The sequence below is a fragment of the Camelina sativa genome, chromosome 11, assembly GCF_030686135.1.
Source record: "Camelina sativa cultivar CO46 ecotype springtype chromosome 11, ASM3068613v1".
Taxonomy (NCBI): Eukaryota; Viridiplantae; Streptophyta; class Magnoliopsida; order Brassicales; family Brassicaceae; genus Camelina; species Camelina sativa.
In genome coordinates, this window is record NC_141890.1 from 41,011,597 (window position 1) to 41,265,548 (window position 253,952).

General features: G+C 35.5%; 37 protein-coding genes, 7 long non-coding RNA genes, 4 other non-coding genes and 8 pseudogenes across 83 annotated transcripts; 33 read left to right on the top strand and 23 right to left on the bottom strand.

Annotated features, from left to right (window-relative positions):
* Positions 1-2,331: 2,331 nt before the first annotated feature.
* LOC104725595 (protein MHF1 homolog) lies at positions 2,332-3,922 on the top strand. The gene is made up of 4 exons (XM_010444272.3): positions 2,332-2,503; positions 2,865-2,936; positions 3,441-3,521; positions 3,602-3,922. The coding sequence occupies exons 1-4, from the start codon at positions 2,377-2,379 to the stop codon at positions 3,754-3,756; spliced, it is 435 nt and encodes a 144-aa protein (XP_010442574.3). The 5' UTR covers positions 2,332-2,376; the 3' UTR covers positions 3,757-3,922.
* A 1,097-nt stretch (positions 3,923-5,019) lies between these two features.
* Positions 5,020-6,628, top strand: LOC104728779 (uncharacterized). 2 transcript variants are annotated; one of them, XR_015571480.1, is made up of 5 exons: positions 5,020-5,145; positions 5,260-5,336; positions 5,482-5,991; positions 6,050-6,232; positions 6,328-6,628. XR_015571480.1 is itself a non-coding variant. In XM_087473313.1 (3 exons), the coding sequence occupies exons 1-3, from the start codon at positions 5,869-5,871 to the stop codon at positions 6,340-6,342; spliced, it is 321 nt and encodes a 106-aa protein (XP_087329439.1). In that variant the 5' UTR covers positions 5,728-5,868; the 3' UTR covers positions 6,343-6,484. The 2 variants fall into 2 exon arrangements, 1 of the variants encoding a protein (XP_087329439.1); XM_087473313.1 differs by lacking the exons at positions 5,020-5,145; positions 5,260-5,336 and having other exon boundaries at positions 5,728-5,991; positions 6,328-6,484.
* Positions 6,629-7,913: 1,285 nt separating this feature from the next.
* On the bottom strand, positions 7,914-8,870 carry LOC104725597 (uncharacterized). Of its 3 annotated transcripts, none has more exons than XR_757931.3 (4): positions 8,758-8,870; positions 8,503-8,648; positions 8,271-8,335; positions 7,914-8,153 (listed from the first exon to the last, which is right to left on the bottom strand). It is a non-coding gene; the product is annotated as an uncharacterized LOC104725597 (long non-coding RNA). The 3 variants fall into 3 exon arrangements; XR_015571482.1 differs by having other exon boundaries at positions 8,271-8,361; XR_015571481.1 differs by lacking the exon at positions 7,914-8,153 and having other exon boundaries at positions 8,160-8,361.
* Positions 8,871-11,507: 2,637 nt separating this feature from the next.
* On the top strand, positions 11,508-13,041 carry LOC147935236 (uncharacterized). The gene is made up of 2 exons (XR_015571483.1): positions 11,508-11,722; positions 12,579-13,041. It is a non-coding gene; the product is annotated as an uncharacterized LOC147935236 (long non-coding RNA).
* Positions 13,042-18,465: 5,424 nt separating this feature from the next.
* On the bottom strand, positions 18,466-20,451 carry LOC104725598 (uncharacterized). 2 transcript variants are annotated; one of them, XR_757935.3, is made up of 8 exons: positions 20,298-20,451; positions 20,025-20,067; positions 19,752-19,889; positions 19,520-19,600; positions 19,378-19,411; positions 19,161-19,225; positions 18,972-19,044; positions 18,466-18,809 (listed from the first exon to the last, which is right to left on the bottom strand). It is a non-coding gene; the product is annotated as an uncharacterized LOC104725598 (long non-coding RNA). The 2 variants fall into 2 exon arrangements; XR_757934.2 differs by lacking the exon at positions 18,466-18,809 and having other exon boundaries at positions 18,866-19,044; positions 20,298-20,449.
* A 2,310-nt stretch (positions 20,452-22,761) lies between these two features.
* On the top strand, positions 22,762-24,886 carry LOC104725599 (mitotic spindle checkpoint protein BUBR1). Of its 5 annotated transcripts, none has more exons than XR_015571484.1 (10): positions 22,768-22,957; positions 23,080-23,129; positions 23,222-23,263; positions 23,396-23,465; positions 23,553-23,613; positions 23,712-23,873; positions 23,950-24,032; positions 24,107-24,193; positions 24,287-24,461; positions 24,543-24,886. It is a non-coding gene; the product is annotated as a mitotic spindle checkpoint protein BUBR1 (long non-coding RNA). The 5 variants fall into 5 exon arrangements; XR_015571485.1 differs by having other exon boundaries at positions 24,597-24,886; XR_757937.3 differs by having other exon boundaries at positions 22,762-22,957; positions 24,287-24,886.
* Positions 24,887-28,002: 3,116 nt separating this feature from the next.
* LOC147935237 (fumarate hydratase 2-like) lies at positions 28,003-30,120 on the top strand (annotated as a pseudogene).
* Positions 30,097-31,154, top strand: LOC104728780 (fumarate hydratase 1, mitochondrial-like). The gene is made up of 7 exons (XM_087473315.1): positions 30,097-30,163; positions 30,249-30,299; positions 30,392-30,487; positions 30,577-30,675; positions 30,761-30,790; positions 30,875-30,940; positions 31,059-31,154. Exons 1-7 carry the CDS (start codon positions 30,158-30,160, stop codon positions 31,143-31,145), a joined length of 435 nt encoding a protein of 144 aa, XP_087329441.1. The 5' UTR covers positions 30,097-30,157; the 3' UTR covers positions 31,146-31,154.
* Positions 31,155-34,618: 3,464 nt separating this feature from the next.
* LOC104725600 (fumarate hydratase 2-like) lies at positions 34,619-41,532 on the top strand. Its single transcript, XM_010444274.2, has 17 exons — positions 34,619-34,885; positions 34,971-35,088; positions 35,176-35,325; positions 38,659-38,769; positions 38,904-38,987; positions 39,327-39,425; positions 39,507-39,557; positions 39,650-39,699; positions 39,793-39,874; positions 40,021-40,115; positions 40,199-40,265; positions 40,345-40,395; positions 40,497-40,592; positions 40,688-40,786; positions 40,891-40,920; positions 41,022-41,087; positions 41,208-41,532. The coding sequence occupies exons 1-17, from the start codon at positions 34,722-34,724 to the stop codon at positions 41,292-41,294; spliced, it is 1,500 nt and encodes a 499-aa protein (XP_010442576.1). The 5' UTR covers positions 34,619-34,721; the 3' UTR covers positions 41,295-41,532.
* Positions 41,533-42,382: 850 nt separating this feature from the next.
* Positions 42,383-44,357, top strand: LOC104725601 (cytosolic Fe-S cluster assembly factor NBP35). The gene is made up of 3 exons (XM_010444276.3): positions 42,383-42,587; positions 42,704-42,805; positions 43,220-44,357. Exons 1-3 carry the CDS (start codon positions 42,551-42,553, stop codon positions 44,128-44,130), a joined length of 1,050 nt encoding a protein of 349 aa, XP_010442578.1. The 5' UTR covers positions 42,383-42,550; the 3' UTR covers positions 44,131-44,357.
* A 660-nt stretch (positions 44,358-45,017) lies between these two features.
* On the top strand, positions 45,018-48,075 carry LOC104725602 (uncharacterized). The gene is made up of 8 exons (XM_010444277.3): positions 45,018-45,472; positions 45,552-45,837; positions 45,927-46,083; positions 46,178-46,222; positions 46,732-46,897; positions 47,041-47,405; positions 47,494-47,676; positions 47,768-48,075. Exons 1-8 carry the CDS (start codon positions 45,113-45,115, stop codon positions 47,901-47,903), a joined length of 1,698 nt encoding a protein of 565 aa, XP_010442579.2. The 5' UTR covers positions 45,018-45,112; the 3' UTR covers positions 47,904-48,075.
* Positions 48,076-48,175: 100 nt separating this feature from the next.
* Positions 48,176-50,697, top strand: LOC104725603 (pentatricopeptide repeat-containing protein At5g50990). Its single transcript, XM_010444278.2, has 2 exons — positions 48,176-48,425; positions 48,657-50,697. The coding sequence occupies exons 1-2, from the start codon at positions 48,341-48,343 to the stop codon at positions 50,174-50,176; spliced, it is 1,605 nt and encodes a 534-aa protein (XP_010442580.2). The 5' UTR covers positions 48,176-48,340; the 3' UTR covers positions 50,177-50,697.
* Positions 50,698-51,076: 379 nt separating this feature from the next.
* Positions 51,077-52,199, bottom strand: LOC104728782 (putative F-box protein At5g51000 pseudogene; annotated as a pseudogene).
* Positions 52,200-57,144: 4,945 nt separating this feature from the next.
* Positions 57,145-58,946, top strand: LOC147935238 (uncharacterized). Its single transcript, XM_087472914.1, has 4 exons — positions 57,145-57,333; positions 57,444-57,631; positions 57,822-58,328; positions 58,670-58,946. The coding sequence occupies exons 1-4, from the start codon at positions 57,145-57,147 to the stop codon at positions 58,944-58,946; spliced, it is 1,161 nt and encodes a 386-aa protein (XP_087329040.1).
* A 12,619-nt stretch (positions 58,947-71,565) lies between these two features.
* On the bottom strand, positions 71,566-72,870 carry LOC104728783 (putative F-box protein At5g51000 pseudogene; annotated as a pseudogene).
* Positions 72,871-73,869: 999 nt separating this feature from the next.
* On the bottom strand, positions 73,870-74,986 carry LOC104728784 (putative F-box protein At5g51000 pseudogene; annotated as a pseudogene).
* Positions 74,987-78,182: 3,196 nt separating this feature from the next.
* LOC104725606 (uncharacterized) lies at positions 78,183-79,220 on the top strand. The gene is made up of 4 exons (XM_010444280.3): positions 78,183-78,573; positions 78,660-78,718; positions 78,823-78,940; positions 79,027-79,220. The coding sequence occupies exons 1-4, from the start codon at positions 78,359-78,361 to the stop codon at positions 79,103-79,105; spliced, it is 471 nt and encodes a 156-aa protein (XP_010442582.1). The 5' UTR covers positions 78,183-78,358; the 3' UTR covers positions 79,106-79,220.
* On the bottom strand, positions 79,193-81,254 carry LOC104725604 (chromophore lyase CRL, chloroplastic). 3 transcript variants are annotated; one of them, XM_010444279.3, is made up of 9 exons: positions 80,864-81,254; positions 80,704-80,753; positions 80,430-80,490; positions 80,286-80,321; positions 80,132-80,182; positions 79,962-80,054; positions 79,769-79,873; positions 79,583-79,675; positions 79,193-79,452 (listed from the first exon to the last, which is right to left on the bottom strand). In XM_010444279.3, the coding sequence occupies exons 1-9, from the start codon at positions 81,044-81,046 to the stop codon at positions 79,312-79,314; spliced, it is 813 nt and encodes a 270-aa protein (XP_010442581.1). In that variant the 5' UTR covers positions 81,047-81,254; the 3' UTR covers positions 79,193-79,311. The 3 variants fall into 3 exon arrangements, with proteins under 3 accessions (XP_010442581.1, XP_087329443.1, XP_087329444.1); XM_087473317.1 differs by having other exon boundaries at positions 80,430-80,498; positions 80,864-81,200; XM_087473318.1 differs by having other exon boundaries at positions 80,286-80,490; positions 80,864-81,206.
* A 1,494-nt stretch (positions 81,255-82,748) lies between these two features.
* On the bottom strand, positions 82,749-84,801 carry LOC104725607 (short-chain dehydrogenase/reductase 2-like). Its single transcript, XM_010444281.2, has 4 exons — positions 84,507-84,801; positions 83,781-84,039; positions 83,475-83,669; positions 82,749-83,393 (listed from the first exon to the last, which is right to left on the bottom strand). The coding sequence occupies exons 1-4, from the start codon at positions 84,599-84,601 to the stop codon at positions 82,998-83,000; spliced, it is 945 nt and encodes a 314-aa protein (XP_010442583.1). The 5' UTR covers positions 84,602-84,801; the 3' UTR covers positions 82,749-82,997.
* Positions 84,802-85,508: 707 nt separating this feature from the next.
* On the top strand, positions 85,509-86,031 carry LOC147935239 (uncharacterized). The gene is made up of 2 exons (XR_015571488.1): positions 85,509-85,647; positions 85,739-86,031. It is a non-coding gene; the product is annotated as an uncharacterized LOC147935239 (long non-coding RNA).
* A 5,027-nt stretch (positions 86,032-91,058) lies between these two features.
* Positions 91,059-93,944, top strand: LOC104725608 (calcium-dependent mitochondrial ATP-magnesium/phosphate carrier protein 2). 2 transcript variants are annotated; one of them, XM_010444282.3, is made up of 5 exons: positions 91,059-91,986; positions 92,426-92,662; positions 92,766-93,317; positions 93,406-93,496; positions 93,613-93,944. In XM_010444282.3, exons 1-5 carry the CDS (start codon positions 91,527-91,529, stop codon positions 93,788-93,790), a joined length of 1,518 nt encoding a protein of 505 aa, XP_010442584.1. In that variant the 5' UTR covers positions 91,059-91,526; the 3' UTR covers positions 93,791-93,944. The 2 variants fall into 2 exon arrangements, with proteins under 2 accessions (XP_010442584.1, XP_087331097.1); XM_087474971.1 differs by having other exon boundaries at positions 91,149-91,986; positions 92,412-92,662.
* Positions 93,945-94,349: 405 nt separating this feature from the next.
* Positions 94,350-94,431, top strand: TRNAS-AGA (transfer RNA serine (anticodon AGA)). Its single transcript has one exon. It is a non-coding gene; the product is annotated as a tRNA-Ser (tRNA).
* Positions 94,432-95,616: 1,185 nt separating this feature from the next.
* LOC104725609 (respiratory burst oxidase homolog protein C-like) lies at positions 95,617-100,889 on the bottom strand. The gene is made up of 10 exons (XM_010444284.2): positions 100,085-100,889; positions 99,837-99,993; positions 99,713-99,761; positions 99,504-99,617; positions 98,994-99,425; positions 98,311-98,912; positions 98,129-98,231; positions 97,966-98,039; positions 96,110-96,633; positions 95,617-96,008 (listed from the first exon to the last, which is right to left on the bottom strand). The coding sequence occupies exons 1-10, from the start codon at positions 100,659-100,661 to the stop codon at positions 95,899-95,901; spliced, it is 2,742 nt and encodes a 913-aa protein (XP_010442586.1). The 5' UTR covers positions 100,662-100,889; the 3' UTR covers positions 95,617-95,898.
* Positions 100,890-105,440: 4,551 nt separating this feature from the next.
* LOC104728785 (glutathione S-transferase T3-like) lies at positions 105,441-106,184 on the bottom strand. The gene has a single exon (XM_010447719.1). It carries the CDS (start codon positions 106,182-106,184, stop codon positions 105,441-105,443), a length of 744 nt encoding a protein of 247 aa, XP_010446021.1.
* A 2,602-nt stretch (positions 106,185-108,786) lies between these two features.
* Positions 108,787-118,895, top strand: LOC104725610 (chaperone protein ClpD, chloroplastic). The gene is made up of 12 exons (XM_087471815.1): positions 108,787-109,685; positions 109,782-109,945; positions 110,043-110,272; positions 115,927-116,035; positions 116,126-116,256; positions 116,509-116,610; positions 116,698-116,979; positions 117,069-117,172; positions 117,280-117,574; positions 117,663-117,896; positions 118,039-118,275; positions 118,407-118,895. The coding sequence occupies exons 1-12, from the start codon at positions 109,039-109,041 to the stop codon at positions 118,719-118,721; spliced, it is 2,850 nt and encodes a 949-aa protein (XP_087327941.1). The 5' UTR covers positions 108,787-109,038; the 3' UTR covers positions 118,722-118,895.
* LOC109127705 (RNase H family protein) lies at positions 118,597-121,458 on the bottom strand. 3 transcript variants are annotated; one of them, XM_087471816.1, is made up of 10 exons: positions 121,289-121,458; positions 120,953-121,097; positions 120,758-120,852; positions 120,511-120,669; positions 120,278-120,358; positions 120,086-120,178; positions 119,863-120,006; positions 119,654-119,761; positions 119,477-119,528; positions 118,597-119,391 (listed from the first exon to the last, which is right to left on the bottom strand). In XM_087471816.1, exons 2-10 carry the CDS (start codon positions 120,954-120,956, stop codon positions 119,369-119,371), a joined length of 759 nt encoding a protein of 252 aa, XP_087327942.1. In that variant the 5' UTR covers positions 120,957-121,097; positions 121,289-121,458; the 3' UTR covers positions 118,597-119,368. The 3 variants fall into 3 exon arrangements, with proteins under 3 accessions (XP_087327942.1, XP_087327943.1, XP_019088565.1); XM_087471817.1 differs by having other exon boundaries at positions 118,938-119,391; positions 120,758-120,872; positions 121,289-121,422; XM_019233020.2 differs by having other exon boundaries at positions 118,938-119,391; positions 120,758-121,097; positions 121,289-121,455.
* A 2,986-nt stretch (positions 121,459-124,444) lies between these two features.
* LOC104725614 (protein FRIGIDA) lies at positions 124,445-127,164 on the top strand. The gene is made up of 3 exons (XM_010444289.3): positions 124,445-125,630; positions 126,040-126,212; positions 126,303-127,164. Exons 1-3 carry the CDS (start codon positions 124,607-124,609, stop codon positions 126,999-127,001), a joined length of 1,896 nt encoding a protein of 631 aa, XP_010442591.1. The 5' UTR covers positions 124,445-124,606; the 3' UTR covers positions 127,002-127,164.
* Positions 127,165-127,740: 576 nt separating this feature from the next.
* Positions 127,741-128,751, bottom strand: LOC147935240 (transcription factor GTE12-like). The gene has a single exon (XM_087472915.1). The coding sequence runs from the start codon at positions 128,749-128,751 to the stop codon at positions 127,741-127,743; it is 1,011 nt and encodes a 336-aa protein (XP_087329041.1).
* A 952-nt stretch (positions 128,752-129,703) lies between these two features.
* On the top strand, positions 129,704-133,052 carry LOC104725613 (uncharacterized). 12 transcript variants are annotated; one of them, XR_015573088.1, is made up of 10 exons: positions 129,704-129,938; positions 130,339-130,414; positions 130,513-130,643; positions 130,720-130,750; positions 130,911-130,954; positions 131,159-131,199; positions 131,290-131,388; positions 131,489-131,603; positions 131,734-131,821; positions 131,924-133,052. It is a non-coding gene; the product is annotated as an uncharacterized LOC104725613 (long non-coding RNA). The 12 variants fall into 12 exon arrangements; XR_015573086.1 differs by having other exon boundaries at positions 131,734-131,809; XR_015573090.1 differs by having other exon boundaries at positions 131,159-131,190.
* Positions 133,053-136,289: 3,237 nt separating this feature from the next.
* On the bottom strand, positions 136,290-138,844 carry LOC104725612 (superoxide dismutase [Fe] 2, chloroplastic-like). Its single transcript, XM_010444287.3, has 9 exons — positions 138,594-138,844; positions 138,454-138,494; positions 138,142-138,219; positions 137,660-137,848; positions 137,087-137,258; positions 136,878-136,996; positions 136,759-136,785; positions 136,629-136,652; positions 136,290-136,555 (listed from the first exon to the last, which is right to left on the bottom strand). The coding sequence occupies exons 1-9, from the start codon at positions 138,667-138,669 to the stop codon at positions 136,355-136,357; spliced, it is 927 nt and encodes a 308-aa protein (XP_010442589.1). The 5' UTR covers positions 138,670-138,844; the 3' UTR covers positions 136,290-136,354.
* Positions 138,845-140,117: 1,273 nt separating this feature from the next.
* On the top strand, positions 140,118-141,011 carry LOC104725615 (uncharacterized). The gene has a single exon (XM_010444290.3). It carries the CDS (start codon positions 140,238-140,240, stop codon positions 140,880-140,882), a length of 645 nt encoding a protein of 214 aa, XP_010442592.1. The 5' UTR covers positions 140,118-140,237; the 3' UTR covers positions 140,883-141,011.
* A 3,465-nt stretch (positions 141,012-144,476) lies between these two features.
* LOC104725616 (putative pectinesterase 56) lies at positions 144,477-154,616 on the top strand. Its single transcript, XM_019232072.2, has 4 exons — positions 144,477-145,172; positions 145,922-145,996; positions 146,713-146,977; positions 153,726-154,616. The coding sequence occupies exons 1-4, from the start codon at positions 144,852-144,854 to the stop codon at positions 154,391-154,393; spliced, it is 1,329 nt and encodes a 442-aa protein (XP_019087617.2). The 5' UTR covers positions 144,477-144,851; the 3' UTR covers positions 154,394-154,616.
* A 5,563-nt stretch (positions 154,617-160,179) lies between these two features.
* Positions 160,180-160,789, top strand: LOC104725617 (uncharacterized). Its single transcript, XM_019231563.2, has one exon. The coding sequence runs from the start codon at positions 160,298-160,300 to the stop codon at positions 160,655-160,657; it is 360 nt and encodes a 119-aa protein (XP_019087108.1). The 5' UTR covers positions 160,180-160,297; the 3' UTR covers positions 160,658-160,789.
* Positions 160,790-160,866: 77 nt separating this feature from the next.
* Positions 160,867-162,167, bottom strand: LOC104725618 (putative pterin-4-alpha-carbinolamine dehydratase, chloroplastic). Its single transcript, XM_010444292.2, has 3 exons — positions 161,686-162,167; positions 161,162-161,357; positions 160,867-161,059 (listed from the first exon to the last, which is right to left on the bottom strand). The coding sequence occupies exons 1-3, from the start codon at positions 162,061-162,063 to the stop codon at positions 160,968-160,970; spliced, it is 666 nt and encodes a 221-aa protein (XP_010442594.2). The 5' UTR covers positions 162,064-162,167; the 3' UTR covers positions 160,867-160,967.
* Positions 162,168-162,338: 171 nt separating this feature from the next.
* Positions 162,339-164,454, top strand: LOC104725619 (polyadenylate-binding protein 1). Its single transcript, XM_087471324.1, has 6 exons — positions 162,339-162,653; positions 162,774-162,876; positions 163,188-163,255; positions 163,521-163,712; positions 163,801-163,916; positions 164,128-164,454. Exons 1-6 carry the CDS (start codon positions 162,498-162,500, stop codon positions 164,171-164,173), a joined length of 681 nt encoding a protein of 226 aa, XP_087327450.1. The 5' UTR covers positions 162,339-162,497; the 3' UTR covers positions 164,174-164,454.
* A 993-nt stretch (positions 164,455-165,447) lies between these two features.
* On the top strand, positions 165,448-168,123 carry LOC104725621 (putative RNA methyltransferase At5g51130). 2 transcript variants are annotated; one of them, XM_010444294.3, is made up of 8 exons: positions 165,448-165,959; positions 166,072-166,186; positions 166,412-166,459; positions 166,631-166,889; positions 167,201-167,288; positions 167,367-167,432; positions 167,519-167,587; positions 167,840-168,123. In XM_010444294.3, exons 1-8 carry the CDS (start codon positions 165,678-165,680, stop codon positions 167,927-167,929), a joined length of 1,017 nt encoding a protein of 338 aa, XP_010442596.1. In that variant the 5' UTR covers positions 165,448-165,677; the 3' UTR covers positions 167,930-168,123. The 2 variants fall into 2 exon arrangements, 1 of the variants encoding a protein (XP_010442596.1); XR_015571775.1 differs by having other exon boundaries at positions 165,476-165,959; positions 166,631-166,897.
* On the bottom strand, positions 168,124-170,919 carry LOC104725622 (RNA pseudouridine synthase 7). The gene is made up of 12 exons (XM_010444295.3): positions 170,631-170,919; positions 170,509-170,552; positions 170,343-170,420; positions 170,142-170,242; positions 169,947-170,034; positions 169,692-169,770; positions 169,515-169,597; positions 169,339-169,404; positions 169,050-169,106; positions 168,827-168,955; positions 168,448-168,656; positions 168,124-168,368 (listed from the first exon to the last, which is right to left on the bottom strand). Exons 1-12 carry the CDS (start codon positions 170,782-170,784, stop codon positions 168,269-168,271), a joined length of 1,188 nt encoding a protein of 395 aa, XP_010442597.1. The 5' UTR covers positions 170,785-170,919; the 3' UTR covers positions 168,124-168,268.
* Positions 170,920-171,048: 129 nt separating this feature from the next.
* Positions 171,049-174,246, top strand: LOC104725623 (uncharacterized). 3 transcript variants are annotated; one of them, XM_010444296.3, is made up of 8 exons: positions 171,049-171,506; positions 171,971-172,110; positions 172,249-172,348; positions 172,438-172,536; positions 172,690-173,037; positions 173,141-173,233; positions 173,339-173,545; positions 173,632-174,246. In XM_010444296.3, exons 1-8 carry the CDS (start codon positions 171,165-171,167, stop codon positions 173,896-173,898), a joined length of 1,596 nt encoding a protein of 531 aa, XP_010442598.1. In that variant the 5' UTR covers positions 171,049-171,164; the 3' UTR covers positions 173,899-174,246. The 3 variants fall into 3 exon arrangements, with proteins under 3 accessions (XP_010442598.1, XP_087329994.1, XP_087329995.1); XM_087473868.1 differs by having other exon boundaries at positions 171,052-171,506; positions 172,239-172,348; XM_087473869.1 differs by having other exon boundaries at positions 171,054-171,506; positions 172,260-172,348.
* Positions 174,247-175,819: 1,573 nt separating this feature from the next.
* On the top strand, positions 175,820-176,591 carry LOC147935241 (uncharacterized). The gene is made up of 3 exons (XR_015570973.1): positions 175,820-175,999; positions 176,312-176,359; positions 176,452-176,591. It is a non-coding gene; the product is annotated as an uncharacterized LOC147935241 (long non-coding RNA).
* Positions 176,592-178,329: 1,738 nt separating this feature from the next.
* LOC104725624 (uncharacterized) lies at positions 178,330-179,962 on the top strand. Its single transcript, XM_010444298.3, has 2 exons — positions 178,330-178,943; positions 179,033-179,962. Exons 1-2 carry the CDS (start codon positions 178,434-178,436, stop codon positions 179,825-179,827), a joined length of 1,305 nt encoding a protein of 434 aa, XP_010442600.2. The 5' UTR covers positions 178,330-178,433; the 3' UTR covers positions 179,828-179,962.
* On the bottom strand, positions 179,915-181,450 carry LOC104725625 (uncharacterized). Of its 2 annotated transcripts, none has more exons than XM_010444299.3 (6): positions 181,197-181,450; positions 181,034-181,126; positions 180,695-180,941; positions 180,524-180,620; positions 180,370-180,435; positions 179,915-180,263 (listed from the first exon to the last, which is right to left on the bottom strand). In XM_010444299.3, the coding sequence occupies exons 1-6, from the start codon at positions 181,366-181,368 to the stop codon at positions 180,081-180,083; spliced, it is 858 nt and encodes a 285-aa protein (XP_010442601.1). In that variant the 5' UTR covers positions 181,369-181,450; the 3' UTR covers positions 179,915-180,080. The 2 variants fall into 2 exon arrangements, with proteins under 2 accessions (XP_010442601.1, XP_087327451.1); XM_087471325.1 differs by having other exon boundaries at positions 181,034-181,102; positions 181,197-181,406.
* Positions 181,451-181,740: 290 nt separating this feature from the next.
* LOC147935242 (small nucleolar RNA Z107/R87) lies at positions 181,741-181,850 on the top strand. The gene has a single exon (XR_015573525.1). It is a non-coding gene; the product is annotated as a small nucleolar RNA Z107/R87 (small nucleolar RNA).
* Positions 181,851-181,983: 133 nt separating this feature from the next.
* Positions 181,984-182,080, top strand: LOC147935243 (small nucleolar RNA R30/Z108). Its single transcript, XR_015573521.1, has one exon. It is a non-coding gene; the product is annotated as a small nucleolar RNA R30/Z108 (small nucleolar RNA).
* An 80-nt stretch (positions 182,081-182,160) lies between these two features.
* Positions 182,161-182,259, top strand: LOC147935244 (small nucleolar RNA snoR31). Its single transcript, XR_015573523.1, has one exon. It is a non-coding gene; the product is annotated as a small nucleolar RNA snoR31 (small nucleolar RNA).
* Positions 182,260-182,552: 293 nt separating this feature from the next.
* LOC104725626 (lipid droplet phospholipase 1) lies at positions 182,553-186,101 on the top strand. 2 transcript variants are annotated; one of them, XM_010444301.3, is made up of 11 exons: positions 182,853-183,112; positions 183,314-183,501; positions 183,582-183,649; positions 183,907-183,977; positions 184,062-184,307; positions 184,559-184,722; positions 184,815-184,870; positions 184,949-185,001; positions 185,093-185,204; positions 185,449-185,546; positions 185,762-186,101. In XM_010444301.3, exons 2-11 carry the CDS (start codon positions 183,356-183,358, stop codon positions 185,831-185,833), a joined length of 1,086 nt encoding a protein of 361 aa, XP_010442603.1. In that variant the 5' UTR covers positions 182,853-183,112; positions 183,314-183,355; the 3' UTR covers positions 185,834-186,101. The 2 variants fall into 2 exon arrangements, with proteins under 2 accessions (XP_010442602.1, XP_010442603.1); XM_010444300.3 differs by having other exon boundaries at positions 182,553-183,501.
* Positions 186,102-187,159: 1,058 nt separating this feature from the next.
* Positions 187,160-188,136, bottom strand: LOC104725627 (ethylene-responsive transcription factor ERF105 pseudogene; annotated as a pseudogene). The gene has a single exon (XR_015570689.1). The product of XR_015570689.1 is annotated as an ethylene-responsive transcription factor ERF105 pseudogene (transcript).
* A 1,046-nt stretch (positions 188,137-189,182) lies between these two features.
* LOC104725628 (ethylene-responsive transcription factor ERF105-like) lies at positions 189,183-190,384 on the bottom strand (annotated as a pseudogene). The gene has a single exon (XR_015570688.1). The product of XR_015570688.1 is annotated as an ethylene-responsive transcription factor ERF105-like (transcript).
* A 3,834-nt stretch (positions 190,385-194,218) lies between these two features.
* On the bottom strand, positions 194,219-195,168 carry LOC104728786 (uncharacterized). The gene is made up of 3 exons (XM_087472916.1): positions 194,855-195,168; positions 194,464-194,734; positions 194,219-194,389 (listed from the first exon to the last, which is right to left on the bottom strand). The coding sequence occupies exons 1-3, from the start codon at positions 195,166-195,168 to the stop codon at positions 194,219-194,221; spliced, it is 756 nt and encodes a 251-aa protein (XP_087329042.1).
* An 8,517-nt stretch (positions 195,169-203,685) lies between these two features.
* LOC104725629 (uncharacterized) lies at positions 203,686-205,115 on the bottom strand (annotated as a pseudogene). Its single transcript, XR_015570690.1, has one exon. The product of XR_015570690.1 is annotated as an uncharacterized LOC104725629 (transcript).
* Positions 205,116-214,478: 9,363 nt separating this feature from the next.
* On the top strand, positions 214,479-215,508 carry LOC104725631 (oleosin 14.9 kDa). The gene is made up of 2 exons (XM_010444303.3): positions 214,479-215,013; positions 215,135-215,508. The coding sequence occupies exons 1-2, from the start codon at positions 214,712-214,714 to the stop codon at positions 215,262-215,264; spliced, it is 432 nt and encodes a 143-aa protein (XP_010442605.1). The 5' UTR covers positions 214,479-214,711; the 3' UTR covers positions 215,265-215,508.
* A 946-nt stretch (positions 215,509-216,454) lies between these two features.
* Positions 216,455-218,923, bottom strand: LOC104725632 (uncharacterized). Its single transcript, XM_010444304.2, has 7 exons — positions 218,375-218,923; positions 217,762-217,975; positions 217,504-217,670; positions 217,281-217,405; positions 217,076-217,133; positions 216,930-216,978; positions 216,455-216,752 (listed from the first exon to the last, which is right to left on the bottom strand). The coding sequence occupies exons 1-7, from the start codon at positions 218,546-218,548 to the stop codon at positions 216,691-216,693; spliced, it is 849 nt and encodes a 282-aa protein (XP_010442606.1). The 5' UTR covers positions 218,549-218,923; the 3' UTR covers positions 216,455-216,690.
* A 5,388-nt stretch (positions 218,924-224,311) lies between these two features.
* On the top strand, positions 224,312-230,090 carry LOC104725633 (polycomb group protein EMBRYONIC FLOWER 2). Of its 4 annotated transcripts, none has more exons than XM_010444305.2 (22): positions 224,312-224,752; positions 224,850-224,946; positions 225,021-225,189; positions 225,359-225,414; positions 225,576-225,690; positions 225,795-225,954; positions 226,043-226,093; positions 226,248-226,387; positions 226,601-226,663; positions 226,755-226,876; positions 227,132-227,196; positions 227,287-227,339; positions 227,449-227,502; positions 227,586-227,645; positions 228,007-228,053; positions 228,149-228,249; positions 228,407-228,626; positions 228,778-228,826; positions 228,901-228,984; positions 229,312-229,391; positions 229,591-229,680; positions 229,776-230,090. In XM_010444305.2, the coding sequence occupies exons 2-22, from the start codon at positions 224,909-224,911 to the stop codon at positions 229,891-229,893; spliced, it is 1,935 nt and encodes a 644-aa protein (XP_010442607.1). In that variant the 5' UTR covers positions 224,312-224,752; positions 224,850-224,908; the 3' UTR covers positions 229,894-230,090. The 4 variants fall into 4 exon arrangements, with proteins under 4 accessions (XP_010442607.1, XP_010442608.1, XP_087328135.1 ...); XM_010444306.3 differs by having other exon boundaries at positions 224,412-224,752; positions 225,042-225,189; XM_087472009.1 differs by having other exon boundaries at positions 224,456-224,752; positions 225,490-225,690.
* A 706-nt stretch (positions 230,091-230,796) lies between these two features.
* On the top strand, positions 230,797-231,864 carry LOC104728788 (F-box/kelch-repeat protein At5g51250-like; annotated as a pseudogene).
* A 1,276-nt stretch (positions 231,865-233,140) lies between these two features.
* On the bottom strand, positions 233,141-234,860 carry LOC104725634 (acid phosphatase 1). Its single transcript, XM_019231683.2, is given in 4 exon segments — positions 233,141-233,424; positions 233,426-233,509; positions 233,839-234,051; positions 234,194-234,860. Coding segments are annotated over 4 exon segments (765 nt in total). The 5' UTR covers positions 234,574-234,860; the 3' UTR covers positions 233,141-233,336.
* A 1,326-nt stretch (positions 234,861-236,186) lies between these two features.
* Positions 236,187-240,398, bottom strand: LOC104725635 (putative U-box domain-containing protein 53). Its single transcript, XM_010444308.2, has 10 exons — positions 240,225-240,398; positions 239,384-239,739; positions 239,174-239,298; positions 238,960-239,081; positions 238,678-238,871; positions 238,278-238,588; positions 238,093-238,191; positions 237,619-237,999; positions 236,762-237,526; positions 236,187-236,679 (listed from the first exon to the last, which is right to left on the bottom strand). The coding sequence occupies exons 2-10, from the start codon at positions 239,616-239,618 to the stop codon at positions 236,497-236,499; spliced, it is 2,415 nt and encodes an 804-aa protein (XP_010442610.1). The 5' UTR covers positions 239,619-239,739; positions 240,225-240,398; the 3' UTR covers positions 236,187-236,496.
* Positions 240,399-242,537: 2,139 nt separating this feature from the next.
* LOC104725636 (putative U-box domain-containing protein 53) lies at positions 242,538-246,047 on the bottom strand. Its single transcript, XM_019232533.2, has 9 exons — positions 245,737-246,047; positions 245,511-245,635; positions 245,298-245,419; positions 245,007-245,200; positions 244,606-244,913; positions 244,416-244,514; positions 243,913-244,302; positions 243,065-243,829; positions 242,538-242,981 (listed from the first exon to the last, which is right to left on the bottom strand). Exons 1-9 carry the CDS (start codon positions 245,969-245,971, stop codon positions 242,799-242,801), a joined length of 2,421 nt encoding a protein of 806 aa, XP_019088078.2. The 5' UTR covers positions 245,972-246,047; the 3' UTR covers positions 242,538-242,798.
* Between the last annotated feature and the right edge of the window lie 7,905 nt (positions 246,048-253,952).

The following is a 253,952-nucleotide window of genomic DNA, read 5'->3' on the forward strand; positions in this document are numbered from 1 at the left end:
AGTGCGACGATGAAGAAAGAGAGTGCGACGACGAAGAGAGTGAGTGCGACGACGAATAGAGAGAGCAAGCAAATACGGCGAGAGATGATGGTGATAGATTGACGGCGACAGAGTGGACAATGACAGGTGTGACCGGCGACAAGAGACGACGAAGAAGAGTTTTTTTTTTTTTAGTATTGGCGGTTTGTGAACAGTGAAAACTGTTCACTTTCCCTCTCTTTGATATAAAGAAGAAAAAATAAATGTTGATCTGAAAAAAAACTGCTTAATGACATGTTAAATCATATCTGATATGTATTTTAATTTGCTGATGTGTATTTTTTTTTTTCTTAACAAAATCGAAAAACAAAACCAAGGGGTAAATTGTAATTACACCCAGAACACTAAACATTTAAGTAATTTTCAAAAGACTTATAGATATGAGTAATAAACCAACTTTTGGATAACATTTGAGTAATTCTTTCAGAAAAATACGTAAAAATGAGGCTAGAAATATCTTGTCGCATATGTACTTAAAAAGATAAAAACAATACTATATTAAAACTGTCTAGCCATAGAAAAATCTATCCTATAATATTCTGTCCGAACAAAAGTTGTGGTTTGAATTATACGATATTTTGTTGGTTAATAATGTTTTTGCATCATTTTAATCGGCTGATTGGCAAATTGCTTCCATCAAATCATCAATAATGATATATGCCTTTCTTTTACACAATTATCAAAAACCTGAAATATGTCTGATTCCAAAATTCATTTGTGTGTCACGTACTCACGTACTAGGGGACTTTTATACTCGTATCTAAGGACTAAGGTTCATGCATGATTGGTGATAGAACTTTGTGCTTCTTTCTTTCCCTAATGCATGAGTAGGGGTTCCCTGAAATAATATATGATTCTTAAAACATCATATATATCAATGCATGGATACATCTCATTTCTACAATCGCAATTCCTCTAACTAGTTCTCTAAGATATATAATCCATGTTTGGTTTTGGCTATATAGCATCACGAGGACGTTCAATAAATTGTGGTTTGTTAATTGTTTCCCCATCCTCCACTCATCTACCACAAAAGTCAAAAGCTATCATAGTATATTGTACTCTTCTAAAAGATCGACCAAGTGTAAAGTGCCAAACAACCAGATTTTACATGTCATATATGAAATATTAAATCTTCACTATTCTCTTATTCCTAAGCTTACACTTTTACGAAAAACTAAATTTGGTTATTTGATCCTTTCCTTCCTCTTTTATTAAATGTTCCAACTTCCAAGCTTACGTTAGATTCTTTCAGAGACCACAAGACCCCCCATTGAAAGAAAAAGCTTTTACCCATAAATACAATCCATAAAAAATGAGCTTGAGTAAAATTGCCAAATCAGACGGAACCGTAAAGGTAATGAAATTGTCGAACAACCAACATATATATAGTCCAATATCTATATATATACCTTTAATAGTGGCTCTGATAGATTTAAGAACTCTCTCAAACAGAATACGATATGCAATTAGATTGAACTTATGAATCATAGAGATTGTAACTCACAAATCCGAAATAGGAATCGCTACAAAAGAGTATGAGCAACGAGATTACAAACAGATCAACATAGATCTCTTCCAGCACATCGCTAGGCGAAAATCAGAATAACAAACAACATAAAAAGTCTCGAGTTCTTCCTCCTCTATTTATTCAAATTCCCAAAAGCTTAACAGCAAAGCCTCCTCTTCATTCGGAGTCTTCGATTTGAGTTCCACTCGCGGCCACGTTAGCCCCTCCAACGGCTAATTCCTGCTGAGCTGGCAACTTCCTCTGCTTCCTGAAATAAGCTTGGTGAATCATATCAGGCTCACAAACACAAACATCATCCCAAGATAAAATTTAGATTTATGTTGGTTATAATGGCTGTCCTCGGATCAAAAGAAAACGTTAGAAAGACTTAAAAGTACTATTCTCTAAAGACCTCTCTTAGCGTTGCAATTGCAAAGCATATATATAATATATATATATATATATATATATATATATATATATCCAAAAGTACTTAATTAGTGTTTGATCAAGAATCAAGACGACTTCTGAGTTGTGAGTTCTGACTAATGTTGATAAGGACTTAATTCATACGAAAAGCTGGAATATATAACTGGTAGACACGTGATAGAGAATCCTGGAACACATTAGTTTTAGTTCTGTAGCTTAGTAACAAAAAAATAATAATAATAAAATACCTAAAATTCATTAAGCAAAAAAGACCTCTTCGGAGACAGATTATCAAAACGCGGCGTTTTAATTTTATTTTCCCGCGTATTTTTCTCCCTTTATTATCGGATAGCCCAACAATTCTCAGGCGAAAGAAACCTAGCTGCTTCGCCTTCACCATGGACGTAGAAGGCGAAGACAAAAGCGATTATCTCCAGATCGACCAAATCGTTGAAGAAGATACCATGGACGATCTCATCAGAGACCGATTCAGACTCTCTGCTATCTCTATCGCCGAAACCGAAGGTTAGACTCTCCCTCCGTCTCCTCCCATTTTCAATTCGATTCTCAACATTTCCGGCGAATCGACGGTGGTGGTTTGTGAATCCGATTCTGGGATTTCGATTGATTATGAAATTTTTCGTGATTATTCAATTTTAATTTCCACTAATTCCTTCGTTCGATAATCTAATTTGGCTTCGGATTTGTCGGATTAGATTTGGGGATTTTCAATTTTTTAGAATTGATGAATCAACATAGTAACGAGAAGCTGCTTGAAGTACAAAGTTGAATTTAGAATCTTCTTGGTATAAGTTAAATAGATGGAGAAGAGTTGAATTTGATTGATTTGAGTTTCTTTTTTTTTTTTTTTTTTGTGTTTGAGCAGCGAAGAAAAATGGAATGGAAATAGCTGGACCTGTTGTGGCATGTGTAGCAGATTTAGCCTTCAAATACGCAGGTGAGAGTTCAGTGTTTCAATGCATTGGAACACTAGCCCTGCAACTCTCTTTTCTTATGGTTTGAAGAACCCTGTTGTAGTTACTACTAACTTGGAAACTTAATCTAGCTTCAGGGGAATACAGAATAGTCAATGTGCTTTTGGAAGTGATCTTTTGTTTAGAGGAATCCTGGTTTATTTAATTTTACATTAATGAAATGTGCAGTGTTAGTTTTCCATGTTTTAAATCATTTCATTCAAACTTTTTCATTTCTACTATTCACTCTAAATCTCGATCTTGCTTCAGGGGAACACAGATGGTCAGTGTTTTGGAACTAGTCTTTTGGTTTGTGTTGTGAATTTTTATCATTTGGTGAACAAGGGTTTTCTTCTTAGGCCAATATGTGTGTGTTAGTTTATAGAAAATAGCAAATATAGTAAAAGCAATATGTGTCTGTTAGTTTACTGTTTTAGTTTCCAGAATAGCTTTGTCTGAAAGTTTTGCTTCTTTGTTATGAGTAACAGAAAATGTTGCAAAGGACCTTGAGCTATTTGCTCATCATGCTGGACGCAAAGTTGTGAACATGGACGATGTTGTTCTCTCCGGTATAAACCATTTCTCTCTCACACGTTCATGATCGTGTTTTCTTAGTTATGAATTTCTTATCTGTTTTTGAAATTCGCAGCGCACAGAAACGATAACTTAGCTGCCTCTTTGAGGTCACTGTGCAATGACCTAAAGGCAAAAGAGCCACAATCTGATAGGAAACGCAAGAAAGGATCAGCCAAGAGAGAAGACAAAGCCAGTAGTAGCAATGCCGTTCGCATCCCCGATTTGTAACTCTTCAAGCAGCGCGTAAATACATGCATTCCTTTATTCATATACATAGAGGACAAACCTTGAGGATTAAATGGCCTGGAACTTTTGTAGAAGTTTATAAAAGACATTTGCATCAACCTCTTTATTCAACTTAAAAGAAATAAAATCTGTATACCTCATAGTAAAATATTAAACCCAAACCACTTTTCTATAAACCAAGCCCACATATAATTTTGTTTTAATTGTAAAATTTAAACTCTAACTACCTTGTTTATAAACCTAAATGATATATATTTTTTGTTCTAATTGTAATGTCTAAACCTTATCCACGTTATTGTAAATCCAAGCTGACAAATAATTTTGTTCTAAATGTAAAATCTAAACTCTAATTCTTATTTATAAACTCAAACCAATCTATAACCTTAGAAAACTAGACCAAACCAATATTTAATTTTCTTTAATTAAAAGTATAAAGAATTTGTTCTCTTAATTTGTTTTGTTTTTTAAATTTAATTTTAATCTATTTTTAAATAAAATATTATAGTAAATTTTGATTAGTTGAATAGGAGGAGGTGAATATAAGTATTTTTTAATATTAAAATATCCGATTAGGAAATTTTAAAATATGCGTGTATGTCGAGAATATCTTTATATTCTATGTAGATTTGCAATTTTGCATATATCTTTTAGCCATTTAGGGAATTGTTCTCTTTAAAAAAAAAAAAAAAAAAAAAAAAAGAATTGTTATCTGTTTTTTGCTATATACCCATGTTTTAAAAATTCTCGCCTAGCACCGATTATGCTCCGTAAAATCGCTAGGCTCACCCTCTCCACCTCGATTAATGACTAATCCCCGCCTAACATCCATTATCCGATTATACCGTCTAATCTGATTAATTCCCGCATAATTCTGTATATACCGATTATTTTTTAAGCCAAATATAAATCAAATATATATATTTCTGTTATTTAGACATTTAAATTAAGAGTTTATGATGTTTTACAATAACTAATGTACAAACTTTTAATTAAATCATTATTTTTTTCTTAATATTACGTTTTTATGTTTTTACCGTAATTTTAAAGACAATACTATAGCTTTATATTTTATTTGATATTTTTCTTTTCACATAAACATAATTATACATATATTTAGTACTATATATTTTTAATTTACTATTAATTTAATAAAATAACCTAAAAACTAATCTCCGATTAATCTCGTTTAATCTCAAATTTTCTCGCTAGGCGCTAGGCACCAACCGATTAGCGCCTAGCGATTTCTAAAACAGGGATATATACTAATGTAAGCTCGGTTTTATCTAAGAAAGTTTCCCTAGCCGGGTTAGATAACAATGTCACAATCTGACTCTTCTCCGACGAAGAAACAGAAGCTGGAGGATGGATTAGGTATAGATTCTGATCCATATTTTGCTTGTTACACAGTGAAGATTATATATGAGGGATCCCCGATTTGTCCTAGGGTTAATGTAACAAAGGCGTTCTGATTGTTTCGTGTTGTAGGTAAAGGAAAATCTCAGAACGAGATTGGTGCTGTAGGGATTCGAGAAGAGAAAGATAATGAAATTGAGAATGATAAGGTATTTTTGTTTGATTAGAAGATCTAAAACGTTGATCCTTTACAGGGATACAGAGTTTTGATTGCATGTAAAGTCTTGTCTTGTTTTTTGGTGTCTTTCTATGCGCTTTGTGTGAATGTCTCTCAAGATAATTTCATTGTTGTAGGATAAAATTCCAGACTATGATCCTACTGAAAATGGATGTGGCGCGCCTACCTCTCCTGGTTACAGCCCTGATTACTCTTACGGCCCTTCCTGTTCTTGTTAGTACCCTTGCTCTCCTGATCACATCCCTTCCTCTCCTTACAACCCTAACTCTCCCCCTACATCTCCTAGTTACTACCCTTCCTTTCCTGATTATGATCACTTCTCTTCCAATCCTTACACCCCTCCCACTCCTGGTCGTCGCACCCCTTCCTCTCCTAGTCCTAGTTACAGCCCAACCTCTCCTAGTTACAGCCCTACCTCTCCTAGTTACTCCCCTCGATACATCCCCCCTTCCTCCCCTCAATACCTCCCTACATTTACTCAATACACCCCTGCCTTAAGCGACATGGAAGCTGAAAACAAGACATCTGATCATCTCAAGGAGATTGGTCATGAAAGTAGCCAAGTGGGTGGTGGAAATTACCATGATGCTGAGGGCACTCGCATAATTCATGTCCCATGTTTAAAGGTTTGGTTTTACCTTTTGACTCTTGTTTCAGTATCACCTACTGATATTTACTCTGCAGGTAGCTCTACTGGTTGGTGCTGCAGCGACTTTACGGTTTCTTCAGCACAACCTTTGTGCTCGAATCCGTATTTTGAAGGATTCAGAGGTTGACTTGAAGTCTGCACTAAGACCAGTGGAACTAACTGGAACTGTTCTACAGATCGAGTTTTCTCAGCAGCTTATCGACTCTGTTCTAGCAGAGGTTGTCATAATTATCTCAAATATTCTTCTTTTTGTTTACTACTCTCAACTATTCTGTTTTTTTCTTTTTAAGAAATTTGGTTACAATAATTTCAGGAGCATCATGAATAATAAACCCATGGAAGAGGAAACTAAGAAACCATCTTCTCAGAAAGATTGTGAAGCTCTTACCGAGCAAGTCCTTACCGAGTCTGAACATCTCACGTGTGATGCAGCAACCTCTCCAAGGATATGAAGTTTTATCAGATTTTTATCAAACCTCTCAAACATTTTATAACCATTCCGGAGACTATTCTCGGTAATTAAACAAGCCGTGTATAAGGATTTTATTATGTCACTGAAAGATATTGAGAACTTTATTGGATATGATTGGTAACATTTAACCATTTCAAAAGCTTATGATATCTATCATTCTGGTGCATAGCATAAGATATTACTAGTCTTATCTAGACTCCGAGCCGGTTAAGATTAGTCTTTGGTCTTGTCTATCACTTAGTATTATGTTGCATTCCCTATATTAAGTTATGTAGCACAACAGAGTGTTATTAATCCTAAAATAAGTGACTCAAAACATATTGTTCTTTCAGTTATTGTGTTAGAGGAGATAACATGTGATGGTCGACGAAACTCTAGAGATATGAAGGTTGTAACAGATATGGAAGTTCAAGTCAAGATGCCAAATGAACTCAAGAAGTCCAAGTGGTACTAGCACATCTACAAAAGTACTTTTTGGATTCTTCCTTGCAACTTATTCTTATGATAAAGTTGCCATAAGCAGTGGGATACTTTCAAAATCTTTTTTCTGGAATGATATTAATCTCATTTATGAAACCAAAAAGGCACTAAATAATCCCACCAAGAAGGCAAAACTTTGGTGAATTCAAATTACATTATGTTGACAAAATATTTCCTCGACAAATAGGATATGAGTCATTGAGATCCAGCCACTTGAGAATACAATCCTCGTGAAATTTATGGGAACAACGCAACTCCATGATCTTCCTCTCACCTCCCACAACTGATCTATACAGATTGCGCAGCAGTCATAAAGTTCTGTTGGTATTGGATGACCCTCGAGCCCATTATCATTGAAGCATACCAACACAATCTCTTTTACAACTTCAACTTCAGCTTCCACGGAGAAACCCTCTTCTTCTCCAAGTAGGTGACTCATGTTAATCACGTCTTTGGAGATTCTAGGAACGATGCGGTGCTGAATCCAGCTGCAGATCCTTGCCTTGGATAACACGTTAGCCACATATCTATTGCATGTTTCTTCTTCAGCAATGAAATAAGGTGGAATCTCATATACAACTTCCTTCTCTTCTAGGGTTTTTTTTTGTTTAACTAGCCACTATAAGAAATATGCGTATTTTTAGCACACGAAAAAAACTATTATATCGTTTAGATAGCGATTTCGTAAACGCTGTCTTTGCCGGTGCCATCTTAGAGGGGACACATACAATAGCGTTTTTTTTCTATGTTATTATTTGTCTCTATGTAATAGCGCATTGTTATCGCTATATTAAAATTATTAGTAGCGTTTTTTATTTGTCATATTATAATTAATAATAGCAAAATATTTGTACTATAGTTTTGCTAATAGTACCTATAAACTGTTGCTATAATATTAATTTAATTTATATATATATATATATATATATATATCAGCCTTCGTAAAATTTTAAATTTATAAGATGAACTTTATAGAAGACTGAAATTACCATACATATCATTCTTAACATTGCAACACACACCATAAAACACACACCAATTCTTACAAACTTTTAAAGAGAAACAAAATCTTCAAGAATTGGTACCAAAACCTCTTCATACTTGCAAGATAAGAGGAAGGATTTAGCTTGTCCATATGCTTCTTTGGAGTATCAGACATAAGCGGGATTCTTTTAACAACCAATGCCCTGCATCCCTGAGACGACAACAAAAATTAACACCAAGTAGCCACATGTTCAATGAGAATCACCTAGTATCAAACACTGTAACATCATGGCTGCTTCATTTCAACAAAAGCTATATACCTGTTCACGAACAACATTAAGCACATGCACGAGGGTGAAGTGGACCAGATATAAATTCCCTAGGCCTGAACTCAATCACCAACCAAAGAATCTTTGTTTACATTGAAGAAGAAAAGTTAGAAAACAAAACATAAAAAATCCAGCAAGGCAAACTTCAGCCTTTTCAACATGATCTCTGTGATTAAAATAACTTTGGCAAATATTAAAGTCAGAAGTACAAACTAGAACTTACAATTATGTTAAAACGTGACACCAGACCAAGGTGGGAGGTAGACATCTACAGGTCAACAAGCATAATTAATGGACTTTAAGCATCTAAAGAGCTTTGAGTATCTGAACCTCTCGCTTGACGTCCTCAACGGCAATAGGAAGAACCATCTGAGAAGAGCATTAACAATCAAAAGCTTTGTAAAAAAATGCAGGGAATAAATGGAGAATCAGTCCAGTTTGTTACATTCCGGAAATGAAGACAAGACCAAATCATCACCTCATAATCATCCTGTACACTGCAACATCGATAAAGAAAGGCACCTCAAACATTAACCACACCATACATACTCAAGATACCCTAAATGTACATTCCAAGTATTTGGAGGAAAGAGTGTTTTTTGGTTCGGAAAAAATGTTGTTAAAATCCTAAACTATGTATTTTTGTTTATTTAAAACATTAACTCTTTATCTGGTAAAATAATTATTCATTTTTTTTGTTGACTTTGAAATAAATCATAAAGTCTTGTTGAACATATAAATCTAGGATTCGAACTCTCACCTCTTTATAAGAATAATAGTTACTTCACCCACGGGGCTGTGCTACTTTTTACTAACTAATTAACACACATACAAACATATATAAGGTTTATGTTCGAAGAAGAAGCGAGAACAATGGTGAAGCCTTCTTCTTCAGCTTTCATCTATGAAACGTCTTCTCATCTCCCACACGACAAAATTTTCTTCTCAATATTTCCGACTCATCCCTTGTTGGATAAAACAGAAAATTGCAGGAAAGAAAAAGAATAACTGAAACTAAAATTGCTGGATTGAAATTGAGAAGCACAAAGTCTGAGAATACAAAGTGAGAAATATAAATAGAGGAAGAAAATAAATACCCATAACCCATGATAATAAAGTTAATTAATCAGAACTACCCACAATTACTAAACCCATAAACCATAAAATCCTAAAACCCATATTTAATTTTGAAACCACAAATTCTCTGAAGCCGTATTCTGGATTATCGATTGGTGGAGCTTCTCCTCTTATTTCGAATCTTTAGAATCTCCACCGTCGATTTTTGATTCTCCACTTCCAGCGAGATTTATTATCACAGAGTTGAACTCCAATTTTGCCTCCTTGAAAAGCACCGAACCCCTAAAAGAAAGAAGAAGAATTCTGTGTAACTAGTCTCAGTAACGATTAGTTAACTCTGTGTAATTGTTTTGTTTACCCAGTTAACATAGTGCCTCAATCGGCAAAGTCAACAAGACTTTAAGATTTATTTCAAAGTCAACAAAAAAATGAGTATTTATTTCACCAGACGAAGAGTTCATGTTTTCAATCAACGAAAATGCATAGTTGGGAATTTTTATGACATTTTTCCCTTTTTGGTTCCCGCTTACATATTTTTAGGTTTAGCGTTTATAAAACGTTATCATATAATTTCATTTTTAAGATTTTATCAATGATAACACTTACGAAAACTGCACTATGTTTTTCTGCTATCAATGCTCATATTTCTTGTAGTGTAGGATATCACGACCATTACGATTGCGGATAATACACCGCTCGATTCCTCGGAACTTTATTGTAAACGATGCTGAATATTTTGGAATCGAGTGCTTGCATCTTAGAGAAATAGTTTACATCCCACGCCGTTGAACTGGTCTCCATAATTAAGGTTATGATCATGACCAAAAAGAAGACAAAGTGTTTGTGTTTGCGTTCTCTTGCGTTTTAATGAACGAGTAGCTTACAAATCCATCTGGTCGCGTATTACTTAAGCGAGCTTTTTCCATAATTAAAAACAAAAAAAATGGACAAAGAAAAATCTGACAAATATAATAAAAGGTTTAATTTCATTATTATATTTTTTACATCAAACATTCTTATAATTTATTTAAAATTTTTTGAAACTCTTCAGATTCTTTTCTTCACACGTGGGTTTGGATTCATTCTCTTCGTTATTGACCTATATTGTGGGTGAATCTGAAATATCGAATATTTTATGTAAGTTCCGATTGGTACGTATACACGATGCGAGACAATAACCATAATAACAAGAAGAAAAATATAAATATCGAATAATCTATTCGTTGGATTTTTTTTTATAAATCTAAAGTATAACATCATTTAAACTTGCTTCTTTAAAAACAAATTGAATTTTAAAAAAAAAATTCAACGTATAGAACATAGTATTGAATTTGAACCTAAACTTATAAGTATGAATATGGATAAAGTAAATTTACTAAATCGTATAGAACATAGTATTTTTTTTTTTTTTTTTGGTATTAATAGACTCTAGTTTTTTGGCACATCGGACATGGATTCTTTCCATGGTCGGGACGTGTCACCTGTTAATATTTAACTTCTTCGAAGATCTACACTGGCAGTTTTTCACAAGATACCAACAGCTCCGGCTTTAGACATGTGTCAGAGGTACAAATGCACAGGGTCTAGTCATTTTTTAGATGAAAATAAGGTCTAAAATTTTTCTTTTCTCACAAAAACACAGGGAAAAAGGTTCATTTTCTTTTTTTGAGCTCAAGGATTTCAATACTTTTGAATCGGGCTTGGATACCAATATATTAAAAATTAAAAACTAATAAAAAAGCAGGAAAATGAGTCATAATCGATTCTGGTTTGAGTAATAGAGGTGAGCAACTCAAATGATACTTGATTTTATATTATTGATCAAATTTTTATTTTATAAATTATTTATTTGTTCAATAAATTATTTTTACAAAAACATTAAAATAATATTTATGAGGTACTCATAGGAGCACTTTTAGTGATGGTATTAGACCACCTCCACTGGGAGGTACTCTCCTCAATTCTCTTGTTTCTGGGCCCAAATTTTGAATAAAAAATCCATTTCAGGTCTAAATTACCTGAGAATCCATCCTTTAGGAAGCAATTTGAGCTAACCCATGAGAACCGCGACGTGGCTAATTGGGATTGGTTCATGAATAAATATAAAAACTATTTTTTTTTTATTCTTCATTTTTCCTTTCTTTTTTTCTTCCCCGACTCTCTTCTGTCTCGACACAGAACGGCGACTCGATGGCTATTGAGATCGAAACCGGAAAATCAGTGGATTCACCTCGAATCCTTTGATTTTTCCGGCTAAAACTGGAGGGTTTGTAGTTGAGGAAGACGATGGCCACTCCGATCGGGTTAACCGTAAGATGTGACGCTTCGGTTCTCACGACGACCTACCTCCTTTTGCGACAGAGAAGGTTCATCTTCTCATCTCTTAATTATTGATCTCGTTGTTAATGTTAGGGTTTAGGTTAAATTCGATTTGATTGTGAGAGTGGGTAATGTTTGATGTTCAATTGGTTTGTGATTTGTATCGATTGTTTGTCTGATATATGATAGTAGGTTTTCCTTGTGTTGTAAGGTGTTGTTTTGTGTTTTAGATTGTAAAGGGATGAACTGTCTTTGTGTTTTAGATTGTATAGGTAATCAAGCTTTTGATCCTAGTTGAAAAAACAATAACACTTTACGATTTCTGGTGCTTTAAAGGTTTACAAGACAGTGAACTTTTGTTTCTAATCTTTTCTAATGTAATTGTATCCGGAACTGAAATACCAGACTTGTTCTAGGATCACAAGGTATGAACTTCTCATGTCTGTTTAGTAGTAGAGGGTTTAACCGTGTGTTGTCTTGTTTGATCGTGAGAATGTTTGTAAATATAAAACGATTGTGAGAACTCCTTTTCTTTATGTTTGTTAAAGACCCACTCGTTCTTCTCCCTTTTTATATTTAGTGAGTACTCTCTCTTGCTTGTTCCTCATGCCTTCTCTCACCTTTGATTTTCCTACCTGACGAAGAATCTGCTTTTTTTTTTTTTTTTTTGGTCCGGGTTAATTTATTGCTTTTAGTTGTCTTGTCTATGTTTGAGGTAAGGGTTTTAATCCTCGTGAACACTTTACAGTTCTGCTGAAAGATACTACTTTCTTTGTTTCTTACCAAGTTTCTAGCTTTCTCTTCTTTTTTCTTGTGTTACTCTTTTTGCTGTGACCAAATAACATAAAAAAAATCCCATTTTGTGACTTTAAGTTTTTATCTGATTGTTGTTGTTTGTATCAGGAACTGATTGATTATAAGGTGAAGCAATGTTTTTGGTTTTGGTTCTATTGAGCTTCACTCTTCTTATTGGTGATAGAGCTTCAAGGACTCGTAATGTTGATGTTGGAGCCATCTTCAGTTTAGGCACTTTACATGGTGATCTTACAAGCGTTGCCATGAAAGCTGCTGAGGATGATGTCAATTCTGATCCTATCTTCCTTGGTGTATCTAAATTGCGTATAATGACTTATGATGCCAAGCGCAACGGATTCCTCACCATCATGGGAGGTGAAATAAAGTGACCTTGTTTCATTGGTTCTTGTTTTTGAAACTTAAACTTCTACTTATCCATAGAGACTGATGCTGTGGATATAATTGGTCCTCAGACATCAATAATGGCTCATGTTCTGTCTCATCTTGCAAATGAGCTTAATGTGCCTATGTTGTCATTCACAGCTTTAGACCCTAGCCTCTCTCCGCTCCAGTTCCCGTTCTTTGTATAAACAGCACCTAGCGATCTCTTTCTGATGCGTGCCATTGCAGAAATGATAAGTTACTACGGTTGGTGTACCTATATGAACATATAAAACCACGGTGTTGTAAGAGATTTGCTTATAAATCCCACAAATTCTCATTCTAAATAATAATCTTATTACTCAACTACACACATAACTACAACAATTAGAGATCATTCTAATTGATCAGTTTTTTTTTTTGTCGTGAGTTCTAATTGATCAGCTTCATACACAAGATTGCTACAAATCAGATACAAAAATGTTACAAGAGAGAAAACTCACGACAATTTTTTTGATTTCTATTAATATAAAGAATTTAAATCATTCTTTTATCATTTTAGATAATTAAAATTTGATAATTAATAAACTAAATTTTAAAAATTATTATTTAAATGGTTGAGCAACCTTATTTGGGGTTTTTAATGGAGGGATAATTTTGTTTAAATTCTTAGTAGATTGCTTTAATTAGTTTAGTATTAATTATATGATTAATTAATTTCTGAACAACTTAGGAGAGTGACTGGAGTGGAGATGCTCTTACATTTTTCATTTCTCTGTTAGTTAGTTGGTTTAGCAAACTCACATATGAAAGACATATCCAAAAACAAACATCACTGTTCGACAAATTTTGTTATTTTTATTTTCCTTTCTCTCCCCATTAATGAAGTTTTGGACTCGCATACCACTTTTCTACTTCATAATTTGAGTCAATTATTACAAGCTGAAAAAAAGACGCCTTACTAAAGTTGAGTGAGAATAATAGGTTAAGCATTTTCATCAATAACTAATTTTCCCTTACCCTATACGATTTCGATTTATCTTATATTCCAAATCATTGTTAACTAAATCTCAAGGGCTCTACAAAATGTGGTCGATTTGGCCAGGAAGTGGAATATTGATTCTCGCAAGATAGGATGGCTTTGGCTAATGCATCTATATGGATTATGGTATATATGTTTAACTGAAGGTAAGATAAATATACTTTAAAAATCGTGGAGTTTGATATTCTTTTAAGAAGTATCACTTATATATAGAAGGATGACTAAAAATTGAATATTGTCGTTTTTGAATTATTTTGTCGGATCTCATAGAAGGATGAGCAAGGAGAAAAGAAAATGTACGTCATATAACATGGCTGATGGCTCTATAGTTGCATGTACTTTTCATCTATATTCTATTATTTACAGGATGATTTACTCAAATGATATCCAAATTAGATAATACTACCAAAATCTATAAATAAAGATTTTATTACTAAAATATTTCGGGTATTTTCAAAATATCCAGCGTGCCCTTGTTTTATGTTACCGGAAAAAACGTAATTACAAAAATACCATTGCCACGTCAGACGCCGTGTCAAAAACACTGACGTGTAACAATAACTCAGCCATAACGCGTTACAAAGGTATGTTGCGGCTGAGTTACAGGTATATTTCGGCTGAGTTATGGAAAAAACATTTGAGTAAGAGCGGACGGCTGAGTTAGAGCATAACTCAGCCAAGCGTTACGGCTGACTTAACAAAATCTGGCTGAGTTAGAGCATAACTCAGTCAAGCGTTACAACTGACTTATCAAAATCTGGCTGAGTTACGCTTTAACTCAGCCGTCCTTACGACTGAGTTTTCACCCGATGGTTGAGTTGTTAAAATTTTGGCTGAGTTATCACTACGACACGGCTGAGTTATCACTACGACACGGCTGAGTTACCATTTTCCGACTGGCTGAGTTATCGTACAACTCAGCCGTGATAGACTGACTTATCGTACAACTCAGCCATTCGACGGTTGACTTAGTAGCAAAAGATTAATTACTAGAATGTTATTCAGTTACGGCTGACTTATTAAACGATACGTACATATTTTCAGTTGATGAAACGGCTGAATTTGGCAGCAATTTTTTTTGCTTTTTAATTACTGTAATGTTTTTCATGTTGTGACTGAGTTATAATTTGTTTGATGGCTGAGTTATATATAGACTGAGTTATTAATTGTTTGATGGCTGACTTGCCACGTCGGACGTAACATCCATGTCAGCATTCTATGTCATCTTTTTTTTTCTTCCGGAAATATGAAACGTCGTTTGACTCTTGTTCTTCAACTGGTAAATAAGTGAACTATTTACCTTCTTCTTCACCTTGTTCTTATACTTCTTCTTCACTTTTCTTCTTCACCTAGTTCTTTCTACTTCTTCTTCACCTTGTTCTTCATTTTCTTTCATGGATCCAGTTCCGGTACTAATTGTTTCCGGTAATTGGGTAAAGAAACAGAGATATGTATTTAACACTGACGATAGAGGGTGTATAGTTGTGCAGATCGATGGTGGCACGACACACGACAAGCTTGTGGAGCTTGTTCTTGAAGACTACGGATTGGACGCGTTTAGCCATGAGCTAAAGTTGAGCTACATGTTCTCGAACAAGGCACTGAAACTAATGGCGCATGATACTCCACCAGTTTTTGTCTCCAATGATCGACAGTTGCAATGTTTTTGGGGATATGGAAAACCAATCAGCTACGTCTCTGTGTATAGTTTTCGGCGAAAGAGTCTACAGAAACTAGTGGAGCTAGAGGAAGTATGATTCGGCCAAGCAGTGAAGAAGAAGACGATGAATTTTCAAGCCGATTTGATTTTTTCGACGACTCCGATACATCAGCCATTAAGGATTTATAAATCACTATAACTCAACTGTCACATGAATCGACGAGACCTTTCGTTTTCCCGTAAATATTATAACTCAGCCGTAAAGTCATATATATCATTCATTTACTTTCAAATTGTTTCTTGTGATAACTCAGCCATAACTCACTATAACTCAGCTGTCACATGACCTTTCGTTTTCCCGTAAATATTATAACTCAGCCGTAAAGTCATATATATCATCCATTTACTTTCAGATTGTTTCTTGTGATAACTCAGCCATAACTCACTATAACTCAGCCGTCACATGACCTTTCGTTTTCCAGTAAATATTATAACTCAGTCGTAAAGTCATATATATCATCCATTTACTTTCAGATTGTTTCTTGTGATAACTCAGCCATAACTCACTATAACTCAGCCGTCACATGACCTTTCGTTTTCCCGTAATGATTATAACTTAGCCGAAAAGCGATATTTTGGCGGAAAACCATCAATTAACCTAATAATAGACGCGAGCTTTTGTTTTCCTATTGTTTTTCCTTTATATTCTCCTCATTCATATGTCTGACTCTCTTTCATCTCATTCTTCGTTTCTCTTTATCTACTCCTAAATCACAGATCTGCCTATCTGTTACATTTTCCTATCGACATGGAAGTTGTTCCTCATATCGATGGATAGTTTTTTAGAGATGTCGAAGCGATCATTTGCGCCACTGGTCTGGAGAATATTCTGGTTCTAAACCCTGGTGTGGGTTCCTGGGTTGACAAAACCATTGTTACCTGGTTCAAGTTCCTTCACGTTCTCTCTATCGCGATTGGAGGAATACTTCAACACAACTGGCACCATGTGTGGCCGACGTACCGCTTGATTCCCTTCCACTTTAAGAGACGGTGGTTTCTACTCCTCGCGGTAAGATCACTAAAACAAACCACCATATTGATATTATTCTATACTCTTATCGTTTATTTCCTTTAATTGTAGCGTAAATACACGTGGGATCCAAAGCACACTTTAACGGTCTGGACGCAGTTTAATTTGGTGGCTAGAACGTTATTCAGATCCCGGATGCGTGCTCTCAAGAGGATATGGGCGAGTGGTGGCAATAAACCCGAGATGCTGACTAGCATAGTTTGGAATGATTTGGTCAATATGTTTGAAGAATTTCGCTCAGATGACATTGGTTTCAAAAAGTGATTTTCATTGTACTTTCGTGTCGTCTTCTATATGAACTATGAACTACGAACTATGATTTTGTGTTTTTTTTTCGTTTATGTTGTACCTTCATATTAATATAAATCAGTCGTTATTTCGATATCTCAGCCATTACGGAATGATAACTCAACCATAAAGTTCGATAAGTCAACCACAATATTTGATAACTCAGCCATCACTTTATCTTAATTATTTACATAACTCAGTCGTGAATAACGATAACTCAGCCAACCCTCAAATTAGAATGTGTAAAAATCCCTCTAAGTCTATAAATATCCTTTTTTATTGGTTTTAATGATAGTAATAATCATATTTCCATTCTAAATTTAATTTTTGAGTTATAATAATTTTAATATTCAAATGTTGGAGAAATACTTTTTGAAAAATAAAATTCTAAATTCGAATAATAATTATTTAATTATTTGCAATAATATCTTGTGATAAAAAACTCACTTTATGAATTTATTATGCGTGTGGATTTGAGTAGGCACAGAATTAGTGATTTTTCGCGCTTCCCTAACAACACTTTTTGTGACATCGAGAGACGTTTTAATACTTATTAGGAATCTGAAAGAACAAAAGACCCAGGAAAGAAAGAAGAATACGTTTTCATATTATTGAGAAGACCCTAAACGATAACTCAGCCGTCATAAACTATAACTCAGTCGTCATAAACTATAACTCCGCCAACCCTCAAATTAGATTGACTAAATAACCGACCAAACCGAACTAAACCGGAAACTATTTTTTCCATTATTTTCGGTTAATTACGGTTATGTTCGGCTTGCTATCGGTTATATTAAGTTAATCGACCTAATTTGGATAACATTTGAATTATTTATGGTTATATATTCATCTAACATAACCGGAAATAACCGAAAAATAATTTCAAAAATTTTTAAATTTTCAAATGGTTATCATATTAGTATATTCAAATTACCACCTTAAACCAAACACAATATAACCAAAACCAAACTGTTATATTAAAACCCATAATGTTGGAAATATGAACTCTACACCTCAAACCCTAACCCTAACCCTAACCCCTAAATGTCATGTTTTGAATGTTTTACACATTTTGATCAGACTGTGTAAAAATCAATCTTTGTCTATAATTATTACTTTTTATTGCTTATAATGATTGTAATATTCATTTTTCATTCTATATTTTAATTTTGAGTTATAAGAATTCTAATTTACAAATATTTCATAAGTCACCTGTTTATGTCGATAACTCAGCCATATCAGTCAATTGTTTGAGAAATACTTTTATTCGCAATTCGAATTCAAATTTTTTAATTAATTTGAATAATATATTGTGAGAAAAGCTAACTTTATGTATTTACTATGTATCGATCTGAGCAGGCACATAATTAGTGATTTTTTGCGATTCTCCAACAACACTTTTTGTGATATGGAGAGACGTTTTAATTAGATAATTTATTAGGAATCTGACAGAACAAAAGACACATGAAAAAAAGAAGAATACATACTAATATCTCATAACTCAACCGTGTGAAGTATATAACTAAATCGTAACTTAACCGTAAATCAGCCATAACTTTGAAAATAGACAAATCAATGTTTTACATACCCAAGTACAATTCATCTCGAACTGAGCATAGTCACGAACTATCTTTAAAGAGTGTAAACGTGATGGTATAATAATAATGTGCAATGCTTTACAAAATTTATAGGAAACAAAAATTTTGAATTCTATTTTAAATCTGATTCTGGTCAAGAAACTCTTCGTAAGCAGACGATCCACTGGAAAAGTCATTATCGTAATGGTCATCATCTTCCTTAGAGCATATGATGATAGAAGCATGTTCATGGCAAAGCTTAGATGGCAATGAGCTCCAACAAGCTCCAACACTCATGGGCCTGAGTGTTATGGACATCATGTCATATGGACACCATATTAATGCACTTAAAATATGTAACCAAACAGAAAAAGCCAACTCATAACCAAACTGTGTTTAAAAATTTATGTTGTAAAGACTAAAACATGATGCTAAAACACTAAAAGTACATTGACTTGTTTACCAACAGTTCTTGAACCCTCCACAATATTGTTCAAGGAAGACTCACTATGAGCATCTAGAACTGATAAATGCACCTGTAACAGCAAAGAAAAAAAGAAAATCTGATTAGATTAGTCAAAAGCACATTTAAAATATCAGCTAAAGGGAACCAAGTTAATCAAGAAAAATGATAAATAAGAGTCAGACTAACCTAATCATGTTCGTGGCTGATGAGAAATCCCTTAGCCATTCAGCAGCATGTTACCGTTACGTCGTCTATACGCAAATAGAAACATACCAAAATAAAAAAAAAAAAGGGATGAATTTAAAATATTTTTTAATTGAAGGGACCAAGTTGTAATCATGAAAACAAACAAGGGTTTAATCGTTTATACACTAATCATTAGTGATTGCAATTATAAACATACCAATATCAGTTTGGTCATTACAGCCATGGAAGACCTGCAAATAAGCAATAGTATCGTGCTTTAGGACAAAGAAAGATGACAACAAATTCAAAAATAAACTAAGTGGTAGAGCAAAAAAGAAAAGAAAACAAAAGTCACTTACATTGTTATAGTAGCGCGCATGTGGAGACCGGAAAGCTCAAACAGGAATTTACAATCCAGTAGGATGAATATTAAGAATAACCTGCAACGAGAATTTGTAAGACCAAACCAAAGAGTGAGTGATACAAGTTGAAGAAACAGTAGTGAAAAACAGGTCAGTATGTGATCAATAAGCTTCACGACAGAGAGTAAGATATCAAACACAGTCTTTAACACACAATAACCGGAGTTACCTTTGTAATGGGAGAACCTAGCTGGCAATGAGCTCTACGGGATGTGCCTTCACCTAATCCAGAAACCATTGAAACTTCTTGTCCCTGATACCAAACAATGAGTTCGTGTGCCAAGTAGCTACATTGAGATGGATGAACCTGAAAACAGTTGAAGCAAACAGAAAAAGTTAACTCTTAACCAACCTGAAATCACATAACAAGAAGATATCATATTAAAGAAAAAGAACCAACGAAAAGCTAAATCAAAAGAAATATTAAGAGACAATTAACGACCTTACAAAATCAGAACCGAGATTAAACGGTGACCAAGTCAAGCCTGCAAAATAAAACCCAACATCATTTAATTTCACCCTAACTAAGAATGAACAAAAAAAAAAACCAGATAAAACCATTTGTAAACTGATCAGCTGATTCAGATACATGTACAAGGAAACCCGCTGAAAACAAAGCAAGACGAAAATCATAACCAAGACAATAAAACTAAGTTTTGAGACAAAAAAAAAAAAAAGAAAAACTAGAGAGAAAATTGCATATATAAATAAGTACCTGATGGTAGCTGTAACTCTGACTCTCACGGCTGTATCTGATTTCAAAGGCGGGATCAGATGAGTCTTGCTCACCTCCACCGGCGATTCTGGACTACCTGGGTCCGTCGCCGTCGGATCTCCCAGTTTTTTTTTTTTTGGGTTATGAACAGTAGAACCTTTTCAGTTACCTCTCTTTGATATAAACAACAACTGTCGATTGATTCTGAAAAAAAAAGTCTTCAGTGACGTGGTCAAACAAAAACGAGGTGTATTGTAATTTGCTACGTGTATTTTTTTTTATTTTTTTTTTTAAAATTGAAAAACTAAATCTAATGGATAAATTGTAATTAAACACTAAATATTTGAGTAATATTTAAAAGATTTATAAATATGAGTAATAAACCAACTTTTTGATAACATTTGAGTAATTCTTTCTTGTTTATATATGGTTCTCTATTTGAATTATTGTGATTTATCTTTAACGATAATTACCAATCTTTGTTTTCACCCCAAATTATGGACCACTCTTGTTATATATGGTCGACGTTATATTCGTGAAGGCTAAGATGAAAACATAATTATTCGCTTATCGGAACAGCGGTACTGGGTTGTGTTTCCCACACGTTACCGTTTGATATGTATCCTTAAAAATATATACATATATATATATATGCATCTTTGAGTGATTCAGAAAAATAGTGAGAGGTTTTGGTTTCCGACGATTGATATTGCGATGTTTGTTCTGTTTATGTTTGTGTTAATTTCTCATGTGAAATTTTGTGAAGTGTTTGTATATATAGGCCTTTTTGTTTTATATATACCATATTACAATTAGTGTAGATTACTTTGGCTTTCTAGTGGTTCTTGAAATTGTTAAGCAAGTAATTATATAGATTTGACGCCTTATAAGTTGAGGTCCCGATAGTCATGTGATGTCTATCAGACAGGCACTACCGTGAGTTGAGAGATTTATATTTTTAAGGTTGTCAAAAAAAATTATTATATCTTTTTAGTATGACTTGGACAGGAACTTGCATGCTTTACATATGGATGAGCTAAAGCGAGAGTACTGGCAGAGGTAGTAAATCAGTTAATCAGGGTCAAAAACAAAACTTAAGAGATCAATTATGTTATTAAAAAAATTATAAGTATCAATTGTGTTATTTTACAAAGATCAATTTGATTTTTTTTTCTAAAAATTCAACTAATTTTAAAAATTGACCAGCGTCATTTGACCCACATGGTTGTACTTGTTCACTAGAGAGAGAAAGTTCTCATACTAGTAATTTCCAATGAAAAGACATAATTTTCGTTTCATCTTTAGTTTGCAAGGTTTGTTAGAGGGACACATAACTGATCAGAAAACTAGAGCTTGGTCTAAATTCCCTAGGTTTCGAGTAGAATCTGAAAGTATAACAAAACAGTTCCAAGTATTTCGTTTATGTGATTTTTATTGTAATATAGCCTAATATTGTGCAAATTGTTGGTTGGTTGCTTTGAATTTTTATTTTATTTTGTAGCATTTAGATACAAAAATAAAAATGATTGAATGGAAGATAAATAATATAAACAGTTATACTGTATATGATAGTGATGGCAAGACGTGGGGCCGTGGGGAGAAATTAAGAGATTCCAATCAGTTTCACAACAATAAGTAATAACTAAATCGCATGCAAATAGAATTTCATAGAAAATAGGTATGGGTCACCCTTACCCACCCTCTCTCATGTGACAATTGGCATCAAATTCAAGGGTTTGAATGATATAAACTGAAGTGGTGTATTATCATTGGTTGTTATTCAATAATGATGTGGAAGAAGGATGCACTTGTCATTCCTTCTCTAAGAACATGTCAAACCTCATAAAACTAACGGACCTCAAAAAAAAAACAAAACTTGTCACTCCTTGTCCTAAGTATACTAGTATAAGAAGATAAAAGTAGAGATTTGCTTGGTGGCAATATTATTTATAGTTAGGGTGTTGAAATCACATTAAACTAGTAATTCAATCTCTTAAGGTCAGTTACGCTTACGCTGCTTATTGGGATTTGAGTGCAATCCTATGTGCTCGTGAGGTTCATAAGGAAAAAAAAAATGAAAAGTAGATATGCACTAGTAAAAACTGTTCAAATAGTTACGGGTAAATGTTACTGAAATAATTGTAGCAAAATATAGCTACAAAATGTGACACATTAGTGACAATATATGAAGTAATTTAATTTGTAGCTATTGTGTGGGTAAATAGAGATATATAGTGACATATAGTTACCAAAACATTTTGTAGTAAAATTGTTACATAATTTGTGACACACCATATTGTAGTGTCATTACCCACAACAGACGTCGTTACTATGTGTCGTTAATTTTAGCATCACTTAATAAATGATATGAAATATTTTGTTAGTATCACAAAATAGAAACGATGTTAAATATTGAGTTTAAAAGTTAAATATAAAATTTGTTAAATATTACTCGTTTCACCTCAACACTAAGAAAAAATAAAAAAAACTCATTGACCTAATTATCTAAACGGAGAGCGAGCCCGTGTATCTCTCTCTCTTTCTCGCATCACGGCGATCCCTCTGTCCGACGAGAATTCATGGAATCGGAAGCAAACAGAGGATTGTGGTATCATGTCGCCGTCCATCACGTCATGTCGCCGCCGCAAACATCGGTAAAGGTAAGTCTCGCCTCTTGTTCCTCACTCCTTTCACTTTTGGCTTCGTTACCCTGTTCTAGGGATCAGAAAGTGTCAAATAAGTTCTTTCTGGGCTCTCATAATTGATCTCCCTCTCTATCTAGGGTTATGTTGATTTACAGAGGATGAAGAAGTACAGAGGCAAATGGCAGAGGTTTGTTTCTCTGGTTAACCACTCACTTTTGTTTTTCCTTCTTTGATTTTTTCGTACCCTCACTAAGTCAATCCGCTTACTTTATATGGAAGGCCACTCACATGACAAAGAAGAAAGTGAAAAACGAGGCCAAAGTGGGTATAATCAGATTATAGTTCTATATGATTTTCTTATGTTGATTGAGTAATCATATATATGTTTGTGTTTACGATTGTAGAGGAAATCAGTTTTTTTTTTTTTCATTCTGGATATGAAATTACAAGCAGGAACCAAAGGAGAATAATAATGACTTACCGTCAAGAAGCTTTGGCACTCTATTGTCCAGGGGAGATAATAGTGAGTCACATTAACTTGACTTTGTTAATCACTGTAATGTTTTGATTTTGGATAAGCTCTCTTACATACATGAGAATGTTTCTGCAGATGCAGGAAGGCAGGCGTTAGGAAGTTCTAACACACAAGCCAAAAAACTAAAACCGAATCAGTAAGCAATTTGATTGATTTTGTGTATCTTTGCGTTGTTCTTCATTATCCGCATTTGTTCTACTCAACCCACTATGGTAAACCCTTTGTCTTTTGCAGATCATCCAAGTCACCTTTTCCTATCTACATAGATGCAGTTTCAGACACTACATCAGGGAGTCAACCAGAATCAGACAAGTCAAAGCCAGAGTTTGGTAGTTGGCTCATGCTTGGAGGAACAAAGAAAAAAATTCTTTACCTAGAAAATGGGCATCATTCAAGGTTTTGACCTCTACCATCCTAAACAAAACTTTCTATCTCTTTAAATGGATAGCTTACTGCGTTTATAACCTCACAGGTACCTCAGAAACCCATAGTGAGAACTGCAGCAGCCTCTGCTTCAACCTTTGAGGTTTTTGTCGGTGAAGAAGAATGCACAAAGTAAGTTTGACAATTTTTGAATGTTTCTTTGGAACAAGACATGTTTCCATCATTAACTTGATTATGAAATGCAGAGAGGGCGGAGATAAGAAGAAGAGTGATGAAACTATCTCATCATCATCAAACGCTCTGCCCCTTAATGATGGCCGTGAGATAAAAAAGTAAGCAAAAAAAAGCTTCTCTAGTATCATCAAACATATATTATTATTTCATGACTTATAGTATCTGACAACGTTTCCTTCAAAAAACTGCAGAGAAACAGAGCTGCTTCGACAGAACCCTTTAAGACATTTCCCACCCAACAGCTTCCTACGATGATGATGATATTGGACATTCATCTCCACACGATCTTCTGCTTTGAGATTTGAGCTTATATCCGTGGTTTGAAAAAATATCACAAGATTGTGTTGCTGCTAGTTTACAACTCAGGTATGGACAGTAGATTTGTTGGTAGCTCAGGAATTATGTTTGGCCACACATAAATTGAGCTTGGCTAACATATTCTCTAAGACCTTGATGGTTCTAAGAGGGAACTCACGAGGATGATTCAAATCTTGCTTCAAGGTGGATAATTGGTTGAGCTTCTCTATTGGCGAGGATTAGATGTATGAAAATTGGTTTGAGTATTCTAAAGAGATTACAGTTTCCTATAGTGGATGCAACTGGACTTAGTTTATTAAACTCACGCTTGCAATTTTCTTTGGGGGTGGGAGTGATAGTGAGTATCAGTTATCAAAGAGGAAGGATAGTGTATTCATCTACTTATTTTTAATTATGTTTTTAATTTTATTTTGTAATACAGTTTTTTTTTAAATGATGGTTTCATAATAATAAATATAGTATTTTTATTTTAATATTATTTCATTCCAAAAGTAAAATACTATTCATAATTTAAAAATAATTACTAAAAATATTAATAATTTGTATAAATACAATTTAACCATAATCGTAAATTTGTTATATAGAGAGCTAGTAGCAGTTGTATCTATTTGCTACATTTTTGTTCATTACTTTTTGTGGCAAATTGCAAAGACATAAGTCACAAATAGTAGCTATTTGCTACTAATTAACTAGTATCTAATTGGTAGCAAATTACCACAATTAGTGATGGAGATGAAATTTGCTATGACCAAATAATTACTAATTAAATTTGTAGTAAAATAGTAACAAATATTTTTTTGCTACGAATAATATGCAATACTTACAAATTAAATTGTAACTATACAGAACATTTTTCTAGTGATGGCTCGTGAGGTTCAGATGAGAGATTGGGTAGATCTTAAGAACTGTATTTGTCACAAGAAATTAATCCCAACGAACAAAAACATATGTGTTTTGGGTTTGTGTAGACCAGCGTGTTAAGTTACACGTACGTTGTAAAGATTGCTTAAATCTTTTTTAGTTAAAACTTGAGTGGAGTGTTATAAATAATGTTATATTTGAAGGTGTGATCTCTGTTTTTTTTTTTTTTTTTTTTTTTTTTTCACATTTATAGAATTGCATTATTCGTTTTTTTAGAACTGCCATTATTGCAAGCTAATAAATAGGTCGATGTCGGTAATCTTTGTCTAGTATTTGTCGGTGTCGACGGTAAATCCGTAAATGTAACTATATATGTTTGAAATAATTAGGCGTTACTGTGTTAAAACATCATATTCTATGTGCTCTCAAACCATGATATTATCGTTCTAATAATTATCGGTTAACCTTTGATATAGGAAAGGAACCATGGAAATGTAAATGCTGATACTATTGTCGAACAAAAAAAAAATATATATATACACATATATATATAATACTAAAACTAGGTGATACCCCGTGCTACAGCACGAAATTATATATTTTGTTAGTTACTTTTTCTTGTAATTTGTATTTTTGTAATGTAGTTTTTTTATTTTGACTTATTTTCTTTGTTTATATATTGTTTATTTGTATATTTGGGGTTATACAGTACATTAGAAATCCTAATAGAGTAATTAGTTTGTAAAATGTAGCTTTTCACGGAAACAGGCATACTGCAATATTGGATAGTCGTTTTGTAAGAGAATAGACACTCCGCAATATCGGATAGTAGTTTTGTAAGAGGATAGACACACCGCAATATCGGATAGTTTGTAAGAGGATGAGTTTTTCTTTATTTTGGTTTGTCGTCGAAAGAGGAGAAGTTGCATGTTTAATTTTAGTGTGAGATATTTCAATGGTTAGGAAACCATTGTATTTATAGTGAGATTAAATATATTTAGGTTATCATTTAAAAGTTAATATTTGATATATCAAATCTCAGCAAAATTGAAAAAAACCAATTTAATTTATAGTTTGATAAAAATACATGTTTTAATGGGTTTAACTCAAACTTTTTTTATATTTTAAAAATTTTAAGTTTAAAAATATTAATATTACTTAAATATTTTATAGACTTAAATATATTATAATATTTTAAAATTTCAATGGAGTTCAAATATTTATAATAATTTAAACATTCTATAAAAATTTAAATATTTATAATCTCTTAAACTTTTTTAAAAAACGTAAATATACTATAATATGTTTACTTTTTAAAAGTTTAAATATGCTCAAATATAGAACTAAATTAAACTGTTAAATTTGGATACCTGATAAATCAAGCTTCTTGCTCATTTCTACTCAAAACATATTAGTCATATATTTATAGTGATTATGAACCATATTCCGAAATATTTAGTCGATGTGGGATATACAATACAGATTTGCTATAAATTAGTTTACAACTTTACATATATATAATTTCTGCGTTTTTTATTCTTTCCATCTATACTAATCATAATTAATTACTATAATTTCGTTAAGGAAATATTGAAAAATCTAAACTAAATGATGATTTGTTTTTATTTAATTGTATTAAGTTGATTTGTTGTTTTCGTAAATATCTCACGATATAAAAGCAAATCAAATAAGTTTACGTATATATACAATTTCGTATTTAATTTATTGATTATTTTGGAAGCAACAAAGTCACAATCCATAAGTATTAAAGATTTCTCGTTATTATTAATATTCGTGATAATTATAGAGATTAAGTATGGTAGTAGTTAATATTTGATATTACTGAAGCCATTAAATACTCGATACCAATTTCCTTATTTATAGGGATTATACCTCTGTTTGGCGACAAAAATAATTACTCTTGAACCAAACAACATACATGATCCGAATATTATAAACCTGGAGTACAAACAGATCCGCGAGTTTTTTTTCTTCTATTTCCGGGTTAAAGAGGATCCGCGTCCTGACCCGGTCGTAATTAAGTGGTCGAGCAAGGGGTATAATAGTCATTTAGATAAATCGTAACTATAGGTTACTTTAATTAAATTAAGTGATTCTCTAATCATTTGTAATGAAAAACGTACCAAAACAAAGTCATGGTCCAATTTGAGTCTAATAAGTACTTCTGCTTTAATAGTATAGATAAATCACTACGGACCGTCTCTTGCTATTTTTCTTGTTTTCCTGTTCATAATTGTAAAGATTATACAAACTTTTTTTTAGAACAAAATAGTCAGATATGTCAATCAGTTCACCCAGAATAATTGAATGAAAAAATAATAGTACTTTATACAGCTATTGATGGCAAGACACAGGGGGCAAAAATACTAAGAGAATTCGATCAGTTTGCTAACAATGAATCATATGCAAACAAGCTTTTATAGATTTTACAGACCCACACTTCCTCTCAGGTGGCTCTACTAATTCATACGTGTAAATTAGTTGTTGAACATAAGCTGACGTGGCCTATTATGGTTGGTTTATATCAAAATGTCGAAGAAGAATATATATAGTTATAACTTGTCTTTCATCACTAGCCCAGTGCTCCACCATTAGACAAAGACATTGTAGAACCAAGAATATGTCAATAAATAGGAATGATGATGATTAAGAGAAAAATATAACACACGTTAAAAAGTCCCGAAGTTGCTAGCTAGCGGTTGTAGCCATGGCCTCTTTGATAATGCAGTTTGAAGGAGAGAAGAAAAACGCATGTGAAGTCGCAGACGTAACCATCAAGCAAAAAGATGAACAACAAGGGATATCTTATTCGACGTCGTTCAGGGAGGAGAGACACCTTCGGGCCGATCCAAGTTCCTTCCGATAGGTTCGGAACCTTAAGATCTTTACGAACACATTCTGGTCCCTGACGTACGTAAAACATTTTTCTCACATTATTTGTGTTGTTCTGTATGTCAGATTATGGAGAGCACAGACGCAGAGATCGCTTCAGAACTTCGAAATAGGCGGCAATCGCGAGAATGCCCGAACCAATCATCCGTGCGTTTGGCGTCTTGAAGAAATGTGCTGCCAAGGTTTTAATGCACCAAAGTCTCTGTGTAAATTTCCTTTCTCGTTTTTGGCTCATGAGTTGACGATGATTTTTTTAGGTTAACATGGAGTATGGTCTTGACCCAACGATCGGGGAAGCTATAATGCAAGCTGCACAAGAAGTAGCAGAGGGAAAGCTCAATGATCATTTTCCACTTGTTGTATGGCAAACTGGTAGTGGTACTCAAAGTAATATGAATGCTAATGAGGTAACATCTCATGCAGTAATATTGGTGACATGTTTTGTTGGATTGATCTCATGCAAATGCTACGTGAGGGGGAAATATGTTCTGGTCACAAAACAAATAATAAACAGATTTATATAACCATATATTATTTGAAAATATATATGTTAAACATTTCCCGGCTTTTTAATTACTCAAGTACGTAACATTTAATTAAACTTTGGTTTTTCTACTCTACAGTTATTTTAGTTGATTTAAGTGCAGCCAAATTGAATAGGTCAGACCTATTCCCACTCTTTCTCAAGTGACACAATTGATCTAGTTGCTAAATTGCAACATCTTATTATTTTAACATGAAGATTTTGCATTGCTCTGAATTGAGTGGTGTCAAGAAACACTTGTGATCCTCAGTTCAATTTGGTACTATCAATATTTGAGAGTTGCTTTGTATACTTTGCGAATTTACATTTAGGAACATCTTCTGACAGTTGAAACTTATGTTATTTAAGTTTCTAGCCTTATATAGTCCTCGTCACATTTTATGTTGCATATGCATTCACTAAAACTTCATAATCGATCTATTTGCTCTGCATTCTGACTTTTGTTTTACAAGTTGTCTCATCTTACTCGGTTTCTGGCAGTCATTCGAATTCAGAGATATTGTGAAAATTGGAAGAACTCATACTCAAGATGCTACACCGTTGACGCTTGGACAAGAATTTGGCGGTATTGCTACTCAAGTAAAAAACATTGTTCTGTTTTCTCATTTTGTGTTACCTTGCCTAACAAAAGTGAAAATCATACAAGCCATCAAGAAATGATTTTTAAATTTTGGATCTGATGATTGTAGGTTAAGTATGGACTTCATAGAGTCTCATGTACTCTACCCCGCATCTATCAGGTTTGGAAATGATATCTCTAGAGACTAGAGGATACTCTTCTCCAATGTTTACAGAGCTCTAACTTGTTAAACATATTTGGCCAGCTTGCGCAAGGTGGAACTGCTGTTGGGACCGGATTAAACACTAAGAAAGGGTATATCTCATTCCTGATCTTATTTATAGCATCCCAAGTTCATCTCCTCTTAGTCCACTATTGGCAACACTAGTCTCTTTATATAGGTTTGATTTAAAGATAGCTGCTGCAGTAGCTGAAGAAACAAACTTGCCATTCATCACCGCTGAAAACAAGTTTGAAGCTTTGGTTAGCCTCTAAATCGCCTTCATCTTTTATGTCTTAACTCATTCCCAGCTTTTGCTCTGGGTTCCCACCATACAGTGATACAATTTGTTTCTGAACGGTCGATATACATGAAATCAGCTGCTAAGTTATTCTGCTTTTTACAGGCTGCACACGATGCTTGTGTTGAAACCAGTGGATCACTTAATACAATCGCCACATCTTTGATGAAGATTGCTAATGATATACGTTTTCTTGGAAGGCACGTATCTATTTCTTTTTTCTTTTTTCTTTGGTTCTTCAAGACGTAATATGTTATCTTATGTTTCTATCATGTTTTCATATAGTGGCCCAAGATGTGGTCTTGGTGAACTTTCTCTGCCTGAAAATGAGCCTGGGAGCAGTATTATGCCTGTATGAATTAATGCAGAGTCCATTTAGTCTTTTATGCTCTGCCAATACTTTTTTCCTTTTCATTCATTTTGATTATTTCTCTCAGGGAAAAGTAAATCCTACACAATGTGAGGCATTGACTATGGTTTGTGCTCAAGTAAGTTACATTCATCAAAACATTCTTACTGACATAGAAATTTAATCAGCTAAGTTTGTCTTGTCCTGACTCTTTGAGTTGCATCATTGTAGGTTATGGGAAACCATGTTGCTGTGACGATTGGTGGGTCAAATGGCCACTTTGAATTGAATGTATTCAAGCCAGTGATAGCAAGCGCTCTCTTACATGTACATTAATCTCTTTCATTATATAAACATATTTTTTTAAATATAAAATATGTCAATCTTAACTATTTGATCTCTTGCGTCGTTTACAGTCCATCAGATCGGTAGCGGATGCTTCAGCTTCGTTTGAAAAAAACTGTGTGAGAGGCATTGAGGCCAACAGAGAAAGGATCTCAAAGCTATTGCACGAGGTATCTAGGCTTCTTCTTATTCGTCTTAACATTATACATGTATGGAAATGACTAATATTAACTAATTCCTTATATTCTTTTGTAGTCTCTTATGCTTGTAGCATCACTGAATCTTGTAAGTCTCCAAATATTTTTATTTTCTTTTACATTAGGATTACAGATAAATTAATATACATACAATGCTTATCTCCTTTACTAGAAAATCGGCTATGACAATGCTGCATCAGTTGCCAAGAAAGCTCACAAAGAAGGATGTACACTGAAGGTAAACAATAATAAATATTTGCAGCAAAAGAAAAGAAGTTTTGTTTATATCAGTTTGTTGGCAACATATTTGTCGCTCTCTATAAGATCCCTAAATCTAGCTTTAATTTATCATACAGGTTGCAGCTATGAACTTGGGTGTTCTTACTCCGGAAGAGTTTGATAGTCTTGTTGTTCCCGAGAAGATGATTGGTCCATCTGATTAAAATCATAATGGAGCCAAAAGCTTCAACAATTACAAAGTGATGTACTCTTTCTCTTTTACAAAAAGTGTGTTGCAAACTTTATTTTCGTGTGTAAAAAAAGTATCATATTGTATTTTCAATACATATGTATCTGTTGTTATTATTAGTAACTAGGACTCAGACCCCTGCGATGTCGCGGGGGAAATATTTTAGAAAAAAGTAAATAAAATTTAAACTTATACATCATAAAATCATTGAAATGTAAAAACATTGTTTAAAGTATTATAAATATAAGATATATTATGAAAAATTATTGTAAAACTACAATTAAAAAAATCAATATGTCAAAGTGATCCTAATTGAGAATACTGAACTAATGGTTGTAATAAGTAAATATATATTTTTTTAAATAATTATAATTAAAACAAAATAATATAAATTTTAAAAATCAAAATAGTTTTAACGAAAAGTTATGATAAATAGACGCAACTATAAAATCTATATTAAGTTTTATTAAATTTCTATATTGCTATAGTGATTTCTAAAATTTTAGTTAGATTATAAAATAACGTTGAATATTTGATATTAATATTCAAATTATTTAGATTAAACATAAAATGGAAAATTTGTTTCAATGAACAATGATTTGTTTGTTATTGATGAAAAGACAAATATATAGAAAGTTCAAAAGACATGACTATTTAAATAGTCACACTTATAGAACGAAAAGTTGTGATGAAAAAATATGAATAAAATAAAGTGAAAAGACACAACTCTAAAATAAACAGATACAACTGTTTGAGTTTAAAAAACCGAATAAAAAAAATTTTCTTACAAATAATACTAAACAAAGTCACAACTGTTGTTCGTATTTATTTAGACTGTTATTATTATTTTTGAATATTAAACTATTTTTTAACAAAAGTTACAATAAAAATATTCCTAACTTTAAATTCTATATTAAGTTGTATTAAACTTCTCTATTGCTATAATCATTTCTTAAATTTTAGTTAAATTATAGAATAACGTTGAATATTAGATATTAATATTTAATTATTTAAATTCTACATAAAATGGAAAATTTGTTTCAACAAACTTGTTAATTACTGATGAAGAGACAAATATAAATAGAGTTCAAAAGACATTACTATTTAAATAGACACACCTATTAAACCGAAAAGTTGTGATGAAAATATATAAATAAAATATAGTGAAAAGACACAACTTTACAATGAACAGATACAACCGTTTGTGTTTGCATTTGATTTCACCTTATAACCCATATAAACTGCTTTTAAATAGAAGACATCTTTATTACCATATTGAAAAGTCAAATTCAAAAACTCACTACATAATCCATCTAACTCTTGAAAAAAACTCTAGATATTTTCATGAAATTTTTATATTTAAAATTAACTAAAAAGTTGTAAATTAGATTCATCATTCCAAAAAACTTTTGTTAAATCGAGAATTGGAAGAATTTATTTACTTTTAAAAGAATGCATGCTAGAGATCTAGGTATTTTCATGAAATTTTTATATTTAAAATTAATTAAAAGTTGTAAATTAGATTCATCATTCCAAAAATCTTTTGTTAAATCAAGAATTGGAAGAATTTATTTACTTTTAAAAGAATGCATGCTAGATTGTAATTTAGAAAGCTGTAAAAACTTTGATATTGAAATTTTATATTATTTTGTGTCATGACAAAAAAGTGAAAACAGTTCAAAAAAACAAATATATCTAGATTTCAAAAGATACGAATATTCGAATAAACACAACAATTTGTCACATGATTTAGGTGAATGAAAGTTGATGTTGAGCCAAAAAAAAAACTAAAAAAAATAAACACAACTCTACAATGAATAGTTGCAACTTTACAACAATGAACAATCACAACTTTTTGTAAAACACACAATTTAAATTTTCCACAAATTTTTTTTAAAAATATCAAAAAGGTACGGTTGAAAAAACACAACTTTTGATGGCATTTATTCAGATTGCTATTATATATAGACATTAAATTTTTATATTTAAAATTAACTAAAAGTTGTAAATTAGATTCATCATTCCAAAAAATCTTTAGTTAAATCAAGAATTGGAAGAGTTTCTTTACTTTTAAAAAAATGAATGCTAGAGAATAATTTAGAAATCTATAAAAACTGTTGATATTAAAATTTTAAATTAATTTGTGTGATGGCAAAAAAATAAAAACAGTTTAAACAAACAAATATATATATATATATATTTTAAAAGATACGAATATTCGAATAAACACAACTCTACAATGAACAGTTACAACTTTACAAAAAACCGTTACAATGAACAATCACAACTTTTTGTAAAACATGCAATTAATTTTTTTTACTGTTTAGAGAGAGGCAACCGTTAATATTTTCTATCAAAAATATAAACTAAAGATAATTTGAATACAATGATGAGAAGTCATTTATATATAAATTTGAATAGACACAACTGTTTGTAAGAGACACAACTCTATATTTAACAGACACAACTTTTTAGAGAGACACAACCGTTGAAATTAAAAATATATATATGTATATATTATACGAAAATGTGTGACGTAAAATCGTAACTATTGTTCGCATTTATTCAGATTGTTATTATTATATAGATTTTTTTATCCGTTCCATTCCTACATCTATATGACCAGATGCATTATAGAGACAATTAATATTATGGGATACAAAAATCTATATGCGAATACTAAAATATCATTGGCGCTCGATGATTCATTATCCAATATGATGCTGGCGATGATAGCTAAGCCATCCCTCTTGCTATTTTATTTGTTTCTCGTGTTCCTAGTTGCGATATAACGTCAAGATATATATGTCTATAATATAATATGTATATATATATATATATATGTATTTGATAATATATTTATGTATTTGATAATAGATACATTTTTTTTTTGTATTTAAAAACATTTAGAATAATTAGTCAGAGATTTCAATCTGTTCACACGAAATGACTCAATATATACAGAGCTATATGATTATGATGGCAAGACATAGTGGGTAAAACATCAAGAGTTTCCAATTGGTTCACCACAATAATTGTCACATTCTTTAAACAAAAAAACGATTAGTCACATGCAAAAATAATTTTATAGATTTCATTTTATAAATAGATTTTTTTTAAAAACATCTCATTGGTTCCCACACCTTTGGGTTGATAAATGCACGTGTAGAAGAATGGTAAGAATAATATATTGTCGATCGTGGTTTATTGTGATTGGTCCCAGATATTTGGTTGATGCTCGTATAAAAGATAATGGTCGGAATAACATATTGTCGATCGTGCTAGTGCTGGAACTAATTATACAAATAAAATGAAACGTTTTATTATTATTTTTGTAAAAGAAAATGAAACTTGTCTCTTCGGTTTCATTACTAGCCTAGTGCTTCGTCATTGGACAAAGACATTAAAAACCAACCATAATAAGCCACGAAAATTAACCATCACAATACGCCACGACCAAAGAAAATGTCAATATACATCAGATGACGACGATTAAGAGAAAAATTACACATTTAAGAGGCCCAACGTGGCAGTTGTAGTAGTAGTAGTCATGACCATTTCGATAATGCAGTTTGAAGGAGAGAAAAAAACCCCATCTGAAGTTGCAGACGTAACCCTCAAGAAAGAAGAAGATGAAAAACAACGTAGATATTATTCAACGTCGTTTAGGGAAGAGAGGGACACCTTCGGGCCGATCCAAGTTCCTTCCGATAAGTTGGGATCTTTACGAAAATATTCTGATCCGTGTGACGTACGTAAAACATTTTTCTCACATTCTTTTTGTTGTTCTGTATGTCAGATTATGGGGAGCTCAGACGCAGAGATCGCTTCAGAACTTTGATATAGGCGGTGATCGCGAGCGGATGCCTGAACCCATCGTCCGAGCTTTTGGCGTTTTGAAGAAATGTGCTGCCAAGGTTTTTGCACTAATTAAAAGTCTAAAAGTCTCTCTGTAATAAATTTGCTTTTTGGTTTTGGTTTATGAGTTGACGATGATGTTTTAGGTTAACATGGAGTATGGTCTTGACCCAACGATTGGGGAAGCCATAATGAAAGCTGCACAAGAAGTAGCAGAGGGAAAGCTCAATGATCATTTCCCACTTGTTGTATGGCAAACTGGCAGTGGCACTCAGACTAATATGAACGCTAATGAGGTAATATTTTTGCAGTGTTGGGGGAGATATACTTTGTATGCATGATCTCGTACAAGTGTTACCAATGGCGGATCCAAAAACTTTTGATTAGAGGCAAAATATTGAATCGACATGATACGTATATTATCTTAAAAAACAGATATATAGCTTTAAACATAACAATATCGGGAAAACCACGTTTTAAACTTTCAAAGTGTTATTGAGTAGCACTTTAAACATTAAGATATTTTCACTAACACTATAAACCTTTAAAATGATTTCACTAACACTTTAAACTTTAAAACTAACTTTCTGTTTGTACCGTCACGAAAGATGACAAAACAGTAATATCCGTCAATGTGAAATAGTTGAACTATGTTGGTTTGATTTAAATACTTATTTAATTAATTTAATTATTTATGACGATTGATAAAAAAAAAAAAAAAATACATCAAAACGAAAAAAATGAAGAACCAAAGGTATGGTTAAAACATTTGACAAATGTAAAATTGAAGATGACAATATATTTAGAATATTCATTCGTTTCTATGAGAAGGCAATCGATTTGAATCATAATCCAGTAGAGATGCATTTATTAAAAGGATTAATAATGTGAGTAACGTCGTAAAAGTTTTGTCTATAACGAAGATGAACACAAATTTATTTTTTATCTTTTTATTTATTTATAAAAACGAAAACTAATTAAAATTTAAATTAAACCAACATAGTTTAACTATTTCACGTTGACGAATATTATTATTCTGTTATTTTTTATGATGGTACAAAAATGATAATTAGTTTTAAGGTTTAAAGTATTAGTAAAATCATTTTAAAGGTTCAAAGTGTTAGTGACATCATTTTAAAAATTTATAGTATTAGTGAAATTATCTCGAGGTTTAAAGTGCTATCTAGTGACACTTTGAAAGTTTAAAACGTGATTTTCCCTAACAATATCTAACGGCTTGTCATTTTGAATTTTATTAGTTATGGATTTCTTATTATCTCTTCCGAATGTCAAATGAAAATTCAAATTGTGTTCAAGAACAATAATTAAATCTAACACGAAAAAATTGATAAATACACTCATTAAATTTTTTTATGTCAACATTGAACGTTCCTCCTCTAAAATTATTTGCTCGATTTTAATATCATTTTCTTTTACCAATTCTCCGAAAGGTAGAGTATAGACTAAATTTTTTTAACCAATGATAGATATCAATTACTCGCTTTTGCATAGACTTAAGTATTTTATTTATATATTAAAACCAAATGATGTTAATAAAATATATGCATAGATGACAAATAGTTAATTAAGTAAAATTAAAGGAGTACATCAAGTCAACAACTAACCATATGCATATTATTCTAATAAGTACTTAACTACTAAAATGTCATCTGATCTACTTTTTAACTTAATATTATAGATAACAGCGAAAAATTCGGTTTTGATATTTGTTCTTTTTTTTTTTTTGATATTTGTTCTTTAAATAGGTCTTGTCGAATGAATTAGAGATATTCTAATTAGGACTAAGTATATTTTATTCTTTTATGTAGAAAATAGCTTAAACAATTTCTGATGCAATACTATTTTAAAAATAAACATCATCATTCATCAACTATTTTTGCTTTAAGTATTCGATGTTTTATTACTCATAAAATACTTTAATTTATTAATTAGAGTATATATGCAAGATTGGTTGCACATTTTACAGGGAAAAAAAACTTTTGACTTTTGGATTAGAAAAGGTTTACTTCTATAAAATGAAGTACACAACATTGTTTTGTAGACTAAATAATTTTAATAAGTTAGGTTACAAATAGTTTATACATTAATGATAGATTAATTGGTTATAAATATGTTATACCGAAAGTCTTAAAAAAAATATTTTAAAGAATCATACCATCTAACTTACCATATTAATTTTTTTATTAAATTATTCATCAAATAAAATCTTTCGATATCTAACTTAACATATTAATTTGTTAATTATCATTATACTTCACCTCTCATTTTTATATATAAGTCTATTTTGTGAAACAAATAAATTATCATATTATTTATTATAATTAAAAAATAGTTTTATTTCCGGATATACCATAAGCTGAATTTAAAAAAATAAATATAAATTGTTCAATCTATAAAATTTCCAAGCTTTAGTAATATTATTCTTTAAAAATAATATTTATTGAATTATACTTTTTATTGAAGAACGGGTCAAAATTTGAATATTTAAATTCAAATTTACAAAATTATGTCTTATAATGACATTCAAGTCATCATGTAGAATATACATTGTTGAAATAACTTCACATATATAACTAATACAATATATTAAAATTTTATTTTAAAATATAAAATATACAAAATTTTGTATAAAATCAAATTTAACCAGTGTTATAGCACGGATAATTATCCAAAATCATTAACAATATAAAACTTACAAAATATGTGTCTTTTTTCAAGCCATCATATTTAGCAATGATTTTATTGCATAATGTTTTATCCAAAAAACTTTTAAAAACAATTACATAAATTATATTTTATATAAAATTACAATATAAATAAAATGATTTTTAACCGTGCTAAAATCTTAATCTAATTATATTATTAAACGGGAAAACTTTTGACTTTTGGATTAGAAAAAACTTTTTATTCACGTTGGTCCGTTAATAGAGAAACTCCAATATATGGAATGCCACAACATTATCAATATCATATTAAATTCATTCCAACCGATCGAATGACAAATTCAATGACAACATAACTCTTTTTAGTGTTTTATGAACTGTATTCTACCAAATATGGTGTGGCACTTTCATTAAAAAAAAAATGTATGGTGTGGCACTATATAGAAAACGCTACAAACATATGTATTATTTTATTTGTGTTTTTCCGTTTAATAATATAATTAAATTATGGTTTTGGTTCTATATATCAAATTTTGTATGGTGTGGTTCTATATATCAAACTTTTTGTATCTTTATTATGAACTTTAATTATTAATAATATGAAATATTAATTTAAACAAAATATTACTTTTACTATCATTGTAATCTTATAATTAATTATAATTAGTCTTATATGAATATTTAGTATCTATTAAAAATATAAAAAAACTCTTTGATTTAATAATAAAAATATATATATTTTTTTAGTGTATGATGTGGTGTTGTGGTACGAGATGAAAAAATGAAATATTGTGACACCGAATTTGTTGTTGTTTATTTTTATGTTTTTTATACAGAAAATTTGGTGTTATTTCAACACTAAACTTGGCATGTGGTTGGAGTCGCTCTTATGTGCTACAAGAAAATGTTTGTGAGGTAATGAAGTTTTGTGTGTGCTCTTGACAGGTCATTGCTAATAGAGCAGCTGAGATTCTTGGTCATAAAAGAGGTGAAAAAATTGTGCACCCAAACGACCATGTGAATAGATCACAATCTTCTAATGACACTTTCCCGACTGTAAGCTTTGGTTTGCATTTCCATTACCAATAACTTTGCATGATTTTAAATATCGTTGAATTGCTTTCCTTGTCCTTCCTATTGTCAAGTACTACTACTTAATTAGACTGTCCTGTTATTTTGGTTTTGTCTAGGTCATGCACATTGCAGCTGCTACTGAGATTACTTCGAGGCTGATTCCTAGTTTGAAAATTTTGCATAGCACTTTGGTGTCTAAGGTCGGACCTTATTACCTTCTTTCTCAAGTGACACAGTTGATGCATGTAGTCGCTATATATTGCAACTCACTACTATTTTAACATGAAACTTAGTTTGACTAACTAACCACTTTTGACCTCAGTTCATTGCGGTACCATTTAATATTTTAAAGCTCTCTATATGTGTTGCAACTTTACATGTTCGGACCTTGACATTTTGTTATTTTAATCCCACTTTTCTAGAAATATATAGTCCTTGTCACATTTATATTGTATATGTACTCTAACGTCAGAGTCTATTTTCTCTCCATTCTGACATCTTTTAAACTGATCGATCTCATCCTGTTTGGTTTCTCGCAGTCCTTCGAGTTCAAAGATATTGTGAAAATTGGAAGAACTCATACTCAAGATGCTACACCTTTGACACTAGGACAAGAATTTGGCGGATATGCTACTCAAGTAAATTATTTGTTTCTGTTTTCTATCCTTACTTAACAAAAGTGAGAAATATTTTTTAAAGTTAAGATCTGATAATTGTAGGTTAAGTATGGACTTCATAGAGTCGCATGTACTCTACCTCGCATCTATCAGGTTTGGAAATTAATGATACCTTTAGAAGATCTGATGTCATGTACTTCTTCAATTTTATAGAGCTCTAAACTTGTTAGAAATGTTTGTCCCAGCTTGCGCAAGGTGGAACCGCTGTTGGGACCGGATTAAACACTAAGAAAGGGTACGGTATAACTGATTTCTAATATTATTAGCATCCCAAGTTTATCTCCTCTTATTCCACTATTAGTAACAATAGTAATATATATATGTATAGGTTCGATGTAAAGATAGCTGCTGCAGTTGCTGAAGAAACAGACTTGCCATTTGTCACTGCTGAAAATAAGTTTGAAGCTTTGGTTAGTCTCTAAACCACCTTCATCAATCACATCATCATTATCCATGTCCAAACTCCTCCCTAGCTCTTGCTTTGGGTTCCTTACCATACTGATCCGTTTAAATGAAATATATGAAAACAGTTGTTACGTTATTCTGCTTTTAACAGGCTGCACACGATGCTTGTGTTGAAACCTGTGGATCTCTTAACACAATCGCCACATCTTTGATGAAAATCGCTAATGATATACGTTTTCTTGGAAGGTACGTATCTTATATTTTTTTTCTTTCTTTCTTTCTTCAAGATGTATAATGTTTTCTAATGTTTCTATCATGTTTTCATATAGTGGCCCAAGATGTGGTCTTGGTGAACTTTCTTTACCTGAAAATGAGCCAGGAAGCAGTATTATGCCTGTATGAATGCATTTTTCCTATTTTCTCCTATACCCATAAACTTTTTAATCCCTTTATATTAACAATTTTTGATTCTCAGGGAAAAGTGAATCCTACACAGTGTGAGGCCTTGACTATGGTTTGTGCTCAAGTAAGTTCCATTCATCAAATTAAAAGATTTACTGACGTATAGTTTTTACATAGCTAAGGTTGTCTTGTTCCTGATCACTCTATGGGTTGCATCGTTTCTAGGTTATGGGAAACCATGTAGCTGTGACAATTGGTGGGTCAAATGGCCATTTTGAATTGAACGTATTCAAGCCGGTGATAGCACATGCTCTCTTACATGTACTTATACTCTTTTCATTGTGCATCTCTTTCTTTTATTATATATATATAAAATATGTCAATCCTAACCATTTGATCTCACATCTTTGATACAGTCCATTAGATTACTAGCAGATGCTTCAGCTTCGTTTGAGAAAAACTGTGTGAGAGGCATTAAGGCCAACAGAGAAAGAATCTCAAGGCTATTGCACGAGGTAGGCTTCTTCAGGTCTCGATCATTTATTTCTTAAAATTATCCAATTGCGGAAATGATTTATAGGAACTAATTAATTCCTTTATTTTATGTATTTCTTTTTAGTCTCTTATGCTTGTGACATCATTGAATCCTGTAAGTCTTTCCAAATAGTTAACTTATTTGTCAAGTCATCATTGAATATATAAACCACAATGCTAATTTCTCTCGGATCCTTGTCTTCTTTCTTATACTAGAAAATCGGCTATGACAATGCTGCAGCAGTTGCCAAGAGAGCTCACAGAGAAGGATGTACATTGAAGGTAATTAAACAACAAAATATATAAAAGATTCATAACAAAATAAATCGTTTTTTAGAGACACAACTGAAATTGATGCATATAATAAGGTCCCTAAATCTGGCTTTAATTTTTATTATACAGGTTGCAGCTATGGATTTAGGTGTTCTTACTTCGGAAGAGTTTGATACTCTTGTTGTTCCCGAGAAGATGCTTGGCCCATCTGATTAAACATTATAATGGAGCCGATAGCTTCATCAATTACTAGTTTACTACTAAGTGATGTGTGTGTGTTTTTATATTACATTTGTGATGTGATTTGTAAATACATATGTTAAAGAGTCATGTGGTCATAGTGTAGTACAACTTTTTTAATAAAAGGTACCAAAATGTCAAGTTGTATTGTTTGGGATATATATAAATACAATAATCAACTTTGATTACACTATACATTCACAACAGATTCACTTCAATCCACAATCAAGGAGACTACTCTTATGACGACGGGCTTGCCTTATGGTTTGCCACTCGACCTACTTAGCCTAAACAAGTTGTAGATCTTTTTCTCACTAGTTCGGTCTTGCTCAGAAAATTCAGCTATACGTAACAGTCATTGTATACACAGTTTTTGGGTTTGAATTAATTTTACATTCAATTCAAAAAAAAGATTACACTATACATTCTAATGGTTAGAAGAACAAAAAAATGAAAGAAAAATGTGAAATGAAATAAGCAATTTTTGAAAAATGAACTGAAAAGATGCTGAGAAGGAAGAAAATAATAATTGGTAACCAAACAATAACAATATCTTGTAAAATATATTAAATATTCTATAAATCAAATTTCAATGAAAAATACTAATATTACTTTTAATGTATATATAATGAAGTTTATATTTGATTTTAAAATAAAATTTGTGAATTAAATTTTATATATTTCGAGTTAAATAATAATAATTAATACTAGCCTACAATAAAAATTTTAAGAGTAACTTAAAATATTTTTTAGTTTTTGTTTACAATGTAAACATCTCCTAAATTTATTTTACTATTCATACAATTTTTCAAATAAATCCTTAAGATTAATTTAACATGATAATCATATCAAAAATATTTTTCCTGTTACTATATTGTGAAAATATGATAAATATTATACTATAATATTGAAATATTATTAAAAACATAATTTTTTATTTTGTTTAAACTAAAAATGAATTTTAATATATGTTCCTTTTTTGGTTCCATATGTTCATTTCTATGTGTTTTGTGACATTTTATCAATATATGAATTGGTCATAAGGCCCATGGGAGTCCAATGGGCTTTGTATCAATCAAATTGTACCGACCAAATCGATCATCATACGCGTCTTCGTCTTCTTCTTCTTCTTCTTCGTCTTTCGACTTCTCTCTCTCAAACCATCGCCCCCCTTAAGCAGAGAAGAGCCCTTCGAGTTCGAGGAACCAATTAAGAAACCACAGGTCGACAACATGGAGAACATAGATATTCCAGAGGACGCCAACGAGCGTAAGCAAAATCTGTCCTTTTTCAAATTTTCTTATAGCTTCATGCGTTCTTATTTCTGGGTTTAACCTAATTTGCGTTCTTGTTTGTTTGTTTGGTTGGTTGGTGGTGAATAATAGATTGCCCAGGTCCTCAATCGGAAACTGCTGGAAAGTCAGATTCTTGTGCAGGTTGCCCTAATCAGGAAGCTTGTGCTACTGCTCCTAAGGGACCTGATCCAGGTTCGATTTTTACTTGAGTGTCTCTGTTTTTGAGTCATAGTTAGGATTCATCTCACAAGTTTCCTCTTAGCCAAATTGAGATGGGTTTTGTGTCGATGTGTTTGTATATGAGCTTGTATCTTCGTACATCATACATGTTCGATTGCTTCAGTATCTGTTTCTTATTTTGAAGGTTTATAATAGATTAGTATCTAGGCTTTTGAAACTCTAAAATAGCTCTATTTGGAATTGTGACTTCCTTTTACTTGCTCTATAATGATCTGTTGAGAGTGTAACACCAGTCACCATGTGATGATGATAATGCTTATGTTGATTTAAGCTCCATATCTGTATGTGTTTGAGTTGGAGATTCACTTGGTTACTGGTTGAACTTATGCGGGGGTATCTAGGCTGACGTTTTCTGTTTTTGTGTAGATTTGGTTGCCATAGCTGAGAGAATGAGCACTGTTAAGCACAAGATTCTGGTTTTGTCTGGCAAAGGTGGAGTTGGTAAGAGCACTTTCTCAGCTCAGCTCTCGTTTGCCCTGGCGGGTATGGACCATCAAGTAGGTCTGATGGACATTGATATATGTGGTCCAAGCATTCCAAAAATGTTAGGTCTTGAAGGGCAAGAGATTCACCAGAGTAACCTTGGTTGGTCCCCGGTTTATGTGGAAGACAACCTTGGTGTCATGTCCATAGGTTTCATGCTCCCCAACTCTGATGAGGCTGTGATCTGGAGAGGCCCACGCAAGAATAGTCTTATCAAACAGTTCTTAAAAGACGTCTACTGGGGAGAAATTGATTACCTCGTGGTTGATGCCCCACCAGGAACCTCAGATGAACACATCTCCATCGTCCAGTACCTTCTACCCTCGGGAATCGATGGTGCCATCATTGTCACGACACCTCAGGAAGTCTCTTTGATTGATGTCAGGAAAGAAGTGAGCTTTTGCAAGAAAGTTGGAGTCCCTGTGCTAGGAGTCGTAGAGAACATGAGTGGTTTGTCTCAACCGTTGAAGGATGTCAAATTCATGAAGCTGCTGACAGAAACTGGCTCCTCCAGTGACGTAACCCAAGACGTAATCTCTTGCCTAAGAGAACATGCACCAGAGCTTCTCAACATCGTGGCTTGCAGCGAAGTGTTTGACAGCAGCGGAGGTGGTGCAGAGAGAATGTGTCGGGAAATGGGAATACCATTTCTTGGGAAGGTTCCTTTGGATCCACAGCTTTGCAAAGCAGCTGAACAAGGTAAGTCATGCTTTGAGGATAACAAGTCTGTTAGTGCACCCGCGCTTAAAAGCATCATAGAGAAAGTTGTTCCTTCGACAGTGATGACCGAGTGAAGTAGAAGAAGAAGAAGAAGTTAATCATTTTAACACTTTTGGTCAGTTCTGTGAACAGACAATGCTTTTATCTTTTCTTTTCGGGGTTGTGGTTAAGTTATAGGCTGTTTGTGTAAGTTACAGGCGTTGTTTTGTTTCACATGTCGACTAAGACTTTTATAATGAGGTTGAACCCATAAAGTCTTGTTGAGTTTAGATGAATGAAATTGATCCAAAATTAAACCAAATATTAAGTTAGTTTATAACAAGGTTGAATCTAACTGAAAAAAGTTGATATATGTATCCGAAAAGAAAAAAAAAAAGTATCCGAAAGCGAATAAATTTTTGTATTTTGTATATCTATCCAAATAAGTTAGTTTATAACAAGGTTTATAAGAATTAAGGTCATATGTATCTAATCATATGACCTTCTTTGTTTCTCTTAATTATGGAACCTTCAGATAAAATTGTGTCCCAAAAGAGTTCATAAATCTAAAGCACCTCCAACCACAACACCAAATTTGGTATTGTAGTCATATTAATTTTGGTGACAAAATGTTCAATTTTTCTTTTTCTTAACGTCTAACCACAATGCTAAATTTTACATGAAAAAGATGATCCTCTATTTATTAAATTATCGAAAAGATGCCTCTTTTAATTTAATGTATTCTATTATTAAATTAAAAATTTATCTTTCTGATTAGTAATTTTAATAAATACTAATACTTTTTTTTGTCAAAAATACTAGTTATTCTTATAACTGATTAACTATAATTCTGACATTCTTTTCTTTTCTTTTTTATTTGATATCAAGTGACATTCTTTTTTTTTTTTTTTCATTAAAGCTATTTATCTATTTTTGTATTAATTGTCAAGATATATAGATTTATGTTATTAGATCTCCATTCACTCTAAAATTAGGCTATTTTATTTACTTTATTTTCATCTCTAAAACTTTTACATACTTTTTTTTTTTTTTTTTTTTTTTTTTTTTTTTTTTTTTATGTTTAATCTTTCTAAATATAGTGTTCTTTTCAATTGCTACAATTCTCCACGTGAGGAGGAGGAGTTTCTGAATAAAAAGCACAATTTTGTTGAAAATCAGACAAAGAGACGATCAGATCCCAATTTGTCTTTGGCACAAGAACCAATCCCACCCACAAGTTTTGGAAATCAGAAAATGAGCGAGCTTCCCGGGAACCCTAAGAAACCCAAACTCAAAGAAGAAGAAGAAGAAGAAGAAGAAGAAGAAGCTAATGTCTCTTATAGAGATGAGCAAGAAGAAGTACTTGTCGCTTTAGTAGAGCATCGTTCTAATGAAATCGAGCGTATCAACCATCACATATCTAATTACCAAACCAAGGTCTCTCTCTCTCTCCCCCTCCTCAAAGTTTACATTTTTTTTCGTTTCAGTGATTTGATTGATCGGTGGGTTTCTTCAGCTTATTGAAGCAGAGAGAAGTTTACAGAATTCAAAAGCTAAGTTAGCTCAACTTCGTGGAGTTTCTTCAGTTCCATCTAAACCATTGAAGACTTTAAGGAATGTGAGTGAAGACTATGCGTCTCCATCACCTAGCAAGACTTTAAGGCCCTGTGATAGCTCTGATCATCCTAGAACTAGTAGTGCTAGTAGTGTCTCTAAGGCTAAGACTGTTGTTGTGAAGCCAAAATCTGAACCATCTCGTGACAGTCCTAATGTTAAAGATAGAGGGACGAAGAGGAAATTTGGTAAGCACTTCTTGAACATTAGTTTTTCGTATATATATTTGAGGCTTCTTTTAGTGTTGACTGGTTTTGTTGTGTCTTTGTTATTGCAGAGCAAAAGGAGCACAAGGAATTGATTCGGTTGATCGCTAGAAACTCTTCACCAACTACAATCAAGTGTCATACCAGCAATCAGATCTCTAGTCAGCACAAGAGGAAATTAAGAAGCTTGATTTTGTGTCCTGTAAATGAGCAGCTGTTTGCAACAAGGTACATGACTACACGACCCATTAGTCTGCTGTTGGGTGTAAAACATGGGTTCTGTAAAATCTGATCTGTCTTTATGTTTTCTTGTATCATTAAGTTCTCTGGATGGCATGGTCAGTTTATGGCAACTGCAGCCTGGAAGGTGAGTTTTTCTCCCACTTTGTTCCCTGTGTCAATGTACTGTATTGATATTAGTTTGTGACTAGCCTCTTACTTGAAGTGAGATTTAGTGCAGGGAAGCTCACGGTACGTGACAAAAATGATGACTTGTAGCTATTTGTATTAAGGATTTATCTTTAGGTTTATGGCCTCAGATTTAGATAGAATTATATGTATTGACATCAGAACTCAAACGGTGCCCCTTGCTTAAAGTTAAATGGAAAGCATATACACCCAACTGCTTTGGTTCATCATAGTTGGGTGTTGTTTTTGTTGTCTATATTGTTTTTATACTAAACAGAAGGATTAAACAAATGGAATAAGTTTGTTAGATGGGTTTAGTATATTAAGTTAACAGAACGTATGTAGCAATTGTGCCAATGTTTGATATAGATCATAATTTAAACGTTCCATCCAAATTAGGTAGCTTTTATGTAGGAAATATATATGTTTTGATATCTTCTATTGATTTGCGGTTAATTTAATTGGCAGATTGGCTGCATCATTGCTTAGTACCACTGACTGTTTGTCTCGAAAACAAAGGAGATGGGCAGAAGATATGGCCTGGCACCCATCTGGGAACACCCTTTTCTCTGTATACGCAGCAGACGATGGTGATTCTCAGATATCGATCTTAAATTTGAACAAGACACGCGGGGTAAGATGTTTCTACACCACATTATTTGAAACTTCACGACGTTGCTGATTTAAAAAAAAAAAGACAAAGACAACGCAACACACTAGTATTTTGCTTTTGGAAAGTATCTCAAACTAGGTACTTTTCTTTTTGTGTTGGTGAAGGTTACTTTCCTGGAAAATAAACCCCACGTAAAAGGGATTATCAACAACATAAAGTTCATGCCTTGGGAAAATACATGCTTTGTCACCGGAGGAAGTGATCATGCTGTTGTACTATGGAACGAGAGTGATAATGAAGAAAACAAATGGAAGTCGAAACCTTTACACAGGAATCTACATTCAGCTGCTGTAATGGGAGTGGACGGGATGAGGAACAAGAACGTTGTTTTATCAGTTGGTGCAGACAAGAGAATATGCGGGTTTGATGTTCAAGTTGGTAGAGCAGACTACAAGCATCAAATAGACTATAAGTGCATGAGCGTTCTCTCCAATCCTTGTGACTTCAATCTTTTCATGGTTCAGTCAGGGTAAGAAGAAGAACTTGTCAAATATGATTTACCAAATTTGCTAGGTACCTTTCACTAACGAAGAAGACTCTTGGCATTGTAATGTCAGGGAACCCGAGAAACAGCTTCGACTGTTTGATATCAGGTTAAGGAAAACAGAACTCCATTCGTTTGGGTGGAAGCAAGACAGCAGTGAATCACAATCAGCTTTGATAAATCAGTCTTGGTCTCCTGATGGTTTATACATAACCTCTGGCTCAGTCGACCCGGTCATCCATGTGTTTGACATCAGGTAACATCTCTGTTCATTTGGGTTAAATAAAGATAGATTTCTTTACATTAATTTTGTGATTTATGGTATTGTTGTTACACTTGTGGTGAAGGTACAATGCTCGTAAGCCAGCACAATCAATAAAAGCGCATCAGAAACGAGTGTTTAAAGCGGAATGGCATTACTCTCAGCCACTTCTCATCTCAATATCTTCTGATCTCAACATTGGTCTGCACAAGATCTCATGAAACTTTTGACCTCTAACATGTCTGTATTCTTCATATCTTTTATTAACTGAGTATACAGGGGTTAAGGTGGCGTAATATTTTATCAGTCATCATTCATACCAATTTTAGTTTTAGGCATAAAACATCATTTACATGTGGATTGAATAAAAAGCTTTACATTCAATTTTATAAATGATTCGTTTATTTAAACATTACTGCTGCTTTGCCGTGAATTGGCTTTGTCAAATGAGCCATTAGAAATCGTGATTTCACAAGTATGTATTGATTTACCAAGTACAGTACAGTACTTTACTTCAGAAAGAAAGAACAAAAAAAAACGTAATAAAAATTCAACCTTTTGGCGAAAACATAGAAAACGAAACCTCCAAATTCTAAATCGCTCTAATTTGAGATTTTAGCTGTCCTCCTCCATGTGAGAGCGAAAGGGTTTAAGAGAGATGAAGAGAATCTCCACTAACGTCCCCGGAATCAGAAGATTCTGCGTCACCTCTCTCTCCTCATCATCCGCTTCAAACCTCACTGGTAAAAGTTTCTTCTTTATATCCGAATCAGACATTTCTGTAGATTCCATGTCTGGGGTTTATTTAATTATCATCAATCTCCAGTTTCCATAGCTTTTTGGGTTGGTTTGTGTTTAAAGTTTCTCTCTTTTTGTAATTTGGGACTATTTGGTGACTAAGATTTGATTATTCGATTTGTCGCTGCCAATTGGGCTACAATTCACTCTATAAAGTTTCATGCTTTTGCTTGTAGATCATCGGATGTTGAAACAAGTTCTTGAATCATGCAAAGCTCCTTCAAATTCTAAATGTGTTCTTCAAGCACATGCTCAGATCTTTAAACTTGGATATGGGACATATCCATCTCTTCTTGTCTCCATGGTTGCAGCTTACAGACGCTGCAACCTTTCATATTTTGCTCGCCGGCTTCTTCTTTGGTTCCTCTCTTTGTCTCCTGGTATTTGTAACACGAACCTAATCATTGAGAGTCTTATGAAAATCGGAGAGTCCGGTTTGGCTAAGAAGGTTCTTCGTAACGCTAGTGATCAGAATGTGATTACTTGGAACTTGATGATTGGTGGTTATGTCAGAAATGTTCAGTACGAAGAAGCTTTGAAAACTCTTAAGGTTATGCTTAGGTTTTCGGATATTAAACCGAATAAGTTCAGTTTCGCTTCCGCTTTAGCTGCTTGTGCCCGGCTTGGAGACTTGCACCATGCAAAGTGGGTGCATTCTCTGATGATTGACGCTGGGATTGAACTTAATACAATATTGTCTTCTGCACTTGTTGATGTGTATGCAAAGTGTGGAGATATAGAAACTTCGAGGGAGGTTTTCTATAGTGTTGAACGGAGCGATGTATCGATTTGGAATGCGATGATCACTGGTTTTGCTACTCATGGACTAGCCACTGAAGCAATCAGAGTGTTTTCAGAGATGGAAGCAGAACATGTTTCACCAGACTCGATAACATTTCTTGGGGTTTTAACAGCGTGTAGCCATTGCGGTTTGCTTGAAGAAGGGAAAGAGTACTTTGGTCTAATGAGTCAGCGATTTTCAATACAGCCAAAGTTAGAGCACTACGGTGCTATGGTTGATCTGTTAGGCAGAGCAGGACGGGTCAAAGAAGCGTATGAGTTGATAGAGTCAATGCCTATCGAGCCAGATGTAGTGATATGGAGGTCTCTTCTTAGTTCCTCCAGAACTTACAAGAACCCTGAGCTAGGAGAAATCGCGATACAGAACCTTTCAAAGGCAAAGAGTGGAGACTATGTGTTGCTTTCGAACATCTATAGCTCCACGAAGAAATGGGAGAGCGCTCAAAAGGTCAGAGAGTTGATGACTAAAGAAGGAATCCGTAAAGCCAAAGGAAAGAGTTGGGTGGAATTTGGAGGTGTGATACATCGGTTTAAAGCAGGAGATACATCTCATATAGAAACAAAGGCTATATACAAAGTATTAGAAGGATTGATACAGAGAACTAAGTCTGAAGGGTTTGTGTCTGACACTGATTTGGTGTTGATGGATGTCTCTGAAGAAGAGAAAGAAGAGAACTTGAATTACCACAGTGAAAAGCTCGCGTTGGCGTATGTGATCTTGAAGAGTAGTCCAGGATCAGAAATTAGAATCCAGAAGAATATACGGATGTGCAGTGATTGCCACAACTGGATAAAACAAGTGTCGAAGTTGTTGAATAGAGTGGTTATAGTGCGGGATCGGATACGGTTTCATAGGTTTGAAGATGGGTTGTGTTCTTGCAGAGATTATTGGTAAAAGAGATATATAGGCTACAAACGCTATTTTTATCTGCATTCTTTGTTCACAAACTCGTAAAGGGGAACGATCAAGAAACCAAACACGGCTGGAACTTTTAAAGCACAGTTTCAGGTTTTATGGTACATTGTCTTGAAGACATGGAGCTGAGTAATCAGATACATTCTGAAATATCTTTGAATATCTCATCGATTTGGTCTTTGCTGTTGAAAGTTTTGGGAGGTTGATGATGTTGGGAAATTAAAAATTTTAGGACCAATTTGGAATAATTAGTGTAGTTAAACAGGTGATTTACCATTATATCCAAGTCATTTGGCAGTTGTGTCCTGGATCAGAGGGTATAGGGGTGAAAAATAAAAACTAACTGAGCTAAGGTTATCTGTTACAAACAATTACAGTCTTCCGCTCTACCAACTGAGCTAAGGTCGGATTGTTATTTATATTCACCTACTTCTTATATTATATTCCTTTATAGTTGTTTATACAAAAGGTATTTGCAACATCTTGTTGCCAAAACTCAATTCCTTCTCTTAAAAACAAAACTCTAATATCAAATATTGTTGTTGTGCGAAAGCTGATTCCTTGATTCACATGCAATATGAAGAGGACACATTAATTGATGAAAGTCTCAATTTTAGTCTTGGTATAACATCAATCGAGATGTCAGATATATAGTTTTGGGCCTTTGGCTTTAACAGGTACATAATGGATGTAATTCTCAAGATCACAAGGACAAATACGAGATTCTGTTCAAGAACTATGAAACCCCCAGAAAGTTCATTGATACAGAAAGAAGAAAAGAAAAAACAGAATTGATTGGCCAATCTTTGTTCAAAAAGGCATGAGAACACTTGAGGGAAAAAAAAAACATAAATGAATGAAAAAGGTATTTGATGTAAACTATATAATAGAGTCTAATATATCATCTCTTTCTTTTTGTCGTCTTTTGCCTCTTGCAAGTACTGGGAACCGTACTGGAGATTTGCACCGAACTTGGAACATAAGAGCACATAATCCAACTTTTGTTTTCTCTAAGATCCACTTCTTTGTAGTATCCCTTCTCACCAACCATGTAAACTTTGTCTAAATAACAAACCATTGCTACTTTCTTCTTCTCGTCGACGAAGAAACTCCCATATATAAACCGATACATGTCATTCAACGGCGTGATCATATCAATTTTTAAAAAGTTCCTCCACGACACTATATCGTACTCAATCTTAGTTGTAATCCATATTCCAAACTCATATGTATTCCACTTATGAAAAAACACTGCAAGCTTTTCTTCTCTAACAACAGATAGCTGTACATCATCTATAGGAACAGAGTGAAATGGAAGAGGGAGACGTGGTCCAAATGTCTCACTTGTGAAATCAAAACAGACTAAACATTCTTCAGTCGTCTCTTTCAAACTTCTTCTCCTGGCAATTAAGTAAGTATTTCCTTTCAAGCTAACACCCGGGCGACATTTATAACGGTCGGTAGTAACACCAAGAAACCTCCATGCACTAGACTTAAAATCGTAGATTTCATACTTTTCATGAGGCCATGAGTGCAACTTCAAGATTTTGTGGCTGTTGTTGCTGTCGTATCCTATAGCTAACTCTTGTAATATTAATCCGAACTCATTTCTAGGACGTTGGATCCACCTAATTTGACCCAAATATGGGTTCCAAACCATGAGCCTCAAGTCTTTCCCAGTGACGCATAACAATAAGCCATCACAATGATACACTTTAGATATTTTAACTTGATTGAGTTTACCTATTTGCTTTATAGATGAATCTACCAAGTCTGTGTGGTTATGGAGATTGACGCTCATTAAACAAGCCTTTGAATGACATATCAAGACCGCCATAGCCTCCTTGGCTTCTTTACCATAATACTTCTTTGTTAAGTTCGGATATTTCGATGAATCATTCCATTGTTTGCATGTAGATCTCACTGCTCTCAAAGATGTTATTGGAACCCTAGAGAGTATCTCTTCTACCAAATCCAGAGGAAGATCGGACATCGCCGTCATTGTTTCAAATAGAGATTAGGGTTTTCAGCTTTCACCCTTGCACTTGCACACACGAGTCTTTTTTTTTAATATAAAAAGTAAAAGAAAATTTATGAAAAAATAAAATAATATGTAGGTAGCCCGTTAAAAAAAAAAAAAAAAAAAATCACAAGTACAAATACAAGATTCTGTTCAAGGGCCAAATCAGGTAATTGTAAACTCCAAGTTTAGTTTCTGATCAGCAAAACCTTTAACTACATAGAAGTAACATACTAACATACCAGTCTTGTTCAAAAGGGCATCATGAGAAGAACACATGAGGGAAGAGACACTACAAGAAAACATAATTTTAGTGACGGCAGAATTCACCATTAAATCGTTGCAATAGAGGCATAATAACATTTTTGTGACGACTAACCAAACGTTGCTACTAGCTCGTCACAAATAATGATTCGTCACAATATCATCACAATTATTGTGACTTCTCAGAATCGTCGCTAAGTAGACACAGAGTAGTCGTTGCTAATTCATTGTTATTTTTGGGATGAATTAGTATCGAATATACCGATGTAAATAGAAGTCACAATATAGTCACTAAATACTCGCATGCTGATTGTCACAAAAGAGTCTCAAATCAAAAAGACACCAATAAGTCACTAATTTATCGCATGGGAAACAATACTTTCTTCACCAATCATCACAAATTCGTCACAAAATCATGATCAGATATAAAAAAAAATATGTGGTCACAATTTTCAACAATACTAATATAATTATATTTAACTTGCTATAAATTTTAAAAATTCTAATTATAAATTTAAGAATAACAAAATTAAATATTAAATAAAAGAAATTTAATGAACAAAAAAAATTAATATATAATTGTTTTAATATTACAAAATATACTAATCACGTAAATTAATAGTACTAGAGATCTGGGTTTGCCGCTTCTGCCGCAGCACGATCTAACTCCGGTTGGAACCAGATCCATTGGTTGAGGAACATCTCAAATAGACCCGACCCCATAGATGCGGTTCTTAATCTTCCTCGGTGCAAACTGTAAACTAGAAATCATCACTTTAACAGATATAAATTACATTTAAATAAAAAATAAAGAAATAATTAAGCGACATACGTTTGATTTGGCTAAGTAAGAGACTCAGAGAGGCTTCATTCGTAGGGAGAGACACGAGGGAGTGAGAGAGATAATTGTAGAAACAAGTAACAATGGAGAGACACAAGCTTATTTATAGAAGAGTTAACGTTCGTCACAAAAAAAACACAACTGTCTCACCTTAAAAGCGGCCAATGGGAAAAAAATAAATATTGTGACGTTTTTGTAACGATACGTCACTAATTCGTTATAAGAATTTTGCTTTCCCGCCAGAGGAAAATTTTTGATGTTTTTCGTTAATGAGGAATTAGCAACGAATCGTCACAAAAACGTTGTAAACGTCCGTGAAATATTTTGCTTTGCCGCTGGAGGGAAACTTGATTTTTTTTTTACATAGTGACGACCTAGTAACGTTTCTTCAAAGTAAAATTCACTACTCTTTAAATACAGTTTCACCAACAACTATTATTTATTACTATAATTTGTTTATAAAATTTCTTTGAATAAGTGAAATACTTTTATTATAAAACATGGTTATAGTATGAATAATCCTTAGTACTTGTTATATGTATATATGTTAAGAAAAAAATATCATCATCCTATATGAAGCCAAGTCGAAAACGAAACTTTATAAGAACAGCTGTCAAAGTTTTGTGACAGATTAATGATGACTCGTCACAACGTTGATGCTAACGCAAAGGAACACCTAACATAAACTAAACTGGTTTAATGGCGAACTGTTAGTTCTCTGTGGACCGTACTTCCAACCCGATTTCTACTTCAACTCCAGTTGAAGGTAATTCTAATTGTTCTCCCTTCCATTTTTTCTTGATCTTCCTGATCAATTCTTTTTCTCCTCCCTCTCTAACTTTTCTCTCCTATCCCCTGTCTCTTCTCACTCTGCCTTTCAGAACTGTGCTCAAACTGCTTCCTTGGAGCCTGAACGAATGGTTTTGGCACTCCCTGTCCATCATAAGTCTACTTCTGTGTTCCTATTACAAAACTCTGGGTCAAACCCCTAGATCTGAAAAAATTGCTACAATAACCACTATAGTACCTGAAGATAAGACTGCTGCTCAGACTAATGGCTTACTCTGTACGCCTCCTCCCAAGGTAGCTCGTCGTTACATAAAGGACTTACAACCTTGTAACTCCACTGTGCTTATGGATGGGAACAATCCGAATGTTGTGGTTTCTCTGAATCTGTCTGCTCCCAAAGCTGTGGGTGATCTGACTGAACCTCAATTTGTTGTGCATCCCCCTATTGATGTAACTATGGCTCAAGGTGTGGTTCCAATGTCTACTACTTCTCCCCTTACCTCTACCTCCCCCAAACCAACTACCCACTCCCCCGCTTCTCTTGTACCTATCATTTCCACCACCCCTCTCATCTCTCCCTCCCATGTCCCTACCCCATCTGTGTTTCCTTCCACCTCTAGTACTACCAGTCATCCCATAGCTGAACCTCTGACGAAAACCTCCCAAACCAAAACACTAGCTCAAAAATTAAAAATTGCAGCAGATCGATCGCTTACGCGTTTGGCTCCTGCTGAGTATTCTCCTGAAGGAACGCCTAGAGTCAAAATCCCTGATTCTGTATTCCAAGAAGGTGCAGAAATTCATAAGGATTTTATAATTTGTAGATTCAAGGGAAGGCTTCCAACTTACAAGCACATTCAGAGTGTACTTAGTCATATTTGGGGTCGTGGACAGCGACTTGAAATTCACCTTAACCATGCAAGTAACTCAATGCTGGTTCGCCTCCCAAATGAATACCTGCGGGCAAAGGTTATTGAGAAAAAATGTGGTATATAGGTGAGTGTATGTTCCTCGTCGCTCAATGGGATGCTTCAGGAGGAGGTAACACTGACCTTGATGCAATTCCTATTTTGGCTCACCTCAAAGGTATGCCATTCGACCTGATGCACTATAAAGGCATAAACTTCGTAGCAGGTCTCGTAGGTGAACCAAAAGAAATGGATGAGTTTACAAAATATTTAGTAAGCTTAACTGTTGGACATGTAAAAGTCGAAAGGAATCTAAATGAGCCATTGCCGTCTTCGGTTGAAGTTGAAAGGGAAAATGGTGAAGTGATCACTATTGATGTAGAGTATCCTTGGGTACTGCCATCATGCTCGCACTGTAAGGAAATATGACATGTCATCAGATTTTGCCTACTAGTAACACCTCCCTGGCCACAAAAACAGAAACCTGTGGGTGCGGAGACAAGAAATGATTCAGTTGTTGCTCCTATTGTAGCTCCTACTCTGGTAAAAGGTAAAGAGAAGACTTTTTCTTATGCAAACTCACCTGCCATGACTACTCAAGAAGTGGGCTGTTCCTCTGCTCCTATTAAAGAAGCCACTGCTCCCACCACTGTCCTTACTCCTAATTCTCCCTTGGTCCCTGCTTTCCTGACCCCTAAGAAAAAAAAGCCAGCTAAATCAGTATCTTCCCTTCCTCCGCCTTAAGAAGTGAGTACTCGTAACCATTTTGCGATCCTTGACTCGTCCCATCCTCTTCCAATCCTCCCAAACTCTTCCAATCCTCTTCCAATCCCCCCCAAACTCCCCCTGTCTCCCTACCACTCAAACTGAAAACTTACCTACTGATATGGCCATTGACCCATCATCACCTCCCTTACTTGTCTCTTCTGGGGATCGTCCTCCTACCAAAGGAGGGGTCTCCTCTAGTTCTTAATCCTAACCAGTTCTTATTTATATAAAACCTTTTTGTTGGAACGTCCGCGGTCTAAATGACACGGATAAACATCGGCCTTTTGCTGCTTGGCTAGCATTTAATAAGCCAACTTTTGGAGCCCTTTTAGAAACCCATATAAAGGAACCAAACCTGAACCGTGTTATGAACCAAGCTTGCCCTGGATGGAATTACACCTCGAACCATAATTCTGATGAGGATGGATGGATTGTCCTCATCTGGAAAGCACCTGCAACTGTTTTAGTTCTTCATCAGTCCAAGCACTTACTCACCTGTGAGATCACAATTCAAGGGGGTCATCGCTTCTACATCACAGTTATCTATGCTCCTAATCAGAATGATGACAGGACATACCTATGGTGTGATCTCCTGAGCCTCCATCACAGACTCATGCTGGATAACTTGCCGTGGGCTTTATGTGGTGATTTCAATTAAATAATTCACTCGGCTGAGCACTCAAACCCCAGAATCAATCATTTTACCTCTCGAATGTTGGAGCTCTGGGACTGTCTTTTGGAGCTTGAACTATTTGACTTGCGCTTCCAAGGCCCCCTCTACACTTGGACAAATAAAAACCCTTTAAACCCGATAGCTAAAAAACTTGACAGAGTTCTTGTTAACAATCATTGGCGTACCTTATACCCAAATAGTGTTGTCTCCTTTTTGGCTCCTGATTTCTCAGACCACTCCCCTAGCCTGTTAAACCTTTTTGCTCCCCTTCCCACAGCAGGCACAAAACCCTTTAAGTTCTTCAATTTCCTAACCAAACACCCCAAAGTTCTCCATGTGATTGAAACTGCTTGGAATCTGGCTGGAAGTTCATATCCCATGGAACCCTGTTTGTCCACCTTCAGTGCTAAGCAAAAAACACTAAAAAGAGAGTTAAAAACACTATCGAGAAAGAATTTTTCTGATATTCAGAACAGAGTGAGAGAGACTAACATGTTGCTTCAATCTGTGCAGGTCCAGGCATTGGCGAACCCATCTCCTACCTTATTTCAACAAGAAAAAGATGTACACTTAAAGTGGGACTTTCTCAGAACAATAGAAGAAGCGTTTTTTAGACAAAAATCCAGAATCAACTGGCTTAGAGAGGGAGATTTGAACACAACCTATTTCCACAGGGTTATGCAAATGCGAAACGCTTTCAATGCCATCCGCTCTCTCACTCCATCTTTGGCGCTGTTATATATGAGTACTCTAGCGGTCACCCATTTCCAGTCACTCTTAGCTCCACTAGCAATGCAACCACTAAATGTCTCATTCTCTTGGATTCAAAGTATACTGGCCTATCGTTTTCCTTCTGAGCTGAAACAAACTATGGTTAAGCTACCTACTGCTGAAGAAAACAGAAGACAGTTTTCAAACTTAATACAAACAAAGCCCCAGGGCCTGATGGTTTTACCTCAGCTTTCTATAAATCCTCCTGGCAGATACTAGGCAACGAGGTTACACTCAGTATACTCAAGTTCTTTCACACTTCCTTTCTCCCCTCCGCAGTCAATGCTACCGTACTGGCTCTAGTCCCTAAAGTTCCCAGAGCCTCGCTGATCTCTGATTTCCGACCTATATCTTGTCTCAACACTTTGTATAAGGTCGTCTCCAAGTTGCTTGTAACGAGGTTAAAATCCTTCCAGATCTAGTGCAAAGAAACCAGACTGCCTTCATTCAAGGAAGATTGTTAGTGGAAAACACGTTGTTAGCTGCTGAGCTAGTAAATGGTTATCAAAAAGAGAAAGGTCCCAAAAGAATTACCATTAAAGTTGACATTGCCAAGGCTTTGACACAGTCAAATGGGAATTCCTTCTTAGCTGCTTGAGAGGTATCGAAGTCCCGGAGCTTTACATTCGATGGCTAAAAGCTTGTATCTGTACTCCTTCTTTCTCTGTCGGGTTCAACGGGCATGTGCATGGTTATTTCAAAGGGCGTAGGGGCTTACAGCAAGGGGACCCACTCTCTCCCTACCTGTTTGTCATGGCCATGAACTGTCTTTCAGCTTGCTTGGATAAAGCAGCAGAAGAAGGAAAAATTCATTATCATTACAAGTGTCAGGACCTAAAACTAGCGCACCTCTGTTTCGCAGATGACCTATTCATCTTCATTGATGGTTCCTCCTCCTCGGTGTTGAATGTCTTGCAGGTCCTCAAAGAATTTGAAGCAGTCTCTAGACTGGCAATCAACATTCCTAAAACTAGTTTCTTCACCTCTAGACTTTCCCAACCTGAAATAGACCACATCACTGCTTTATCAGGGATCAACCATGGCCAGTTGCCGATAAGATATATGGGCTTGCCTCTTTGCACTAAGAAGCTCACCTTGTTGGATTGCGCGCCTCTGCTCCAAAAATTAAAGGTCGGTTTAATGCTTGGTCCACTAAGTCTCTCTCTTTTGCGGGTAGACTCCAACTTTTGAACTCAGTTATAGATGGGATTTCCAATTTCTGGTGTTCTGGTTTTGTCCTGCCAAAGAAGTGTATCAAGATTATAAATTCTCTCTCCAATGCCTTTCTCTGGAAAGGTACCACGGAAGGTCATCATACGGCTAGAGTTGCTTGGGATACGGTTATACAAAACAAAAATGAAGGAGGACTAGGGATCCGGAACCTGGAAAAGTGGAATATAGCTTGTATGGTAAAACTTATCTGGCTTATTTTCTTCAGGTCTGGATCTGTTTGGGTTGCATGGTTTCGTAAAGTAGTCCTATCTGACAGCCTAAGTAATTTCTGGACAAGAAAGGCAAACAACAAACACTCATGGCTAACCAACAAGCTCTTGAAGATCAGAGAAGTTTCTTACCCTTGGATTAAGGTGAAACCAGGAAATGGGGAAGCATGTCAGTTTTGGATGGATCATTGGAGTAACTTGGGACAAATGACAACTTTCCTTCAAGGAGATGGGCTCTACCAGATTGGCATCCGTCGTGGGACGCGGCTTTAAGACTTGTGGAGGCATGGGGCTTGGCGTCTGCCTCCTGCAAGATCGGAGGCCAAGGTTAACCTCCACATAGACCTATCTACTTTGGTTTTAACAAACGAACAAGACACTTACTATTTGTGGATAGATGACTGCTACAAAGATCGTCACAATACAGGTTCCATATGCTCTGCGCTTAAGGAAAATCTCCCCCTTGTTCCGTGGCACCGGAATGTTTGGTTTTTGGGAGGGATCCCCAAACACAAGTTTCTCACCTGGCTCTTTATGTTGAATAAATCGCCAACAAGAGATCGGTTGATTAACTGGGGTCTGCAAGTAGATCCGAACTGATTGCTCTGTGGAAGCCATCCTGAATCTGCGACCACCTCTTCTTCGATTGTCCGTTTAGCTGGTCGATCTGGTCGGTTACCTCCTCCCGATGCGGTCTCCAACCTTCGCCCTCTTGGTCCATGACTACGCAAAATATCTCTCACTACAGAGGCTCCCGTGTCTCTAAGAAGTTGCTCCTACTCGCTTGGCAGGCCACAATCTACACAATCTGGACGGAGCGGAACCACCGGCTTCACCGTAACTCTTTCAAGCCTGTGGAAATTCTTCTTCGTCAAATTGATACTACTGTCCGAAAAAGAGCATCAATTCTTCGTGAAGCCAATTTGGAACTCTCTATCACTTCTCCATCATTGGTTCTCAGGAGATCCAGCGGCAACTCTACCCTCTCAGTAAAACCTAATCTCAGATGCGATCCAAGATTTTCGTCGTTTCTGCTTTCATGTTCGAGCGCAATAATGGAGGTGTGTATGAGGCGGTTAAATTCTCAACCGTATAACTGGTTCAATCTTAACTACTGGTTCAATTTCAACTATTGGTTCAAGTTCTGTTTCCTTCTACACTATAGGTTTTCTTTACTTTCTAATTCTACCGGGCCTGTCGGAATGGGCTTTGACCCTGTAAACTTTTTATTTTTCTCTGTTAAATTATAATTGAATACCTTTTAACAAAAAAAAAACGTTGATGCTAACGCGTTACTATAATTTTACTTGTTTTAGATAACATGATGCGAATATATACATTTTACCCAAACTTATTTTTTTTAAAACATAACTGCTTGTAGCAATTAGCAAAGTTTCGTAAACATATGACAACAATTTATACTAGTTTTTTTTTTTCATTTTCAGAGTATTCGCCAATATCAACATGTATGAGTTTGTTTTGATATATATGGAGAAGTGGTATTTATGGGTCTAAGAAAGCCTGTTTCACATTAGTGACCAATTAGCGACAAAACATTGTGACGATGTTGCGACGCCACGTACAATATAAACCTTTGTGACGAACTAGCGGGAACCTGTTGTGACAACTTTGTGAGGCCAAGTACACTACAATACAAACATGTTTAACCACTTTCCCACTGAATGTATTCATCGCAAGTATGTAGCAAATAGTATCTATCTAGCGACGATTGTAAGATTCGACGACAATTCATCACAATATCGACTCTATCATATCACGATTAAGTGAAGACCACGTTCGTCACAAAATGGCAACGTATTTGTTTCGAATTTTGTCTTCGTCGCTAAATCAACACGACTATGTTACTTACTTGCGACGGCGGTAATCCGTCACTAAAATTCGTCACTAATAAACTGTTTTCTTGTAGTGAGAAGAAAACATAAATGAATGAAAAGGTATTTTTGTGAACTATATAATAAATATACTAATAATTCTCTTTTACTTGGTGGATCTCACTATTTCTATTAGATTTCTTGCTTGTTTCAAATAGAGATTAGGGTTTTCAGCTTTCACGCTTGCACTTGCACACACGAGTCTTTTTATTTTTATATAAAAAAGTAAAAGAAAATTTACTAAAAAATAAAATAATATGTAGGTAAACCGTTAACAAAAAAGAAAATCACAACTACAAACACAAGATTCTGTAGAGCTAGTGCAGAGCTAGTCGCGATGGTGCAATTCCCTGACGAATAGCCAGCCTTCTCTAATTTGCTAGATGATTTCGGATGGCTTCGTTCATTTCTACCCTCCATCATTCTTGCCAGGATTCCGCGTACTTTAAATGTAAGAGCAGATTGTCTAGCTCGTTCTTCGAGATCTTTAGTTTCCGAAACATTTTTTGTAAACTTTTTCCCTTTGGGTTGGGCTACTAACCTTGAAGTTATTTTCTAATTAATGTTTGGTCGAAAAAAAAATAATACAAGATTCTGTTCATGGAGCAAATCAGGTAATTGTAAATTCGAAGTTTAGTTTCTGATCAGCAAAACCTATAACTACATGGAAATAACATACCAGTCTTGTTCAAAAGGACATCATGAGAAGAACACACGAGGGAAGAGAAGAAAACATAAATAACTGAAAAGGTATTTTTGTGAACTATATAATAAATATACTAATAATTCTCTTTTACTTTGGTGGATCTCATTTCTATTAACTTTCTTGCTTGTTATCTCTTTTGTTATAGTTTGATCCGGGTGTGGTGCATTTGTTTAAGCAACATATTTTTGGTTATGTTTCTCCTATATAAATTAGTTAGTTAATTGTATCATGTTCTCTCTAGTATGGAGTATCCAAACCTTATAACTTATTTTAATGGAATGTTTGTTGACAAAAAAGAAAATTCTCTTTTACATCTTACAAGTACTGGAGCTTTATTGGATCTGCACCGAAATTGGAACATAAGGAGCACACATAGGCTCACATCACATATATATAGTTTCACCGAGATCCACTTCTTTGTAGTGTCCACCCTCTCCGACCATGTAAGCTTTGAATTTGCCCCCAGTCGATGTACTTTAAAGAAACCAAACACGGCTAGAACTTTTAAAGCACAGGTTTCAGATTTTTTTTATGGTACATTGATTTGATGATCAGATACAACATTCTAAATAGTAAAATATCTTAGATGTGGTCTTATTGTTGGAAGTTTTAGGACGTTGATTTTGAGAATTTGAAATTTTTAGGACTAATTTGGAATAAATACAATTGGTGATTATCATTTTATCCTACTCAGGTGGCAGTTATGTGTCTTATTAGATCAGAAGGTATAATTGTTAAAAAAAAATAAAAATGAGAGAAAAAAGATCCGACCTGCCGGAATCAAACCAGCGAAATAAAGATTATCTGTTGTAAACAACTACAATCTTCCGCTCTCTACCAACTGAGCTAAGGTCGGTTTGTTGCAAGTGTTCAACAACTTTTAAATATAACATCATATCTCTTTAAAGTTTATACGAATGGTATTGGTAGAGGTCAAGATACATTGATGAAATGAAAGTCTCAATTTTAGTCTTTGTATTTAAACAACATCTCAGGTTATATCCAGATGCAAAGAGAGTTTTAGGACTTTAATTTGGCTTTAACATGTGATACATATATAATCACAAAAAGAGAACATGAGGAGTATGGACGTAATTCTCAAGATCACAACTGTTGGTAACACGATTAACCACTTCGGGTTATGGGTCGAGGCTCAAGACAGACTGATGAAATGGGCCCAGGCCGAAAGCGAAAGTAGTCCGCCAAGCCCGGCAAGCGAAGAGAAGCGGAGCAAAGCGGTCTCCCGCGTCACTTCGGAGATCGGAGAGCGGTCAAAAATTCCCTATATTAATTAGCTTAAATGAAAACGCGAGATTTACGGAGTGAATTGATTCCGCATTTAATTATAATGGAACGATATAAAGGAGTGGGGAGATTGTAAAGGGGACGGAAAAAACTTTGATTAGAGCAATAATATCCATTTTTCATTTTACAACACCTAATCTCTAGATTCAGTTCGGAATTACAACAGTTATAGGATCCTCCGCTCGGTAAAACACTTCGGAAGGAGAACTCAGTTTCAGTTCTCACATTTGGCGCTAGAAGGAGGAGGAGTATCACTTACACTCCAAATAATTCCGACGCCTTTTCTCCCAAACCTTCATCGTTCGGTTCTGCTATGGCCCACGAATCTTCCAATCAGGTAACATTGGAGTCAATCCAAAAACTTTTGAAGGATCTGGTTGAAAAAACCGACCGTCAGCAGGCAGCAGCTGTCACCTTCTCCGAACGCCTCGAAGGCTTGGAGGGGCGAGTCTCCACTCGTTTCGGTTCGGTTGCCGATCTTTCAGCTTCCCACCGTGCCTATGCTGATCGCGTGGATCTTCTTTCCACCAAACATAATCTACCATGGCGCATTCTGGACTTCACTGGCATAGCCCCGCCGTTCACTCCGCAGCAGGTAACGGCGGTAGCAGCTCCGGGGAATACCAACCCACCTCCAACTGGGGATGGTCGTACCCCGGTCCAACCTGAAATCGTTACCTCTTCGGTACCTTTAGTTCAGATACCTCCCCCTGTAGGAGGGAATCCCTTTCAGGAGAACTCAACCCCATGTGCTACAACCAACCCCGAACTCCATTGGATCTAGGGCGAGATCCGGGACATGCGGTCCATGGTGCACAATGCAACTACCTCAGCACCAGACATCTCTCGAGTAATCGAGGAGTCAAAGCGGACCCCCTTTTCCGACCACATAGCCAGAGTCCGCGTGAAGGACATCGGAAAATGAAAGTTTACTAGTTACGAGGGAAAAGGAGACCCAACTGCACATCTCAAGAGTTTCTTGCTTACAGTAAGTCGAGTGGACCTCGAACCTCACGTAGCAGATGCTGGTTACTGTAACTTGTTTGAAGAAACTTTCTACGGGCCCGCTCTGCTCTGGTTCGGATCCTTGGCGTCTGGCTCCATTAATAACTTTACAGAATTGTCAACGTCTTTCATCAAGCAATACTCGAGCTTGATGGAAACAGCCGTAACGGATGCACAACTTTGGAACCTAAGCCAAAAAGCAGGGGAGTCACTCCGCTCATACATAACTAAGTCTAAGGAGGTCCAAGTCTAGATCCCCGGGCTTTCGGACTCAACCGCCTTGGCCGCCCTGAAGAACGGCCTCTGGCATGAGTCTCGCTTCCGAGAGGAGTTGACTGTGAACCGGTTTGACACCATCCAAGACGCTCTTCATCGACCTTCGAACTGGATAATTACCGAGGAGGAAAAAGCGGCATCTTTCGAGAAGCATAAAGCGGTTTCGAAGCCCCGTTTCGAGGCGCCAATCAAGAAGACACCTCCAGCAACTCTGAAGTCAGGGCTCGGGGCCTTTGCGGTCGATAAATCACCACAGATAGGATCCCCTAGGGGATCCCCTTCTAAGCCATCGTTCTCACCGCGCTCCAAGAGGGGGGTACTCCAAAGCAATAAGTGGGTTCGGGACGAGAACGCCTACTGCAAGCTCCACAAAACCAATGGGCACTCCACTAGGGATTGCAAAAAATTGATGCAACTCCTCGCTGAGAAATTCGTGTTTGGTGAAATGCCGAGTGTGTTAATCGAGGAGCTCGACCCAAAAGCGGCATCTGAACCCGATGAGGACACTCCTCCATCAAAAAAGCCAAGACAAGCAGACGGGGATGCAGGCCCCAAGAAACGAATAGACGTCATCATGGGGGGCTCTTGCCTGTTTTGCAATTCGATAAATGCGATCAAGGATCATCAACGAAAGCTCACCAATCCAGCCCTTAAGCGAGCGAAGCTCGTTACAAGGGACCTGCCCGAGATCACCTTTTCGGAAAAAGAAACTGAGGTTCTAGATTCTCTCCATGACAATGCACTCGTTATTTCACTCGATGTAGCGAACCACGAGGTGTGCCGAATCTTGATTGACACTGGGAGTTCAATAGACTTAATCTTCCTGGAGACCCTTACTAGGATGGGCATCGAAAAGGAACATATCGCATGACCTCCATCACCACTAGTCTCATTCACTAGCGAGAAGTCGATGTCCCTAGGGATAATAACCTTGCCCGTTTTCACTCAAGGCATCGTGAAAAAGGTAGAGTTCACGGTTTTCGACCGACCTGCGGCCTATAACTCGATTCTGGGAACACTCTGGCTGTACCAGATAAAGGCGGTTCCTTCGACGTATCATCAGTGCGTTAAGTTTCCAACTCCTCAGGGAGTCTGAGAAATTCTGGGAAGTCAGAGAGTAGCAAGGAGTTGTTACCTCGCGAGCCATAAGCTCTTGATCCAATAGCAACCACAGTTTGAGGTCGCTAAGAATCCAGTTCGAAAGCAATTGCAAGGCGACCACACAGAAGCTATCTTCATTAAACCTAAGTTCCCGGATCTGGAAATCAAAATAGGGGCTGGACTTGGAGGCGAGCTCCGAACTAGTCTGATTTCCTTTCTCAAAGAGAACATCGTTACCTTCGCTTGGTCAGTTGACGAAATGCAAGGGATAAGCCCCGAAGTCAACTCGCACGAGCTAAATGTGGATCCCACATTTAGGCCAGTAAAACAGAAGCGACGGAAGCTCGGCCCCGAGCAGGCCGAAATTGTCAATAAAGAGGTAGAACGATTATTAAACGCCGGACAGATTCGCGAAGTGAAGTATCCGGAATGGTTGGCCAACACAGTGGTGGTCAAGAAGAAGAACGGGAAGTCACGAGTCTGCGTTGACTTCACCGACCTGAAGAAAGAATGCCCTAAGGACAGTTTCCCACTCCCACACATCGACAGGCTAGTCGAATCCACCTCCGGGCATGAGCTGATATCCTTTTTGGACGCCTTGTCCAGATATAATCAGATCTTCATGAATCAGGACGAACAGGAAAAGACTGCATTCATCACGAACCGCGGAACCTATTGCTGCAAAGTGATGCCATTTGGCCTCAAGAATGCCGGAGCGACCTACCAGCGTTTGGTAAATCGGATGTTCGAGAAGCAGCTCGGAAAAACCATGGAAGTCTATATCGATAACATGCTGGTTAAATCCATGGAATCAAGCTCGCACCTCGATGATTTGAAAACCTGCTTCGAGATCCAAAATCAGTTTGGGATGAAGCTTAATCCCACGAAGTGCACATTCGCCGTTCCGTCACGGGAGTTCCTGGGTTACATCGTGACAGAAAGAGGAATCGAAGCCAACCCAAGGCAGATCAACGCTTTCCTGTCTATGAGTTCCCCGAAGACTATAAGAGAAGTGCAACGCCTCAACGGACGGATAACAATACTTAATCGTTTCATTTCACGCTCAACAGAGAAGTGTTTCCCATTCTATCAATTGTTAAAGAAGGGAGGAAATCATTTCGTGTGGGACGAGAAGTGCGAAGAAGCGTTTTCCCGGCTGAAGACCTACCTGTTCGAGCCTCTAGTCCTAGCGAAGCTGGAGCTTGGTGAACTTCTCTTCCTTTATGTAGCCGTCTCCTCGAGCGCAGTAAGCGGAGTCTTGGTTCGTGAAGAAAGGGGGGGAGCAGAAGCCAATATTTTACATCAATAAGTCCTTCACCGGAGCCGAGTCTAGGTACCCAATGATGGAAAAATTGGCTATGGCAGTCTTAATTTCGGTGAGAAAGTTAAGGCCTTACTTTCAGGCCCATTCGATTGTCGTCCTAACAACGCAACCACTTCGGACGGTGCTCCACAGCCCAAGCCAGTCCGGAAGATTGGCGAAGTAGTTAGTTGAGCTCAGTGAGTACGACATTGAGTTTCGAACTTGCGCAAAGGCACAGGTTCTAGCAGATTTCCTCATCGAGCTCCCGCTTGCCAATGCAGCCACAGACAATACTGATATCCCGTGGACACTGCATGTGGATGGTGCATCTTCCAAAACAGGAGCAAGAATTGGCGTTTGCCTCGTTTCTCCCACCGGCGAAGTGATTGAGCAATCATTCCTCTTAGCCTTCAATGCATCCAACAATGAGGCTGAGTACGAGTCCTTTTTGGCAGGAGACCAATACGATGGAAACTGCAAGCTTTCTACGACTCGCAGCTAGTCACCAGTCAATTCCTGGGAGATTACAAAACTAGGGATGGGCGCATGAAAGCCTACTAAGCTCCAGCCAAGGAATTGGCGGCTAAATTTGACGAGTTTGAGGTCACCAAAATCCCACAGGGTGAAAACTCCGTTGTGGACGCCCTGGCATCGCTAGCTTCAACCTCGGACCCGACGACCACAAGAATTATCCCGGTGGAAGTTATCGAGTACCCAAGTATACGATTGGAAAGTTCGTGCGTCGTCCCCAGGGCGATGAAGAAAAAGTTGGCCGAGGAAGAAGCAGCTCGGGCAGCTACTCCTAGTCTCCCGCCCGAAGAAATTTCACCAACTTTGGTGATGACTCGTATGGACTCAGAGGAACAGGACACCAATACGGAGGTCCTGACTCCGGATATACCTCGGTCGCCAGACCCGAGTCCGCCCATCCTCCCTCACGAACCTTCGAGCAATACGACCACTAACAGCTGGGGGCAGATGATTGGCGGAGCCCGATTTGGGCTTATTTATATAAGGGCGACCTCGCTACTGATAAGTGGGCCGCCAAGAAAGTCAAAATTGACAGTGCACGCTATTGCATTTACAACGGAGCTCTTCTGCGCCGAAGTATGACCGGTCCCTATTTAACGTGTGTTGCTGGGGAATAACCCGCAGCTCTGATGCGCGCCGTTCACAACGGTCCCAATGGGAATCACTCTGGAGATCGGACCCTGGCCTTCAAGATCATGAGGCAGGGATATTTCTGGCCTATGCTCGCTGATTGCGAGGAGTATTCCTGAACTTACGAAAAATGTCAAAAGCATGCGCCATCGATCCATCAGCCTACCAAGCTCTTCTCCTCTATATCAGCGCCCTACCCGTTCATGAGGGTGTCTATGGACATAATTGGCCCCCTACACCGACGACCCAGCGGAGTCCAGTACGTTTTGGCCCTCACTGATTATTTTTCCAAATGGGTCGAAGCAGCAGCCTGCGCAGCGGGGACAAGCGATCAAGTAGAGCAGTTTGTGCTAAAAGGCATAATCTACAGATACAGAATTCCGTACGAAATCGTCACGGATAACGGCCCGCAATTTATCTCCTCGTAGTTCGAGGCTTTCTGTGCAAAGTGGAAGAGACGGCTTAGCAAGTCAACTCCCCGCTATCCACAAGGAAACGGGCAAACCTGAAGAAGCGGCTGGACTCCCGTAAGGGGTGTTGGCCAGACAAACTACAGGTTGTGCTTTGGGTAATCCGGACCAAGCCACGACGAGCTACTAACGAAACACATTTTTCCTTAGTCTACGGAGTTGATGCCGTAGTTCCAGCCGACCTCGAGGTACTCGGGGTTCGGACGACCCTGAACCCACTTCGAGCCACGGAGAACAAGGAATTCCTACGAGACACACTGGACGTCATCAACGAGCGACGGGACCGAGCTCTAGCTCAGATGCAAAATTACCAGAGCGGCGTGGCACGTTATTACAGCTTCAAGGTCCGAGGTAGACCCCTGGTAGTGGGCGACCTAGTCTTGCGAAAGGTCCATGAGAATACTGAGGAGCAAAACGCAAGAAAGCTAGGAATCAATTGGGAAGGACCATACAAAATCACTCGCGAAATGCGAAATGGGGTCTATCAGCTAGAAGATTCGGATGGGAAACCGGTCCTGAGGTCCTACAACTCCTTGCACCTTAAACGTTTTTATAGTTAGCTCGTATGACTATGTATCAAACTACGATTGGCTTGATCCTGATTCGGGTACGTAGGCAGCCCATCTTGGGTCCATCTATCCATTTTTAATAAAATCAAAAGTTAAAGTACTTTTACCAAGGAAACCGAAGTCCTACTTCGTAAAAAAAAAAAAGTCGAAGTCTTACTTCGTAGAAAAACCGGAGTCTGACTTCGTATAATAAATCGGAGTTAAACCTCGTATAATAACTTCGTATAATAAACCGGAGTTAAACTTCGTATAGTAACTTCGTGTAAAAGTAACCGAAGTTACGCTTTATATAGCTCATTAAAACCAAAGCCCTACTTCACAAAACAAAAAAGCCGAAGTCTTACTTCGCAGAAAAACCGGAGCCTGACTTCGTATAATAAACCGGAGCTCCCGAGCGAGTGGTACCTTCGAAGGTGTCTAGTCCCTGGTTCGATATTTGTCCGAAATTAGTTCTGGACTCATCAATGGTGATACTCAAGGGGGGCTCGTTGCATAACAGCTCGGGCGTGTCCACCAAGAGGTCAGAAAATGCAGAGGGGTCAAAGGCATAGAGGGTTACCTTCGAGACTTCTTCATCGGCTTTCTCCTCGTCAGCCCGCAAAATCCCGAGCTCAGCCTCGAGGTCCTGAATTTCCCCCGAGTGATCTCCTCAACCAACATCCGGTTAGCCCTGATCTCGGTGGCTCAGGTCTGAGCTGGGACCAGTTTCTCCCTCTCCTCGAAGTGCACCCTCACTTCCTCAATCAGCGGACAGAGAGTTCGCCTCATCGATTGCCTCTCCTCCTTTCAAACTCTCACGATCTCGCAATTGTTACCTGCTTCCAGGAGGTCGTTGCCGAGTTCGACTTCGTGTAGTTTACTCTTCACGGCTTTTTCGTTCTCTACGGCTTTGTAGTAGAGCTTGCCCGCCTTTTGCAGCTTTCTGCGGAGGTCTTCGTTGGCGACCCCGAGGTCCTAAACTTCCACCTCAGCTTTCTTCATCCGAGCCCGGATCTGTTCAGTCTTCTCCACATTCTTGGCATTGATAGCCTCCACTTTGGTGAACTCTGCCACCTGGGCTTCGAGATCGGCCACCTTCTTCTTCAGGTGGGTCACCTCGGAAATTGATGGGGAGGCGAACAGCTGCTCTTCGTAAGATGCCACTGAGGTGTTAAACTCGATCATCATCTGGGAAAGGCGGATTTAGCTCAAAAAAAAACAAAAATATATATACGTATTTATAAATATGTATTTAGAAAAATGACAATCGCTAACCTCGCCAATTTTGTCCGCGAAGCAAAAAAAGTTCGCACGATTGACCTCGGACATATCAGCAAAGGCTGGAACACGACCTCCAGGCCGGGTGTAGTTCCTCATCAGCTCAGCTGGAGAAGTAGGAGGAGCTACATGAAATGAACGACATTATTCCACCCTAAATTCAGAAAGTGACGGTATATAATACCTACCTACTAGTTTGCGCTTACCTCGAGGTGAGTGGCGGTGTTCATTTGAGGGCAGCTTGCTGGAGGACCCTCCGGACTCCTGAGAACTGGGGGGATCCCTGGATTTCCTCTCCGTAGGGGGAGCCCCGTCTCTCGAGTTGGAGGATTCAGGCTCGGGTCTTCTCAGGATGAGAGGAGGAGGACTCAGGCTCCTTTCTTTTTTTTGACGGCTTGGTCCTCTGCGAGCTCCCTTCAGTAGGGCCCTTCTCCGACAATGGGAGGGGAACCTCAACCTCCTGAGGCTCATCGCTGGAATCAGCAATGACAATCACAGGGGCTTCAGTGGAACCAGAGGGGGGAATGGGAGCCTCACTCACTTCAGTGGAACCAGAGGGGCGAAGAGGCAGATGAGTTGGCATCCTTAGCAGGAATGCGAGCTTTGCCCACGGCGAGAGCAGCAGCCATTTGCCTCTTCGCCTCTTTTTCGGCATTTTCGAGTTCCTTCTTGAAAGCCCTCTATTCCCGGTAGCCCATTGAAGAGGTGTCGTGCACTTGGGGGGGCGAAGAGCGGACTAAAGAACGCCTCCTAAGCCTAGCTCTGGACTCTCTAATCCTCTCACACGAGAACGAATCCCAGGCAATCTGACCTTGGCTACAGAACCGAGAAAAGAACTCAACAAAGGTAGGGGAAAGGTTGCCTCGTTTGAAGTGAGCTGAAATAAAAAGAAGCGAAATGGTTAGGAACAAAAGTCAAAGATACCAAATATAGAGTAGAGTACACCACGCTACCAATTTTCGAAGTCCACTTCGATACGAACGAGCCAGTGAGGTGTCCGAAGGGAGTTCGCTAACCGGAAAGAAAAAGAATGACTTGCGCCATTTCTCGTCTTTTTCAGGAAGGTCATCAAAGACCTTCAGTCCGGAGAGCGGACTCACGTATAGAGTGCTTCTGGTCCGACCCGTCTTTACGGTATAGACATGGAGGAAATCGGATAAGGAGAGCGAATAGTTAAACTCCTCCCCCAAGGTTTGAAGACAGAGAATGGTCCGAACAAAGTTCAGGCATATCTGGGGGAGAGCGAAGCCTAGCTCGAACATCATCCGTACGATGAGTTCGGGAAGCGGAAACGACAGACCATAGGCGGAGAAAAAGCTCTCGAACGCGCAACAGTAATCGGGAGGAGGGTTCTCCGGAGATTCATGAGCCTCCGGAAACCGGATTTCGATCTCTGAGGGAATCCCGGTGGATCCTCTGACCTTGGCCATGTCGTCCGCGGAGAGAATGGACAGCGGATGCGGACCGAAGACGTCGGGGATGAGTGGTTTTACGACCTTACTCGGGGTAGATTTCGGAGGAAACATCGCTTTAGACGGAGGAAGAGGAAGATAAAACTAGAAACAGAGATCTGAATTATTTTCCGACGAGAGAGAAAGAGCAGAAGAGAAGAAAGCAAATAATAGTTTCAGAGATAATGAAATCAGGAAGGATGGATTACCTTTATACACCGGGATGAAGAAAAGTAATGATTGCCTGGGAAAGCAAGAAGTCCCGGTTCATTGTCCTCTCTCTCTTATAGCGTGTTAGGTCTTCCTTTGGGCCCCAAAACTTGTTCGGGAAGGCAAATCTCATAACTACCACGATCAAATCATGAGATAAAGGATATATTCAGTTTCCCGAAACAGCTAACCAAAGATCAAAAGTCCCCCGAGCTGGTCAGCTCGGAGCACTTGGGGGGCAAATGTTGGTACCACGATTAACCACTTCGGGTTATGGGTCGAGGCCCAAGACAGACTGATGAAATGGGCCCAGGCCGAAAGCGGAAGTAGTCCGCCAAGCCCGACAAGCGAAGAGAAGCGGAGCAAAGCGGTCTCCCGCGTCACTTCGGAGATCGGGGAACGGTCAAAGATTCCCTATATTAATTAGCTTAAATGAAAACGCGAGATTTACAGAGTGAATTGATTCCGCATTTAATTGTAATGGAACGATATAAGTAAAGGAGTGGGGAGATTGTAAAGGGGATAGAAAAAACTTTGATTAGAGCAATAACATCCATTTTCCATTTTACAACACCTAATCTCTAGATTCAGTTCGGAATTACAACATTGATAGGATCCTCCGCTCGGAAAAACACTTCGGAAGGAGAACTCAGTTTCGGTTCTCACAACAACCACAAATACAAGCTAGATTCTGTTTAAGAATCATGAAAACCATGAAAGTTCATTGATACAGGAAAAAAAATATATAGAAACAGAAAAAATTGAACAGTCTTGCTCAAAAAGATGAGAACGCGTACGCTTAAGATATATGTATGAATGAAAAAGGTATTTGATGTAAACTATATAATAGACTAATATATCATCACTTTCTTTTTGTCGTCTTTTGCCTCTTGCAAGTACTGGAGATTTGCACCGAACTTGGAACGTAAGTTTCCAACTTTTGTTTTCTCTAAGATCCACTTTTTTGTAGTATCCATTCTCACCAACCTTGTAAGCTTTGTAGTTCATCCATGGGGAGTGCAACTTCAAGATTTTGTGGTTGTTGTTGTTGTCGTATCCTATAGCAAACTTGTCTATCATTAATAAGAACTCGTTTCTAGGACGTTGGATCCACCTGATTTGACCCAAATATGGGTTCCAAACCATGAGCCTGATCAAGTCTTTCTCAGTGACGCATAACAATAAGCCATCACAATGATACACTTCAGATATTGTAACTTGATTGAGTTTACCTATTTGCTTTATAGATGAATCTACCAAGTCTTTGTGGTTATGGAGATTGACGCTCATTAAACAAGCCTTCGAATGGCATATCATGACCGCCATAGCCTCCTTGGCTTCTTTACCATAATACTTCTTTGTTAAGTTCGGATCTTTCGATGAATCATTCCATCGTTTGCATGTAGATCTCACTGCTCTCAAAGATGTTATTGGAACCCTAGAGAGTATCTCTTCTACCAAATCCAGAGGAAGATCGGACATCGCCGTCATTGTTACAAATAGAGATTAGGGTTTTCACCTTTCACGCTTGCACTTGCACACACGACTCTTTTACTTTTATTTAAAAAAAAAGTAAAAGAATATTTACGAAGAAATAAAATAATATGTAGGTAACCCGTTAACAAAAAAAAAAAAAAAAGAAGAAAAAAAAAAAGGACACAACTACAAATACAAGATTCTGTTCAAGGACCAAATCAGGTAATTGTAAACTCCAAAGTTTTGTTTCTGATCAGCAAAAAGCACAGGTTTTAGTTTTTTTTAATGGTACATTGATTTGATGATCAGATACAACATTCTAAAATAGTAAAATATCTTAGATGTGGCCTTATTGTTGGAAGTTTTGGGAGGGTTGATTTTGAGAATTTAAAAGTTTTAGGACTAATTTGGAATAAATAGAATTTGTGATTATCATTTTATCCTACTCAGGTGGCAGTTATGTGTCTTATTAGATCAGAAGGTATAATTGTTATAAAAAAAATGAGAGAAAAAAGATCCAATCTGCCGGAATCGAACCAGCGACCTAAAGATTATCTGTTGTAAACAACTACAATCTTCCGCTCTCTACCAACTGAGCTAAGGTCGGTTTGTTGCAAGTGTTCAACAACTTTTAAATATAACATCATATCTCTTTATAGTTTATACGAAGGGTATTGGTAGAGGTCAAGAGATGAAATGAAAGTCTCAATTTTAGTCTTTGTATTTTAAACAACATCTCAGGTTATATCCAGATGCAAAGAGAGTTTTAGGCCTTTAATTTGGCTTTAACATGTGATACATATATAATCACAAAAAAAAAGAACATGAGGAGGATGGACGTATTTTCAAGATCACAACCACAAATACAAGCTAGATTCTGTTCAAGAATAGAAACAGAAATAATTGAACAGTCTTGTTCAAAAAGATGAGAACGCTTGAGGAAAGGAAAAAAAAAAAGCATAAATATATGAATGAAAAAGGTATTTGATATAAACTATATAATAGACTAATATATCATCTCTTTCTTTTTGTCTTTTGCCTCTTGCAAAGTACTGGGAACCTTACTGGAGATTTGCACCGAACTTGGAACATAAGAGCACATAAGTATCCAACTTTTGTTTTCTCTAAGATCCACTTCTTTGTAGTATCCATTCTCACCAACCATGTAAGCTTTGTAGTTACTTGCACTTCTGTCTAAGTCAAAAATCATTGCTACTTTCTTCTTCTCGTCGACGAAGAAACTCCCATACGGAAACCGATATTTTTCAGTCAACGGTGTGATCATATCAACTTTTAAGAAGTTCCTCCACGACACTATATTGTGCTCAATCTTAGTTGTAATCCATATTCCAAACTCATATTTTTTCCACTTCTTAAAAAACACTGCAAGCTTTTCTTCTCTAACAACAGATATTTGGACATATGCATCCTTAGGAATAGAGTGAAATGGAAGAGGGAGACGTGGTCCAAATGTCTCACTTGTGAAATCAAAACAGACTAAAAATTCTTCAGTCTCTTCCAAACTTCTCCTGGCAATTAAGTAGGTATTTCCTTTTAAGTTAACAATACCCCGGCGATATTTATAACGGTCGGTAGTGACACCAAGAAACCTCCATGAACTAGACTTAAAATCGTAGATTTCTCCATTAGGCCATGAGTGCAACTTCAAGATTTTGTGGTTGTTGTTGCTGTCGTATCCTATAGCATACGTGTCTATCATAAATCCTAACTCGTTTCTAGGACATTGGATCCACCTGATTTGACCCAAATATGGGTTCCAAACCATGAGCCTCAAGACTTTCTCATCAGTGAGGCATAACAATAAGCCATCACAATGATACACACTAGATATTTTAACTTGATTGAGTTTACCTATTTGCTTTATAGATGAATCTACCAAGTCTTTGTGGTCTTGGAGATTGACGCTCATTAAACAAGCCTTTGAATGACATATCATGACCGCCATAGTCTCATTGGCTTCTTTACCATAATACTTCTTTGTTAACCTCGGATCTTTCGATGAATTATTCCATCGTTTGCATGTAGATCTCACTGCTCTCAAAGATGTTATTGGAACCCTAGAAAGTATCTCTTCAACCAAATCCAGAGGAAGATCGGACATCACCGTCATTGTTTCAAATAGAGATTAGGATTTTCAGCTTTCACGCTTGCACTTGCACACACGACTCTTTTTTATATAAAAAGTAGAATAAAAATTACCAAAAAATAAAATAATATGTAGCTCTTTAACAAAAAGAAAAAGATAAGAGAAAGATAAATAAACGTATATCCCGTTTAAAAAAAAAAAAAAAAAACAGAGAGATCACAACTACAAATACAAGATTCTGTTCAACAGTTCAAGGACCAAGTCAGGTAACTGTAAACTCCAAGTTTAGTTTCTGATCAGCAAAACCAGTCTTGTTCAAAAGGACATCATGAGAAGAACATATGAGGGAAGAGAAAAAACATGAATGAATGAAAAGGTATTTTTGTGAACTATATAATAAATATACTAATATATAATTCTCTTTTGCATCTTGCAAGTACACATAGGCTCACATATAGTTTCACCGAGATCCACTTTTTTGTAGTGTCCACCCTCTCCGACCATGCAAGCTTTGAAGTTCCCCAGACGCTGTACATTCTATATCACAATCACCGCCACTTTCGTCTTCTCGTCGACGAAGAAACTTAGAAACTTCCTCTTAAATCAAAAAATATTTCATAAGTTATCATATCAACTTTTAAGAAATTAAATGGCTCCACGACACTTCATTGGGCTCAATCTTATTTGTAAACCATATCTCTATCTCTAATGCGTCATACCTCCTAGATAACATTGCAAGAGAACGAATTACAGAATCGTCTGCCGGTCCGGCATTTACTATTGCCCTACGCAGAACTTAAAAACATGCATTTTTATATATTACCAAAAAATTATAACCAATAGTATATAAAATTTTATGTTTAATGTTTTGAAATTTTATAAACACAAACAAAAGACAAAACTTATATTTGATGAAAAGGTTTATCTAATAGTTTAACAAATCAAATTATTAACTCAAAAGGGAAAAAATCAAAACCAAAACTAACAATTAACCTCAAAAACTATGATTTGCACTTAAATTAAAGCCCACATTTTTGTAAAAGTCCTTAGATATATATAAAATTCTATAAAAAATTTACAAAAAAATACCCTAAATTTTTTGATGTCCTAATCTTTTGCTTAAGTTGCTTGTCCTATGGGCCGGCCCTGTTAGTCCCCACGAGGATGGCATGTCAGAGGATGGCTCCAAAATCTCTCTCTTGTAAACTCGTTTCTAGATTGGATCCACCTGGTTTGACCTGGTTCCAAACAATAAGCCGTTGTAGTGAATTACTGCATATACTGACTTGTTTTAGTTTACCTATTTTCTTCATAAATGGATCTACCTAGCTAGTCTTTATTGTTATGGAGATTGACGCTCAGTAAACAAGCCGTTGAATCACATTTCATGATCACCATAACCTCCTTGGCTTCTTTTCCACAATGCTTTAAGCTCGGATCTTTGGAAAAAGTGTGCCGTAGTTTACAAGTGGATCTCATTGCTCCTAAAGAAGTCATTGGAACCCTAGACAATATCTCCTCCACCAAATCATGCGAAAGATCAGATATCGACGTCATTGTTTTCAAGGGTTATAAACTTTGTCGCTTGAGCATAAGTGAATAACCTAACAATAAATTTTAGCACTAAAATAGTCTTTCGAGGAGTTGGTAAAAAAGAACTTTAAGTGATTATTATGTTAGAATAACAATTCTTATGTTGTTCAATTATAAATTTTAAAAACTAATAAAATATAATTTTATTTAACCGGTGATTTGAAATTTTATAATTATTGAAAGCATTTTGAAAATTATATTTTTAATGAATTTAATAGATTTTAAAAGATTTCTATATTTAAAAATACATAAGTTTTTTTTTTTTTTTTGGCAAACAAAAATACATAAGTTTAAAATCTCATATTTTTAAGTGGGATTTGGGAAGGATTTATAATAAATCATAATACTTTCCCTAAAATCATCAAAGTCATATTAAACTCCACTAAACTTCAACTCATTTGAATTATAGAATTGAATACACTCCCTTAATTTATAAGAAAACATTATTTAAAATTTTAATTATCTTAATTATTCTATAAAGCTTGGTTTTCAAAGTTAGTACCTTACATGATTGCCACACATATTTTTCCCTAAAGAAATAGGCTACCTAATTAAACTAAAATATATTTTAATATATTTTGATAAAAATAATTGATATATATATATATATATATATATGTGTGTGTGTGTGTATTAAACTTTACTCACATTTCATAAACTTTTCAATTTTAAAAACATCTACCACTTCTAGATATCAATAAATTTAAATAAGAAAAAAATCTTTGTAACTACAATAAAACTTCTATAAATTAATAAGGTCGGGACCATAAAATTTTATTAATTTATAAAGGTTTTAATTTATCGATAAATTAATATTTTATTAATTTATGAAGAGCTTTTCTCATTTTCATAACTTTGAAAAAAAAAATTTACAAAAAAAGATACTTTTGTTATAATTTACATTTTTAAAGAATTTTCTTAATATATAATTTTGGCTATCGTAATTGGGTAAATGTCAATTGTTTACTAGATTATCTAAGTAAAAATGATAAACGCTAAAAGTTTAGAAGAAAATGTTACTACTATCATTCATGATAATGATGGAATCGAAGAAGATATTATGATACCTTTAGAACCAATTACTAAAGAAGCAATTATCGCATCTAGGACTCTCTATAAATTTTGGATTTGAGAAGACAACAACGAAAAAATTAGAGATGGGCTCCAACAAAAATGCAAATTCAAAAATAGGCAAACAAAATCATATTTCACTAGATTTATATATATATATATATATATATTAGTTTATTTGATTATTAATTTATGATATTGATTGGACCATATTTTTACATAGGATTTCCAAAAAAATTATTATCTTATTATTATATAGAAATGTGTCATTTTTTACACTGGCCCACCTCAAAACCAGAAAAATTTAATAATTTAAAGCGAATATTAATTTAAAAAGTATTAATTTATAGAAGTTATATTGATATAACACACATATTATTTTGATATAAAACGAAGTGCATAGAATAAAAAGAATTTTAGGATGAGGTAGATAGCTAAATTGTATCGTAAAAGGTAAAAATTCGATCTAAGATTTAAAAAAATCTAAATAAAAGTATGCTAGTTACCACCTTTTTGTCTTTCTTTTTCTAAAATGAGGGGATTTTCATACATAAATTATAGGAGATTTTTTATATCAACACCAAATCTGACGTGGCTAGTGAGAGGGCTTGTGAGGAGCACACTCTTCCACATCTTTCCCACTCTTCTTGTATTCTACACTCTTCCTTCTTATCACTTTCCTCTCTTCTCCTCTGATCCAACCACCACACTTTTGACTTTTTTTTTCTCAAAATGGCGATGCAGCTTCCTCCGACGACTCTTTACGCCGGAAGATCCTCCGTCGTCTTACCTCCGACGACTCCAACCCTCCAAAGATCATCTTTCTTGCCTTACTACTCGTTAAGGCTACTTGGCAACAAGAAGTCTATTTCCAAATCTTCATCCTCTGCTCCTAGATTCTCCATGCGTGTCTCCTCCAAGCAAGCCTATATCTGCCGTGATTGCGGGTCTGTTTCAATCTTGATCTCTCTGCTTCAGTGTCTGTTAACATACAAAACTTGTTTATCATCTCTGTGTCTTGATATTTATGCAGGTATATTTACAATGATAGAACTCCATTTGATAAGTTGCCTGATAACTATTTCTGTCCAGGTATCGTGATTCATGTTTAAAGAGTGGACAAGCAAGTTATTGCCTTTGACCAGTTTTGTAGGAAGTGGGTTTGGTTTCAATGGGTTTAAGGTCTTTGTTTGCAGTGTGTGCTGCTCCGAAACGGCGGTTTAGACCGTACATGCCGGATGTGAGCAAGAATGTCAATGACAAGGATGTGAGAAAGGCTAGAAAAGCTGAGCTCCAAAAAGACGAAGCTGTCGGGTAAGTAAAACTGATCCTCCTTTCTCATCAATTTCGCATCTTTGGCACTCTGGTTTTGATACATACGTGTTCTGGTAATCATGCAGCAAGGCGTTGCCTATAGCAATTGCGGTTGGTGTTTTAGCTCTCGCGGCTCTTTATTTCTATGTCAACAACACCTCATGAATGCAGCACCAAGACGGCTACTATTTTTTTGCTTCTGAAAACATTTTTGTTTTGTATTAACATTCATCTTCTATTTGTGAACACTAATGAAGTAAAGTATTCAGCTTTCTATGTACCAAAACTGTATTGAAAGTTGCCAAGATGAATAGAGTGGGTAAGGTAAGTGTGATACAGAGGAAATTAACAATTGTAAAGGGGTAAAACAGCTAGTCTTGCAAGATGAGGGATCCTTGAATTGGTTTATCGATTGAAGATTGATATAGGATGTTCAAAGCAGACAAGTTTTCATTGACGCTCGAGGATGTCGCTGGCTTGAACTCGTATGGACCTTGCTTTGGCCCCCAAACCTGCCATGTTCCAAACCAAAACCCATTTCATATAAGATTGAAGTTTGATGAGCAATTGTCAGTAGTAGTAAGCATATCTTGACAAAGTCCGATGCTACAATCTGATAAGAGTGAGAAAGATGGGATGAACCTGGTTTCGATTCTCATCAAAGCCACGATCCCATAGGTGTATCTCATTGTTTTTCAGGACCGCAAGATCTGAAGTAGAATAGCTAGCCCCATTCTGCAATCCGAGAAAGAAACGAGAGTGTTTGAGTGTGAGAAAAAAGATGAGCTTAAAACCAAGATACAATGACTTTTCTTATACGAACAATACCCATGAATTTGGAAATCCATCAGGTGAAGTTGAGCCTTCGTACAAGCAGCGTTTCCCACGGTCACAAGAATTGAGATGTATAGTTGTCAAATGCTCCCCGATGTCCTGTTATGATGATCCATACTAAGCTTGATTTCCATAAAACCAAAGATCTCTTCACACCTCTATCAATCTAACAAACCTCAAGACTTACACCAATAACTTCTTCCGGTAGGGGGCGTTGATCCTTAGGGCGGTCACAGAAATTTTTGTACTCCTCAGCATCTCTAATCGCATATGAACTTACCTAGCATTAAACACATCTTAAAACTCTTGTTGTATTGGTGGAATACATAAGAAGATCACAACACCTCATATCCTCACCTCAACATCACATTTCAGTTCTTTTGGACACGGCTTAACCATATATAATCTCTGGAATCAAACACAAAAAAGAAGGTCTGAGACTTTAGCAACCCAATACTTTTTCCTAATGGAACCAAACAAGAGACAATCTGTGAAGGGAATGAATGCATACTTGACGAAAAGGTTTCTGCGGAGTCCTCCAAAATGCCTGAGAAAAAAAAAGAGAGAAAAGATCGGCATAAACATGGAGGAAAGAAACACATTTACACATCGATCTGCATAGTGCAAGAAAGAAGTAAGAGATCAATTCAATCACCTGTTCGAGATACAAAACCTCAGAACCATCCACCATTTCAGCAGCAGGGCAACTCAGCATTCTGTACAACTATTACAAACTCAGATTCTTGACACAAACTAGAGACAGAGATATCAAACAGTTACAATCTTGAAACAATATCCTAAACAGAGATACCAAAGTCTAAATTTACAAGGACTGAAACTAATTCCTAACCAAATCTTGATATAGCCACACTAAGCAGAGCTCAAGGTTTTAGGATCTTTCTGTATGATGAAACAAGTTTGAGATAAACCTTATGTTGAAGTAATTGTCAGGATCCCTTGACGCTTGCTCCCTCGAAAACTTCAAACCCATGTGACAAAAACCTCAAAAATCAGAACTTTAGAAGATGAAATCAGAGTTGAAGAAACCTAAATTTGCAAAAGCTTTGACATTGTGGGCAACAGACAAACCTTCTCTCCGGTGAGAGAGCGAGAGACGACGCGAGCGTGATCCCTACGAGTAGTGGATTTAGTGAGACGTTTGATGAGAAGAGCACCGCCAGCAAGAACCAGAGTTTTAATCACCAGACCACGAGCCCGGCTCCACCCATTCGAGCTTGATTCTGGATCCGAACCCGACTCGGAGGTACCCATAAAAGCTTTCAAATTTAGTTGAAGGATTCCATCTTTAGTGTCTATTTGTTTCTCCGGAGCTGAAGTTATATTTTTGCCGATTAGAAAGAAGTCGCGAAGAAGAGGAGGAGGAAGGAGGGTTTTTGTGACGATCGACGTTTTGATTTTGTGTGTCTCCGAACCAGTGGGGAGATTGTTTGCCACGTGTAACCCTTTCCATCTTCTATTTTTCTTCACCTTGTAAATTTGTTGTTTTTTGGGTTTTTAATCCGGTCCGAACTAAACCGAATATGAATCAAACTACAGAATGTATTTAATAGTATGGTTTTTGTTTAAAATTTACAAATTCAATGTTTGAGAAATCGAATTTGCACGAAAAAAAAAAAAAGAGAAATCGACTTTGAATCCAAACCGATTTTTTGTAAAAAGAATTGACTATTTTAGGATATATTTAAGTAAAAATCAAATTCGAACCGGAACTATTTATTAAATTTTTGTTTTAATATAATTTATATTTATAAGCTGAAAACCGGAAAATTGAACTGAATCCGAACCAAAACCGAAATGAACACCGCACACTTTTTTTAGCTCTTGAGTTAAAAAAAAAAAATCAATTACATATAGAACAACATATCCAACAAGTCTATATTAACATTTTTGAAGTACATTTTGTGTTATGCCTTATTAGTTTTACTTATTTTGAATTTTTATTTACAACATTAACCCCTCAAAAATTTCCATAAATAGTATCACGACAGATTTTGTTTCCTAAATCTATATTAATATTTTTGAAGTATATTTGGTGTTTTACCCTTGAAGTTATATGTATTTAAAAACTTATTTACAAATTCAATCCCTAAAAACTTTCCAAAAATAATATCATTTCAGATTTTGTTTCATAAATATTTTACATTTCATTCCAACCAAAAATAAAAAACAGCAATCAATATTATATAGAAACATAAACTATGATATATTTTCCATTTTATTTTCCAAACCTATGAGTTTTGATTCTTAACGTAAGAAGAACTTCTAATTATTTAAATATTATAATTAATCTATATATATATAACTTTAATAAAATTTAAATTATTATAAATATGTAAAATTAAAAAAAATTAAAATACTATATAATGTGGTTATAAAAATGACATATTGGAATTAATAAAATATTATTAAATATGTGCTAACAGGGTTAAATTCTCATTTTATTATTTGCCAACACTATAAATATTATAATATCTGACATATAAAATCAATTTGTTTTACCTAAGATTGTATAAAATAATTAATTCATTAAGAAAAATGTGACTTAATCACATCATATAAATGACTTATTATGTATTTAGATCCCTTATTTTTTGTTATAATAATTAAAAATCGAAATAGAATCTCAAACACTAAACAAAACAAACTAAATATAATAAAAAATGGTCATATATTACAGGTTAAAAAATTAATATAAACATTTAGTCGCACAAGCGGCCGGAAAATTAGGTTATTTCTCTATTTATAAAACATCCAATATTTAACAAACAAATAAAATATAAAATATAAATAATAATAAAACTATATGCATGCGGTGTACCGCGGGTTAAAATCTAGTTTGTTAATATGATCAAAAACTTCAACAAAACATAAAAAGTACTATATATTTGGAATTTAACATAACTGATTGTAAGAGCATTCATAATCATATCTGAATTTACAAAAAAAGTGCTAATGAACATAAAACAAGATTAATATTTATTTTTAAAAAGGGTCAATTATATCACTAAGAACATATTTATAAACTAAAACAATGACCACAATCACAAAGACACACAAAAAAAAGGAAAAGAAAGAAGAGAAGAATCTAAAGATATGTGTATAAATCAATGTTTTATTTTTTTTGCATATCAACTTTTGTATCTTGAGCAATCAAACTAAAAAGAAAACTAACTTCAAAATAAACTCTTGTAGAACGTTCTCTTTAGAAATTGATCTCACGTCTCTCGGCAAAGAACTTTCCTGTGATAGCTTGATCAGGAAGCAATGCAAGCCAGACTCCAGTGTCAGCTCCATCTTCTGCTGAGATGTTCCCTGCATAACCCGTCATTGCGGTTTTAACCCAACCGGGACAAAAGCAGTTTGCATATATCTTCTCTCCATCTGGTCTCTCTGATAGTTCTTTAGCTAGCACTCTTGTGTATGCGTTCACCGCCATCTTTGAAACAGAATAGTCTGTGAAAGAATGTGGCCAACCTCCAGATTCCCATGTTCCTTCTTCCACTTGTTTCAAAAACTCCGAGACTGTTTCGTCAACGATTTCTTCTGTTAGAGAGTCCACATCCATAAGCTTAGCTCTCACCGCTTCATTCTCAAGTTTCTGTTGAAGAGAATTAGGTTTTAAAAAAATTGTTGTTACACAATGTTAGAGGAATAAAGATTGAGTTAGAGAAGTATGTACACTGTGTCGGCCTTTTAATCTACCAAGCCTTGAGGTTACATTGACAATACGAGCACCTTGACAAGCATGTCTCATCAATGGAATCATGGCTGTGATTATGTTCTTGGTGCCATAGTAGTTGGTAGATATAACCATATTTGAGAACTCAACCGAGTTACCTGATCCAACATTGTAGTTTACTCCTGCGTTATTTATCTGCATGACCAAAAATCATATTTCACATCATAACTCATGAGGTGACAAGCCTATATATATATCATCAAACTCAAAAGTGATATGAATTAATGAACAAAGGAATCAACTTACTAAAACATCAATACATTCATATTTTTCTTTAATCCAGTTGCAAAAATCTTGAATTGAGGAAGGGTCCAAGATATCGAGACGGTGGAAATCAACATTGAATCCACCTTCTTGAAGGATCTTGGCGGCTTCGACGCCTACATTCTCGTCTCTAGATGTTAGGATAACTGTTAATCCATGTCCGGCCAATTGTCTCACCATCTCAAATCCTATCCCTCTATTTGCACCTGTTACCACCGCCACGGTTTCAGAGGTCCACCACCTATACATATATATACAATCCCCCAGTCAAGAATAAAACCAATTTTTGTTTAAGGATTAAAGAGAATAACTAAAATCATGACCCTTATTTTATAACATGCATGGATCAACTGAATCTCTTATTATCAAATGTACTAGAAAAATGTATTCAAACTTCCAACGAGAGTTATTAGGGAAACACAAAAGAGATATCAAATGACAAAAATGTAATGGAAACAAAAATCACAGCATGCATGTTTTCAACGATGATTTAGTTTTACCCTATACAATCACACCTAGACGTATTTTTTACTCACGATTGAAGGACACAAAAATAAAAAAAAATAAAAAAATATACGCGCAAATTATGTAAAATAATAACATATCTATAAGCGTGACAAAGATCATCTATCAACACATAAAATATTTCACCAAAATTATAAAAAACCAAATAGTTCTTAATTTATAAGAAAATGAAATTGTTGATACCTCTGATGATCGGAGTAGGGAATAGTACGAAGGAGGGAGATCTCTTGGAGTCTCTTCTCTCGTTTCTCTTTCGATTTGTCTTTGCTTCCAACCATCTTCTTGCTCTCCGTTACTCTCTTTCAAGATTCTGAGTTTATATTTTTCTTGATATAGATTCTAAGTTTGTATTTTTTTCGATTTGAATTGTAGGGAGAGGAGGCACAAACACAAAGAGCTTCGTCGTCGTTGTCATCTCCCTCTCAAAGTTTCTTCTCATCCTTTTTGTGGGTCAAAGGTCAATCCCTCCAATTTTTGCGCCAATTTTTTTTGTGACCTCTCATTTCATATTCATAATGTTCCTATTTTTAGTTGTAGAATCTGTTTCTTGGAACATAATTAATTTAGCTGGAGCCTAGAGTAAACTTTATACGAACCAAAGTTAATTTTGTATCATTTGTTATTGTTTATTTGATCGTTTGGTTTCGTGAGCTCAGTCCTTATTAAAGAGTCTCAGGATGAGTGTATGACTCTCACATGTCACGTTGCATCCTCTCACTTTGGTCTAATTTGTCTAAAACTCTTGAGCCTCCAAAACATATATACATCCAATTTCTCTACAAAAAAATCAAGGCCTATCTATTTGTATTGAAAAAAAAAGAAAAAAAAAAAGCTTATTCAAGATTATTTTTGAGTTTTACAAATCCATAAATCAATAAAAAGTTTGCGGTGGTTGTTTTTTCTTTTTGTAAACTACTACAACACTAGCTTGTGATTGGTATTAGAATGTTATAAACCTGATTGCGTTTATAAATTTAAACAAGTTTGAAAGTAAATCACATTTTACAAAACAGACGATTTTCAAATAATTGCATAGGTTAAAAGCAATGATTTTTTTTTTTATTAGGTTCCGTCAAGAAAAAAAGAAAAAAAAAAAGAGTTATATAATAATGCTATGTGGTCAAGAGAGGGCCACGACAAGTAATAGGCCCATTAATGGATCCATAAGTACCACTTTTGTTCGCCGCGACAAGAGAGAAAACAACAAAATGGCTAGCCGGAAAGCTCTGTTTAACGTTCACCGGATCATTCGTTCCACCGCCATCGTTGGCCGGAGCTCCGTCATTCCTACCGCCACAAACCGGACGTATCCTGTTAATTTCCGGTAATCTTAATTCTTTCTCTCCACCGTAATAATGATCTTTAATGTTCGTGTGAACAAGTCTGAAGTTTTAGGAATTTGATATATTTTATAGGAATGGAGTTGATTTAGGGACGAGGTTCTTCTGTGTGTCACCCCAGAATTTTGATATTGATCTCTTCTGTGTATCAACTGTGGGTTCGATACAAATAAAGATATATGTTAGTATAATTGTTTAGCTCAGCTGATAACGTTTATGTTTACATCTTTGTCTACTAAAAATCGAATCACGTTCAATGAATAACACAACTCTCTCATTTACCAACAGGCCACACCAACATATTCATTAGATTTGTAAAGAACTTGTGTATACATATATATATCTTCTAAAGAGTATGTATTTTTTTTTACCATGCAATAACGTTTTCTAGAAAGTATATACAAATTTATGTACTTCTCTATAATTTTGAATTTTGTAGCTCCTCTATAAAGTATGATTTTTTTTTTCTCTAGTTTTGAAATTGTAAAAAATAAAGGAACTAATTATAATTATCAACTAGATCAGAATCCGTGGTACACCGCGGGACAAATTTTTATTTTACTTTTTATAAATATTATCTATATACTATTGAAATATAATTAAGTTTGTTGTCTAATTATATTCAAAAATTTATATATCTCTCATCATGAATAAAAATTAATAATATGTGTATAAGTGAATGATATTATGTTATTTTATGTATATAAAAACTAATAGTATACACAATTTTGTACCTAATTTCTGTCCATTTAGTAATCATTGTTTACTTAAAACATAAGTGTAATTTTTAAGTTTAAAATTATGTATATATTTTTTTGACCCAGAAAAAGGATTAAAAACGTTATTATATTGGAATAATACTTTTTTAAGTTATTGTTGTAATGACTTTGTTTGTGTCATTGTTTTCTCTACTATTGGATCATATTTTACTTGCTAGACTTAAATGGGCTTGCAAAATTTTAAGAAAAAACAAAAAATAAATGAAATTGAGTAAAAGACAAAGAAACAAAGTTTGACGTTCATTCCAGTTTTGTTCTTCCTTTCATATTCCACCTACATAGAAAAAAAAGAAACAAAAAACCTAATTTATTGCGCCAAGTAAAAGATCGATTAAAGAGCAAATGAAGCTGCCGTTAAATACACGAAGAAGGTTTTATTGTAAGATCTCTGTGATTTTGCTGTGGTAAGATGTGAGGTGAGATGATAGCAAGTAGAATTATTTATACTGGTGTGTAGAGTATCGTGATAAAGGATAGTAGTTAAAGTAATCTTTGGTGGCCAAGTAGAAGATCGATGTCTAATTTAATTGAGCTATTTTTTGTTTGTTCACATTAAATGTGAGTCTCAATGGTAGTAATAAGGAAGACATTGATAATTTTCTTTCTTATTACGTCGTTGGGATATCTTGTCATTTTTATTAAGGAATTTAACATTCAATAACAAAGGAAGTTGTATATACAGCGATGGTTTTTAAGGTAAGTTAAATCATGTCTCTTCTAATAATTTGTCTTTGATTGAACTACAAATAAAGATGTCGTTTATATTGCAATTAAGGATATCATTTATATTGCATTTATTATCTAGATTTTATGTAATTTGTTTTTAGGCCTATATGCAAAATGAGATGTGGGGAAAAACATACGGAGGCCCTTAAAAATAAGGGCATCAATTATTATCAAACATATGCCCATAAAAATGAATAGAAAGTAGATTTTAACCCGCGGTACACCGTGGGATAACTTTTTCTAAAACAAAAATATTTTTAAGTTTTATTTATTTATTAATTTTATTTGTTTTATTTAGTGCTTGAAATCATATAATTATATTTGATTGTTAATTCTATGATTTAACCCGTGGTACACCATGATTTTTTTATATATATAAGTGTCATTTTCACTGTTCTAATTTTGTATATATATATATGTGAGTAAGATTGAGTTATTATGCTCTATATTATTATTGTAAACGGTTAATATACACCAATATATATATAACATAATATTATTATTCATGGAAACTATAAGAATGTTATTTTATGTATGTGTATATATAAACTTATACTTGTGGGTTTTTTTAATTATTTGTATTTCTAAAAAACCCTATATTAATTTACTGTCTAATACCACTAATTCCATAACTTAATACTTTCATATAAATAAAATGTTCACTAATAATAGTTGTATCATTGTATTGAATTGATTGAATAACAAAAAAAGAGTTGACCAAAACCAAACTTCAAAATCTAGTGATGTATGAGAAATAAAATAAAATACACAAAGAAACAAATAACCAAACTTCAACTCCAATACATGTACCGCGGGTTAACACCCTTCAGCTTCTTGTCTGTATTCATCCATTTAGAAAGATGATACCGTTTGAGCTTTGATTATTATCCTCACCATCTTTGATTTTAAGAGTAATAACTTACTAATCATCCCTCATTTCAAAATTGAGCTGTTTAGTTGGCTTTTTCGCTTCAAGCATCTCTTCTCCCCGATGTTTACGACTTGACTAATCAAGTCTAGAAATAAAAAATTATATTTTTAATTGTAAACGATAATTTGGCTAGTAAATAGTAATATAGATCTGCACTGTTACAGTTTTTGATCAAATATACCTACCAGTCAACATGTTTTAGATCATCACTCATAAGTATGGATCTTCACACTCTAAAGTAAAAAAATTATAAACAAACAACATTAGAGACGACGACAAAATGTAAATATGAGAAGTAATAGTATGACAAGGTTACAGGAAATAAGAAGAAATAGGAAAGAAAAGAAAACCTTTTTTGCAGCCAAACTGAACATCATATCTATTAGAAAGACAAATGTAGTAGCCATTGGAGTAATTTAATTTGTTTGCTTTTGCTATAGAGAAACAGTTTATTGTGTTTGGTGAAGGGCCTGACTGATTCAAACGCTGCGGTTGCGGTTGCGGTTGCGGGAGATTGCGGAAGCGGACGATTGCGGTTTCAAGCGTTATTAAACGTTTTAAACGACTGGTTTAACGGTTTAAAATTGGTGCGTCTGTGGGATATTTACGACTGGTTGACCAGCGGGTGCAATAGCGGTTGGAACATAATAAATGTGATATATAATATATAAATATTTAAAAACACCAAAATTTTTATAAAACTTGATTTATAATTAAAATTTATTAAAAAATACTAAAATAATTATTCAAAAAACAAATAAATTTCATATTGAAATACTTATTCTTTTATGCATTTGGCTTTTCACCAAAAATTTAATCAAGTAATTTGATAAATAACAAAACATATGCTTTAGATCGTAAATCTTGTCTCTTTTCTCTTAGATCGTGGGTCAGTAGTTGCATCGGTAGGAATGGTCAAGTGAGAGTTGAGAAGAGTCATTGGTGATTTGTTTCAATATTTTTCACAAATAATCTTATTTTCTTAAATTTCTGATGAATTATTATATTTATTTAGATTTTTTTGAACTTATGTGCGATGTGCCATTAAATTTACAACAAGTTTTCCGGCTTATTGTTAATTGGAATATTATTTTGTTTTAATTGTTTATTTTATAATCTCTGCAATCGTATCCGTACTTCATTTTCTCCCATCTTTAATGAGTAAATTAGTTAGATAGAAGATATAACAAAAAAAAATTTCATTATCATTGATTTCTTTCAAGTTTTTTTACAAAAAAAAAAAAAATTCCAACCGCAATCACCCACAACCGCAAACGCTTGCGGGAAGCAGCTTTTGAAATTCAGTAGTTTGAAGCTATTGGGAACAATTATGAGCGATTGGGAGCGGTTTGTGTGATTAGGTTTAATCGCTAGCAACCGCTACCATCCACAAACGTAACGTTTACGGGAGGTAACGGGAAAAACCTTATATGATGCGAGTTAGACTATTTATAGTTATTTCATTATTTGAGAAGATTGTAGTGTTTAGGGTTTTCCTTGATCAGTTATCGAAAATCGTGAAGAGCACGTAAAAAGTATCTTCGACATATTAAAATTTTGGAAAAGTTTGAATATAATTTAGAAATTAGTAAATGAAATATGCTAGTAGTTATGAGTGTGAGTGTATATTACCAATTGTATAATCGAAGAAAATATCCTTGAAGCTATAGTATATCATTCCCGATTTTTATGTTAGTTTAGTTAATCTAGTTTAACTTTTTTTTCCAGAGAAATCTCAATTAAACATATTGACATAACTGTCATCTAAATATAAGGGAAGATACAATTAAGTGAAGATACAAAATTTAGAATTCTCTGCGTAATAAATTATTAAATCAATCCGATTCACTTGTTAATATCATTTTCCTTTTTTTCCAGAAAAATCTTACCAAAAGAGATTAACTATTCATAAATATATATATATATATATATATATATATATTTATATATCATCGAAATATAAGAAAATATATCGTTTAATGAAGATCCAAGTTGGTGACAAAAGAAAATAAAATAAATGAAGATCTACAATTGCAAATTTTGGTATATTTAGTAACCAAAATTTTTAGGGATTAACTTTGTAAATAAATACTATAGGGATTAACTTTGTAAATAACTTTGTAAATAAATACTATAGGGATTAACTTTGTAAATAACTTTGTAAATAAATACTATAGGGGTAAATAACTTTGTAAATAAATAACCCAAAATGTACTTCAAAAATGTATATATAGATTAATTTGAGTTAAGTAGAACTGTTTATTTTAGGAAAATCTGTAGGAGTTAATTAAGTTGAAATATTATTTAAAAAGGCATAAACCAAAATGTAATTCAAAAATATTAATATAGATTAATTTAATGCAATGATATTAAATACTCAAACTTTACAAAATAGATTTAAATGGTAAAAACTGCGGTAAAAGCATTAAATATATATATATATATATATATTGAATATGGAATGTGGTTTTTAATGTACAACCCTATAATATCGAGTATAGAGTATCATCATCATATAGTTGAAAAAACTTACGTTTTTTCATATTCTAAAATATGTTGGGACTTATAGAATAGAAGCTTATTTTCATATATTTTGCCTCAAAAAGTCTAGAAAATACTAAAACCATCTCTAGTACAACTTATAAAAACTCTTTAAAAAAATTAAACACCTCATTCCAACTTAAATCACTTAAACTTCCGACCTAGCTTAATCTCTTAAAAGAATTGCTTTTTCAATGTTTCATAATTATACCAAAGCACATCTTATTATGCCCCAATGAGTAACATTATTTTAAACATGTGATATTGAACACTAAAACTTTTTCAAATTTGGACCCATCATCACCTCAATTTATGCATGCTCCGGGTGGTGTGTCAAGAAAAATCTAGTCCCTCTTTGGACCTGTCAAGTGTCAACAATCACCAAAAAGATAAACCTTTCAGAAAAATAATATACTATGAATACGAACGAATAAAGGTGATTTTTGATTTTTTTTAAGCACATATTAATATATAGTGTATGCTAATTGTCTATACAAAGTTATAAATCAAATAATAATAATAATAAATCGTATTCACATAATAAATGAAGAATATCCCATGAGAATCTCAACTCCGCACCATTGAAGAGATTGGCCCCTTCTTCTTCTTCCTTCTTCTTCTACCTTTAGCTTCACCTGTATCATCAGCACAAATTCTCAATCCCTTCTTCAAATTTAGATCCTTTCTTATCCTTCTTCAATCTTTTGTATTCGATTCATCTCTCTTCACTCGAATAACGGATTTGAGATTCTCTCTCTAACGTTACGGGTTTTGTAAATGGTGAGCGGTTTGGTAGATTCATTGCAGATCTGAACAAGACGATGATGTGATCACAAACCCAGAAACGAAAAATCTGATCTTTTTTCAATTCTGATTCGTTTTGATCATGTCGACGACGACGACTCACGGCGTGGAGCATGTTGGTTTACCGACGAAGAAAATGGAAGCGACGAAATCGAAACAGGGATCATGTTGTAACCCGGTTAAGAAACCCGGACCGGTTTCAATGGATCATGTTCTCTTAGCTCTCCGCGAGACGAGGGAGGAGCGTGATTTGCGAATCAGGAGCTTGTTCAATTTCTTTGATTCTGAGAATGTTGGTTACTTGGAATGTGCTCAAATCGAGAAAGGGTTGTGTGCGCTTCAAATCCCGAGTGGATATAAATACGCTAAGGAGTTGTTTAGGGTTTGTGATGCGAACAGAGACGGGCGTGTTGATTATAATGAGTTTCGTAGATATATGGATGATAAGGAGCTTGAGCTGTACAGAATATTTCAAGCTATTGATGTTGAGCATAATGGTTGCATTTCTCCTGAGGGTCTCTGGGACTCGCTCGTTAAGGCCGGTATAGTTACAGATTCTTTATGCTCTGAGTATCATTGTATGTTAAGCTGATGATCTGCTTTGAGTTAGATCATTGTAGGTTGATAAGGTTGTGCTAGTTTATATGTATGTATGGATCATTAGTTAAGATGAGACTCTTGTGAATCTGAGTGGTTATGTAAATCAGAATTTGTTTATAGTTTTTGGTTCTTTTTGTGTATCTATGAAGTTTGAGTATTGTTGTACTTATGAAAACTTCCTACGGATGTGTATTGGTTTCATTTGGTGTACCATAGTTAACTACCTCATTTCTGTGCATTTAAGAATAAGGCTTGTTAATATACATCTATTAGCTCAGATCCTGTCTCAGTTCTATGCGTAGATATTGAAACTATTGACCACCGCTTTTGTGTTTATGCTCTGTTTTCGTCCTATAAGCCACAACAGTTTCTATTTTGCAGGGATTGAGATAAATGATGAGGAGTTAGCTCGTTTTGTGGAACATGTTGATAAGGACAATGATGGAATCATTATGTTTGAAGAATGGAGGGATTTTCTTTTGCTGTACCCACATGAAGCTACCATTGAAAATATATACCACCATTGGGAAAGAGTATGCCTTGTTGATATTGGAGAACAAGCTGTTATTCCACAAGGCATTAGCAAACACGTAAAGAGGAGCAACTATTTCATCGCAGGTGTACTTCCTTTCCTTGATTGTTAGGAGCTTATTTTCTCTGAACAACGTAAAAAAGATTTGGTTTTGAAGTTTTTTTTGACAATGAAATAGTACTGTCGCAGGTGGCATAGCCGGTGCAGCATCTAGGACGGCAACTGCACCTCTAGATCGCTTAAAAGTTCTATTGCAAATTCAGAAAACTGATGCTAAAATCCGAGAAGCCATAAAGATGATATGGAAACAGGACGGGGTTCGCGGGTTTTTCAGAGGTAATGGGTTGAATATTGTGAAGGTAGCACCAGAGAGTGCCATCAAGTTCTATGCATATGAGCTTTTCAAAAACGCTATTGGTGAAAACATGGGTGAAGACAAAGCGGATATAGGCACAACCGCTAGGCTTTTTGCTGGAGGTATGGCTGGTGCAGTGGCTCAAGCCTCTATATACCCTTTGGATCTTGTGAAAACTCGGTTGCAGACTTGCACGAGCCAAGCTGGTGTTGTTGTTCCTAAGCTTGGAACACTCACCAAAGACATATTGGTTCATGAGGGTCCACGCGCCTTTTACAAAGGTCTTTTCCCTTCTCTTCTTGGGATTATTCCTTATGCGGGTATCGACCTTGCTGCATATGAGAAATTAAAGGACTTGTCCCGGACATATATTCTTCAGGACGCCGGTAAATCTCTTAGTTTCTCTATCTTTTTGTTCTGTCTAAATCTGCTTGAACGTAGACTCATAAAACTGGTCTCGGGTTTGGTCTTCAGAACCAGGTCCGCTTGTGCAACTTGGATGCGGAACAATCTCAGGAGCTCTTGGAGCAACCTGTGTTTATCCTTTGCAGGTCGTGAGAACAAGGTAATTCCATGGCCTATATGCGTATCCTTCTCTCTCTCTCTCTTCAAACACAAACTCCATACACAAGCATATATCAGTTCTTGTGGGAATATGACATACATGTTACTGTGACACAGAATGCAAGCAGAACGGGAAAGGACCTCGATGTCTGGAGTATTCAGGAGGACAATAAGTGAAGAAGGTTACAAAGCACTCTACAAAGGGCTTCTACCGAACCTTCTAAAGGTTGTTCCTGCTGCCAGCATTACATATATGGTTTACGAAGCTATGAAAAAGAGTCTAGAACTTGATTGATTAGTGGCTTCACTTGATTTTGATATTGACGAAAGAGTGGGAATAATAAAGGAGAACCTATAAAAACTAGGTTATTTTTAACATACATAAATTCTTCTAAACATCATTTGTATGAGATAAATACTACTATAATATTCTTGTTTCCCCCCCCAAACTTTTAATGTCAAGTGTAGAAAGCTCTCTTTACTTTAGAGATGAGAAAATTGTAGTGCTCCTTCTTGACTTTTGTTTTGATGGTTCCAATTGTGATCAATAAGGCAAAATAATAATAGAGGTTCTTGTCTTGGGATATATTTTGGTTTAGTGGAGAGTGAAAGCAAGTTAGGTAGCGTCTTGTCATTTTTTGTGTTGAATTACTTTACTGAATAGACCATCTTCTCGTTCTGGTTTGGTTTCGACTCTATATAAAGAATTAAAGATCATCAAGAAAAATGAGAATAGTATTCAAGAAATAGTTTTGGGAAACACCAAAATAAATGAGAAAAGCTTGGAAAACGATACAGTGTAGTAAATTGATTTGAACTAATAAATAAATTTCGTATGATTTAGTGGCATCGAAGTGGACGTGCCGGAGTGGTTATCGGGCATGACTAGAAATCATGTGGGCTTTGCCCGCGCAGGTTCGAATCCTGCCGTTCACGCTTTTTTCTTTATTTTACTTTTGTGCTCTTTAAAATATGTGAATTGCAAAATGAAGAATATTTTTGACTTTTAAGTGTGCTCTTGCATTACGTTGACCGAGCATAGTAGCAGTCACTAGTCATATCTTAAAAAAACGTAACATATGTGAATTACAAAAAAAGTTTAAAAATGTATAGCAAAAAATTTCATATTCTGCTTTCTCCTACAATTATTTATAATTGATTTTTAAAAATTATCATAGCATGTGTATTAGCACTGATCAATACCAATTTTTTCTTTTGGTAGAAAGCGCAGTCAGTACCTAGTTCTAATATAAATTATTATTACATTTCTTCATCAAAAATATATTAAAAACTCACAATATATACATTATGAGACTGATCAATGATCAGTGACTAGAGACAGCGAAATTGAACATTTTGAATTTACTTTAAACCTTAATCAACGCTTAATCAGATTTTGAGAAGGAATCAAATGAGAATCCGAATCCTGGGGCTTCAAAATTGTGGATCTAGGGTTTATTAGAGATATAAAAAAAAAATGAAGAAGAAAAAGACAGATGTAAGAAAAAAAAGACTGCTTCCTTTCGACTACTTTTTGAGAATTAAACGGGCTACCCGTTTAATTTTGGGCATATCCGTTACGTTTGCGGATCCAAAAAAATGCATTCAGTTAAGTTTTTTTTTGTAATGTTATTAAACGGGTCACAGACTTAAATTTTTAAAACTGACCCGTTTAGGCCCGCGGACATCCTGCCCGTTTAAACATCACTACTGATCATAATTGCATATATATTTTGTTTTGGTTTGAGAACAACAACTACGTACGTTCAACTGAAGGATTTAATTAATATAAATCCAAACGGCCTTGTTTATGAACACGATATGTTTTAAAAGAATTACACTTTTAGTGTCACATAGTACTAACACTGCATGGAGAAACATATACTATTAAACTTCAAAAAGTTTCACTGTTTAAGGCTTAAAAAACTACTTTTTGTTTTTACTTCTCATTATTTCATTGGCAAGATCTATCTCTTTCAATTCTCGAGTTACTCTAAATTTACAAAAACGTGAATAAGATTTACAAAAGTTCTAGGGTTAAGTGATGACAAATACACAACAAAAGTTTGAGCCTTTGAACTTAACTCTCAACACTCCTATAAGTCTATAAAATATCGTCCCTTTTAAAACCTTTGCTTCTTTTTGCATCACTGTTTCAATATAATTAACGTTAATACACTTTCCAAAGATAACAAAACAATTTAAACATACGATCAAAAAGCTTAAAAACATAAATAGAAATCTACAGTCAAGAGAGTATATATATCTACACAAATATTAATTCTTTTAAAATAGCAAGGGAAGTGAAATGACGAGAAACATATATAACTCATGCTTCTTTCTTTTCTTTCTTGTTTATATGCCTTTTAACTCTGTCTCTCCTTTATAAACTCTGTGTCTCCTTTAGAAATTCTCTTTGTGGAAGGAGAATCTGGTGCTTGTCTTGTGGGTGAAATCTAAAGCTAAATGCCTTAGCTCCTTTGTCAATGCTGGTGCTCCACAGTAGAACACTCCTGTACATTTGTTTTTTTTTAATTATCATGTCGCATAATATGTATCATCTCTACTTATTATACTCCTACCAAATCAAGATTCTATGAAGATGTGAACTTACCAACTTTAGTGTTAGGATGATCCATGGCTATCCGTTTGTAAACATTTCTCCAATTAGGTTTAGCAAAATGGGACATAACTCTTGTTCCAGAGACAATGTCGACGCCGTTCTTTGCATGGTTTAGTGATTGAAGCATATGTATAAGTGCGGAACGAGCGTCTCCTTCTTCATAGACACTTGTACAATAATTATGCAACTCGATTACACGGTTGGTATCTCGTTCCGCCACTTCGTTCATTATGTTCTTGAACCAATCAAAAGAGCCTTGCTCACGCGTAACCCAGTAGAAGTAGGCTCTACGCGTCCTGAAACTCTCTTTCTTGTTACGTTGTGGTTCGCTTGTTCCGTTCTCCATTCGGTTAAGTTGGGCTTGTTCCTTGGCTTTGATGTTGTTGACAATGTCTTTGACGATACTGATCATCGGGGTGGCTCCAATCCCAAGACCAACCAGTAGAACCACCTCATACTTCTTGTAGTCTTGTGCTGGTGCACCGTAAGGACCATCGATCAAGACTTTCGGGAAGCTGTGCATGCAAAGTCATTGCTATTAGAAAATGTCACAATTCTATGATATATTGCTCAACAAGAGACTAACGTAGATAGCACACCCAATAGGCCAATATAAATAAATAAAAAAGCGACGACTAATTAGTTGGAAAGAAAATGTTTAATTAGTTCTCTCTATATATAAAGAAATAAAATAAAAAAATCTGGTCTTAGCCAAATAATATGTAAAAACTCTAAATATAAGTTTTTTGGTTTTAAGTTTTACAATTGTCTTTCAGACTTTCACATCAACATCTTAGAAATCCAATATATCATATTCGACGTTAGTTGGATCAAATAATGTATTTGACAATTTTAAATTACGTACGGCACAATATTAGATCTTTCTAGTTAATGCCATGTTCATCTCCTCTTGTGACTTTTCTTTTTCGTACACTCCAACTATATACGAAAATTTCGTAGCACCAAAAGAAAACACTTAAAAACAAAAAGAAAAGTTTCAAACTGGAATTCTTAAATGAATAGAACAGTAATCATATGCTTATCCAAACAAATTATTTTGGCATGTGACACTCAAAACCAAAACTAAATAGAATAATCATGCCTAACCAAGCATATTAAAACGAGCATGTGAACACTTAGAACCAAAACTAACTAAGAGTATTTATGCAAGTATATTCGTACACCTGGATCTGTACATATCTACATGAAAACATGTGTGATGTGCCCCCAAAACCAATATAGGAAACTACGTAGACCATTTAAAAAGTCAGCATCATCTTTAATATTTTTCTTTGATAAAATTAAAAAGGAACTTGATAAAGACATAAAGAAAATAAACCATATCGGCAATATAATTGACGTGATGCGAAATATTTATAAAACAAATGTAGAATGTTGACCTAGCACAATTTGTTTTTAAGGAAAAGGTTGAGAAATAGTAAGATATTGCAACACAAAGATTTACACGGTCACAAAAACCACATGGGTAAGCAAAAAGCACATCGTGCTTGCATGATATAACCAAATAATGCGTCTCAATCACCTAAAGATAAAATAGTGATATTTTGGTTAGGTACATGGTTTTTATTCTAGTTGAGGTCTCCCACCACTTATTTTAATGAATTAGGTACATTGTTTGAATTTGTTACCCCTTTTAAACACAAATACTTCAACAATGCTTTTCCTAAGTGGATATCACGTATTCACGATTCATGATTCATCCTCTCAAAAAAACCTTCTAGAGCCTAACCTCTCTCTAGCATGATTTAGTCATTTACGTGTAGGATTATGATAACGACGCATGGGATCACATTTTTCAAGATATAGTGGTTGAGATTATTACTTACTCGGGATTGTTTGCACCGTGCATCATGTCGGCTCTGAGTAGACCACTAACTCCTGCTGGAGGTGGCTTACACACCTGAGAACAACACACAAACCAAACCATTCATAACAAACTCTTTAAATTCAAAAAGATTGGTTAGTTAGAGACTTTATAGTAATAACAACCTCAGAGAAGACTCCTTTGAGTGCCCTTGTCCAATCCCCAAGAACTCTAATGTGAACACTTAGGTAGTCATCTTGTGGTGCAGCGGTGATTGAAAATGGATGCCTGCATCGAATCAAACACTTATTAGACACATATACAAGATAGCATTGCAAAGAAATATGAAGTTTGGTTTGGTAAGTACCATTCAAATGGAGATACAGCAGCACAGTTAACAAACATATATTGACCACTCTTGTATTTGAAGTTTTGAGGCCTTGACAAGTGTATTGCCAATACGTTTCCTGGATAAACTGCTACTTTCCTAATAGTCACGGCCTTGATGCTCGACCTGAACGCTCTTATCAACCTTTCACACGCATATAGAACCACTGGTACCACCAAATACATCCAGGTCGTTTTGTTGTGCCAGTCTCTTGTGAGATATAAGTAGTATCCATGAGCAACAAGAAGAATGTAGACTATGACGAACAAATGATGAGTGTACCAGAAGGCATTGAAGCTAGCTAGTTTCTTTAATGGTCCTGGAAGATAGTTTAGCTTCCCTCTTCTGAACCAAGGCGTAGCTAGTGTGAAAGCAATTGCCATTAACAGAACCATCACAAGTCCTGTTATACCTTCAATAGAGTTTACAAAATGCCAGTAGCTCTTTGGTTGCTCATCCCCAAAAAACTCTCTTAAAGGCCTATATGCATCTGGAGATGCTTCCAGTAGCCGTGGGAAGTCACACCCCAAATGTGCCCCAGCATGCAACGTTACTCCAATTATAATTCCCACCGCTATAACCTTAAAAAGATTTAAGCATTGGTTTTATTATTATAAGAAATTCAAAACAGAAAAGGTTTTAATTCAGGAATGTTTGTTTACCTTGTGGAAGTTGAGGTTGTCATCAAATGGGACAACAACACCCAACCTGGTCTTATTCCTAAGCCATGTGATGGTGTTTCTGCAAACAGGTAAGAGAATCAAAGCCATGTTCAGCTTAACTGTTTCTGCCGCACCTTTAGCTACGCAAACACAAATCCCCATCACTGGATAGACATGGCTATGCTGGTATTGTATATATTTGTAGATGAAGAGGATAGCCATAACAGTGAACCATAACGCAATAACCCAACATCTTTGCCAGTTGTCTAACACAAAGAATCTAAGACCACGGTACCATCGCTTCAACGGGTTGCGGTTAAACGTAGGCTTAAGCCTCTGACTCATCATATGACTCAGATTCTTTCTCTCCCCAGTACTCGTTATCACAGACTGTGTCGCCGCTTGCAAAAGCAGAGTCTCAAGACTCTCCAACTGTTTCAAGATTCACCATAAACTACTTCAAACTCCACCCATAAATCATAATATAGTCAAATCAAGCTTATCACTTACCATGATGTATCCTATATTGTCTGGATCTAGCTCTTCCATGATCAATGCTGCATATTCATCTGCTCTCTTCTGGATTGTAGATAGATTATTCGCAGAAGCACTAAGACTTATAATCTGTGGAACACATAGAGTTAAGATTGAAGCAGAGCCAACAAGACAAGAAACAGAGTTAACAGTGAAAACAGAGGAGAGGTAACTCTATATTATACCTCTCTAACTTCGTCTTCAGTAAGTCTACCATCAGCATCTTTATCCACCCTGCATTGTCAACACTTTCAGATTCACATTCCAGAGAACAGAAACTAAAAGAAACAAAAGAATCGGAAACAGTACATGTCAAAGAATGTTTTAAGACGAGAATCGAAGCTTTGATCATTAATCTGTTCCCAAAACTCCTTAAGTTGATCACCATCAATCACTTCTCCTGTTATATTCCTTCGTCTCGCCAATGCATCAAACAGTTCCAACGCAAAATCCTTCGAAGTCATCCCTACAACATTATCAAAACAAACATTCAAAATCAAATCTCAAAAAAGGCTAATAACAATTTTCAATGCTTGGATCAGTCTTAAGTCTTTTACCTATGCATTCTCCGAACTTTGTACGAAGAAGTAGTCCACCGGTAGTCGCGGTGATCTGATTAAACCGCTTCTCCACGGCAGACCAACCCGCGCCACCATCGGTCTTACTAATAAACTTAAGCCCTTTCAACGCTTGAGCCGCGGCGGATTTAGTCCGGTCTAACTTAGCCGGACGAGGTGGCTTTCTACCACCACCACCACCGCCACCACCAGAGACAGACGTCAAACGTTTAAGCTCGTGAGAAACAGAGGCTAAACGTTTCACAACCGTCGTTTTCTTCTCGAGACGGTTACGTTTAAGCAACGTGAGCTCGGGACTCTCTTCAACGCTAGATCCACCTTCCATTTTCAAACTGTGTACAGAGACTCTGTCGTCTTGTACATCTACCGTGAGGTCCACGTATGGTGCCGTACGTGTTCTCTGACTGTTCTCCGCCGCGAATCTTGAGTTAGTATTAGTCGCTGGTTTTTTATAGATCGGTGGTAGTTGACCACCGCCGCTCATCGGACCGCTGTTTCCGGATTCTGCATCGGAGTAATATCCTCCTCCTGATACTTCAAAGCTCACTCTCTGCATTCTTTTAAACACTTTCTACCTTGAGAAAAAAAAAATATCAAACAAGAAACTGAACACAATGATGAATTTTGTTCTCTGAAGATTTATGGAAATCTCTCTCTCTCTTTAATTTAGAGGAAATGTTGTAAACGTATTAACGTAGACAGAAACATTTTCCCGAGAAAAATGAGAGAAATATTTTCCGGGAAAACTCGTTGAAAGCTTCTCAGAGAAAAAGTTAAGTAATTTGAGAAGAGAATGAGAAAATGCGGATTTATATACATAGTGGAGGAGGACTGAGAGAAGAGAGACGTGGTCGGAGTTGCCCCACCAAATTTGTCATCTGTGATGGAAAAACATTACAAAAATAAAAAAAACAAAATGATTGATTGGGGTGTAACGTGCATTCGTAATGCAATACATTTAATAAAAACAAAGTATATTTATATATAACAAAGTTGAGTTAAGAAATAAAACAATAGTCCACGGGTTTTTAACAAGTCCATATCGAATGAATGTTTTTGGAACTTGTTTAAAAGAAAATTATAAAGTTGGAAGTCTAAAAGAATTATGTAACTATTATATTTGGTTTTGACCATCTGAAAATAATTCAAAAACAAAAAAAACAAATTGCATTTTAAAAGAAAAGACTAGCCCAAAGAAACATGGAGGATCCATTCTCATTTTTATAACTAAATCTGGATGGATCATACACATAGTATCGATACATTCAAAACCATAGCTGTGAATTTTTAGCAACGAAAAGTTCAAACATGTGTTTCATTAATACAACCATGTCTTAGAGATGAATAATTTCATGAGAACACCTATATTATAGCTGAATGCAAGAAGGAGCTGGTCGAAGGTTTGGACCAATCGCAGTTCATCCCATTTTGCCTGCTTCTAATTGATGACCGGCTATATTATATAACTGGTTGATCTAAGTCTTTCATTCATTCGAATTTTGGTACTTCGGTTCAGTTCCATATTATAGCTAAAAACCTTGAGCTCTTTTTATTTTATTTTAATTATCGGTACTAATTCTGTTAAGTAAGGCTGAACTGATTGGTTTACCTAAGTCTAAAAAGTCGAATCTAAGAATTATATAGTGAATACATTATGGTTGTTTTGGTTTTCAAAATCGCGTTTTGACTTTAGGACCGATTGGTAAGTACTCATCCCAAGTATTCCATTGGCAAGGCAGCTTGACTCGTCATTGGCTTTAAATTTTAATCACACCGTTAGATTTTCTTCCAATCACCTGGAAATGAAAGAAAATATATTCCTCTATTTTGTGTCAAAATTTAAGAAAGATATAACAATAGCAATTTTTTCATTGGAGGCCAAACTTCTGAAGATTTTAGGCGATCATGCATCTTCAATTATGCAAAGCAAAATGATCCAAAAACTCTTATTTTACTCTAAAACGTCTCCAACCATGTTAATACTTAATTAAAAAAATGTTCACTATATATAGATAAGATTTCATTCCCATTTAATCCACAATAGTATCACCACAATTAATTTATTTCTTCAACAACAACTTCCATTTTCAGTATTGTACAAAATTTTATCATTATCAGTATTACGATATTTTTCACTTTATTAGTCCATATAAATCAAGCATAAAAATCAAAAGAAAAATTGAGCAAATTAAACCATAAATTAAAGATAAACATATAATTTTATGCTCAAAACAACAAATTCAATTTAATAGTAATCCAATTTAACTATTTTATGTTTTTGGTATTAGTGTTACATGATTTGCATAAAATTGCCAAAATATACTATATTTGGATGTATTAGTTTCAGATAGATGAATACTATGTTAATTATTTTTTGTTTAAAATAATGAATGAAATATTATTACATCAATTATCAATGACTAAGGCTGTTGTAATGTTTTCTAATTACAACTTTATTGTTTTGTCATATTAAATTAAACTTATACAGTTATACTTTTGTAAGCGCATTGGTCAATTTAAACTCTAATTTTTTTTTGGAGAATATTTACTCTAACAGAAGTAAAACTTAAACAATCTATATGCCTAAGATATTTTTGAGTATTATGATATTGGTTTCATAGTTAAAAATACTTGAAATTACATGAATCGGATTCATGTAACACTAATACCAAAAACAAATAAAATAGTATCAGGTTCATTGACTGAACCCTCCATTGCCAAGTAAATAAATAAAAAAAACAAATAAAATGTTACGTAAATAAAGCAAAAATGTCATGGTAAAAGAGTATATGGGACACACCAATAACATTTCGTCTATAGTAAAAGAGTGTATGGGACTCAAAGCATAAACGTTATAAAACAAAAATGTCATTGGCGACTACCGATAAAAATGTTCCAAAGCACACAAATAACATTTCGTTAATGAGATATGCAAAAATGTCATGGTAAAAGAGTGTATGGGACCCAAAGCATAAACGTTATGAGGGCAAGATTATTGGTGGTCTATTAATTTGGGATTGTTAAATACTGTTTGAGTATTTAATGAATTAATTGTGAATGGTTTTGAATATAAAAATCCTTGAGCTCTTAGGAAAAATTTAATCATCCAATAGTAGATTCTAATTTTGGGTTTCTTATTATTGAAAATATTATTTTTTAAATTAAAAAATTGTAAATAGAATATAAGTGGTATCATATTACAAATAGAAAATATTGTATTTTTTTAATTTTCAAACATACAAAATATAATAAAAACATTAATACATATTACAATAAAAGTGCAATTCATAAATAGAGAGAATGATTAATTTTAATACTGATTTGCTCCAAATTTTGCCCAAATATTCTCAACCAAATCATCTTGCAATCGTTTATGTTTTTCTCGATCACGAACATTCATTCGAATCTTGAGCATAGTTTCGACACATGAAGGTCTAGTTGTTGGAAGCGTGTAGTCAACTTCTGAAGCTCTATGTGACTGCAATTGTGCGAATTCAGTTTCATCAAACAGAGTGTACCCATCTCTTTCGTCTTCTACTATCATATTGTGCAGTATGATACACGCTCTCATTATTTTCCCAATTTTTACCTTATCCCAAATAAGAGCCAGGTTTTTGACTATGGCAAATCGAGCCTGCAAAACTCCAAAAACACGCTCTACATCTTTACGCACTGCTTCTTGTTGTCTCGCAAATAAAGAGGCTTTTGGAGTTTGTGGTAGTGGAATATATTGGATAAAAGTAGCCCATTTTGGATAAATACCATCCGTCAGATAGTAAGCCAATTTATACTCATGTCCGTTGACATTGTATTTAACTTTAGGAGCTCGACCATGCAAAATATCATCAAAGACTGGAGATCGATCAAGAATATTGATATCGTTTAATGTACCTGGTGGTCCAAAGAAAGCATGCCAAATCCAGAGATCATACGAAGCCACCGCCTCTAAAACGATTGTGGGCTTTCCAGATCTGCGGGTGTATTGACCTTTCCATGCGGTGGGACAATTCTTCCACTCCCAATGCATACAATCGATGCTTCCTATCATGCCGGGAAATCCGCGAAAATCGCCAATGTCGAGTAGTCGTTGAAGATCTGCTGGTGTGGGTCTTCTCAAGTACTCATCTCCAAATAAAGTTATGACTGAATCTGTAAAATTCTCCAAGCATGATAGCGTCATGACTTCAGAAAGACGGAGGTATTCGTCAAACGCATCAGCTGCAGAACCATATGCCATCATACAAATTGCTGCTGTACACTTTTGCAATGTAGACAAACCCAACCTTCCGGTAGCATCTCTTCTTTGTTGAAAGAAAGGAACTTCATTTACGAGTTTATCCACAATACGAATGAATAATGGCTTGTTCATTGTAAAACGGCGTCGGAACATGTTGGGTAGGTAAGTTGCATCCTCACTGAAATAATCATTCCACAAGTGCTCGTGACCGACTTCTCGATTTCTTTCAATGTAAACTCTCTTTTTTCTTGGTTTAGGTGGTCGTTGTTGTTGAACCGGTGGAGCCATAAGATTTTGTCAAACTTGGTTGCTGATTTGATCACATGTTTGATTAAAACATTCATCAATTATGTCATCAACATCATTGTGGGAAGAAGAAGCCATTTGTAGAGAGTTTGGAAATAAAGGAAAAGTGCTTTGGTTTTTAGAATTTAGAGAAGGAGTTGTGTTTTCATTGGTTTGGTGTGAATATTTTGTGTGTTAGTTGTGGAAATATATAGGAAATTTTGTGGATAGGAAAACTATAAATATGTGGATAGGAAATATTGGATACAATTTGTGGTCTTAAATGATAAGAAAACATGTGGTAGATGTACAAAAATACAAAAGCACTTGTAAAAACATGTGGTGAAAGTACATAATTATACAAAAGCACTTGTCATGGGGATGATATAAAATTCTTGACTGACTTCATACTTGATTCTTTCTGTTGGTGTCACGGGGATGATATAAAATTCTTGACCGACTTCATACTTGATTCCTTTTGTTGGTGTCACGGTTGTATGATTAAATTTCTTTCTGTTGGTGTCACGGTTGTATGATTAAATTTCCTTGTTCGACCTGCATTACAATGACAACATCCCAATTATCAAATGAATAACAAAACGATTCTTTAACATTCCAATTCTCAAACCATAACAAACACCAACCAACCGAGAGACACGCTCTAACTGAAACAAAGACATAGTTCACACCATTCGATTAATAAACAGAGCAATAAGAACTCGATTACAAAAGACACAAGGAACCATCCTAATTGCTTACATCCGAATACATAAAACACAAACATAATTAATAAAACACTTCATTCTTTAATATTCAATCTGATGACATCATGTCATCAATAAGCTTGTCCTTAAGAGCTTTTTCTGATTCAGTTAGTTCATCCTTTTTAGCAATCAGATTTTCAAGCATCACATGCTTGATATGCTCCTTCTTCATAGCAAACTCCTTCTCTTTCAACTCGAAGTCCTTCTGCTTCATCTCATACATCCTCGAGACACGCTCTAACTGAAACTCCAAGTAAGCTTTTCCATCTTCCTCCACATCAATCGGTTGGGTGTTAGTGCTTTTTTTGGACTTTCCCTTGGCAGCTTTAACACCAGGAGGACAGGGCAATGGTTCATCCACATCAATCGGATGGTGTGCATCCTGTTCAGAAACCGGATCACTCACTCTTCCCCTTTTCACTCCATTACCTTTAATAGAAGTGGAGGCACACCATTTTTTATTGTATCTTAAGTCTCGCCATGCATGCTCCAAGTTAAACCGTGCTCCATGATCAGTGAAGTATATCTGATGTGCTAACTTCATCACATCATCTTCATTATGCCCACTAGAATTCTCTCTCGTGGCAGCATCGTAACAGCCAACGAATTTGCACACCAATTCGTTTATCCTCCCCCACCTCTGCTTGCAATGACTCGCTTCTCTCTTTGGCCGTCCTACATCATTGGGACAGGATGCATAGTACTTTGCAATCTTTCCCCAAAAGGCACCTTGTCTTTGCTCATTTGATGTAACTGGATTCTTGCTCGTGTTGAGCCAAGCCGAGACAAGCATGATATCATCAGAAGGTAACCATGCATGCCTTGTCTTGAGAGGATGGAGCTTCAGATGGACTAGGTGAAGGACTGTATTTGAGGTTTTGGGTATCAAGCTGGCTTTGTAACAGATTTAAATAGCCAGAGGAGGGACGGTATGGATTCATGTAGTCTTCTGAATCCATATCAGAAATTTGTTTGGTGTATGTTAAAGGATGAAGGAGTTATGTGAGTTATGTTTAAGGAGAAGGTTTTGTGTTTTGTTGTATTATAAGTCTTTCAATTTATAAAGGTTTAGATGTAATTTACTTTCACAACTAGTTGGTTTAAATTTTGAAATTAAGTGTTTACCTACACAACACCAACCAAACATTTAACATCTTCACAACCAACTAACACAAAGCATAAAACAATCAATAACCAAACGTAATTATCACAACCAACAAGCAAAAACTTTAACATCAATGAGTGACTCGACTTATACCTACACTAACACCACATAAATGAAGAAAGAAGAGGATAAATAGTTACCTTCCTCCATCTCCAAAAATGTAGCATCCATCCATACACATCATTGCTCTGTTTCTCTCTCCACATCCATAAAACAGGATGGACACTCAATAAGCTGAAACAGTAGACGAAACAAGGGAGAAGTTATATCAACCAATCACTATAAGAGATCATTCAAACAATATATATGACCAAATAGGACTATTGTTAATTGATCATTACCAACTGATGCATGCTCCATTCAAACAATAAATAAGATATCTCCTGAAGCTTTGTAAACTGTTTCCAACTTTTTAGCAAATTGGTCCAACGTTTCCTGCAGTCTAAATCCATTGCAACATACACAAGAAAAGTCAATATACCGATCACTCACAGTTTCATCAAAGCCTCAATCAAACTCAAAAGAGATATGCTTTTTTAAAACCTGTTGCTTTGCCGCAAAATAATAACCAAAACCAAAAAGGGTTTTCCCTTCTTCGAATCACCATCCAAGCATCTCAACAATCATTTAACCTGTTTCCAAATACAAATAAGAGATTAACAAAGTAAAAGCTAATAACTTTCTCAAAACAAAACACAGAGAAATCATTTATTCTAAAAATACCATTTTATTTTATGTTCAAAAATACCACTAATATATATATATATATATATTCCCAAAATACCACTTTAGTTTTTTGTTCAAAACTACCACTAATATATATATATATATATATATATATATACTTTTTCCAAAAATACCACACAATTGAACTAAGTTTTAATATTAAAAATAAATCCCTAAATCCTAAACATCAAACCCTACCTTTTATACTTTAATTTTAAAATTGTCAACCCAAACTTTAAAAAAAAAATTATACATTCTTAAAAATCAAATTTTTGAAAAAAAAATATATTAAAATGTAGTATTTTCGAAAAAAATCTTAAAGCATCGTATTTTGAGGAATTCGTCTTCTCATTTTCATCTTTATTAGTATTATTGTAGGTTTTTTCCTTTAGTATATACATAATGCCATTTTAAATACATGAAAAAATATTAAGTTTTATATATCAAAGATTTTTATAATATCCAATACTTTAGTACATACTTTCTTCAAATCATTAATTAATTTTGTTATGTCTAATACGTGGCTAATTAATGAACAAAAGAAAACAACAGAAAACAAAAGAAGAGAGTCTAACGACTAACGAGATAATAGAAAAGTACACACGTATTCCTCGCGTCGTACGTTATTCTTATTCACATGCATAGTGGACGATTTGGGTAACCAATAAATTGACACTCCCATTTTTTTTTTGCATGTCTTTCTAATTTTATTCACATCGGAAAGAATTATCAACGAGGTGTTAAAGTGGAGAAGAGGGAGACAATTAGGAACACTAAATTGTCACTGTTAGGCTCTCTCCTCTTAAGTTTTATTTTTTTGGCAAACCAATTTCGTTTTCTCTATTTCTGTATTTGGGACCGTTACGTTGTTTCTTTGTTTCCGTGTGCAACTTGAGCTTCTTCTCCTTTCAGCACCAATGTGTTGCTTGTTTGGTCTCCGGTTTATTTTTCCACGTTTTACGTTTTCAACATTTGTTGATTCTTATGGAGTTATAATTTTCAATCATCATTTGGATTCCCTTCTTAATGATTTTTTTTTTTTTTTTTTTTTTAAATATGAGCACAAATCAATCCAAAAACCATTCTGAACCTACTAAAGAAAAGTATAAATGTTCAATCAAAATCAACTATCGATGACTTTGCTTTAACAAAATTCAAATTCTTTTATATAGAACTATTTATTTTTGTTAAAAGGTCATGACATTGACACCAAATGAAAAAAAATAATTACACAAAGACTAGTTTTGGAGCAAGAGATATAACTGAGCTAACACTATAATTAAAGAATAAAAAAATAGTAACCCTTTTTCAATATTGCTAGAATTGATTTTTTAAAATCATTTTTAATCTCAAAATAACTATATTCGTTTTACCAACTTCAATTTGCTCTCAAAATTTCACCAGAAAAAAAAAAAAAAAAGGAAAAAAAATCAAACACGTAGACCTACGTCTCTAACAAGTAATCAAAACAATAGTGAAAAGAATCTTATGAAAACGCAAACGTGACTAAACTATAACAAGCCAAACAGTCCCTTAACTCATAGTAGTTTCGATTATATATAATACGAACACGAACCCAACAAGACTAACCGAATAACCAAAAAAATAAAATAATAAAACGGTGCCGTGACGTGTCATCTTACTCCATCCCTTACTTTTGCTTCTTCCCCTTTACTTCCTTTCTAAATTAATAATCATTTTTGTCACAATCGGAAAAAAAAAAAAAAAAAAAATCTCACCGACGACGAAGACGATCATGGAGGTTTTAACTACTTCCTCACCTCTAACGCTTCACTCACGCCGTCTCCCCTCTTCTTCTTCTTCTTCCTCTTCACATGTAACCTCCATCGCCGCTTCTTCACTTTCTTCTTTCGCTTCCTCGTATCTCGGAATCTCCCTCTCCAACCGCACGATCCACCGCTTCTCCACCACTCCGACGAACTTCAGAAGATTTCCCGGTAGAAAACGGAAGAAATTCACCCCGATTTCGGCGGTTTTCGAACGGTTCACCGAACGAGCGATCAGAGCTATCATCTTCTCTCAGAAGGAAGCTAAATCGTTGGGGAAAGACATGGTTTACACTCAGCACCTTCTCTTAGGTCTGATCGCTGAGGATCGTGATCCTCAAGGTTTCCTTGGTTCAGGAATCACCATTGACAAGGCTCGTGAAGCTGTTTGGAGTATTTGGAACGAAGCTAATCCCGATTCCAAACAGGAGGAAGTTTTCTCCTCCACTTCGTATTCCAAATCCACGGACATGCCTTTCTCTATTAGTACGAAACGAGTCTTCGAAGCTGCCGTGGAGTACTCTAGGAATATGGATTGTCAATATATCGCTCCGGAGCATATCGCTATCGGACTCTTCACCGTTGATGACGGTAGCGCCGGAAGAGTCCTCAAAAGGTATAGAGATAATTAACTCATCTAATGTTTGTAAATCGATGAACGATTTGTTGTGATTGCCTTTTGATTTTAAAATTTGTTTGTGTGATATTTAAGATTGGGAGCAAATATGAATTTGCTCACAGCAGAAGCACTCACCAGACTTAAAGGAGAGATAGCTAAAGATGGGAGAGAGCCATCATCTTCTTCATCTAAAGGGAGCTTCGATGCTTCCCCTAGTGGTCGAATTGCTGGTTCTGGAGCTGGTGGTAAAACTAAAGGTAATGGTTTTATAGATATGAGACTCTCTTTGTTTGTTCTTTTGGGTTTGAGAAGAAGGATACTGATAAATCTTTTATCTAAATTTGTGTTTATCAGCGAAAAGTGTACTGGAACAGTTTTGTGTGGATCTTACAGCGCGTGCTAGTGAGGGTCTTATTGATCCTGTTATTGGTCGGGAAAAAGAAGTTCAAAGAGTTATCCAGATACTTTGCCGCAGAACTAAAAACAACCCAATTCTTCTTGGTGAAGCTGGTGTTGGGAAGACTGCCATTGCTGAAGGATTAGCAAGTAGTATTGCAGAAGCTAATGCTCCTGGATTTCTTTTGGTGTGTTAGACTTTGTAGAATAAAGAAGAGAATCAAGAGAGTGATGAGAGATGTCGGTAGACAAAGAGAATGAGGAAGAAGAAAAGATTAGGTTATTGTTCCATAAGAATATCGGTTACAATGTAGGCTAATGCCTATTTATATCATGAGAAACTCTAGGGCTACACCCTTTACAAACCGCACAGCTAAGTGATAGGGACAGGAAGAGAGAAGAGACTAATCCCAAGGTTGATAGCGACCCGTCTTAGTCTCCTTAAACCAAACATCACCCGTGACTCTTCTTGCTCCACTTGCGCTTTCCCTCCAACGGCTATCTTGGGAATTCTAGAGTCTTCTAATGGGCTTAGGATGAGCAGGCCTCCTCTCCATTCCTTATCACTAGAAGACTCGGCCATTTCACCACACTTGTACGGACAGCCCATATTCAATACTCGTACGGACGGCCATGGCTGCCTTAGGCTTATTCTTTTGATCAATACTCCCCCTCAAGCTTAGCCTAATGAAATGGCTAAGCTTGGAACCCGTGAAGCAGCACCTCATTAAAAACCTTGACTTAGAAAACCTCATGGGACAAAACCAAGTCGAGGGAAAAAGAGTGTGCTGTCCACGGATTAGAGAAGCTTGATCATGGCCGTGTAATGTCTACAAGTCCAAGTTTGCTATAGATGTGATCACAAACCTTGGAGCTTGCAGACTTGGTGAAGATGTCAGCTAGCTGATCTTGACTCCTTGTGTGGCATGGTAACACCACTCCTTCTTCAATCTTCTCTCTCACCTTGTGGCAATCGCTTTCTATGTGCTTGGTCCTCTCATGAAAGACTGAGTTTGTGGCAATGTGGATGGCCGCTTCATTGTCGCAGTGCATGGTCATGGGCTGCTTTGTCTCGATGCCTAAATCCTTGAGTAGGCCCTTCAGCCATGTCATCTCGTTAGTGAGCTTCCTCATAGCTCTATACTCGGCCTCGGCGCTAGAGCATGAAACCACCTTTTGTTTCTTAGACCTCCATGTAACCAAGTTGCCTCCAACAAACGTGCAGTACCCAGTGGTGGATCTCCTATCCAGCGTGTCGCCATTGTAATCCGCATCACAATAGCCAACGATTTCGGTGTTGTCATTCTTGCCCATCCAAATACCTTGACCCGGACTGCCCTTGAGATAGCTTAGGATCCTCTCGACTTGACTCCATTGGTACTTGCTTGGTGCCTTCATATGTTGGCTAACCTGATTCACAGCATAAGATATGTCAGGTCGTGTGATAGTAAGGTATATCAGCTTACCTACAAGCCGGCGATAGCGTGTGACGTCTAAGAATGGCTCGTCCATTGGTTCCTTAGGTCGGCCTTCCATTGCCCGTAAGCTCTCCCCCTTTCGCTTGAGCTGGTAATCTTCATCAAGGGGCGTAGCAACCGGAGACACACCAAGCTTGCCAGTCTCCTCTAACAAGTCAAGAGTATACTTGCGTTGTGAGAGGAAGAGTCCTTCCGGTGAGCGACAAATCTCAATACCAAGAAAGTATTTGAGTTCCCCAAGGTCCTTGATGTCAAATACCGACTTGAGAGAGTCCTTGGTGTCCTGAATGGCCGCCTTATCATCACCAGTCACGATGATGTCGTCGACGTATATGAGCACCACCACCCAACCAATAGAGGTGCGACGCGTGAAGAGAGTATGATCAGCCTCCGATCGCGTAAAACCATCAGTCTTGAGAGTGGCGCTTAGTTTGTGGTACCACGCTCGTGGGGACTGCTTAAGGCCATAGATGGCCTTACGTAGCCTCAAGACTTTTCCGGGTGTAACCATGTCTTCAAGGCCGGGAGGAGGCGTCATGTACACTTCTTCATCAAGTTCACCTTGAAGGAAGGCGTTCTTCACATCCATCTGCCATAAGTCCCATGAGAGGTTGACAGCAAGTGACAGCACAACCCGAACCGTATGGAGCTTGGCCACGGGTGCAAAGGTGTCCGTGTAGTCCGCGCCATAGGTTTGGGTGAAGCCACGGGCCACTAACCTGGCTTTATGCCGTTCAATGTCACCATTGCTCAAATATTTTATGGTAAACACCCATTTGGAGCTAACTGCCCGCTTGCCTTGAGGAAGATCCGATTCGTCCCACGTATGATTCCGGATCATGGCGCCAGTTTCATCCTTGACCGCATCTAACCAAACTTGATGTGCCTTGGCTTCATCATATGTCTGCGGGATCCAATTGGCGTCCACTTGGCCGAAGAAAGCTTGGTGATCCGCAGGTAACAGCTCAAGGGAACAAACGGACTGAATGGGATGAGCGACAGCTTGGCTATTGTAATAGACACGCTTGTTCTTCCAAGTGGAGGGATCCGACCGAGGTCTGGTGCTCCGACGCAGGACTGGTGCCGGAAGTGGATCCACGCTAGGCAACACGGTGGACGTACCGTCCGTAGGAGCCGTCTCCGTGTTTTCCTCGGTAGAGGCCGCCGCCGGAGCATGCGTGTCCGTTGTAGGGCCAGGGACGGGAACGCCGGTTATGGGTAGGCCAGTCTCGAGAGATTCACCATCTTGGGCTGAACCATTGTCATTTGCATCTCCTTGGTCAGACCCACCATTGGTAGAAATTTGACTTAGTGTTGGCCGCACGGCACCCGTTGGTGGAGATGGGTTGCCAAGGTGATCAAGAAGGAACCGTAGACTCGAAGCTCGGTCATTAGGTGAGTGAGCGAGATCTTTAAGGCTGTTCCAATCCCTCTTGTCATGGTAGCCCACATGTTCTAGAAACCGGACATCTCGAGAGACATATAGTCGACTTGTGGCCGGATCATAACATTTGTACCCCTTTTGTGTGGTGGAGTAGCCAATGAACATACACTTTGTACTTTTGGCATCCAGCTTACTCCTTTGTTCTCCTGGTACTAACACAAAACAAACACAGCCGAAAACTCGTAAGTGATCAAGAGATGGTTTAAATTTGTTTAGTACTTCAAATGGAGATAAGTCATGAAGAACTCTAGTTGGTGTTCGGTTGATTAGGTAGCATGCAGTCATCACGGCATCACCCCAATATCGTTTAGGAACACTCGAATGGAACATGATTGCCCGCGCCACTTCCATGAGGTGCCGGTTCTTCCTCTCGGCCACACCATTTTGTTGTGGCGTGTAGGGACAACTAGTTTGATGGAGAATGCCATGCTTGGAGAGATGTTCTTTGAACTTGCAACTTGTGTATTCCCCCCCATTATCAGACCTAAGTACCTTAAGTTTAGCATTGAAGTGATTAGTCACATAGTTTTGAAAATTGATAAAGGCATCAAATACTCTATCTTTAGATGGCAACAAGGTAATCCAAGTGTATTTTGATTTTTCATCAATAAAGGTCACAAAATACTTGTTATTATCTCTAGATAGGCATGGTGATGTCCAAACATCTGAGTGAACTAAATCAAAACAATCCTCATAAATAGTAGTTGACTTAGGAAAGATAGACTTGCAATGTTTTCCAAGAATACAAGGTTCACAAGTAGAATTATCAAAAGAAATATTAGGAAACATCAACCCTAAAGCACGTGAATGTGGGTGGCCTAGCCTAGCATGCCACACCATATTCGAATCAACAACAAAACAAGACTTAGTAGAGGATAAATTTGGATCGGTTTTCTCTAGGACATAGAGATCTCCACTCCCTTGCCCTTCTCCAAGAACCTTTCCAGTCTCAATATCCTGAAAATAAACATTGTTAGGACCAAAGATTGCATAACAGTTCAAATCATTTGTGGCCCTCTTAACCGATAGTAAATTGGAGGTAAAGGTAGGCATAAAGAAAGCTTTTGAGGTTTTATCAAATAGTTTCAAGTCCCCTATTCCCTTTACTGGTATTTGTTCTCCATTTGCAATAACAACATTTCCTAAGGCCGGTTTTATGTTGTCAATTAAACTAGGGTTACTAATCATATGATGTGAGGCTCCCGAGTCAATAACAAGCGATTTGCTAGGCCTAGAAGTAAAGAAAGAGATACCAGACTCCTTGAGTGAAGCAATGGAGCGGATGAGAGCCTCAAGGTCTGACTTCCTCACCACATCTCCGTAGGCTGCGGTCATGGCCACCTCATCTCCCTGCTTTGATGATCCGGCTCCTTTATCGCTAACCGCTTCCTTTGAGAGGTTGGCTTTGAACTTGGCCGGCTTGAGGTGAGGATGGAGAACCCAGCACTTGTCTTTCAGATGACCCCGCTTCTTGCAGTGGTCGCACACCAACCACTTCCTCTCCTCTTGCTTGTACGTTCCTTTGTTGGCCGAAGCAAGCTCCCCCTTACCGCTAAACAAATCAAGGGATCCTTGCTCTTTCTGAATTTGGGAGCAAATATCTTCAAAGGAGGGGAGCTTCTCGGCCCTTAGGATGTGCTTCAAGAGATCGTTGAAGGACGGATTCAAGGTAAGTAGGAGTCCGAAGACTTTGTCTTGCTCCTTTCGTTCGTTTAGCACACTTGCCTCAAGTGTACTTGGCCGCAACATGTCAAGCTCGGACCATAGTGCACGGAACTTACCAAGATGCTTAGTGAACTCCACATCATCTTGGTTAAGATCATTTATGGCCTTCTTGACCTCAAAGACTCTAGTCATGTTAGAGACATTACCATACACGCCTTTAAGTGTTTCCCACAGTTCCTTGGCCGTCTCGCAATATGAGTAGGCCTCAAGGATAGGCGTGTCCAGAGAGTTTTGGAGAACAGATAGGACAACTTGGTCTTCTTGGAACCATTTGGCCTTCCTCTCGCTCTCTTCCTCCGCTTCCGCCTCGGAAGCGTCCTCTCCTTTGGGGTTTTTCTTTGGGACATAGTCGGACTCGACATGACTCCAAAGGCCACGACCTCCAAGGGCGGTTCTTGTGGTTCTTGTCCACAGCAAGTAGTTTGTCCCCTTTAGGACAACCGGTGAAACAATGGGCTTGGCGTTTTCCATGGTCGGATTTCTATGGACCGATGGGTAAAGCTTTTACCCGGAGAATAAAAGAGATGTGAGTGAGAAGAAACGAAGATAAGGAGACTAGAGTGTAGAAATGAGTAGGAGAATGAGATTAGACTGTAGAGAATCGAAGAACTTGCTCTGATACCATGTTAGACTTTGTAGAATAAAGAAGAGAATCAAGAGAGTGATGAGAGATGTCGGTAGACAAAGAGAATGAGGAAGAAGAAAAGATTAGGTTATTGTTCCATAAGAATATCGGTTACAATGTAGGCTAATGCCTATTTATATCATGAGAAACTCTAGGGCTACACCCTTTACAAACCGCACAGCTAAGTGATAGGGACAGGAAGAGAGAAGAGACTAATCCCAAGGTTGATAGCGACCCGTCTTAGTCTCCTTAAACCAAACATCACCCGTGACTCTTCTTGCTCCACTTGCGCTTTCCCTCCAACGGCTATCTTGGGAATTCTAGAGTCTTCTAATGGGCTTAGGATGAGCAGGCCTCCTCTCCATTCCTTATCACTAGAAGACTCGGCCATTTCACCACACTTGTACGGACAGCCCATATTCAATACTCGTACGGACGGCCATGGCTGCCTTAGGCTTATTCTTTTGATCAATATGGTGCACACCTGCATCTAATCAAATGGAATTTTTTTTTTTAGTCTTAAGTTGGTTAGTCATGTACATGACCAGTTTTATTTGTTTATATATGTAGACGAAACGCATCATGTCCCTGGATATAGGACTGTTGATGGCAGGTGCAAAAGAAAGGGGAGAACTAGAGGCTCGGGTCACTGCTTTGATAAGCGAGGTTAAAAAATCAGGTTATTGATCTAAACCCTTAATACATCAAAGACTGTAAAGTTAACCTGGAACATTCCTTAACACCTTGTTTTCTTTTTGTTTTTCCATAGGTAAGGTCATTCTCTTCATTGATGAAGTGCACACACTTATTGGGTCTGGCACAGTCGGGAGAGGAAACAAGGGCTCTGGGCTTGACATTGCTAACCTCTTGAAACCATCACTTGGAAGGGGTGAACTTCAGGTACGCATGCTGAATGAATCGATGTTCTGCTGCTCTTACTTGTGAATGAATCTTACCACCTTGGGTTTTGCTCATAAACTGGCACAAAGTAATGTTTCCACCTCTGGTTTGATGAAGTAGTTCAAATGAAAATAGAACATAAGCAAAGTTCCTACTCAAGCATATGTCAATTATGAAAATGAATGCAAATTTTTGGTATACTATATATGGTGCTAAAGTTAGCTCTACTAATCATCAATCAACCATTTGCAGTGCATTGCATCCACAACCCTTGACGAATTTAGGAGTCAGTTTGAGAAGGACAAAGCATTAGCGAGGAGATTCCAGCCAGTGTTGATTGACGAGCCAAGCGAGGTTTGTTTTCAAGCCAGATTTTTCTATCGTATTAACCAACCAACACCTGTTTTCTTATCTAGTATATTCATCTTAACAACATTTTAGGAAGACGCGGTGAAGATTTTGTTGGGTCTTCGTGAAAAATATGAAGCCCATCACAATTGCAAATATACTATGGACGCAATAGATGCTGCAGTGTATCTTTCATCACGATATATCGCTGATAGATTCCTTCCAGATAAAGCTATTGATCTCATTGACGAGGCAGGAAGCAGAGCTCGTATTGAAGCTTTTAGGAAGAAAAAGGAGGATGCAATCTGTATTCTTTCGAAGCCACCTGATGATTACTGGCAAGAGATCAGAACAGTTCAGGCCATGCACGAAGTGGTAAGAAATCTAGACATTCGTCCTATAGCTTTCTTGGATGTTGATCAAATTTACCTATTAACAGCGTTAGTAATTGTTTCTGTAAATAGGTTCTATCAAGCAGGCAAAAGCAGGATGATGGTGATGCCATGGCAGATGAGTCTGGTGAACTAGCTGAGGAGTCTTCGCTCCCACCTGTAGCAGGCGATGATGAGTACGACTTCCATAACATTAGTTTCATACTTAGGTCTTGAGAGGAAACCTTCATATTGCAGCCGTTGTGAAGGAACCTCCATAACATTAGTTTCATTGTGCTTTCAGGCCTATACTTGTGGGACCTGATGATATTGCAGCCGTTGCATCGGCTTGGTCTGGAATTCCAGTTCAGCAGATCACTGCAGATGAAAGAATGCTTTTAATGGGTTTAGAAGAGCAGCTTAGAGGCAGAGTTGTTGGTCAAGATGAGGCTGTAGCTGCCATATCTAGAGCTGTGAAGAGGTCCCGGGTTGGCTTAAAAGATCCTGACCGTCCAATTGCCGCTATGCTTTTCTGTGGACCAACTGGAGTTGGAAAAACGGAACTTACAAAAGCTCTGGCAGCAAATTATTTTGGATCGGTACAGCTTCCTTAACAATGTAACGTTGACACATGATATGGTCATTGGACGAATTTCTTCATCCCCGGTTTTTCATTGGTTATTGCAGGAGGAATCTATGCTGAGATTAGACATGAGTGAATACATGGAGCGTCATACTGTGAGCAAGTTGATAGGTTCACCTCCCGGATATGTTGGTTTTGAAGAAGGTGGAATGCTCACTGAAGCTATCAGGAGACGTCCTTTCACAGTTGTCTTGTTCGATGAGATAGAGAAAGCTCATCCGGATATCTTCAATATTCTTCTCCAATTGTTCGAAGATGGCCATCTAACCGATTCACAGGTATGTCATGTGTACACTTTTAACTTGCTGTTATTGCTTGACGAGGGTTAAAACTCGTTTGTGCATATGATTGATTTGTTTGCTCAGTCTTCTACGTTATTGAAGTTTATATTGGGTCTGTTTCTGGAATCTTTGTTTACAGGGAAGGAGAGTATCTTTTAAGAACGCACTGATCATAATGACCTCTAATGTCGGATCAACAGCCATTGCAAAGGGAAGACACGGTTCAATAGGTTTTATCCTCGAAGACGATGAAGAGGCAGCATCTTATACTGGAATGAAATCTTTGGTAGTCGAAGAACTCAAGAACTATTTCCGTCCAGAGTTGTTGAACCGGATAGACGAAATCGTCATTTTCAGACAGCTTGAGAAGGCTCAGGTTAGTTATCTTCTCCGGGTGTGTATAAAAACTGAACCAAACAATAACAGTAGCTTTATGCCGACTCAAAACAGAGACTTTATGAGTAGGGGTGGTTGGTTTATATAAAAACTAAAACTCTGATTCTGCAGATGATGGAGATCTTGAACCTGATGCTACAAGACTTGAAGTCGAGGCTCGTGGCACTTGGAGTCGGTTTAGAGGTGTCTGAAGCCGTCAAGGAACTCATATGTAAACAGGGCTATGATCCGGCGTACGGTGCACGGCCACTACGTAGAACCGTCACAGAGATTGTGGAAGATCCACTCAGCGAAGCCTTTCTTGCTGGGAGCTTCAAGCCCGGTGACACGGCTTTTGTAGTTCTTGATGATACAGGAAACCCATCCGTTCGGACGAAACCAGATTCTTCCTCTGTACGAGTTACAGACAAGACATCGATTGCATAGTTTCACCATTGGAGGATTGTATATAAAGATTCTTTGATTATAGTCACTCTTCTTATAGCTTGAATTTCAATTGATTGTTGCAAAACCTGTATATACAAAGATACATAGTGATTAGTACGTGAGGTAAATTGTATCAACTATTTAATTATAAATATATGTTACTCCTTGGATTAATCTATGCTTTTAGTGTTGGATGAGTGAAAGAAGAGATGAAAATTATGTGAATTAGGAATTTAGAATTCCTAAATCATTCACTATTGATTAATCTGACACGCTCATAATGTATTCTCCCCAACTTTGCAAATAATACTAACAAAGGGAATTTGGTAGAGGTCCAAATCAAAACAAGTAGACAAAAGCAAAAGTTGGAACCATTAGATTTCTACGTTGATGTAAAAGCAAACAACCACTAAAAATAGAAAAACCACCAAACGGTCATGCTCCTACATTCCCCAACAAAAGATTTACATAGTGGTTAGTTAACCCCTGATGGTATAACCCGAGACCTTCTTCAATGAAGAGAAATCGCTTCTGAACGTCCTCTTTAGAGACACAACTCACAGTTAGATACGGCTGTTCAGATTTGGATGTAGCGTGGACAAAAAAGAAAACCCCAAATCTCTCTATATTCGTTCATAGATAATCCTTTAAGCCACTTGAACTTCTCCTTCTGTAAAGAATGCATCGTAGACTTGGTTAGCTTTCTGCAATATTTGATCTCACAATGTCAAATGCAGAGAAAAGGGACTGCTTACCAGAGAGACGAGCAGCTATATTTGCCTGTTCATCCGCATCAGAGTTTAACTTCTGTAAAGAAAAAATACCCACAATGGTTGGAACTCACATTATATAAAAAAACTCCTCTCAAGCACAAAACGAGAACTATGCGATATAATTGACTTATAGAAATCAAAATGCACATAGAAACATACCCGTAGAACATGACTGATCTCAAAAGAAACACATTGGCTTCTAAGTTGTTTTGCTTCCTTGTAGAGCTTCGACAGTACCTCATGGTTTACATTCCAGTGACCTTTCATCTGTTGTTCTCAGAAACCATAAAGAAGGTGAGAGAGAGAAGCATCTATGATTAATTAAACCACGTAATTGGACAAAGATATATAAAATTCACTGGACAAACCTGCATACAGACTAGCTTGGAGTCAGTATTCACTTTAACTTTCGTGTAACCTTTCTCAATAGCATGCTTCAATCCTAGGATTAATCCATGATATTCTGCTGCATTGTTTGTGGCAATTCCTAAACCTTGACGTATTTTACAAACCTGTTCTTGAGAAAACTGATATTAAGATACAGAACTGCATTCTCTAATTAAACAACCGTGATTTCAAAAGGATTCATACCAAGCTTCCGTCCTCAGTTTTCAGTACAGCTGCAGCGCCAGAGAGACCAGGGTTTCCTTTTGATGCACCGTCAAACTCAATAATGCAAGTTTCCTACCACATGAGAAGAAACAGAAACATATCAACTTGAGAGAAAGATTCTGCATCCAGTCCATTGAAACTATGAAGTATAAGAGATATCAAAACACTCACATCTGAGGTATCACGAGATGACTTCAGCTTCGCAAGCTTTTCCAAGGGATCAAGTGACATGGAAGCTGAAGGAAGTTGATCCTGTGAAAAATGAATACACATGCAATGAGCTTAATCCTTTTTCTCATAATCATTCAACTTCAAACTACAATCTAAGACAGTTAATATAACCACTCGGTTCAAAATCCAACATCACGAATCAAGGCAAATGCAGATCACAATATAATATTCACCTGGAAAAGACAAGGAGCGAGAGCTCCAAACATATCCTCTTTCAAGTCTGAAGCTCTAAAACAATAGAGTGGTTTCTTCATTCCAACAGAAGAAAGATACTCATCTGTGTCTTTGAGCAACGAGTATCCCTTATAAACGCTAACTGGAAGATCATGTACCTGCCACAGCAACTTCTCTTATAATCCCACCTAAAGAAAAAGTATTTATATACATACACAAGAGATTGAAAAGGTAAGATGAATTCACCGAAGATCCAACTTGAGCTTGACAATCAGTCAAATCCTTATAGATTCCAACAATGTCACCCTTCCGAACAACGAAAAAGGCGTCTTTCTCTTTATCTGAAACACAAGAAGCAGCGCTGCTTGACGTCTTTGATTTAGCAGTCTTTGATCTTGAGGAATAGCAATGAACAACACTAGACAGTCCAAGAGCACTCACACATGAAGAAGGCTTTAAACTGGATCTTGTAGGCATCTTATAGAAGAAGCATTGATTCCATGGAATGTGGGAACTGATGACATAGCCGGACTTCTTAAACATCCCCAAGTACTTCGTACCCTTACAATGTAGTTAGTTACAGACACTGAGAGATTTATGGAAGAAAAACAGAAAAGCACACAACTTTAGTTAACTACAGAGAGACAAGAATCAAACTTTAGGATTATATATTGCCATTGAAGAACACTGAAGCTAAATAGCGTATTCAAAAAAGCACACATTTCGCACAAAGACCACTAGTAAGATACAATCGAAAGAGAAGAAGAGACAACGTACCTGAGAGGATTTTGAGGAGGGAGAAGAAGCTCACCGGAGGATTGTTTCTAGTCGGCGTTTGTGATTGGAGTTGTTTGAGCTGTGTTTCCGCCTTTCCTCCGGTGACAACGAGAGTGCTGTAGTGTACCAGAATTGGAACTAGAAGTCAATTTTGGTCTTTTTGGTTTAGTAAAGCGAGATTCGAAACGACGTCGTTATGACACCCTATTTCGAAGTCGGCGTCGTTTAAGGTAAAACGTACTTTACAAAAAAGCTCTAAATTGGGTGGTTTAATCATATGCATCTTTGTTTCGCCCAAAAAAATCATATGCATCTTTGTATGGAACATGAATCATGAATGTTACATGGATTGTTCATTGTTAATGTAGATTTTGCATTGGTCTCTATTAATAATTCCTAAGACAGAGTAAAAAAGAAATAGTTCAAAAATAGGTCATGGAAAGCATCTTGAGCACATAGGTGACACGGCAAATCACAAACCATTCCACAAAATTTCCACTTTAAATAGTAAATTCTATGTCTTAACACTAAATAAGAAAAATATCGATATTATTATAAATCAGAGTGATCATATGCTACTATGGGTACCAATATTTTTTTGTTCATAATAGATAACATTATCTATATAGAGTAGGTTTTACGTTAATTAATACATTGTCGACAACATCACATAAGACAATGTAATTACTAAAGACCTAATTCGTAAGGTATTCCGGTTGTCTTGAACCACACATCTCCATCAGGAAGCCTTCCTACGGTAAAGTTAGGTGCTTTCATCGGATCAGTTATCTTTCTAAATTTTTCATGTCACTCGCTTCTTTATATCAGCTCTAGGGCCGTTGTTTTCATATTCTCCATAATAGAAAGTAGATAGGCGGCTAATTAAGGTCATTTTCCCATAGGATCCAACCCGCATGATTAATAAGATCATCTATGAATGACTCCATAAAGACCACTCTTGATAATACGTCCCACGGTCGTCTAAGAAACGACTTTACTGTTTTTTTTTTACCGGAGCAAGATCTTTACTAGCCGTTATGTTATATTTCTGAAATGTAAACCCTGACATCAAGCTCTGGCTGTCACGAGATTGAGCAGTTATGACATTGCTCTATCCTCGGATTGGTTTTCGAGCCTCAGTCTGACAATTTTGGAATACTGTCAAAGCTTGACCGCAAATAAAGTCCACCGTGCCCGTGATGTAGCAATCACGATAGAACTGTTTCTTTGAGTGGGCGTACTGTTTATGATTTTGTAATTACCGGTACCATCTTTAGATACGACAAGATTCGCTCTACTCTTGAGTGCCTACAAATTACACATAGAAAATTTCAATACTCTAGCAACTGACAAACAAGAAAATAATTGTCAAAAATTATCTCTGATCACCGCTCTTCGTTGGTCAAGCCATTTTCCGTATATAAAAGATATGAGTCATGAACCCATCTCTATTGATGGATGCAATAATATAAATAACAATACAGTTTTCTAATCACTAGTGGTATCAATGGCAAATCTATAAATATTTTTGACTGGATTCATTATATATTTCTTTTATAATAGCTATATTTTAAATTTTATAATCTCTAAACTAATTATTATTACATTTTTGAAAAAAAATATGTTTTGCTATGGTTTAGCCTTTGATTTGCACATATTTTGCTTTTGTTTCTAATATTTTCTTCTAAATGTAGTTCTTCCAAAAATTTCACTTTTCCAATAGATATATAATTAGCATAAAATATTTTTAAGTTTCAATTTCATAGATATGTTAATAAAATAGTTTTAAAATTGTTGAAAGTAGAGTTATATGAATAAAAATAAGTGAAGTACTGAAAAACTTGAAAATTCTGAGAAAAACGTAAAAATAGGTTATAGCTCAATATAAATAGAACAATGGTAAAGACTAAAAACAAATATTACTAAGAGATAATTTTGTTTTGTTTAGAAACGATGAGTCTGTAATTCTTGAGGGTTTATACAATGAACACATAGAATATATTTAATAAGCAATTGAAAACAATAAGTAATTAATTAATAAACTGAAATAGGCACCAAAATTCACGGTGGTCAATCTTATTAAGGAAGAGTTGTTGGTTGCTTAACTCTACGGAAGTACCTTACCAAAAAGGACTTTAGTTACTTGTGTTTATGTTAATCTTAAGCAGTACAGTAATTAGCATAAGAAAATACATGTTCTAATTATGATGGATTACATTCTGTTCATTTAAAAACGGAGCATAAACCAACTAAAGTGCCTTGAATGTTTTTAGTTTTAAAGTTGTTTTTGGTTTTTGTTTTTCCAGAATCTATTTTATGACCATTTAAAAATTTAAGAATGGTTTCCTTAAAATTTATGAAATGTATATTTTGAGAGATTTTGAAAATTTCTATAGAGAATCCAATATCTTATTTAATGAGATTTTGAGAGTTTTGTTTTGCTTAAAATCTATTTTCATTTATTTCTCTGAATTTCTTTTGATTATGCTATTTTCTAGGAACCAATAATTTTGTTCACTTGTTTATCAAAAACGTTTCTAAAAATAATATTAACTATTAAAATATTTTTAAAAATTATCATTCGTTGCCAAAAAAAAAGTTACCATTCAAGTTTATGAAAAAACTAAAATCTACACCAAAAACTAAAAACCAAAAACAATAACCAAAAACCAAAATCTAAAAACCATTTAAAAACTGCAAAATATTCATGCAAACCAAAAATAAATAAACTTTAATTTGGTCCTCTAATCCAAATAAAGAACAAACAAAAATGAAAAAAACCATAATCTTAGTTTGGGTTTGGGATGTTAGTTTGGAATTTGGATTCATTATTAAACCCATATTTGTATCATGAAAACATATTTAAACATTGAAGCCTCGAAGGGATAAAGTTAACAAGTCAAACCAAATTTCCATTCAACATCTTTTTTTTTTTTTTTTGTCAACATCTGTGAATTATTAAAACATTTAAGACATAGTATTTAGTTAAAAATAATTAATCAAAATATTATTTCTATTTTCTTTATCACATAAAATCTATATAGTAACAAAAATGACCAAATAGCTGTCAAAATAAATAAAAACTTAACTATAATCTTAATTTATAATTATAGTTCTATATATTCGTTAGAAAGAAGAAAGAAAAAAGAGAAAACTATACATACACTTCCTAATTAATAAAAAAAAAACGATACAGTTAAACAAAATTTGGTAATTTAACTAAATTTTCATAGAATTTAATTTAGAGTGTCAAAATTAGGGCTTTAAATTTTAATTTTATTTTGCAATCTTTCTTTCTTCTTCCTCCTCCACATTCCCATGGCCTTCCACAACGGTTCTATGATCCCTGCTCTTGCCTACGCCAATTATCCACCGACAATGGAGGCGCAACCCTCTACGGCGGCGATTCCCCGGCAATCTGAACGACGACGGCGGGGAGAATTCCCGGCGGTTGTTGAAACAGATCAAATTACGATCGGTCAATCTAAGCAGCCGCAGTTTCTGAAATCAATCGACGATTTGGCTGCGTTTTCAGCTGCGGTGGACGCTTTCAAACGCCAATTCGATGATTTGCAGAAGCACATCGAGTCAATTGAAAACGCAATCGATTCAAAACTCAAGAGTAACGGCGTTGACATCGCCGCTTCTTCCGATTTCCATCAGCCGTTATCGCCACCGCGGAACAATGCTTCTGTAGATACCACCACCGTGACTGTGAGCCAATCGTCTCAGGATCCTGTACCGGCGATTTCAGATAAACCGGAAGGGGAACGTTTGTGTGATCCTATACCGGCGATTTCAGATAAATCGGAAGGGGAACGTTTGTGTGAGTCAATGTGTAGCAAAGGTCTGCGTAAATACATCTACGGGAATATCTCTGATCGAGCTAAGCTATTGGAAGAGATTCCTGTAGCTTTGAAGTTGGCTAAGGAGCCAGCCAAGTTTGTGTTCGAATGTATTGGCAAGTTTTACTTACAAGGGCGTAGAGCTTTTTCTAAGGATTCGCCTATGATCTCTGCGAGACATGTTTCGCTTCTCATTATGGAGTCTTTTCTTCTAATGCCTGATCCTGGTGAAGGGAAGGCAAAGATTAAGATTGAGAGTTCTGTTAAAGATGAGGCGAAGGCGGCTGCTGTTGCGTGGAAGAAAAGACTGGTGGGTGAAGGAGGATTAGCTGCGGCTGAGCTAATGGATGCAAGGGGTCTGCTTTTACTGATTGCTTGTTATGGTGTTCCTTCAAACTTTAAAAGTATGGACGTGTTGGATTTGATACTGACTTGTGGTTTTAATGAGATTGCGGGTGCTTTGAAACGGTCGCCTTTTCTTGTCCCTATGATTTCAGGTACCATGTTCTGTCTTCACTCTGTTAATTTCATTGCAAAGGTGGTTCCTTTTTGTTGATAGGATCGATAAGTGTCGAGCTCAATCTTTGTTTTCTTGGAGTAGAATTGTATGTACCATGCTATAAATTAAGAGAGTTCATGGCATTTTAGAGTGCAATGACTGATTGAACAAAATTTTAGCTAGAATCTAACCTGGGAAGAACTTGGAACTCTCAACCATAGCACTGGTACAAAATTGTTGTTTGTCAGAACCAAACGAGATGCTGTTGCCTTGAGTGTAGTGGTTGCTGTGGTTAAAATCATATGGTTTTGCTGTTCAATACTAATTATTACGCCTTAAGCAATGCCAAGTTGCCAACTTACTAGTGTTAAATAACTGGTCTTGACACAAAATTCTATTGGTCATAGGTATAGTTGAATCAAGTATCAAGCGTGGAAAGAATATTGAAGCTCTTGAGATGGTGTATAACTTTGGAATGGAGGATAAGTTTTCAGCTTCTACAGTTCTAACTTCATTCTTAAGGATGAGCAAGGAGTCATTTGACGAGGCAAAACGAAAAGCCCACTCACCATTGGCATTTGTATGAATTCTACCTCGCATATTATGTACCTTTATGAACTCTTTTTTTCTCTTCTGAATCTTACCATTGTTCTCTTTAATTTCTCGACAGAAAGAGGCGACTGAAAAGCAGATAGGTACACTATCATCAGTGATGCAGTTTATGGAGACTCACAAGTTAGACCCTGCGAAAGAACTACCAGGGTGGCAGATCAAAGAAGAAATTGTTAAGCTGGAGGGTGACACTCTTCAGCTCAACAGAGAGATGGAAGAGAAAGCAAGATCCATCAGTTTAATGGAGGAAGCGGTACTTACCAAGAGATTGTATAACCAACAGATGAAACGTCCGAGGTTGTCACCCATGGAAACGCCACCAGTAGCTTCTTCATCATATTCTCCTCTGTACCGTGATCGAATCTTTCCTAGTCAAAGAGACGAAGATAGAGATGAAATATCAGCTCTTGTGAGTAGTTACCTTGGCCCGTCATCATCTTTTCCTCATCGCTCAAGTCTCAGAAGATCCCCTGAATATATGGTTCCACCTGGTGGTTTAGGAAGAAGTGTATATGCATATGAACATCTGCCTCCAAATTCATACTCTCAGGCTAACGGACAGAGAGTTCCTCGGCAGTACTCTCCGGTTCATGGACAGAGACATCCACGGCAGTACTCTCCTCCAATTCATGGACAACAGCAACAAATACCATATGGTTTACAAAGGGTTTACAGACATTCACCATCTCAAGAAAGATATTTGGGTTTATCCAATCACAGGTCTCCTCGTAGTAACTCATCACTAGACCACACATAGGAGGAATGTAAATGCTTTTTGTTTTTGTTTAAGGTAGTTTATTTTTTCCCCACAATAGTCAAAATTTAAGTTATTTTGTAAGGCTTAAGAATGCAAAAAATTTTGCTCTCTGTAATTGACATTTCAGATGCTAATGTTATATGCTTCACAGGTTTTTAGTCAACCTCAGATACATCAAAATATCACTATCTAAATAGACCTCCGGCTCTTCATCATCTGGATTCGCTTCTTCTTCTGTATTTGTTCCTTCTTGTTCCATGATATTTACATCAGACATTGACCCTGAAAACACAACAGAAACACATAACAATTGTAAAACATTCTAAATTCATCAAGACGAACTGGGAAAAATAAGTGAATACCTGAAACGGATTGCTCTGAATCGAACAAGTGGATCAAACAAAATATAGGAAACAAATAAAATCGTTACAATCGAAACAATAGGGAGCTTATACTGAAGGAACTGAACAATATATCGTTTATTGATGTAAAAAGATCTCTAATTCCTGTCATGTCATACAAGTTTTACGTACTTAAACCAACGAAAACAAAAGCAAAATAAAACACTGTTACAATAAAATCAAGCCAATAATAATAGCTGACGAGAAACATGCAACTTAAAGGAACTGGCAGTACTGCAGCTATTGGCCAAGGATTCCTCGAGAATGCTGAATCTAAAAGTAATTACACGATCGAGACTGTAGGAGTCTCCCTCTACTAGATCGTCTCTACTAGCTAGCTAGATCTCTCCTTCCTCCTTAATCTCTTCAAGTTCCGGCCAATAATCGTCAAATCTTAAACGCAGACCAAGCTCTGCAGGACTCCGAGTTCTTGCCAGATAGGATCCACCACAGAGTTTGACCATGTCCTTCTCTGTTTCCAAGTTGTTTACAACATTGAATTTGGCTTCTTCTGCCAACTCCTCTAGTGCAAGCCGTTCCCTGCATAGCACTTTCAACCTGGCGGCTCTAGTCTCACCTTCAATTCTAGCTTTCTCTTCACGTTGCCTTGTTTCTAAAAGTTGCTTTGCTTTCTGCATTCCCAGTATCACATCAGCCTTGTTGTTGTTACTGGCACCACTCTCGTCAATGAGCTCCTTTCTATATCTGGCGTTGGCGATAGTATCTGCAAATCGAATCCTGATTGCTGCCGCACGAAGAGCCTTCGGATCGAATGAAGAGCTCTCAGTCTTATCCTCTTTCAGTACTGCTGGATTTTCCGAATGAGATGAAACCTTTTGGCCCAAGTAAAAGCTCTCACAAGCTAACTTGTTCTTCTTAATAACCGGTTCCCATCTGACCTCGAAAACCCTCATAAGCTTCTTAGCGTTCTTGTGAATCGCATTCTGAGGAGGATAATAACGAATCGCATTCTCATAGACCAATCGAATATCTTTGGGAAACTCTTCAGAAATATTGACGTAGAGATTCTTGGCGAGTTTGGACTTGATCGTGACGAAGTCCATTGGCTTCGATATAACAGAGAAGTAATTAGGGCTTTCAATGACGAGCTCCTCGAAACGCGAACCAAACCATTCGTCTCTCATCGATTCTAGTACCTTTAGACACAGATCATACATGGACGACGACGACGACTCGCCATCCAGATCCAGCTTTTGCTTCTTCTTCGTATTTTCCTGATCATCATCATCACGCTGCTCTTCAGCTTTACGCTTCTTCCTCGAACTCGATGGATTGACTTCAGAGCCATTCCTCAGTTTTTTTTCTGTAATCATCCTTCTGACATACATGATTAAAACAAATCCGACAGAGCACAACAACTACACAAACCCTAGATTTATGGGAAGAACGATCAAACAGAGACACGCTCGCTCGCACGAAGAAGAACGAGTACGATACGATACGAGAGAGGGTGATCGAGTGGAACAAAAAAAAAACGCAAAAAAGTTGTCAAGATCTCAAGAGTGAAAGACGTGAGGAAAAAGGAAATTGTTACTGCAACTGAGAAAAAATTGCCTTCTCTTACCTTATATACACATTAGGGGTTAGGGTTTTTTTTGTTTTAATTACTGTGATTAGTAAATTAATTATAGGGACATGTTATTATAATGACGTTTAGTCCCGTATTTGGATTTCCAATGTGAAGCGGAGTAACGAGTAGTAAGTGTAATTAATAACAAAAGTGGATAAATAAATATAAAAAAACAACAACCCGCGTGTCTCTCTCTCTTAAGAGTCTTAGTTTCGCTAAGTCTGGACATAAAAACCGTACCTGAATACCCAACCCGGAATCCGACCCAAAAAACTGGGTTCGGGTTGGATACGGGTTTGCCTATAAAACCCTATTGGATTCTATTTTATAATACCTGTAGGTTCGGGTTAGGGTCGGGTAATACCCGGTACCCGTTTGGGTACCCATTAAACCCGAACATATAAACATATTTATCATTAATATAATGCAATTACCCCAAAATTATGATTATAATTTTGAATATTTCATTTAGTTTTATACCTAAATATCAAAAATAATCAAAATATCTAATATATTTTGTTATGTAAGTCAAAATTTATTTAAATTTAATTATATTTTTTCGGATACCCGGTAGTTCGGATACTAATCGGGTTTTAAAATTTGTAACCCAAACCGACCCAAACCCGATAGTACCCAAACCGAACCGAACCCATATATCTAAAAATACCCAATGGATTCTATTTTTCTAAACCCGTTTACCCGAACCCGATGGATAATACCCGAACCCGAACGGATTACCCGAATGCTCAGCCCGCCAAAGCGAATCAACTCTCTCTGCTGCTTCAACGCCGCCGATGACTAAGAGGAGAATCCGCCGTGTTAATCTGTGCGAATCCGTTGAGTGAGAGCAGAATCCACAACCGCCGGTTGCATCTTCTCCAACGCCGGTTGGAGCATCGAAATCGGAGAGATTTCGTTCAATGAAACTCTAATATCATTCTCATGGTACGAAATTAGGGTTTTAGATTGTTGTTTTCTTGTTTTTTTAATCGATTGATCGGAATTAGATTAGGGTTCTTGGATAAATAAGTAGGTTAATTTCTCTTTTATTAGGCATGAATGACGACTATTTTAGGAATAGTTTGTTTGATTTTGGTAGTCTCAGATTGTTTCGATTAATAATACATTGATAGAAATGGAGACGGTGTTGATCCTCTTTGTATCTGCTTGAATTTGATTTCTTTGTCTCAGTTTGTTTGATTTCGATTAATCAGAGATAGTAAAGCAACACCTCTCTTGGTTGATTTTCTGATGATTCTCATTGTATAGTGAGAGGATTCAGTCTATTTCCATATGCTAATATTAATCAGGCTCCATATGTGTGTGGTCTTCATTGATGAATTAGATGATGTTGGAAGGGACCGTGGGTTTATAAAGGGTTCTGGAGGACAAGAAAAGGGATGCCTGCCACTCTTAATCAGGTTCTGGAGCTTTTAGAAGGGAGCGTGTAATAGTCTTCTTCGTTTTTCAAAGGGATGGAAATTTTATTCATTTTTTTTTTTTTTTTTGTGTCTTACAGCTCCTTGTTTCTTTAGATGGTTTTGAAGGAAGGGCCATCGCCTCCACAAACAGACCAGACATTCTATAACCTGCGCTTGCACTGCAGGTAATGACTTGGTCTTGGTGTATGTATTTTGTATTCTTAAACTTGTAAATTTGCAAAGTTCTTCCGCAATCTGTTTTTTTTTTAATCGGTTGTGTTAATAATGTCTTTTGTTCTTTCAAGTATCGGAGAGATGAAGCAAAGACCTCTCGTAGTAAGTCAAGTTCTCCTCTGTTTCTATCTCACACTCCCGTACATTCTCAGACTTCTTGTATCACATTTCGGGCTCGGCTTAGCTTGTTGCCGACCAGATACTCCTCTCTACTTACTCGTATCAACATTAATGTTTATTGTTTCTTTCTTTTCTTCTGCAGCTATTGATGCTTTACGGTTTGGTGAATGAGCTGAAAAATCAATGGTAATAATCTGAGATTATAATCACCACTAGTTGCTTTAATATCTCTCACCTTAAACTATGTAATGTCTTTCTCACTTGATTGTGTTGCAAGTTTGAGTTTTCAAAAATTTTAAATTTTTAGAACCTTCAATGGTTCTACCATTGGACTATCTCAAGTTTAAAGTATCTAAAATTTTAGTTTTGTATTTTTTTCAATTAATGGAGATGGAGAACCCCTTCGAGAAAAGAAGCTTGATGTACGCCAGGTTCCATGGATTTAAACCTATTTCTTTTGGTTGATGCTATTATATGAAATTGATCAATTAAGTGAAATGTGTTCAAATTGTGTTTTACAGGAAGTGGGTTCGTTTCTTAGATCTTATGTTGTGCCTGAAGGCTTTCCCGGGAGTTTTAATGAGTCTTATGTTCCTTATACGACTTGGAGAGCTTTGAAAGTATGATTCTTCTTTTAAGTTCTTTTGTTTGTTTGTTTGTTTTGTTTAGAATTCTCTGTTATTGATTCATCTTTTTGACTGTGTGATGATGATGTTGTAGCATTTCTTTGGTTAAGCTATGGGTGTTGTTTACTACTCAAACTCTTCTTAATTCTGTTGGAGCTTCAAGAAACAGTTCTGCTTCTGCTGCTGTTGCCATCAATTGGATCCTCAAGGTTTAATTTTTTCTCGTTCATGCATGTGGTTTCTTCAATTACATTATATCTACTGTGTTGCAGAAGTATATTAATCCTTTTGTGAGATGACTTACTCACTCATTGTTGACTGTTATATAAATTTTTGTAGGATGGTGCTGGGCGTGTTACTTTCTTTGAAGATAATATGATCAAAGAGCTCTACTTTGCAAACGTTATTTCATTTCGTATGGGTTATGGTGCATGTGCATTTTGCTTATGACTTCTTTTTTCCTGGCAATACCTTATTGTTTTTCCTTAGCAATTTGTTAATTTGAGCATTAAAGTTCGCTTCTGTGCAGCACATCAAAAAGAGATATCAGATCTGGAGGGAGAGCTATCATCTACCAGAAATCTTCTCTCCACTCAGGCCACTTTAATTCATGGCTTAGCAGATGGAGTTAAGATTGACGATGATAAAGTTTCCGATGAATCTCTTGCAAATGGTTTATTGAATTTTGAGGACAACGACCTCTCTGATCTGTAGAAATGGGCTGCGGAATTTCCTGACCACCTTGATGCTTTATTAGCTGAAAGAAGGGTAGACGAAGCTCTGGAAGCTTTTGATGAGGGAGAAATTTTGGTATCTCAAGCAAACGAAAAGCAAACTTTGGGCCCTTCTGTACTTTCAACTAGAGGCGGAGAACTTCGGTCAGCAATAGCAGCTCTTAAAAGGCTTGGGGATGGTCCTCGAGCCCATACTGTGCTTCTTGATGCCCATTTCCAGAGATATTAGTACAACATGCAAAGTCTTCGTCCATCTAGCACCTCATATGGAGGGGCGTACACTGCTGAACTTTCTCAGCTATCTCTCAAGCTTCTAGTGACTCGTTGGGAATCTTTGGGAAAGAGCCAGCATATAGTTCTGAGCTCGTGACATGGGCTACCAAGCAAACAGAGACGTTTTCCCTTCATGTTAAAAGGCATGCATTAGCTTCTTCTGCAGCAGCGGGAGGGCTAAGAGCTGCCGCAGAATGTGCACAGATAGCTCTTGGGCATTGTTCCTTGTTGGAAGCGCGTGGTTAGTCTCTCTCTACTAGATCGTCTCTACTAGCTAGCTAAATCTCTCCTTCCTCCTTAATCCTTCAAGTTCCGGCCAATAATCATCAAATCTTAGAAGCAGACAAAGCTCTCCAAGCCTCCGAGTTCTTGCCAGATAGGATCCACCACAGAGTTTGACCATGTCCTCTGTTTCCAAGTTGTTTACAACATTGAATTTGGCTTCTTCTGCCAACTCCTCTAGTGCAAGCCGTTCCCTGCATAGCACTTTCAACCTGGCGGCTCTAGTCTCACTTTCAATTCTAGCTTTCTCTTCACGTTGTCTTGTTTCTAAAAGTTGCTTTGCTGAATACCTGAAACGGATTGCTCTGAATCGAACAAGTGGATCAAAAAAATATATATGGGAAACAAATAAAATCGTTACAATCGAAACAATAGGAACTTATATTGAAGGAACTGAACAATATATCGTTTAAAAGTTCTCTAATATATTCATGTCATGTCATACAAGTTTTACGTACTTAAACCAACGAAAACTAAAAGCAAAATAAAACACTGTTACAATAAAATTAAGCCAATAATACATAATAGCTGACGAGAATGCTGAATCTATAAGTAATTAAAGGAGATATAGTAATGCTGATCATCATCACGCTGCTCTTCAGTTTTACGCTTCTTCCTCGATTGATTGACTTCAGAGCCAGGGCCGGCTCAACATTTTAAATGCCCTATGCCGATTTAAAAAGAAAAATTTCCCTTTACTTTTAACAAAATTACAAAAAAAAAAAGTAACATAATGAATTTATATTTATAAAATAGTTTCTAAATCCCTAGACCAAAATATGTTAATTTGGCTGCTCACTTTCCTACTTTTGTTTTGAATTATTATGTTCATTTATAAATCCGTACAAAAATAAAATATTATATTACCTAAGCAGTAATCACTCATGTTTTTAAAACTCTTTGACTATGGAAACTCTTTGGTTATAGTTTTAAACTAGATTATGACCTGCGGTATACCGCGAGGAAAATTTTTATATTTTTTTTGTTAATATACTATTTTAATACTAATTTTGCTAAAGTATTATTGTGTTAATTTAATAATTTAGTATGTAATCCGCGGTATACCGCACAACAATTTTTGTTTGATAAAATTAATTAAATCAGTTTGATATGATATATTTATATTGGTGTTGTTAAATTAGTAAAATGAGAATTTAACCCGTATTGAAGAATCATACTAATGATATTTTATTTTTTAATATTATCAATTCAATATGTCATGTCATATATCCGTCATGTAATTCGTTTGTGTTATTTTGAAAAATTTAATATGTTTAAATATTCATAATTTTAATTTTTTTTATTAAGTTTAGATATATCAGTTATAATTATAAACTTCTTACAATTTTATAATTTACTATATACGGTAAATTTATTATATATGTATGTTAAACACACACTTTTATATTAATTGAGTAATAATATATGTTTGTTTTTAAAAAAAATAAATCAGAATATATGCAGAAAAGATTCATTTTTATTAACTTTATGTATTATATGATGATTCACTACATTTAAATTTTAAAATAAAAAAAGAGATGATAGGATAATAAAAAATTTCAATCTGGAATACATCTTCTATATCTATATTAATTGTAGAACATTGTATATATGGATATTTAAAATAATTTAATTGTGTTTGGTTATAAAGATAGTAGAGATAGTTAATTAAACTTGTTTGGATATGAATATAAGCATTTAATGGCATTCAATGTTAAATGTTTCCAAAAACATTTTTTTGAGCAAAAAGTGCTGCAATTATACTAGTAAAGATTTGTTTTTTTCTAAACCAATTTTCTTTTTTAACTCATAACAGCAAACTTAATTAACATTATAATGCTCATGAACATAGTTAGTGAAAACGTTTAAAAATTTGGTTTAGAATATGCTCTAAAAAAATAGATGCCCTAATCAATTGCTTCACTTGCTTACCCCTCGGTCGGGCCTGTTCGGAGCCAAGGTATATTCTCAGTTTTGTTTTCGTAACCTTTCTGACATACATGATGACAGAGAACATAACAACAACACAAACCCTGGTGACGAGAGAGGGTGATCGAATTAATAAAAAACACGAATAAGGAAATTGTACATGTTACTGCAAAATTGAGAAAAAGTGCTTATATACACATTAGGAGGGATTAGGGTTTTTGTTTTAATTATTGTAATTAGTACTAACTATAGCCATTGTGATCAAGTTAGTATTTTAGATTAGGGTTATGTTATTATAATTACGAATAGTCCCTATTTGTATTTCTTTTTTTCAATGAGAAGCGAAGTAAGTGAGAAGCAAAGTAAGTGAAAATAAATAAATAACGGCATTCAGATATTGCTATGAAAAAACTAAATCAAAACATTCAACTAACGCTATTGTATATGAACCTATTATAGCATAGAAAAATAACGCTATCATAGGTGGGACATCTACCATAGCTGCCGATATCATAACATTTATGAATTTGCTATGTATTACATATGATAACAAATTTTCTGCGCTAACAATGTACGTCTTTCTTGTAGTGCCTAGATTTAAAAAAAAACTCAAAAAAGTTCTCAGTTATTAGGAATGAAATAAGGAAATTGTTACTACAAACTGAGAAAAAGTGCTTATATACACATTAGGGATTGGGGCTTTTAGTATTAATTATTGTGATTAGTACTAATTATAGCCATTGTGATCAAGTTAGTATGGATGATTAGGGTTATGTTATTATAATTACGATTATCCCTCATTAGTATTTCCTTTTTTCAGTGAGGAGCGAAGTAATTGGAAGTAATTAAGGAATCTTCTTCGTTTTGTTTGCTTAATTTAATTATATTATTTAAATATATTAAAAAAAAAAAGTGGAAAGATATTTGGGTTTGTACAATCACATGTCTCCTTGTAGTCAGGCCGTGCGAAGACTAATTAGTATAAGAAGCGAACAGAAATAAAATGGCTTAGTTTAAATAAATAAAAATGTCCACAAAGATTAATCACATCTTCATATAACAAAACTAAGTAAAAAAACAAACTAAAACAAATATTAGTTCTTGAACATTTGTTTTCTTTTTTTATTACATTGCAATTTTAGGAAATTTTTTTTAACCAAACAGAATAAATAGAAAAGAAAAAAAATATATAACTACAGTTTAAGTTTGATAGAATCAATTTGGTGAGAAAATGTTGAAGGAAAAATTTGTTACTATGTTATCTTAATTAGAATCAAAAGATGACGCTTAAGGACCAAAGAGAAAGCTATCAAAACTGAATTTGTAATTTTAATGTCTAGTTGTTTAATAACGTAGGTGTCGTAAAAAAAATTTAAGCATAAAGTATGTGTCTAGTTCTTTTTAGTTCATTAACATACTAAGACCATGTTTAAAATAAAATTGCAATATTATAAACCTATAGGAATAAACTATATATGTGAGTATGTGACCTTGATAAATATATGCCCTAATTTTTTTTCAAATTTGGATGCCCGAAGCGGCTGCTTCTTTTTCTACAACTGTTGCACAGCTCTGCTTGTAGTAGTAACTCATCACAATGCTTTTTGTTTTTGTTTAAGGTAGTTTATTTTTTCCCCACAATAGTCAAAATTTAAGTTAATTTGTAAGGCTTAAGAATGCAAAAAAATTTGCTCTCTGTAATTGACATTTCAGATGCTAATGTTATATGCTTCACAGGGTTTTTAATCAACCTCAGATACATCAATATCACTATCTAAATAGACCTCCGGCTCTTCATCATCTGGATTCGCTTCTTCTTCTGTATCTGTTCCTTCTTGTTCTCTTTGGGTTGCTCGAACCATTGCAGCTTCTAGCCTTGTGTTTACAGTTTCCCATGACACGAGCTTTTCCATGAATGTATTTATGTATTCAGCTCTTCGGTTCTGCGTAGAACACAACAAATATGAGACCGTTGCGTTCAAATATAGTAATAATCATTTGGCAATTTGATAGTACCTCAAAATCCAGATAGTAAGCGTGCTGTTTGGCACAAAAGAAGGAAAAAGAAAAAGAAGTCAGCGATCAAGAAACCAATCTTTCTAAGTCAAATCAGATATATAGAGAGATGAGTAGCTTATATTTATACCTCCCATGTATCAATGGTGAGAAGTGGCTGCACAAAAGGACAGACCAAACGTGTGAGGATATAAACATCCATAATAGCCAACAGAGTTTGATCTTCATATTAGAAGTTTAGACACTTACAGAATAATCCCATACGAGCGGATTTACTGCGTTGGGAGTCTTCACTATTACAAACTTCTTATCTTCTTCCGTTGGGAGCGGATTTACAGCATTTGCAACTTCAAGTCTATTTGCCTTATCTGCATCAATGAGTCCCGAGAAGCTTTAGTATGGTAAGTAAGTTGGGGGGTTTGCATATTCGGAAGGGGAACAAAGTAAAAGACACTCACATGCAAGCCATGTCCAACCCGAACCAAAATTAGATGCTGCAGCCGACTTGAACCTTTCCAAAAACTCTTCAAAAGACCCGAAATCTCTCTCTATTAATCTGAGAAGCTCTCCAGTTGGCTTTCCTCCACCTCCAGGTTGGATAGACTCCCAGAAGAACTCGTGGTTCCAAGCCTGCAAGCACCTCATATATCTTCAATTCACATTCAATCCAGAAAAAAAAAACAAACCATTCCACATTAAGAAACTTGCCACTTTGACCAGTGGTCCTAATCTGATTCAAGATATAGATTGTCGGCTGATGTTAATTCTTATCCAATCCACAGTTCACAAGAAACTAAAGTTTGTCATGTCAACGAATGTAGTATCCAAGTGATTTCTTGTTACGTTTTAATGTATCTACCTATCTATCGGAATGTTTCCACATAACCTGTACATTTTCAACACCGATACTGCCACTTATAGGACGACAGTGTACTTGCAGGTTCCAGTCTAACTCTTTACATGAGAAGCTTAAAAAGGTTCTTTTCCTTAACAAGAAAAAAACTGGTGGAAAGCAATATTGCATATACTACCTGGGCAGCATTGTTAAAGGCAGGAAGCATATTGCCTCTGTTGTATGAAAGAAGCACAACTTCTTCCAAGGACAATGTATCTAGATCTGTGCCTACAATTTGCTTGTTCAAGTTCTCAACGTAAGTTCTGTGATGTTTGCCCCAGTGATAATCCAAGGTTTCTCGGCTCATATGCGGTTCCAGAGCATCCTACCCATATATATCAAACACACAACGACACACAAGAGTGAGCAACAACTCCCATATGAATCCATAGCAGGAAAGCTCATCATTTTTCATAATCATTAAGTACATGACTCACATAATAGTGTCCTATTTGTTGTTCTTGCATACGGTCATACAAACTAAAAAGTAATGTTTAGCAGCAGAAAGAACAAAGTCTAGTATAATTGTTGTATCAACCACCTAAAAAGCTGTGTCTTTTCTAATCTAAGAAACTTAGTTTCCAACTCATGAAAACAACAAAATTCAAGAAAACATACAAGAGGATATGGAGGCGGCTTTAACTCAAATCCCGCTGTGATAACACCGGAACCAGCCACCTTCGTCGCTAACCGTCTCTGTGCAATTCACAAACAAAAAAACAAAAGAGTGTGTGTTATTGAATTCAAGTCCAACACAAAAATAAGTTCAAGTTTCATTGAAGCATTTCATCAAACACTATCTATGCATAGTTCCTTAGTCAAGTTATTTCACTAATAACAAAATTATTTGAGTTCCTTGTAGAATTAATAAAGCTAATTCGACGAACTTTTCAAGGAGATATATCTATAAGAGAAGTTGCGAAACCCAACCTTTTCGTTTCTTTTCCATTGCAGTAGTCGCCGGTTTGGCCCTGTTGTAATTCACCAACACAAAACCCATAAGAAAACCTTAAGTGTTTCGTTCATAGAGAGAGAGAGAGAGAGAGAGAGAGATAGGAAAAAGGAGAGACCTTGAGAATGAAGAAGAAGAAGAGGAGAGCACGATAGAGATGATGAGGAAATGGCTGTCACTGCAACTGTCATCATCTTTCCTCAAAAGCGTTAAACTCTGATTTGATTGTAACAAAGTACAACAAAACCCAAGTGAGTCTTATTATCTCAATGTACATCATTTTTTTTTCTTTTAATGTTATTATCATTTTTTTTTTTTAATTATCTGAACACAAACTAAAAATTAATTTATTCAATAGTCTCTATCTATGTTGAATGAAATCATAAGCAGGTACGCATATAGTTTGGAAACACAAAAATGGTTTTTATTTTAATTATAGAGAATTTGTTAGAAATATCTACTTTTTTCAAAAATAACATTTTTTTTGAATATTTTCATTTTTACCTTCTTTTATAAAATTACAATAAGTTAAACTAATTTTTAGATTTTTTTAAAGGTTTGATTTTTTTATTTTATATTTAGAACATAGTTTGAGGTATTTAGGGTTTAGTATTTGGAATTTAAAGCTTATAAATTAGTTTTTTTATACATTGAAAAGAGGTATTTTTGAAAATGAACAACATGAATGGATATTTTTTAAAAAGAGTAATATAGAAAAAGAGGTATTTTTGAAAATCCCCTTAATTATATGTGTTGAAAGCATATATGTGCATAAAATGTTGAAAGCATAAATACATAGCAAACAGGTATGCGTTGAAAACATATATGTAAACTAGATTAGGTCTCTGTAAATATAAGAAAAATATGCTGAATTATAAGTAGCATTTTAAATATTAATTTTATATATTATTTGTGTTTTCATAAGAAAAAAAACGGATTTAGAGTTCAAACATTCCATTTCGCAGAAAAATTCAATTGTATATTACATCATAATAATATTTTATTTTAATTATATGCCCTCAATTCTAATGGATAAAAACTTATAATTTCATACAAAATATATGTGCATTACATCAAATTTATATCTTATTTAGTATTAAAATAATTAAAAATTAATAAAAATTTATTCTCGAAGAAAAAATAATGAAAACTAATATAATCTCATATTAAAAAAAACTAATACTTCTTTGATATATTTGTTCCATATCTTGTAATTTTATATGTAATAATTTACTAACTGTCCAACTAACTTTAAATAAAAATATACTAACATTATCATAAATTAATCAAAAATTCTTATAAGTTCATTATTTTCTCTCAAATTTATATTCTATCTTGAAAATTAGAAGGAAATAAAATAGAGGTAAATTTAATAATCCCAAGAAACTGAAAGAAAAATATATAGCTAGCTTGGTTTAAGAAAATATATTTTATTAAATTTTTTTCTATCTACAAACAGTCTGGTTAAGAAAATATCTTTTTTTTTTTTTTTTTCTGTGTTAGTCAAAGCGATTCATATACATCCATGATCAAACATTTTGGCAGTTTTTTATTTTCTTCCAAATTTTAAAACAATAAAATTGATTACAAAAATTAACTTGTATACGTATGGCAATGCCAGCTAGTATTTCATACTCCATTACTTTCATATAAATTTGACCACATTATCGGTCAATTACATAACTTCATCAAAACGAAAACCAAACTACAAACTAATATATTGGATTTTTCAACTCTTCTATTTTTCTGGTTTCAATCCATCATGTCGATCAAAACTGTGTTTTCTCTTCTAGTGGTTATATTATGCACCGCAGTCTCAGTTAATGCTCAATTACCGCATTTTCCGTTCCCTTTTCCGTTTCCAAATCTATTTCAACCGAGTCCTGGTGTGCCTGGAATTCCGGGGTTCCCATTTCCGTTTCCAAATCCATTTCAGCCGAGTCCCGGTATGCCAGGAATTCCAAAGTTCCCCTTTCTGTTTCCAAATCCATTTCAACCGAGTCCCGGTATGCCAGTAATTCCAAAATTTCCCTTTCCATTTCCAAATCCATTTCAACCGAGTCCCGGTATGCCAGGAATTCCAAAGTTCCCTTTTCCGTTTCCAAATCCATTTCCACCAAGTCCTAGTATACCAGGAATTCTGCAACCGTCCCAAGCAATGCCAAGGATGCAAGACATAGTCGTGACCAAATGTTGGTCAACAGTTATGAATATGCCAGGATGCTTTGCGGAGATGAGACAAGCCGTGATGACCGACAAATTTAGCAGCATAGGTCCAGTTTGTTGTAAAGATTTTCTGGATGTTGAAGCTAACTGCACACCGAATCTTCCCATAAACCTGTTTTTCCCACCTATGCTAAAACAACAATGCGTCAAAAGTGCTGGTCCTCCAACCACCGCACCCTAGGATGCAACAAGTAGTTTGTTATGTGAAACATTATTATTTTCAAAATTTGTGTTAGTCCCAAAATGTTTTAGAAAATTAAGAAGACGACGCAATGATTTTATAATAATAAAAATGTCATCCTTTTTATATTTTGGTCAAATATAAATTCTTTAAGCATTTCATATGTCCCATTGGCAATGACAACAGTAAACTATATGATGGAAACTTCATGGGTCCCATTGGCAATGAGAACAGTAACACATGACAGTTAGAAACAATGATCTATTGTAAAAATAATTTCTTGAATTAGATATATTCGTTTGAAATATGCATACTTGTAAATTTGTAGTGATAAAAGATTCCACAACCATAAGAATGACGGGACTAGCCAATACTTATGTAGATAACTAAGCTATGTACTAGTGGTTAGTCCTATGCATAAAACAAATTTTAACAACATAATTGATTAACCAACGAAATTGTAAAGACTAGTAAACAGACCTTATGGAGGAGCGTTTGGGCATCATCGGCGGACAAAGGAGGATGTGAAGGAGAAACAGATGTAAAATCAGAGTGTAAAAAAGATTTTGAAGAAATTGGGACAATTATAGAAAGAAAACTGAAAGGGAACATGCATCACAATATTGGGGTACACTGTCTGACCTATGGTTCGGCATTCAGTTGCGCCGATCGAGTTTGAGTAGTTCAGGTTTGGATCTTTTAAGTATAGGCTTTAGAACTTAATAGGCTAAGTTTAAAAATTTGGTTCAAGTCTTTTCGGATTAAGGTATAGAATTTCAAAACCGTGAAAAACATGATTTTTCAGATACACAAATATTCAAAAATTGTACCCGAATATCTGGATTATTTAGGTAAATACGCTAATTTTTGAGTAAAAAAAATAGATATTCGGATATAAAACTATTGGTATTATTTTGAATATTTTCGGATTCAGGTTGGGTTTTGGGGTTTTTTGGATTAAGGAGTTTAAAACTTAATAATGGTAAATCTAAAATTTTGGATTTGGGTCACAGTTGTTATTGGATGAATGATTTTTAACTTCATATAGAATTGTAAAATTATGAAAATCAAAACACATGGATTTTGAAATAACATGTTTTATCATTGGATTTGAATTCTTCTATTTTTCACTTTTTAAATCCATTCAAATCTATTTAAAACATAATGTGGATTTTAAAATCCAAAAACAAATTATTTAATGAATAACATGAGATTTTAAAAATTTTAACAAGTATTTATAAATCATAGAACCAATAACACATAATTTTGATAAGTATTTTAAAATTAATGATTGAATGATAAATCATTGATTTCTAAATCTATTAAAATCATAGAACCAATAACCCTTGAGTTAGTTTCCGTTTGAGTTTTCAGATTTTTTTTTATACGGCCTAACCTTTCCGAATTGGTAGGTCTAAACGTGATTAACAACAAACGCGAGAGATTTTCTGGTAATCAAATTAATTATATTAATTAATTTTTCAATTTATCTTTCTATTCATAAAAGAGACTGATTAGAAAACTATCTTATTATTTGTTTTTTCTATCCATAAACAAAAGTTGGTTAGGAATTTTATTTATCTTTTCCATATATAAACAAGACTAATTAGAAAACTATCATTTCTATCTGTTTTTTCTGTCCATAAAGAAAATATTTGAATACATACCTTAAACTTAATAGGAAATTTGGAACCTATACTAATTTTTTTAACTCTTTGAAATGTACCTTATGTATTGCACTAAATGACTATTTTTTTCCTCAATTACAAATTATTAAAAATAAATACAATTTAATTAAGTTAATTCATAAAAAAAATTCATTTTAAAAACATTGTGTAAAGTAAATATTTGGAATTTTGCTAAATTGTTTTTGAAAATGATGAATTGATTTATTATATATAATATTAATCAATAACTAAAAATATTTAATTCAGATAAAATAAAGAAAATCTTCCCTTAATTAATAATTAATTAAACGTTAAAAAATAAACACAAAATAATTAAATTAATTTATGTTAGAAAATTATTTTTAAAAACCACTGTTTATAAATTAGATATTGAAAAATTTTAGATAATGATGAAGTAGTTTATTATGGATAATATTAATCAATAACGAAAATTAAAAATCAGATAAATGAAATAAAAATGATCGTGGATCACTCAATTGAGATTAAAAATCTGGTATTATTTAGTAATTTAATTTTAAAAATTTATTATATAACAACTAAAATAAAATTAATTAGAATTATTCTTTTATGATTTATGTTTAGTAAATACTTTTAGATAATAATAATTTTAAATAAATATATAAATCACTAATAATTATAAGTAAAAAAGTTTTTAAAAATAATTATATATTTCAATTTATTTGGATAATTATCAAGTTTAATAAAATTATTAAAAATTATGAGCTTTAAGAAAATAAATCAACGGTTCAAAAAATCGACTATGTAACAAATCAATTAATAAAAAAATAAATCGACTTTGTTAATATAAGTCAACAAAGAAAAAACATAAATCAACATGAATAAAATATAAGTCTACAGTTCAAAATCAATCGTATTAATAAGTCAACTTAAAATGAAATAAGTCTATTAAAACCAAACAAATCGACGGGAAAAAAATATAAGTTAACAAACAAAACAAACAAGTCAACATCATCAAAAGTCGACTATGTAAAAAAACAATCAAACAAAAAAAAATTGACATATTTAAAATAAATCGATGAAAAAATAAATAAGTCGACAAAAATTAAACTTAAGTCAACCATTCAAAATATAGACCTTATTAATAAATCAACGTAGAATATAATAAGTCAACAATAAATAAACAAATCAACAAAAAACAAATATAAATCGATGAACAAAAAAAAAATGTCAACAATTAAAGAAATCGACTATGTTAAAAATCTACTAGCCATAACATAAGTCAACTGTTTAAATATAAGTCGATGACAAAGATAATTAAGTCAATAGAAGTAAAAAAACAAAACGATTGTTCAAAAAGTCACATTGTAAATAAATCAACATTGATTAAAATAAATCTAAAATGTTGATATATATATCTATATATATTATAAATTGTATAATCTTAAATTATTTATTTCAAAAGAAATTTAAATCTAAATAATATCAACAAAAATATTTAAATTCATCTTTTTTTATTCAAAATTATAAGATCAAAAATTGATTCATGTAATCATAATTTAAAATATAATAAATACGTTTTTGTTATAAAATTTTATTTATTAAATAATTTATTTCGAATTTAACCATTTTTAAAAGTAATTTATTTTTAAAGTTTAATTATTTTTAAATATAAATTAAGTTTTTCTTATTTTTATTTAATTGTTAAAATTGTTTAATAACAAGGGTATTTCTGTCCATTTTCATTTCAAAATATGTAGTTTTCAAATAACTATAATATTAAGTGTAGTTTCAATTTTTTTATAAGATTTGGTGTATTTATACAAATCTCCCTTTTTATGGTACATAATATGTTAGCATTTACAGCAAAAAGTAAACAAAATCCGTTAGCATTTAAATTGAAAGATATGCTTTCACCCTATAAATAATCTCACAATTTGCCCCAAAAGTTAGGTGGGGTTATTGGTTCTATGATTTTAATGGATTTGGAAGTCCAAACAAAAATCATATGTTATTCAATCATTGATTTTAAAATACTTATCAAATTGTGTGTTATTGGTTATATGATTTACAAATACTTGTTAAAATACCATGTTATTCATTTAATGATTTTTTTTTTAGATTTCAAAATCCACATTATCTTTTAAATGGATTTGCATGGATTTGAAAGTGTTAAATAGAAGAATTCAATTTTAAGGATAAAACATGTTATTTCAAAATCAATATGTTTTGATTTCCATTATTTACAATTCTATATAGATTTAGAAATCACATCTCCAAAAACAGATATCACAAAAGTTCTCTAAGATTTGGAAAACTAAAAATGGTTACATATGTTAAAAACAACTTTTTCTTGGTTCCTATAGTGTTTTTACTTCTTTTTGTTGTCTCATCATATGCAAGATATAATACGGAAGTTACAAAAAGTCAAATCATCGACATCTGCACACAAAAGGATAGAGATATCAATGAATCAGTTTGCTTTGAAGTCCTGGATTCAATCCCTGGAATTGCAACACTGGATTACTTTGACCTCGCCAAATATTTGATTAATTATGATTCTCGAAAATTCTCATATATGATGAAGCAGTTCCAATCACTCAAAAACAGCACAACCGATCCCAGTTCTAAGGGTTCATATAAGGTATGCTCAGAAACTTTAGACCTTGCTATTGGTTGTTTTGATACCGCTCTCACATCTTTGGCGAACAAAGACTATCTTAGATTCTACGATAACGTCGGTTATACGGTGGACATGATGAATACATGTAGGTTATATGTAGTATTTGGGTTTAGGAGCCACTAAACTTAGGGTTTAACTCTCTCTGTTTGCAAGCATTTAGTAGTGTTAACCATGACTATTACTTTTATTCAGGTGGATAATACACTTTTTTACATTGCATTTAAAAAGAGCTCACAATAGAAATATTCAATATATGTTATCTAGGAAAGAACGCAGCATGAACCAACAAACCCATTGGAGGATACCCAAAATATTTAATTTTGAATCTTCGTTCTTAAAACATTGGTTTGTTTTCAGTTTTTTTTTTCTTCATTGGGTTTTAAAAACGATTCTGATAAATGTTGTTACCAAATTTATGTAGTACAGATTATAGCAGCCCCATCATGATTAACAAAAGGCCACAATAGATTTATTTTAGAATATTTTATAAACGTTTGTACATGGTTATATATACTCGGACTGAACAAGAGATACGTGGATCAATTTAATTTATCGCTGAAGCTTAATCTCCTTGTCTTTTATTTACAAGTGCTGTGCTCTGTTTTTGAGTTCCTTACCCCAAGCTTTCAGTTTTTATCTTTGCTCTAATAGCCTTTTTTGTTTCTCTACTCTAACATTTGCATTTTCAACTTTCTTTGGTCTTATTAAAGATGGTGGTTCCCTCAACGTCCTCTGATTTGATAGAGATGGTGGTTCCTTCGACGTCCTCTGATCTTGATTCCAAGGTAGTGAAAAAGCACTTGTTATATTAATCTCACAATTAAAACATTAAGTATTCTTTTGTATACCAAAATTTATCGACATCCCTTAAAATTGAAACATGCTTTTATATTTGCTACGCCCACTATAAAAATGTATACTTTCATGGCAAAAATATGATATCAACCAAGATAACCTTTTGTTATAAAAATGGGTATTTTTTAAAATTGGTCTTTTAAAAAAATGGTATCAATCCGAGTATGTAACGTTTGTACTTGGTTAGATACACGGATTGAATAAGAGATGTGTTAATCAAATTAATCTATCGCTGAAGCTTAATCTTCTTGTCTTTATTTACAAGTGTTGTGCTCTGTTTTCTTAGTTCATGTTCCGCTTTTTCATGTTTCTGAGTCTTTTTTAGTATCATAATTAATCATAGAAGACCAAAAAAAGAAAAAAAATTGGTTTCTATTCAGATTTTGTTTTCTACGGTTTTTCAATTAAACTTACATATTGTTAAAAAAAATTGCGCTAATTTTCAAAAGAACAAACCTTTCATAATTTTTAAAAGAGCAAGCCTATCATAATTGGACAAAAGGCGGAGATATTTACAATATCTATAACCCAAAACCTCCACAAGTCTTAAAACTAGCAACAACGTAGGGATCATTTTTGACACGTATTTTCTTGTTAGTCAATTGCTAGACTATTTAAAATTTCGACGTTGTTCGTTAATGTGTAGGCACTCAAGAGTAAAGCAAATCTTGTGGTATCTAAAGATGGTACCGGTAACTACAGAACCATAAACGAAGCGGTGGCGGCGGCACCGGTTTTCAGCAAAACAAGATTCGTCATATACGTGAAAAAGGGAATTTACGACGAGATCGTTAAAATTGGTAAACCGAAAACCAATTTAACCATCATTGGAGACGGAAGAGACGCAACCATTCTAACCGGGAATTTGAGTGTCAAAGACGGAACAAAATTTTTTCATTCCGCAACATTAGGTAATATAATATCTCTTTATCTCTAATATATTATTGCTTTTTCTATATTTATTAATTTTACTAGATTAATCAATTCTTAACTTGAATAATAAGATCAAATCTTGGATATAGTATCATATGCATTTTAAACTAAACATAAATCTAGAAAAAAAAGATGGTTAAATTTGTACTATGATTGGATTGCAAAAAGATTTGAATAAATTTTTTAGCGTTTGACTATATTCATTGAGTTTAGTATATTTTCTTGTTAAAGCATAATTATAAGATGGATAAAATTTTATTGAATGTGTTTGTTTCTCTCAGTAGGAAGATATATATAGGACTATATGTTATTGTAGAGATTTGTATCTTGAAAATGTAAAAGTAGCTAGCTTTTAGTGATTTAAAGTACTCTCTCTGTTTCTAAAACACTCGTGTGAAGTTTGCAAACTTGAAAGATAAAAGTTTAAAAGAAAGTGCACACAAGATTTAACGAGTTCGGATCCTTGGGAGGAATCCTACGTCTCGTCGGAGAAGATCTTCGGAAAATCCACTAAGAAACTTAGCTCAAACCGAGCTCTTAATCATTGTTTACACTTCTCTCTGGTTCTTTCACTCACACTAGTTCATACACTTCATCTACAATATGCTTTTATAGACAAACCAAGACTACTCTCTTAACTAGGGTAAAGAGAACTTAACTCTGGTTAGAACTTCCCGTTTTGCTTGGTCTTCAAGCTTGGCACTGATACTAAGGTAGGCGGAGAGAAACGCAGGCCTGCTTTGCTTTGCCTCCTTCAGATCGGACCAGCCCCACAGTGTACGAACCTGAGATTGTGTCTGTTGCAGAGTGAACATCCAAGAGTCGAGAGACTTCTAATCTTATCTTGAACCTTATCTTTGGAAGCCTCTCACTCAACTTGTGTCTTCTGTTTTTCCTCTTCTCCTTGAAACATTCTCTTCCAAAACCAGTCTTTGACTTCTCCTTTTCTTGGTTTCACGAGACTTGAGAGAAACAGAACATGGGATTCAAACTAATCCCTACAAAACTCCACTTTGGTTTGAATACCACTCCAACTTGATTCTTCTTCTTAGTATACTTGGACTTTCCTCTTCTCCGGATTCTTCACTTCTTCTTTAGTGACTTGAAATTCTGAGCAACTCCAAAGCATTTTGAAGTTTGCTCACAGGAACAGTCTTTGTAAAGATATCTGCAGGATTCCATGATGTAGACACCTTCACAACCTTTACTTCTCCTTCTGCAATTTTGTCTCTGATAAAATGCAGACGCACATCAATGTGCTTAGTTCTCTCGTGATGAACAGAGTTCTTTGATAGTGAGATAACACTATGTGAATCACACATGACTTCAACATGATCTTGCTCGAATCCTAACTCACTTGCAAGACCTTTCAGCCAAATTCCTTCCTTTATGGCTTCAATCAATGCCATATACTCTGCCTTAGTAGTAAACAAAGCTACTACCTTCTGTAGGCCTGATTTCCAGCTGATAACATTTCCACCTGCAGTGAAAACATATCCAGTTACTGACCTTCTCTTATCTAGGTCAGCTGCAAAGTCAGAGTCACAAAACCCTTTAATCTCTGAACTGTCATGCTTCGTGTAGATTAAACTGAGGTCTTGAGTTTCTTTGATGTATCTTAAAACCCACTTCACAGCTTGCCAGTGTTCCTTCACTGGTTTACTCATATATCTGCTCACGACACATAAAGGGTAAGCAAGATCAGGTCTTGTTCCAATCATCGAGTACATGATACTACCAACGGCATTTGAGTAGGAGAATTGACTTCATGTAATCCTCTTGAGAAGCTATTTCTTCATCTAATGCAACTTTAAGTTTAAACTGGACCCCTAATGGAGTTGAAACCGCTTTTGACTGATCCATTCTGAATTCTTGAAGGACCTTCTGCAAATATTGTTTCTGTGACACTTCAAGTGTCCCATTTGTTCTGTCTCTCTTGATCTCCGTACCCAGAATCTTCCTTGCTTCTCCTAAATCTTTCATTTCAAATTCTGCAATCAGTAAACCCTTAAGTTCTTGAATTTTCTCCTTGTTCTTGGCAGCAATGAGCATGTCATCGACATATAGAAGCAAGTATATGTAGGTGTTGTCCTCAAGCTTCTGATAGTAGATACAGTGGTCAAAACTGCTTCTAAGATACCTTGAGTTCCTCATGAAAGTATCAAATCTCTGATTCCATTGCCTTGGTGCTTGTTTTAGCCCATATAGAGATTTCTTGAGAAGACATACCTCTTTAGTTTGTGACTCGATTTTGTATCCTTCTGGCTGCTCCATCAATATGTGTTCATCCAGATTTCCATGTAAGAACGCCGTTTTGACATCCATCTGCTCCAATTCAAGATCTTGTTGAACCACATATGACAAAGTCAGTCGTATGGAGACATGTTTCACAACCGGAGAGAAAATTTCTTGGTAATCTATCCCTTCCTTTTGTAGATAACCTTTAGCAACAAATCTGGCCTTGAATCTTGGTTGATCAATTCCAGGTACACTTGACTTCCTTTTGTATACCCACTTGCAGCCTATCACCTTATTTTTCTTTGGTTTCTCGGTTAGTGTCCATTTCTGATTCTTGAGCAATGAGTGCATATCTTCATCCATTGCCTCTTTCCAAGACTTTGCATCTTTATCCAGTATTGCTTCATCGTAACAACACGGCTCAGGATATCCACCATCTCCAGTTATCATTAATGCAAAACCGACCAATTTTTCTTCATCTTGACTGATTTCCACCAAATTTGAATCTCTGAATTTTAGTGGTAGTCTGGTGGGTCTCCTCTCTCTATCTCTGGCCAACTAATAGTTCTCCAGTTGATTGTTGACTTGAGATTCTTCATTCTCAGTGTCACTTTCTTGTTCTTTGTCGTCACTGAGCAGTCTCTCAGCTTGATCAGACTCTGTGCCTTCCTGAGCTCCACCTAAATAATTGAAATCACCATGATTGATTTCATAGATAATTGGTGCCTGAATGTTTTGTGGTTCAGCTTCTGATTGTGAGGGTTGATTCAGATGTTTATACATATTTTCTTCTTGAAATGTTGCATCTCTGGTGACAGCACATTTCTTCTCCTCAACTAACCAGAATTTGTATCGTTTTACCCCAGGAGGCTACCCAACAAACACCCCTTTCTTTGCTCTCGGATTAAGCTTCCTTTGATCACTGTGGATGTAAGCTACTGAACCAAAAACTCTTAACTCCTCATATCTTGGTCTAGTACCTGTCCAAACCTCCTCTAGTACTTCAAACTCAATCGTAGATGATGGCGATCTATTTATCTGATAAACTGCTGTTGATGCAGCTTCAACCCAAAAGACTTTTGGAAGCCCTGATTCACTTAGAACACTTCTAACCTTTTCAAGAATGGTCCTGTTCATTCTTTCTGCAACTCCATTCTGTTGTGGAGTGTAAGCACATGTTCTATGTCTTACAATACCTTCTTGCTTGCAGAAATCATCAAACTCTTTGTTGCAGAATTCTAAGCCATTATATGTTCTGAGTATCTTGACCTTCCTGTTTAACTGATTCTCAACCATCTTCTTCCATTCCAGAAAACTACCATAGGCTTCATCTTTCTTCTTCAAAAAATATATCCATGTCTTCCTTGAGTAGTCGTCTATGAAAGAGATGAAGTATTGGCACTTGCCTATCGTCAAGGGAACATTTGGTGATCCCCATAAGTCTAAATGTATGTATTCTAGCTTCTCCTTGGTAACATGCTTCCCAATACCGAAACTGACTCGATGTGCTTTTCCATAAACACAATCCTCACAGAACTCCAAATCTGTTACCTTTGAGCTGTCTAAATAACCTTCTTAAGCAATGCCTTCATGAAAGAGATGAAGAGATGTCTTCCTTGAGTAGTCGTCTATGAAAGAGATGAAGTATTGACACTTTCCTATTGTCAAGGGAACATTTGGTGATCCCCATAAGTCTAAATGTATGTATTCTAGCTTCTCCTTGGTAACATGCTTCCCAATACCGAAACTGACTCGATGTGCTTTTCCATAAACACAATCCTCACAGAACTCCAAATCTGTTACCTTTGAGCTGTCTAAATAGCCTTCTTAAGCAATGCCTTCATACTTTTCTGACTCATATGACCCAATCTTCTGTGCCATAATCGTGTCTCATCTTTTAAACCCTCTGAGATACTTACTTCTCCAGTTAAAACTGGTCCTTTTAACACATAGAGTGTGCCAGTCTTCTGACCTTTGATTAAGGTCGTGCAACCTTTGTTGACCTTCATTATTCCATCTCTCAACTGAAACCAGCATCCTTGATCTTCTAATGTGTCGAGTGAGATAAGGTTCTTTGACATTTCTGGTACATACCTCACATTCTTCAGAAGGACTGTTGATTTGTCTTCATTCTTTATCCTTATGCTCCCAACTCTTTTCACTTCTGAGTATGTATCATTTGCCATTCTCACTCTTCCAGAACCTGATTCATTTAGCTCAATGAACCAGTCTCTCCTAGGGTTCATGTGGAAGGAACAACCTGTATCCATGATCCACTGCTCTTTAAAATCTTCGCCAAGTGATATAAGCGCTTCTGATACCATGAGAGCTGCAGCATCAGTGATTTGACCTATCACGGCTAATGATTCACCCCTCTCCATGGAACCATCTTTCTGCTGCTTGTTTCTTTCCTTCCATACATAGCACTGCTTCTTGTAGTGTCCATATTTACCACAAATCCAATAAGTTTTCTTCCCCTTAGACTTAGACCTCTTGTTCTGTTTCCCTTTGTCACTTCCCTTGTCTCTATTTTCAGATCTACCCCTTTCTTGAACAAACAAAGCATCTGAACTTTGCTTCGGTAACTTTCCACTTACTCCTAGTTCAAGCTCTTTAGATCTGATAGCACCAGTAATCTCATCTAGAGACAAAGAAGTGTTTCCATACTTCAATGTATCTTTAAGCTGGTCGAACTGCTTTGGCAAAGCTATAAGCAGAATAATAGCCTGATCTTCATCCGAAACTATCACCTTAACATGTTCTAGATCAGCTATCAACCTCAAGAAATCATTCATGTTCTCCTCTACTGTCATACTATCACTCATCTTATAGCCGTAAAGCCTCTCCTTAAGATATATCCTATTTGGTAATGATTTAGCCATGTACAGATGGTCTAGAACCTTAATCATACCTGCAACGGATCTTTCCTTGATAATCTTCGTGAGGAAATTGTCTCCTACACTTAGAATGATAGTAGATCTTGCCTTCCCTTTTTTCTCCTTTTGAGACTTTTCTGCAGCAGTTTCAGCCTGTGTTGCAGCTTGTTTTGGAGCAGTCTCTGCAGTCACCCCTTCACTCGTTTCTGCAGATGACTCTTTAGTCTCAGGAGCTTGTTCTTCGTTCCACCCTTTCAGCAGACCCAACATCTCCAGATGTGCTAAAAGCTTTTCTTTCCAGAGCATGAAGTCGCCTTTCCCGTTGAACTTCTCCATCTCAACCCTTGATGAAGACATGGCTTCGGATCTGAGATGAAAACTTCTCCAAACCTGGAGCTCTGATACCAATCTGTAGAGATTTGTACCTTGAAAATGTAAAAGTAGCTAGCTTTTAGTGATTTAAAGTACTCTCTCTCTGTTTCTAAAACACTCGTGTGAAGTTTGCAAACTAGAAAGATAAAAGCTTAAAAGAAAGTGCACACAAGATTTAACGAGTTCGGATCCTTGGGAGGAATCCTACGTCTCGCCGGAGAAGATCTCCGGAAAATCCACTAAGAAACTTAGCTCAAACCGAGCTCTTAATCACTGTTTACACTTCTTTCTGGTTCTTTCACTCACACTAGTTCATACACTTCATCTACAATATGCTTTTATAGACAAACCAAGACTACTCTCTTAACTAGGGTAAAGAGAACTAAACTCTGGTTAAAACTTCCCGTTTTGCTTGGTCTTCAAGCTTGGCACTGATACTAAGGTAGGCGGAGAGAAACACAGGCCTGCTTTGCTTTGCCTCCTTCAGATCGGACCAGCCCCACAGTGTATGAACCTAAGATTGTGTCTATTGCAAAGTGAACATCCAAGAGTCGAGAGACTTCTAATCTTATCTTGAACCTTATCTTTGGAAGCCTCTCACTCAACTCGTGTCTTCTGTTTTTCCTCTTCTCCTTGAAACATTCTCTTCCAAAACCAGTCTTTGACTTCTCCTTTTCTTGGTTTCACGAGACTTGAGAGAAACAAAACTTGGGATTCAAACTAATTCCTACAGTTATGTTTGAAGTTTGATAATGGTAAACAAAATGAAATATTAAAGTAAACAGATTTATGAAAGTATCTTTATCGTTTAAATGCTCTTCAATAGTTAAGAATTTAAAAATGATGTTAAGGAATTATGGATTAATGTTATTAAGCTATAATAGATAATTGAAGTGTATTGTATAGAAACCGAATTTTAAAAAATGGATTAATTTATCATGAGTCAGTTTATCGTGTCTACTTATTATGAATTGCAAATAGATTTTATGACAGTATCTTTATCGTTTCAATGTTCTTCCATAGTTGAGATGTTAACGTCATTATTTGATTCTGTAAAAATGATAATATTAGAGAATTATTGATTAATATTATTAAGCTACAATAGATATATAAGTGAATCGTATAGAAACCGAATGAAACCAAATGGATTTAAGGATTCTATTATTCACATGAACGCATTGAACATAATCTACTTATTATTGTATTTTTTAAAACTCTAACGTGATTTATATAATCGCAGCCGTCGATGGAGATGACTTCATGGCCCAAGATCTCTGCATACAGAACACCGCCGGACCGGATAAGGGACCAGCAGTTGCACTTCGAGTTAGCGGGGATCAAGTAATCATCTACCGTTGCCATATTGAAGCGAATCAAGACACATTGTATGCCCACTCAAAGAAACAGTTCTACCGTGATTGCTACATCACGGGCACGGTGGACTTCATCTGCGGTCAAGCTTCGGCGGTATTCCAATACTGTCAGATTGAGCCTCGGAAACCAATCCAAGGACAGAGCAATGTCATAACTGCTCAATCTCGTGATAGCCAGAAATGTAACATAACGGCTAGTAAAGATCTTGCTCCGGTAAAAAGAATGGTAAATTCATTTCTTGGACGACCGTGGGGTGTATTATCAAGAGTGGTCTTTATGGAGTCATTCATTGATGATTTTATCGATCCTGTGGGTTGGATCCCATGGGACAATGACCTTAGCCGCCTATCTACTCTCTATTATGGAGAATATGAAAACAACGGCCCTGGAGCTGATGCAAAGAAGCGAGTGACATGGAAGGGATTTAGAAAGATAACTGATCCCAAGGAAGCAGCTAATTTCACCATAGGAAGGCTTCTTGATGGAGATGTGTGGTTGAAACCAACCGGAGTACCTTATGAATTAGGTCTTTAGTAATTACATTGTCTTATGTGATGTTGTCGACAATGTATTAATTAACGTAAAACCTACTTTATATAAAGAATGTTATCTATTATGAACAAAAAATATGTAGTGCCCATAGTATCATATGATTACTACTCTATATAAAGAATGTTATCTATTATGAACAAAAAAATATGTGGTACCCATAGTATCATATGATTACTCTGATTTATAATAATATTGATATTTGTCTTATTTAGTGTTAAGAAATAGAATTTAATACCTAAAGTGGAAATTTTGTGGAATGTTTTGTACTTTGTCGTGTCACCTATGCGCTCAAGAAGCTTTCCATGACCTGATTTTTGAACTATTTATATTCTGATGTCTTACAGAGTGTATTCAAAACAGGATTTTAGAAGATTTGTGATTTTTAAAAAATTTTCTGTTATTCAACTAGTGATTTTAAAATCCCATCTCAAATCCACTGTTATTGAATATGAGATTTGTTAAAAATTATTCAAAATCACTCACAATCCACTGTTATTCAATCAACAATTTGCAAAAATCATAACAAATCCACTGTTATTCAAAACCAAATTCTTTTTTTTTATTGAAAAACATAATAGTGATTGTGAGAGACTTTTTTTTTGGGTCAAAATACTTGATTTCATTCACTTAATTTCAAGTACAAAGAATGAATACAAAGATCCAAAGTACACAACAAAAGCAAACAAGGGCATTCCCCAATGCCAAACAAAGATAGATAGATTACATCGACCATTAATCCAAGAGAGCTTTGAGTTACTTGCTAGGAAACAAATAGCACATGAGAGATCAAGGTATGTCGATAACTCTTCCAAGAGAAACTCAAAGGAAGGTGAAATGGTCCCTGTCAAACGATGACTAGGAGACGTTGAAGATGAAGTCATGGCTAAGCGTCTCACTGGCGTGAGGGGAGCTACTTGAGGTTATACAAGGGTCATAACAGGGAGCTTCATATGCTTTGGAGAAAAAGAACTCACCAAAGAAGCTATTAGCGGGATGCGCCAAGGATAAGTGACAGACCGCAACATAACAGGTGGAGCCTCTCTCGCATAAGAGCCATGGCTATGGAGATTAAGGCATCCACACAAAGTTTGTAGCCGGAAAGACACAGACAGTTGATATCTCACATATTATGGCGAGTGGTGAGAGTTGGGTGCTAAAGGTAACAAGAAGACACAGCAAATAAGATTGATGACCTTAATGACCTTTGGGTGATGGCTGAAGTCGCAAGCTAGTATTGACAAAGGGTGAATATTAGCTAAGGATCTACCAGAGACATAGTCAGGCTGTTGGCAATAGGATTTGAGAGCTGAAACGCCACATAACTTCGGAGCCAAGGGAGCAAATATTAATACCACACATATAGCAGATACCAGGGGCTTGACTAACTGATTAAACAAGCCTAGCAGTCTAAACGGTGTATTTCTCAAGAGGAGTCTTCGGCCTAAGAGGATATACTCGCGATACAGACCTTGATACGAGCTAGGAGTTGTTAAAAAATAATAGTAAGTGAACCTGGTTTTTTGGTAGATGGGCTGAGATAGGGGAATCTTTATTGGGTCGGCCTCATAATTCAGGTCCACCAAAGAAACACTAGGGTTTTCATCTGGTGGCCACAAGCATCTCAGTGTGTGGCGGCTGGTCGGAGTACGCGGATAGATTTGTAGTGTCAAGAGCAACTCCGGAGAAACTAGATTCGATCATGTTAGGCTCTGGTGGTGGCGAGAGGTTAAGGCGGAGGTCCAGACAATCGGTAAAACCATAACCCTGAAGAGAAGTTCGTCGTGCGCCGTCGACGACTTTCCCCGGAAAGGCGCATCTGATGGTTCAGAAGGTTGAGCTTCTTCCATAAATAAAACCAAGGTGAAGAAAACTTCAGGTGAAAATAGGAATCCGATTTTTGACATATACAAAGCAGTGGACAATCGATCCGCATCCACAGAGCCTGGGCATAAGAAAAGAATGATGAGAATCGGCAGAAATCTACATCTTTCTTTACAAGATAAACAAGCTAGATCTGAGATTTGCATAATGTTGAGAAGTTGCCAAAAGTTTAAAAAGATGGGGAAAAAAGGAAGAGCCGGGTTGAAATAGAGAAGAGATGGGACAAAGTTCTCCCGACGTCGGAAAAGGAAAGAAGAGAGGTTGTCTTGATATTCACGCCTGAGAGAGAAACGCGTTTTTTTCAGTAACTGTTCAGTGATTGTGAGAGACTTTGGATACATTTTTGTAAGGAAAATTCTATTAAAAATCCCACCTTCGAGAGTGTATTTTTGAAGGATTGGTTTAAAAAAATTCACAGAAAAGAAGAAAAAGTCACTTTTCCACATTCTTATCGTTAAAGTCATCTCTCTCACTAACAAAAATCTCAGAAGACATGCCTTGAATCTTCCTCTTCTCTTTTCTTAAGGCATTAATTCAGAATTCAAATTTTTTTTGAAGGCATGTAATTCTGAATTCATTTGTCGGAAGACTTTTCATTGATCCAAGAGTCGTCTTTGAATTCTGAATTCATTTCTCGTAAGTTCCCAGAATTTGATACTATGAATATGTGGGCATGATGCAATGCTGAGTGCTTTAATTTATCTTTAAATTATGTTTTGTACTTTTCAATTTAAATCTTTGTGTTATGCTGTCCAATCAAATCGAATATTTAATTTGGGGCGATGAACACTCTCGTTTCTGGACTTGAATTGAAACATTTGGGTTTACTACACTTAGATTATGATTTATATAAAATATATGGGTGTGTCAACAAGAGTGTTCAGAAGACACGAAAGCAACGAGAGGTGTTCTGTTTTTTTTTTACTTATTATTGTTCATCATTACGACTTGTTAGACCAATATGACTATTATATACAGGATGATTACGGTATCTAATAAATTGATGAACAATATGTTTTGTGTGAGAATCTCTTAAAGTTTTACCAAATCTCATCAAATCTCATCAAATCACAAACTATTTTTTATTTTTAAAAATAGAAAATAATAATAATTCCACTAAACTACTTTAAAAACTCATTGTAAATCTCCTAAAATCCAGAATATCAGAAATCTTCCAAAATCCTCCAAAATCCTATTTTGAATACATCCTTAAGCTTAAAGGTTGATGCCCTCTCCCTTTGTACACAAGTTTCTTAGGTTGACCAACCAATTGTGGATTCTGAACCAAATTTTATATCAACGAAATCTGCAAATTTTAGAAGTTATCTAAATTACTAAAAAAAGAAAAACATTGAATGCATTGACCATTTAAAACTTTAATATATTGCTCCTTTCAATTCAAATCATTTTTTATGAAAAAATTTGAATACATACCTTAAACTTAATAGGAAATTTGGAACCTATATTAATGGGGTTGTTATTGGAGAGATGATTTTAAAATCTATATGAAATTGTAAATTCTAAAAATTAAAACACATGGATCTTGAAATAACATGTTTTATCCTTGGATTTGAATCCTTCTATTTTACACTTTCAAATTCATTCAAATTTATTTAAAACATAATGTGGATTTTAAAATCCAAAAACAAATCATTAAATGAATAACATAGGATTTGAACAAGTATCTGTAAATCATAGAACCAATAACACATAATTTTCAGAAGTATTTTAAAATCAATGATTGAATAACACATGATTTTTGTTTGAATTTCCAAATCCATTAAAATCATAAAACCAATAACCCCTTTTTAACTCTTTCAAATGTACCTTATGTATTGCACTAATTGACTATTTTGTCCTCAATTACAAATTCTTAAAAATAAATACAATTTAATTAAGTTAATTCATATAAAAAATTAATTTTAAAAACATTGTGTAAACTAAATATTTGGAATTTTGCTGAATTGTATTTGAAAATGATGAATTGATTTATTATATATAATATTAATCAATAACTAAAAATATTTAATTCAGATAAAATAAATAAAATCTTCCCTTAATTAATAATTAATTAAATGTTAAAAAATAAACACAAAATAATTAAATTAATTTATGTTAGAAAATTATTTTTAAAAATCACTGTTTATAAATTAGATATTGAAAATTTTAGATAATGATGAAGTAGTTTATTATGGATAATATTAATCAATAACGAAAATTGAAATTCAGATAAACGAAATAAAAATGATCGTGGATCACTCAATTGTTACTCAATTGTGATTAAAAATCCGGTATTATTTAGTAATTTAATTTTTAAAATTTATTATATAACAACTAAAATAAAATTAATTAGAATTATTCTTTTACGATTTATGTTTAGTAAATACTTTTAGATAATATTAGTTTTAAATAAATATATAAATCACTAATAATTATTAAAAAGTTTTGAAAAATAATTATATATTTCAATTTATTTTGATAATTATCAAGTTTAATAAAATAATAAAAAATTATGAGTTTTTAGAAAATAAATCAACGGTTGAAAAAATCAACTATTTAACAAATCAATTATAAAAAAATAAATCGACTTTGTTAATATAACTCAACAAAGAAAAAACATAAATCAATAGGAATAAAATTTAAGTCTACAGTTCAAAAAGTCAATCGTATTAATAAGTCAACTTAAAATGAAAACTTAAAATGAAATAAGTCTATTAAAACCAAACAAATCGACAAGAAAAAAGATAAGTCAACAAACAAAACAAACAAGTCAACATCATCAAAAGTCGACTATGTAAAAAATAACCAAACAAAAAAATAGTCGACAGTTTTAAAATAAATCGATGGAAAAATAAATAAGTCGACAAAAATTAAACTTAAGTAACCATTCAAAATATCGACTTTATTTATAAATCAACGTAGAATGTAATAAGTCAACAATAAATAAACAAATCAACAAAAAACAAATATAAATCGATGAACAAAAAAAATATGTCAACCATTAAATAAATCGACTATGTTAAAAATCTACTAGCCATAACATAAGTCAACTGTTTAAATATAAGCCGATGACAATGATAATTAAGTCAATAGAAGTAAAAAAACAAAACGATTGTTCAAAAAGTCGACATTGTAAATAAATCAACATTGATTAAATTAAGTCTAAAATATTGATATATATATATACTATAAATTGTATAATCTTGAATTATTTATTTTAAAATAAATTTAAATCTAAATAATATCAACAAAAATATTTAAATTCTTCTTTTTTAATTCAAAATTATAAGATCAAAAATTGATTAATGTAATCATAATTTAAAATATAATAAATACGTTTTCGTTATAATGTTTATTTATTAAGTAATTTATTTCGAATTTAACCATTTTTAAAAGTAATTTATTTTTAAAGTTTAATTATTTTTAAATATAAATTAAGTTTTTCTTATTTTTATTTAATTGTTTAATAATAAGGATATTTCTGTCCATTTTTATTTCCAAATATGTAGTTTTCAAATAATTATAATATTAAGTGTAGTTTTCAAAAATTTTATATTGGTGTATTTATAAAAATCTCTCTCATAAATGAAACTTGGTTAGGAAAATATCTTTTTCACCTGTCTTTTTTCTAAAGAGTTGAGACTGGTTAAGAAGATAATATTTTTTTTAATGTGTTAGTTAAAGTGTTCATATATATATAATTATATATATATATATATATATATATATATATATATCCATCAGATTCAATGTACCTCGTTACTACTCCATGATCAAATGTTTTGATTGTTTTATATTTTCTTCCAAAATTTAAAACGATAAAAGTGATTACAAAAGGTAACTTGTATACGTTTCACAATGCCAGCTAGTATTCCCTACTCCATTAGACCATTACTTTAATATAAATTTGTCCACATAGCCACATAATTTCATCAAACAAAACCAAACTGCATATAATCAAGTCTTCTATCTCTCTTGTCGCATAAAGTAGAGAACCCAATCATCATGTCGATCAAGAGTGTTTCTCTCCTAGTGGTTATCTTATGCATTGCAGCCTCCGCTAATGCTCAGCTACCGCAGTTCCCCCCGTTCCCGTTTCCATTTCCAAATCCATTTAATCCGAATCCCGGTATGCCCGGAATGCCAGGAATGCCAGACATAACCAAATGCTGGTCGTCATTTATGGATTGGCCAGGATGCTTTGCAGAGATCAGACAAGCCGTAATGACCCACAACTTTGGCAGCATAGGTCCAGCTTGTTGTAACGCTTTTCTAGACCATGAAGCTAACTGCAACCCGTTTTTCCCACCTATGCTAAAACAACTATGCGTCAAAAGTGCTGGTCCTCCAACCACCGCACCCTAGGATATTGCAACAAGTAGTTTGTTATGTGAAACATTGTTATTTTCAAAATTTGTGTTAGTCGCATAATAAATGTTTTAGAAAAGCACGAAGACGACACAGTGATTTTATAATAAAAATGTCATCCTTTTTATATTTTAGTCATTTATAAAATCTTTGAAGCATTTCATCTGTCTAAAATCCTCAATATCCTAATTATGAAATGAATCTCATACGACAAGTAGAGCGGCTTCTTTTGATTGATGAATGAAGAATAACATACATTACATATTATCAAACAAAATTTGTCACAAAATAATGAAAATGAGGAAGGTTATGCCCAAGCTCGTTTCCGAGGGGAAAGATCAGAAGTCTTGATATCATCTATCTTGGCCGCCATTATGAAATCATTCAGGCTCAACCCTCCTGCATTTTTTGTTCATCCAACAACCAACCATTTCAAAGAAACCATATACATTAAAACTCAAATCTCAAACAACTAATAATGTTTATATCTGATTAACATACCAATAGAAGTGGTGGATAGTTCAGCTCGAACTTGGGTAGGACTTTCCAGATGAAGAGAAGGGTAATGACCAGAAGCTTCAGCAACCTTATGGATCCTGTTTATGAGTTCAACACCGCACCCGAAATCCCTCACCTTCCACATGCACCTTATTTTCCGACTGCCTGCTTCATCCTCCACTATACTCCATCCCAAAACCTGAACCGTTTACATAATGATTGAAAACTTCATGGGTTCCATTTAACCATGGCAATGAGAACACATGAGACTTATAAACATTAATGATCTATTGTTTTATCATTCCAAATTCACACTCTTCATAATATCTTTTGTAATAATTCTATCTTTCTTGAACTAGATAAAACCGTTTGAAATATGCATAACTTTAAATTTTTGTAGTGATAACAGATTCCAAAAACCATGACAATGAGTTGGAGTAGCCAGTTCTATATAGATAACTAGTAGAAATCGAATTTTAACAACATTTTGATCAACCAACGAAACTGTAAAGCTTAGTAAACCAGACCTTATGGAGGAGGGTTCGGGCATCATCGGCGGACAAAGGAGGCTGCGAAGGTGAAACAGGGGAACAATCAAGCTGAGAGAGAGACAACACAGAAGCGTTTGGTATAAGAATCTTGTGCTCAGTGCTTTGGCATCCCAACACTTTGTCACCGAACTGGCTCGCTATCTCCTCAGGGTAAGGGTCACGAGCTCCAAAGTCACCGAGAAAATCCTGCGCCAGGTTAGACCGGGTCACCGTTAACCGTCCTACTCTACGGTTACTCCTGCTCCCAGGCTGTGATAAACCGAACACTCTAAGGATGGTGCAAGAAGGTTTAAGGAGGAGGTGTGACGACACTGAGACGCTAATACACGGCGGTGATGATGACGTGGCGGCCATCGGAGGCTGTGTTTTGCTCTGTCCCGAAGAAGATAAGAAGCTTTTGGTTTCAGAGAAGAGCGTAAACGTTTGTAGACCACTGAGTTAAATGGGTGAGAGGCCACGTCACCACCAGTGGGACTCATTAAAGTGATGTGCCACGTAATCATTAATGAGATCATAAGTGAGGCCCAGTTGCGACGTCACGTTAAGCCCATTGGAAGGTCCAAGTTCCAACCGACGAATTTTTTTGGGTACATGTCTACTTTGGTGAATGTAGTTTTAAAGATTTTGTTAATTTACCAAAATTAACCTTTTCGGGTATATTTAATTACGAATAAACCTTCCAATCCCTTTCTTTCCCGATTTCAAGCCCTAAAAATCCCGAAACTTCTGTTTTCTCTCTTTCGCTTTTTTTACGACAGTCGCCGAGTGAGAGAGAGAGAGAGACGAAGATGCCGCTGCACGATGAGCAAGAGCACGAGGTGTACGGTGGAGAGATCCCAGAGGAGGAAGAAGGAGAGATGGATACGGAGGAGTACGAAGAACACGGCGGAGAAGAAGGAGCCGCCGCCGGAGATGAGGAGCTTGAACCAGGCTCTAGCTCTAGGGTATTTTTGATTCTTCGATCTATCTTTTATCTAATTTAGATATATATATATATATAGACCCTTCCCTTGTTTGTCACTGTATCTTAGTATGTTGTTTTGCTTTGGATTTTGTTATGATAGGATTTGGAGGATATGAAGAAACGAATTAAGGAGATCGAGGAAGAAGCTGGAGCTTTGCGTGAAATGCAAGCCAAAGCTGAGAAAGATATGGGAGCTGGTCAAGGTTTGTGCTTATAAACTCTCAATTCGTAGATTCTTGAATCTTTCTTTTATGCCCAGCTTCACTTAAACCTTAAATTGATAGATTAGGGTTAGAGCATCTCTTGTTAATTAGGATATTGCTTTATTGGAATCTTTTTAGTTGAATCAACGATTCTTTTAAGTAATTGACTGTAGTTTGGGTATAGTATGGAAACCATTATTAGTTTTGTGTGATTAGTGATGAATTTAATTGAAACGATTCCAGTTTACTAGGCAAGATTAACTCTAAGCTAATCGTGTTAATGCCCTTTTTATTGTTGCATATCAATGAAGATCCTTCAGGAGGTGTTAGTTCAGCTGAGAAGGAGGAAGTGGATTCGCGATCAATATATGTTGGCAATGTGAGGCTTCTTCCACCATTAATTTTCCCATGTTTTTTCATTGATGTTTGTATCTTTTTCAAAGAAAGTCTGTCTTTGTAGTGATTTGTGGTGTCACAGACTGTTGTTTATTTCGCTATCTCTTGCTATTGCTATCCTACTTAGCTTTTAAATTCATAAGACCTTATTAGTCATTTCCCATCTTTGTTGCTTTGAGAGTATCTCTGAAGTGTTAGTACCCGCTGATTCTTTAGCTTCCCTGTGTCTTTGGTTTTATGTATACTAGGTGGACTATGCATGTACTCCAGAGGAAGTCCAGCAGCATTTTCAATCCTGTGGGACAGTGAATAGGGTTACGATTCTGACTGATAAGTTTGGTCAGCCCAAAGGTTTTGCCTATGTTGAATTTGTGGAAGTAGAAGCTGTTCAGAATTCTCTTATTTTGAATGAGTCCGAACTGCATGGTCGTCAGATAAAGGTGCAAACTCGTTTTACGGACATGGAGTCAATTGTCTATATATCTAAATATATGTCATTAACAAAGCTTAGTTTAATCAATTTTTCAGGTATCTGCAAAGAGAACTAATGTCCCTGGAATGAAGCAATTTCGAGGAAGGCGTCCCTTTAGACCCATGAGGGGATTTATGCCAGGACCTCCATTCTACCCTCCATATGCCTATGGGTGCGTTCCAGGAACTTCTCTGCCTTGCTCTCTTTTTAACAAAACTAGCAGTGTTTGGGTTGTATTGACTAGTATAAAACCAGAGATTGTGATAAAAAAAGGAGAGATGAGAAGTTCATATGTTTGATTCGGTGTATATATATTAGTGAGAGGAATGGTCATGGGGTTGTTCATAAACATTGACGATGGTTGTTCTCATGGTTTTGTGCAGGAGAGTTCCCAGGTTCAGACGGGCCATGCGGTACAGACCGTACTGATCAAGGCAAATTGGTGTTAAAAGTAGCAGCTGCCTTTCGGTTCAGGAAGGTGCTTATCATCATCAACTCGATTCTCAACTTGGTTCATCGGGGGCGCTGCAGTTGTTTCGATTAACAGAGAAGAGTTGAAAGAAGAGTTGTATGAACAGAAGAGAGGAGAGAGGGAAATCATATTTTTAGAACTTCTGTACAATATTTGATGACAAGAGCAACATTTTGAGTTCCTTGTTCTTTATCCTTTTCAACACGAATCGCATAAAAACTCATAAGCTTTCCATTGAGATTGACCGCCACTCAGTTACTGCGAATTTTAACCCTTTTTTTTTATAGGTTTTGTGTGTTTTGATAAGATTTGAATCTCTGGCACAGTCATTACGTGAAAAAACTGAAAAGTGGTTAGTTAAACTGTTACATTCTTGCCAAATTTTCGAGCAGGTAACTCAATTTTTGTGTAGACCAAAGAAAAGGAAAGATAGAGATTCAACACACAAAAAGCATGTATTCACTCGCACAAAGCATGCGTTTACGTGTTATAAATATATCGATATCGCGGCCTATAATTAAATGACAAAGAGCATGAAACAAGTTACTGTTAGGAAGGTATGTGTTCGATTTTGAGGCGTCAAACTTTTGGGTGTGCAATGCATGATAAGGTCCTTACCGTCGACACCCAAATCTGATGTCTCATCGAACATATACTTTTTTTGCGGTGACTTTTTTCTTTTCACGCTTCGCTGGTTTCCAAATATGGTAGTGGATGGAACAGTTAAACAGTTTTAGAAATCTTGGTAAACAAAATTGGTTACTAAAATTTGTTCTCTTCTCAACCTAATGGAGAATATAATTCTAGTGACCGATTTTGTTTAATCAGGTTTTCTAAAACTGTAACTGTTTCCCTTTACGACAAAGACAAGTCATAATTTTTTCGCGTTCAAATGGACTGGCATGTAATTTCGGATTACCGTTTTGAGGACTCACTTTTTAGTACATAATCTGACTTTATTGTGTGATTCATTCCCCTCATAAACGGTACTCCCGAGAATCCATGCCAATTCCTTCATAAACGTTAATCCGAGAATCCATGCCAGTCTCCTCGTAAACGTTAATCTAATTAAGTCATTCCCCTCATAAACGCTAATCCGAGAATCACAATAAAGTCAAACTATGTACTAAAATGTGGAAAAAAAACAAAAAAAAGGCTTGAATAGAAACTTCGTATATTTACAGAAATAGGCTTGAAAATATATATAATTCCAAAAAGAAGATAAATACTTAATAAAGAGACTCGTTAAACCCTTTTTCGAGTTTCAAAGACGGTTCTTCTTCTTCCTCGCTCTCCGCCGCTTTATTATAGCTCTCGACCTCTCTACGAAAAAACCCTCTCTAGCGCTAGTTTCGTCGAGTCTCTCTGTTTAGACTAATCGTTTTGTTTTCGATTCTATCTTATCGAGTTGATCGCGGTAACGTATAAACCCTTGCTCCGCGGGATTATTTTGTCTCACATATGAAACCAACGTCGTGTGAGAGAATGGGTCGGGACAACGATCAGAAGAAGGATAAGAAGAAGAGAAAGAGAAGCCATGAGAATGAGAAGAGTGTTGAGAAAGTTGTAGCTAATGAAGAGAAGAAAGTCCCAACCCAGCAGAAGCAGCAACAAGGGAACGAGAAAGTCCCAACCCAGCAGCAGAACCAGAATCAGCTACAAGGCAACTGTAATCAAAGCAAGAAGAAGAAGAGCCAAGAAGTCTACCCTTTTGGAAACTACAGAAACTACTATGGTTACCGAGTAAGCCTCTCTGCACTTTGTTATTTTGGTAGTCTTGTTTCAAAATCTTTCCTACTCTGCTCATCTTTTGATGTTAATATTGGTTAATCTCTGACTTTGGATTTATTATTAGATTAGCAATGACACGGATGAGGATCCTCGGCTTAAAGTATTGAAGAAAGAGTGGTTTGTAGGCAAGGACTGTCTTGACATTGGCTGCAACAGCGGCATTATGACTATTCATATTGGTATGTTCTACTCATAAACTGTTCCACGTCTTTTAATTCATAGTTCAAGAATCAATGCCTATTATCTTTGAAAGGTGTAGCCTTTTGTGAAGTTTAGTTACATGTCCTTATGAGAATGCTTTAGTAGAGTGTGAATGGGTTTTCATTGTGTCTGAAATCACTCTGTTAGCATAGACAATTTATATGATCATTAACGGATACTTGTTTTTTTTTCCACTTCTTCAGCTAAAAAGTTTGGTTGCCGGAGCATTCTTGGAGTTGATATTGATTCAAGTAAGAACTATTGGCTGTTATATTATCTTCCAAGTTTTGCTTTATATAGAAACTGAATGTTTTGTCTGATTTAAGTGTAACTCAAGTGGCAACACAGAACTGTTGTTATTATTTTCCTGATACAAATATTTTTGAAACTTGTGCATTGAACAAAAGTTTCTTTGATTGAAGGTCGTATTGAGGATGCTCACTGGCATCTTAGGAAGTTTGTCAGAATGCAGAATTCTGCTAAGTCAAGTGAAAAGGAATCTAGTTCAAAGAGTGCAGATGGAGCACATGGTTCAATGGAGCAATCTACTTCTCTCTCCAATGGCGAGGTGAAGGCAGACATCCCAGAAACTATAGACCTGTCTCAGATTGTGTCCTTCCAGAAGGAGAATTTTGTTCTAACCCGAAATCTTGACGAGAATCGTTATGATACAATTCTATGGTAAATTAGTTAAGTCCTTTCTCTTTTTGCTCTTTTTCTCACTCGTGTGTTGGCCTTTGCACTTTTGGGAGGGTTAGAAACAAAAGAATAGTCACCAGTTGGTACTGCTCATACCTCAAAGTGCTTATGAAGTTCCAACTGTAGTTGAGAAAAGACTTACATGAGGTTTTAGTTAAATAATCTTATGTTACTAAACCTGGCTAAAAGGAGGTTACATTTTTAGTTGCAAGTAAAACTTCCTCTGACTTGGTTTTCTAAGGCTGGATTTGAAAATAACAACTTTATTGATGATATTTTTACTTTTTATGCAGTTTAAGTGTGACAAAATGGGTTCATTTGAATTGGGGCGATGATGGCTTGATCACCTTATTTTCAAAAATTTGGCGTCTTCTTCAACCGGTAACTATATCATACTAAAATCAGGTGCCCATAATTTACTTTTCGTATCTGCAACTGACAGTTGGGTTTGCTTTTCAGGGTGGAATCTTCATAATGGAACCTCAGCCTTGGAAATCTTATGAAAACAATCGCCGTGTCTCAGAGGTGTGTATGTACGCAAATTTCTTTCTAATTGCACAAGTTAGCTAGATATATAGTTTGAGTCTTTGTTTGCTTTGTGTGTTTTGCAGACAACTGCAATGAATTACCGAAAGATTGTTTTACGACCAGACCGTTTCCAAGAAATTCTTCTTGATAAGGTACTCTGTCCACTCCATTTTATTCCTTAGTTCGCCCATACTTCTTCTTGATCTGTAAATTCAATCAAGCGTAGTATAAGTGTGGTTCAAAGTTAGAATAACGTTTTGGGTAAAGTGTTAATGGAAATTGTTATGTAGTACAACCCATTTTTGTAACGACATAGTTTTGGCTTCTTTTTATTATAACCTGATGTTGTTGGCAAGTTTTGGGGTTGGATCCTTATCATTTCTTGTGTTTTGGTTTTGGCACAGATTGGTTTCAGAACAGTAGAAGATCTTACATCAGGCTTGTCGGGTGCAAGCAAAGGGTTTGATAGACAAATTCTTGCGTTCCAGAAATGACCAGTTGCGTCGCTAGTTTTTGAAAAGCCTTGTGAAAATCAAATTAATATGGAACGGCATGGTTATATTTCGTTTCATATCTAATATGCAAACTATTTTTGCTACAGCTTAGGCTCTCTAATCCAATTCTTTTGGTCCTCTTTTTTTGTACACGGTTTTTAGTGATAATGAAACAAAAACTTTGAATCGATAAATGAGAGAATCTTTGAATCCAAGATTCAAAAAATCAACTTGATACTCTTCCATGTAAGCACTAATCAGCATGTCTGTCGAACATGTATACAAAACAATACAGTTGCCACAAGTGTTGGTAACAAGAATTACAGTATCAAATAAATGTTAAAGGGATGCCCAAGATGGATAAGGACATTCGTATTCCCAGCCAGTTCCAGAGTATTGAACGCAATGTAGCCAAAGAGCCTCGTCATGCTCCTCATATCTACATAAGTTAGAAATATGAGACACCATTTGGATGAAAACAATTACACAGTAGTGGTTTTAGAATTTCTGTTTTTTACCCTTGTGGGATCAACTTTGGGCAGTTTGTGCACATTGGATCGATGCTGAAATCTTCACTGGAATACACGTAGTCATCTGGAGAGACCATCTTTCTCTCACCCGCATTAATTCTTTTTGCAATATAGGTCTCAAGATTATCTATGTGTTGATTGAGATAAAGTGGGTCATTTGCTATGGGATGCCCTGTATATTGAAGATGCACTCGAATCTACAAACGTCAAAACCAAAATGAGAAACCCCAAAAGGCCAAACTCTCTCTTATCTACTTTTCCCATGGCTAATAAGATCTAGACACCGAAGCTTTATAAGTTTTGACCACATTCTACGTATAATGGCTGATAAATACGCATGATCTACTATGTATAATCGTTTGCTTACTTGATGGGTTCGTCCTGTCACTGGTTCACACGAGACGAGGCTATGAGTCCCATATGTAGCGATTCTAGTGAACTTGGTACATGCAGGCTTCCCCTTCACCTTCTTATCATCACCACTTGAAATGGCGTCCTGCATATATCATATACACATTCCGATATTTTTACTTACAAGTGCAGAATGGAAGATTGCATTCTTTAAATATATAGGCATAATGTGGCTTTACCTCTGCTGTGCTTCTTCCTTCGCTGCCATTATAATTTATGTTGGCATCGACTACCATCTGACACATCAAAGTCATGAAGCTACATCAATTTAATTCCCAAACCAAAAGCCCCAGTGTTTTCCATATTATAATTCCCTCAAGATAAGCTGGTAGAATTTAAGATTTGGATGGTATGACTGCCCTCAAATCAATATTTAAACCATAGTGAGTATCACTCGTGTACCAGTATATGAACATGGTAATTATAAACAGTCCAATATCATCAATAATGTGAAGAGAGATTCCAAACCTCATTTTCTGGGAACACGCCAATAACCTTTGCAATATAACGTTTCTTCACCAGTCCACCCTCAATCTGAAACAATCAAGATAAGTACTAAGTGTGACATTTTGATTAATCAGAGCCAATAGCATCTTAGGAATTATAGTATAGCCAAGCGAAATGACACTAAATTATAACAGTACCTGTTGCCTAAAAAAATCAGCTTTTGCAGCAGTTCTTGCTATGATGAGCAATCCAGAAACCAAACGGTCTAATCTGTGAATAGCTGTGAAATGATGCAAGGATAACTCATATAGTATTATTTTAAAAAGAGTAAGCTAAATCTATATATCCTTTTCAAAATATCTGAGGCTGGATACGAAAGAGAGTGCCTAGATCATGCTCAGCATCAAGGATTCCAACAACTGTGTTCTTACGGTATTGACCACAAGGATGCACCTACACAATAACAAAAATACCAGCGTTGTTACCAAAATATCAATAGTACGCCACAAAGGCATTAAACATGTAAATGTATACAATGATGTTCAGTTTGGTTTATGGTCTAATTTAATCATTCCAAATAAAACCCGTAGACCAAAAGAACTGAAAGATATCCAACGAGAAACACTCACAGGAACAGAAGCTGGTTTGCAGACAGTAACAACATCAGGTTCTTGATGAAGGATCACAACATCATCAATCATCACCGGTGGTTCATGCCTGAAAACCTTTCACACATTTAGAATATGGAATTCACATGCAATACAAAACTGGTTTCAATAAGCAAATGCAAACCATCTGAATAAAGTTTAGTTCAAAGAACATACCTATGAAGGAAGTGAGTAATCTTTTGTGATGATTTTACAATGTATGAAACAGGTACAATCTCTCCATCAACTTTGATTCTACCACTTTTGACTGCACCAACCTACAATGTTCAACAACATATAAAAAATTCCCTAAACACCAGACTTATTATAAAACTAAGTCCTTTGAGATTAAAGGAGAATGAGAGCTAAGTTACTTACATAATAATCACGAGGCCGGCCTTTAAATTCGTCGGCAAACAAATCCACAATTGTTTTCCCTGTCCATCGTTTGTTCACCTACATCAATTTCAATATCCCTGTGGCTTACTCTGGTGGTATGAGCAAAATAACTAGCGCTAAAGATGTAAGATGAAAACACACTTACATGAGAAATGAACTCGAAGTAGTACGGTCTCACATGGCGTCTCCCTACACAAACAAAATCAAACGATTGATCGATTTGTAAGGGATATCGAAGATTGGAGGAGGATTCTTTTTTTTTTTTACCTCCATGGAAGATGTAGTCCTGCTTCTGTGACAGTTTAGAAGATGACTGCAAAAGTAGATGGTCAGCATTCATGGTGTTTGAGCTAGTGGCGACGACTGTAGTAGTAGAGACGGCCTTCTCTACGCCGTCGTCTTCTTGCTGTTTCCGTTTCATTTTTTTTTTCCGATTTTAATCTTAGCGGTGGTGGTACTACTGGTCGTTGTCAATCTTAACTTGGTACAGTTTTGGGTTTAACCAAGTTTTTAATTAAACGCTTACAATAAACCAAAAAATTAGACAATTTGGTTCGGTTCAATTCGGGTTTCGGTTTGAGCTTTATAATGGTAAGAAGGAAAAAAAATATTTCGGATTTTTCCCAAATAAAGAAAAATAGAAAAAAAATCAAAAGTAATAAATGATGACGTGTCGTAGCATCATATCCCAATCGCTTCTTCTTCCTCACTGCTCCCAACATTTCTCTGATTGCATCATTTTACATATAGCTTACAAAGGAGCTCTGAAGCTTTTCCGATTTCAATTCCCGTTACTCGACGATGCCTTCTTCGTTCTCCAAGCCGGTTTTGGATCCTTCGTATTTGCCTCCACCGGTTTCTCCTTTATCTCAAGACAGCTCGGAGGCTGAGCGCCGGCTTCGTGAGGCGGAGGAGAGGCTACGCGATGCCATGGCGGAGCTTCAGCGTAGACAGCGCTCTGCGGCGCGTGGATCTCAGGCAGAGCTTTGTGATCACGCTGACGTTTCTTGTGTAGCCAATGCCATCGGGAATTTATGTCAGAGCTTTCTTCTCTCTTATGGTGTTAGAGTTGGGATCGGAATCCTTCTTCGCGCTTTTAAGCTTGCTAGGGGCCAGTCTTATTCTTCGCTTCTTGATCTGAAGGTGAGGGAATTGAGAGAATTAAGATTATTTTTGTGTGGCAGTTTCTATGGTTTATGTTTGAGATTTTGAGTCTTACGAGTTACGAGTCTGCTTCATCGTTCAATTTGATACGATTCTTTTGAAATTAGGGCCAATGGTGGTCATTGACTTCGGCTTAAGAAATATGAGGCGGTGCCAAAATGGTTCAAATGTTGTTTATCAAGAGGCCAAAGTGTTCAAATCTTGATGCATGCTCTATCATCTCTGCTTGTTGTCAAGCATTGCCATGTTGTGTTCTTATTTTCCGGAGGCTAGATTGAATTTTCCAGTTGGGCTACAAACGTGTAGATGCACCTGTGAGGTGTTTGACTTTTGTTTAGGATGTGTCGAAATAAGTTGTTTGCCTAGGTCTCCCTTCAAGTTCTACTAACAATGTTCTGAGTCTTGGTATTTGTGATTAACTAACACATGAACATTGGTTGCAGCAACTTGTCTCAGAGAAAGATTTGATAGTGAGGGAAGAGGCATGTCGTATTGGTCTACTTTTTGGTGGCTTTACCGGCTCGTATCACGCCCTTAGATGCTGTTTGAGGAAGTGGAGAAAGAAAGAGACGCCGCTCAATTCGTAAGTCTTTGGTTTCTATTCGCTATTGTCTTCATGTTTGTATTGTATCTGTTTTTTTTTATATGCTCCTCTTGTTTGCTTGTGCATAGTGCTTGAAAAGTATATTCCTTATTATGACTTTGATTAAGGGTGGAGCAGAGTCTTAGCAGGTTCAATTGCGGGTTTGTCTGTCCTGGCTTTAGATGATTCCAACCAGCGGCGCACGCTTGCTCTATACCTCTTGGCTAGATTAGGCCAGGTAAATCTAATGGTCATAGTATTGTCTGTCGTACTAGTTATATCAGATGTATTTTGAGAGTCTGATCTTCTTTTTTTTCTTATTAATAGGCGGCTTATAATTCCGCAAAGTCAAAGAACAAGTTCCATCTTTGGGGAAGCCATTGGAGACATGGAGATTCATTACTTTTTTCTCTTGCATGTTCTCAGGTAATTGAAATTCTTCTCTTTTCTGCCTGTTCCAGTGTTCTGAATACTAGTAATGGAAGTGGTATAGATGTTGAAGAAAATTGTTTTGCACTATACGTATCTCTCTAATCTGATATAATAGTGATTATGATCCGCAAACTAATTTTGTTGCAGGTCATGTATGCCTTTATAATGCGTCCTGAAACCTTGCCAAAATCATATAGAGAATTTATTCAGAAGACTGGTCCAGTTGCAAGGCCTGTCTATCAGGCTGTAAGAGAATGCTGCAGAGGTGGTCCAATCGATGTAGCCTCCTTATCAGACTATATTTCTAGTAAAAACCCAGCTAGTGACGTGAAGGTGGAAGAGTTTGCTTCCATCATTCCTTGTTCAGCTATTCATCCAAACACTAACTCCTGTCTGGCCCAAAATGCTAATGCAATGTCAGCTACATTCAAGAAAACATTTCCTTTATACTTCTCCCTGACATTTGTCCCATATGTCGTTCTACACCTGCAAAAGGTAAGGCTTTTTCCTTAAACTCTCCCATTTCAGTCATTTAGATCTGGGTTTATCCTTTAGTCAGACATTATATGTATTTTCTGATTTCATCCTACACTTTCAGTTTGTGGCTTCCCCGTACCGGACATCTTGGCTTGCAATTAGGGATTCAGTTAGATCGACTTCCTTCTTGTCTGCTTTTGTTGGGATTTTTCAGGTAGCTGGTTTTTACGTTTGATTGTGCCCCATCCTATTGTGCAGATAGTTTTCTAAAACCATTCCAAATATATGTGCCTAAATATCTGTTAACCAATTGCTCCAGGCTTTCATATGTGCACATAGAAAAGTTGCAACCAAGGACCACAAGCTCGTTTATTGGTTTGCGGGTGGTGTAGCCGCCCTTTCGGTTATGCTGGAGAAAAAACCTAGACGCTCTGAGCTTGCCCTATACGTTCTTCCACGAGCAGGAGATTCTCTGTGGGAGATACTTATTAACCGCCACCTTCTTCCAGATATTAAAAACGCTGAGGTACAATACAAACCACTCTTGTTATTTCCAACTCTCTTCCCATTTTAACAATGGAAATGATGTTTTATTCCAACCGATGAAATCAGGTGGCTTTATTCTGTGGATGTATGGGAGGAATCATGTACTACCTAGAATATGAACCGGATACAATGGCTCCATTTCTGAGGGGACTCATCCGTCGGTTTCTTGCTAGTCAAATAAGCAATCCTAGCAGCAAATACCCTCAGAGTTCGTCGTATACATATCTCCAGACTCTAGATGCATTGAAGAAACCGAAAACGCAGGAGAGCCGAGAAGGCGAAACTCCCAAAGCTGAAGAAAAGTATAACTTGGAGGCAATTCCTGGTCTTTAGAAGCAGAAGCTATCTGATACTGTATTAGCATCCGACGTGGATATTGAACAAACCAAAGACGGCCCTTTACAGATCATGATTTTGATTGTTGTGTTTCAGGAAGTTAAACCTTTACAGATCATGATTTTTATTGTGTTTCCGGAAGTTAAATGTGAACTTTCCAGAAGAGAAGGGTTAGTCTCCACAGAGAAAACTTAAGAGATTGTAGTGATTTATAGGATTTTAGGAGTCTTTTAAGTTTTTATTATTTTCTTTCACGTAATAACAACTATCTCTTCTTTATTTCAATGAGAGAAGTTGCAGAATGTAGAAGATTCGAATACAATTACAACACAAGTTTTCACTTGATTTATTCCTTTTTCGACTATTATTCTTATTCTTTTGTCTAATCTCGATACGTTCCTTATATCCTTATTCTAACAAACTCATTTGAACAAAAAACACAGTTTCGTAAGTTTCATCATGTGAAACTAATGGGAGATAAGTCAACTCGGCTAAGATCGGACTTGGTCTTTTGACTCTCATATTCAAAAGTTAATTTATCTCTTTGGTTGGTGTTGTCAGCGAGTCAGAATATCTGGTTTTGAACGTATACAATTCATAAGATATGTCTAATCTATAATATTAAAAGGAAATCATTTTTAATAAGTAGACATAGATTAAAAAATTATTACATGAAATGCCACTCAAATTAGACTTAATCATCGAGCCAAACAGATACTAAATGAGTTAGGATTAGCAAAAAAATCGGAGCCAAACAGATATTATTTGGTATTTAAGTGTATAAGTCATTTAAGCTAAACAAATAAAAATCGTACCCAAACAAGATGGTTACACCATATTAAAGTGTCTATTTTCCTAAAAGCTAAATAAATCTTTCAATGTAATTACCATAAATGCCAATAAAACTAAATAACAAGATAATTTTCTAATGTTTATGGAAACTGAAATTATTATACTATAACAGCCCAATCAACAAGATAATAATTACTTAATGTGTATGGAAATTGAATTAAAAATAATAATAATTACTTAATATTTATGGAAATTATTTAAGTTTGTTGCCAAAAAAATCGGACTCTTAAATTCGAAATATATGTAAATATATTTAAGTTTCTAATACATTTTGAGATATTGCTGGAAACAACTATTTAATTTTAATATAATAATAATTATTTATTTGGGTAAGAAGTAGTCCAAATTAATTTATTACCATAAATAACGTGGATAATTAAAGGAAACAAATATTGGATTATCCAAAATGGAAATAGATAACGTTAGTTTCTTAAAATTTGTTCAAGAAAACTACAAATACTTTTGTGAAATGAAACAATAGTTACAAACAAGACGACAATAACCAATGAAAAATATCTATAAAAGGAATGTGTTCTTTTCTATTGATTTCAAAATGATTAATAAGAAAGTATTTCAAAAATCTATTCAAATAATAGATAAAAATAAATTATTATTTTAAATTTATGAAATATTTTTAATGTTTAGTTAAATAGGAGATCTACTATATCCTAATTTAGTGAAAATTCTAATTTTACAATAAAATATTATGTTTAATTAAAATAAATGATGAATAGTATAAATTGAATTCTATAATAATTTTACATCGATTATGGATTGAAATTAATTGAAGATAATTTAAGTAATTAGTAACTGATATTATTTTTTCGATATTGTGAAAATTATAATAAGATTTGTTTAGATTCTTTTGTTTTAGTCAGGAAACAAATATTAAAACAAAATATGGTAAAATTTATAGTGGCGAAAATTGTGGATGAACAATTAGGAAATTTATGCAATGTTTTGGGTAAAAAATATCTTAACAATAAATGACAAATCACAAATAGATAATTAACTTATGCCATACCATTTTCCTATATATATATAACGAAATATTTGTGTTTAAAGCCTAGAATATCCTTTTTTGTTTCTCAATTTCGATAGCACATATATTTTTCTTTGTTCTATTTGCTAATTGAAGTAGAATCTAATTTTGAGTTTTCTTTTTAATTCTTGATTTCAGCTTTCGAATGGACCATGGAAACAGTTGTTTTCCCACCTTGTGTGTCAGTATCTCGTCAAAACTATGGTACTTTGATCTATTTATTTTTGAATTTTACTTAGTTTGTTGACTTGGTGGATTTTATATTATGTTAAGTTTGATCTTTATTTTGCATGACACTTTTTGATTGAAAGAGTTTATAAATTGATTTATTAAATCATCAAAAAAAGTTATCAGAATATTGAGAAGAGCAGGAAGAGCTGTTCATAGAACATAGATCCTCAAAGCAACTCATCAAGTTGTAATTATTTTTGTTACATAATGATGTAATTTTGTGGTTAGTATTGAGGTTTAAGGAGATTTTTGTGTATTAATAATTTGTGTGCTTTGTTTTTGTAGATGGCAAACTTTGGTTCAATAATTTGGACTTGGGAATCAAACTCATAGGTATATAATACACATAAACATCAAGATTCTCATTGTTGTTAATATTTAATGTTTTTTTTTAATTTACTAATAATTTGGGTGTGTTTATACAGGATTAAATGTCAATATAGTCGAGAAGCCTATGAAACTGTCTTCTTTTATGTTCAAAACGAAATTGTTTTTAATATGTGTTAATAAATCTTTATGTTCATAAAGAGAATAAATGACTAATAAACCTCAAAATTATGTACAATTCCAACTCATCCTAAGACAATCATCACACAAGAATAAAGTATGAAAACCATTTTAAAATAGCTTGGCTGCAGTTATTAAACGCACATAAGGATATCTATATATTTGTGAGATTAGTAGTGTGAAGAAGAAAGTATGTAGGTTGAAAAATGGAGACTTTAATTATGACGTGAAGAAAATACTTCACTTGTGATTGATTTTATTGTGTTTAGACTTATAAATAGGCAACATTAAGTTTAAGATATATATGTGTGGTATAAAATATAAAGTGTTTATTCATATATTTTACAAAAAAATTGTAAATTCACATTTCTTTTTCTATTTTACCAAGTGTATAATAAATTAATAATATTATTGAATGAAGGATAAAAACATTGACTCATGGAATATCAATAGTTTTATACCCAATACTTTTGAAAATCATTTTTAAAAATTTCGATAACAGATCAGATTATTAAAGTCGATATTTTTTTTTTTCAACCATTGGACCACAACAGGCCAGCCCATTAGCCTAATCCCTACATTCGTAGGGAGCGGGACTCGATCCTTGGTGTGATGGTGTCTTGTGCATTAAGGACTTACCTTTGGCAATTGCACAAGGTCAAGTCGATATTCTATATATGTAAAATTATTTAATTTGATGATATATTATTTGTTATTTCCAAAAACGATCATCTAAATGAATATGTCCAACAAAAAATTATTTTTTTTTTCAAAAAAAGTTTAACAAAAATACTAATCAATTCTGATTATAATAAATAGATGAAAACCAAAAAATTTGAATATTTTTTTTCAAATATGAATACATTTATTATATTTGTAATATATAATCTAACCACAATTTACTATTTCAAAAAGTAGTATATTCTTTATATAAATTTTGGATTTTAGATTCATCAGTATCTCAAAAATTCAAATATTATCGATTTCAAAAATATTAATTCAAAATATATATTATGTTGAAGTTTTGTGGATTTTGGTTCATAAGTGAAAAAAAAACAATTTTTAACAGTTAAGAATAGTTTTAATGGATTAATATCATAACTGCTATGATTCTAATAAATTATATGGTGAAAGGATTATTATTTCATTCTCACACTTTTATAGCGGACTAATATAATTTTATGTTATAGATCCTATATAACTAAATATATCTACAAATAAAACCCATACATACGTGAGGATCCGAAACACTTACTTATTTTTTATCTGATAAACTAAAATATATGAAATGTGTAGATTATTATTAAAACCACAGTTATGAGATGAAAATCATATCTGGGCGGAACATATCACTTTTGTTTTACTATTTTTCTGCCCTGAAATAGATATATTGTCTTTTTCTTACTGTTTTTTTAATGTAGTTATCTTTACATATGCCGAAGACAAAACTGATAATTTTTTTAGTCTAAACCAAATTATAAACAAATCTAATACTTAACTGGTATGAGTGCAGATTATGAATGTTAACATTCCTAAAAAAATATGTTTACAAACATAACTCCACACATATATAATATATTATAAATCTAATAGCAAACTTAGTTTTTGAAAACAAACTTAGTTTTTTGAAATCAATCCCCCACAACTTAGTTTTTGAAAGCAAACTTAGTTTTTGACTTCGTACTATATGAATTCCTTGAATCTAGTAATTAATACAAAAGAACTGACACTTGTAATGTAAGCAGATGTTCCATTTAAGGAATTCATACATATGCTACGAAGTCAAATGTCAAAGGGAGTTTTGTAATAGAATAATTACAAGCGGTTGTCGTGATGGGTACACACACCTTCATTGTATATTCAAATCTATCTCCTCTCTCCCTTCTGCATCATCATCAAAATGGATGATTTTGAGATTCATTTACCAAAGGAGATCGTACCGGATCCTCTCCATAACTCCTTCAATCCTAGGCGTGAAGAGTATGCCATCGGCGGGAAAATTCTTCGACAGCGGTCAGGCCTTGTCTTTGACTTGGACAAAGACGGTTTTAGCCCTCTGCATGCGGCTGCAGCAGCCGGTCAAGTAGAAACCGTTAAGGCAATTTTGGGAATTGATAAGAAGTTTTGCCGGTTAAAAGGTAAAGATGGAAAGACTCCACTTCATCTAGCAACGATGACAGGGAAAATCGATGTGATCAGAGAGGTAGTGTCAAGCTGTGTTGATTGCTTAGAAGACGAGACGGTCCAAGGTCAAACTGCTTTGCACCTTGCTGTTCTGCACCAAGAGACTGGAGCCGTCACGGCCATTGTTGATTTGATCACAGAGCAGAATCGAATTGACGTATTGTACAAGAAAGATGAACAGGGTAACACTGCTCTTCATCTTGCGACCTGGAGAAAAAGTCGCCAGGTAAGATAAAAATTTATGTTGCGGTTATATATCTGTCTTAGAGCATAATGAAAATCTGATTTCTTTCCTTCTGTTCTTTATTCTTATAGGTGATTGAAGTGTTGGTTCAGGCAATACCAGAAGAGTCAAGGTCATTTGAGGTGAATGCTATGAACAAGATGGGTCTCTCTGCACTGGATTTGCTGGTTATGTTTCCGAGCGAAGCTGGCGATAGAGAAATCTATGAGAAACTCATCGAAGCTGGAGCTCAAAGAGGGCGAGACGTTGGTACCACTAATGTCGAGAGAACCACTTCTACTTCTACTTCCACATGCCAAGAGAGATCCCAAAGCCACAAAGATCTTGTCAAGTACTTTACTTTCAAAAAGCACAGAGACTCACCATCAGAAGCACGTAGCGCATTGCTGGTGGTGGCTTCACTAGTTGCCACAGCCACGTTTCAGGCCAGCTTGACTCCACCAGGTGGAACCTGGCAAGATAGCTCAATACCTGCTGTATCCCAGAACACAACGAGCGTGACTGCTACAAATCAACAAGCTCATATCGCAGGGCAATCTATCATGGGGACCTTTAATGGGGTTGCTTTCACTATGTTTGTGTTCTTTAATACAATTGGGTTTTCGGTTTCACTTTCTATGCTAAACATTCTCACCCTCGGGTTCCCATTGCGGTTCCAGCTTCAGATTTGTATGATGGCTATGTATTTCTCGCACAACACAGCCATGACCAGCATTGCACCTGATCAGGTCAAGCTTTACTGCATTCTCATCACGTCCATCCTTGCTGCTGCCACCCCGAGTCTGATGAGGTTGCTCGAGAAGCCTATTAGCATGCTCGGACAATTTTTGGACTCCAGGTTACCGAAAATTTGTTCCATGATTTGACTTTCTTGGAAACGTTTTGTAATATAATAGCCAGTTCAATATCTACCTTTTACCCAATCACTGTACAAATCACTATTGTTACTATGATTTGTTAAGACCCTTTTTTTTTTTATATTAGAGACCTGAAGACATATATAATGTGGAATACCCTAGAAAACATATCAATTCATGCCTGATGGTTCTATGTCGTTACACTACCAACTCATAGGTCTTCAAAAACAGAAATTGGGATATTCTCTTATTCATCTGGGAGTTAACATATTCTGTGTCTTTTTCTTCCTATCTTACACTCGATCCCAGAAAACGTAGAGACGAAGATACGATTCTGCACACAACCACCAGCTCTAAGCTTCCTCACTTCCCCATCAACAGCTCCCTTTAGTGAATTTCTAACGTCACCCAATGCCCAGACCAAGGATATATGCGGCCGGGGATCCTATAGGAAAAAATTGAAGGCAAACACAGATGGGTAAAGTGTTGGTGACAGAGACATTTGTTACATACACAATCAAGCTTTTATATAGAATAACAAGTGGAGAGACCTTGTAGAACTCTGGCAGATTGTGAAACTTGTAAACTTCATTAACAGCATCGATCTGCTTGTTTATCTAAAACAAACAAAGCTATAAACATCAGTGCAAATGAAATACCTAACATCAAGCTAACATTCGAAGTAAACTTTGTTGTATAGCATACCTCAGACAGTCCTGAAGTGGTGATTTCCAAAGAAAGGAAAGAGCGAGTACAGTCATCATTCGCAAAGACTTCCCACTTATTAAAATCAATCAAGTACCTGTCGAAAACAGTTTCACAAATCATCATCGTAATTGGTTTCATAAGGTATATAAAGGGAAAATGTAGCTATACTTCTTATGAAACTGAAGCTTTTGTCGAAGCATAGAAACCACTGAGTTAATCTGATGAACACGTATAGGAACGCTCCTTCCTAAGCTTATATGGAACTCTCTCCCCAATGCACACTTAAACTTCTGATGATCCTTGCATAGAATGCTGAGTGGCACATCAGCTTCAACCAAATGAAGATTAGGAACAACTGACGCAACCTGCTTTAAGAAACTGACGATCTCCTTCTTCGGGGATGGAGGTATAGTAACTAGAACACATATACTTATCCTAGTTAGCAAGAACATTTTGATAGAATTGAATGATGCAAAAGGTTAGGTTCTTGGAAAAAAGAGGTTTTACCAGGGATGTAAACGTGTAACGCGTAGTTGCCATCGACGTGAGGGAAGTTTCTTACTCGAACCCCAGGCTCTGTTGTAGAGAAATCCACAGAACCTTCAGATTTCAGAGAAAAAAGAATCAGTATGAATCAGATTTCAGAGAGTAACAAGTTCGTGAGGATTACCTGTGGATACAATGGATTCGAGAAGAGAAAGAGGCGGAGGAGGTAGGGGAATCGAATCCTTCTCAGCGGTCGATTTCTTGCCGGGATTAGCAGAAACGGAACACGCCGGAGGAAGATCATCGGTATCGGAGTCCGATGAATCGTCGCCGTAAGAAGCTCTCAGTGCGTCCATTTTGCCCGGAAATTAAAAAAAAAAAGAAGAAAAAAAACCTGAGGAGGAGAAAATATTTAAACCGGAATTCAATTTCAAGCCTGAACCAGATTAAACCGAACCGAATTGAAATCAAAACAACCGAAGCAGCACAATTCTGGAAGCCTCTAACGGGCCGAAAATGGGCCGTAACAATTAAACTTACACCGAAGACCTAGCAAAACCCTAACTATGATGTCCCCCTATAAATAGAAAGCAATCGCCGTGGTCAAACTCATCATCAGTTTTTAGAATCTAGGATTCACTCTTTTCTGTTTTTAATCGTCGTCTTCTCTAGGTTGTTTAAGTTTCATGATACTTTAGTATGTTTTTAATCTGTTTATAGAGAGAGTTATTGGCAGTGACGACTCGGAAATTTCAAGCTCAACAGACCGGAATGAGTCGTTTCATCCATAATTGGTTGATTCGTTTCTGTGTCGATACTCCCGCTGAACTGAGCCTTCCTCTCTCTTTTTTTTTCTTTTTTTTTTTTTGTTTTCATTTTCGAATCTGGATTTTTCTAGGGAAAATCTGTTGTTACAATTAATCGATTTTTCTCGAGAAATTTTGTTTTTGGATCTTGATTGGGGTTATGAAGGAGATAACGATGAGGATATACAGCTCCCTCTTCTGATATAGCTGAAGAGAATTGCTGGCAGAATCGAACCTAAAATCACTAGCCACTACTGAGTTATCTCCTTTTATCATCCCCTTAATTGATTTCGAATCGCTTTGTTTGCTTTGTTTTCTTATTGGAAGACCGTAATTAAGACTGTGATAATGATGAAGCAAAATTAATCTAATCCAACACTTGATCTGAGAGTTGCTTTGTGCATCTCAAGTGAATGTCAACCGTTTAGCTTCTGAATCTGCCTACAATACTGATCCAGATTTAGATAATTGTATTTACAAGGAATCATTAATGACCACGGGGGTTTGATATTAATAATTTGTTATTTGGGATTTTCCAGTTGGGCTAGAACATTCGAAGAATCAGTTATTTTGGATTCTTCTACCAAATTAAATGCGATCATGTTTGATCTAGTAATGGACATGAATTACTAATCCTTTAGTGTAAGAATTATTATCATTTGGACTAAATTGGACTAATCAGCCAAATCGTAGAAACATGGAACATAGACTGCGTTATTGATGCACTTACAAACATCAAAAAAACAAGATTCGCCAAAATGGTCAATAGATCTTTTGAGGGTATCCTATTCTTTGGAATGCAAAAGTCCAGGAAACATTGTCGTGGTGGTGATCAATTTCGTTTTAGTGGAAACGACTCTTAAACTCTTAATACATACACCTTTAATCCAAATTTATACTAACCTCTGTATTAGTAAAACACAATTCAGTTTCTCCAAAAAAAAAAAAAAAAAAAAAGATTGAGCAGTTCGGTTATAACGAAATAGCAGATTCTCTTATATCGAGTAAAGTAGTTTACACAACCTATGTGTGATATTAGAAGAAAGTGAAACCAGTCAAGTCAAAGATATTATTTTTGTAGTTCAGAAAAAAAAAAAAATAGTCAAGATTTTTTTTTAATCCGATACAAAAAATAAAAATAAAAGAAAAAAAGAAAAGCAATGGCGTAGAGAGAGAATTATAGTTCCCCCACGGAGGTAGGTAATGTCCCTGAGGAAGCCAGCCGACTTGAGAATTCCTTACTTCCACGAATACATTTTTTTTATCTTGTCTTTTGCTTCTGTTTCCTTCTCAGGCAAGTCTGTCTCCTTGCTCTCTCTCTTCATCCCCACTCTTACACACACTTTCTCTACTCATATACCCTATCCCTCATTTATATTCCCACCTTTTTTTTTTTTTTTTTTCCCTTATCCCAATTCTTCTCACTGGCTCATTGTATCGTACCTGGATCCTCTGAAATTGGTTGTTTGAAAGCTCTGTTTCTGCTGTGCAATAGATCCGATCAGATCGAATTCGAAGTCCAAATTTGATTGATCCCATGGAGAATAATAATAAGCAAGAGGAGGAGAACGGTGTTTGCTCCGCGGAGTCTGTTGATGGGAGTCTTGATGTTTGGAGTTGTCAGAATTCTGATTCTTCTTCCGCTGATCACCTCGTTGTTATGGTCCATGGCATCTTGGGAAGGTATTTATAACCTCTCTCCGCTCTTGAATCAATTTGGGAGTAGAATTCGTAATTGTTGTTTCCTTATTTTGGTTCTGCAGTACGGATGATTGGAAGTTTGGAGCTGAGCAATTCGTTAAAAAGCTTCCTGACAAAGTATTTGTTCACTGTAAGACAATTCTTCTTCTACTTTGTTCTTTCTTAATGCATAAATCTGTGACAATTTTTAGAATTTTGCTTGTTGGGATTAGTTTCCCTTTTCTGAATTACACTTTAGTTAGTGCCTTAGTGGTCCTTTTAGTTGGATTCTGTTGTTCTATTTCTTGCTACTATTGGGTTCATGTAGCTGGCCATTATCTCTATTGCTGATGCTTTTGAGACTTATATTACCCCCAAGATTCTTATGATCGTGCTGTTTTTAAGCAGGTAGTGAAAAGAATGCGTCTGCGCTTACTCTAGATGGTGTGGATGTAATGGGTGAACGTCTTGCATCTGAGGTAAGCCATCACATACTTACTTGCTCTTTCATTTAGCCATTAGGGAAGTTGGACTCTGTTTGATGTAACGAAATGCATGTTCAGGTACTCGAAATTATTCAGAAAAAAACAAATATCCGTAAAATCTCCTTTGTTGCACATTCTTTGGGAGGGCTTGCAGCAAGGTATGCAATTGGGAAATTGTACAAGCCAGCTGCTCAGGAAGAAGATTTGAAAGAACCGTTGGCAGAGAGTAGTGAAGGGCCTCCCAAAGGCACTATATGTGGACTAGAGGCTATAAACTTTATTACTGTAGCTACTCCACATTTGGGTTCAATGGGTAATAAACAGGTAACTGTTCTTATGTGCATGCATAGTGTGTTTCTTCTAGTGATCTGTTTTGCGAAATAGTCTTTTATAAATTTTTTGAATTTGAAACGAATTTTCTTCTACAAAGTTCATTGCGTTACATGATTCTTGTGAATGCAAAGATAACATTATTTTCATTCTTGAACCATGGAGATATGTTTGTATAACTGAATTACTATTTCACTTATGTCTGGATGTTATTCTCATAGGAGTTATTTGTTCTCTTCTTCCAGGTTCCGTTTCTCTTTGGTTTTTCTTCCATTGAGAAAGTTGCAGGCCTCATTATCCACTGGATATTTAAAAGAACTGGCCGGCACCTATTCTTGAAAGATGAAGATGAGGGAAAACCACCCTTGCTTCGACGCATGGTGGAAGATACCGGTGATTGTCAATTCATGTACGCCAGCCTATGCCCCATTTTTCACAAGTTAATTCACCTAACCATTTCTCGAAGGTGTAGTCACTTGAAAACGTTTTACTCTATTGCAGATCAGCGCTACGTGCCTTCAAAAGGCGGGTGGTTTATTCAAATGTGGGCTATGATCGTATCCTTTATGTGTGTTGTTTGTAGTAATTTGTAGCATATGAAATTACATTTCCTTTCCTTCACTAAATCTGAATAGGCGTCGTTGGCTGGAAGACTGCATCTATTAGACGTGACAGTGAGTTGCCTAAGGTAATTTGACTCTTAGTGGATTACTTCATTGGGTTCAGAATTTTGATATGATGGGTCTCTCTAATAAATGAATAATTTCTTGTTTACCCAGTGGGAAGATTCTCTGAATGATAAGTATCCTCATATTGTTTACGAAGAACTCTGCAAGGCATGTGATGTTGAGGACATACCAGAAGGCGAGAATCATTCAGACGACATAGAAGGTTAGCTTGCACTTGATGATATACTGACCGTTTAGGCGTTTATTAGTTATATTGTAGAACTTATTGCTCACTTCCTCTTATTTCTGTTTCTACTTTCTATGCCTTATATCTCATTAGCTGGTAGAAAGATTAGTGTTCACTACAAACAATTCATACGTTGGTTTACCATTTGTAGTGCGTCTGTTTTCTTATTATAATAAACAGCATGATGTATTTAAGACGTAATTCCTTGTCGATTTTGCAGAAGAAATTATCAAAGGTCTGTCCTCGGTATCATGGGAAAAAGTTGATGTTAGCTTTCACAGTTGCAGGCAGAGGTTCGCTGCCCATAATGTTATACAGGTCACTCTCTCCTGTCATTCCTCACGTATCCTAAGATATAACATTTGTTTATCCTCCTTCCTAAGGGTTTTAATTGCATCTTTTCGTGATAGTTATCTTTCTGTTGTTATTAAGCATGAACAATATCGTAGTGTTAATTCATTCTGATAGGATGAATTTCACATACTTTCTAGTGAAAACATGAAGTCTAATAGCCTGTGTTATGCCATTTACAGGTTAAAAATGAAGATATGCATATAGAAGGAGCAGATGTCATAGAGCATATCATCGATCATTTCCATGCCTAAATCAGTAAAACTTTCATCACCCAAGAGTCTGGGACAAGATAACTAAGGACTCAAGTTTCATAGTAAAGCACCAGTTTTCCAGTCAGACGAGATATGTCATGTAGTTGTTTACACTAGAAAATCATCTCATTTTCTCTGTGATTGCTCAGGTAGCAAGATGTCGATTATGACCAATGTATTTGATACATGGTTTAGCAGCAAAGGAAAGCTTGTTCAATTCAATTGTATCATGTATTATATTATGCAATGGAAAGTATAAATTCTGGAAGTTGTGTGTCTGTATATTTGTTCTATTTAGAAGAAACCTACTGAGTTGGCCGTGTCACTTAATAATCAAAGTCTTAAACACTCAGGGTGCAGCACTAAATGCAATCAAGACTCTCTCATATCCAGTATTTCCCTTTGGTTGTTCCCTTTGATTTAGTGACTTGGAATGATCAAGATACTCTTGTTTTGTTGTATGATGTGAACATCTTACGACCTTTAGCATCACGTACATCTGGAAGCCGAAGCTCAGGTGGAGCGGGTGACAAACAGATGGCTTAGGTTTTTCATTCAATTGTACTGAATTTTTTGTGTCTTGGGCATTCTGTATCTCTGCATTATGGGCATTGATAATGATCTGGCAAATACAGGTACGTTGGTTCAAGACCTCCTTAAGTTGTTGCCTTATTTGCTTTTGTACTTTAGTTCAATGGTTTTCTTCAGTATAGTGTATATATTCATTCTTACGTAATATTTCCACTTCAGATGTCTAACAGAGAATGAGAGGATTTGGGATCTGAATGAACTTGGTTGTTGATCGACGATCCACTGGATTTGATGTTTTGCAGCATGTTTTCTGCTTGGTTAAAATGGTTTCATTGTAGGGGATGAAAATTCCTGTCTCTATAGGACCCTTCCATTGGCCATGGAATCGTCTGTGTGTAGTCAGTTTATGTACTATAAATGATCAGATATTCCGAAATGTAGATATTTTATCTTTTGGTTCTCTTGAAGGTAGGTCCAGCTTTTCTTAGAGCCGATTTGTAAGAATTTAGTTCAGCATCATCAGTAACCAATGCGTTCAGTTATTATCAAACTATATGCTCCCATCTAGTTAACTAAATGATGCAATTTTTTGTTCTATGGTGAAATTTATAGGGTTGAAGCAATGTCCATCTGTTTATGGATGTCTGCACTATTCAATGGCGACCAAAGTCTTGGATTCTTATCGTATTGTTCGAACGGTTCCTTACCATGGTCTTGTAAGTTTGAACTTCCTCTTTGTTCTATAAGAATCCAATCATCCTCTTGAGCTCTTAAAGGATGGTTGAAAGAATTGCATTTTAGAAGAATGAATGAATATAATATATCAATTACAATCACCTAATCTAGAAGCTAGTTCACTCCATGAGGAATCTTGAATACAACCCTTAAGATTAACAAGTTCTATTTTTTTGATGTTTTGCTTGTTTTGAGAGTAATCCAAAGTTGATGTCACCTAATGTTCCCAATTTGACCCAGAAGCTTACGTAAGCACGAGTTGAGAGTATCCAAGAAATGGATAAGGAGATAACGGAGACACGGTGAATATTTTCATCTCCTTACTGTCTTCTCTGTCCCAAAACCCCATCCAACTTGACGGACAAGCCTCAGCCTGAGCCGGAACTTCTGCCTCTTCTCTCTTCACAGCTTTATGGATATACAGGTTACTTCCATAGCTTTCAACCTCCATTACTTGTCTCTTCCTTTTTGCCCTTAAAGATAGTTTTTTTATTGTTGTTGTTGTCTTCTAAGTCCCCGTGCTTCCCTGCTTCGAGTGGGAAGTTAAGGATGGCTTTACTTCCTCGTAGTTTAAAAGCAGCCTTGTCGTAGCCTCTTGCAGCTTCCATGGCTGTGTCAAAAGTCCCTAACCAGACACGAACACCTTTCTTGTTTGGGTCTCTGATCTCAGCTGCATACTTACCCCACGGTCTTCGCCTCACGCCTCTGTAGTGCCTTTGATCATCCTCTTGAGCCACTGGTGCAGTAGTAGGAACTGCAATGGTGGCAAGAGGTGGCTTGCGCTGGCTTAGAGTGGAGGTGGTGCTGTGGTTGATGTTTGAGACAAAGGTCTCTAAGGAAGGGAAATCGGTAAGAAGGTGTTGGGTTATCCGATCTAAAGCTGATTGGTCTTGTTCTTGTTGATGTGTAGATGCCATAGATGATTTTGGAGTCTTTTTCTATTTGATTGTTGTTTCGATTGTGAATTTTGGATTTTGATATTGGAGGGTTATATTAAAGTGGGACGTGAGAGGTTTCGTAGTTAGCTTCTTTGGTTTGACAGAGGAAGGATCCTTTTCAATTATTTTGACTTGTTTAGTTCTACTATTGTTTTGGAGTGTGGCAAGTGGGCTTTAAATATTATAACTTTAAGATAAGAACGGAGGGATTTTGTGGAATTTTCTTTATCAGTGAGGGGCCATCATCAAGCTAGTGTCTATTTCCAGGTTTCTTCATATCCGATACACATTTTAAAATTGTTTTTATTAGAGAAATTTGGAAGAAAAAGTGACACATTCTTTTAACTTTTAGGGGTAAAGTTTAATTATATTTTGGAAAGGTGGATGCACGAGTGTTTGTCGACTTGCCTCTTTTAGACAATATCTCGATGTTTGTATCTTCAGGACTTCAATAAATTGTGGACTCATTGTCTTTGTACTATACTTCAGTTCAATGTTCGTCAGTACAACGTGTATGCATACATATGTATATGTATACAGTATATTAATTTGTATGTGATATTTCAACTTCTGAAATACCCACATGGTTTGATGTTGTGTAGCCTGTTTTCAGCTTAGTCAAATGGTTTATATGTATATTGCAAGGGTATGAACATTCCGGTGGTTCCAAAGTAGTTTCCCTTTCTTTGTTGGGCTCTTTTGCCATTGAATTGTCTAGGTGTAGCAGTTTATGTCTATATATGAGTGAGATCAGTTCTTCAAAATGTAGATATCTTATCATATACTTTTCTTGAAGGTAGGTCCAGCTTCTCTTGGAGTCCGATTGTAATAATTTACTTCACTATCAGTCTATCACCAGTAACCAGTGGGTCAGTCGTTATCAAACTATATCTACATGTACTTTATTACTGATGAGATTTTTTGTTCTATGGTGAAATATATAGGCCCTATATTATAGGGTTGAAGCAAAGTGCATATGTTTTGTGGGTTTCTGCACTATTAGACAGAGCGACCAAAGTCTTGGAGGCCAATTGTTTTGTTCGAAGGGCTCATTAATAGGTCTTGTAAGTTCGAATTTCCTCTTTGTTTTCGTTTAAGAAAAAGGAAGACATGCTATAAAAAAGATCATCATACTCTTTTGCTCGTTTGAGGAAAGGTAGAAAGAATCGCATTTAAGAAGAATGAATGAATATAGTAAAGCATTTTTTTTTTACAATCAGCTAATCTTAGAAGCTTTAAACACAATTTAAAGTTGCTAATGTCACCTAATGTTGGAATTTTCCAGATTTGATCCTCGGACGTTTACGTAACCACTAGTGAAGAGTATCCAAGAGATGGATAAGGAGATAAAGGAGGCACGGAGAATATTCCCATCTCTTTACTGTCTGCTTTGTCCCAAAACCCCATCCAACTTGACGGTGTTAATGGACAAGCATCAGCCTGAGCCTGAACTTCTTCCCTCTTCACAGCTTTATGGCTGCTCAGGTGGCTTTCATCCCCTGTTACTTGTCTCTTCCTCTTTTCTTTCAAAGACACAGTCTTCTTGTTGTTGTCTCCTAAGTCCTCGTGCTTGCCTGCTTCGAGTGGGAAGTTAAGAATGGCTTTGCTTCCTCGTAGTTTAAAAGCAGCTTTGTCATAACCTCTTGCAGCTTCTATGGCCGAGTCAAAAGTCCCTAACCAAACACGAACACCTTTCTTGCTAGGGTCTCTGATCTCAGCCGCATACTTACCCCACGGTCGTCTCCTGACGCCTCTGTAATGCCTCTGATTCTCCTCCTCTTGAGCCACCGGGGTAGTAGTAGGAACTGCAATGGTAGCAAGAGGTGGCTTCCGTTGGCTTAGAGTACTTGAGGTGGTGGAGTGGTGGATGGTGGAGACAAAGGTCTCTAACTAAGGAAGGGAAATCGGTAAGGAGGTGTTGGGTTATGATATCTAAAGCTGATTGGTCTTGTTCTAATTGTTGTTGTTGTTGTTGATGTGAAGAAGCCATAGATGATGTTGGAGTCTTCTTTGTGTTTTCGATTGTGGTTTTGAATGTGGGTTTTTAGTTTTTGTGATTGGAGGTTATATAGAGGTGGGAAGTGAGAGGTTTCGTAGTGAGCTTCTTGTGTTGGAGAGAGGAAGGATCCTTTTTCAAGATTTTGACTTGTGTGGTTCTTTTGTTGTTTGGAGTGAGGCAAGTGGACTCTCTAAATTATTATTTTAAGATAAAGAAAGGATTTGAGGCTTTGTCTTTTTGTTGTGGAGGGGGCCATATCAATTATGAAACTAGTGTCGGCTTCCAGGTTTTTTCATATCCAAGATACAAATTAATTATTATAGAGAAGTTTTGAATAAAAATTTGACACTTTTTTATATACTTTTATGGGTAATTTATATTTTGGAGTAAGTTGGATGCACGAATGTGTTTGTCCTCCACTTGCCTGTTTTAGACAAATATGGCTGCCTTGGATTCTCGTCTGGGCACACTGTGGATTATATATGATTTGGTGGTTGTAGTAGCTCTTTTGGCCGCATTATTTGAAACTTATTCTTTTGTTTAATTGTTTGAACTTTGAAATTATTCTGAATTTGGTTACTTGATTTCTGTGTCTTTCACGGCTAAGCAATATAGTATAGTTATTATATAGAGCAACTTGCCTGTTTTGGACAATGAAAGTTTGAAATTCCTTCATGCACATTCATGGTCAAGATTTGTAACTTCCGTCAATTTAAATTATGAGTCCCCACATACAAGGCTTTTATGAGGTTTGGCTTTTCACGTATGGGTTAGGTTAATCATACAACGAACAAAGAACTCCAAATATTCCTGTTGGCAAACAAAAAAAGGAGGAACTCCAAAGTTCCCATTGAATATGTATTCTGAGAAACACCTTTGAAAGACATAAGAAGCAAAAAGAGTGTTGGTTGGAAAACATTGACTTATATGAAAGTATGGACGGTGCGCATCTCATACGGATTAATCCTTAAGCCATGATAATAGTTATTTCCGAATCAATGAAACAACTAGAGTTACAGTCGTTTTGATCTTGCAGCTAGCATGCTGAGAAACGTGATGTGCATACTTGTTAAACAATGCATCGATATTAATGGCATCTCCAAAATGAGTTACGAGCATTGTTTCAATCACCGCTCTTACACCGGAATAAGAGAGTTGGCAGAGTAGCTTTTGTCTCCATCTCCACCATTCATACACAGAGCACTCACAAAGGGATATATACTACCACTCTCTTCATCATAGCCGTTACTTTGACTCTTACACCTGCGAAATAATAATAGATATATAATATATCGTTGTCAAATAAACATATATACACAACAATATATAGTATGCAGTTTGAAGATGTATAACGTATAATGTATTAGAGAGAAAAACCTCGAGGAAGGATTAGTGTGGATGAATTTTGAACCCATTATTGCTCGCACTATTTTTTTTTTTTTGACAACAACACAAACGATTAGCTCAAAACAGCCAATGAGAAGGAATATTATTTACAAAGGTAGCTGGATGCGAAACGGTTCGAACACGTCGTGCCAGATTGTCAGCTTTACTATTCTGAGCGCGGGGAACCAAGGCTAAGGAAAAAGAGTGGAACTCCTTCCTATCAGCTTGTATCTCCTCAAAGTACGGCTTGAAGGCTGGCCACTCGGAAGGCGAAGACACCATCTTCACCAGATCAGAGCAGTCGGTAAGAAAGACCACGTCTTGATTATCTGCACTAATCATACATCGCATCGCCCATATAAGCGCTTCCATCTCTGCATGAAGAGGCGTAAGACTACGACGAAGGTTGGCGGCCCCCATAGTGGGAGCCTCCTCCCCAGAAGAGGTACAAAACCAGCCACGACCAACATATTTGTCCGTGGCTTTCCAAGACCCATCTACAAAACAAAGGCAACCCAAAGCAGGTCTAGCGACCACCATCCTACATCTGTCACTGTGCGTAACATGTTGAGCACCGACCGGTACATCGACCGGGTCATCCAGCTGAGCACGGAACCAGGCTTGAGATTCCTCTTCTGCTATTCGCGAAAGCGCCAGCGGATTCGAATCCAGGTTGGAAAAAACTTTATCATTCCGAGCTTTCCAAATATACCACAATATCCAGGGATAAACATCTGGGGTGGGGGACTGCTTAGCCCTCCAAAATAAGAAATCCATGTTTGCATAAATAGAAGCAGTTGGAAATGCATCCGGCCCTGTTGGGAAAGATGACAAAGCCCACACCTGCCTTGCCGGAGAACACTCAAAGAGGACGTGATTAATTGTCTCGACCGGAAAACCACAGAAAGCACACGTTGTATCACAACTCAGTCCACGTTTGCGAAGATTCGAAGTGACTGCGATACATCCTGTGATAGCTTGCCAAAAAAAATGCCTGATTTTAGGAGGACACCGAATTTTCCAAACAAAGGCCTGAAGCAGTGTAATGTCAGGACCACAAATGGTCCTTGACGTTGTCGCCTGGCGTAAGATATGATATCCCGATTTAACCGAATAAGTACCAGATTTGGTGAAATGCCATCCCAACATGTCCGAGGACGTTGGCGTACCTAAAGGAATAGCAGAAATGATGGCAACATCTTTCGGCACAAAGGCGGCCGAAAGCAAGGCCATATCCCAGGAATTAGTGGTCCTTTCAACGAAAGAGTTAACTCGAAGCGAAGGGGTGAGAGGCAACCCAGAGCTTATTGCTGGTCTTGGGAATTGAGCAGGTATCCAAGGGTCAGTCCATACTGAAATGGAAGCCCCAGACCCTACACGTGTAATGAGTCCTTTGTTAACCAGAGAGCGAGCAGACACCATACTCCGCCACCCATAAGATGGGGAGTAGGATTTAATTGGATCCATAGGATCCGAGTGCCGATAGTATCGTCCTTTAAACACCCTAGCAAATAGTGATTCCGGAACCGTAATCAAACGCCAAAACTGCTTGGCCAGCAGAGCCGTATTATAGTCATCTAAACAACGAAATCCCAAACCCCCTTCTGACTTGGTTAGGCATAGCCTATCCCAAGCCACCCAGTGAAGTTCTTGTGACTGATCAGAAGAGCTCCACCAGAAATTAGAGATTGCACTGGTGAGCTTCTGTGTGACCGTTTTCGGAAGACGAAAATAGGACATAACAAAAGTGGGAACCGCCGTAGCAACAGATTTAATCATGACCTCTTTGCCTCCTTTGGACAACAATCGGGCCGGCCATCCGCCAGCTCGTGCCTGTAACCTATCCTGAACAAAGGCAAAAACTTTAGTTTTAGACCCACCCAAGCTCTCTGGAATACCCAAGTAGGAACTCATACCACCCAAATTAGAAATACCCAAAACTCCTTTGAGTTCCTCTCTCAAATCATGATCAACCGTGTGGCCAAATTGAATTGAAGACTTTTGAAAATTTATCTGTTGACCGGAAACCCGCTCATACTGCTGGAGAATTCGTAAGACAACTCCACATTGTTCCTTCGTGGCGCGACAGAGAAAAGACTATTATCCGCAAATAGTAGATGAGAGATCGTCGGACAAGCAGTCGAAACCATAATTCCGGTTATGAGCTTGGATTGCTCTGCCTTCCTAAGATTAGCAATTAGTACTTCAGTACAAAGAATGAAAAGATAAGGTGACAAAGGGTCTCCCTGCTGAAGCCCCCGATGAGGAATGATTGAACCATGGGGTTCTCCATTAAGTAGAACCTTATACTGGACCGACGTCACACACCACATGATCCAGGATAACCACCTATCACAGAAACCGAATTTACGTAGTAAACGATCAATAAATGACCATTCAACTCTATCATATGCCTTACTCATATCTGTTTTGATAGCCATGTACTTCCCCTTGCAAGAAGGGTTAGAGCGAAGCCCATGAAACATCTCCTGAGCTATTAAAATATTATCAGAAATTAACCGTCCCTCAACAAACGCCGACTGAGTTTCACAGACTAGTGACGGCAAGAAACCCCGCAGTCGTTGGCACAATACCTTTGAAATAACCTTATACCCAACATTACATAAGCTAATTGGCCGTAGTTCCGTCATCTTTGTCGGCTTGTCCACCTTGGGAATAAGACAAATATTTGTCATATTTAACCATTTATCAAAAACTCTATCTCGCAGGAAGAATTGACCAAGAAAACCAAATCCGCTTTCACGGTCCCCCACGCCTTTTGATAAAAAAGAGCGGTCATCCCATCGGGACCCGGGCCTTATCAGGGTACATCATAAACAAAGCCTCCTTGACCTCTTTTTCAGAGGCATCTTGAGTTAAAATCTCATTAATTGCTTCCGTGATAACCGGTTGTATTTCCCCTAGTGCTTCCTCAAAATCGGAAGGAGCCGAAGAGGTAAATAATCCCTGAAAGTAATTGACCGCTGTATTTTGAATATCAGCAACCTCCGTAGACCACACACCATTGTCATCATACAAACCAGCAATGCGATTTCGTGCCCGCCGTTGTTTAGTCTGGGCATGAAATAACTGGTATTGTGATCCCCAAATCTCATCCAACGACTACGACTTTTCTGGAACCAATACACTTCCTCATCCCGATACGCTTCACGAAGTTGCCAGGTTAATCCTGCAATTTCCTCGACCGAACTAGTGTCATCCGCCTGTGCGGTCGCCAGTTTTGATTTTAAATCCTCAATGGTTTCGCGTCCATATGGCATTTGTGCCTTTCTCCATCGAGATATGGCATGCCTACACGTAACAACCTTATCCACAAAGTTACCTGGCCGAGAGTTTGCCTCAGAGTCCCAGCCCGCTGAAATATTCTCAAAAAGTCTTCTTTGTCTAGCCAACGTCTGTCAAAGCGGAAACCACTCCGACACCGGCGTATGATCAGACGCAATCATTTCCAAGTATTCCGTAAAAGATTGACGGAAAAGATCATGCCACGCCTCATTGGCAAGAGCCCTATCCAGATGGCATCGTATCGGCTTCTTATCCCACCAACCTCGCCAAGATAGGCTATCCCCAAGGCAGGGGAATTCAAGTAACCCACAATGTCGGATCATGGAGTTGAAAGGAATAAAGGACGATGCACTACGCAGTCGCCCACCACGCTTCTCATGGTTTCCTTTCAACTCATTAAAATCACCAATAAAAAACCAAGGTAAGTCTCTTGCTTGCATTATTATTATTATTATTATTATTATTATTATTATTATTATTATTATTATTATTATTATTATTATTATTATTATTATTATTTTATTTTTAAAGAGATACCATTTCATTAAATTCTGAATAAGTTTAGTACATAATAACTGATAAGTCTTTATGGAGAGACTGAATGGATAGAAATACAATGAAGATTTTAAGAGACTTTAATATAAAGTGTGGAGCAATCATGGGGCCTGGAAATGAGAGAACCAGAGGCATATATAGGTCTCCTTGGGTGGGTTCCTTGTCGTTTGTTGTTGAGCTTGCGATCGATCCAGCCACAACAGCCTTCTTCTAATCTGAAGCTAAATTTCTCTTTGGAGTTGGTGCTCCGTCCGTATCGTAGGAGTATGAAGCCTTGAGTTTCGTTCTTTCCAAATGGTATAAATCAAGGCATGGAAGACAAGTTTACAAATTGAGTTAAGTTTCCTATTTGTGGTTGGAGACTTAATCCAATTTAAGAAACTGTCAAATGCCGGTGCAGGTTGAGGGTCGAAGTGGTTAAAGAAAGTCGTCCAGAGGTTCAATGAGAAAGGGCATTGAAAGAAAAGGTGGTCTTTTGTCTCATTACCTGTCTGACAGAGGAGGCAAGATGAAGGAACTGGGAGACTCCAGCGAATCAGTCAATCTCTTGTTGTGAGCCTGTCTTGAACTGTAAGTCATGCCATGAATGCCATCTTGGGTATTTTTTCCTTGAACCAAACCTGAGAATGCCAGGGAACAAAGGATCCAATAGGGTGTAAATGCCGCCAAGTTCGCATAGAAGAGAAGTTCCCTTGCGTTTGATCGGGAGTCAACTTCCAGAGGAAGATGTCTCTGCCTAAACCCGGAGAGGGGGGTTCGTGATGCTGAAGGCACACTCTGAGCAGTTGAACAAGCGAATGCCTTCCTCTGGGAATAGTCCAATCACCTTGTGATACTACATCACCAACAAGGGCTAGAAGCCTAATACCCATTACTCTTGGACCCGCATCTCCAAATAAGTCTAACAACGGTCCGAGTCCCATCCAATTATCATGCCAAAACGGTGCTTCTGTTCCTGAATGGATTTGAGAGAAAACGAAGGGTCTTGCCAATGGCCTGAGCTTCGATAGTCTCCTCCAAATCCAACTCCCTGTGTTACGAAAATCAGCAACCCAAAAACTTTTATCCCTTGTCAAGTGAGTTTTAGTCCAGAAAACCTAGAATGATCCTACTTGTGAGAATAGGAGCCATATTAGTTTTAGGCCAAATATTTTGTTCCAGTTGACTAGCCTCTTAAGCCCTAAGCCCCCTGCAACCTTAGGAGTGCAAACAGCTTCCCAAGAAACCTTTGCCCCTCGTGCTGTCTCTGCAGTGCTGTTCCACAAAAACACTCCGCAGATTTGCTCAAGTTTCTCCATACATTTATCAGGGAGCATGAAGAATGATGGCCAAAAATTTATGGTGTTGTTAATGACTGATTGAAGGAGCTGCAATCTACATGCGAAGGAGAGATGACAGTTTTTCCATAAGTTAATTCTCCCTTTCACTTTATCAATCAGTGTTTGATAGTCTGAGGTAGATAGCTTTTGAGTGAGTAGAGGTACTCCGAGGTAGCGCATAGGGAGGGAGCCAAAGGAAAGATTGTGAGAGGTTGCTAGTTGGCTGATGATGTCTCTGTTATTACCATCAAGGTAAAAACAGGTCTTTTGCAAATTTATTCCAAGCCCTAAGACACTTTTGAACTGAATGAGAATATCCAGAATTGCCACCAACGAGTCTTCAGTTCCATCAAAGAAGACTAGAATATCATCGGCAAAGCTGAGGTTTATGATAAGCGGGTTGCCACACAGCGGATGGGTTTGGAACCTTCCCACAGTGGTTGCTGATATGCTCAAATTGTAATACCCTAATGGTAATAACAGCCTTGCAGTTGTAATACTCTAGGGTTCGAATCTACAGAGACTCTAGATCACACAATAGACTTATTAATCTTTTAATTATGCTAAATCAAAATATTAAATTAAAAACAATGCAAAAACAGAATTAAAAAGTGTTGTAAATTCAGGAATTAAAAACGTTAGGTCTAGGGAAAATTTCAGGAATTTATGAAATATTAAATCAATCAATAAATTAGGATTCAATCAATTAAAAACAGATCTAGAACTCTAAACTCTTTTGTTGTAAAATAAATCAGTTCTCATTGCAAATATTATCTAAGTTTAAAACCCGAAAATCCAAATCTCTTTGCAAAATTCAAGTTAAAAACCAGTTTTGAAAACAAGTTTAGATTATTCACAAAATTACTAAATCAAATCTCTTTGCAAGAACTAATTTTGCTCATCATAGGTTTTATCAGAAAAATCAATTATATTCTCATATCAATCAATAATCCTGAGATCTAAATCCAGATGACTAATCAAATATCTAACATTAAGAACAACCAAAGACTAAGATCACAGAAGATAATGAATCCTAAATAATAACATATCTAATAAACCATAAAAAACCTATGAAAACCCTGAACCTAGTAAGAGATCTACTCAGACATGATCAATGAAACAAAAACCATGAATAAAATAGATATCATAAAGAAATTGAAAGAAGAACTAAAGGAGTTCTGAATCTTATTTGAAGGAGTCTTGATTCTTCTCTCCAAAAGCTCTCTCAAAATCTCTCAGGGTCCTCTCTCAAAAGTTGCAGGGAAAAATAAAGCTTAGGTCTAAACAATGACCTAGAAAACCTATTTATATTGATTAAACACGTCCAGGGACTAATGATGCAAATATAGAAAACTTTGGGACAGTTTTGTAAATCTTCAAAACTTGTGGAAAAACTTTCAATTCATATTGTGGACATTGCATCGATCGACACTATCATCTGCATCGACCGATGCATAGCTCTGAACTCGTCTCCCAACTTCACAACTCAGCCTCAATGCTTGAATGTGCTCCAAATCCTCCTATTTAGCTTAATTATGCTCATATCCATGCTAAATCCTATAAAACCTGTAAAGACTCTAAAAACACCAAAAATATTCTATAGATAAGACTTATATCATGGCTAAAAACACCTAAAAACCATGATATATCAGCTTCCTTTTCTAATTGTTTCGATAGTATGTCCATGACTAGCGTGAAGAGAGGAGCTGAGATGGAGTCACATTGTCTTAAGCCTTTCTGTCCTTTAAAGAAACCCACTAGCTCTCCATTAATACCCACTGAGTAGGTTGGTGACATGAAGCATAATGATACCCACTTGATGAACGGTGTAGGGAGATTGTCTGCTTCCAGGATGTTTGAGAGGAACCCCAAATCCACATTGTCAAACGCTTTATCAGATCAATTTGAAGACTTTTTCTAGTGACTGGTCCTTCCTTGTTAAAATCAGTGACTAGTTCAGAGGCTAGGAGTACATTCTCGCATAAGAGACGACATGGGATAAAAGCGACTTGATTCCTTTGAACGGACTGGTCGGTGAATAACTTGAGCATGTTTGTTAGGATCCTGGAAATTACCTTGTAGATGGTATTGCAGCAACAGATAGGCCGAAACTCAGTGAGTGTCTCCAAAATTGTTGCATTCACTTACCTAAGTAGCTTACCGGTTCTAAAAAATTCTAGAACAGATTCAATGACAGTCGGTCCCACAATTCCTCACGAAGTGATGAAGAATTCCACTGTGAATCCATCCGTTCCTAGAGTGAAGGTTATCAATTCTGGTGTAGGAATGGCAGAGAGTGATGAAGCCAACATTTTCGTGCATCTGAATGGGTGGAGATCTTGTAACTGTTCCACTGATAATGGTTCCACAAGAGAGTTAGCAGTACCCAACAGTTTTTGATAGTAATTTACTATCATATCCTTGAGGATCCTTGGGTCTATGACACTTTATCCATCTTCATCAGTTAGCGAACGTATTAGATTCCTTGCTTGATGTGCCTTCACGGAATTGTGGAAGAAGCGTGTATTCGAGTCTCCTTCTGAGCACCATCGAACTCTTGATTTCTCCTGGAGAAACTGCTGTTGAAAGGATGGACCAATGTTGTCTGGCTAATCTTTCTCTTAAAAAAGGTTTGGGTTTGGTGAGGTTAGAATCTGATTCTGGATCATATTTAGTGATTCCAATGCTTCTGCGCTCCTTGCTTGAATATTACTGAAATGAATGCGATTTAAGGCCTTGCAAGCCACCTTCACTGCTCTAAGCTTTTGATAAAGTGAGAACATGCAGGACCTCGAAAGTACAGGAGTATTCCAGGCTGCTTCCACGAGATAAGGATAGTCCGGATGGGAGGTGAAGAAAGAGTAGAATTTAAAGGGTACCTTCTTCCTCTCTAGATGATCTAATGTAACAACCATAATGGGGGAATGGTCTGAATTACCCGAAGCATCATAGAGAGCATTGGATTGAGGGAAGGATGACATCCATGCTCCATTAACAAGCGTTCTGTCGAGTTTACGGGTGATTGGATCTAGTGGCCGGTTATTGTACCAGGTATGTTTTACACCCCTACTTGGTAATTCCAGGAAAGTCACAAGCGTCTATACAGTTATGGAATTCAGCCATACCTTGGACTGTTAAGGGATATGGATGAAGGGAGTAGTGCTCCTCTAATCATAGAATTTGATTAAAGTCTCCTAGTATCAGCTAAGGATGATTTCTTTGAAGACTATGGTGTCTTCCAAAGTTCTCTTCTTGCTACGATGCAGTTGTGCGCATAAACAAATGAAACTTAGTATGAAAGCTTAGATACCGGATCAAAAACTCCACATGAAATGACTTGATCCGTTTTCTTGTAAATAAACACCTTGTACGCGGAATCCCAAACTAACCATATTCTCCCATTGAGTGTTAGAGGAGAGTAGTGGTAGTCATATCTCCATCCCGAAAAAGTACTAGCCAAAATTGAAACTGCATTGTCCTCTTAGACATGAGTTTCCAAAATTCCTACTATAGAAGGTTTACTAGACTGAACCCATCTCTTGAATTCTTGTTACCGATGGGTTATATTCAAACCACTTATATTAAACCTTTATGTTGTTTAAAAAGTGTGCAACCTGGCAGAGTTTATTTATAGAAGTAGAAGCTTGATGCAATATGTATCTGAAATGTGATAAATATTCTGGTCAGAGCGGGGTGCTTCAGCAGGAGAAAAAGAAGCGGCCGCCTACATTTTGGAAAAATATTTAGGGTATTATAAATATAGAGGTGTATAGACTTATATAGTATAAAGATTATGAGCTTCTAGGATTCCAAACATTAGCTGCGGGTTAATTAATCAAAAACAATAACATTAGTTAATTAAACAATAGGGTCACCTCACCTGAGAGATTTGCTTGGTGACTTTCACTTTTTTTACATTATTTTTATTACTAAAGGTAATACAGCCACAAAGCTTTTCAAAAAGCTTTTCTTTCAATTTTTTTTTTCAAATACTTTGACCAAAAACAAAAAAATCATCAAATGTTTCAATTTAAAAGATTGTCAATTAAACTCATATATTTTATTATACAAAGGTTGATGTTAAAGTTACTCATTAACAAGATCATCAATTGTATCGATAAAATGTTGACACATGTCCAGATTACTGTTTAACATGATCGAGATATGTGTCAAATTAACAATCTTAGATTTTGACACTTGTCTAAGTTTATTGTTGAGAAAAAAAGTTAAAAAGTTATTTACCCAACACAAAAAAAAAACTAATTCAAAAACAAAAAAGAAATATTTACCTATCAAAGTCAGGAAATAGAGCATATGTCTTATTATATAAAGATGTATATTAAGTGGTATCATGTATCAAATTAAAACCTTAAGTACGCTAGAAAATCATGAAGAATGGTGGTCGATAATTTAGCTTTAGGTTATTGTAATAATTGTAATAATAATTTTAAAATATAAAAATATAAATTAGTGTATTAAAGTAAAAACTTCTCTCTAACTAAAAATATTTTTTTTTTCGAAAAATATATTTCACTTACAAAAAAATATTTATATATTTTTTCAAATTTTAATTTTATTATTTTAAAACCCGCACATCATGCGGGTTCTAATCTAGTATATATATATATATATACATATATTGAATATTATTGAGGGATTCTAGTTTTGGTTGCATATGCTAAAAAAATGAGAATTTGTTAAAAATACTCTTTTTGGGATACCCCTTTTCAAAAATACCATATTTTTTAAACATTTTCATTTTTACCCTATTTTACATAATTTTAATGTGTTAAATTCATTTTTAGAATTTTTTTTTTAGGTTTGGGTTCTCATTTTACATTTAGGATATATTTTTGAGGGGTTAGGATTTAGTATTTGGAGTTTCGGGTTTAGAATTTAGTGATTTTATTCATTGAAAATGGGTATTTTTGAAAATGACCAACATGAAATGGTATTTTTAAAAAGTGACATAGGAAAAGGGGTATTTTTAAAAATCTCCCATCTCATCAAATGTTTCAATTGAAAAGATTGTTAATTAAACTCATAAATATATAATCTAGTTCCAGCAATAAGAGCAACAAAGTCGAAGAACAACGAGATCAATTATAATCTACCAAACTAACACCAATTAGTCATAAGTCACTTAAGAAACCCTAAACCTAATTAAGAAACTACTCAGACATGAAGAAACAAAAACATTAAATCAATGATGAAAAAAACATAATTGAATTTGCAAAGGAATAGATTAAAAGAGTTCAGAACTCTTCCACAAATCAAGATCAAAAGTAGAAATAATCGCCTCAAGCTTACAAGTCCTCTGCGTAGAATAAAAATTATGTCTCTGTAGACTGAGTCTCTATCTTAAATACCAAAATAAAACTCTAAAAGTCTGTTTAAAACAAAAAAAATTGTTCCGGGTACCGACCGGTTGATCCCAAGTGAGGACCAGTCGATCCTATGTCTTGATCGAAGAATGTGTAGATGAATGTGTAGATATATCGAAGAATGTGTAAATGAATTTTGATAGCTATCAAACCTTATGTTGTTTAAGAAGTTGATGATCAGCCTTCAGCGCGTCTTCACTACAATACAAAGAACAAAATATTGTGGTGTGCCCTTTGAAAAATATTGGGAATGGACAACGACACAAGCATCTAATGCAAATTGGTTGTTGAGAAGAATCCAAAGATCTTTCACTTTCGTACCCTTTGATGTGAGCCTGATAACAGAAATGTACTCTTTTGTAGTTTATCTGGTTTTATGTACATGTTTACCCCAAGTACAGAATCAACATGAAGAGCTGTGCTGCAGTCATTGCATTTATAAAACCGTTGTACTTTCCTTTTCTCGCCCGAGATACCCCTTTTCTTTTACTTCTTCTACTTTGCCTTCGTAAACATCACATCAGTATGCTTGATCATTTGCCTCTTTCCCATCGCAACTTGTGAGAAAATGACTATCATGCATAATTGCCTATACATTACCTTGTATGGGAAAGTAACACAACGAAAACATCTAGAAGAATTGCGTTAATTAATTTGAATCTGAACTATGAAATTTGCATATTTGACATTGTGTCTTTTTCTATATATGTGTCCCAAGGTAAGGAATAAGGGATGCTCGTGGTTTTGATAGTCAAATGGTTCAATTTGACATTGATTCATGTAATTTAATTTAATACAGTGATTTTTTCCTTGATCGTAAATTAGTTGATTTTGGCTTTAAAAAAACACGTAAATGAAAATATAAAATTACATAAACATTTTTCTTTCCTTTTAGAAAAAAAAGAAAGTTACATCTCACAATCGAAATTAAAGAAAAAAAAACATTTTCCAAAAGAAAAGAAAAAAAAAAGAGAGAGAGAGAGAGAGACAACATAGCCAAAAATGTCAAATATTTCAAATTAACATGAAAAAATTAATGAAAAATAAAATCGGGGGTGCTAAGTCACCAGTCGGATGTCAAATACAATCCACACAACAATATATGGCTTTGGACCCTTTGATAAACACTGGGAATGGACAACGGCGCATACATCTCTTGCAAATTGGTCTGGAGAGGGAACTGTTGAGAATAACCCGAACATCTATCAATTCGAGATGTTTATCTTTAACTGAGTAGTGGTGAAAAGAGACCTTTTCTGTTTCATTAGGTTTCATGTACATGTCTTTTCCAAATAGACAATCAACATGTAGAGCAGTACTGCAGTCATTGCATTTATAATATCGTGATTCTGTTTTCGGTTCCCCGATCCCCCAATATCCTGTTTCTTTGACTTCTTCTATTTTGCTTTCGCAAACTTCACACCAGTCTGGTTGATCTCTTGCCTCTTTCCCATCGCAGATTGTGAGAAAATGACTATCATGCTTATATTTTGTCTTGTATGGTAAAGTAGCACAACGGAAACATATAGAATAATCGCATTCCATGCAAATTAACTTCGCATTGTAGCTTTCGTATTTGCACGTGTGACATCGTGTCTCTTTCTCTGTTTCCCAAGGTAGAAATAATGGATGTTTGTGGCCTTGGTATTTTAATGGTTCGACAATCGAGGCACATCTTGTATCTAGACGAAAGATTTCTTTTTCTTTACCGTGCTCATAGAAGAAGCCATTACCATCTAGCCCACATTCACTACACTGAAATACACCTGTGTCACTACCAGGTCTCATGGTGGCAACTTTTAGTGTAAGTGGATGTGGATATAAGGGATATCGTTTCATGCGTGGAGCATTTGCACAACTTTCATGGAGGATGAAGTCGCATTCCATGCATGAATAGAACTGACCTTCGTAGATTGGAAGAGCACACCCTTGACAATACTTATTTTTTTCATAGGTTACGTTGATCTCAAGTCGCAAATGGTGACTATGAAAAGGATGGTGTATAATTCCATCAGCTATCCTCTTGAATGGCTCACCGTCATCTATCTTATCCTCTTCTTCTGATACTCCTTCAAGTTCTTTGCCATCCCACACATTTGGATGTAATGCACATGTTGAGTGAACAAAATAAGCATCACACTTATTGCAAGAGTATGCACCATAATTGTTGTCGATTTGTTGATGACAGACTCCGCAAGAAAACATTCCAGATGGAAGAGAAGAGATAAAAGAGATACGGTGAGGGTGACGAGATATTCTTATGACATGCGGGAAATCCATACAACCTTTATGGATTACGAAGACACATTGGATACAGATATATGTGGGATCAAGCTTCTTAATCCGGGCACAAATATTACAAACTGTAGAAGCTTGTGTAGGGAAAAAGGAGAGAGGGTGGGGATGGCTCTTTGGATGGTCTACAACCAAGGGTACTGGCCTCATCGCACATACAGGATGCATACTCAACTCGCAGATTGTACAATGATAAAACATTTGGTTTGTATATGCTTTACAGCTTATGCACTTCGGAGAACTTGCACAACTGTAAAGTCGAAGAGAATGAAAGGGGTGGGAAGGGTGTTTGATCTCAAGTGGAGACTCAACACATTCTTTGTGAAATTTTTTTTGACACTGGAGACATGCAAAATAGCTTGTGCAGAGCGTTAGCATTTCGCATGCGCCGCATTCAAATTCTTCACGATTTGGTTCTTTATTGTTACACCAAAGAAGAGGGACTACAGGGAACTTACATATACCAGGATGGTCGCAATCAAGCAAAGATTCATCATCTTGTTGATCACCTCTTCTTTTGCTGGGTAAGTGCGGGGAAGAATTGTATGGATGTAACACAGGAACATCATCAAGAGTACAAAACTCATCATCATTCATCTTTAGTTTGAACTTTAGAAATTTGAAACGTGCAGCAGGACATAAAAAAAGAGGTTGAAGAGCAAAGTCGTCGCCACTAGAATCCATGGCTAGTGCCTCACCGGAAGAGGTCGGGTTGGCTGCTCTTGTTGATGTGTATATTAAATATGGTTTTTCATCAATTTTCTCCTTACGAAATACACCCACCGAACTCATGGTGAATGCTACAAGGAGGTAATGAATTTTGTGATATTCATCTTCTCCTTCTCCCCTTTTCATATAGATAAAGAAACAGGTAAGCTTGGTCTTTTTCTATTCTTGTTTATAGAAAAAGTCGTTCATTACTGATCTCAAAAAACATATATATTTATAAAAAAAATTCTGTGAGAGGAGACCATCTTTTCCGCTGTTATAGTATAGTATAATATATGTTTCCAAATTATATACTATTAACATCTCATCTTGATCAGTACTTGTACCACCACGTTTCCCAACTTCAAATAACACTACTGCATTATTGAGTATCGTCTCTTTTAAATATTATTCATCAGCCCCGAGATTTCCTAACATTTAATAAATCTTCAAACAAAAAAGTTGTCAACTGTAATCAGTACTATATATATATATATATATATATATAGTATAAGGTCACAAAGATTAAAGAAATACCCCACATGGCCACATGATGACATGAAGATATATATACCGATGGCCACTTAAAAATGTAGAGAAAATCCCACTTGGTAAAACATAATAATATCCTTTCATTAACAAAAATATGAATTTTTCAGTTAACTATGATTATAAGAACACCTCCCTATTTTATTATATAAAGTTTGGCTTTTAAAATTAGTAATTTATAAAATTGTAACATGTGTCAATTTTAACGATTAGAGATTTTGTTATATAAAAAATTTTATTATATAAAGTTTAGTCTTTAAAGTTAGTAATCAAAAAGTTTGGCGCCAAAAAAATTTACAAGAGTTTTAAAAAGTTATTAAAAGATTCTAAACGATTTAAAATTATTTATAAAGTTTTTATAAGATATTTAAAAGCCTTTTGTTTCGTTTGTAAACAATTTCTCACAAAATTGGCTCTTTTGACCTAATCTTCTGTTGACAAAAAAAAAATCTAAAAGCCTTATAAAACTTTGTAAATGCCTTATAAAACAACCTCTTAAAACCTTTTCAAAATATTTTAAAACCCTTTTAAAAACTTTTTAAAACATTTTAAAACTCTTTTAAAAACTTTGTAAAACCTTTTAAAAACATTGTAAAGCGTTTAAAAAGTTTTTATAAGATTTTTAAAAGCGTTTACAAGGTTTTTCTGAGGTATAAATTTTAAAATTTTTGGCAGAAAAATCTAATTTCATAATTTTGGCGGGAAAATTTGTTATTTTTTTGCAGGAAATTCAATTATTTTTTGGTGGAAATTTTTTTCGATTTTAATAACTGTAAATTGTTGCTGTCACTCAAAAAAGGATAATTTGGTCATTCTGTACATAAAGAGATATAGTTTTGAAAATATTCAACATGTAAGGATATTTAAAATAAAGAACATGGAAAAATGAGTATTTTTAAAAATGTCCCTAATTTTAATTAACTTACTAATTTTACAAGAAAAAAGATTACCTCTAGTCTTAAAAAGAGAAAATGGATTAAGGATATACAATTAATTTATCTATTATATCTAATAGTAAATTATTATTGCTAAAATAAAAAGGATTATAAAGACTCATTTCTATCCAACAACTAAACTATTTACTATTTTTTCATCTAGCAATGTAATTTCTTCAACTTTGTTATATTGGTAAAACTATTGTTTTTTTTCATATGAGGTTGTATTATTCTTATGGTGATGTTTTATATTATCAAGTAAAACTACACAAAAATTATATAAACGATCCCATATTTTTAATATTTTTATTATGAGACCAAGTTAATCTATATATATATATGTGTGTTTACGTAACCCAATTATTTACAATTATTTAAGAATAATTCAACTTTAAACTTGAAATTCTTCACAATTATTTAATTTCGTTGAAGATCAAACAAAAAACAGATAACTTTGGTTTTATTTATATTATTTTCATATTATATTAGAAAATCCATTAAGTTACAGCTAAGATTGGGTTCTATGTTTATATTATTTTTCAACCTAAGGTCTTTTAATATTATTTGTTGTAGAAAATCGTTAACTATTGTTTTCAATTCTCTGAACGTGTCACGCAGAACAATGGTAACTGCAACATTAAACAAATAACTAAAGAAGTCCCGCTTCGACGTGAGTACTTGAGTACTAACGAAAAGAGAGGTGTGTTTCATCACGTTTGATGTATCAGGGATACAAATATACAATATCTCAGGTTAAAAGTTACGGTAGTATTTTAAGTGGATATATAAAATATATATTTTTTTGATTCATAGACAATTAGTTTTAAGTTGAAAGTTTATAATTTAATATAGTATCATAACCTATTTTATAATCGGTTCGACCTAATAGTTAGCATGCCGATTCATGCACGAACATACCGATGTCTAGAAAAGCTATCATCTCGAGAGTGCGTATTATAGATACTATATTCCACACTGAAAGTTGAGTAAAATCTTAAATGGTATATATAAGATATGAACTTCTTTATTTATAGCCAATTGATTTTAAGTTGGAAATCCACAATCTAATATGATATATGTACACTTATATGATATATGTACATTTTTTGGTGTACATGCATGTCTATCCCAAATAAATGAGAATGGTGCAGCAGCCATTGCATTTATAATATCATCTTTCTTTTTCAAAGAATCGATAGGTAATTAGATTAGAAAATGTATGTCAAGTATACCAAAGTTAGATTTTTTGGAATTAAGATTATTGACATAATTTTTAAACTTATGGATTAAAATAAAAATTAAAAGAAACAAAGTAGAAAAAATGAGGACATACATATCACTAAAAATAGTGTCAAATATCGCAATATGATGAAAAGTTAGGAAAAATATTATAATGTTATATAAGATGCTTTGTATATAGAGGCAAAAAGCTCGAAAATGTTAGTGTAGATGAATTTTGAATCAATTGCTCGCACTTTCAAGTATAGTATTATAAGAAACTAAATCAAAGATGATAGCTATCAAAACCTTATTTGTGTAAGAAGTTGGCAACCTCGCACACTTTATTTATAGAGGTGAAGCTTGATGAAATATATATGTATCTCAAAATCTCTGATGCATGTGCTGTCTTTTGTTAGATATATGTTTTGTTCCAAAAATAGTTCATGTCGCAATTTTTTGGACATATGAATGTTTTCTCTGCAAAAACAAGACCTATTTGTGTTCCGACGAGATCAATTTTGAATGATGCATGTTGCTTACTTGTTTTGGCTCTAAATGGTTAGTTTAGCACAGTTTATTTATGAAGGTGGAAGCTTGATGAAATAACTTAAAGGTGATATATGGTAATGGGATTAAATTATGTCTTTTATTTAAATACTTTTGTGGACCTGTGAAATATATGATGGTAAACAAAAAGCTTACAATAGTCTCGTCAAAATGAATTAAGCTCACATAATGCAATGAGCTTTTTTTTTTTTTTTTTTTTTTAATTACTTTGCGCCTATGTCCCAGCCACTAAATATTTGAATAAGAATACGCATATTGTTTACAAGGAGAATACGCTTATTTAATAATTATGTTTTATGATTGTTAAAGATATTTTTCTTAAATTACTAACTTTCTTTCAATTTCATATTTACTACTTTAATTTATTTTAGTTATTATAATTTAAATTAGTCTTTCAATTTTCTCGCAAAGAAATAAGATTACAATAGGATGAAAATATTAGGAGCGCTAAAATCGAATTGAGAAAAAATGTGGATTATATTAAAAATAACGAAATCATGAATGAATTACAACAGCATAATATAAAGGAGAAAATAAATCACGGAGGCGAGATATGATATCTCTTTCCTTAACTTAATAAATCGGCCGTAAGTGCTTTCGGACAATCACGATTTATGAATCCCATGATACAACCGATCACGAACTATTACAGTAGCACACCAGTAATAGAACTCAAGCGAACAGATCTACGTTATACTCTCGAGACTACTAACTATAAAAACTTACTTGGACTAAGCAAGGGAGAAGGAGAGAGAGATCTTCAGAGGAAAGAGGCTTTATGTTTTTGAGTGTGAGAAATAATGAGAGGTTGTGCCTTTATATATAGTGGAAGGAGGGAGGTCTCAAGAAAATATTCACTGAATATTCTCGGAGTACTGCCCAAGTTGCTTGGAGTTCACACCAAGTCTTTCCAAAAAATAAATGGGTCTAAAGCTGTCCAAAAAGCCCAAAAAACCCACGGCCTATTGCCCACGTCCACGTCCAGCCCGGCCCGGCCAATCCCGCGTCCATGCTCGGCCCGCCCCGCGTCCATGCTCGGCCCACCCCGCGTCTGCGCCCGGCCTGGCCCGGTTTGGTTCGGTTCGGCTCGCGTGTGGGAACCTTCTCTCTTCCTTCTACACACTTTTGAAACTAGAAGAGTGTAAAACTATATATATATGAGTGAAAAATCAGTCATATTTCCGATGTAGGATATTTCCCAAACCATCCCAAGTAGCTTACTTCACACTCGTATTTCTCATTCAAATCAACTCCGTTTTGGACATATGAGCATACCATCTTGTAGTACTCGTTATCAGCTTTCCATTGCACTATCGACCCGATATTCTGAGCAGCCATTTGGCAGGAATTTGGCCGGAAAGTTGCCGGAAAATCATAGTCCCAAAACCTGCAATTTTTCTGAAACTTGTTTCTGAAAATTTTAGTTCCAACAATCCCCCACATGAATAGAAATAAGTCTAAACATATGACGAAATAACTAACCCTATAGATTGACACTACTAGCTAGACTAGACAGACCTTCCAGAGTATATGCGAAAACTAACTGTATCTGAGTTGGTGGCGTTTTTCAATCTTGAACCGACTCATTGTTATACCTGTCGAGTTTACTCAGCCAAATGGTGAACATGATGTCTTGAACCATCCGGATTTATATGTAAACTTAGACAGCAGGCATAACACAACTTTGTTTTCTCGTAGAACGAGGTTCTCTATTGTGTTCATTGTGGCCTTGAACATACCTGGTTAATCATGAGTGAACTTAGAGAGTATAACCTCATATATTCTCCTAGAAACGGTCCCATTTCACACTCACATGGTGATTTTAATAGCTTCTTGTATTTAAAGAAATATCCTGTAATTATTTCAAATATTTTACAAAGGTACATTTCAAATCATTAAAAGTATATGCTTAACCTCTAACATACAAGAAGCACTTTACATCATTTTAGGAACAAAGAAAAGACAAAAGTCTCTTAGTGCTTGTAGCAGATTCAACTTGATTTAGTTGTCCCTTTCAACCTAGGTCATGGGGTCTCCAATCTGAGTAGGTGGGGTTACCATCAAACCTCCTCTTAAGTCGTAGGCTTTAAACCCATTCCTCTTGATGACTTTATAACTTGATCTCACGCCAAACGTTTTGTAAATGGAGCCGCTAGGTTTTCTTTCGTATGGATGTAATCAATCGTAACTACACCAGTTGAGATAAGTTGTCTAATAGTTTTATGTCTTCGTCTGATGTGATGAGATTTGACATTATAATGGGTATTCCTTGCCTTGCCCAAAGCCGATTCGCTATCACAGTGTACACGTATTGCAGGCACAGGGTTCCCCCACATTGGGATGTCGCCCAAGAAATTACGAAGTGATTCAGCTTCCAACATAGCTATCTCCAAAGCTATGAATTCAGATTCCATAGTTGATTTAGCTGCCAGAGTTTATTTGGAAGACTTCCAGGACATTGCTGCACCTCCAAGTGTAAAAAAAATATCCACTCGTGGATTTTGAGTTTCTCGAGTCTGCGATCCAGTTGGCATCACTGTAACCTTCCAAAACTCTGGGTTCTCTACCATAGTGCAAGCCATGATCTTTGGTATAACGTAGATAGTCCAAAACTCTAGTTATAACCATCCAATGCTTATGTCCTGGATTACTTGTGTAGCGACTAAGTACATTTACAGAGTGCGCTAAATCTGGTCTTGTACAGTTTGTCAAGTACATTAGACTGCTAATTACCCTTGCATACTCCACCTGTTGCACAGGTTCACCAGAATTGTTGGTCAAGTGAATTTGAAGATCCTCTGGAGTTTTTGCAGTCCCATGAAAGCTGCTCATTTGACTTGTTCTGCACATAGGTGGTGAACATGGTCCTATCAGAGCATATGTGTGTGGTAGCACCAGTGTCGTAGTACCACTCCACTGGATTGTCTTCCACCATGTTATATTCAGTAACCCCCGCAACCATGTCTTCTTCAGTTAGGTTTGCTTGCAACTTGAGATCTTTGGCTTTGCTTTTGCAAACATCAGCCTTGTGTCCAATCTTACCACAATGATGACACTTTCCTTTGAACTTTCTCTCAAGGTTGCTCTTCTTGAAGTTTGTTCCAGATGACACCTTCAATGGTTTATGAGGAATAGAGATCCATTTACCCTTGCCTTTATACTTGGCCTTATGCTCAGCTACATGAACATCATGCCCCTGGTTTTGAGCATCCGAATGAGCTCCACGATTGTTTTCCTTAACTCTCAATCGACGGATGAGATCATCAAGAGACATGGCCTTACGCTTGAAGTTAAGGTAATGCTTGAAATTCGACCAGCTTAGTGGTAGCTTCTCGATCAAGCAATTCGTTTTGTTTTGAAGACATTGCAGATCGACATCCCTTCCAAATTAATCTCCTGAAAGATGCGTTGAAGAGCTTCCACTTGTTCCATAATGGTTTGGAATCCACCATCTTGAAGTTCAGGAACTTCGTAGTTGAGAATTTCTGCATCCCAGACTCATCAGTCTTGTACTTGGTCTCCAAAGCTAGCCACAATGCTTTTGAAGTCTTGTACATACTGTAGAGGTCATACAGATCATTGACCAAATGGTTCAGAATCTGACCTTTGCAACAATAGTCTCCTTGAGCCCAGCTATCCATACTTCCAACCACATACACATCAGTGTCACCTTGTGGAAGCGTTGGTGGATCCTCTGTGAGGTACCTTTCCATGTTTATGCTGGCCAAGTAGTAGCGCATCTTGTTTTGCCACGTTTTGAACCCAGCTTTGCCATCGAACTTATCTGGCATCATCCCTTGGGAAGCCGAAGGTGGTATTCCCATGTGGGTTGATCCATTACCGAACAGATTTCGGCGCACGTTTTCCATACAAGAATCGGTAAGCTTCGTGTTTTCATGTTCTTTAGCAAGACGTAGAGCTAACTCTGCAAGAGTGTCAACAGGGGTGGCTGGAACCCTAGCACCGTCAACGTTGTTACAACAGCGTAATATAAAGCAGAAATCGAATTGAGAAAAGATGCGAATTATATTAAAAATAACGAAATCATAAACGAATTACAACAGCGTAATATAAAGCAGAAAATAAATCACGGAGGCGAGATATGATATCTCTTTCCTTAATTCAATAAATCGGCCGTAAGTGCTTTCGGACAATCATGATTTATGAATCCCTGGATACAACCGATCACGAACTATTACAGTAGCACACTAGTAATAGAACTCAAGCGAACATATCTACGTTATACTCTCGAGACTACTAACTATAAGAACTTACTTGGACTAAGCAAGGGAGAGGGAGAGAGAGATCTTCAGAGGAAGGAGGCTTTATGTTTTTGAGTGTGAGAAATAATGAGAGGTTGTGCCTCTATATATAGTGGAAGGAGGGAGGTCTCAAGAAAATATTCACTGAATATTCTCGGAGTACTGCCCAAGTTGCTTGGAGTTCACACCAAGTCTTTCCAAAAAATAAATGGGTCTAAAGCTGTCCAAAAAGCCCAAAAAACCCACGGCCTATTGCCCACGTCCACGCCCAACCCGGCCCGGCCTGTCCCGCGTCCGTACTTGGCCCGCCCCGCGTCCGTGCTCGGCCCACCCCTCGTCCACGCCCAGGCTGGCCCGGTTCGGCTCGCGTGTGGGAACCTTCCCTCTTCCTTCTACACACTTTTGAAACTAGAAGAGTGTGAAAATATATATATATATATATATATATATATATGAGTTATATATATATATATATATGAGTGAAAAATCAGTCATATTTCCGATGTAGGATATTTCTCAAACCATCCCAAGTAGCTTACTTCACACTCTTATTTCTCATTCAAATCAACTCTGTTTTGGACATATGAGTATACCATCTTGTAGTACTCATTACCAGCTTTCCATTGCACTATCTACCCGACAATTCCGAGCAGCTATTTGGCAGGAATTTGGCCGGAAAGTTGCCGGAAATTCATAGTCCCAAAACCTGCAATTTTCTGAAACTTGTTTCTGAAAAATTCAGTTCCAACCGAAAATAGTCCAATACGAAATATATACATAGGGAAAATTAGAATTATGAGTGTTTTGTAAGACCATCTTCAATGATTTTTCTTATTTTTTTCTCTATAATAGAGATGAGTTTTACTCCAATGATTTTTACTATTTATTCCTCTATAAAATAATATTCTTAATAGATACTATTTTTATTTTACAATTAACATCTTTTATTTATAAAAATACAAACTAACCCATTTTACTTTAACTTTTGTAACACTTTCATAAAATTATCTTTTGCAAATGGTAGACTCAATATTTTAGAGATTAACAGAACTACTTTTCAAATAATATAGTTCAACTCTATTTATAGAGGAAAAAAATAAAGTTTCTCAATATATAAAGAAAAAATTAGTAATCTCTATTATAGAAATAAAAATAGAGATGGATTGGAACAAGAATTACTCTATAATAGAGTATAGAGACAAAAATAGAAAACCATTGGAGATGCTATAAGAGAATACCCAAACCCGAATAATCGCGGCATGAATCTCACCAAATATATATAAACTCCAACCGCTAATCACCAGCTTTTGGAAGGTTCCTTCCGGCAAGGGGAGCTCTTTTTCGCCACTTAGCGAATGAAGCTTGGGTCTCACCGGATCTAAGAGCAAGGCCAATGGAAGATTCATATTTTGAGGATCTTAGATAATAATTAGAAAATGTGAGTGACTACTGACTAGTATGAAGATAAAGACAATCAAAAATAATACATACATCTTGAAATATCCTTTTGTTTTTTAATGACACATCCGACTTTGAGCTCTTAATCTCAAGAGTTTAAAAAGAAAATCAATAATTTTTCATAACAAGATGTGATGTGATCCATATCAAAACCTAACGTAAGAAAAGGTTTCAAATTAGCTTTAAAACATCCTCAACATCCCATTCGACCTTCATTTGAGTTTGCAAACAGATCCATAAACCACTTGATATGTGTCACGTCACTAGCTAGCTTTAATACTTCGCAAGCTGTTAAAGTTGAGAAACTAAGTCAGTTAAGGCTTATTCTCTCAGTGGGCTTAGTAATTTAGTGGATATTGATTCGAAACTTACTTTGCTTTGCTTCAATAGAGTTGGGGTCAATACCATATGACCAGGAAATTGTAACGTCTATCACGTGGCTTATGTCCCGGTCCCGTAGTGTCCTATTTCAAAAACAAAACGGCCAAAACGTACGTGTCTCAAAGCAGACAATCTCTACTCTCATCTACACATGCAACGGCTGCATGAAAACACTCTCGACACGTGGGTCATGTCTCAAGTGAACCACCAGCCTCTCTCACTCATCTAGCTCCTTTCATATATCTCATAGCTTTCTCGCTGCTAGTTACTACTCCAAATTCACATTACGACTTCTCTGTGTTAATTTTCTTTTGGTTTTTTTGGTTTGGAACGATCATAAAAAGAATCAATGGAGGACCAAACAAGAACACATCACGAGATGATAAGCCGAGACAGTACACAAGCCCATCCGAAGGCGAGGCAGATGGTGAAGGCAGCAACCGCGGTCACAGCCGGTGGATCACTACTAGTCCTTTCCGGCTTAACACTAGCCGGAACAGTCATCGCACTCACAGTAGCTACTCCGTTGCTCGTCATCTTTAGCCCTGTCTTGGTTCCGGCAGTAATAACCGTCACTCTCATCATCACTGGATTCCTCGCCTCTGGTGGCTTTGGCATAGCCGCCATTACCGCTTTCTCTTGGCTATACAGGTAATCTACTACACTGATACACAAAATGTGACCTACGTTTCAAACCTAGCTAACTCTGCACGGTATGTTCATTCTATGTGTAATGAATTTAAATATTGGAGAATATGGTGAATGTATTTAGGCACATGACGGGGTCAGGATCTGACAAGATAGAGAATGCTCGGATGAAGGTGGGGAGCAGAACGCAGGATACCAAGTTTGGGCAACACAACATTGGAGTCCACCAACAACAAACACAACATGCTTCTTAAAATTTGAAGGATTAAAATCTATTTCCACATTTACATTTGTCATTCATCGTTTGATCTCGTCTCTTTGTGTTTTTTTGTTTTTTGTTTTTCCAACGTTTGTGTTGTAATGTGTGACAATAACATGCAATGTATGCTGTAATCCCTTCTTTTTTTTTTTAACTTTTGCTGTGTGAGAGTCAGAGACTCAGAGTATAATGTTTTGATCCTTATATGTTTTGTTATATAGAGAGTATGGTGTTATATACGTCGACTTCATCTGGTCAAATATTAGGTAAGGTTATATGTAGTCTAGTCATGATGAGACCTCTTCAGATCGTGGAGGTTAATACTGGGAAATGGAAAATCCTTATAAATAAGATAATTATACAAAATTAACGCAGAACCTGAATCATTGCATCAACACTAAAGTATAGCAAAAATTACCAATTATGGAGTTTGACCAAGGCTAATCAAATTGTCACAGTATTATATTAATAGTGACTTGTCAAAAAATACTTATATTATTACAGTTTTATACATAGCCCGTATATACACAATTACAAATGTCATGGAGTTAGATCCTTAGATGCCCAATCTTTGAAAGGTACGTGCCATTGTTAACAGTAATATTCATTTGCTACCAAACTAGTGAAGCTTAATCAAGCATTTATATGAGCGGTTAAAATGCTTAATTCAAAACATACCATTTTTAGTCTTCAAAATCTGTCACATCATCATCTACTTTCATTTTCACTGTTCCAAAACTTTATTCCGCACCAGGGTGATGTGTGATTGTGAATTATATGTGGCGAAGTCATTAAGGACAGTAGCAACTAGCAAAGAGATCAGAAAGATATGTTTGGCATTAAGGACATAAACACAGCGTAAATTTCACAAATGATCATTGTAATCTCCTTTTCCGCAAAGCTTAAATCTTTATTCATGAGCATTTCTTCTATATGAAAGCTATGATGAGGTTGAACTACTTCGACAAAAGATATTTGTATTTTACAATTTCACTGGTTAGTGGTTACACTTACTACAAGTCACCAACTTAGATCTCCTTCAACTGGTACAATTCATTTGTTGTGCTAACCTTATATTTGTCTCGACTCAAAAGACCCGGAAAAAGATGGAGAACTAGAACGACCTGTAAAATGCAAGATTATACATGCTGAAACGCAGAGAAGTAGTAGTAAGTACTGTTTGCCTTTTGTAAAAGATCTTGAGCATTAGTAAGTCAATTAAAGTACCAATGCAATCAGATGCTCTATTCCAGTTATCTTATTGACTTTCATAGTGTTTTCATGATCATCTAGATGCTAACAACCAGCATATCCTCCTCTTTGTGTATGTTTCATTGGCTGGATATAAAAACTTATAAAAAGAGAGCAATAAATGAAAGATTGATTCGCAAAGCGCCACAGCTTCCTCTATTTCATTCAAGTCACAGGGGCTTGCTCTCCAAAGGAGTGAATGAGAAATTGCCTGAGAATATGGACTCTTTATCTGTGCATTACAAAACAGAACCATATAAGACAAGGCTTGTCTATTCGAGTGCAAGTGCGAGTAACAGAATGGAGATATGCCAACTAAAGCTTCTCAGTTTACAAAAAAACACAAAAATTGATTTGTATGTTGCAATTGAGAAAGCACTATAAGAGAATGGGAGGCTAGTGTATGCACCTGTTAAAGATAAAGAACCAAGTTCTCTCCGGACATATCTTGCCATTGCCTGAAACATACAAGCAATCAAAACTTTAACACATAGCCTAAACTTGTATGTCAGTGCGTGCGTATTTGTGAGAGAGATAGAGTGGAGAAAAGCCTGCCTGTGCTGCTTTTAAATCCGTGTTATCAGGTGTTGTTCCATCATCAGAAAATACGTTCCTACAATCCAATTCCATCATACGTTCTGTGAAAAATCTTTCATCTATGGCTGCCACAATATATACATTCAACCCGGACAAATTTTCCTTTTCCAGTGTAATTTTCAGCGAGTTCAATGCATGAAGCACATCAATATTGAAGCTTTACCTCCACAATTTGATTTGTAGTTCATTTGGTTTAGCTTCTGGAAGTAGCGCCGCGTCATAGGCAACAACATTTCCATAAAATATCCGCTCCAACTCCTTCATCCACTTGGCCAACAGCAAGTTAACCTGCAATTTCAAGAATAGGGATTAAGACCATCTTAATTATAAGGAATCTAAGAAAATAAGATTTGTGTAGGAAACAACAGTATAGGTGTAGCACGTACCCCAGCTTTAGATACCCTGAGTTCCACATCATGATTGTAGATCTCATAGACATATTGACCAAGGTCAACACCTTCTTGTCCATCTTCCTTCAAGCGGCGTAAAACAAGCCACATATGAAGTACAAGCAGCGAAAATGTAATTTTAAATGTTTTCTCCAAGTTGAAAACTGCAGCAAAGACAATCACCAGATTATATAAACAACATTCTATTTGCAAATCAAAATTTAAACAAAACATATCTCCAGTGTCCTGTAATACCATCATAGATTGCTGGTTTGTCAACTTGTGCAATGATCCGCTTGTAGATCACGTTAGCCCCACGGATTGACATGCTCTGTTTGCTATAGAACATCATCATCTTTAGTATGAAACGACGGATCCCAACATAGTCTGGTTCATCAATTCTGAGAGGAGAGTCTTTGGGTATAGCCAACGAACATGGCTTTGACAAAAACATCTTATCCAAGTTTACCTGTCATCGAACATAGAACAAATACATTTCGTTAAAGAAGACAAACACGATATCCAAAACAAAACAGTTGAAGAAAGAGCATGATTCTAAACCACAAATCTATATACTAAGAAAAACTCCAACAGCGAAAAGGGATGAATCCAAATCAATCCTCGTTACAAGTAAAGTCGTAAATCAATGCAACAAACCCCACAACATGGTAAAGAAAATGGAGAAGCAGAAGTAACTCTAGTCCCCGATTCAGAGAGCAATTAGATTAAACTAGAACCAATAGGTATCAAATTTTAGCTTTTAACTTGTTGGAATCCTACAATGACATAAACATCACTACAAATTAAGCTAGTTTCTAACTAAAAACGAGATCTTTTAAAATGGGTAAAGCAAATTTGGATCACATACCAAAGATTTGCGAGGGAAATCCTTGTGCAGAGGAGGATCAGACGCCGTCTCCGCCGGAGCAACAGTGGCGTACCCATATCTCGAGAAAAAGGAGAGATTTTTCATCGGTCCATTTGTGGTTAAAGATCGAAGCTTTGAAGTTTGAGTAACGAGTCGACCTAATCTGGGCAACATTTTGAGAAAACCCTTGTGATTGATTTTGTACGAAGAGGAATCAGAGGAGAGATTGAATGAGAGAGAGTAAGATCGAATCGTAAAACCCTAAGACGAAAAACCCTCTCTCTCTCTCCCAACTCCTGTGCGTGATTGAATTTGATGATGAGGCTCGCTACTCGTCCACGTTAGCGCTTATTCGACCAGGTATCTAACTTACGCCGTCACACGAAACGGGAAGCCTCAGTCAAAAAGCAAAAACAAACAAAAAAAAAAATTACCGAGAACAAACGCATTCGGATCGATAGACTCAAACGTCAAAACGGTAAAATGATGGTGTAATTTTTTATTTTTGGTGTATTTTGCTTTTGATAAAGTCGAAGAAATGATGGTCTGGAAAAACATTATTATCATCATCCTTTTTATGAGAGAGAAGTATTAAAAGATGTTGTTGTCTGGAAAAAAACAAAAACTAAAATATGTTATTCACAAAATTCACATCATTTAAAAAAAATAAAAATTTAATTCACGTCTTTTAAGTTGGTGAAGTATTTTGGACGAAAAAGTAGTATTTATTAATAAAGGTATATGTGATGAGATTTTGTTTGTTCAAACATTTGGTTACAACTTACATGATTCCTTTGCATGACAAACGATAAGCATATGCTAATGGCAGCCTAATGCTTTCACATTCATATTGATTCTTTATAATCTTCCTAGAATATATAAGTTTTTTTTTTTTTTTTAGTTGGGGAATGGTGATTCCTGAATATATCTTCCTTTGACTCTACGAATTTTAGTTTTAACAAGGCAAAAGTATTGTTGGAATTTTACAAAATATGATAAAAAAAATATGTAGTGAGATATCTGGTTATTATGACTAATGCTTAGTTATTGTTTACACATTCAAAAGAATTTTAGGATAAAGAGAGTGCTTAGCTATATATCCGATGCCCTTCTTATATCTCATCACTCTGACAGATTATATTTGATCGAAAACACTAACATTCAATTTAATTAAAATTTATCGCATGTTTGTTTGCTCCTAAGAAACAAAGCTTTCTTTAATCATGAACATATTAACCAGACCTTAAATCTGAACCCAATCCAAAATAGGTTATTTCGGTTTGAATTTGGATGATATATAATACCTGATCAGATTGAATAACTTTAAAATTCAGATACGAAAGAAAGTAAATATTGTTTTTCTTCGTTAAGTGTGTCTCTAATTTTCCTCACAGAAGAGGAGAAGAGGAGAAGAGCTCACCTCTCTGCAGCTTGCAAGAGAGGTGTGTATTCAACACATTTATTAGTACATCATAAACCATTTTGTCATTTTAGTTTTTATGTTTTAGTATGAAAACATTAAATATGTATATATATTCTAAAATTCTTAATCGCTTTTTTATTTATTACCCAGATCAGTTTTACGATAAACATGATGATCAAATCTAAAAAAAAGTGATAGTTTCTAGAGTTTGAGGAGTGAATGAGATTGGAGGCGGAGATAAATATGAATCATATCATATGATTTGCGATAGATATTTGTGATTTGGTAGGAGATTTGAAGGATTTGGTTATTGAGTAGTGATTATGGATGAACAAAGCTGGATTTCTGACTAAAGAAGAGGGAGGTAGAAAGATAAAATATAGGAGATTTTTTTTTTTGTTTGAAAGGCACCCAATTCAAATCCGATCCGATAATATAAAATAATACCGAACAGATTCTATATCTCTACACCCGAAAACTCAAACATCCAAATATAAATCTGATTGAGTATCCGAATGCGCAAAGCTAGTTTTGTTGTTGAGCTCGTTAATAACGAAGCTTTTCTTTGTAGTTGTGCATATACTTTTCTTAAACTTCCTGAAGCTAATCATATACTTTTTCCACGTATTAATATAATAGTTTTAATTAAAAACCATTAAGTATCTAATTTGGATTAGGAACAATGTAGTGTGGTTTTGGATATCCTCAAGCAATATGAGGGAGTTTCGGGGCAACAGATAAATTTCACGAAATCTTCGATCCAGTTTGGTCATACTATTGACGACTGGGTCCGGTCGGAGATGCAGGGGGTCCTTGGGATAACAAACTTGGGTGGTATGGGGTCGTACTTAGGGATTCCTGAGAGTTTGGGAGGATCCAAAACGAAGGTTTTTTCTTATGTTAGAGACCGGCTGCAGAGCCGGACAACGGGCTGGTCGGCCAAATTATTGTCCAAAGGGGGTAAGGAGGTGATGATCAAGTCTGTTGCGACGGCTGTCCCTACATTTGTGATGTCTTGTTATCGTTTGCCAAAAACAATAACATCCAAGCTTACTAGTGCAGTGGCGAAGTTTTGGTGGAGTTCTAATGGTCAGTCTGGGGGTATGCATTGGATTGCCTGGGAGAAGCTTTGATGTAGCAAGCAGATGGGTGGTATGGGCTTCAGGAATGTTGATGATTTTAACACGGCTTTGTTGGCTAAACAATTATGGCGACTGATTGAGGTTCCGAACTCACTGTTTGTCAGGGTTTTCAAAAGTCGGTATTACCGGAATTCCAATCCTATGGACCCAATACGGTCCTATTCTCCTTCCTATGGGTGGAGAAGTATCGTATCTGCTCGATCTTTGGTAAACAAAGGGCTCATTAAACGGGTTGGCTCAGGCGACACCATTTTTGTATGGACTGATCCTTAGGTTCCAGCTCAATTCCCAAGACCAGCTTTAAGTAACGGTCCGTTTAAGGACCCAACTCTCCGTTTGACTCAGTTCATGGATACTCACACGAATACTTGGCTTAGAGATCGGCTCGTTGAGCATTTCGATCTTGTGGATGTCGCCTTGATAGCGGTTATTCCCTTCAGCAGTCTCCCGATGGCAGACTCTTTAGGGTAGCATTTTACAAAATCTGGTAAATATTCGGTTAAGTCAGGGTATGCAATGGCACGTCTGGGTGTTCCTAACACTTTCCAGGCTCATGGGTGTGGCCCAGAGATTACCCCTCTTCTTGCTAAGGTTTGGCGGGTTACTTGTCCACCAAAAGTTAAACATTTCATGTGGCAAGTTTTAACGGGCAGTATTTCGGTGTCTGCTAATTTGCGACGGCGGGGCATAGACTGTGATGTTGGATGTATGAGGTGTGGGGCGGATGTGGAGACTATTAATCATGTTATTTTCGTGTGTCCGCCAGCCCGCCAGGTATGGGCTTTGTCCCATGTACCTGTGGGGCCTCAACACTTTCCGACGGACTCTATTTATGTTAATGTAGATCATTTTCTGGGTTCTACGAATCCGGGTTCTCAGATAGAGATTTTCCCTTGGCTAATGTGGTATATATGGAAAGTGAGGAATGCTTGTGTGTTTGAGAATCAGACGGAACGACCGGATGACATTGTGCGCGTAGCGCAAGGGGAAGCGTCCTCTTGGCTAAAAGCTCAGGTGGAAGACGAGGGTGAGGAGGTTATCTCCTCCCCTGTGGTTCCTACTTCTCGGTTACAAGGGCGTCTCTCCCCCCTTCCACTGGTTTACTGCGGTTATCGATGCTTTGTTGATGGCTCTTGGAAAGAGACCGATGTTTTTGCAGGTGCAAGATGGTTTTGTACTTCTTCGCAAGGATCATCACCTTTTCTAGGAGCTACCAATTACCGGCGCAGTCTATCTCCGTTACATGCCGAAGTAGAAGCTTTCAGTTGGGCGATGCGGTGCATGATTGGCCACAATTTCCGCGATGTGGCTTTCTTTACGGACAGCTTGGATCTGGTGAAGATGGTGTCTTCCCCTCGTGACTGGCCGGCCTTTGCAACTTATTTGGATGGAATCAAGACGGATCGAGAGGAGTTTTCTTCTTTCTCTTTATTTCATATTTTTCGTAATGCAAATACTAAAACGGATTCTTTGGCACGCCAAGCGCGCTTATCTCCGCATCTTGTTTTGTTTGTAAACAACTTTCCTTCAAATTGGCTTATTTGAGCTGATTCTTTTGTTGACAAAAAAAAAATATCTAATTCGGATTAAATGTAACCACTAACACATGACTTAATGAAATCATTCAATCATGTAATATTAGACTATTATATTATATTAGATATCATTGTAAGAGTCTGATTATTTGTTTTGTTTACCATTTTAGTCAATTTTGCTCCAACCCATCTTCACTTCTATCTGCAAAATATAGATCTCTATTTTTGGAGACATTTATTTATATTCTACACTAAAATTTGGAAATCTCCATTTTTAAATCTAAAACTAAAATTTAACCCATGGTACACCATGAGACCATTATTTAGTTTCATTTATAATAATGTTAGATTTTTACGATATTTAATTTAGTAATAAAATTACCTAATATTTAATCTTTTATATTTTAATCTGTGGCACAATTATTCTTAATATATTATTATTTTTATCAAGATAAAACACTATGAAATATTACTGTATATATAATGTGTAACTAATAAGAATAATATTTTGTATTTATTTAAGAGAATACTATTATTTTTTGTATAATGTATAATTATTTAATTTATTTGATTGTTTGGACACATATATAGAAAACAAATTTGCAATTAATAAGGAATTAGGTAGAATTAATTAGTTTCTATAAAAAAAATTTGATTTAATCAATTTATCATATTTCACTTATTGCAATTTAGTGCAATTTTGTAGGAACTAAAATTGTAAATATCCATAACTAAAAGGGTATAATACAAAATATACTTTAAAAATGTTAATATAGATGGAATAGGGTTAGAAAAAATCCATCTCCAAAATGGAGTTGGAGATGCTCATCTTAAACTGTTTTCAATTTTGTTTATATCTAACACGTTACTAGAGTATACTTATTCTTTACATCTTTGTAATACTTTGTTTAATATATATTTTATATTATTTTCAATCTTATTTTATTTCTAACGCGTTACTAATATACATATTCTTTTTAAATTTTATATTTTTACATAAAAAATTTACATGTGCTTTAGAATTGTTCCTGATTTACTACTTCATTTGGTTTAATAGTCTTTATAATTTACATCTGGTTTTGTAATTAATGTTTCAATTAAGTAAACCAGTCTATTTGTATTTTGTAGAAAACTCGAATCAATCAAATAACAAAATCTTCTTCAATCTTTCATCTCGCTATATCAGATCATCAACAACTTCCACCATGAAATCTCTCTTCTTCTTAAGCGATCCGACAATAAAGAAAAGCAAGTATAAACATCCAATTAACTGCATGTCAAACCTCATCAGTAAAGGTAAGAAACAACAGCAAGAGCTTGCATTGATTTACTCTCTGGCAGCTCATATGAGAAATCAACATACACACGCATCAAAAAGGCAAATATGTTGACACCAATATTAAAAAGGCACATAAGACAGTACCTCATTACAATACTAAGCAAAAATATCTATCATATATATATATATATACATGGTCACTTCAATAGAATGGGACAGCAGCAGCTTCATTGTAACAACCAAACAGAATGAGAATCTGTCCCCTCTGAGCATCTGTATTAATCACACAATCGGAAGCTTGCAAAATCGTTTTGAAATCGAGTAAACCAATTTTTTCCATCTCAACCAAAAGCCTGCACAAATAATATTTTGTATTAGTGTTTCCTAGCACGAAATTTTCATGATACAGAAATCTAATATGTGCTGATCAAATAAAAATGTTTAGTGTCCACAATAAAAATTCAATTACTGTTTTTAGTTATAGAAAAAAAATAACTAATTAAAAAACCAAAAAAAAAATAATCATTAAAATAAAAAAGGTGTCTGTAAAAATTTATCACGTGAGAGAGAGACAGAGTTGGTAAAGATTTTTTAAGACATGGTTTTTTTACGTTATTTTCGTCTCTTTAGAGGAAAAACCAAAAAAAATAATTAATTTAATTACAGTCATTTCTATATCTCACCTCAACAAAAACAAATTACACTTCTCCAAACCGAAACGCTCTCTTTATCTCCCTTTCTTTCTCTCAAGCTGTCATAGTCGCTCGCCTCTGTCTTGAAGATAAATTTTCACAATTAGGGTTCTTCTACCCTTTGAGCTTTTTTTAACTGTTCCATCTCTGTTCTCTAAAATATATATCTTCATCTTCTCCTTCGATTCGGAGATCTCTTATCAAAAAAATTCTTGAATCTGTTCTTCACATCTCAAGCGGCAAATTCGTTCTCAGATTTGATCGACCTCCTTTATTATTATTAGCTCAATCAATCCCCCAGCTTTGGGTTAGTTAGTCCCATAAGACTTTTTTTTTTTTTGTTTCTGGGTTTTTTTTTGTGTGGTCACTGTTCAAATGATGATACTCATTGTTCTCTTAAACAGGTGATGATGGTGATTCAGGGTTTGGTATTGTTGTACTCTAGGCTCTCGTAGCGGCGAGAATGCCAGGCATTCCTCTCATCACTCGTGAATCCTCTTCGTATGTCTCTTTATTTTTTATGTTTTCATCTTTGATTGAAGAAAAAAAAACAAATCTTTACCCCTACAAATAAGTTTGGTGGTGATTAATCACAGTTGTTCAAGAAGCACAGAGCAGATGTGCCATGAAGACTCCCGTGTGCGTATTTCTGAAGAGGAGGAGGTTGCTGCTGAAGAAAGCCTCGCTGCCTATTGCAAGCCTGTTGAACTCTACAACATCCTTCAGCGCCGTGCTCTTAGGAATGTATGTCTCTTTCTTTATTTCTTTCTTTCTTTCTTTACCTCTCTTGTTATGAGTAAAAGGATATAGCTTTACAAGTATTGCTCTACTTCCTTCCCATGGAAGTCTAGTTTTATGTTTACTTCATTTGCTATGCAGTCCTAACCATTTTCTCTCTTTGTCTCTTGTGTAGCCCTTGTTTCTTCAGCGATGTTTGCATTATAAGATTGAGGCCAAACATAAAAGGAGGTAACTTTTTTCTTTTTTTCTGATCAGAATCTCTCCATAAAGTTTATTTGACTATACCTCAATAATTCATTCCAGACAATGCATGCTTTCAAGTTTTTGGGAAGAAGATTTTGAGACTTTACCCACTGGTGGATTGTAATCAATATATTACTGCTGTGCAGAATTCAAATGACGGTGTTTCTCTCGGGGACTATAGATGCTGGTGTACAAACTCAAAAGTTGTTCCCTCTGTATATTTTGCTGGCTAGACTCGTTTCCCCTAAGCCTGTCGCTGAGGTAGGAGTTTGAACCTCAGGCGTAAATTTGGATTGATCTTTATTCTTTGTTACTTACCTTTCCATTGCTAACATTTTTTTTTTTTTGAAATTCTCAAATTATAGTATTCTGCAGTATATAGGTTCAGTCGAGCATGTATCTTAACTGGTGGTCTGGGAGTTGATGGAGTTAGTCAAGCCCAAGCCAACTTTCTTCTCCCTGATATGAACAGACTCGCGTTGGAGTCTAAATCAGGATCACTCGCTATCTTGTTTATCAGCTTTGGTGATTAAGATTAATTGGTGTATATTATTATTTAAAGACATTCATATAGTATTCAGATAACGTGATCAAATTATTTTCTTTCTTGTAGCTGGTGCGCAAAATTCTCAATTTGGCATTGATTCAGGCAAGATTCATTCAGGTATTTCCTTTTCTTCAATGATATTACATTTTATTGTACAAACTACAAAGTGGTGGCATACCAATTTTCCTTGTCATAGTATGGATCCTGGGACTCCTGTTATAAGTGTTCATGAAATTCTCTTTCTTCATAAACTCTTTTTTTTTCCTGGCAGGAAATATAGGAGGACATTGCTTATGGAGCAAAATACCTCTGCAATCGCTCTATGCCTCGTGGCAGAAATCTCCAAACATGGACTTGGGACAGAGAGTAGACTCAGTCTCTCTTGTTGAAATGCAGCCTTGCTTCATAAAGGTAAAGACTATTGCCTAAATCTGCCCTTATGATCTATGATTCTTTGTTCCTTTAGTGAACTGAAATGTGGACTCTGGATTGAACTTTTTTTCATGTAATTTAAAATTGTAAATTGGAAGTAATTTCATACGTGAATATTATTTTGGCTGCTAGTTTTCAGTGTGGATTGTTATTTAAATTGAAATTTTCAGAATAACTTATCCGTTGTTGCAGCTAAAGTCTATGAGTGAGGAAAAGTGTGTCTCGATTCAGGTGCCCAGCAATCCCCTCACCTCGGTAACTTTACACACTTTGCTATACTTCCATCCATTATTTTGAAAATATTATGTAAATGTTTACTTATAATTCTTATACTTCTTATTTGAAGAGCTCGCCGCAGCAAGTGCAAGTCGCCATATCTGCAGAAGAGGTTGGGGCAACAGAAAAATCTCCGTATAGTTCATTTTCATATAATGACATCTCTTCCTCTTCGTTGTTGCAAATTATCAGGTAATCTTCAGTTTAGTCTACAATCCTTTTTCTTCGCTTTCAGCTTTCTTGCCTCATCACTTATAATGTCTTCTAATTTTATAAAATCTATTGACCTGTCTGCTCTCTCCCTTAGTCTATGGCTGTCAGTTTTCTTGATTGCGACTGCCCTTCCTCTAATGAAATATATATAATTGTCAGTTTACAAGTTGTTACGTACAACATATAATGTCTATCTCTTCATGTTGATTCTAAACCTCAACATTCATTGCATAGGTTGAGAACACGGAATGTAGTTTTCAATTACAGATACTATAACAACAAATTGCAGAGGACTGAAGGTAACTTAGTATCATCCCTAACCTGTTTCATACATATATATGTTTTATTTTGGTTCACTAATATATATTAATTTGCTATGTGTCTTGCAGTAACTGAAGACTTTTCTTGTCCATTCTGCTTAGTAAAATGTGCCAGTTTCAAGGTGGACTTTCATTTCTTTTGTCATTCATACCTATCAGTCAAAGATACAGCTGTAGTAACTAGTCTTTGGAGTGATGCAATCTTTTCTTTTGTTCCCAATCATGTTGTAGGGCCTGAGATACCACTTGCCATCAACCCATGATCTCTTCAATTTCGAGTTTTGGGTTTGTAACTTCAAAATTCAGTTAAGCTGTTTGCTCAATTATTATTTTGTGGGTGCCACTAATCTGCTCTACTTGGTTTTTAGGTAACTGAAGAATATCAGGCTGTAAATGTCTCCCTCAAGACAGAGACAATGATTTCCGAGGTTGGAGCATTTTGTTTGTTTGATCATTAGTTTCTCTGCTGTAGATCTTATAGGCTGTAACAGTATCATTTTTCATTAAAACTAATATCCTCCATCTATTGTTGACATTTGCGTGGTTAAATAAAGGAACTTGAATGTTTCGTTGCTATTTGTCACACTATGATCCTTGCTATTGTCCTTAATGACGTCAAATAGAATTAAAAATCCCAATAACACCGCTGTGGCTGTTAACTTTTGTGGCCAAAGCTCGACTATAGAATAAAGTCCTCGATTATATAGGAGGTGTTTGTAGATTTTCCAATTTGATGTTTACTCTTGGCATAGTTTTCTATATAAATGTTCGCAAAATAAATCTACGCAGATTAATGAGGACGACGTTGACCCCAAGCAGCAAACATTCTTTTTTTCGTAAGTTATCTGGCCTATTATGTTGCCTTGAATTTTCTTACTAGCATTTGACATTCAGTCTTCCAGACCATAAAGAATTCTTCAATATATGACAGTTCAAAAAAATTCAGACGGAGGAGGCAAAAGAGTCAGGTACGGAGCTCAAGGCAAGGGCCTCATCTTGGACTAGGTTGCGAGGTGCTGGACAAGACTGATGGTATGTGTTTTGACTGAAATGATAGTTACTTTTGTAGTATCGCCTTCTTTTGCTATGAGAGCCTGTCTTAGTTTTATAATTTACAAGTAATTTTCATTTTTATGTGCGTTCGACAACATTGGATCATTTGTCACAGATTTTAACTTATTATTTTCAGATGCTCATTCTGCTAGAACTGAGAAGAGCCGAATACCACCTGGAAAGCATTATGAAAGAATTGGAGGTGTTGAGTCTGGTCAAAGAGTTCCTCCTGGCACGAGTCCTGCAGATGTGCAATCATGCGGTGATCCAGATTATGTGCAGTCGATAGCTGGAAGTACAATGTTGCAGTTTGCAAAAACGAGGAAACTATCTATAGAACGGTCGGACTTGAGGAAGTATGTTTGACTCTGCTGTCGTTCTCTCGTCTTTGATCTTCATTGAACTACATATGATTCATGCTTGGAACTTTCTGTCCATGTTTCTTTACAAATAGCTTGCTAATCCCAAATGATGTGACCGAGTTTTTCAAATTTTTTTCTCCTCCAGCCGTAGCCTCCTTCAGAAGAGACAGTTCTTTCACTCTCATCGAGCTCAGGTGATCTATTGTTTTTAGGTCTCTTGCTTATGAAGCTTGTATTGATTTTGACTTTACTATGTGTATAATCACAGCCCATGGCTCTGGAACAAGTACTTTCTGACCGAGATAGTGAAGATGAAGTTGATGATGATGTGGCAGATTTTGAAGACAGAAGGGTATGTTTTAGAATATAACATGTTTACAGTCTGATGTGCTCTATAAAGCTCAGTAGTTTGGTAGATTATGTTTCGTGTGAAAGTGAAAGGAATATTGAAGACTAGGCATGGGTAAACGTTCTATAGGAGCAAAATTGTTATGGTAGAGAGTTGAATAGGAAATATGTGAGCAAGTATAACCAAATCAATGTGCTTATATAATAGTATTTGTTTAAAGTCGCAGTGTTTTAGTTTGTTTTCGGTTCTAACACATTTTGTCTGATTTTCTACTAGTCAAGAGTGAATAATCTTCCTTCCTTTTACTATTTGTAACTTCTTTTTCTTCAGATGCTGGATGATTTTGTTGATGTGACGAAGGATGAGAAGCAGATGATGCACATGTGGAACTCGTTTGTGAGGAAGCAGCGGTATGTTTTATATCTTTTCAGTACATGTGATGTTGAGTTAACATTATACAAATTTAGAGTCACATGTTATGATGGTTTGTGGACGTTCCTACACGAGTTCTACTGGTAAAATAAAAATGAACGATTAGATAACATCAGCTTCCCTGTTCACTGACTCGTTATAAGCATTAGCTTGACACTGGTTTTGGACCATTCGCAGGGTATTGGCAGATGGTCACATTCCATGGGCATGTGAGGCATTCTCAAGATTACATGGACCCATCATGGTTCGAACACCGCACTTGATTTGGTAACTTGACTCTCATTTACTCCATTGTTTTTTTTCAAGTGTTTCCAGAGAAAGTTGTTTTTGTTGATAAAGGTGACTTTTTTTTTTGTGTGTAGGTGCTGGAGAGTGTTTATGGTGAAACTGTGGAACCATGGCCTTCTTGACGCCCGAACCATGAACAACTGTAATACCTTTCTCGAACAGCTCCAAATTGAAAACCCAAGAAACCATTAATTTAAGTAGAAAAACAAAGAAAGAAGGGAGAGAAAAGAAGAGTTTTGGGGGTCTTATTTAACTACTTTTGGTGTTGAGGAGCATATTTATGCATGACTTGTCCTCTCTTTTTTATAATTGTGTACATTGGCTCTCATCTTTGACCTTTGTTCTTCGACAAATGCTGGCATGCTGCTTATACATGTTCCTTATTGATTTAGGATTTCTATTGGTTCAGGAAGTTACAACATTGAAAACAGGATCAAAACAATTTCATTTAAATGAAATCAAAGCACTAATTAGCTGAATTAATTCTCTACAATGTATAAATATAGGAGCCATAGGTATGATGGGGGAATCTTTTTCAATCATTGGGGAATACAAGAACACTTTGCCCTGATACATTTTATACAATATACTCTCTCCATTTCAAAATATAGGATGTTTTAACTAAAACACGCATATTAATAAGTTTTTACTTTTAACAAGTTCAACCAATCAGAAACAATACTGCATAATATAAAATACTAAAGTAATCTAAAAGTTGGATAGAAACTTGAAAACATCTTATATTATGAAACAAAAAACTTCTCTAAAACATCTTATATTTTGAAACAGAGGAAGTACAATTTAAACTTTGGAACAAGCAAAATACCTATCAATTATGTTATGACTTTAGTTCTTTGAGAGTTTTAACCCACAAATACTAATCCATATTGAGTGTCCCGATCCGGTGGACGGTGCCCACAAATATTATCCATACTTTATGAACTAAACCAATCTTTACTCCAATGTATTGGTTTTTCTATTGCTGATCATGTCAGAGCTTAAGTATTTTGGTTTTTACCTAGTTACAGTATTGAAAAAAATTAACGAGTATACACGGGGCCGCATATATTTGTCGAACTTGAACCGTGTATACTCATGCCGTCAATGTGGTCCTCGGCAAAGAGGAGGAAGGCAACACTTGCGATCAAGAAGAAGAAGCTGTCGCAATCGAACCCAAATCTGTCACTTCCCGATGATTTGATATTGAGCATCTTCGCACGAATCTCAAGATTGTACTATCCGACTATCTCCCTCGTCTCCAAGAGCTTTCGATTTCTCCTAGCTTCACCGGATCTTTACAAGGCTCGATCACTCTTAGGCCGCAACGAGACTTGTCTCTACGTGTGCTTTCATTTTTTTCCTGGCCCTAAACCACATTGGTTCACGCTATGCCGGAAACCTGATCGAACCCTAACCAATGACACAAGTAAGATGAAGAAGTCAGGAAGTGGGTATGTTTTTGCTACTGTCCCATTTCCCCATTCTCCTCCTCCTCATGCAAAATCTTCGAGTCTCGTGGTGGTTGGCTCTGATATCTACAACATTGGCGGATCTGATGGATCCTTAAGTGTCTCGATTCTTGATTGCTTGTCTCACATGTGGCGCGAGGCTCCAAGCTTGCAGGTGAAGCTACTGTCACTTTCTGCTAGCGTCCTTGACAGATCAAAGATATATGTAGCAGGAAGATGCAAAGATGGCAATGGCTACTCCAATTCTTTCAAGAACTTGTGTGAGGTGTTCGACACAAGAACACAAGTTTGGGATGCTGAGCCCATTTCTTGCAGCGAGACGAAATGCGACTTTTACAAATGTGAAAGCGCATGTGTTGATGGAAAGTTCCACGTGGTGACGGCTCCTCACGGGGAGATAGTTGCTTACGATTCCAAGGAAGGTAGATGGGACCAAGTTGGACGAGAGATGGGTGAAATTATGATTTCTGATTCTTATTGTGAGATAGAAAATGTTTTGTACCATGCTGATCCCAGAGCGTTCAAGTGGTATGATAATGAGATGAGAAAGTGGAAAAAATTGTGGGGTTTGGTAGGACTACCTAGAATCCCTCTCCTGTGTTCTGTTATATTGGCTGATTATGGTGGAAAGATAACAGTTTTGTGAGATGATGATTCCTCTTCCTGTAGACCTGGTGGAAAATACGAGAAATGATTTGGTGTAGAAACTAGGTTTCTACAATGCATTTGTTTAAGGGGAAACAAATTCAATGAAGCTATTTCTCAAAAAACTCAATCAGAACTAGAAATTAGAAAAGGGGTTTGGATCTCCTAAAGTTCAATTTAGGGTTTTGCTCAAGAATAATGAAGAACTAGGTTTTTGTCTTTATTGCTCGATGCTTTACAAAGGGAGGGACTCCCCCTCTATATACTCTTTACAAGATTACAAAATATATTAACTTTCCTTATAACTTTAACCAAAATTCGGAAAGTTTCTTCTTTCTCGCCAGGTCGGTCTAAAGGCGAACTGGGAAGTCGGCTCTTCATCCTTGGGGCTGGGCTCTCCGATCTGACTGGGCTTCAAGGCGCCCACCTAAACTATCTTTAGACCGGATTCTCGGTTAAATGACTGATTTATGTTTCTGGTTTAAACCGGTATGACGGGGGTGCTAAATCCCGCACCAACATTTGGTGTACGGTGATTACGGTTGAAAGGCCCCATAATGGTGATACTAGATTAGGATCCGTGCTTTGAAATTCCTTTTATTTATATTATAATTTTATAATAAAATATAATTTATATGATTATTTTTAAAAGTTTTTTGGATAAAACATTATGCGATAAAATCATATGCGAAATAGAATAACTTGAAAAAATACCTATTTTGTAAGTTTTATATTGTTAATTTTGTAATTTTATGTATGAGAAATGGTTATGTTTATTGTTTATTTTTATTTTAATTATTGAATATGTTTGGTGAAAGTTTTTTAATATGACCCGTGCTTAGGTAGGATTTTATTTTCAGTTGCACAATAAGATTTTGAGAATCACGATTAAATGTGATAAATTGTCAAGATTTTATTCCTTTTTACGTCTAAGAATATATTTTTATGCCTAACAGTATATATTTTGTAACAATACATGGAATACTAAAGATTTTATTTAAAAACTTGTATAAATCATTGGAATATTCTCTAAGAAGAAATTTTTTTTGTAACCAACTTATATTTAATGTATAACCTATTTTGTAACCAACTTATAAAAATTATATAGTCTAAAAAAAAGTTGTGTACTTCGGTTTTATTATATAAGGGATATGGGGAAAAAGTTGAATGGTTTGATCATGTTCTTACAGTCCCTTTAAATTTGTAAAAGGTCTTGCTGTTACTGTCTGATGAATGTGTCACAAGGCGTGAGCATGTGTTCTTTTTGGTGAATGGTTTTATCTCTTGTTTCACTTCTAAACATTTGATGTCAAAAAAGAAAAATCTACTCTGTAATCTGTATCTTCTTATTTTCATGGAAATAAGTTAGTAAAACAGAGTATTCTCTGTCAAACTTGTCAAGTTACAAGCGAAAGCAATCCATCTTTAAAAAACACTTTGATTGCTCTAATAATTCTATACAATTTTTCGAAATGTTTTATATAGGTTGTCAAATAAAGCTCTCTTGTCTTCACACACTCTTCAGGGGATATAATACATTGGATTAGCAAGTTTGAAGGATCGTTGCGACATGGAGGTACCCAACAAATCACTCCATTGATCACCTGAATCTAATCCTGTATCCCTCTTTCACCATCTCATCTCTCTTCTCAGATTTGTATAGAGTTGCCAATTTGTGCTGTTCCTCTGGAGATCTGCACATTACATATTTATAACGTCAAAGAAATAAACAAAAGATCGCAACGGCAATGAACTAATTCAAATATGAAACTGAAGATGGTATGTTCTCTAAAACCATCTCCAGAGATCAAAACTAGCATCAAACTTTGCATAACAAACTAACTCATTGCAGGACCTAAGAAATATCTACACTTCAAAGCTATCTCCACAGATCAGAACTAGCATTAACCATTGCAAAACAAACTAAACTCATTTCAGGACCTAGAAAACATCTATACTTCAAAGTTAAAATCCAAGAGCTACAACATCGTTTCTATGAGTAAAGTTTGATTGTTTTTAATACCTGAGGATAAGCTTGTCCCAGTTCTGGAAACCAGCAGCACTGATAAGGTTTTCAACAGTAACAAGCCTGTGACTCTCTTTCCTCCCTGTAAGCAAAAAAACTTTGTACCCCAAATCAACCACTCTTTGGTAAAGCTTCAAGCTTGGTGCTATAGCCGGTGCCACTCCTCTCTCTACCCATTTATCAAACTCCGAATGATCAAAAAGCTCCAAACTACACCCAAAACAGAATCAACAAATCAAGTTATTATTATTCTAACCAAAATTGTCCTCTTTTGTGAAATTTCTCAGGCAAAACAATCAAAAGAACCACATGAACACACTAACATAAACAGAACCAAGTAAAAAATGTATACCCAAAGCCATGGTCAATGTAATAAGGAAGATTAGACAAGAGAGTCTCATCGATATCGAAAACCCAAATATCTTTGCCGTCGCCTGAGAATTCGACGCTGTTGGCAAAGATCAAAGCTTCCTCAGAGACTCTCTCCAGATCGGTGGCGTAGCCTTTACCCATGACGTAGTTCTTAACGTAATCGGCACACTCAACCGGAATCGATTTCCACGGGGCGAGATTGTTCATCTCCGCCGCGAATCTCCAGGTCGTGCAATGCAAATTTACATCTTCTTCGGCAGCTTTCTCGTGCATGCTCTCGATTTCGGATGGGTACTCGAGAATCGAATCGGAGGAGGAGAATAAAGAGACCACCACGAGGACAATCAGATAAATCCTCATCGTAGAATCGCCGGACAACGAAAACCCAATCGGAAAAATACGAAATTTGGGGGTTTCTGAGAATCGAAATTGGGAATTAAGAAACTTGAGTAAAAAATTAGGGTTTATATATAGATGGCAAAATTGCGAAAGGAATCAGAACAAATTCGAAATCCAAAGAGAAGGGAACAAATTTTGATAGTTTCAAAAATTGGATTAAATGGGAATATCGTATCAAAGAAGAAAGATTTGATTTTTAATTTTCAATTTTCAATGGGAGAAATGAAAATAAAATCGGAAGAGTGCTCTGTTTCATTTAAGACAGTGGATGAGATTGTCAAAAGACAGGTCTGGTCGGTGACGTGTAAGAAAAGAAAGCCCAAAAATATTAAAAATACACAAAATTAATTAAAAGAGGAATCTGTTGCTTTCGGGTTCGGATCTTAAAGTGAAATGCAATTGGGTAAATCCGAATATCCGTTGATGGTACATGCAACTATCCAAGTGGTTCTTTTGATGGTGTAATGCCTTTTTTGTCGTTGTTATATCTCACCTGGCAACTGATGTGATATTAAAGATTTGGGTACATATCTTACACATTTGGTTTGGTTTAGTGTCTAATTTAGAGAACCATAGGGCTTTAATTTATTTTCAAGAATCAAGATCGATATAAGTTATTTTAAAAGTTTCTAAAAGTGTTAAAATTGTGTATGTGATGAATTGTATAAAGAATTCCTGATCTGCAAATTTCTTAAAATGATTAAAAATAATAATATTATTTCCAATGAAAGAAAAAAATAGTGAAGTCAAACTCTGATTTTGACAGTTTATAAACATAAAAATTCCAAAAACTCCTTCGAAATTTGGATAGATCATTAATCTAAACGGATACTTGCACGCACGCTAAGCTACGCCTGCCTACGCGTGAATACAGTGTTAATGCCTTAAAGGAATTGATTGTTAATTACGTTTAAGTTTTTTGTAACCAATAACGTGCTTTATACGGACTAATTATTTATTGTTAACCCGTGTTAAACACTGTTTAACATGTTTAAAATTTAAAATCTTTCGTTGACATAAAAGAGCTTTATGTTTGTTTCATTTAAGTTATTTTGACATGTTTACTTCTCGGACAAGACAACAACTGTTCTCACTGATTCAATCATTTAAAACGAAAAAATAAAACTAATTAGCACAAATGTTAATATATATATATGAATTCAAATTGTACAATACTCTCTCTGTTTCAAAATATAAGATGTTTTAGATAAGTTTTTTGTTTTATAATATAGGATGTTTTCAAGTTTTTATGCAACTTTTAGATTAGTTTAGTATTTTATATTATGCAGTATTGTTTCTGATTGGTTGAACTTGTTAAAAATAAAGACTTCTTAATCTACGTGCTTTAGTTAAAACATCCTATATTTTGAAACAGAGAGAGTAGTAATTAGTAAATATAGTGAAATTAGTCGAGTAATCGAAACATTTTTATGCAAACAGGAGACTTCCGACTTTCCGAGACTCAAAATTTCATTTCAAATTTTCTATGCTTTTGTTTCATTCAAATTTTCTAACTAAAGGCGTCCAGTTTTTAGATAAAAACTAAATTAGAAATGAAAATTCAAACACGAGACTTAACAAAATTCTAATCAGATTTTAGATCGAAATGGTTTATCAATCGGTTCATTCCAAATTACATATAATGGTATGCAATTCTATACATTTCAACCAAATCCACAAAGTAAGAATAAATATTTTTTTAAAAAAAATCCAAATGGTATACATTGATAGCCCAATAGAGAGCAAACGAAAAGATAAATAAACCTTACCAAAATAACAAAAACGCCTGTGAGAACATCTCGCCGTTTCTATCGGGTGAAAAAACGCTACGCAGTTTCAAAGAGAGCACCAAAACGGAGCGCGGGTTCTTTTTGTGTTGCTGCCTTACTGATTTCTATTTCTCCATTCAACGATGGCTGCGTAAAGAGTGTGATTGGGCAAAAGGTTCACGTTTTGTAACGGCGAATTAGTCACCGGCGACGTCCTGTGGTTCTCCATCCACTCCACTATAGCTTTCCGGTCATAACTGTACCCATCAGCCGCAATACATGGATCCTTCATCACATCCTGCAACATAACAACATTCTTCTTTAAACTAACCTAATTTCTCTCGCAAGCAAACATATGACGTTATGAACAAGTTATTTACCTTAAGTAATGGGCAGATGAAATGGCTTGGAGGTTGACTCGGGGCAGCGAAGAACGAGTTTTTTGCTTTAGCAGCTACTTTCTTCAAGCTCTCCAATACTGGAAGAACCTGATCTTCCAAATCAGGCCTGTCTTTAGAACGAAGCTCTGTACAATAGAGAGCTAAAGCGGCTAGTTTCCGTGTCTCTTCTATTGGCCAGTTACCCGCTTTTTTATCAAGAAGCTGTATTAACTCATCGTCGTCGTTGTTCTCCATGGCTATTTCTACTGTATATGTCAGTGCCATAGCCGGTTGAGCGGTAAGAAGCTGAAGAATGATCATTCCAAAAGCATAGACGTCTGATTTTGGAGATATCCTTCCTGTTCTTTGATATTCGGGATCGATATAGCATAAGGTTCCAACAGGGCTTGTCTGTTTGTACATTGTGAATTGAGTTAACAATGGATCAACTTGGATCATTGTGGACAGACCAACGTCTCCTACTTTGCTGACAAAGTTGTGATCAAGCAAGATGTTGGCCGGTTTAAGATCTCGGTGGATGATTGGTGTCGGTTTTGATTTGTGTAGGAAAACAAGCGCTGATGCGACTTCCCAAGCGATTCTGAATCGCACAAACCACGGTATTGGTTGACTGTTGTTCACTTGAAACAGTCTATCTTCCAAGCTACCATTTTCCATGTACTCATAGACTAGCGCACCGTGTTCAGGACATGCTCCTAAAAGGAGAACCAAGTGTGGGTGCCTGATCTTGCTCAAGATTTCGAGCTAATAGAGATTAGCGGTAAAAAAAAGTATATTAGCTATCTTTGAAAGAAAACGAGAAAACTTTCAAACAAGAAGAGTTTTTGGTTAGGTACCTCTTGATCAAATTGTTTGGACAGACTGCTTTCAGCGGAATGCAAAACTTTGACAGCAGCAGTTGTATGATGCAGACTGCATTTGTAAACAGCCCCGTAAGCTCCCATACCGATCTTTAGATCTTCAGAGAATGATGAAGTGGCGGTTATGATTTCTTCCCAAGTGAACTCTTGGTATTGCAGCTTAGGAGCTGCAACGGAACTTTCTGCTAGCTTCTCCTTCTCTTTGGCTTCACGGTTCGCCTTTATCTCGGCTTCTCTTCTCTGTGCAGCTTCTCTCTCTTCCCTTCTCTTCTGCTCAAAGTTATGTGTTTCCTTTCCTGCTAACCCCTTAGTTTTGTGTTCCATTAGCGTTAGCTCTTCAAACTTAAGCTCATTTAGCTGAAACATATAAGGGGCAGTTTATTAGACACACAAACCAATTGCTAAAAAGCTTCATCAAATACAACTTTTATAGAGATTCTTCAAGCGGACCTTGCGAGAAGCATCCAACGTTTCTACTTGAGCCTCTGCATACATTTCATGAGCCTGTCTAAGCTCAGCTCTCAACTTTGTAATTTCTTTGAGAGTGTCCTGAATCATTGGAAAAAAATATCACTCCCAAATGTTTTCGATTTCACAAGAGGTTTAAGAACAATCATATCAAAAACATAATTTACCTCGTTGTCTGTGAAATAATCTCCACCTTGAGTAACATTTCCATGTTCATACACAGACATAGAACTCATAGCATCTTTTCTCTCATCAAAATCTCTATATCGAGGATTCCAAGAAACAGTGCGTGATGTTTCAGGGCTGCTTCTCTTGCTTACTTCCTCGGCAGGATCCGATGACATACTTCTAGTTTCATCCGAATCAGCAGAACTAGTTTCCATATGAACAGTAACCCCTCTTACTATTGTCGGGAGATGTTGTAATCTCTTCTTGGACAGAGCATGTGGGTTAGATTTGAGTGCATTTGACATTACATCTAACGAATGTACAATAGAAACCAGAAGAAAATTTAGACTCATGAATCACACATCAGTTTCTGGTAAAAGGATTGATAAAGTTCCAAACCTGAGGGTCCTGAACCAGAAGAACAGCTGGAGGAATCCTCCGTTCTCTCATTACTAGAATCTAGTAAAGTTTCATTCCTCTCCGTGTCTGAAGATAATTTATCTTTTGAAAGAATATAGACTCCTTTTGAGACAACATAGACTGTGCAAAGGTTTGACACAAAGGCTGACAACTTCTCGGTAATATTATGATTCCTGGAATTGTTTCCACACATATCTTCATTTTGAGAAACTCTGTGCAATCAGATAATAAAACCTAAAAGATAATGTTTTAAAGCCATACCTCGACATGGCACCATGAGATGAACGTCCAATGACAAGAATGCTGATCAAATGCTCATTAACCTCTCTGGTTATCGCCACTGCAACACTATTTGATTCGAGCACTTGAAGTTCCACTGCAACCTTTGTTAAAAATATTCAAAATGAGCTTCATTGATCTTTAGCTGTAAGATATCTGATAAAGGAAGACAAAGAAAGCTTGACAAAATTAAAACCTTTTTACGCTCGCACATTTTCTTGAAAGGTTTAAGAAGAGTGTCTTTTGTCTCCTGCATCACTTGTCGTCTATAAGTAGCCGCCACATCCTCTGGTGCCTCGGATACAGAAACCATTTCTCCCGCTTAGGAAGGAAACATAAACCGGTATCAGGCTTGTAAGTAGTCGGACATAAAGTCCCAGGTAGCAAAGATGTCTATGGAACTTACTAGGTGTAGGTAGAGAAGTAATCTTCGGATGGATATGAATCAGCTTGAAAACGACATTTTTGTCAGAACCAAACTTTTTGAGCGCCCACTTAACTACATTCTTGCTTTTATTGCTCCCACTAATAGCTATAGCAATGGTCAGCGATTGAGAAGGAGATGCAAGATCAGAGCTATCCTTCTTAGGGTCAGGCACCGGCTTGGTATCCAGAATTGTTTTTTTGAAAAAATAGTCCATTTCTTCCTATATATTTCTTAGAATTAGTCCAAGCACCGGCTTGTGGAGGCTCTAAAACGTCAGGGCCAGCTCTGCGCAAAGATGGTTTGCAAGGTCATTGCTTATCTTTCCTCCAAGCAACCTGTGTGTCAAAGCCATTTGGAGATATATAAGTCATTCACAACATCACAACTGAAAATGAAGATCCTTGAGACAAAACCAAAACAAAGCTAGACAATGGTCAACGGCTACTATTTGATATCACATTGCTGAAGAAGAGAATGTAAGCTTTTGACAAGAGATTGATTTCAAACAGAGAATGCATCAATCAAGAAATGCTTTGATATTCATAATCAATGTTCTTAAAATCCAATATCTAAACATAACAAAGCAACATTCCAAAGTCAATTTAGATATAAGATACAGCTAGACGATTCAATCCAATCATAGAGAAGAATTTTGTAAATCAGAATTAGTCTCTCAGAACACACGGATTTTTATAGTTTTGAGCTCATAAAGTTTCGAACTTTACAAGAACAAAAGCATGTGACCCATCAAGCCAAGCATGATCACAATCTCTAATAGCAATCTCTAATAGACATGAAAAATTTCATAAATTGGACCTACCTGATATATAAAAGATGTAACTTTAAACTCTGACAGAAGAAGAAAAAGGCTTTCTTTCTCAATTTGACATGTTGTCAAATTGAAAAAATGATGGAATCTCAAAAACTCACACACACAGAGGTATTGATTGATGGAAGAAACACAAAAAGTTCGTGGCTTCGTGCTCCCAATTTCAGAGACAATCATTCTACATAATCTTTTATAAAGCTTCTTTGAATTAATATATTATATACTACTACTTAATACAAAAAAAAGAAAGATAAATTAAGATAACTTGGTCATATTGCATGACTCATGATTATTATTGAAGATTCAATATTCACTATTGTTTATTCACAGAGTTACGTTACAGAGAATATGGTCTCAATTAATTTATCAAAAAAAAAATAAAGAAAAATTCATAAGGTTTTTATCCCTTCAATAATTTTTAAGCGTGTTCTAGAAAAGAAATTTTTTGTTTATATTGATTTGAAAGTTTATGCATTCCTCGACAATCTTAGATTCTTATTAACGGACAATTTGCTAAACTCCTCCATACTTTTTTACTTGTGGTTTCTCACATAAATTAACAAAACTATTAAAATATTAAGAATAAAACTAGAATATTCACCAAACATTTGCATTATATAACTAAATTAAACATTTGCACTAGAATATTCACCAAACATAAAACTAGAATATTCAACATTAAAACGGAAGAAATATTTATTTATTGAGAGTTGGAAAATGTCAATGTCTGTTATTATTGTTATATATATATATAGTTTTGTGCATAACTGGAAATACCTTTTCACAAATACGAAGATATATATACTTATCAATTCATTCTATATATCTTACTATATTAATTGAAAAATATATTTATATAAATAACATTAAAAGTGTAAAAAATTACATTAGAATGTCATTAGAAATAGTAAAAATTATAAAAGATATGATCACTAAAGATAATTAACATAATTTAATTAGGATTTAGAAATATCCATTCGATTAAACAACTAAGATTTTTAAAAATATAATCCGATTTTATACATATTTTTTTGGAAATAATCTCTAGAGCAATAATTTAATTGTAAGTAGGGTGAAAGATCTGTCATAACCATACTTCAATGATGTAAGAACTATATATATATATATATATATATATCATTAAGGAAAATGGAGTAAACTAAATAGAGCATCTGATTTGAAACGTGCATCTATATATTTCAAATATGACAACATTATATTATTTCACAACTGTCTCATGTTTACTTAATGAATGTGGGTAGTAAAAAAATACACGCACAAAAAGAAAAGAAAAAATAAATGATACGCATGCTCATGTGTTTACATTTTTTTTTTTTTGTGTGTTTACATCACATACATTAAAATGGTGTTCTGTTAGATTATATTTGCATTAACAATAAATGTCGTCAAGTCCGAAACAATAAAGAAAGATAGACCGTAAACGACGATCTAACAGTTGGGAAGACTTGTTGCATGCTTAATGCAACCAACAATAAACCTCCTTGGCTTCATACTTGCTAAGGTCAATGATGATCATGCCGTTCGAAAACAAAAGCAGTATAAATTAAATCTTTCACTACGGAGTGAAAAATCTGGTTGAGATTACTAATTTAATACTAGTTTATAGTAAAACTAAATTAATAAATTTTGTTGGTCCTTAATAAAATTTGATAAATTAATAATTTTTTAAAAAATATCTTTGTAAAATATGGTTCTAATAATATTATAAATTAATAATCACGTAAATTTATATATATATATAGTGATATAATAATGTATGCTTCCCCTAAAGTTCATATTCATAAAACAATTGTTATGTTGTATTTTTAAACTATAATAATATGAAATACTTTATAAATGTTATAAAAATAGCTATAAAATTTAAATTTTTCAATGTCTAGATATGCATCATTTACATATTAATAGTTTGATAGACTATTAAAATAGTACAATTAATATTATTATTCATAAATTTGAATTTATGGATGTCATGTGTATAAGTGAATTTGTCTATAATATTTGTAATTTATTGTTAATATTTTTTCTAAATATTACAAATTCAGTTTCAAAATCATAAAAATTACAATATCCAAAAGTCTAATCTTATTTTGCTAAAATTATCTTAATTCTTAATTTTAAAATTTTAATAATTAAAAATATATTTACAAATTAATAATTATTAATTTGCACTATAAAACAATAATTATTATGTCCCAACATTATTAATTTATAGAGGTTTTACTGTATACAAAAATATATTAAATGATAATAATTATAACTGAATCTAAATGAATAAGATACGTATTTACTAATTATTATCAATTAACCCTTAGAAACATTTTAAGGATTTAACGTTAGTCTATATGACATGGTAATATGGTATAAACTGTAAATTAAAGTAATCAAATGCGTTCTTCTGTTCTGCCATGTGTACATATAAATAAACCTTACCAAAATAACAAAAACGCCTGTGAGAACATCTCGCCGTTTCTATGGGTGAAAACACGCTACGCAGTTTCAAGAGAGGCACCAAAACGGAGCGCGGGTTCTTTTATTGTGTTGCCTTTACTGATTTCTATTTCTCCATTCAACGATGGCTGCGTAAAGAGTGTGATTGGGCAAAAGGTTCACGTTTTGTAAAAGCGAATTAGTCACCGGCGACGTCCTGTGGTTCTCCATCCACTCCATTATAGCTTGCCGGTCATAACTGTACCCATCAGCCGCAATACACGGATCCTTCATCACATCCTGCAACATAACAACATTCTTCTTTAAAACTAACCTGACTTCTATCGCAAGTAAACATATGACGTTATGAACAAGTTATTTACCTTAAGTAATGGGCAGAGGAAATGACTTGGAGGTTGACTCGGAGCAGCGGAGAGCGAGTTCTTTGCCTTATCAGCAACTTTCTTCAAGCTCTCCAATGCTGGAAGAATCTGATCTTTCAGATCAGGCCTGTCTTTAGAACGGAGCTCTGTACAACAGAGAGCTAAAGCGGCTAACTGCCGGGTTTCTTCAATCGGCCACTTACCCGCTTTTTGATCAAGAATCTGTATTAACTCGTCGTCGTTGTTGTTTTCCATGGCTATTTCCACTGTATATGTCAGTGCCATAGCCGGTTGAGCGGTAAGAAGCTGTAGAATGATCATTCCAAAAGCATAGACGTCTGATTTTGGAGATATCCTTCCTGTTCGTTGATACTCGGGATCGATGTAGCATAACGTTCCAACAGGACTTGTCTGTTTGTACATTGTGAATTGAGTTAACAATGGGTCAACTTGGATCATTGTGGAGAGACCAACATCTCCTACTTTGCTGACAAAGTTGTGATCAAGCAAGATGTTGGCCGGTTTAAGATCTCGGTGGATGATTGGTGTCGGTTTTGATTTGTGGAGGAAAACAAGCGCTGATGCTACTTCCCAAGCGATTCTGAACCGCACAAACCACGGTATTGGTTGACTATTCTTGACTTGGAACAGTCTATCTTCCAAGCTACCATTTTCCATGTACTCATAGACTAGCGCACCATGTTCAGGACATGCTCCTAGAAGGAGAACCAAGTGCGGGTGACTAATCTTGCTCAAGATTTCGAGCTACGTACGAGCGAATAAAAAAGTATCAGCTTCTTTTTAAAATAAAAAAAACTTTCAACCAAGAAAAAGTTTTGGTAGAGTACCTCTTGATCGAATTGTTTCGATAAACTGTTTTCAGCAGAATGCAAAACTTTTACAGCAGCAATTGTATGATGCAGATTACATTTGTAAACAGCACCGTAAGCTCCCATTCCAATCTTTAGTTCTTCCGAGAATGATGAAGTTGCGGTGGTGATCTCTTCCCAAGTGAACTCTTGGTATTGCAGCTTAGGAGCCGCCACAAGGGAACTTTCTTCAAGTTTCTCCTTAGCTTTGGCTTCACGGGTTGCTTTCATCTCAGCTTCTATTCTTTGTGCAGCTTCTCTCTCTTCCCTTCTTTTCTTCTCAAACAACGTCATCTGTGTTTCCTTTTCTGCTAACCCTTTCGTTTTCTGCTGCATTAGCGTTAGCTCTTCAAACTTAAGCTCATTTAGCTGAAACCATAAAGATAAAGGGGGAAAATTTATTAGACACACAAACCAATAGCTAAGAAGATTCATCAAATACAACAAGTTATCCAATTTTTCTACAGATTCTTCAAGCGGACCTTGCGAGAAGCATCCAAGGTTTCTACTTGAGCCACTGCATACATTTCTTGAGCGTGTCTAAGTTCAGCTCTCAATTTTGTAATTTCTTTGAGCGTCTCCTGAAGTTATTGATAACACATATCATTCCCAAATTCTTTCGACTTCACGAGAGGTTTAAGAGAAAAGTACTCTTATGGAGACTTAGTTTACCTGGTCGTCTGTGAAATAATCTCCACCTTGAGTAACATTTCTGTATTCATGGTTGCTAGACATGGACATAGAACTCACAACGTCTTGTCTCTCATCGAAATCTCTAAAACGAGGATTCCAAGAAACACTACGCGATGTTTCAGGGCTATTTCTCTTGCTTACTTCCTCAGACACACTTCTAGTTTCACCGGACTCAGCAGAACTAGTTTCCATAGGAACAGAAACCCCTCTTATTATTGTCGGGAGATGTTGTAATCCCTTCTTGGACAGAGAGTGAGGATTAGATTTGAGTGTGTTTGACAATACATCTAAAAAAAGTACAAAAGAAACCCGCAGAAATATTAATATAAGAGTCATGAATCACAAAATGCATTTGTAAAAGATTGGTGAAGCTTTTTAACCTGAGTTTGGTCCTGAACCTGAAGACCAGCTGGAGGAATCGGTTCTCTCATTACCGGAATCCCTTAAAGTTTGATGCCTCTCCGTGTCTGACGATACTTTATCTTTTGAAAGAAAAGAGACTCCTTTTGAGACAACATAGACTGTGCATAAGTTTGACACAAAGGCTGATACCTGTGCAGTAATATCATGATTCCTGGAATTGTTTCAAACGCATATCTTCAGTGAGAAAACTCTGTGCGATCAGATAATAAAACGTAGAATGATAAAAAAAAAAAGGTTTTAGGCCATACTTTGACAAGTTACCATGTGATGAACTTCCAATGAAAAGGTTGCTGATCAAATGCTCATTAACCTCTCTGGTTATCGCCACTGCAACTCTATTTGATTCGAGCACTTGAAGTTCCACTGCAACCTTTGTTAATAAGATTCATAACGAGTCTCATCAGTCTTTAGACTTTAGCTATAAGATATCTGACAAAAGGTAGACCAAGAAAGACAAAAACCTTTTTCCGCTCGCACATTTTCTTGAAAGGTTTAAGAAGAGTTTCTTTCGTCTCCTGCATCACTTTTTGTCTATAAGTAGCCGCCACATCCTCTGGTGCCTCGGAGATAGAGACTGTGTTTCCCGCTGAGGAAAGAAACAGAAACCGGTATCAAGCTCATAATATATATATATATATATATATATGAAATCTCAGGTGGAGCAGAAGAAATCTTTACAATTCTTACAAGGTGTAGGTAGAGAAGTAAGCTTTGGTTGAACGTGAATCAGCTTGAAAACGACATTTTTGTCAGAGGCAAACTTTTTGAGTGCCCACTTAACTACATTCTTGCTTTTATTGCTCCCACTAATAGCTATAGCAATGGTCAGGGGTTGAGAAGGAGATGCAAGATCAGAGCTAGCCCTCTTAGGAACCTTGTCTGGCTTGTGATCCAGATATGAATTTTTGAAAAAAGAGTCCATTTAGTCCAAGCTCTATGCCAAATGGTCTGCTAAGGCTCTATATTCTTTCCTCGAACCCAATTAGTACAATAGCAATCTGTGTCAAAGCCATTTGGAGATAAGTCATTCACAAACATCACAACTGTAATGAAGATCCTTCCAGACAAAGCCAAACCAAAAAAAAAAAACAAAAACAAAAAAGAGAAATGGTCAACGGTTACTACTATTTGTCATGATATCACATTGCTGAAGAAGAGATTGATTTCAATATCCAAAATTTTAAACATAACAACAAAGCCACATTCCAAAAAAGTCAATTCTAGACGATTCAATCAGTTTTGCAACTCAGAAACAGAACACACGGATTTTTATAGATTTGAGCTCATAAAGTTTCGAACTTCACCAGAACAAAAGCATGATACATAAAAGATGTAACTAAGCTGTGACATAAGAAAAACGTACAAAAGCTTTGTTTATGAATTTGACGTCTTGAAGTCGAAGAAGAGATGGAATCACAAATTCTCACACATAGGCATTGATGGAAGAACACACAAAAAGTTCGTGGCTTCGTGCTCCCAATTTCAGAGACAAATCAATTCCACAGAATCTTATATGGAGCTTCTTAAATTAATACTATATAGTATACAACTACTTTATACAAAAAAAAAAAGAAGATTAATTAAGATAACTTGGTCATATTGCATGACTCCTGATTCTTATTGAAGATTCATTCACTCTTGTTTATTCACAGAGCTACAGAGAAGACGGTCTCAATTAATTTATCAAATTTGTTTTAAAGAAAAGATCATAAGGTTTTTATTCCTTTAATAGTTAAATCGTGTTCTAGTGTGAAAAGTTTATATTGTTTTGAAAGTTTTATGCATTCCTCAACAATCTTATGAAGGATTTCTAACTACATGTATTTTTTTTATTTTCTATTTTTTTTTGAAATTTAGAAAATGTCAGATTTATATTTATAAATATATATAATATAATCCATTTATAATAAAAACGGAAGTAAACAACGTTGTTTTGTACACTATATAATTTTAATGAAACAAATATTCATGTTTATCTATGAATGTGGTCCAAAATGTGGGTGATAGAAAATACCTTAACGAGACGAGAATATTTTATTATGAATGTGGCCAAAATTCTCGTCTCATTCTTTTTTTCTTAGATTTGGAAAATGTCAGATATATATATATATATATTGTGCATAGCTGTAACTACCTTTTCACAAATACGAAGATACTGTATATAAATATTTATGTTTATGTTTACTTATGTTTATGTATGTGAGTGATAGAAAATACACGCACAAAAACAAAAATAAAATCCAGCTCTTCGGAGTTGTGGAAATCATGCAAATTTCCAAGTTTGGCACCTTAGAATCGGTGTTTCTTTTTCTGTTTTTACTTTAAGTTTACGTTTCATATTTAACTGTTTTGTTGTTCTCTGTTTATTCTGTAAATTTTGGTATTTTTTCTGCTACTTGTATTCCCTATAATTTCTGTCACAAATTCAAAAATGATATAAAATTTAATCTTTTACCAAAAAACAAAAAATAAAAAAAACAAAAATAAAAACAAAAACAAAAAGTAGTACGCATGCTCATGTGTTTACATTAAAATCGTGTTCTGCTAGATTTTATTTGCAACTAAAAATATGTGTCGTCATTCGTGAAGTCCTAAAAAAAAGAAATAAGTTAGACAATCTAAATTTTGGGAAACTTGTTGCATGCTTAATACAACAAACGATAAATCTCCGTGGCTTCATATATACTTGATAAGGTCAATGCTGATTCATGCCTTTCGAATGAACCAAGTACAGTATCTATGAATCTTTCACTAGTGAGTGAATAATCTTGTCGAGATTAGAGATTACTAGTTTGTATAAGAAAAAATATTAAAGGATATTTCATTACAATTACAGAATAAAAATACGAGAGTTCGATTCTAGTTTATTAATCAATCAAAATTTCAGGAAAATTTTAAGTCTATAAGAAATATTTATAAAACTAGATAAAAATCTAAGATCTTTAAGAGAATGGAATAGCTAGTAACTACTACTTCTAGTCGATGTATCAAACAAATTACAAAACCATGCACATTAGCCAATTTTTTTTTTTTTTGACTCTCATACCATTTGATGGAGGCAAAATTCCATAATTCGCAACATTTCTTTGTTCAATCTGATTTTTTTTTTAATAGAACCTAATCATTTCGAATTGTTGGGTACTATGATAAAAATCTACCGTACCAACTATCAAGTAACTAGTATATATATTCTTTAGTCCAATTAATAATGTTCAAAATAAAAAAAAATTTGAAAATCCTCAATCCGTACTATATCTTAATCCTAAAATATAAAAATGACTAAAAAAAAAACAAATTAGATACGTATTTATTAGTAGTCCACCCTGCATCAAAACTTATAATCACCAAATAATTTAAGCTATCAATTAATCATTCCCTAATATACTATTTAAAATAAAAAATAATCAACATGATTAGATATTTTAAGGATTTAACATTATACTAGTCCCAAGGACGGTTCATCAGTTCATGGGGTGATCATGTGGAGCATTTGAGTTGCGCAGCACCAGAAAAAAAAATTACCTATATTTGAGGTTGCACATGGACCTAAATTTATTCAGCCTACTAAGTAAACCGTGAAGTAATAAAATCATGTATATATACACAGTAATAAAATGCATTCTTTTCACATAGGTCTGCCATGTGTATATATAATCCTTGTGCATGGCACTTCAAATGAGAGAATATAATACTGAACGGAGACCATACTAAATCATGAATCAATTGTTTCCAACATGGAAAATATTGTGAAAATGGGAATAGAACGACTTACCCTTTATTAGATACATAATGTAGTATATATATAAGCGTGAGAGACCTAGGTTATTAGACAAATAAAGAAAACTTAAGATAATACAATATTATAAATCTATCCCTTAATAAATATATATCCCAATTTAAAAATATCATAAAAATACATATAATGATATATATATATATATATGTATATGTATATAGTTGTTTGTTTGCCCTTAGTTGCTCGCATGACCTACCTTGTCCTCACGTCTTTTTGTCGTCTCTATGATATGGGTATGTGATACTGTAAATATGTGTCCATCTTTCTTTTCTTTTTTTTTTTTTGTCAATAACGCAAATCAATGGATCATATATAGTACATACAACATAGTATGAGCGTGACATATATTTATATTTAGGGAAAGAGACAAGAACATATATTATATATACTGTTTTCAAAAGCCAAAACATATGCAATTTGTCCCCAAAAAAAAACATATGCAATTGAACTTGCATACTGAGAATAATGAAGATCAACAGAACTAAAATTTCTTAATAACAAAAAAAAATAGTACAATGTCAATTTATAGAGTAAGGTATTGTTTTCAAAATGTTATTTCAAAACTTGAATTTTTGTTATGAAGAGTCTTCCTAGAAATAAAATATATACAAAGTAAGAGACATGAATACTTTTCTTCATTGATAATCACACTCTATTACATATTATGATATTTGCGCAAAAAAAAGTAAATAAAATAAAGACAGGTATCATCATAATTTTCATTAGTTCCCTTACACCAACCAAAATTTTTTATTTTTTTAAAGGATAGATTTTTTTTTTTAAAAAGGAAAGGGTACGGTTGAACGTTAATTAATCTAGACTTATATCCGTCCATATATATTTTTCACATCGCTTTGAGAAGTTAAGCACATACAGTATGTATAACCAATAATACCAACCACGAGCATAACCTTGAGGAAATCAAACGGAAAATTTTGCTTGATGTATAAATTCAAAACTACAAGCACTTTGACGATTTGATCATCTTCTTCTTTTCTTTTCACTCTTGTGATGAAAGTGACTTCATTTTTTTTGGGTGAATATAAAAATGTGTATTGTGTATATTGTTCTTTATTTTACACATGTTCATAATCATATTTATATTACACATTAACAAGATGCCTTATAACTTTTAAGTTATTGCTTAATCAACTTAAAAGTCAAGGTTTGATGATGTGATCCATATTCGTTTTTCTAGTTCAAGACCCTTAACTTCTTCGTTTTTTTTTTACCTTTAACTTCTTTCATTGTCCCAATGATCTTAAGGATTTAGAAGTATAATCAGTAGCATCTAAGATAGCCCTGTTTTAGAAATCGTTAGGCGCTAGTCGGGCGGTTGGTGTGGGCCTAGCGCCTAGCGAAAAAATCGGAGATTAAACGGGGATTAATCGGGGACTAGTTTTATAGTTATTTTATTAAATTAATAATAAAATACAAATATATAGCATTAAATATATGAATAATTTTTTTTATGTTAAAAACAAATATCAAATAAAATATAAAACTATATTACTATCTTTAAAATTACAGTAAACACATAAAAACATAATTTTAAAAGAAAATTTAATGATTTTCATTAAAATTTTGTAGATTAGTTATCATGAACTCTTAATTTAAATGTCTAAATAACAAAAATATATATATATATTTGATTTATATTTGGCTCCAAAAATAATGTATTAAGTGGAAAGTAATCGGATTAGACATGTTATAATCAAATTAGACGGACATAATTAGATAATCGATGGTAGACAGGAATTAATCATTAATCGAGGCGTAGAGAGTGGACCTAGCGAATTTGCGAGGCATAATCGATGTTAGGGAGAGATTTTTAAAAGAGAGCAACATAGTAACACTGATATCGAGCTAAGCTAAAGAGGAGGAGGATAACAAATTTGTGTTATATATAATCATCCGCTGCTGAATGCACAACATAAAATAATGAGATTATATATTAGGGTAAAATTGGGGACGTTTAACATCTTGATTTTTTTTTGGATACTACTACATATAATATGTTTACCATATACAGTATGTTTTTTTTCTGGTAACATTACCATGTTTGATCACTATTATATATATTTTTCTAATTTTCACTCTTGATATGTTTATATTTTATCTCTGCTTAGCATGTATTTGTCATGTATTTAGCTAGAATAACTAGTCGTTTTGCATCAATTTCTAGCCTCTTTTGTACACTTTGCATATTTAGGTAGTTCTTGCATCATCCTTGCATACATTGTGCATTTCGGACTATTTCAGATATCTAGAAGACATCAGGAACACATTGTCCGAGACGCTGTTCGAGTCACCATTAAAGTCCACATCCTTCGAGTCGACCCAACACCATTCGAGTCCACATCCTTCGAGTCGACCCAACACCATTCGAGTCCACGTCCTTCGAGTCGACCCAACACCATTCGAGTCCACCAATCTCGAGTCACCACTCGAGTCATCACTCGAGCCACCAGTCGAGGGATTCAGCTTTCGACGTCTTCACCAAAGTTGTAGAGAATTGAATCATCTACCAATGTTGTTTATTTTAAGCCAATCGGAAGTATGGTTCAAAAGTTATCATCATTTTAGTGGACGCGTATACACCCAACTCGAGCCACTCGTCATGCAACCACTCCACCCCGTTTGAGCCGTTCCATTAGAGTCAGATATAGCTTTCGACGTCTTCATCAAAGTTGTAGAGAATGGAGTCATCTTTCCAATTCCGTTTATTTCAAGCCAATCAGAAGTATGGTTCAAAAGTTATCATCGTTTTAGTGGATGCGTATACACCTAGCTCGAACTGCTGCCTGTCGACTCGACCCTCCACCACTCGAGCCAACACCATCACCCACTCGAGCCACCACTCGTTCGCACATGTCAGGAAGACGTTCCGTCTTACACGCTTCAGGAGATTCCCAAACCGACTCTTGATCTTGTCGTTTTAAGTTTTAGGGATTTACATGTTTTTACTATAAGTACGTTTTGTTAAGTCTTGGCAGAGATATCCTATCTTTTATCTCATTTTGTTCTTAAGGTTTTACCTAGCCTCCAAAAACATTCTCAGACTTTGTATCCAAATATCTTTTAATACATTGAGTATTTGCATTTGATTTTTTCTACAAACTTGTTCTTCTCATTTCTTTTTATCTACTACGCTTATGTTCAATGTTTTCTGGATTTGTATTGTTGATGATGATTTTCGGATCTGAGTAATGTAGTAGTTCTTGAGGATGGGATAGATTAGGTGGAGGATCTTAGGATGTAGGGTGTTTAAGCTTTGATTTCTATGATTCCCTTCTGGACTAGTGTTAGAATTACTAGTTTCTCTCTGATCAATTGGAACTAGGTTTTAGACATTTCCGCACCCAAAAGGTGTTCGATGAAACATCTGACCAACTAGTGCCAGAGACTTACATTCCTAGCCTAAGAGATTAGTTGTCTAGGATGTTTGTTGACGGGAATGAACTTGTTTGTCATGCCATGCTTGATCATGTTTCTCTAGCGAGAGCTAGGTTTGGAAGTGGTTGAGTTTGAGTAGCTTATGTCAAGAGATTGAATTAGCTAAGAAGAGATGTTCATTGTTTAGGGATTGTTTGCTTGTGACATGTTAAACACTCTATAGACTAGGATACTCCACCGACATCAATTACTCCCATCCTTAGGACCTCTTTCTTTCTGATTTTTATTACATTCTTGAGACTGTTTCGTTTCTTGCTTTTTAGTTCATGCTTAGACTTGATTCTGTTTTTATTCATTTTCGCTTCTTGTCATACATTTTCGTTTCTAGTTCTAGAACATATTTCCGTTTTGCATTCTGATCATTCTAGGACTGTTAGATAAAAACACTCTTATTGAATTGGCTTAACTTGTGATTTCTTGATTGCATCTTAATTGTTAGCAAAGTTTCCCAACTGGATTGACACCTTAAGTATTACAACTGCCTAAGGTTAATTGAACCTGCTAGGATAAGACACACAAAAATCTTAGTATCTGATTATACTTTTTTTTACTAAATGATATGATTAGTATTACCAATAGATCAAGTGTATTCAAAAAAAAAGTTGAGATGTACCAGAGGTTAGTACTACTGATCAAATCATCCTGCAAGAGAAAGAGATGATGGAACGTTTATCTGATAAGAAGACAGCTTATATATGTTTGTGAATTAGCCAAAGGTATCACTTATACAGAGCCTTTGTTAACTGGTTGGAAACCTCTCGTAGATATTAGGACCATGTCTAGTAACCTCATTTACAAGATAGATTGAAACCGAGGTAAGCAAAATCTGTGATGGGATTTTGAATGTTCTTGATGCTCATCTTATCCCATCTGCTTCACCAGCTGAATCCAAAGTATTTTACCTGAAAATGAAGGGAGATTATCACAGTATCTTGCTGAGTTTAAGGCTGGTGCTGAGAGGAAAGAAGCTGCTGAAAGCACTTTGGTTGCTTACAAGTATGCTTCCGTAAGTGATTCTTTACTTCATTACAACATATTTGAATGTTATGTCTTGTGTGGCTATAATTGATTTTGTTCTTATTGTTATATTCTCTGTAATATAATCCAGGACATTGCCACTGCTGAGTTAGCTCGCACTCACCCAATAAGGCTTGGTCTTGCCCTCAACTTAACAGTGTTTTACTATGAAATCCTGAACTCGCCTGATCGTGCTTGCAGCCTCGCAAAGCAGGTTTGTGTACAACAGATTTCACTTTTTACATCATGTGAAAGTTATTGACTATAATCTTACTGAATGAGCTCTCTTGGGTTTCTGCAGGCATTTGATGATGCAATTTCTGATTTGGATACATTGGGTGAGGAATCATACAAGGAAAGTACACTGATCATGCAGCTTCTTAGAGACAATCTCACTCTCTGGACTTCAAATATAACAGTAAGCATCAACACAATATACATTTTGATCAAGAGCTTCTTTGTTATGTAATTGACATGATTGTTTTTTTTTCTGGTCATTAGGATGAAGCAGGAGATGAGATCAAGGAGGCAGCATCGAAGCCTGATGACGCAGAGTAAACCCGAAGGAGAGGAAGTCACTTTATTTTATAAAAAGTAGAAACTTTCATGTGATAATCTGAGTGAGGGATAGCTC

What these genes read in the sequence shown, in the direction of transcription:
- LOC104725595 (XM_010444272.3), top strand. Translation starts at nt 2,377, where the DNA reads ATGGACGTAGAAGGCGAAGACAAAAGCGATTATCTCCAGATCGACCAA. An exon ending in TTTAGCCTTCAAATACGCAG is followed by an intron (nt 2,937 to 3,440) that starts GTGAGAGTTCAG and finishes TATGAGTAACAG; the next exon opens with AAAATGTTGCAAAGGACCTT. An exon ending in GGACGATGTTGTTCTCTCCG is followed by an intron (nt 3,522 to 3,601) that starts GTATAAACCATT and finishes TGAAATTCGCAG; the next exon opens with CGCACAGAAACGATAACTTA.
- LOC104728779 (XM_087473313.1), top strand. Translation starts at nt 5,869, where the DNA reads ATGGAAGCTGAAAACAAGACATCTGATCATCTCAAGGAGATTGGTCAT. An exon ending in TTCATGTCCCATGTTTAAAG is followed by an intron (nt 5,992 to 6,049) that starts GTTTGGTTTTAC and finishes TTTACTCTGCAG; the next exon opens with GTAGCTCTACTGGTTGGTGC.
- LOC104728780 (XM_087473315.1), top strand. An exon ending in TAGCAAGCGCTCTCTTACAT is followed by an intron (nt 30,488 to 30,576) that starts GTACATTAATCT and finishes CGTCGTTTACAG; the next exon opens with TCCATCAGATCGGTAGCGGA. An exon ending in TCTCAAAGCTATTGCACGAG is followed by an intron (nt 30,676 to 30,760) that starts GTATCTAGGCTT and finishes ATTCTTTTGTAG; the next exon opens with TCTCTTATGCTTGTAGCATC.
- LOC104725600 (XM_010444274.2), top strand. Translation starts at nt 34,722, where the DNA reads ATGACCATTTCGATAATGCAGTTTGAAGGAGAGAAAAAAACCCCATCT. An exon ending in CTAATATGAACGCTAATGAG is followed by an intron (nt 35,326 to 38,658) that starts GTAATATTTTTG and finishes TGCTCTTGACAG; the next exon opens with GTCATTGCTAATAGAGCAGC. An exon ending in TTGGCGGATATGCTACTCAA is followed by an intron (nt 39,426 to 39,506) that starts GTAAATTATTTG and finishes TGATAATTGTAG; the next exon opens with GTTAAGTATGGACTTCATAG.
- LOC104725601 (XM_010444276.3), top strand. Translation starts at nt 42,551, where the DNA reads ATGGAGAACATAGATATTCCAGAGGACGCCAACGAGC. An exon ending in TCCAGAGGACGCCAACGAGC is followed by an intron (nt 42,588 to 42,703) that starts GTAAGCAAAATC and finishes GGTGAATAATAG; the next exon opens with ATTGCCCAGGTCCTCAATCG. An exon ending in TCCTAAGGGACCTGATCCAG is followed by an intron (nt 42,806 to 43,219) that starts GTTCGATTTTTA and finishes GTTTTTGTGTAG; the next exon opens with ATTTGGTTGCCATAGCTGAG.
- LOC104725602 (XM_010444277.3), top strand. Translation starts at nt 45,113, where the DNA reads ATGTTTAATCTTTCTAAATATAGTGTTCTTTTCAATTGCTACAATTCT. An exon ending in TGGCAACTGCAGCCTGGAAG is followed by an intron (nt 46,223 to 46,731) that starts GTGAGTTTTTCT and finishes TTTAATTGGCAG; the next exon opens with ATTGGCTGCATCATTGCTTA. An exon ending in ATTTGAACAAGACACGCGGG is followed by an intron (nt 46,898 to 47,040) that starts GTAAGATGTTTC and finishes GTGTTGGTGAAG; the next exon opens with GTTACTTTCCTGGAAAATAA.
- LOC104725603 (XM_010444278.2), top strand. Translation starts at nt 48,341, where the DNA reads ATGAAGAGAATCTCCACTAACGTCCCCGGAATCAGAAGATTCTGCGTC. An exon ending in ATCCGCTTCAAACCTCACTG is followed by an intron (nt 48,426 to 48,656) that starts GTAAAAGTTTCT and finishes TTTTGCTTGTAG; the next exon opens with ATCATCGGATGTTGAAACAA.
- LOC147935238 (XM_087472914.1), top strand. Translation starts at nt 57,145, where the DNA reads ATGCGAAACGCTTTCAATGCCATCCGCTCTCTCACTCCATCTTTGGCG. An exon ending in CTGAGCTGAAACAAACTATG is followed by an intron (nt 57,334 to 57,443) that starts GTTAAGCTACCT and finishes TCCTCCTGGCAG; the next exon opens with ATACTAGGCAACGAGGTTAC. An exon ending in TCCAAGTTGCTTGTAACGAG is followed by an intron (nt 57,632 to 57,821) that starts GTTAAAATCCTT and finishes ATTCCTTCTTAG; the next exon opens with CTGCTTGAGAGGTATCGAAG.
- LOC104725606 (XM_010444280.3), top strand. Translation starts at nt 78,359, where the DNA reads ATGGCGATGCAGCTTCCTCCGACGACTCTTTACGCCGGAAGATCCTCC. An exon ending in TGATAACTATTTCTGTCCAG is followed by an intron (nt 78,719 to 78,822) that starts GTATCGTGATTC and finishes CTTTGTTTGCAG; the next exon opens with TGTGTGCTGCTCCGAAACGG. An exon ending in CAAAAAGACGAAGCTGTCGG is followed by an intron (nt 78,941 to 79,026) that starts GTAAGTAAAACT and finishes GTAATCATGCAG; the next exon opens with CAAGGCGTTGCCTATAGCAA.
- LOC104725604 (XM_087473318.1), bottom strand. Translation starts at nt 81,046, where the DNA reads ATGGGTACCTCCGAGTCGGGTTCGGATCCAGAATCAAGCTCGAATGGG. An exon ending in GACAATTACTTCAACATAAG is followed by an intron (nt 80,491 to 80,703) that starts GTTTATCTCAAA and finishes ATAGTTGTACAG; the next exon opens with AATGCTGAGTTGCCCTGCTG. An exon ending in TTGATGAGAATCGAAACCAG is followed by an intron (nt 79,453 to 79,582) that starts GTTCATCCCATC and finishes GGAACATGGCAG; the next exon opens with GTTTGGGGGCCAAAGCAAGG.
- LOC104725607 (XM_010444281.2), bottom strand. Translation starts at nt 84,601, where the DNA reads ATGGTTGGAAGCAAAGACAAATCGAAAGAGAAACGAGAGAAGAGACTC. An exon ending in CCCTACTCCGATCATCAGAG is followed by an intron (nt 84,040 to 84,506) that starts GTATCAACAATT and finishes ATATATGTATAG; the next exon opens with GTGGTGGACCTCTGAAACCG. An exon ending in ATGAATGTATTGATGTTTTA is followed by an intron (nt 83,670 to 83,780) that starts GTAAGTTGATTC and finishes TTGGTCATGCAG; the next exon opens with ATAAATAACGCAGGAGTAAA.
- LOC104725608 (XM_010444282.3), top strand. Translation starts at nt 91,527, where the DNA reads ATGTCGACGACGACGACTCACGGCGTGGAGCATGTTGGTTTACCGACG. An exon ending in GGACTCGCTCGTTAAGGCCG is followed by an intron (nt 91,987 to 92,425) that starts GTATAGTTACAG and finishes TCTATTTTGCAG; the next exon opens with GGATTGAGATAAATGATGAG. An exon ending in GAGCAACTATTTCATCGCAG is followed by an intron (nt 92,663 to 92,765) that starts GTGTACTTCCTT and finishes GTACTGTCGCAG; the next exon opens with GTGGCATAGCCGGTGCAGCA.
- LOC104725609 (XM_010444284.2), bottom strand. Translation starts at nt 100,661, where the DNA reads ATGCAGAGAGTGAGCTTTGAAGTATCAGGAGGAGGATATTACTCCGAT. An exon ending in AAAGTTCGGAGAATGCATAG is followed by an intron (nt 99,994 to 100,084) that starts GTAAAAGACTTA and finishes ATAATGTTGTAG; the next exon opens with GGATGACTTCGAAGGATTTT. An exon ending in CTGAAGACGAAGTTAGAGAG is followed by an intron (nt 99,618 to 99,712) that starts GTATAATATAGA and finishes TGTGTTCCACAG; the next exon opens with ATTATAAGTCTTAGTGCTTC.
- LOC104728785 (XM_010447719.1), bottom strand. Translation starts at nt 106,184, where the DNA reads ATGCTTGTCTCGGCTTGGCTCAACACGAGCAAGAATCCAGTTACATCA.
- LOC104725610 (XM_087471815.1), top strand. Translation starts at nt 109,039, where the DNA reads ATGGAGGTTTTAACTACTTCCTCACCTCTAACGCTTCACTCACGCCGT. An exon ending in ATGCTCCTGGATTTCTTTTG is followed by an intron (nt 110,273 to 115,926) that starts GTGTGTTAGACT and finishes TTATATATGTAG; the next exon opens with ACGAAACGCATCATGTCCCT. An exon ending in AAGCGAGGTTAAAAAATCAG is followed by an intron (nt 116,036 to 116,125) that starts GTTATTGATCTA and finishes GTTTTTCCATAG; the next exon opens with GTAAGGTCATTCTCTTCATT.
- LOC109127705 (XM_019233020.2), bottom strand. Translation starts at nt 121,054, where the DNA reads ATGTTTAAGAAGTCCGGCTATGTCATCAGTTCCCACATTCCATGGAAT. An exon ending in TCGCTCCTTGTCTTTTCCAG is followed by an intron (nt 120,359 to 120,510) that starts GTGAATATTATA and finishes CATTTTTCACAG; the next exon opens with GATCAACTTCCTTCAGCTTC. An exon ending in AGATCAGTCATGTTCTACGG is followed by an intron (nt 119,529 to 119,653) that starts GTATGTTTCTAT and finishes TTTTCTTTACAG; the next exon opens with AAGTTAAACTCTGATGCGGA.
- LOC104725614 (XM_010444289.3), top strand. Translation starts at nt 124,607, where the DNA reads ATGGCCTTCCACAACGGTTCTATGATCCCTGCTCTTGCCTACGCCAAT. An exon ending in TCTTGTCCCTATGATTTCAG is followed by an intron (nt 125,631 to 126,039) that starts GTACCATGTTCT and finishes TATTGGTCATAG; the next exon opens with GTATAGTTGAATCAAGTATC. An exon ending in CCCACTCACCATTGGCATTT is followed by an intron (nt 126,213 to 126,302) that starts GTATGAATTCTA and finishes ATTTCTCGACAG; the next exon opens with AAAGAGGCGACTGAAAAGCA.
- LOC147935240 (XM_087472915.1), bottom strand. Translation starts at nt 128,751, where the DNA reads ATGTATGTCAGAAGGATGATTACAGAAAAAAAACTGAGGAATGGCTCT.
- LOC104725612 (XM_010444287.3), bottom strand. Translation starts at nt 138,669, where the DNA reads ATGATGACAGTTGCAGTGACAGCCATTTCCTCATCATCTCTATCGTGC. An exon ending in CCTTTAACAATGCTGCCCAG is followed by an intron (nt 137,259 to 137,659) that starts GTAGTATATGCA and finishes AGGTGCTTGCAG; the next exon opens with GCTTGGAACCACGAGTTCTT. An exon ending in TCACCATTGATACATGGGAG is followed by an intron (nt 136,653 to 136,758) that starts GTATAAATATAA and finishes TGTGCCAAACAG; the next exon opens with CACGCTTACTATCTGGATTT.
- LOC104725615 (XM_010444290.3), top strand. Translation starts at nt 140,238, where the DNA reads ATGTCGATCAAAACTGTGTTTTCTCTTCTAGTGGTTATATTATGCACC.
- LOC104725616 (XM_019232072.2), top strand. Translation starts at nt 144,852, where the DNA reads ATGGTTACATATGTTAAAAACAACTTTTTCTTGGTTCCTATAGTGTTT. An exon ending in GTTCTAAGGGTTCATATAAG is followed by an intron (nt 145,173 to 145,921) that starts GTATGCTCAGAA and finishes GTCTTATTAAAG; the next exon opens with ATGGTGGTTCCCTCAACGTC. An exon ending in CCTCTGATCTTGATTCCAAG is followed by an intron (nt 145,997 to 146,712) that starts GTAGTGAAAAAG and finishes GTTAATGTGTAG; the next exon opens with GCACTCAAGAGTAAAGCAAA.
- LOC104725617 (XM_019231563.2), top strand. Translation starts at nt 160,298, where the DNA reads ATGTCGATCAAGAGTGTTTCTCTCCTAGTGGTTATCTTATGCATTGCA.
- LOC104725618 (XM_010444292.2), bottom strand. Translation starts at nt 162,063, where the DNA reads ATGGCCGCCACGTCATCATCACCGCCGTGTATTAGCGTCTCAGTGTCG. An exon ending in CCCGAACCCTCCTCCATAAG is followed by an intron (nt 161,358 to 161,685) that starts GTCTGGTTTACT and finishes TAAACGGTTCAG; the next exon opens with GTTTTGGGATGGAGTATAGT. An exon ending in ACTATCCACCACTTCTATTG is followed by an intron (nt 161,060 to 161,161) that starts GTATGTTAATCA and finishes CAAAAAATGCAG; the next exon opens with GAGGGTTGAGCCTGAATGAT.
- LOC104725619 (XM_087471324.1), top strand. Translation starts at nt 162,498, where the DNA reads ATGCCGCTGCACGATGAGCAAGAGCACGAGGTGTACGGTGGAGAGATC. An exon ending in AACCAGGCTCTAGCTCTAGG is followed by an intron (nt 162,654 to 162,773) that starts GTATTTTTGATT and finishes TTGTTATGATAG; the next exon opens with GATTTGGAGGATATGAAGAA. An exon ending in TACCCTCCATATGCCTATGG is followed by an intron (nt 163,917 to 164,127) that starts GTGCGTTCCAGG and finishes GGTTTTGTGCAG; the next exon opens with GAGAGTTCCCAGGTTCAGAC.
- LOC104725621 (XM_010444294.3), top strand. Translation starts at nt 165,678, where the DNA reads ATGAAACCAACGTCGTGTGAGAGAATGGGTCGGGACAACGATCAGAAG. An exon ending in CATTATGACTATTCATATTG is followed by an intron (nt 166,187 to 166,411) that starts GTATGTTCTACT and finishes CCACTTCTTCAG; the next exon opens with CTAAAAAGTTTGGTTGCCGG. An exon ending in ACAATCGCCGTGTCTCAGAG is followed by an intron (nt 167,433 to 167,518) that starts GTGTGTATGTAC and finishes TGTGTTTTGCAG; the next exon opens with ACAACTGCAATGAATTACCG.
- LOC104725622 (XM_010444295.3), bottom strand. Translation starts at nt 170,784, where the DNA reads ATGAAACGGAAACAGCAAGAAGACGACGGCGTAGAGAAGGCCGTCTCT. An exon ending in GGACTACATCTTCCATGGAG is followed by an intron (nt 170,553 to 170,630) that starts GTAAAAAAAAAA and finishes TTGTTTGTGTAG; the next exon opens with GGAGACGCCATGTGAGACCG. An exon ending in ATTACTCACTTCCTTCATAG is followed by an intron (nt 170,035 to 170,141) that starts GTATGTTCTTTG and finishes AAAGGTTTTCAG; the next exon opens with GCATGAACCACCGGTGATGA.
- LOC104725623 (XM_010444296.3), top strand. Translation starts at nt 171,165, where the DNA reads ATGCCTTCTTCGTTCTCCAAGCCGGTTTTGGATCCTTCGTATTTGCCT. An exon ending in CTTCGCTTCTTGATCTGAAG is followed by an intron (nt 171,507 to 171,970) that starts GTGAGGGAATTG and finishes CATTGGTTGCAG; the next exon opens with CAACTTGTCTCAGAGAAAGA. An exon ending in TCTTGGCTAGATTAGGCCAG is followed by an intron (nt 172,349 to 172,437) that starts GTAAATCTAATG and finishes TCTTATTAATAG; the next exon opens with GCGGCTTATAATTCCGCAAA.
- LOC104725624 (XM_010444298.3), top strand. Translation starts at nt 178,434, where the DNA reads ATGGATGATTTTGAGATTCATTTACCAAAGGAGATCGTACCGGATCCT. An exon ending in CCTGGAGAAAAAGTCGCCAG is followed by an intron (nt 178,944 to 179,032) that starts GTAAGATAAAAA and finishes TTATTCTTATAG; the next exon opens with GTGATTGAAGTGTTGGTTCA.
- LOC104725625 (XM_010444299.3), bottom strand. Translation starts at nt 181,368, where the DNA reads ATGGACGCACTGAGAGCTTCTTACGGCGACGATTCATCGGACTCCGAT. An exon ending in AAGCTTCAGTTTCATAAGAA is followed by an intron (nt 180,621 to 180,694) that starts GTATAGCTACAT and finishes TGTTTTCGACAG; the next exon opens with GTACTTGATTGATTTTAATA. An exon ending in CCACTTCAGGACTGTCTGAG is followed by an intron (nt 180,436 to 180,523) that starts GTATGCTATACA and finishes TGTTTGTTTTAG; the next exon opens with ATAAACAAGCAGATCGATGC.
- LOC104725626 (XM_010444300.3), top strand. Translation starts at nt 183,356, where the DNA reads ATGGAGAATAATAATAAGCAAGAGGAGGAGAACGGTGTTTGCTCCGCG. An exon ending in GTCCATGGCATCTTGGGAAG is followed by an intron (nt 183,502 to 183,581) that starts GTATTTATAACC and finishes TTGGTTCTGCAG; the next exon opens with TACGGATGATTGGAAGTTTG. An exon ending in GTGACAGTGAGTTGCCTAAG is followed by an intron (nt 185,002 to 185,092) that starts GTAATTTGACTC and finishes TTGTTTACCCAG; the next exon opens with TGGGAAGATTCTCTGAATGA.
- LOC104728786 (XM_087472916.1), bottom strand. Translation starts at nt 195,168, where the DNA reads ATGCAAGCAAGAGACTTACCTTGGTTTTTTATTGGTGATTTTAATGAG. An exon ending in CATACGCCGGTGTCGGAGTG is followed by an intron (nt 194,735 to 194,854) that starts GTTTCCGCTTTG and finishes TGTTACGTGTAG; the next exon opens with GCATGCCATATCTCGATGGA. An exon ending in GGCACGAAATCGCATTGCTG is followed by an intron (nt 194,390 to 194,463) that starts GTTTGTATGATG and finishes AATTACTTTCAG; the next exon opens with GGATTATTTACCTCTTCGGC.
- LOC104725631 (XM_010444303.3), top strand. Translation starts at nt 214,712, where the DNA reads ATGGAGGACCAAACAAGAACACATCACGAGATGATAAGCCGAGACAGT. An exon ending in GCTTTCTCTTGGCTATACAG is followed by an intron (nt 215,014 to 215,134) that starts GTAATCTACTAC and finishes GAATGTATTTAG; the next exon opens with GCACATGACGGGGTCAGGAT.
- LOC104725632 (XM_010444304.2), bottom strand. Translation starts at nt 218,548, where the DNA reads ATGTTGCCCAGATTAGGTCGACTCGTTACTCAAACTTCAAAGCTTCGA. An exon ending in CTACAAATCAAATTGTGGAG is followed by an intron (nt 217,134 to 217,280) that starts GTAAAGCTTCAA and finishes ATTGGATTGTAG; the next exon opens with GAACGTATTTTCTGATGATG. An exon ending in TGGTTCTTTATCTTTAACAG is followed by an intron (nt 216,753 to 216,929) that starts GTGCATACACTA and finishes TGTAATGCACAG; the next exon opens with ATAAAGAGTCCATATTCTCA.
- LOC104725633 (XM_010444305.2), top strand. Translation starts at nt 224,909, where the DNA reads ATGCCAGGCATTCCTCTCATCACTCGTGAATCCTCTTC. An exon ending in ATCACTCGTGAATCCTCTTC is followed by an intron (nt 224,947 to 225,020) that starts GTATGTCTCTTT and finishes CCTACAAATAAG; the next exon opens with TTTGGTGGTGATTAATCACA. An exon ending in CCAGCAATCCCCTCACCTCG is followed by an intron (nt 226,664 to 226,754) that starts GTAACTTTACAC and finishes TCTTATTTGAAG; the next exon opens with AGCTCGCCGCAGCAAGTGCA.
- LOC104725635 (XM_010444308.2), bottom strand. Translation starts at nt 239,618, where the DNA reads ATGGACTATTTTTTCAAAAAAACAATTCTGGATACCAAGCCGGTGCCT. An exon ending in TTCTGGTTCAGGACCCTCAG is followed by an intron (nt 238,589 to 238,677) that starts GTTTGGAACTTT and finishes TACATTCGTTAG; the next exon opens with ATGTAATGTCAAATGCACTC. An exon ending in CGTTGGATGCTTCTCGCAAG is followed by an intron (nt 238,000 to 238,092) that starts GTCCGCTTGAAG and finishes TATATGTTTCAG; the next exon opens with CTAAATGAGCTTAAGTTTGA.
- LOC104725636 (XM_019232533.2), bottom strand. Translation starts at nt 245,971, where the DNA reads ATGGACTCTTTTTTCAAAAATTCATATCTGGATCACAAGCCAGACAAG. An exon ending in AGGTTCAGGACCAAACTCAG is followed by an intron (nt 244,914 to 245,006) that starts GTTAAAAAGCTT and finishes TACTTTTTTTAG; the next exon opens with ATGTATTGTCAAACACACTC. An exon ending in CGAAACAATTCGATCAAGAG is followed by an intron (nt 243,830 to 243,912) that starts GTACTCTACCAA and finishes GCTCGTACGTAG; the next exon opens with CTCGAAATCTTGAGCAAGAT.